This window comes from Macaca nemestrina, chromosome 11 (assembly GCF_043159975.1).
Source record: "Macaca nemestrina isolate mMacNem1 chromosome 11, mMacNem.hap1, whole genome shotgun sequence".
Taxonomy (NCBI): Eukaryota; Metazoa; Chordata; class Mammalia; order Primates; family Cercopithecidae; genus Macaca; species Macaca nemestrina.
Window position 1 is genome coordinate 62,290,996 of NC_092135.1, and position 288,358 is coordinate 62,579,353.

Consider the following 288,358-nt stretch of genomic DNA (forward strand, 5'->3'; position numbering starts at 1 on the left):
CACCCAGTTTCAAAAGGTTAAGCTCCAAGCTTAATCTTATTCATCATTATGAACTCTTCAAATTGGCTGAAATATTTAAAATTCAGTGAAATGAAAGGACCGCAGGAAACATTTAAGAGCCAACTGCCCGGTCTTCAAAAAATGGAGAAATAATCTACAAAGATTAGGAAAAGAAGGCTTCAGAATGGGTGAATGGAGACACTCGAGAACCAGGTTAGAGTGAATAATAAAAGGACATTGAGGACAAGGGCATCTTATCTTCCCACTATCGTGAAGAGATTCAGACGTTAGGAAGAAATTTAATGGAGCACCCTGAAAATGCTTGTCCTATCTCATCATAAGCAACAGACCAAAACTGAATGCTAATGAAAAGGGCATGTACAATAATACCCACTGAGCTCTGTTTCTCTTTGGACTTCAGACAAAGATGGGAGGTGGGTCACAGTGTACCCCTCCACTTATCACTGACTGGGAGGGAGATCTCAGCCCCCTGTGTGCTCTCCACTCAGGCTTCTGTGACAGCGAAGAGGCCATGTGAATTTTCAGAGAAGGAGCTGTGCAGTGGAAAATAATGCTAGAAGCACCGAGCCTCGCATTTCTTATTTAGCACAATGTTTAGTATACAATAGGGCTTACTAAAGGTTAATTCTATTATTATTATTATTATTATTATTATTACTATTACTATACACCTTTGATCTCAAACCTCTGCAAACTTTTGAACAGAACAACAACTGAGATAGAGGGAACTGATATTCCACATGCATCCCTTCCCCCTCCTCAATCCGTCGCCCCATGTGGAAGCATATGGAGCTGTTTTAAATGTTCTTTCACATACACAAGAGCTCAAGCTACCAACTCTGCTACCCAGGACTTTTCATACAAATAACTTCATTCTTCCCAAACTAGTCCTCATGTCTACATTTCTTCTTTGCTCCTGCTTGCCCCTTCATATGTGTTCTTACAATTTCCTTCATGCTTTGCCTCTTCTCAGAAGGTTTTTGTATTTGGAACATCTGTAATTACACCTCAGCTTCTTGAAAGAAGTATTTTTTTAAATTATCATGATATTGCTTTGTTGATTGTATATTTCATCTGGTTTTTGCATATTTTATTAGATTATAGGTATCTACAGGGCAAAGATCAAGCCTACTTTTAATATATTCTCTGTATGCCTAGAACAATCATGTGCATCTCTTGAGTTCCTTAGGTTGGTGAACATATATATATAACCTCCATCTTAATTTTGTACATATTTACTTCTTTTCTCTCTCTGTCTTTCATACACACACATGCACACGCATGTGCGCTAGAGTCCTTTTCAGTTTATACGCTACCTTTAATTGTTCTGTTCTAATTACATTGGCAAAAATCCCCAATCCCGTTAAAGAGTAGTAAGATAGGAAGCATCTTGCCTTGACTTTGGCAGGTGTACTTCTAGTATCTCCCCACTAAGTAAGATGCTGAGTGTAACTGATTGCATTTTTCAGTAATACTTATAGTACTATCTCCCATCCCAAATTTACCTATGCAGTGTGACCTTGCTACTCTCCCATCAAGGGATGGAGGCTAATTCCCTTCTCCCTGAATCTGGATCAGCCTAAGCAACTCAGTTAAAACCAACAGGACACAACAAAAGTGAAGTTATGTGTGACCTCTGAGACTAGGTCAAAGGAAGCCTTCTGTCTGTTGAAAAGTTAGATCTCCAGATGTTCCTTCTCAGCATGCACCCTCTCACCACTCAGTCAACCATGCTCTGAGAGGCCCAAACCAAACAGAAAGGCCACATATAGGTGTTCTGATCTGCGGTCCCAAGTGAGCTCATTCTATAGGCCATCTCAGCCAAATGCCAACCATATAATGGAGGAAGCCCAAGAAAATTCCAGCGCCCAGCCTTTGAGTCATCCACAGTCATTCAGTCCCCAGATGAGGCCCAGACATCAAGCTGCTGAGACAAGCCATCACCCTGTGCCTGGTCAGAATCCTGGTCCACTCTCTTGGCTCTTTTGAAGAGGGTCAAAACAGAGGATGAAAAAGAGAAAGTCTCAAAGGAGAAGAAAGAAGTCGCAGAAGAGCAAGAAGCCAAAGGGATCAAGGACGAGGTCAAGTTGGCCTGAGCAGACCTCTCCTGATTCATGGCTTCTTGCCAAGTCTCCCACCTTTTTCCCCCAACCCTTCAGATTTTATATTTCCTATTTATTTTATATTTACATAAAAATGTATCAAAAATAAGTATTCCCAGGGACTAAACAGAAGCCAGGGTCCTGAGCCCAGAGCAGCTATGCTGGGTGAGCTCTTCCAGGAGCTGCCTTTCTACCCATCGCTCCCCAGTTCTTAACTTTGAACCATAAAAGGTGCCAAGTCAGGGTGGAAGGAATACTTTTATGCAACCATAAGACAAAATCCTGAAATGCCAAGGGTTTGCTTAGTAGCTTTGGAAACGTGCCCTTATTGAGCATTCTAAAAGGGTTGGCTGGGTCTTTAAGGACCCACGGTTCTTCTCAGTCTCCTAAGGTTAACATCACCCATTGTTAGATGGGTTCTGTTTTCTACCTTCCCACTGGCCTCAAGTGAGCCGGGGAATTCACAGTGCCTGCCTCTGTCTTGCCCCAGTTCTGCCGGGGTAGGGTGGTAGTCTAGTTTCCTTTTTGAGATATTATTTTCATTTTTGTGTGACTCTTTGTGATAAAATGGTACATTTCTATACCTTCTTCTAAAAAATCCTCATCTGCACGATCTGTGAGTATAACATAGTTGTTTTACACAGCTAATAGTGATGCTTGTTTTATTAAGTGTTTTTATTAGGAATTGTTACATTTTGTCAAATGACTTTTTAGCATCTGTGGAGATGATTTTTTATTTTTTCTTTAAATCTATTAATATGTTTATATTGATAGATTTATTAATTGATATTACATATAAAACAGCTTTACATTAATTAAATTAATCTTAATCATGATATACCATTAAATATACTATTGGATTTAACTTGCTAGTATTTAAGATGTTTGCATCAATATTTATAGGTGATATTGGTCTTTGGCTTCCTTTTTTGAAATCTTTACCAGATTTAAATACCAGTTATACTTGACTCATATAAAGAATTTGGAAATGTTTCTCCTTCTCTGAGCTCTGGAGCTGTTTAAGTAGCACTGGGATCATCTTGTCTTTGAGGGTTGTACAAATATGTAAGCCTGATGCTTTTCTCTGGGGATTCATTGATTAATTATCTATTTCCTTTATAAAAAGTATGACCTTAATATTTTCTGTTTCTATTGGGGTCAATTTTGATAAATTATACTTTGCTACAAATTTAGCCATTTTAGCAAGGTTGCCAAATTCATATGCACAGGATTGAGCAGCATTATCTCCCTTTTTAAATACATACTTTGTTCGAATGATGTTTCATGGTCATTTCTTGTATCATATATTTGTCCTTCTTGACTAATTTGCTAGCAATTTACTTCTTTTGCTGATTTTTAAAAGCACTTTAATTGTTCAGTTCTACTGGGTTTTTTCCTATTTTCTACTTAATAAATGTTGGGTTTTGTCATCCCATCTGGTTTTTGAAATTTTAACTTCTTGCTGTATTCCCACATTTCTGAGTTGAATATTTCTTTTATTTTCATTTTTATTGACCTAATTATTTAATTCTTCCCACCACTGCTTTAATGGTATTCCAGAGATTCCATTATACAGTGTTTCCATTATCATTATTTTGGGATGTTTTTTGTTTCCATTTTGACCCAAGAATTTAATAAGGAGTTTGATATATTTTACATAGAAGGGCCTCTAAAGACTTTTATGATTAAATGTCTATTTTTACTGCATTTTACTATAGAATGTTGTTCACGTTATTTTTCTTTCATAGAACTGAGCTTTTAAAATGAATTGGTATATAGTCAGATTTGTTGTATAGTTAAGATTTATGTGCAAAGTGAGGCATTTTAGTGAAAAGCCTACTTGGAACCCATAGCCAGCGCACTAAGTAGAGTTAGATGAGGACCTGAGATAATTAAAAGTTGGGCACAAGGTGTTCAATACACAAGGTGCATCTTTGCCAATATTATTTATTTTTATTGTTTCTGAGTCACTTTGTTTCAGATATGTCACATGCATATTACAGAGTTGGGTATTGCTTTGTAAGCCTTTAAAAATCTTTTTCAATACGTGATTGATGTCATTTACATATGTTAATATGACTGATGTATTTGGTCTCAGTTCTTATATATACATGCATACATATATATGTACAATTTACTATATTATATTTATGTGTTTTTCACTATGTTTTGTTTTTATCTTTTGCATTCTTTTGATAGAAAGATTTTTATTTTATTCTAGTGATTACTTTTGTACTAATACTCTTATATATTATTTTTAGTCCTCCTTTTCCTTAAGCTTTTCTTATGTGATTTCTCAGCTTGAAAAAATAATTTTTGACTCCAAAATACATGGTAAGTTCATGGACTTTTCATAGTTTACACTTTTTCCCATCTCCTCTCATTTTCTTCCTTCCTTCCTTCCTTCCTTCCTTCCTTCCTTTCCTTTCCTTTCCTTTTTTCTTTCTCTTTCTTTCTCTTTCCCTTCCTTCCTTCCTTCCTTCCTTCCTTCCTTCCTTCCTTCCTTCCTTTCTTCCTTCCTTCCTTCCTTTCTTCTCTCTCTCTCTCTCTTTCCTTCTTTCTTTATTGAGACGGAGTCTTGATCTGTCACCCAGGCTGGAGTGCAGTGGTGTGATTTCGGCTCACTGCAACTTTCACCTCCCAGATTCAAACGATTCTCCTGCCTCAGCCTCCCAAGTGGCTGGGATCACAGGCACGAGCCACCATGCCCAGCTAATTTTTGGATTTTCGGTAGAGACGGGATTTCCCCATATTAGCCAGACTGGTCTCAAACTCCTGACCTCTAGTGATCCACCCGCCTCGGCCTCCCAAAGTGTCTCATTTTCTTATTTCTACTTTGTCAAGCATATATAGAAATCACATGAACCTTTTCCATATTTATACTCATCCAAATGTTCTGAATGATCACTACCAGTCCATTTGCCAAAAATTTCTCTAGCATCTGAAGGTGTGATGTAATATGCTCCGTAGTGGAATCTTCAAGGAGGGCTTGGGGGTGTGCTGGTTTTGAGCTCTTGCTGTGTTAAACTGCTTTTCTTTAGCTTAATTCTTAGAAGACAACTTGAATGGATATAAAAAGCTTTGTCATTCTATCCTGGATTCTCTTGAAAACAGCACTTCATTACTGTCTTAATTTGTATGTTGATGTCAGTAATTCGGACACCAACTTTAGTTTCCTTTCCTTTTTAAATGGCTTTTTGAAATCTAAAAGTCTGAAGAAATATTTTTATTTATCTCTAAAGTCCAGCAGTTTTACTAGGATGTATTTCAAAGTAAATTTTTGTCAGTACATGGAAGGTTTTCAGTACTGTATGTAAAATCAAGTCTTCTTTTATTTTAGAAATATTTTTTAGATTGTCATTTAAGTATTAATTCTATTCCAATATTTTGTTTTGGTTCGTCTTGGATTCCAATCATATCAATCTTTATCTCTCTGCTCTTTTTTCATCTTTCTTTATTAATTTTATTCTTTTGCTATTTCTTAATATGTATTTTCTGTATCTTTCACTATTATCAAACATATCTACTTTCCTGTGGGCCCCTTGTAATTAATCTTTATTATGGTATAACTGTCTTTTTCCTCAGTTATTCATTACTACTAGTTCAGTCAGCTTTTATTTTACATAAATCTGATATTCATGGTTTTCACAATTGGTCTAATTCACAGTGGAGCATTTTCTTGCCTCCATTAGCTCTTTATCTTAAAATGCTTTCAAAACCAGGCCTCCAGTTAATACCTCCCCCACTTCTATGATATTGCTCTGTCTCCCAGATGTAGTGTCTTTCCAAGATTGCTCCTCTAGTCCAATACACTTTCCGAGCCTCTTCTCTTAAATTAACATGCCAGTTATCAGGCTTCTTCACAATCTTTTCCCATTGAAAGTTTGACTAGCTTCTTCTAGGTTAAACCCTAGTTGATGTGATTGGAATTGTGTTCCCAATAGGATCATTCCTCACTCTTCATTCTTCTGTTGACACTCTACTAGGTTCTCAAACAGTTTAGAGCTTGATTCTGCTTATTTTGTATGTTTCTGGATATAATATTTTTTCAGTTCTCACTAGGTTAAACTGATTTTCTTTAGCCTAATTCTCTAATTCTTAGTTTTCTAACTTTACTGAATTGTGGTTTGTAGTCATCTGTCTCCTAGTTATGTCTAGCCATGGTGTCAGGTAATGTCATTTACTCTCATTTATCTGCATGGTTTTTGGAGGCTGCATGGAAAAATTTGACTGTAGGCTTCAGCCATTATTTTAGTAAGACTCATAACATATCACATAATATACATATTTAAATAGAATTTAGTCCATTTAAAAATGCTTTATTGGGAGAATAACTATTTGAATATTAAGTGGTTTACATTTCGATCTATAAAAGGGAGTCAAAAATCTAACATCTTGCAATACTTTGAAAAAAAGTGTGAGCACCAAATTAGGTTAACATAATCACATTTTTCCATAAATCAACCTACAGATTAATAAGTAAAAATGTGTGAAATTTAAAAACAATGACAATATTTTAATTTCATAAAATCCAATAAATCAAAATGATATAGTATTATTATTTAATGGATTATACATAGTTTCTATTGGTACTGAAGGACTGATACTAGACACATAGTAAAAATTTCAGCCACCATGTAGAATATGTGATAATTAGTATATTCACCACCAATCTATTGACTATACACTATATTTTGATAAGGTGTCTAAATATTGAATACATAATATCTAAATAAAGATTACATTGAAGACCAAACAACACTATTTTTTTTTCATCTTATCTGAAACATAGGCTAAACAAAGTGATAGGTTGCTGACATTTCCTCATTAGTGTTGTGGAAGACTTGAAACCCACTTTTCACATCAAGATCTGTCCCTTTCTCCACCCTAACTTTATAAGACAACACACTTTGGCTGCACTCTGCTCTGTCATTTCCAAGCCTCTGCATTTGCAATTCCTCCTTCCTTGGAATTTTCGTTCATTCTTATTTTCCTGGTAAGTACTCACCCACACGATTTTTGTTGACATTTTTCTTGATGTGTTACATATCTGATTTCAAAAGCTCTAAGGTACTGCTTCTCTATAAGACTCTTGAGACTAACTGAATTATTATAAAATTTTGATTAATGTAACTTTATACTGCCACCCTCACAAAATGCACTCTCCAAAGAATTATTATTTAGGTGGACTATCGTGTAAATATAGCATGTAAAGTGTAATTGATATATTTATGCAAACTATATCAGATAGCAGTGTTAAGATCTGTTTAATAATAAATAATTTTCCTTTTCCTATGCAATATTGAAGAAAAATACTCTAATAGAGAAAAAGCCATGATTATATGGATAGCCACGAGTCCATGAGACTTTTAAAAACTTCATAAGCTTGAAGTATAGTTGGCGTGAGGTCACAGAGATATCATCAGCTGTTTGCTACAAACCTGTAGCTATGGCATCACATTCCACAGTGGCCAACACTAAACATTAATTTATGAAGTATTTAAATATTATCCATACGATAGAATAGAAGATATTCTTTAATATGCTGAGAAAGAACCTCACCCATCCCTTGAACTAAGTTTTGCTACCTCCTACAACTCTTCCTTCCTCCACCCCTGTCCTACTCCCACCAAATTACTCAAGGGCCCAGTGTGTTGAGAGGCTTCTCTCAATTTCAGGTTGTTCTTGCTCTGATAGTGTCATAGAGCTAGCACGCATCGCAACCTCCTCACTCAATGTGCATCTCATAGGCACTTCTCTTTGTATTGCTTTCACCATCTGCTCACATGTGGTTCCTTTACTAGAATGGTTCCCAACCACACCCCAACAATTTTATATCAGGTACTGTATAAACATGGATTAAATAAACATAGAGTAGGGTAGGAACGAATAGAGGACACAGACCAAACGTTTCGAAATAGAGATTAGCTACTAGGAGGCTTATGGGCATAATACTGAGCCTGTCAATAAACACTTTAAAATGCTTCAAACCAAGAAGGAGACTAATCATCAATGTATCTGAGATCTTAGTGCAATAATGTAACTCAGGAGACTTTCCTGCTTTCAAACAGGTAAGTACTAGTTTCCCCATCTTACAAATGTGTCCCTGGAACCTCAGAAAAAGTAAGTGAAATGCCCAAAGTCCTACAGTGGCAAAACAGTTGTTTGTCCTCTGTCCTTTTACAATGCTATCACTGCTGCATTGCAATGGCTTATTTTACAGATTTAGTCATATACACATAATCTTTTAATAAATTATAAAATAGTAACATTATTCTGAATTGTGAGTAATGTGATGGGAAAAAATAAAATATAGAAAATAAAAGTCATTTTATCAAATCATACTAAAGATATACAGATCATACTAATGAAAAAAATCTTAATGTAAGCTTATTATGTACAAAGTACAAATATTATGTAATAAAATCACTTATAAAGTTCATTAAGGAACAAGTAAGAGATAGATAAGATTCAAAAGTGTGGGCAGAAAGCGAATATTTGAATAAAATATTACTGAGGTATATGATACCTGATGATTGTTTTTTAATTAATGTAGTAAAACTCGGTATTTGAAATATAAAGCATATTAACTCATCATATTAACTCATATTAACATCATATTAACTCATCATCCTGAAAGCCCAAGAAGTTAGGATATTTTTATTTTGAAACATTTGAAGAAAGTCTTCAAAGAAAGCTATCAACAGAGCCAAAAGGTGATTTGAACAACAGTTGGCTAAATTAAGGCATTATGACTCCAAATGTAGTTAGAAAATAACATTTTTATTCTCAATGATTTAAAAGGTACAAGCACAAAGCCTTCTATAATTGGCAATAATTCAATGATAATGTACAATTTCATGGAAAGAAGAATTGTCATTACAGTAAGATTTGCTTTATTGTTTTGGAACTAAATGCTAACAGGCATTATATTTAATGAGTAAAATGTAGTTAACTTATAGATAAATAATATCAAGTCAAAGATTACTATTGTTTTTCATGGGTTTCTTAATGTCAAAACAGACCAGAGAGAATTTTTAAAGTATTATTTTTGAAAACTTTTAAAGACTTTGAATTTTTATTTTATTTATTTCTGAATACCTTACATAATAAAAAATGCAGTTAAATACAAGTTTATTGCAGACATAACAAAATTTAAAGACAGGAAAATCCAGAGGAAAAAAAAATAGTCTATTTCATTCCATATAATGCAACCTCTACCAAATGAAAACAGTGAACTTCGTCTTGTGACTACTACGATCATTTAAATAAGTGATTCTTAGAATTACCGGTAAAAAAAAAAAAAAAAAAAAGAACTTACCAAAACAAATGACTATCTACTGAATATATCCATGAAACCATGCACTGAGGAGTGCTTCTTCTGGGAAGAAAAAAAAAAAAAAAAAAAAAAGTACTGCCATACTTAAAAAAAAAAAAGCCATGCTTGTGACTCTCATTTTTAATACTATAGTGGAAACTCATGATTTACAACATAATTAAGAAGTTTATTGTTGACACTATGTGCAAAGCTCACACTTCTTCCATTCAGATTGATGTCACTTAAGCAGGCACTACTGATACATTTTAGTAATCTGCAAGAAAACATTTGAGGTCTACAACTAGATAAAAGCTCACTATAGAAGAAGGAGAAACATGTACTAAAATTAAATAACATTTCAAGCAGAATCCACAAGATGTTCAACTAATACACCATTAAATTCAAAATGACATGGGTGCATCAAACCCTGCAAGGGTTTATGTTATGGTGCTTAAATATCACCTTGAAGCAATTTTCTATTATCACTTATGTGTACATTTTGAATTTGAGCATGATAGCATTTCCTGAGCTTCCTTTTATACCACCTCAGTGAGATTCCATCCACTCACAAACATTAACTAAGCACTCTGGTAGACCTGTTTCCTATCCTAGAGAAGTTCGCTTGAATGTTGTAAACCTGCAAACTCACCTTTTCTTCAATGTTCTTGTTTAATCTTATAAGCACTCATTTCTATGTATCGCACATTTGGCAAATTTGACCACATATCCTATTATATCTTGTAGTTTTTTTTTTTTTTTTTTTTTTTGAGACGGAGTCTGGCTCTGTCACCCAGGCTGGAGTGCAGTGGCGCGATCTCAGCTCACTGCAAGCTCCGCCTCCCGGGTTTACGCCATTCTCCTGCCTCAGCCTCCCGAGTAGCTGGGACTACAGGCGCCCGCCACCTCGCCCGGCTAGTTTTTTGTATTTTTTTAGTAGAGACGGGGTTTCGCCGTGTTAGCCAGGATGGTCTCGATCTCCTGACCTCGTGATCCGCCCGTCTCGGCCTCCCAAAGTGCTGGGATTACAGGCTTGAGCCACCGCGCCCGGCCCATATCTTGTAGTTTTTAAACATAGAAATTGCAACTTGTTTTAGAATATGATAAAGCTCTCTGCAAATCTGAACCAAGGCCTGATATTGTAGCTATGCTGTGAGAATATAAGAGTCATGGATTAGGCTCCCTGAACAGCTGATTGAGCATTGCTAGGCATGATGTGACTTTGTTGCTTAAGTTCTCAGGTAACAGATTTATAGCCAATGATTGAGCTCCTATCTGATACCTCCAGTTCCCACAAAGAAAAAATTACCAGTCTTTGAAGACCAGTTTTCTTCTGGAGAACATCTGACTTTAAGACTTTATTCGGAGTTGTTCTTCGAGGTTTCTATTACCCTAATATTACCAAGGATACTGCCCTCCAAATGCTTTTTCATTTGTATCAGAATCAAAAAGCAAAGTGAGCAGTCTGTAACTAGACCTAGAGTTAGGCAAGAATTCATAAGACATAAAGCCAGGAGTTCCACATAAAATTCTGTGTCTGAAAAATCACGGTGAATATTGAAGATTATCTAAGACAAACCATTCTGAATTAGACTGTTTCCGAATGATTTCAATTTGTATGTGCTTAGCTAAAGATTTTCGTTAAACTCACGTAAAAGGATAGCTTTATTTAATGGGTGATCAGTTTGAAAACTGTCCTGAGATTTATAATTTAAAACCACTGAGGAGCTACTTTAATGAATATCAAACTGTGTTAAGGGGAAGGTTACTGTGCATAGGTGAGTAGTGATCAGCTCTCTTCAGATTTCCCTGGGAATAAAGAGAAATTATATTTAAAAATATCATAACAGTTTTACAATTAAGAAAAAGCAGCAGACATTTAGCACTGCAACAGTGGTTAAAGCAGATTTAGAAACAGTTTTAGAAGTCTCTAAATAAAGGATATAAATAATATCCCCATAGTGTATTTGAAACATACCACTATCTTGCCTCTATTTTACATTTTATAATTTTGAATGCTCTTTGAAATATTTGATCACCACAAAATTCTTGAGAAGTGAAGTGGCAAATGGGTCTGAATTTGCCTAATGTAGCCCCATTTTTAGCCTATCACGAAGGAGACACCACCATTTCCTTTTTAGTGTTCCTCAAAGTGTCCCATTCTAGATGAAATTGTATGGATTGATCAAAGATATAAGCCCCCATTTTATGATTGAGGAAATTAAGATGCTCAGCTGGAATTATAACAGTAATAAATAATAGAACTGATATTGAATAGGAATAGCCTCTGATTCTTCAATGTTAAAGGCATGTTCTTCCAAGGAACAGGACTGGACAACTTCTAGGGTGTATTTTAATCATTAAAGGTTTTTCCTAAAAAATGACTACTTATTGATAACAAAGTTTCAAAACTTTTAAATTTTTCTATACATTTGCTAACATGAAAAATGTGTCCATGCCTTAAGAGTCAATTTGATGTAGTTAATTGAAATAGGAGGTGTGGCAGATTAGAAATGACCAAAAGTTTTTTGAGATTCTTTCCATGAAGACATGGCTCTATGAACACTGCTCTTGAATATTCATGGGCTCTTTGACTACCCTGATGAATAGAATATATTGGAAATGCACCTAAAAAGTTTGCAGTCCAGAAAACAAACTACAAAATGGCAGAAGTAAGTTTCTACTTACCAATAATAACATCTATATAAATAAACTAAAATCTCCAATTAAAAGACACAGAGTGACTGAATGGACAAAAAAAAATGGGACCCATTGATCTATTGCCTATCAGAAACACACTCCACCTATAAAACCATAAATAGGCTGAAAATAAAAGATGGAAAAGATATTACCTGCCAATGGAAACCAAAAAAGAGCAGGAGGAACTACACTATATCAGACAAAATGGATTTCAAGACTAAAACTATAAGAAGAGACTAAGAAAGTCAGTACATAATAATAAAGGGATCAATTCAGCAAGAAGATATAAAAGTTGTAAATATATATGTGCCCAACACTGGAGCACCCAGATATAAAAAGCAAACCTTATTAGAGCTAAAGAGAAAGATAGGACCCAATACAATAATAGCTAGAGACTTAAACACTACACTTGCAGCATTGATTAGATCTTCCTAACAGAAAATCAACAAAGAAGCATCAGATTTAATCTGTACTATAGAAAAAATGGATCTAATATAGAGTAAAACAACATTTTACCCAAAGTCGACAGAAGCACATTCTTTTCCTTAAAACATTGGTCATTCTGAAGCATAGATCATATGTTAGGCCAAAAAACAAGTCTTAAAACATTCAAAAATTCAAACAAGATTAAGCATCTTCTTTGACCTCAATGGAATAAAACTAGAGATCAGTAACAGGAGGAATTTTGGAAACTATAAAAATACATGAAAATTGAACAATATTCAGAATCATGAGTCTATAAAGAAATTAAGAAGGAAATTGAAAAATATGTTGAAATAAATAATAAAGGAAACACAGCATACCAAAACCTATGGGATACAACAAAAGCAGTACTAACAGGGAATTTTATAGCTATAAGTGCCTACATCAAAAAGGAAGAAAAACTGTAAATAATCTAGTGATGCATTTTAAAGGACTAGAAAAGCAAAAGAAAACCAAACTCAAAATTAGTAGAAGAAAGGAAATGATAAAGATCAGAACAGAAATAAATGAATTTGAAATGAAGAAAACAGTACAAAATATAAATGAAACAAAAAGTTGGTTTTCTGAAGAGTTAAACAAAATTGACAAACCTTTGCCAGGCTAAGAAAATGAGATCCAAATAGATAAAATTAGAGATGAAAAGGGAGACATTACAACTGATACTACAGAATTTCAGACTATTAATGGCTAATATGATCAACTATAGTCCAATAAATTGGAAAATCTAGAAGAAATAAACACATTCCTTGACACATACAACCTACCAATATTTAACCAGGAAGAAATGCAAAACTTGAACAGGCCAATAACAAGTAAAATGATTGAAGCTGTAACAAAAAGTCTCCCAGTCAAGAAAAGCCCAGGGCCCAGTGGCTTCATTGCTGAATGCTACCACATGTTTAAAGAACAAATAATACTAATCCTATTCAAAATATTTCAAAAAATAAAGGAGGAGATAATACTTCCAAATTTATTCTATGAGGCCAGTTTAACCCTGATACCAAAACCAGACAAAGACACATCAAAAAAATAAAACTATAGTCCAGTATCTCTCACAAATATTGATGCAAAAACTCTCAACAAAATACTAAGAAACCAAATTCAGCAATACATTTGAAAGATGATTTATCAGGACCAAGTAGGATTTATCTATGGGATGCAAGAATGGTTCAACATATGCAAATCAATCAATGTGATACACCATGTCAACAGAATGAAGGACAAAAAGTATATGATCATATTGATTGATGCTGAAAAGCACTTGATAAAATTCATCATCCCTTCATGATAAATCCTTCAAAAACCTAAGATAGAAGGAACAAACCTCAACATTCCTATATATATAGGACTGACTAACAGCTGGTATCCTACTGAATGGGGAAAGATCTGGAAGATCTGGAACACAACAAAGATGCCCACTTTCACCCCTGTTATTTAATATAGTATTGGAATTCCTAGCTAGAGCAATCGAACAAGAGACAGAAATAAAATGCATTTACATTAGAATGGAAGAAGTCAAATTATCCTTGTTTGCAGTTAATATGATTCTATATTTGGAAAAATCTAAAGACTCTACTAAAAATCTTTAAGAACTCATAAACAAATTCAGTAAAGTTGCAAGATACAAACACAACATTAAAAAAAAAAAAGTAGTATATCTATATGCCAACAGTGAAAAATCTGAAAAAAAAATTAAAGTAATCCCATTTATAAAAGCCACAAATAAAATTCAATACCGAGAAACTAACTTAACCAAATAAGTGAAAGATCTCTATAATGGAAACTATAAAAACTGATGAAAGAAATTGAACAAGGCACCAAAAATTGGAAAGATATTTCATGTTCATGGATTGGAAGAATCAGGATTGTTAAAATGTTGATACTACCTGATATGGTTTGGCTGTATCTCCACCCAAACCTCATCTTGAACTGCAGTTTCCATTATCCATACGTGTCATGAGAGGGACCCAGTGGGAAGTAATTGAATCATGGGAGCAATCACCCTCATGCTGTTCTCGTGATAGCGAGTGAGTTCTCGCAAGATCTGATGGTTTTGTAAGGGGCTTTCCCCTCGCTTCGCTGGGCACTTCTCCTTGCTGCTGCCACCTGAAGAAGGATGTGTTTACTTTTTCTTCTGCCATGAGTAAGTTTCCTGAAGCCTCCCCAGACATGCTGAACTGTGAATCAATTAAACCTCTTTCCTTATAATTTACCAGTCTCGGGTATGTCCTTATTAGCAGCATGACAATGAACTAATACACTACCCAAAGCAATCTACAGATTCAATATAATCCCTATCAAAATAACAATAACATTCTTCACAGAAATAGGAAACACAATCCTAAAATTTATATGGGACCATAAAAGACCCAGTATAGCCAAAGTTACCCTAAGCAAAAGAACAAAACTGGAGGAATCATAGTACCTGACTTAAAATTATACTGTAGAGCTATAGTAACCAAAACAGCATGGTACTGGCATAAAAACAGATACATAGACCAGTGCAACAGAATATAGAACCCAGAAACAAATTGACACCTACAGTGAACTCATTTTCGACAAAGGTTCCAAGAACATATACTGAGGAAAATACAGTCTCTTCAATAAATGGTGCTGAGAAAATTGAATATTCATATGCAGAAGAATAAAACTAGACCTCTGTATCTTGCTATATACAAAAATCAAAATAGAAAGGATTAAAGTATTAAATCTAAGACCTCAAACTATGAAACGACTACAATAAAACATTAAGGAAAATCCCCAGGACATTGGTCTGGGCAAAGATTTCTTGATCAATACCGCAGAAGCACAGTCAACTAAAGGAAAAATGAACAAATGGGATCACATCCAGTTAAAAAGCTTCTACACAGCAGACCAGGCACGGTGGCTCATGCCTATAATCTCAGCACTTTGGGAGGCCAAGGTGAGCAGATCACTTGAGCTTAGGAGTTAGAGACCAGTCTGGGCAACATGGTAAGACTCTATCTCTACTAAAAATACAAAAAAATTAACCAGGTGTGGTGGTGCACACCAGTGATCCCAGCTACTTGGGAGGCTGAAGTGGGAGGATCACTTGAGCCCACGAGGCAAATGGTGCAGTGAGCTGAAATCATACCACTGTACTTCAACCTCGGTGACAGAGTGAGACCCATCAAAAAAGTGAAGACAATCCACAGAATCAGAGAAAATATTTGCAAACTACCCACCTGACAAGGCATGAATAACCAGAATATGTAAGGAGCTCAGACAACTCTATAGGAAAAAAGCTAATAATCTGATCAAAAAATGGGCAAAAGATTGAAATAGACATTTCTTAAAAGAAGACATGCAGGCAAGCTGGCATATGAAAAGGTGCTCAACATCATCATTGATCATCAGACAAATGCAAATCAAAACAACAATGAAATATCATCCCACCAAAGTTAAAATGGCTTATATCCAAAAGGCAAGCAATAATAAATGATGGCCAGAATGTGGAGAAAATGGAACCTTTGTACACTGCTAGTGGGAATGTACATTAGTACAACCACTATGGAGAACAATTTGGAGGTACTTCAAAATGCTAGAAACTGAGCTACCATATGATCCAGCAATCCCACTGCTGGGTATATAGCCAAAAGAAAGGAAATTAGTATATCAAAGGAATATCCACATTCCCATGTCTGTTGAAGCTCTGTTTACAATAGCTAAGATTTAGAAGCAACCTAAGTGTCTATCAACCGATAAATGAGTACATAAAATATGGTATATATACAAAATGCTGAACTATTCAGCCATAAAAATAAATGAGATTCAGTCATTTGCAACAACATGGATGGAACTGGAGATCATTACGTTAAGTACAATAAGCCAGGCACAGAAAGACAAACATCACATGTTCTCACTTATCCGTGGGATCTAAAAATCAAAACAAATTAACTTATGGACAGAGAGTAGAAGGATGGTTACCAGAGACTGGAAAGGGTAGTGGAGGGCTGGGAGGTAGGTTGGGATCATTAGTGAATACAAAAAAATAGTTAGAATGAATAAATACAACCTACTATTTGATAGCACATCAGGGTGACTACAATCAATAATAACTTACTTGTACATTTTAAAATAACTTAAAGAGTGTAATTAGATTGTTTGCAACTCAAGGGATATGTGCTTGAGGCAATGGATACCCCATTCTCCATCATGTGCTTATTTCACATTGCATGGTTGTATCAAAACGTCTCCTATACCCCATAATAATCTATACCTACTATGCACCCACAAAAATTAAAAGTAAAACAAATTCTTTTTAAAAATCTCACATGAATCAAGCCATCTAGCCATCCCTGCTTAGGCACCAGTCAAAGGTATGTGAAGTCATCTTGACCCTTCAGACCATCCTTACACCAGCTGAATCCTGCCAAATGGCATCATTCAACATCATGCAGAGCAAAAGCATGGGCTAGCTGAGCCTTGCCCAATTTACTAACTCACAAAATTATGAGATATAATACATTGTGGGGTTTTTTGCTTTAGGCTTTAAGTTCTGGGATAATTTGTTATGTAGCAATAGATAACTGGGACAGAATTTGGCACCTAGATGTGTGGTGTTGTGATAACAAATAATATAAAAGCAATAGTATTGGCTGGTACGAGGTGGAGAGCAGGAACTGCAAGGAACTATCCATGAAACCTTATATGGCCTCAGGGAAGCTATTAGGGCATCAAGAACAATGAGGAAAATGTTATTGGAGGCTGGTGAAAAGGGCCGCTGAGTTATATACAGATAGAACAGTTAGCAAAACTGTTGCCTGAAGCAATATGGAAAATAGAATAGCAACCTAATAATCTCAAAAATCTTGCTAAGGAATCCATAGGCACAGATTCTTCTAGCTCCCTATGACAAAATAAAAGATGGGAGAAACAAACTAAAGAAGAAATCTCTCAGTTTTCTAGCATAATTTGGAGGAAATACTAAGAGCTCAGGAAAGTCTTTCCAAGCCAACAAAAGCTGTTAAAAGTAAGAAATAGCCTCATAGAAAAGATCAAATCTAGGTCCTTCTTAGAAAGCGAGGTCTGAGGGTAAAGATGAAGTAAAGGATGAAAGTGTGAAACCTTTTTTTAAGACCTCAGAGAGATGTAAGGTGGTGTTTTATGAACACTTTCAGCTGGACAAAATAACTTCTAAGGATAAAAATCCTTCTTAGGCAAGCCCTGTAGACTCTCTTCTTTAAAAATATTGGGCTTCAGAGAAGCTTGGAGGCATTGTCTTAGCCTCACAGAGTACCCTATGTATAGAAATGCCTATTTTGAAGATGTTTTTGGTTGTGGTGTTATCTACTGGCATGAATTATAAATTAATATACATGAAATCTACAAAGTTTTTTTTTAATTGTATCAGGTGGACAGAAAAATACAGTGATATTACAGAATACAAAAGGCATTTGGGTTCCTAATTTTCTTTAGGCAAAAGAGAAAAAGCTGAGAAACTATTCATCTAGAAACATATGCTGTTTCTTATAGAAAGGAAAGATGAGTTCAATGTCAGAACAAAGTGCTCAGAGGCAGAAGCAAATAGGCACAGAGAATTATTTCCATGGAACAGGACTGAGCTCTAATTTTTTTAATGGCAACATCTGTTTGATTGGATTTCAGAATTGCTATGGACCAGAGATTGCCATATGTCTCCTGCTTTCCCCCTTTTTATACAGGATAGTCTATTGCTGTCATCCTATGCCTATCTCACCATTATATATTGTGTGTGGAGAACAGATAACTTATCTTTTGTTCACAAGTTAACATCAAGAGAAAGTATAAATGAAGGAGCCTAATATACAACATAACTTGTTTTAAAGGAATGAGATCTTAGACTTCATGATAATATTACGATAAGATAAGAGTTTGTGGGATTTGGAGGAAGTGAGTGTATTTTCCATGTGGAAGAAATGTAAGCAATTTATGCCTCAAAGCAAACCATGATGGATTAAAAATACTTGGGTACAAATTTAAAAACTGTAACAAGGCATGTATGTAGAAAACAAAACACTTTTAGTTTGTATCATAGAAGTATCCTTGATACGCATATATACAAAGAAATGTGTCAAAGAAGGTCTAAAAAATGGAAAGATATTCCATGTTCAGAGATTAGAAGACTCAATATTGTTAAGATGTCATTCTTCAAAACTTGATCTGTAGGGTCATCAAAATCCCCATAATAATCCAAGGAAGATGTTTTGTAGATATCAACAAACTGACTTTTAATTTAATATGTAAAGACAAAAGACCCAGAATAGCCAATAAAATACTGAAGCAAAAAAAAATGACACTTACCAATTTCAATATTTACTGTAAAGCAAAGTAATCAATACAACATGGTATTGGCAAAATTATAAACATAGAGCAATATAACAGAATATAGAACATACAAGTAGATCCCCCAAGTATAGTCAATTGATTTTTTATAAAGTCTCAACAACAGTTCAATAAAGAAATGATAGACTTTCCAACATATTATACTGAAAGAATTAGACATCCATATGCAAAAAAATGAATTCAGATGCAGACCTTACACTAAAGCTAATTCAAAATGGATTTTACAGCTAAATGTAAAGTTAGGGACAAACAATCAAAAAACCTACAAGAAGAAAGCATAGGAGAAAAAGTTATGTGACCTTTAGTTTTGTGATAAGTTCATAGCCACTATACCAAAATCATGACCCATGAAAGAAAAATATTGATAAATTAGACTTAATTAAATGAAAATCTTCTACTTTACAAAGACAGTGTTAAGAGGAATATAAAGCAAGCCATGGCTGGGAGAAAATATTTGTAAAATACTTATCTAATAAAGGAATCGTATCCAAAATATTAAAGAACCCATAAAACTCAACAATAAGAACACAACCCAATTAAAAATGAGCAAGAGATCTGGACAGATACTTGCCAAAGGAGATATACAGATGGCACAGAAGGTTATGAAAAGATGCTCAACATGATTTCTCACTAGGAAAATGCAAATTAAAACAACCATGAGATATCACTGTATACCTTGTAGAATGACTAACCTCCAATGGTCTGAAAATAGCAATTGATATTTAGGGTACAGACCTACAGGCACTCTTACTCATTGTTGACGGGGAGACAAAGTGGCACAGCCACTTTGGAAGACAGAGTGGCAGTTTCTGACAAAGTTAACCATAGTTTTATCACATGTTCCAGCAATCACGCCCCAAGGTATTTACCCAACTAATTTGAAAACTTACATTCACACAAAAATATGCATGTAAACATTTGTAGCAAGTTTATTTACAATTATCCAATTGGAAGCAACCAATAGGGGACCTTCAATAAGGGAATGGATAAACAATTTTTAGATATCCATACAATGGAATACTATTGCTAGCATTCGAATGTTTGTGTCCACACAAAAGTCATATGTTGAAATCCTAACCCCAAGGTGATGGTATTAGAAAATGGGGCCTTTGGAAGGTAATTAGGTCATGAAAATGAAGCTCTGAAGAATGGGACTGATGCACTTATAAAAGAGGTCTGAGAGAGCTCCTTGCTCCTTCTGCCATGTGAGGTTGTAATGAAAGATGGCCATCTAGGAAGCAGACACTTGCAAGAAATCGAATCTGCTGGCACCTTGATCTTAAAATTTCCAGCCACCAGAACTTTGAGAAAAAAAAAATTCTGTTGTGTATAAGTCACCCCGTTAATGGCATTTCATTACAGCAGTGTTAACATACTAAGACAACTATCCAGTGATAAGGAATGTGCTCTCAAGCCATTCAGAGACATGGGTTAATCTCAAATGTGTGTTGCTAAGTGAAAGAAGCCAGACTGAAAAAGCTACATGCTGTATGATTCCAACTATACGGCAATCTGGCAAAAACAAAAATGTAAGGTAGAAAACTGATCCACTGATCACTGTACCAGGGTTTGGGGATAGAGGGTAATATAGGGGAAACTTCCGGATATTTTGGGGTAGCAAATTTATTCTGTGTAATACAGTAGTGGTGGATACATACAATGCAATTTTCAAAACTAAAAGAACTTTATAGCACAAAGAATGAAGCTTAACATATGCAAATTAAAAAATAAGAGGTCACAGGGCTCCAAGATAGAATGGAGAATGTGACAATCTAATTATATTACACATATATGAAACAAACTCACTGAAAGGGATGAGGGAAAACTGTTCTGACTTTAGAAATGAGTGGAATCTGTAAGACAAATTGCAGAAGGAACTATGCATAAGCACTGTACTTTAGTTGACATAGTTGTTTCTCTAGAAGTAACAATTCTAAAACTACTACACATTTATACCGCAGTTAAACACATAAGTAAATGGATGGAAGGCAATGGTAGCCACTTTTCTTATTGCTGGAGTAGAAGATCACAGATAGCAAGGGGAGGGAGCGAAAATGAATGGTGTAGAAATGGATTACAGTTGAAGACATCAGTATGCAAACTCATGTTTAGCTTAATAAAGACACAGATGCTTACATATAAAAATATTTATAGATATGTGTACACATATATATGTCTCCTTGCTCTGTCAGCTGGGAGGGCCTGGCAGCAATAATGCCACTATAGCAACAAACACACTTAGCTCCCAGATCTTGATTTAAAAAAATGATTCTCTAGTAAAAAGAATCTGGGATTCTTAGAGAAATGGCTGAATTTAGGACTGGGAAGTCCCAAATTCTGGAGAATCCTGTAGTGAACTAAAGTAAGAAAGTACTCAACACAAATAAACAAAGGAATCCCACAATATTAGGTATGTCAAAGGGTACAGAAGCCAACTGAAAGAGTTCCCAATGGCCAAAGCTGGAACAATTTGAGAAACACAATAAACAAATTAGTATTTGATTATTAACAAAATTATAAAATAAATATCCATAAATCCATCCTGATATAGATAAATAACTTTATAAATGAATAAATAGAGGAGAACATCCTGTGCAGAAAATTCCAAACAATTTATATAAATACGCTGCTGTTAAGGAGGTAGAGCATACTTCAAATCAGGTAGTCAAGGTTAACATCAATAGTGGTAAGTCATTACATCACAGTACCTACTCTTGACATACATCACGGTATGTATGGTACATACGTATCATATACCCCTGATATGATGAAAATAGCTCTTTACCTCTGTGTATTCCTACTAAGAACACATTTCTTCAATTTAACCATTAGAAAAACATCAGACACATTTCAGTTATGACATATTCTACAAAACATACAATGAGTACTCCTCAAAACTGTCAAGGTCATTGCAAATAGAAAAGTTTGGGCAACTGTCATTTATAGCCAAGAGAAGCCTAAGGAGACATGATTGCTAAATGTTATATAATTTCCTGAATGGTATCCTATAACCAGAAAAATGAACGTTAAGAGAAAACTGAACAAATCTGAATAAAGTACATATATTATTTAATATCAATTTAACAATGTTATTTCATTAATTGGGACAAATATACCATACCAATGTCAAATGCTAATAATGGGGAAAACTGAATGTGGAGTGTATAGGAACGCTCTGCACTATACTCTCAATAATTCAGTAAATCTAAAACTGCTTTAAAATAAAAAGTGTATTTGGCTAGGCGTGGTGGCTCATGCTTGTAATCCCAGCACTTTGCGAGACTGCAAAGGCGGATCACGAGGTCAGGGGATCAAGACCACCCTGGCCAATATGGTGAGACCCCATCACTACTAAAATATAAAAAATTAGTTGGGCATGGTGGTGAGTGCCTGTAGTCCCCGCTACTCGGGAGGCTGAGGCAGGGAAATCGCGTGAACCGGAGGGGCGGAGATTGCAGTGAGCTGAGGTCACGCCACTGCACTCCAGCCTGGCGGCAAAGCAAGACTCTGTCTAAAAAACAATGATAATAAATAAATAAATAATAAAAAGTGTGTTTATAAAAAGAGCAAGTGTGGAGAACTTACAATATGCAAAGTGAAGCTAATGTAGACTATAAAGCTGTATTAATCAAGACAGTGTGGCATTGAAAGTAAGATAGACACACAGAACAATTGAACAAAATAGAGAGTCTAGAAATACACTCACACTAATATAGTCCATTGATTTTTTTAGCAAAGGTAATAAGGTAATTCAATGAGAAAAAGTCATTCAATGAGAAAAGAGTCATTCAATGAGAAAAAAAATCTTTCAACAAATGGTGATGAAAAAATTGGATATCTATGGGCACAAAAATGAACCTCTTGTCTCATACCTCACACAAAAGTTAACCTGAAATGGATCATAGACCTAAACACATAAATTTAAATTAGAACTTAAATTACTAAAATTCTAAGATATAATACAGAAAAATATTTTAAGTGTGCATAGAAAAGTGGATTGATACTCATAAATACCTCTACAGAGAGAGATTTAAAGAAAGAGAAATAAAATGTCACAAACTGGTAACAATTGAAGAATTTATGTGAGAAATATATCAGTATTCTATTCACTATTCTTGAAATATTTTGTAATCTGATAATTTTAAAAATTAAAAGTATTGGGAAAGAAGATAAGAGAGTCAAATAAAAACTAAAACTGGAGATACCGCATTAGAGGACTGCTCCAAACACCTTGAAATAATTAAATTGGACTATATTATTCTAGTTATAGCAACAAATGGCTTTAAAATAAAATAAAAGGCAATGGTAAACAATGACAAAGACACAAGAGATTCACATAAGATGAAGACAATAGAAATTCATTGATGTTAGCAACATGAAAGTCATCAGTGACTTAAATGAAAGTAGTTTCAATGGGGTACTAGGAATGGGAAGCAAATTTAAGTAGAGTGAGGGTCAAATAAGCATTGAAATAAAACACAGCCTGCTAATCAAATTTTTTTGAGAAGATAAACGAAACTGCTTCCTTTATGATAGGACTTAAATAGAAGGAAATGGGTGCAAAAGTAAGTAGGGTTTTACATTGTGGTGGGAAGGTCACAGATTTTGGCACCTCTTGGTTTCTGTATTGTCAATTAATAATGAAGTGAATAAAGGTCTACATCTGAAATTTAATGTGGGGAAATTAAGGGACTTTCAGAGTTGGAAAGTTAGCTTCTTAGAGCATCATAGTAGGATTTCCATGGTATTGTGGAAATCCATTTAGAAATGAATTTGTATTCATACAATATTCATAGCTGTACATAAATTATTATAAATTAGATAGCATCATTATATTATTTACATTTATCTAAGAGAAATTAAAACTGTGTTCACTCAAAGAACTGTACAGAAATCATTATAGTAGGTTTATTTCTAATTACCAAAACTTAGAAAGAACTCAAATGTCCTTCAACAGGTCACTGAGATATATCCATATAATGCAATACTACTCAACATCAAAGAGAAAACACACACTAATGATAGGTGCAGCAACATAGAATCTCAGATGCACTATGCTAAGTGGAAGAGGCCATATCTAAAAGAATGGATAATTATGATTCAATTTACATCATATTCAGGAAAAGGTAAATCTATAGCCTGGTAGTTTCTTAGGTCCCCATGGTGAGGGCGAGTAGACTACAAAGGGATGCAAAGGAATTGTTGTACTGATGGACTTATTTTATATTTTTATTGTGGTAGTGGTTACATGACTCTGTGTTAGTTATATCTCATACGGCTGTACCCGAAGAAGGAAGAATGTTAATATATGTAAATTAGGTCTTAATAATTATTTTTAATTTAGTTGATAACAGGTAAGTGTGGAGGCTTAGACTTCTAACTGACTGAGTCAAACAATTATGTGAAGCATGGTGAAAGTGGTCTTAATAGTCTCTAAAAGTAGAAATTCCCAAATGGTCTTCCAAGAATAAGTTACAGGTGGACCAGGGATACTGCTCTCCTTTAGTTGCAAGGACAGGGAGAGGCCCTAGGCCCCAGAGCTCCTAAACTAGGCATTTCAGCTGGAAGCAACTTCAACCATTTACCCCACTGGGCTGTACACATGTTATTGTCTGTGTTAGCGTTATGTGAGAAGCATGGGAAGCACTGTCTTAAAAGGAGATGGGCCCTTATTGGAAGGAGATAGTGCTGTAATTCTTACTACTTCACTCATTCCTGCAAGAGCTTCAGAGAGGGTAGCACCGCAGTGATTAGAGCATGCTTCCTGCTCCAGGCTGTTACTGGAAAGATAGTCTAGACAACAGGAGAAAGCACAATTGCTATTGTCTCTACAGTAAGACAAAAAAACTGAAGCTAAATCTATGGTTAAAGAAAATTAAGAATCCTAAAATGCTCTCATTATTTAGTAAGGAAGAATAAAATTCGATGAACTTAACATGTCATTGAATAGCTTGGGGAGAAAAGTTGAAGATAAAATAAATTTAATTTTAAAAATAAACAAATGAAAGTAATAAATTAAGGGCAGGAAGTAATACATTTTTAAAAAGGAAGTTTGATATTGAAGATTCTGCACACACACAAATAATATATCTGCAAGTATTAAAAATTCCAAAGAAAAATCAGAAAATAAATTAACTTATAGTTAAAACAATAATTAAAAATATAAAAATGTCAGTAAAAACAATAGACTTCTAAGAAGACAAAAAAAATTACCAAATTGATTGTGTAAAAATTACTAAAATTGATTCAGAATACCTGAATAAACCATTAACCCATAAAGAAATGGGAAAAGGTATCAAATATTAAACTTAACTTTTCCATGCTATATAAACTTTTCAAGAACATAAAAAAATTCTATCAGGTCTATCTAGTGATAAATGGTAACTTTCCTTTTCTTTTCCATATTTCCTAAATATTATAAGCAATATGCATCATTTTAATAATCAGAAACAAAACAGTAAATTTTATTTTTAAACGTAATAGTCCCAACCAAACTTCTGTTACTATTATTAATTAGTTATGAATTTGGCCTTTGCAATCCTGCCACCCCAACACAAGTTTTAAAAAATTATCTTCATTCTTCCAAAAAATATTTAAGTTTTGCATCTTCTCAGTGAATATACGTCACAATTGATTAAAGAAAGTATACTTGCTTGGGAGTAGAGAACTAGTTTAAGAACATTTTAAACTAATCAATCTTCCAGAAGCCTGAATGATTATATGTGAACATGAACCACAGGAATTGTCAAATGAATCTGTTCAAAGAGCCTACCTCCAAGTTCTCCCTCATCACTTAACTGTTCTATGAAAAGAAGAAATGTCAGATGACTTGAAGTGTTGAAATATAAACTCCCTCTGAAATCTAAGTTGTTTTTTCATCTGTCCTAAATAGTTTCCCATATTTGTGAGAAAGTAATAGGAAATTCATTTACTCTCTAAACATAATGAAAGTTTAAAGCAAAGGTGCTGCCATATTTGCCCCCTATATGCTGACAGACGAGCCTCTAGTTGTCATCGATGGGAGACACGGGAACATACATGGCAGAAAAAATACTCTTGTAAGGATTTGAACAGTATTGCAAAATAACAATGAGGGAGGTGAGAAGTCACTTGCTTAGCAGAGGAAAAAGCCAGGAAGAAAAATACAATAGCATGAAAGAAAAAAAAAAAAAGAAAAAGAAAATTATGGAATCGCCTAAAAGCACTCTTACTTTTTATTTCCTTTCTTCTCTATTAAAAATTTAAAAACTGAAAGACAGATTTCAAAATTACCTAAGACAACAAACACATTGGATTCAAGGTAGACTCTAAAGATACCTGCAGCCATTGAAAAAGTGGAGGTGAGAACCACAGCAAACAAAGTGAGGAAGTAATAACAAGAGAACTCCTTATGTCTTTAGCAAATGTGAATAAATTAAGAGATACATACTAGGAAGTGAAGCTTCAGGGGCATGAGGAATTTCAGTATCCATATACTATTCGCTGAATAAGTATTGACCATATATTCTTTAGGTAAACTAAGTTTCTTTTCTATAAGACAAAAGTAATGTCAATGGGAAATATGTAACTCATTGCTGTACATATTTCAAATAGCTCTAGATTTTCTAAGAGTTGGGGTTGGAATTGAGGAAATTAATAAAAGAAAAGGTAGCTAAATTTGTTCCTTGAAATTATGATGGGACTAATAATGGAATAATGGACTAATAATTATGGAATTTTATTTTTATCACATATTGTATTAAATTGTGTACTATATATGCATTGTTTAAAAACATTAAGAGGAAAATGTATTGGAATAACATGGGGAAAACAAAAAACAACAGAATAGCCAGCCATTACACACAGAAGGAGGCCATTTAAAAGTGGGTGTGTCCATAAATTTTCAGATGAGACCCATATGGGATGAAATTTAGTCATATTCTATTTCAGGATAATGATAAAATTCAAAATATATGAGCAATGTATGAGAAATCACAGAGTGCAAAGAAGTATCAAACAACGGAAATAGGCAGGTTTCTAATTTTTAAATCAGGGCAAAATATGGGCTTATTCACTCACCAAATATTTACTCAGCACATGATACATATTACTTAATATATGTGGCAAAGAAAAATAAAGTTTATTCTCTTATCATTTGACAGTAGGTACCATGGTTAGGAGAAAATAAGACAATTAACTATGTTGGTATATTACTCTGTTCTCACACTGCTATGAAGAAATACATGAGACTGGGTAATTTATAAAGGAAAGAGGTTTAATTGACTCAGTTCCATATTGCTGGGGAGGCCTCAGGAAACTTACAATCATGGTTGAAGGCAAAGCAGAAGCAGGAACCTTCTACAGAGGGTGGAGGGATGGAGTGAGTGCAAGCAGGGGAAATGCCAGATGCTTGTAAAACTGTCATATCTAGTAAGAACTCACCAGCATGAGAACAGCACAGGAGAAACAGTCCCCAATATTCAATTACCTCCACCTGGTCCCACCCTTGGCACCTGAAGATTGTGGGATTATAATTCAAGATGAGATTTGGGTGGGGACACAGAGCCAAACCATATCATTCCACCCTGGGCCCCTTCCGAATCTCATGTCCCTTTCACATTTCAAAACCAATTATGCCTTCTCAAAAATCACCCAAAGTCTTAATTCATTCCAGCATTAACCCAAAAGTCCAAGTTCAAAGACTTATCTGAAAAAGGCAAGTCCATTCTGCCTATGATCCTGAGAAATCAAGTTAGTTACTTTCTAGATATAATGAGGGTACAGGCATTGGGTAAATATATCCATTCCAAATGGGAGAAATTGGCCAAAATGAAGGGGCTACAGGCCCCATGCAAGTCTGAAATTCAGTGGGGCAGTCAAATCTTAAATCTCAAAAATGATCTCCTTTGACTCTATGTCTCATATCTAGGTGATGCTGATGTAAGAGGTGGGCTCCCACGGCCTTGGGCAGCTCCACCCCTGTGGCTTTGCAGGGTACAGCCCTGCTCCTGGCTGCTTTCATGGGCTGGTATTGAGTGTCTGTGGCTTTTCCAGGTTCAGTATGCAAGCTGTCAGTGAATTTAACATTCTGGGGTCTGGAGGATGGTGGCCCTCTTCTCACAGCTTCACTAGGCAGTGCCCCAGTGGGGACTCTGTATAGGGGCTCCAACCCCACATTTCCCTTCCACACTGCCCTAACAGAGGGTCTCCATAAGGGCTCCACCCCAGCAGCAAACTTCTGCCTGGACATCCAGGCATTTCCATATATCCTCTGAAATCAAGGCAGAAGTTCACAAACCTCAATTCTTGACTTCTGTGTACTTGCAGTTCTAAAACCATGTGTAAACTGCCAAGGCTTGGGACTTGCACCCTCTGAAGCAGTGACCTGAGCTGTGGCTCCTTTTAGCCACAGCTGGGGTGCAGGGCACCAGTTCTTGAGACTGCTCATGCACAGAGCAGCAGGTTCCTGGACTCAGCTCATAAAACCATTTTTCCCTCCTAGGCCTGTGATGGAAGGTGCTGCCATGAAGCTCTCTGAAATGCCCAGGAGGCATTTTTTTCCATTGTCTTGGTGATTAACATTTGACTCCTTGTTACTCATGCAAATTTCTGCAACTGGCTTGAATTTTTCCCTAGAAAATGAGTTTTTCTTTTCTACTGCCTCATCAGGCTGCAAATTTTCCAAACATTTATGCTCTGCTTCTTTTTTAAACTCAGTTCCAATTTCAAACCATCTCTCTCCAGTTCAAAGCTCCACAGATCTCTAGGGCAGAGGAAAAACGCCTCTTGTCTCTTTTCTAAAGAATAGCAAGAGTAACCATTTTTCCACTCCCCAACAAGTTCCTCATCTCCATCTGAGACCACCTCAGTCTGGACTTCATTGTCCATATCACTATCAGCATTTTGGTCAAAATCATTCAACAAATCTCTAGGAAGTTCCAAACTTTCCCACATTTTCCTGTCTTCTCTGAGTCCCCCAAACCGTTCCAACCTCTGCCCATTACCCAGTTCCAAAGTCACCTCCACATTTCAAGGTATCTTATATCAATACCCCACTCTTGTTACCAATTTACCATATTCTCACATTGCTATGAAGAAATACCCAAGACTGGGTAACTTATAAAGGAAAGAAGTTGCCGGGCGCGGTGGCTCAAGCCTGTAATCCCAGCACTTTGGGAGGCTGAGACGGGCGGATCACGAGGTCAGGAGGTCGAGACCATCCTGGCTAACACGGTGAAACCCCGTCTCTATTAAAAATTAGAAAAAAACTAGCCGGGCGAGGTGGCGGGCACCTGTAGTCCCAGCTACTCGGGAGGCTGAGGCAGGAGAATGGCGGGAACCCGGGAGGCGGAGCTTGCAGTGAGCCGAGATCGCGCCACTGCACTCCAGCCTGGGCGACAGAGCGAGACTCCGTCTCAAAAAAAAAAAAAAAAAAAAAAAAGGAAAGAAGTTTAATTGACTCACAGTTCTGCATTGCTAAGGAGGCCTCAAGAAACTTGTAATCATAGCAGAAGGCAAAGGCGAAGGAGGAACCTTCTTCACAGGACAGCAGGACAGAGTGAGTGCAAGCAGGGGAAATGCCAGACACTTATAAAACCATCAGATCTCATGAGAACTCACTCACTAGCACAAGAACAGCATGGGGGAAACCATCCCTATGATTCAGTTACCTCTCCCTGGTCCCACCCTTGACATGTGGGAATTATGGGTATTACAATTTGAGATAAGATTTGGGTGGGGACACAGAGCCAACTAAATTAGTTGGCAATAAAATATTAGAATTTATCTTAGTATTTTTATCCTAAAAATAAAAAAGACATGAAGCTCTACTAATATTTAATATACAAATTGGCAAGGACATCGGCATTGAGCCCAAATGTGAGACCATAATACATGCTGCATAGTTTATTGAAGCATCCTAATGGAACAGTAGGAGTTCAATGAGACAGGTGGCCTTTGCTTATATTTGAACTATTGTAATTTAAGCACACCAGTTAAGTCGATTTACAGATTACATTGTCTAGTTTTAATGAAATTCACCCTCACAAAATGAACAAGAAATTTAAAAAGACTACCGCAAAGGAGCCACAGATCAAAGGCAATTCTATTAACACACATACAACTGAACAATTAGAAAACGGCAATGCTAAGATCTCTATTCTTACTTGAGCACATTTCTCATCAGACACTTATGAGTTAAAGGTCAATGATAGTCTCATCAGATCTAATGCAGTCAGGAGACTTTCACTAAAATACTAAAAATAGAAGTAACATTAATATTGACTAAAATATAACTACTAAAATCTAATGAGAAGAAAAGGTTTCACACTGAAAAAATAAATAATGTTGCATTCTAGTTACCTTTATACTTTTTCAATTCCTATAATTGGTCAAGTTTTATAGTACATCTGTCATATTTGCATTATGTTTATATTTTAGTACAAGCACATAAGTAGACATATATTGGAGTGAAAATGCATAAAAATATTTTACTGAAAGGGGTGAACTATCAAAAACATTTGGAAATCATTGATCTGGAAGACATATTATCTAAATAAAAGTTCTATTAGGCTAACATCAATAATCAGGAACATGCTGAAAGAGATTTTATTAAAAAAATAAATATAATTTTTAAAGTGTATGATTAGAAACCAACATGACTTAAAAAAACAAGGCACGCAATTGACCTCGTTTGTCTTTTTAATATTATTACTCTAACATTAAGATAATAGAGTACATACTACTATTTTGAACTGAGCAAAGTACTTAGAAAATATCAGAATGTAAATAAAATAGTAGAACTTAGATGGCACACTCTAGGAGGAATAGTAAATATTATAGACAACCAGAACAATCTTTCCAGCTCACTTCCTTTAGTACCACCAGTTCAAAGTCCTTTGATCACTCTGATAACGAGTCCTAATGTCCATTGATCTATCACCCTTCACTGATCTCCCAGGCCCTGATGCCTTCACTACCCTCTTTAGCCACTTTAAATTCCATGGTCCTGTCATTATAACCATTGTCGTACACAGGCTCTTAGTTAGCTCCCTTGGCTCTCCCTTGCTTTTCCATTGAACTTCCACCCGCTGCATCTAAGTCTATGCTTGAATCTAAACATGAATGCAACTAAACTAGTCATAACCATGCTTTCTAGTATAACTTTAAATTCAGGAAGAAGTAACTCTCAATAACACCAAGAATTATGTGATATTTCCCTGGACTGTTCACATCTTCACTCTCCTAAACAATTGTTTCACACATTTTTTTGTCTTTTTAAGACGTAAACACTTTCTTTTGTCCTCAGTATATTCTAATGGTCTTACTTCCAATTTCGCTGAAAAAAATGAAGTCATCACAGCCAACCACCAGCATCTATGTCCATAAACTCTATCCACCCTTCTGTACCCTTCTATTAGTGTGGAGAATGGCCCAGTTTCCTAGCTGTGACCTGTCAAGATAGGAAGGGTCTGAGATTTTACTCTACTTTCAACCTAAAAAGTTAGCTTACCACATTTTTGTGAATAACACCAAAAGCCATGACACTCCTGGGATGTATACAAAGGACAGTTTACTACTCACAGAAATTGTAGTAGCTAGAGTGTCATCATTTGCTTGTGATGGTTCCTGTGAGGGTTGATTTTATGTGTCAACTTGAGGAGGCCACAGGTGCCCAGCTATTTGGTCAAACATTCTTTCTGGATGTGTCTGTAAGGAGGTTAATATTTGAATCTGTAGACTGAGTAAAGCAGATTTTCCTTCCTCATGTAGGTGGGCCTCATCAAACCCATTGAATGCCTGCACCTGAATAGAATAAAGGGCTGAGTAAGAAAGAGTTTTCTCTCTATGCCGACTGCCTTTGGACTTCTCCTGACTTTGAACTACAGCTATACTATCAGCTCCCCTTGGTGTCTAGTTTGCCAACTACAAATCTTAGACTCTCAATCTCCATAATTGTGTTAGCCAATTCCTCAGAATAATTTTATTCTTATATATCATATATAACACAATATATAATATATATGTGTATGTGTATAAAATCTCCTATTGGTTCTGATCCTCTGGAGAACCCGAATACATTTCCCTCGACCTCAGTTCTCACAGGGCAATGTAATGAGGACCAAGTGAAATCTGCATATGCAGTGGGTTGCATTATGGGTGACAAAATTTGAGCTTAGGGAATTCGAGTATTTTATAACAGGACATGAGCAAGCTCATCTGACTTTTCCTTAGAGGAAAACATTATCTTTATTCCATTTGGCAGTAAGCAAAACTGCTTTCTCTCCAAATGGAGATAGATAATATCTCTAACTTCCCAGGCTCTTTACTGTACAAACAACCTTGAAAAGGGAGTCTAGAACAAAAAGGCAATAAGTGATGTTGTTCACAAGACACATAAAGACATAATAATTTCATGGAGAATTATCTCCTAACATGGCCAACCCCTCCACTCCTTGTACACTTTAGCTGATACCTTCTTGTCTACATCGCATCAGCTTTGGTCTGTTCTCAACAGAGCAGCCAAAATGATCCTGTTCTAAGGTAAAACATGTCACGTCATTGCTTCTTGCATACATTGCTTTAGTGATTTTCCCATCTCTCCTCTAGGTAACTGTTTTTCCTTCTCTATTGGCTCCTTCCCATGTACAGAAATTTCTCTCATCTTACAAACAAAATAGACTGATTTTCAGCTCATAATTACTATCCCCATTTGTCTCCTATTCTTTATAGCAAATCTTGTGAGAAAAAAAAACAAACATAACAACAACAACAAAACTGCTTCTATTCACTGCACCTGAGATGTCTTCTCCAATTGTCTCCACAACTCATTCTAATTAGACTCCTCCCTCTCATCACTCCAGCAGCCCTCCTCATATCAAGATCACTGTCTTAGTCCATTTGGGCTGCTATAGCAAAGTACTCTAGGCTAAGTAGTCTATAAACAACAGAAATGTATTTCTCACAGTTCTGGAGGCTAAGAAGTCCAAGATTAAGGTACCAGCACATTTGGTGTTGCAAAGGGCTACTTCCTGGTTCATAGAACGATGCCTTTTCCCTGTATCCTCACACGGTGGGAGGTGCTAGCTAGCTTTCTGGGATCTCTTTAAAAGGGCACTCATTCCAATTATAAGGGCTCCTCCTTCATGACTTAATCACCTTCCAAAAGGGCCCACCTCCTAATACCGTCACCTCAGGTGTTAGAATTTCAACAAATGAGTTTCGCAGAGAAAATAAACATCATTAGAGCCATAGAAATCACCAGTGACTTATATGTTTCTAAATCCAATGGTCAATTATCAGTTCCCATCTTGACGAATCAGCAGCATTTGAGACAGTTGTGTTCCCTCTCCTTTTTCACCATGTTATTCACCTGGTTTTCAGGAAACTGCTTTCAACACATTTTCCACTGGCCTCTCTGACTACTCCTTCTCAGTCTCCTTTGCCAGTTCCACCTCATCTCCCCAACCTCTAAATGTTGAAGTGCCCCAGGATTCAGTCCTGGTATTACTGCTATGTTCTATCTCCACTCATTCTCTTGATAATTCATCTAGTTTTATTATTTTTAAATAGCATCTATTGTACTATATGCTGTTGACTCTCAAAGTTATGTTTCTGACCTGTACCTTTCCTGGAACCCTAGAATTACATGTCCAACTGCCTATTCAACAGTTTTTCCTGGGAGAATCACTTGATCTCTCAAATTCATGAGCTCCTGATACTTCCTCCTTACCTCACTCCTTTTGTATTCTTCCCCATTTAGGTAAATGGCAACTCCATTCCTTTAGTTTTGGCTCGGGCCAAAAATTCTGAAGTTATTCATGACTTCTCTAATATTCTTCATGCTATTCTTCAACTAATCCTGCCTGCTCTCTACCTTTAAAAAAAATCCGAAAGAGAACAAATTTTCATGATTTGCCTGCTACCATCCTAATCAAAGTCACACAAAGCTGCAATGGCAGCTTCCCCTGCTCCCATCCCACCTCCCATTTCCCCAAAAACCTGATGTCCTTCCTTTTGTTTATGGCCAGCTTTGGTCTATTCTCAAGAGAGCAGCCAAAATGGTCCTGTTCTAAGGTAAGTCACATCATGTCATTTCTCTATGCAAAATTCTCCAGGGTTTTTCCAAAGTAAGAGCTCAAATTTCTCGCAGTGACATACAAAAGCAGCTTTTTTTTCTCTGATCTCATCCTAACCTCCTCTTTGCTAATTCCACTTTAGTTACACTATCTTCCTTTTGTCCCTTGAACATACCAGGCATATTTTGCCCTCAAGACTTATCCCATTCTTCTACCTGGAATGATCAATTCCAAAAGACTAAACAGCTCACTATTTTGTAACCTTTCCCTGGTGAGACTTCACTTGCTTACTCTATCTAAAATTCTAGCGCCTTTCCTCTTTCCCTAGATTTCCTGTCTCCCTTTCCTTTACATGTTTTACTTAACATGTATTCATTAATATTCCATAAATCTCATTTATTTATCCTGCTTATTGCCTACCACTCCCACACTAGAATGTCAGCTTTATAAGAGCAAAGACGTGTGACTGTTTTGTTCATTGCTCTATGCTCAACACCTACAATAGCACTTGGAATATGGTCGGTACTCAGTATTCATTTGTAGAGTGGATTCAATGAGGAGAAGTTTAACAAACAGAGATGAATTAGATTTAGATGCAAAAAGCATGCATAACCTGACAGATATTATGCTAAGTGAGATAGTACACTCACAGGAAAAATACTGCATGATTCCATGTATATGAAGTATCTAAAATAGTCAAACTCACAGAAGCAGAGAGGAATGGTGGTTGTCAGGAGCTGGGGGAAAGGGGGATTGAGTAATTGCTGTTTAATGGGTATAAACTTTCAGTTAAGCAAGCTGAATAAGTTCTAGAGATCTGCTAGACCAATTGTCCCCAACCTTTTTGGTAGCATGGACTGGTTTCATGGAAGACAATTTTTCCACGGACTGGGAGGTTGAGGGAATGGTTTCAGGATGAAACTGTCCCACCTCAGATCATCAGGCATTAGTTAGATTCTCATAAGGAGCGCGCAACCTGCAACCTAGATCCCTCACATGTGCAATTCACAATAGGGTTCATGTGCTCCTATGAGAGTCTGATGCTGCTGCTGATCTGACAGGAGGTAGAATTCAGGTGGAACGCTCGCTTGTCCTTGCTCACCTCCTGCTGTGCGGCCTGGTTCCTAACCGGCCACAAACCAGTACTGGTCCACTGCCTGGGGGGGTTAGGGAGCCCTGTGCTATACAACATAGTGCCTATAATTAACAATGATGTCATTCATTTTAAAAATATATTAAGAAGGTAGATTTCATGTTAAGTGTTCTCACCACAAAAGAAAGGTCAGGTACAAGGGAACTCTTGGAACTGATAGATGTGTTTATTACTTTGATTGTGTCGCCATGGTTACAAGCTCACCAAATTGTAAACATTACATATGTACAGTTTTAAAAATATGTCAAATGTACGTATTTCAATAAGGCCGTTTTAAAAACTCAATTCTAAAAGTAAAGAAGGGGGAACTTGATTTAGCTACTCTCTTGGAATTTCCTACACATATCTTGTTAGTGGACGCAGTGCCTTTGCATATACTTTCTCTCGTGCCTTACATTCCCTTTCCCACACCATTCATCGCAGGTGTCAATTGCTCAGTGAAGCCTCTCTTGTTACAAGACGTCTCGTTATAAATCTATTAAATCCTCTTCTACCCTGCCTGTGTAGTATGTTGATACTTCTATTTTCACCTGTATTATACCATGTAGTAATTATTTGTTCTGAGTCTCCTTTTAAGTTATGCATTCCTACGTGTTAAGTAAGACCATGTTTGTGATATTCTGTCTTTCACATGCGCACATCCATGGTATATAACTGTTTTTCAAATGTAACTGAATTTCTCTTCTTTAAAAAAATACAGAATGACCTAATTTTCCAAAAGCTTTTGTATAAGCCAAAGTTGTCATTAGTAGATATACATTATTTGGGCTGTGAAAATTGAATCCCAAAGTTTTGCTCGAAAACATGGCCACACAAGAGTGTGAGTTTCCCATCACTGGATGTGATTAGGTGGAGCCTAGAGACCAATGCTCAGGGATCCTTGGAAAAGAGATTCTTCAACCAAAAAGGAAGTTAAATTAGAAGAACCCTCCAGGCCCACAGAATTCTGGTTACCTCATTCTCTGATTTTTCTGCTTTTGTTTGTAATTTACTGTAGTCTGAGGTTTTTAGCATACTATACTATCCTGTCTAATTTATTACAATTTGGATACAATATATAGATAAATAAAAATTTGATATCAATGTACAGTGACTACATTTGCTCAGGTATCTGAATGATTTTGTAGGCAAAATATATTTTAGCTATAAAACTATCAATCTATTTTCATGTCAAATAAGTTACTTTTGATTTTAGTGAGTATAGCTTTCATGTTATAAACAATATTTTGCAACCTAAAATATGATTACTAGGAATATTATTCTTTGGCTCTTATTCCTCATTTCTTTTCTCTCACCCTCCCCTCTTTTAAATTGTAAATGTGAATGCTTCCTGTATTTCTGTGTAGTTTTTTTTTTTACGATTTTAAGATGCTTTGAATTTAGAAGCATCATTTAATATTGAGTGTTTTCTTTAGAAAAAAATTGTATTTAATCATTTCAGTGTTAATGCTTCAATAGTAGCAAGTTTAAAATATCTTAGTGAACACTAAAGACATAAAAACGAAACTTCTACTGATGCTTAATCACTCATCATATTTTGCCAAGTAGTTATCATATTTCCTCAATTGATCTTAAAAACAATACCAAATGTAGAAAAGGTAGATATTATTATCTTCATCCTATAATGAATATTCTAGTACAGAATCACACAGCAAGTCATGGCAGGCATAGCAGTAGAATTCTTTCCTAATTCCAGCCCAGAGTTCTGTACATTTCAATCTGTGTGTTTAACTTCCAGAGGCTGCTTGATGAATGGATACTGTGTTTTAGAATTTTTTTTGTTTAAAACAGAAACATTCAATTTTATTTTCTTTCAAACAAAGCAAAAATATACTTCATGTTTTTGAAGTTGAAATTTTTAAATTTATTATTTATTCGAAAAAAAATCTGACTAGATGCTTAGAATAAATATTCTGTACTTGAAACGCAGTACTCCACTATATACTTCTTTCCTTCAAGTCTCCCTCACCTGCCCCTCATCTCTAGAAAGATGCCCTCACATAGGGATTCCCATCTGTCAGGAGACCTTTTGATCTCCCTACTTTAAAAGAAATAGAACATAATTTAAAATAATTCAAATTCCAAAAAGCACATTTAGCTTATTGGCCAAATATTTTGGCTTTTTATTATGCAAAAGTGCAATGCCTTGTTTCTTTTAATATAAAGTAAGTCAAGCTACTTTCTGCACAGTAGTCACTATTATCAACAAATGCACAAAAATGCACAATAACTAGAAGTTGCTAGCACAATAAGTATTCTCTGAGGAGTCACTTTTGAAGTCCAGAAACCCGCAGAAACTGAGAAAATGTTCCTTAAAAGAACATGTCTTGTGAGTTCAGATTCCATTTGCTATGTCTGTGATAAATCCATACCTTTTTTACTAAGATACTTGCATCACACTAGTAATATGTTTTCTTTGTTAATGTCACAGTAGGAATAAAAATGGTGACAGTGGAAATAAAGATTTTGAACCTGATATCTATATATATTGCCATTCAGTAAATCAAAATATCCTATGGTATATAAGCAATTATTTGAGGAAATAAGTATAGGAAATTTGAATTAGCCTTAGTAAATTTGTAGGGATATATGGAAGTTGACAAACATATTTTACTATTAGCATTTAGGTGCAAAAGTGATTGTGGTTCTTGCCATTATTTTCAGTAGCAAAATTCGCAATTGCTTTTGCACCAACTTCATACAAGATATAAATATTTATTTTACATATATATCACTCTACTAATCATTAATATATATGTACATATGTACATATATATGTATATGTTACATATATATATATTTCTCCTAATCAGTAAAATCTATTCACTGTCAAGGACAAACACATGATATTCCTCAGCTTTTCCTTCTTTATTTTGAGTCTACATAAAAAAATTCTCCAGAAGGAAAATACCAATTTCCAAGAAAACAAAAATGTTAACCAATTGGTAGTATCTTAATCCCTGCTACCTTAGACCTTGGCCTCTGGGAGATAGATGAAGAGATAAATGTACATCAAAAACTGCCTCTTATTGGGAAAGTTTCTACTAAGATGTCCAATAGTTGCAATAAGTGATTAATCAGTTTCCTAAATGGTATCACCTATCCACACAACAAGCCAGGTTGGAGCATATTACACAAATTATCAAGACATTACTAAATTGTCCAGACAAAGTCTTCATATCTTGAACCTGAAGCAGCAGTCAAGAATATATGTACCACTGACCATACCTACATAGCATGATCTGCCTTAATAATATGAATTACCAAATATTCTAGAGCACCTCCAAAGATTATTTCAAAAAAAATCTTGCCCTGATCCTCTCATCCCATGTTGTCATAGATTCATATCTAGAATAAAATTCAATCCATCCAATGGGCAACCCATCCAAACAGGCCATGTTAGACATTTAGAGGCCCTACATGTCCCAAAGATAGGGAGGGAAGAAAGAAGGAACAGAGGGAGGAAGGAAATGGCGGCTGACAACAATCTTCCAACACTTCTATATGCCTGTCTAGAAAGATTATACACATGACAAGAATCAAGCTTGGGTATTCCTAAACTGAATTGTAATTGGAAAAATAGCATGTTCATCTAAGTAAGGTCTTATATGAAAAAATGCAACTCGAGAAAATGTCCTTCCTATAAGCTTTTATACACAGAGGTATACATATAGTTATACATATATATGTGTATATATAAATACATATGCATAATCTTAAATATCCACATATATTTAAATATTTATATATAATGTTAAAATATCAAGTTTAGAAAACCTGTACAACACAATTGTCTCAAAATCTTCTGAGAAATTCAACGTGCTTGTCTATTTAAAAAATGATTGTGTTCGAAATTCTTTGAGCTTAAAAACCTTCTTCCCAAAATTTTCACTAAGCACAGAACATGTGTAAGTCATGTACACAATATAAATTAGATGGAAATAGGCATATGGCAAGTTTATATATTTCATAAAGCATAATATATAGATAGTACATACCTTTCAATTCCTCAGGTAACCACACAAAAGAAATCTAGATTATCAAAGTGATATTTTTATGTTGTTTATGTCTCAATAATGATGATGGAAACTGAGAAAGACAGGACTCATTCCTTGGATGTTTAAATCAACCGAAACATTCTATTTTCATGGTGTATTGTGGCACAAGTGAGGATATATCCTTAGCTTCGTATATGTTTTGCTAATTTCCCTAGGCTTATTTCTTTCTGTTTTTTTTTTCTTATACTTCCTTTGCACTTTCTCTCTCTCCCTCTCCCTTTCCCTCTCCCGCTCCCTCTCTCTCCTTTTCCCTCTCTTCTAATTAGGCCACTTCTTTCTTCTATCATTCTTGCTCTAAATATACTTGCTAAGTCGATCGCTGCTATTGCCTCTTTTCCACGTTATCTTTTTTTAGGCACAATGCCAGTGCCATTTTTCTTGTGATTTGTGAAAGTCTTTCTTTCCTCTGTCCCTGCCCAGGCATCCTACCCCCTGCCTAAGCTTTTCCTTTTTCCTCTATTATCTAGTATGCTCTCTGTTATATTTCTAGCCCTTAAAGTTCACAGGACTCGTGAGAAAAGAAAACTACAGCTGTGGTGAAACAACAGAGGTTTGTCCAAAAACTACCCTTGATTATTTGGATCTAGTTTACCGTGTTGCTTCTAAACAATAGCTTAATTGCACCTCTTGAAAAACTCTGCAAAAATCAAGCCAAAGCCCTAGAGAAAGTACTTGTTGTAATATGTTTGCTCTCAAGTTTTAGAACCCTCCAATTTGCCCCCATTTCTGCATCCATATGATAAAACAAAGCATATTTACATTTTCTCTTGTTTACAAGAAAAGCAGAACAAAAAAAGCTTCTATTCCCCCAATTATAATGAACTCTCAATACTAATATGACACACAATACATGCCATCTCAATAAGAAATATACATTTAATTTGGATAGGATGTTTGCAGTTTTATCCAGGACACTGAGAAAAAGGTGATTAAGTATCTGATGCCTGAACTCTTAATGACGTGCAGAGAATCTCATGAGCTGAAGAAATTCCCAGAGGAAAACTCCGGAATATAATAGCCAGTTTGGGTTTCTACATGTGGATCACTTCTTTGCTTACATATGCAATGATTTTAAAGTCTTTAATTGTATCAGTGTTGTGTTTTGTTTTACTATAACAACCTTTTAAGTTTATTTTTATTGCCGGTTTAGTTCCTAAAAGCATTCCCCTTACTCCACAGGCACAAGATGCCAGGTGAATTTGCTTCACCACCGATCAGCATTTTTATTTTCATTTCACTGATAAATAGTTTTTTACATGCTTTGAAAAAAGAATAAATATATTTAAAATCTTAATAGGGAAACTGATCATTGCAAACATAATTGGATCCCTTGACTTTCTTTCTTTACTACACATGCATCTGCAGTTGTGTACTGAGCTGCAGACCTACGGAGGGAAAAAAAAACCTTTCTGATTACAACTGGAAATATTTTTAAATTCTATATTTGAAGAATCAAAATTACAAAAAAAAAATGATAGCCCTGGGAATAGCAAATTAAGTTCTCTATAAGCTACAGCCAGAAGTTAACAGTACAGAGATAGTTAATGCAACTAAACTTCCCAACAAAATCCTTTCGCAAAACCACACCTGACTTAGTCTTACGGGAAAGAAGGGAAGTAGAAAATATATGGATTCTAAATAGATTGTTAGGAAATTAAAGATGAATGGAATAGACCAAAAATAGAGAAAAAGCAAAAACCAAGGATGCCACTATATAATTAACACGGATGTGTAACCATGAATACAATATAGATAGAAATTCATACTCTTGAGTCTTTTAAAGAGAAATACTGCTGTGATAAGAGAAAAGGAAGCATTAACACTGACCAGCTTTTGAACAGTGATATTTTGCCCTATGAAGTTCTGTGAAAATTGCACTGTACCAGTAATATTTAATTGTAGCATAAAACTTAAACACCATTTACTTGATATAAAATAAGGATAGTATGTAAATTAAGTAAGTTTCAATTCATGTCTTCTTACTCACATCTGTTGGCAGTTTAAATAGTTTTAGTGTCATTAATTGTTATAAAAGTGCAAGATTTGCTGTATGCTTGCCACTTAGGACCAAAGGCACAAAAGTCTAATTGAACTAAGTAATTAGTAATTTGTCATTTCCTATTGTCAGCAATTACTTTCCATTAGAAATCCTCACTGAAAATTCTAATTTGAAGTGAGGTTTGCATTTTATTGCTGTCCATCCAAATTAGTTTAAAATTGACAGCTACATTTTCATTTAAAATTTTAAAGATATTAAATATGCTTGAAGAAACTGGAGCATACACAGATCCACATAAGCGCCCGCGCATGCACACTCACACACACACACACACACACACACACACACACACACACACACACACACATTCATTCAAAGGAAAAGACGGCGAACACCAGAGGAGGTGTCTTTTATTTCCCCAAAGATGAGCTGCTGTGCAAATATCACATCATCGTTGCTTCTACAAAATTCTAGGTTTCTGAGTTTTACATTTACACACAGACCCCTGCTGTGGTGTTCTCACCTGAACACAGATGGACAAGGAAACAGCACACTATTAGACTTCTTTCTGGGGTTCCAAGCTCCCTCTGGGATATGGCTGTTGGATGGTTTTTTGTTTTGCTCTTTCTTCACGCTCCACTAGCCAATCAACACTCTTCCGCTCCTAAGTTCTGAGTACTGTAAAAAGCTAAGGGGGGACCTTAGATCAGCCCTTAAAAATAATACTAAAGAGGTGATTTATAATTAGCATGGATCCACTGATCTACTTTAAGGGCAACTCGGAGAGTCAAGCTTATACTTAGCTCCCTTTGTAAAAGTCAGAGCACCACATGTTTTCCCAACTAGGTAATCTTCCTCTTTTAAAACTTAACAAGTCTGTTTCCCTTAAAGTAAAGCTGGGTTTCTTTAACAACTAAACTAGCTTTCTAATTTTCAAAATTAAAAATACAGAATTAAACTTCACACAATTTTCTCTCTACCCCATTGTTTAAGTCCTAAAACTGTGTGACAAATCTTTAGCTGGAACGTTTGAGTTAACATACATGTACACAAATGTCCAGTTTCTTAGATGAGACTAACAAAAATTGCTTGGGGAAAAGCATATTCGTATATTTATTATGATAAAGTTGGCAATGTCCATAAATAACAGATCTGATTTATTAGCCTAGAGTTAGAATTACATTAAAGGGCAAAAGACAATGAAATTTCACAATTACATGTCTAATAATTGAAGAACTAATAGGGTGGTGTTTAATGCATCTCTATATTAATTTAAATGATATGGTTTACTAATTTTTTTCCTAAGTTGTATAAATGGTAAAATTGGCTTGTAACACTGGAAATGGTAGTTAATTTCTCTTATTTTTTTTAAATGACATTCTAATCATTACTCTAAATTAATATACTTTTACAGAACAAATTTTCTACAGTTACCCCTTTGGTAACTGACTACATAGAGCACACATCTGTAACACTTAAGTGAACATTAATTAGTGCTAATTTACAATCAAATTCCAATGGAGAGGCAAATTATGCTTTTTGAACATCGAAAGTCTTTATCATGACCATTATGATGAAGAATGCCAGAACATCTTAATTATTTCTGCTTATAAATAATGTTTTGCACAAATCTTAAAAATGCGGAGTACTTAAGAAAGAGAAAAAAAAGCTAGTCTCATTACAATTTAGTTTTTACTTAGTGCTAATCCAGTTCATTTCATTGAGTATCTTTCTCTTTCCTTCATTATAATAGGAAAAAGATTGCTTGAAAATTCAAGAGCAAATTTTTCCATTGGGCATACTGTTTGCAATCTATTGAAATAGCTTTAAGAATTACAACACTGCTACAAGATTTTGCTATGTAAATCTAAGGTTCTCCATAGTATTCAAGTTTTATGTGAACCAAAATTATTTAAAGTGTAAAATATTTGCTTCCTTACATGTATCACATTTAAATAGATTCATAGTTCTAAAATAATATGCTTCACAGAAGAAAAATAAGTAACTGACACATAGAAACTCTTAATTGGCTCATTCTAAAAATGTGTGTAATTGCCAATAAGGCACTGAAGAGAAGAGACAATTAAATTAAAAGTTCAATAAACACTGATCAATATGCTTGTAAATACCAAGTCTATAAAATGATCTTCCCTTTAAATGTAGTTATACCACAGGTAAATGTTCTGTATTTTGGAATTTGGCTGATCATTTTAAAATCTACTTAAATTTGTTTCTAATAGAAACATTCCAGAAATCTAGAAAGGCTGCCCAAGAGGATTTCTTTTTAAAAAAGGAAGAAAAAGAAACAGCAGCCTGGATTCTCTAGCTATCGCTATCTCCTGGTTTAGCATTAGCTCACAATCAGCTGAATAAAGAAGTCATCTCTGTCTAAGATGTAAATAAATCACAAGCCTCAGTTACTTTACCACTAGCTGTTTGTCATTCGGGAAAATAATGGTTAATCAATGTCTAATCAATGAAGATGTGTAACATATTAGTTTGCAGTCCTTCATCATCCTATTTTCTTCAATTGCCTGGGGGTTTGTGTTCAGTACTTACAGAATCGATTACAATTGAGAATGATCATTCAGCTCATGTTGAGAGCTGTCAGCTGTGCTTTCCACGAGGCAGCTTTACTCTTGTGTTTAATATGAGATGCTAATATTTAGCTGCATCTGACAAACTAGGTTCCATGGTGGAACATTTTATGAGAAGTGCTTAAGTAACTAATTGTATCACTACATGTCACTTGATGAAACTAAACTTTTCCTGACTTCACAATAATCATAAGCATTACTGACTTGCTGTGGAAAATTAAAGAGAAATAGCTGCCTGCTTGAGTCTGATCATGCCTGCAGTGAAGGTCTAAGAAAGGCAACTACCAATGATGCCTTTATAAATAACCACAGGGGGGTGAAGGGGGGGTGATGATTCTACAATTTCATATAAAACACATTTATAAGGATGCTGTATCCTCATGTGCAAGCATCCTTGAATGCCCACAATACCTCACAAATACCATGAGAAAAGTTGGACCGCAGACTCTCAATACATTTCCGTTAAGAAACAACCTTTTCTGACTCTGCGCATTTAAATTCCAAATAAAATGTTAATTGCCTGACAAGCCCGTTTTCCTTGTCATTTATAAAAACGTATACATCCTGAATAAAAAGTGAGAGAATACTTAAAAGGGTAGAAGAGGAGAATCTTGATTTTAACAACAAGTAATTGTCAAGCTATGGAGCTCTTTGCTTTAATTACTGTTTTTGTGATTTGTTTTGGAAGTTGGGCTGATGACAAGCACAGAGCCCAGTGTTAAAAACTAATAACGATATAGTATTTCATTCGAAACATTTTTGGATCTTGATAGCATTGATTTGAAAGAACAAGTTTAGGCCTCTCATTGTTAGTATTAGTTCCAAGAGCACCCTCTAGTGGCCACAGCTTTGAAGAACCTTGTGGAAGGCAGAAAAGTCATTTGTATGCAACTCAAGCTCATTGACACTTGCTTTATAGGCCAATATTAAGAACCTTTAAAAAGTATATCTGTCATCACAAGTGACCTAAATGTGCTCTTAAACTTAAAAATGTTTTAATATTATTCTGTGATCAAGCATACTGGAGAAATTTAAAATGATCTAAGATTTTCTTTAAGTTATAATAGTGCATTAACTTTATTAGAGTATTACTTCAGTGATACATTGTCAAATTTTATGGATATTTCAGGATATGTGTTAATTGTATAAATTGCTGGGATAACTGAGAAAAACTTAACTAATGACAACACCTTAAAGAAAAAGGTTACTTCACACCCAAAGCCATAATGTACAATGAAAGATTGAATTTACATTGTTTCCAGTAACAGTGAAAAAGAAAAAAAAAAAAAAACTTTATCTCTGAATTCAAATTTTTAATTAATCTGACTTGTTTTAATCAATACCAGTTGTAAAGGTGAGCAAAAAAGACCCTATCAAATGATTAAATGATCACCTGTGTTTGCTCTTAGTTTTAACTCCCTTCATTTCACAAATAAATCACATAATGAACCTGCATACATTGGACTACAGTGGACCTGCTGAGAAAATGAAAGAGTATCTGTAAAACACTGGTTTTGTTTCTATTTTGAAATATAATTTCATGGTCATAAATATCAAGTACAGGAAAGACATGTGTATTCAATTTTAAATCACAGATATATCTTTCCGGGTTGGTGTCCTAAAGATGTAGTAGAGGAATTCAAAACTATGGATTTATAGTAATATTTTAGGCAATCATAAATGCTATTTATAGACACAAACTACTTAGCTAACCTGATCTAAAAAACAAAAATCTCAGCCTTTACGTAAATCAAAACTGCCAAACCAAAACAGTTTTGTGCTTAAGCACACGATAAGGAAAGACTGAAGACAAAATTGCTGGAGGCACCGAATTCCAGAGAAATACCCAACCCACAACATTGCTATAACTGTATCAAAATATACATGATAGTGTTTTCCTCTTTTACACCCAAATTTCTTATGTAGAAACAGTTTATACATTTACATTCTGATATTTTTCAGCAAACTTTGTTAGATTATTTCTTATGTATCTTTCTAGTGACAAATAGAATGGAAAGAAAATAAAGCTAACACGTGCACAATGCCTTATAGGTAACAGTCTCCAGACTGGGCATGAAAGTATGTGTTACCTCACATGGAATCAGATCAAGCTCTGAATTAAACTTGGTCAACATTTTCTAGAAGTTACTTTTTTGTCCTGTCACTCAGCAAAGGCTCAGAATATGGGAAAACCTGAGCCGGATGTCTTATCAGCTGGGTTCACATATCTGTGCAAATATTTATAGTCTTCTTAAATTACCTTTTTACCATCAGCAGTTCCTAAATCAAGCACATACACTATAAAAGGCAAACCAACAAAGAAGTATGTAAAAGATCTTCATCTACCTCTGCACAGCTACCAGGCGAGGTGAGCTTGCCCCATGAATGTCTATACTTTGATAGGAGAGCTGTGATAATGATGAAAAGTTAATAGATTTTTATCTGTATCAACGTGATGATCATAGACCTTGTTATTTTTATTATTTTTAAGAAGGGAATTGGTGCTGCATGAATATGAAGGCATATATTCACAGAATTTCTTAGATTTATAGGTACAGGAGCTACAAAGCCTTCTCTTCTTTCTGAGGTAGATAAATTGAGTTCCATGCAGTTTACTATGTAGGGGTCTTTCAAATGAGACCACAAAACCTCAAATCCTTCCTCTTCTGTGTGGACATTAAAGATCTCACAGCAATTTTCATAAGAGTAGGGGTTTGTCACCATGCCACTGGGCAAATTCCTAGGACTTACCTTAAAGTCAAGCAGCCAGCTTCTCTCCACAGGATTTTAGTGTATTAGATACCTTGAAAAGTTCAGTATATTTACTCAATTTATTTAAAATGTTCTCCTAATGGTTCTGAAATATATTTTTAAGCAAAAAGGAACCAAAGGTCTCTTTAGGTGAAGTTACAGTAATGTTTGTTACATGAAATCAAACTTCCTTCCAAAATATTTGATTAGTCCCTTTTGAACACAAATGCCTACAGTATTAATTTTATTTTAAAAACAAAAACAACCAGCATATAATAAAAAAATCTTATAATCCATGATCCATGCTTTCTGATACAGGTAATGTAAAATAAATGATATAATCTACAAAACAATGACAAATGAAAGACTTGGAAAAGGTTATGGTTTGACAAGGTAACATTTTTGAAATCTGGACACCAATCAAATTGATGTAACTATTGGTGATGCAACACTCTCTGACACTAAAGTCTTTACCACTGTCTAAAACATATAGAAGAGCCTATTGTGATTGCTTAATGTCAGCTTTTGTTCATAAGCTCTTTCATAAAATTGAAACCAGGAAAATGATTTAAAGCAGTTCAATTTGTCTATTTACCTTAATCTTTAACTATTCCCATATGTCCGGCTACATGATGTATGACTCTTCATAAACCAATTTTTCAAAGATATACACGACAGAAAAAAGTCAGGCTCCTAACCTTTTATGTGCTGAACTTTTACAGAGCTCTAGAAAACAAAATGCTTTTAGGTTTCAGAAAAGGGAAAAAAATGAGAGAGAAAGATTATTTTCCTTTTCTCTCTTCTTAGTACATATTTGCATCAGTGAAAGTAGAGCATGCACTCATTTCTAAGTATGTGAAAAGTTCTTCCGGAGGTCTCATTCACACGCACCAATGTAAAAGTCTTTGTTTACAAGTACTACGTCATAAATGAGGATCTATAAATTAGGATCATTAAACCCTAACAGGTTCCGTAGTTGAGGCAGGAATATTGTGCTAGGTATAATATCACTCAACAAGGGGGAGTAGAAAAAAAGAAATGCAGATTAGGGATTCCTCAGCACAAGAAGCCTGAATCATAATCATAGTAGAACTGCTTTAGCTTCAGTCTTAGAAAAAAGCAATAATCATAACAATAATTTAGCCAGAATTGAAATAGAATGTTCTGATTATTTTTAAAATATTACAAGATCATATAAACTTTTAATTTATTTACATGTCTTTGTAAAGATAAAAACAAAGGGAAAATCTAGCATTTTGTTCATTCATGTTAAAAGATATTTGCTGGGCATGTATTTTGTGCTCGTTGCTGGATAAACAACTATGAACAGGACAAATTCACAGCCCTGCCCTCCTGGAACCTACTTAGTTGTAAACCAGAGAACCAGCTTAAGGAGTATTGCTATCAGGTTATGATTATGCGACAGTGTACGAGTGAAATTTTTCTAGTACTTTTAGTCCTTATACCCCCTTCAGCTCAGTCCTTATGCAAAGTTTGCATCAGGTCAGTCTTTATGCAAATTTTGTTCTGTAGGCTGTGTTATTTTCAATGTACACTGTAATTTCTCTGTTGGTTTATCCGAATTTAAAAATGTAGTCTTCTCGCATTAAAAAAAAAAAAAAAAAGGCACAAAAATGCAGAATGCAGAACAGAGAGAGAGTTAGCATTTGTTACACGTCTAACTATGGGCCTAGCCCCAATCCAGGCACCTTGCATATGTTACATACAGATGTTTTCATAAGATGCAAGTATAAACATTTGTACTGTGAATATTTACATCTTTCATAAGATTCAGATCAGACTTTATAGATTAGCATAGTCTTCATCTTAAAATAGAAGAAATTGTAACAGAAAAACCAATGATTAGTTACAACTAACTCTTATTTCAGTATGTGGATCAGTTAACTTGTATTATACCACCATTTCTCCATCGGTAACTAGGTAAACAACACTTTTCTTATGCAGATTTTGTGAAGAGGTCTTAATGAACCACTGTATTAATTGATAAGCCATAAGATTTAATGCAACTTCCCAAAGTACTTTATATGCTGAAAAAAGGTAAGACTGTCAACCAATACAGAAAAAAATTAGCATTCAAGTTATTATCGTTATCAAGCACTTTCAAAATCTAACATATAAAAATTGCATGATAAAAATCAATGAGATACTGTCTAAAGCTCGTCAGAAAATTTTATTCACAGCACCAACATCACAGGATGATTTTATGATTTGTCCATGTCATTTGACCAAATAACCGTAAATGCCAAATTGAAATTTTAGTACCAGCTTCAAAAGTGTGTGAAATGTATTCTTGTTTATTTACTATCCCCAAGTGAAACACTGAACGTATATCTTGACACATATGTATGCATGCACAGACATTACTATAATACATTCAAGTATACTTGCAGTTCATAAAAAGCAAATGGAACTATCTTTATAATTTTGAAAATGAGAAACCTACAACTTCCAAAATAAGTGCTAAGATTCATCTGATGTCATGTTATTTTAATGTACATTCTCAATTTATTAAAGCTCTGCAAAGGAACTCTGAGTAAATGAAGATAAGAAATCATTATAAACCTAAGAATATTCCAATTTCTGTTATTTCTTTTTTCTTTTAGTAGGAATTCTAATTCCTAATCTTACTCCAACTTCACACTAACAAAAAAATTGTCATCTTACAGCAATTTGGAATAACTACAAAAATGAAACCACTTAACAATTAGAAAATGTAAAATTGAAAATATGTGTTTAAATAAAAATTGCCAGTTTAAATACTGGAAAAAATGTATAGAAATCAGATAGACATCACAAAGGTGTGTTTATGTGTGACTATTTGCTGCTTGATAATCAGATTTTAGAAGGGTGAAATAGATGAACTATACATATAAAAATAGAAATATTTGTATGTAACTTTAAATTTTTTTAATTATTTTATTAAATTATTTTTAAAGTAAAATAATTTTAGATCCACTTAAAATACAAATGATTAGATTTTGCTATTCTGCTCATTTGAACTAATACATTTAAAACTATTTCAACAAAAAAAAAAACTCGTTTAAAATAGATTTTTTTTTTAATTCCTAGCTTTTTTTCTTAATAGCTCTGTTTAAAACTTCAAGTATGCTTGAGAAACTAACTGTGGATCATGTATACAACATAGGGTCAATGCTGTATTGAATTTCCAGACCATTTTCAGACTACCTTCTGGCAATGGAAGCATTTTGACCACTGACACTCCCTATGGGTATATCTGACTATCCTGGTACAATGCACCATTCCCCATTATTGAATCTACAACAAACTGCTGTAGGTTATTCATTGATTGAGTGTTTAAGTATATTCTTTAGGAGCAAATAGAGAACTAATCTGTAAGCAATCACATAAAATAATAATTTTAAAAAGCAGAATTTCCGTGTCAAAGATGCTTCAAGCTATAGCACTTAATTATGTGCATTCTTTGATTATATTGTGTCACATTCAATAAAGATATATAGGAATTTTATTTCTTTATATCACCCTAGATTCTTCTCAGTGCTTCATTGTACCATGCAAGGGAGTTAAGAAAGCACCTGCCAAACCAACCACACCAATTTAAAGCACATCTACTCTCTTTTTATACTTATATTTTGCGGGGGAGGCCTGAATCAATCACAATATTCACCAGAATGTTTATTTAACCAGTAAAGATACAGGCAGTGATTCTATATTTTCCAATGCATGTAAAACTAAATATCAGGTAAACTGCTTCCAGCCTCGACATATACATAGGTGCTTGAGTCTTCATTCATCTTATCTAGACTGTATTTTAAGAATAAGCTTAACGACCACTCGCGCAGTCTTCTTAAACAATGCAGAACCTGAGAGTGTGTGGTGGCATGTGTGAGAGAGCAGACAGCTCTCCATCCCTTCACAGGGTCCCTGTGTCAGTGTGTATTCAGGACAGCTTTCTAACATGAAATCAGCTCAGCTGCAGTGTCGATTTCAGAGGGTTCTGAGAGAGGCAGAAAGGGAGACTGCTTCAACTCCTTAAAATGCATTTGCTATTTCTCTTCTCTGAAAGCCTGAATGTATTTTCTGATTTTTGCAAAGAAATTACTTTCGAGAATACGTCTGCCATACCAAACTGATTTCTTTTGGTTTGCATTAGCTTGGTAGGTTTTGAATATTTTAACAAATACACATTTAGAAATGTTTAAGAACAGAGAACAACACATGTATGCTTTAAAAATATATATAAAATATGTATACCTTAATACTTGGCATTTTCAAAAAAAGAAAGTAGGAAGAAAAATGGGGTGAAAACATTTTTTACATCTTGTGTCACATAACATTTTATCTTATTTTTTAAGTATTTTTTAGTTGCCTAGGTCTTCTTTGTTTTGTTGCGTTCTATTGTAAGCAAAGTACTCATTGAAGCCACCATTTGTGTAAAGGAGGGAAGAGAAGTTCAAAGTGTTAATATCAATAAATATAAAAATCAACATTTTATCTGGATTATTTTTCTGAAATGCAGCTGTAGCACTGCTTTGATGTCCATGCTTTTTATTTACTGAATTATTTTCATTTTAATGGCAGCATAGAAGGCATATGGAAGAAGATGTCACTTTGCAGCCTTACTAATATAAGAGTTCAGTGAAACCTGGAGTTTATTCCAGCTAATGAAATGCTTCAGTATTTTGAGAGATTGCTAAATGTGGAAGTAGTTTATTTCTAATAAAACATTTCAGTAATTTTGTTCTTCAAGTGGAAAATAACCAGGGAATAGAAAACAATTTTAAAATACAAGCTAACAAACAACAAAGAAAAGAAAATGCCACAGTCAATGTCACACTCCTACTCACCTCTCTGATCAAGTTTGTGGAGTTCTTCAAGTGTAACAATTAACGATCCAAGTCAGTTAATCTATGTGATTATGCTGTAGGGACTTGAATGAGTAAAAAATGTGGCTCATTCACAAAGGACTTCACACCATAGAACAAGAACATAGAAAGAAAGTCAGTTCCTTATAAAATAGTAAAGAAAATATACTTATGATGTGGGAGGTTAAAAAAATGGTTTCATACTATTTATTAGCAATGTTTCCTCAAAGTTATGGACAGTTTTTAAAGTCTTTTTTTTTTTTAAGTGAGAAGTAAGTGTAGTGCAAGTATTTTTTACAATTCTTTTTACAATAAATATATAAAGTTTAATTTTATTATTCGGTAAGTTATTCTTTTGGTTGTTTAGGTTTTATAATGATACTGACTGACAGTACTTTCAACTTGAGTTCAAGCTTTTACTTACATATAATACTTTTATGGATTTATTACTACATATTTTATATTATTAAAAATGCATATATTTAAGCAAGATACTCACTCAGAAAGGCATTGAGGCACTCTCCAATAATTTTTAATAGAGTCGTTTTGATTCCTCCAAGGAAATGTCTTTCTTCAATTTAAGAAAGACTCTTTCTCTGCTAAAGGTTAACACATAAAAAAAGTCCATTATCAAACAAAATTTTTAAAATTCAGGATACCAAGGAATCCCAACTAACATTGTCCTACCAGAAATTTTTGTTAAAACTATACTTATACACTCATTACACTGTATTATTATCTTTTATATATCTATATATAGAGAGAGAGCATCCTTAGACTATGATAGTTTTAAAGACTTCAATCATTATTTCATTCAGATCCTAATTCAGAGAGGAACATGTAGCAAATTTCCAATCAGTGTTTGTGGATGAAAAAAAAATGGAAGGAAAGAAAAAAAATGAATATCAAAGAAAGGATGTATAGATTTGAATAAGGGAGCTAAATAACAGGAAAACCCAAAAGAAAAGTAGTAATATAAAATGTGTAACAATATTACACTAAACAGCCTTTACTGTCAGACGTGGAACAGCATTAATCCATAATTGAGTAAGACAAATGTAAATATACTTGCTGGACTGATAATTTATCCATTATTAAAAATTTCAGCATCAAATCTGTTGTTAAATAAGGTCAACTTACTTCATTATAATTCCCCGAGGAAACATTTTAGGAAGGTAAATTTATGTTTTTGTTTCAAATAAAGAGATTGCATTTTACCGATCCCTACCTCAGTTCTGAACCATATTGTCATAATTTAGATTTCCTCTGCAACAATCTCCCATAAACCATAAACAAATCACCCCCTGGGAAACACTGGACAGTAGCAGCCACCAGCAACACACCTAGGCTCAAAATCCTGTGATATAGTTTGGCTGTGTCCCCACCCAAATCTCATCTTGAACTGTAGTCCCCATAATCCCCATGTGTCCTGAGAGGGGCACTGTGGGGGCAATTTAATCATGGGGGCAGTTACTCTCAAGCTGTTCTCATGATATTAGTGAGATTCTCATGAGATCTCATAGTTTTATAAGGGACTTTTCCTCCTTTTGCTGTGTCTTCTCTTTCCTGCCATCATGTGAAGAAGAATGTGCTTGCTTCCCCTTCCATGTTGTAAGTTTCCTGAGGCCACCCCAGCCATAAGGAACTGTAAGTCAATTAAACCTCTTTCCTTATAAATTACCCAGTCTCAAATATGTCTTTATTAGCAGGGTGAGAACAGACTAATACATCCTGTTACATGGGGAGATTCTACTAGCAAGAGTCTCAGACTGACCTCAAGTCTAACAGAGAGAGTTGAAACGTCACCAATTTCTGCTAACAGAGTCTATCTACAACACAAGAACAATCCTCACATATGTACAGTATGGAAAGGATTACTCCTGATCACCTTAATAAATATATTCTTTTTCATGCATTCATTTTTGTACTACAAAGATTAGCAGTGTCTTCCTAAAGTGCCTTTGAAATTTTAAAATACTTAAACATCATTCAGTTGGAAATGGAAGTTCTATGTACTAAACTTTTCTGGTAATAAGCAATATATTTTCTTCTCAAAGCTAGTAGGGATTTTAACTCCACCAACCACAGAACATGGTTTACATTATGGTCTAGAGCAACCATCTTTCCTTTGGCATAGGTTCTGAATGCATTGCCTGAATTTGCATGATGTAGCTCTCTTGAGCTTTGAAAGTTAATAAATAATGAATTCCAGTGTCCTATTATACAGTGAACCTATTATTATTGTAAAAAGTAAAGACACTACAATTATAGAAAATAAAGGCTTGGAAAACAATTTGGGGATAATTCTACAAAATCAGAGAAGGGAGAAAAGACATCTAACATGTTTACTTCTATGAAAAAAGCAGAGTGGAATTTAATTGTATATCTGAAAAGAGAGGAAAAGTATTTAATTTATCTTGAATCTGCCTATCAGCACATTTTTTAACAAATTTGATCATTTATAATATAAAATCATTTATTAACCTCTATTATTTATGTAAGTCGATTATATTTGCCTTGAGAACTGGGCATATCTTTTTTTTCTCGGTATAAGGGCCCAATGCCATGTACATACACACAATACATCTTGCTGAATCTGTTGCATTTGTTTGAGTTGAATGAGACATTGTATAGCTTTCATCTAGTTCACAAATGATGATAATGCTAGCTAAAAAGAGTGAACAAGATTTTGAGAATTTGTTCGTGAAAAGAGAGAGAGATTGAAAGAAAATGACTAGCCAGTTAAGCTTTAAGCTGAGAGAACCTCAGTAAAAGAATTCATGCAGGTTTATTTGGTATTGACATATACATGTATTTCCCTCTCGGCTGGAATGACTCCAAAAGGGTTGTCATGGTTGGTTGAGTAAATAATACATGCTTTAAAAACAATTATAAATCTGTATTCACCTGATGGACTTTGTATTCATTCCAGTCAATTGGGCATATAATACTCGTTTAAAAAATAAGTACATATAATGCATTAAAAACTGCTTAAACGCCCATTTAACCGGAGGGGCCAAAACAGCTCTAAAATGGAGCATGTGATTAACGCTAATGGAAGTTATGCATATGTAATGAAAGGAGAACCCCAAACCCTTTTAAAGAGGGCTATGACAGGAGAATGACAGCTGGGAAACACCACGATTTAAGGCTTCTATTGCTTTGTAAAGCAGTCTCTGCCCTCATAGCAACCAACAACTCCCAGAGTGGTGAATCTTGGGGTCCAAGGCAATAAATGTACCGATATTTAAGGTAAAACAATGCTAAGGGGAATGGCAGTAACAGCCTGATGATAAATAATGCAGCGCTGTAATTGGATTGCGTCTCCGTACTTAAACAGCTATTCACTGATGATGGCTCCCATCCCACTCAAAGGTCTTACCCAAGATTCCTTCTTTATAATGTCAAACACAAGAAGGACATATTTTATGTTTTTAATGAGTGCAATTCGGAAATAATCTCACAATATTTTAGGTTCCCAATATTTTCCTTTTATAAAGGATGAAGAAAATAAGCAACAGTTGGCATAAAAGAATAGAATTCTGGCTTATTTCTCTTTTGATCAGAGTTTCAAGAAAGTATTTTTCAATTGTTCACATAGATGGTGAGATTTAGGAAGCAAATAAAAGTCTGCCTGTCAACCAAATTGTTTCTCCATTAACCCTCCCCGCAATGCCCACCCCCACCAAAAAAAAAAAAAAAAAGTTTGAAATTATTGATAGAAGTGCTTTGTAGGGGGTTGGGTTCAGATGATAGAAACTCACTGCTGAAAATGCAAATACATTACCTCGACAAAATATGCATCAATTCATGAGTGCTCCCCTGCCCATAAATTAACTTTGCAGGTGAACTCTTCATGACCTAGGGAAACTGGTCCTGTATGACAACAAGGCACAGAAAAGAGCAGTTCCGTTGGAACAAAAGGAACAAGGAATATATATTGTACTTTGAGGTAACACAAAAGAATAGACTATAAGCAATCAATGGGAAGAAGGAAAGCACTGGGCTGTGTCAAGGAGTCCTGAAAACAGACCTCCATGCTCTCACCCATTACTTTGCTGATCTCTTTCAAAGTAAGATCACACTGCTAACTACTAGAGTTCCACCTCAAGTCTCAGTCTCTTTTCAATTTTCAGTGTTAATTGCAGTAGTTTGAATGTTGCTATGATGTGAGTATCTTGAGGGCAGGGACTTTGATGTGTAGAGCATCTTAGGTGGTGGTGGTAGTAGTAGTAGTAGTAGTAGTAGTAGTAGTATACAGGTATAATTAGTAGTACCAAGAAGAATATCTGAAATGTAAGAGATGCTCACTATGTATCTGTTGAATGAATGGAGTGAATAAATGAGTAAATATAATAAAGTTTTCCACGAGCACAGGATTAGAAATTAATTTCAAAGTCAAATGATGAGCTGGCTTCCTAGTTCATCTTCTAAGGCATAATGAAGACAATTTTACCTCTAAATAGATGATTTGACTAAGTCAAAGCTTCCACATACAAAAAGGGAAACATATAGTAGAATGTGAGTAAACCAGCTAGCAGCAAGAAGGGAAAAGAGAAGACCAAAAGGAAACAAAAAACCCTAAGAATGTCTTACAGTGCCATTGACAACATAGAAATGACCCATAAAACACAAGTCCCTTAGAGTTCCTTGAATCCAAGTCTGTTCTCTGCAAAGAGTGGCAGAGTATGTTTACTAGTTTTGTATATCCATGAGATAAATGCTGTCTTCCTAACTGTCAAATATAGTCTTAAAATAAATCCCTATAATCTGACCCTGGGCAAACTCAAGGTCTCAGTCCTCTGAGAGTCACAAAACACTGAGTCCCATGCAGAGGGAAGAAGTGTTTCCTTCCAAACTCTTTGCCCACGTTATCACCTAGGTACGGTGCAGCCTGGAAGAATCCCACCACTTCTGCCTCTTTCTCTATAGTCGTCTAAAGCTAGGCCCCAAAATATGAGTTGGCAGTGGGTTGGAAAGGTGATTACATTTTATCTCCCATCCTGCACTATCCTTCCTACATCATACACCAAATCTCTCCTCTCTAGTGATAAAATAAAACTCTCAAATGAAAGGAAACAAACCAATACTATGGAAGTGGATGGTCAGGGGAAGCACAGTCATCTAAGAGTAACCTGCCAAAAATTCCTACTCTACCTGTGTTATTTCATGTAGTTCTCACCACCTCCCTATGAAAGTATCTTCATCTTTGATATGTGGAAACTGAGGCTAACTTGAGAGATTAAGTAACTTGCCCAAGAAAGTATTATCTCCCATGAGTTAGCACTAGAAACCCAAGGTTTGACCAGAAAGACATAGCTCTTGCCTTCATGAAGCATATTAAGTAGACAAATGGAAAAGTAAACAAGAAATTAAATTAAATAGGCTACAGAAGAGAACTTCTAACTCACACCTGGAGAGGCAGATAAAGTATTGGCTACACTGAGATCTAAAAGATCAACTGGATTAAGCCAAGAAAAGAGGTAGTGAAGACAATCCATGTGGAAGAAATGATATATACAAAAGAGCAGATATATACAACCTAGAAAAACTGCAAGGATGAAAAGTTGCAAAAAGTGCTACTGAAGAAATCAACAGAGACAAGCTCGTGCAGGACCAAATTCACAAAGAGGAATTTGGGCCCTATCCTGGGAACAATGTAAAACTGTTAAAGGGGATGAACAGGGGTGAGATACGCTTAGATTTGTGTTTTGGGAAGACTTCTCTGGCTGCAGTGTGAAACAAATGGATTTTTAAAAGAGAAAGGAAAATAATTTAGGTTGAATTAAACAAGTTGTCAATATCTGAGTATTTTTGTCTGACAATATTGACAATTTCATATGGTTCAGCCTAATGGTTACACAGCTGTTGTTTACACTAAAGCAATGGTAGGGAGAATAAAAAGATGTAGATGCCAGTCATACCTTCCGTAGCTATTTATGAGAAGACAGCACTCAAAGATTGATTGAATATGGCTAAGGGAGGGAAAACGGAGCACCAAGAATGACCCCCAAAAAAGCTTCTAAATAGAGTGACTGAATAGATAACAATGTCAACCACTTATGTAGAAAAAGGGGTGAAAGAATTAGGAGGAGAACATAAAGAAGTCGACTGGTTGGAGGAGGTCACTTATCGCAAGAACTCTACATACAAAGAGTAGAAAAAATATGCCTTAAAATGAAAAACTCTGAATTAACAAAATAAAACTGAGTTTAAAATGGGTAATATTGTTAAAAGGTCTATCGATGCTTATATTAATAAATAAAACCCTTAAGCTAAATTGCCAGTCTCCATCTTTCCATAAAATAGGCATCCTTCTTAACTGATAAAAAAATTAGGCTTATATTTTTGCATAGATTCATAATCCGACCTTCTCCAGATTGTCAAAGCCTAAGAAATAGCTTCAAGACTATAGATTAACCTTTATAGGGTATACTTGACATGAATTTTTAAGAGATATAGTGTCTTCAACTTCAACTAAATGATCTCAATACAAATTTAAGATTCAATCAGCATTAATGGTGGTATTAGAAATGCTAACTTCAATTATAAGCATAATGCATTTTCCTTTGGGATATTAATTTATGTAGAGTACTCAGAGTTTGCCCTGGTATAGTCATACTTCAAACCTCCTTGTGACCAAGAAAAGGCATTTGTGCTAGTTTGATTATCTAGTTTGATTATGCTAGACAAAATATAATATTTTAGATGATTAATTTAGATAATAGCAAATGTTTAAAAAATAATGTTATATAACTCATTTTCCAGAAAGTTATTTTTTCTAATTATCTGAGAAAAAGGGTATAGGTTGAAATTAAAACAGATAAGATATGGAATTCATAAAAGAAATCTATGATTTGGTCCTCACGTGAATTTTATATTCTACTCAATCTATAACTTTAAAGGAATAGCTATAAGAATATTGTGCTACATGAGAATAAAATAAGCAATTTCCCTCAGTATTCTCTACCATCATTTCACTTTTCAAAAGAAAAAAGTTCTCTAAGGAGACATGTGACTAAATCTATAAAGTAACTTTTAAAGATATTGACAACTATTTTTAAAATGAGAACATTAAGCATTCTCTTGAAAGTCAAAGTGAAAGTATCTATAACATCAAAATTATCTAAGCTGAAAACTCAGATGTAAAATGTTCTTCTCTTGGTAATTTAGAAAAAAAAAATGTATTTTATTAAAAGAAATTTCCCTGGGGACCTTGTCAAGGTATACTCTAGAGTACTCTATACACTATAGAGTATACAATAAAATATATGGATTGATATCCATATATAATATCTCTAAAAACACACTAAATTAACATAATTAAAAGTTATTTTAAAACTTTAGAGCCTAGAGTGTTAATAATTACATGTGCTAATCGATTTTTATATGCTGTGCAAAATATATCTGATGTGCTGGTACTTAGATGTAGGTACAATTATAAGTCCCATTTTACAGATGAATAAACAAAGCTTGAGGTTTAAGTTACTCATCTGAGTTCTCCCAGCTAAGGAGTGGCAAACGCCATTTGCGAGCCTCTAAAGCATGAGCTTAACTCTAGCACGCTATATAGTAACTCTCTGAGAAGATGTAAGGTGACCTCCCTCTTATCATTATATTTATTTTAGATTAGCGTGTCTTTTCATTCGTAACATTTAACTAATGGGGAAGAGAGTGGTAGTCAAAGGTGAAAATAGGGTAATAGGGTACATTTCTGGCTTGATCACTGAATCACTGAGTTTATACCAATTGGATCTTTTTTTTTTTTTTTTTTGAGTCGGAGTCTTGCTCTGTCCCCAGGCTGGAGTGTAGGAGTGTAATGGTGCAATCTCTGCTCACTGCAACCTCCGCCTCCTGGGTTCAAGTGATTCTCCTGCCTCAGCCTCCCAAGTAAATGGGACTACAGGCACTCGCCACCATGCCCAGCTAATTTATGTATTTTTAGTAGAGACGAGATTTCACCATGTTAGCCAGAATTCTCTCAATCTCCTGACCTTGTGATCTGCCTGCCTCGGCTCCCAACATGCTGGGATTACAGGCATGAGCCACCGCGCCCAGCCTGCACCATTAATCCATTCAGTTTTTCTATCTGCAAAATGAGAATTAAACCGGATTAAACAAGTGTACCATTCTAAATAATGGTATTTCTGATGTTGGTATTGGTGGTTATGTAGAGTTATCATATAATTTTAAGCATTTAAATTAAAAGCCCCTCATTAAAACTTATTTTAAAATAGTTCAATATAATATTCATACATCCAAAACACTTTGGTGGGTACTTCGAGAAAAACAGAAACCAAAGGCAGTCTATGCTTTCCGTGACATAACAGTCTACTTGGAAAGATACAAAACACATGCAATTGGTATAAAACTGCTGAGCAAAATATACAAACCAGTACAAAACAATGTAGTAAAAAATATCCACCCAAGAAATGAAGGCTAAGGAATAAAGCAACAGGTATGGCTTGGAAAGAGAAAGTGAAGGATGTGTTTTAACCCAAAGAATTAAGAAAGTGATGAAAATGATGTTCAAAATGAAAAGGTAAGTAAGCACGAAAATTTATATTGGGGGCTAAGAAAAGTGTACAAGAAACAAGAGCTGGAAAGTTGAGCCAGGGAAATTGACAGATGGCCTGGAATATCACAGAGCAGATTTAAATGAAATAAAAACAACTTTGTTTTGATTTGGTTCTTCAACTTACTTTTATAATTCAGCGAAACACAAATTCTAATCTAATATACCATTTGCCCAAAGTGTTTGCCATGAGTACCTGTCAAATTAATGTTTTTATAAGTTACTCTATGAATTATACTCTACAATTCCATAGGAGGACCAAACCCAAATATTTCCAATACAAGTTGAAAGGTGAGTTTTCTTAGCCCGAAGATTTCTTTTAAAAAGATACATATATATATACACACAAAAGCTTTTAAACAAAAGCTACATATGTATAAATGTATCTTTTGATGTTTAGAACCTAAAAGATACATTTTTCTCCAACTCTCTTCAATGAGGTCTTAAGGGTAGTTGTATCTTTTGTTTTAATTTAATCCCCCTTGTGTAACTTTTAATGCTTTTTGCAAAATTCAACAGTTCAATCTGGAGTCAAAGAAATAAAACCTTGATGACTCTTAAAGAGTTTAAGATTAATTCAGGAAGAAATTACCTTGGTTAGTCAGGCCCATTCTTATTAGTATCCTGAAGTTTGCTTTTGCTGAAGAAGTGGTGAGAGTTTGATGTGAAGCCAGGACTTAGTGCACGATGCACACTTTGTTTCTAATCACTGAATGCAAGAAGAATAGCATTTTGAATGATGATATTATTGTACATGCTATCAAATAATAGCAAATGAGATAAGACATTAATGTGCATGATAAACAGAAATGAGTACCGTTCTTCCTGGTTAGATTATGTCATCGAAACAAGTGAATATTCTATGGTTCAGAAACAATATAAGTAAATTTTTAATGGAAGCCTACATATAACTGTCATAAATGTCTTTCTAAGTCAGGATATCGTGGGCAACTACTCAAAATCAAAACATCTATTACGTTGGGGAACTTGTAATTGTTCTTCCAGAATATGCTATGAACACTGCAGTGTTTATCAATTAATCATGCAGTTACTGTTATGCAAACCCTCTGCCAGGTGAGCTGTGAGTGTATCTGCATACTGCACATGAACTAAGAATGAGAACACACACAAAAAAATGGTCTTTTTTTTAACCTGCTTCCTCTTGTTCAAAGCAAAAGGCACCAAGTCAGTTGAAACTCTGAATTAGGAATATTCACATGTGTATGGAGAGAGTGATTGGCATCTCCTAATATCTGCTTTAATTATATCAAATAAAAAATACATCTCACATTTTTATCAACGGGTATAAATAACAACAAATATCTATTGAGCAATTATTATATGCCAGATACTATGCCGAGTGCTTTGCATACAACCTCATTATTTCTACCTTAAAACTATTGTAATTGTTTTCAGCGGTGTCCATACTGCCCAATGGGGATATCTGGCATGTCTGGAGTCGTGTTTTGTTTTGTTTTGTTTTGGATGTCAGAACTCGTGGGCAGTGGTTTTCCTGTTGACAATTGAGAGGTAGAAGCCAGGGATGCTGATAAACGTTCTTCAATGCACAGGACAGCCCCTACATTGAATTGGAGGCTTTTAAATTATCCAGTCCAACATGTCAATAGTGTTGAGGTTGAGAAATCCTGCCCTATTTTAATCTTCATTTAACAGATGAGAAAAATGAGGTTTAAAGTGGTTAAGTAAACTGCTCAAAGTCACAGGGCTAATGAGTGGCTGAGTTGGAACTCAAACTCAGCACTGTCCAACTACAAAAGCCCAGACCCTCGCCACTATCTCACACTCTTGTTGCTTTGCACCTCAGTGTAAAATCATTTGTTTCACTGTACACATTTCATAGTGCAGCAAACCTGGTGCCTTGAATCAGAGGCCCTCCATTTTGGTGTACGTAGAGCTGCTATCTACCTCTTTGATCTTCACGAGTCATTCAAATTCTTATCAGTAAGCAAGGAACCTACAGCTAGAGGTTTCCTATATTTTCTTTCTGTGATTTTAACCATGAGCCATCTAGAAAGGCTACCTGATTGCCTCTCCTTTCCTCCACTGGGTGTTAGCTTAGGCCTCCCTAAGGCTTTGCTCTTATTCTGTTCTCTGCTTCTTAGCAAGTAGCAAAGGAGACCCTGGAGTCGCCCCCTGCTGACTTTTCCGTCTGCTCTGTAGAATAGAATCCCACCTTCAGCTGTGCCAGCGGTGACTTTTTCTTCCTCCAGGGAACAATCCAAACTCCTCTGGGGCAGTAAGGGGGATTTGGTACTGCCCTTTCCCTCCAACTGTCTGTGGAGTATCAGCTGTTCTGTAGGGAAGCCACTAAGAGTTCACTCTCTCCTACTCTGCAGTAGTAAAGATTCCTAGGGGAGGGGGTCCACAGCCTGACCTCCAACCCAAATAGCTGAGGACTCAAGGTATGTTGCTCAGTTTACCTGTGTGCACCCTGGGGACCAATCTAAAACACCCAACCCACATTAACTGTCAGCTAGCTTTGGAGGATTCTTATGACCCCAAAATAGCCACTCGGCTAAACCACAGCCTAAGGAGCTATAATTTGTTTCTAAATATAGATTTCAAATAAAAGAAGCAGTATTTTCTATTACATGTCCTTTTAAGGGATCAGACTTGTTTCTGCAGAAAATGGGATAGAGAACATGCAAGAATTGCAGTCAGATATCAAGCAGAACAAACCCACTAATGAGGACTCCACTGCCTCCTTTTATTGCCAGAAAAGGATTTCTGGCCATTGAAACCTGCCTATGCGATCCAGACGTGATGCCCCAGTTGGAACACATCACTCTCACACAAAGATCTCAGTTTTGCAAATAATAGGAGATCGGTAGAACATGGATTCGTCATCATAACCAGGTAATTGAAACTCATGACAGAATCTAAACTTTAGTAATTTCTTCTTAACCTTCCTCTCCAAAGCATCTCTCAGTTGTGCCCATAAAGATCAAAATTACTCAACGTCAGCTACTTTTCCCTTATCTCCACCAGACCAGCTTCTCCCTGCTGATGGTTCCAATCATGATTAAATTCCACGTAGCAGAATGAGAGAGAAACAAGAACACTACAATATCAAGAAACTTGAAATATCTTCTGAATAATTGTAAATAAACTGCATTTTAACTACCCGTGTCATGAAACTGGGCTTACCTTACTCCTATCCCCACCCAATTCTGCCTGGCTTGGCACAGTTTCTGCTTCAGTCCCTTCTGGGGGAATCAGGGGATTGCTTGTTGGAAAGGTCAGCACAGTTCAGAAATACGGGCATACTCCCCATCAGAAAAACAATCAAAGATGATGAGGTGGTAAGAACCCCATTTCTGGCCCTGTTGCTTATGGCACTTGAAGCAATGAAATTCTCTGCATCCCACAGACCAGATGGTAGTTGGTGCTGAGTGTAGTGCAACTGGTTAGATTCAAAGTGGCCTTCCCATCATCTGAAAGCAAACCAAGGGTCTTATCACAGTACCCTTCTACTCTTTGAGATTCAAATACTGTAGAAATGGAATCAGCTGCTTCTAATGGAGATTTAACCTAATTTGATTTTAAATCATTTTCTGTTTTTCTGGTCACCACTATCCAACATGCTACCTGATTACACACACACACACACACACACACACACACACACACACAAACATGCACACAGATACACACTGTTTATTCCATGTTTTTCCGAAGATTTCAGCGGGGTGAAAGTGAGAGAGCTAAGCCCGGCTAGAGCTAGAGCAGCTGAAGCTGTCACGGAGCTCTCTCCCCCTGACATATAAGTCTGCCAAATTGAACAGTCAACTAGCAATCATTTGTCTTTTCCCTCATCTCCTCAGAGCAGAAGCTGATGTTCAGGGTAGTTTTAGAATATGGACAGGGGTCTCCACGGCAGAGAAAAGACATCTGACGCTTCCCCCTGCCCTCCCCCAAGCCCTGCTCAGCGGATGTAACTCCTCCAAGGCTTGGATGCAGGTCTCCAGAGGTGAAAGGAGCATGGACCAGCCCACTCTGCTGCCTTGCCCACAGCATAGTATAATATTAATTAGTCACCTTCCTTATTATTCAGTCAAAATATGCCAGACTGAAATAAATTACATTCTTAGCACATATTTCACACCCCTGGATCAAGTCTTGCAAGGTTTTTCTTTTATTATTTATAAGATCATGCGCTGTCTTCCTGCAGAAAATGAGATGGTCTGCATGAGGAAAAAGGTAAAAGAAATGCAGAGAAATGAAACAATCAGATATTCCCTAATGATATTTAAAAATAGAAAATTTGCTACTGTTACATACAGCATGTTCCATCTTTTGAGATTTAATGGCTCTCTTGTGGTTTAATGGAGAATTACTTTCAGTAATTGATTATTAAAATTTAAAATTGCTAACCATCTTCATTATTAGATGAGCGAACATGTTATCCTTGTAATTAAAAAAAGCCTGAGACTCACTTTCATCCTGTTGACAGAGCAGGCAGACTGTCTCCACACTCAGACTTGATGGTTTCAGGCTTCTTGTTTGACAAAAATAGCCAGCCAGTCATTTGATGATGAAAATGCAGAACATCCACAGAGACTTAGCAGAAAATATAATGAACAAAAAATAAAATAATAAAAAGCCCTACAAGCAAATTAAAGTTTTCAGTCCCGACTCATTAAATGCTATGCATCACTTATGTGATATTTCAATGTGCCCGTGCTCAGGTAACACAGGGCACTGTCAGGTTTTTCTTCAGCCTCAATCAACATGCCTGTTGAAAGCAGCACAGTCTCCCAGCACTTTGGGAGGCGAGGAGGGCAGATCATGAGGTCAAGAGATCGAGACCATCCTGGTCAACATGGTGAAACCCCGTCTCCACTAAAAATACAAAAATTAGCTGGGCATGGTGGTGCGTGCCTGTAGTCCCAGCTACTGGGGAGGCTGAGGCAGGAGAATCACTTGAACCCGGGAGGCGGAGGTTGCAGTGAGCTGAGATGGTGCTACTGCACTCTAGCCTGGTGACAGAGTGAGACGCAGTCTCAAAAGAGAAAGAAGGAAGGAAGGAAGGAAGGGAGGGAGGGAGGGAGGGAGGGAGGGAGGGAGGGAGGGAAAGAAAGAAAGAAAGAAAGAAAGAAAGAAAGAAAGAAAGAAAGAAAGAAAGAAAGAAAGAAAGAAAGAAAGAAAGAAAGAAAGGAAGGAAGGAAGGAAGGAAGGAAGGAAGGAAGGAAGGAAGGAAGGAAGGAAGGAAGGAAGACAGCACATCTTTCCTCCTCCACCTGCAACAGCATTTCCCCTTTGACATTTAGCCTCAGATATTTACCATTACAAATTTTTGGTTTTGGCAACATATTACACAAAGTTGGCACTGGAAAAATGCAGTGTGGTTCCCTGTTCTCTTGAATGTGTGTAGGACGTCTCTAGTTTCTTGCATGAAGGGCTCCAAGGAGTAAGCCCCCTGCAGAGTAAAAAGAGCCATTCCTCAAAATCCCTCACCATGTCCACATCCTGAGAGACACAGCTTTATCAGTCAGTTAGCCACACACGGTGGGTGAGGGATTTGTCGGTGTGGGATCTTGCATTTCCTTGAACGTTTTCATCATATTAGACTATTCATTTTGTGAAGGCAGCACTCAGTGCTTTCCAAAAGGAAATTTTATAACTGTCAATGAAAAGAGCCTATCAAAAGGGACATTTTTCACAACTCAAGTATTAGACAGATGTCAGCCTTCAGGAAAGGAAAATCCTGCAGACTCTGGGAGTACAAACATAAATGAAGCGAAGATTTTTGTACATGAAGATTTCTTCAAAAAAGTAAGGAAAGCCATCTGTGTATCAGCATTCCCATAAAATCTCAATCGTTTAGCTCATAAAATCTCTGCTCAAATGTCAATTTTTAAAAATTGACTAATCAATGACTTGCTAGTATTTCCTTAAGATCTAGATTCTCAAGGATGTCCTCTCTAATTTAGCCCAGCCAACCTTCATTATTCCTTAACGCAAATTAGCACCCTATACTTTGTACACATTCAAAGACTATGATATCACTGGGCAGTATTTAGATCATGCTATAAAACTGTTCTTACGTATTCGTCCTTGTGTTTGCCTTCCCAATTAGATTACATGACCCTCAAGGGTAAGAGCAGTTCCTTTTATTTCTTTTGTTATTTTACCTTACCTACAGCCTCTCACCCAACGTCAAGTTCAACAGACATCAGGCCTACCACCATCTTATTTGCTTATGGAGTTAGATATGGAGGTTTGACAAGGAGCTGAACTCTTCTATGTAGTTAAATATAACCTTGAATTTAAGTTTTACATAAATATAACCTTGAATTTAGGACTTGTAGGGATTAGATTAGCCTTTCTCAAGCATGGAAAAATTTTCTAATCTTCCCAAAGATGGCATATAACTAATTCCATTCTAGCTACATATAAGTAAATGTGTTACATACAATGAGAATTAGAGCTTAATTCTCAGAACTTCTTGAGAGTCTCATCTAGATTGTTCTTTCAAATTACTTTCAATAATCTCACAAAGTCATTAACAGACAAGAAAATGTCTTTCCTCTTTCATAGTCTTTCTGGCTTTGGTGATGTGGCAACCTTCATCCAGGATTATAAAATGTCAACCCATTTTTAAGGTCATCTCATAGGGTACCACTCCCCATAGTCACTTGCCTATATCCAACTGTCGTGGTACCTTACCTATTTTAACGAATCACCTTTCTACCCTCTATCAGGTACTACTAATAAATTATATGTGTGCTGACAACATAATTCACATTTGAACAATTTTCTATGTCTCCCAGCACCTAGCAGGGTGATTTTAATGTGTAAGAGATTACAGTACATATTAACTGAATGAATAAATGAATGCATGAATGAAATTAAAAGAATGGCTGAGTCTTAGATTTTTTTTCCCATTTCTAAGTTTCCTTTCTAAATTTAAATATGAACGAAAATAACTACTCAATACAGGTTTACTGAGTAAGAATTTAAGAAACATTTCTTCCTCATCCAGGCATCCAAAGCATATCTGAAGACAAATTCTTCATTTTCTCATCTCAGTTGATAACAATTCCATAGTTTTAACTTCTCAAGCCATAACCTCCGAGTCATGTTGGGCTTCTCTCTTTCTCTCATATTCCAATTTATCAACAAATTATGTTAGCTCTTCTGTCAAAGTGGATCCAGACCACTTATCAACACTCTACCATTACCACTTTGTTCCAAGATATCATTATCCATACCCGGGATTATTCTTATTGTCTCTTAGCTGCACTCCGAATTTATTGCCAGAAATATCCTATTGCAACAACACTTGGAAATCATTCCTCTGGCAAAACCCAAATGATTCCCCATTTCATTAACGCCCTACAAAGTCCTACAAAACCTGCCTCCCCCTCCTCATCTTCAGCCATCCTCTCCTACTTTTTCTCTCTCTCTTTGACACCAAGAATACTGGCCTTTTTGTTATTCCTGCAACCAGACACTCTCCTCCCTCAAAAAATGCCTCTAGACTTCTGCACTTGCTCTTCCCTCAGCCTGATGCTGTTGCCCAACACAGATGGGAATAAAGTCTTGCTCCCTCAACTTTCTTCACATTACTGTTCAGATAGCACCTTATTATTCAGACCTTCAAAGATGTAGAAATTTATATTTTCTCCAACTAACTTAAACCAGTTAATTTATCAAAGCAGTTTTAAAACGATCCTATTTTTCTCCAAGGAATAGGGCTCAGGTGGTAAGGTAGAAAGGAAAGGGGAAGAAAAAGCTGAAAGAAAGAAAAAATAAACGTTCATTTACCACTTCTTTGTAGTCAGATAAATCAGGCCAAAAACAAGATTCATTGAGCAGCAAAAGATTTTCCCCCAAGCTTTTGTTTTTATGGGTTTTTTTTTTACTAGTTGTTCCCACACATTATAATGTCTTGGCAGCAACACAGATAACAGCCTGTTGGCATTAAAACAATTTCTGGAAAATATTCGAGTTTTCTGAAATTCTGACAACCTAACATGTTACACGATGTTATACGAGCTGATCCCAAGTAATTTTTGTGGTTAAAGCAATGACTTTGCAGTAGGAACTTTCCCTGATGAGAGTTTTCCAAAAAAAAAAAAAAAAAAAAAAACACAAATCTCTGAAAATAGGAGCTGGATGTAACATTGGCTGATTCACTTTCTCGTTTTACAGATGAAGACTCAAAGACCCAGGAAGATTAAATGATTTGCCCAAGGCACGTGGATTGTTACCAGCAGAGCTGGGAATAAAATTCAAGCTCCTTGGCTTCCAATTCACTGTTCCTTCTGCTTTGCTGTGTGATGGGCCTTGTTCATGATTGTGCCATTTAACTACTCACAGTGAAAATCCGACTAATGTCAGCCTTACTCCCTGGGAATTTGTAATCCAGAACGTGAAACCGAATGGATAACATGAAAATAATCACAATCATAATTATGATGAAATGTATCTTCCAGTTTCCAATCCTCATAGTGTTTTCATATCTGTCTCCTCATTTTATCCTCAAAAGAATACTCTACAAATTATATAATGTGAAACATTGCATAAATATTAACAGGTAATATTTAAGTAATCCATTGTGCTCTCTGGGGGATGATCAGGAAAGAAAAGTCACTACAGTTTTGTACACGTATGAATGAGATGGCACTCTCACCACCTATGCTAGATTCCTCTAAATTGGTTTGATGGAGCAACCTTTATATAAGTATATGTGTTTATACATTTATATGTAATTTTATATATCTGCACATATAGATAATTTCTCTTCTCTGTTATCATATTCATACTTGGAATCCACTATAGCTCTTCACTATATTCCGTGTGTCAGCACAGACGAAAGCCATCTCAGGTCTCTGGAAATGGCAGAGAGTGAATAATTAAGATCAGGCATCAAGACATTGACATGTCATTCTCTGATAACATGGGCAGACGGGATGCCAATATTACTTTCTAAATATGCCACCGAGGGAGGTATTTCCTAGATCCTTAATAAAATTGGCCCCCATACATAATGGATACTCCCAGTCAGTACCTGCTTTCCACTGCATGGTTTATGTCAAAATTATGAAGGGAAAAAAGAAGAAAAGGATATTGTCCATTTGCTTATGGAGTAGACAACTGTCTGCTTTGTGAAATGTGAATGGTGTCAGGCAAGGCCTCTGGCCAACAGTATATCCCCCTCAATACCTGTCATACTGCCTGAAATCCCAACCTTACTGATTCCAGTCCTTTGTGTCTTGAATCTTTTTTAGGCCCTGAGCAAACCCGTTAAAAGGCATATGCCCCTAAAAGGAACACAGTCTTCTCACAGATCAGCCCCTTAATTAATGGAACCCAGGATAAATCAGGGATAAGGAGAGTGATAGTAAAGGAGCATTTTTAAAACAATGCAGGGGCCACATGCAGTGGCTCATGCCTGTAACCCAAGCACTCTGGGAGGCCGAGGCAGGAGGATATCTTGAGCCTAGGAATTCACAACCAACCTGGGCAGCACAGGGAGACCCCTGTCTCCACGAGAAGATAAGAAATTAGCCTGTCATGGTAGTGGGTGCCTGAGCTCCCAGCTACTCAGGATGTTGAGGCAGGAGAATTGCTTGGACCTAGGAGTTTGAGGCTGCAGTGAGCTATGATCGTGCCACTGTTTCAAAAATTAAAATAAATAAATAAATAAATAAATAAGCTAGTTTACCCTTGCTGGTTAGGGGTAGGTTCTGATTCTTTTTCTATTTGACTTCCTATTTGAGATCCTGCATACCTACCAAGAAGTTTTAAGAGCCAATTATGCAATTACGTATATCCCTATTTTTTTTCTTATAAAAGTCAAATGTTATGATAGGCTCACCAGCTGCAAAACTTAACTCTAGCTGACCCAATATCATTAATGCTCACATTCTAAAATCTACTAGGTTTAAGTAACACATGAGAGCTTAGACAGTAGTCAATTAAACCATTTAGTATGAGATTAAGAAGGTAGAGTGGAAAAAGAAGCACTACTGTGGGAAAACTTCCTGAGCAGGAAGTGGCAGCAAAGTGATCACGAGAACTGCTATGACCACCAGCCATCCCACACTCTCCAACCAAACTCCCACACGCCTCCCGAGGCCACAGTCTGAGGGGTTTGTGCAAGAGGACTGCAGAGGACGGGGGATACCAGCAGCCTACTGTTCGTGCCAAGAAAAAGCCAAGGAATAGACTTTTCCACGTTTTGTTGTGTCTCTTCATTTGTCCACCAGTAAATGTGGAGGAAAAAGTTGTCCCAGATCCTCCATAGGAAACTCTTACTTATAATTGGATTAAACCTTAACTAAGTTTGAGAACGACTCACAGTATTGCAGAGGAAGAGGGAAAAGGCAGTAAAAATTCAAAATGCAATGAAGCCTAATATATACTCTTTCTTGCCAAACCCCCTTAGTCATACTGAACTAGGATGCATCCCAGGAAGTAGCAGCTCGTTTGGAGAAAGGATATTCTATGACCCCCAAGGGGACAGTGCTAACACCAGGGACAGATTCTACAAACCTCTGTAGACAGAGTGAGGAAAGGCTCTATTCACTCACTGGAATTTCCTGGCACTTCCATAAATGTCAATAAACACTGGTCTAAGGGGCATATGATGTTCCAATATATTTTGACATAAAAGTTGTAACCAGGAGAGTCTTAAAATAAAAGTACTGGAGGGAAATGTGTGAGTCAGTTGGGGAAGGCTAGGCCATTCTCAAAGGCAGTATATGACTGCAGAGGGGGGCTACAGTCCCCCGAAGCCAATTGAATAATCTGTTTCATTGACACAATTATTAAATCATTGATTAGCGTGCTGAGTGGTCGGTATCGGTTGTCTTTATTACAGGTGAATTGTAGCTATTGCCAGCTGTTTCTGTGGCAAGTTCTTCAGCTGCAGAAAAGCTGGCATTGTGCCCAGATGCAGCCTGGGAGTCCCACCGCTTCAAAGTGCTTTTTTCTCCCCCCAGCGAGTGCTTCTCCCTGTCATTACATGGTTTCCCTGTGCTCTCATCGTTACAACAATAGAATCCATAAAACCAAACGCAGAAACAAAGGGATAACTTATTGGCAACTAATGAAACACAGAGAGATTGTTCAAGCGGTGTAAATGTGAAAGGGCTTTGAACCAGTTTAAACAATCTACGTGTATTCCATCGCCCCATTGTTAACACAGGCATGAAGGCAAGTGTCTCAGCTTCATAAAAATTACACCATCTTTGCCTTAAAGATCTGCTCTCTTGTTGCCTCTGCCTCTGGCGTTCTTTTTAGAGGGCTGGTTTGCTTTTTGTCCACTTATTCAAATTCTGCCCATCCATCAAGACTGGTTCATCTTCCAAGGTTTCTGAAAAATTTTCCGGGAACACTGGAGACTCAGTAAGATTTCCTTGCTTTTCTTTTCTCCAATAACTTAGGTGTGTGCCACTTATTTAGCCAGCCAGAGCTAAGGCAAGTATAGGCAATATTGAGAATCCATGTTACATCACAAGTGAACCAAGGCACCTCCCTCTGATCCCAGAGGTGCACTGAGAAACTATCTCAACCAGCACTCCAAGTAGAGCTCCATCAGTGACTCAGTTTTGACAGATGGGTTGGGGTGAAATGCGTATGTCATCCCAAGTGCTGTGGGAATGAGACAGGTCTTGGTGTCAGATCAACCAGGATTCGAACTTCAGATCACCACAGCTTACTAGATATGCCTCCATGGTTTTTGTGTGTTTCCTTTTTTAGCTCCCTTGACTTGGGATTTTAATCTATAGAACAAAAATGAGGCCACCTACCTCAGAGTGTGAAGTCTGCCCAGTTCCTGGTACACAGAAAGCATCTAATATATGGACATTTCTCATCCCCTGGGCCCCTACTAAGAGTGCTTATTGTTGAAGTCTTATCTGCCCAAGCCAATTATAAGTTTCTGGAGGATAAGTCTACAGAAGGTGATTCATGCTAAGGCTAAAACTGTACACAGCTAATGCAACATTTGTAACCTTTTTCCTGAAACACTAGGTATAGACTGAAAGAAACTTAGGTGATGTTATGAACAGAAATAGGGGATTAATGAACTAACACTTTCAGGTAGTTGATTCCAGCAATATGCTCATTCTCTATAGATGCTATGATATGAAAAAAATTACAGAATAAAATAAAGCTCTGCTCATTTGTGGCCCAAATATATAACAGCCTTAATAATCTGCTTAATAATCTGTCTGAAAGGATTCTGATTCTTTCTTTTACTGTCTGTAGGGCCTGCTCAAGTCTACAGATAAACATTCTGATTTGGTCAGGCACAGCTTTGACAAATGGCAAGTGAGAACCACATCTGCCATATTAGCTTGATGTGTTCCTGCCAAATTGTGTTTGAGAAGCATTTTGAAAGAGGATTGGAGTTAGCACAGATATCAGGTTATTTTCCTTGGTAACATATCATGAATATTGAATTGCACCTCTAACCCAAGCCAGAGAGGTTTTTGAATGTTTCCATGCTCCCCACGACCCCCTCTAGATGCTACTAGATGGACAGGTGACTATATGTAGTCTAAAATATAGTAGACATCAATTTCTTGAATTCAAACATCTCCTTCAAAATCAAGCTTGTGATACAAATAAAATTTCAAACTTTCCAAGTTAGGTTTCCTTTGTTTCATTTCTGCATATGGTAAACGCAAAACTTCCAGTCACTAGGAAATACATTAAATAATCATAGAGTCATAGAATTTTCAGTGCTGGAAGGGACCTCAGAGATCATCTAGTCCAACCCCCTCATTTTAACAGATGAGGAGACTGATGTCTGTGGAGGATTATAGCCTCGGGGGAAACCAGAGTTCATTAACTCATCTCTGGAAGGACTTGGTTCTTTTTTTTTTTTTTTTTTGTTAGAATAAATGATTAAATGATTCCAATTTCATGCTATCTCCTTTATTCAGAAAGTTTACATTCGCTTTCTCCTTTTGTCCATGTAACCATGACAATAGTGGGGAATAATAGAGCTATCAGTATAAAAATAGCCTCATTAGCATCAAGAAGGGGCTCGCCAATCAGCTTGGACCTATTAAAGGGCTGATAACTACCTCCCCTGCCTTCCAGTTTGCAACAAACACACTCTCTGGACTCCTCCCACAGGCTGGCTCTTTCTTCCTCTGAAGCTGTGTCCCTCACAGTTTGACAGCTGGGATTTACAAGTGGAATCCTACCTGAGAAAGCCCTGTTCTCAAGCAGGCTCAGCTGGATCTGCCTGAGATTTCCAACCTGCCTCTGCTTTCCAGAACCCCTATTGTCACGTCTAAAACAAAAGTGAACATATTTCTCTCTGTGTATATAACAAACAACAGAGAAAACTTAGGTAAAATTTAGAAACGGACAAATTCATTAGCAGGAATCTTTTTGAGAGGGTTTAGTGTTTGTTTTGGGTTCTTTATTTGATTTTTCCACTGCCACTCCCCATGCCACCATGAGCAATTTGAGGATTCTGTAAGTTTATATATGATAGAAAGCAGTTTGTCAAGCTATTTATATCATATCTCCACCACACACCCCCATGCCCCGGCCATAAAAGCACAAAATATAAAAAAATGAAATAAAAATGAATAGTGGGAAACAGAACTGACAAAAGGTAAAGAAAGCCTTTAGACCAATTTTACATTATTGGCTAAATTCACTTTGTCTACATTTCACTAAAATAGAAAATTATAGAGTTGTCAAATTGAGGTACATGGAAGGAGGAAGAGAATGATGGAATGACACTCAACAAACTGTCTCAAGAATTAAAAGTTTTCAAAATATACCATGGCCTTAAAAATAGACAAATAGAATAATGGAGCAGAATTGAGGAGAGTCCATAAATAAATCCATACATATATGATCAACTGATTTTTGACAAAGGCACAAAGGCAATTCAGTGCACAAAGAAGAGTGTTTTCAACAAGTGGTACTCAGACAATTGAAGATCTATATATTAAAAAAATGACATTGAGTTATACCTTTCACCATATGAAAAAGTTTACTGGAAGTGGATTATAGATCTACATATAAAATCTGAATATATAAAACTTCTCAAAGGAAACAGGAGAAAATTTGGTAATCTTGGTTTAGGAAGAGATCTCTAAAAGATCAAATGGAAAATTGAGCATCATCAAAATTAAGAACTTCTCTTTAACAGATGTGATAAAGTACATGAAAACACAATCACAAATGGGGGGAAATTGCATATTATATACTTTGGAAACAAATCTTTTATTAGGATTTGTATATATTTTGGATGCAATTATATAAATAACACCAAAAATTCAATAAGAAAGCATTCTAATTTTTAAAGCAGAGCAAAAAATTTGAATAACCACTTTATCAAAGAGGATATAAGGATTGGGAAGAAGTACATGACAGTCATTAGGGAAATTAAAAATAAAATCACAATGAGATACCATTACATCACTCTTAAAATAGCTGAAATTAAAAAGACCAACCACACCCAGTGTTGGTGAGAAAACAGAGGAACTGAGACTCTCAAACGGTGATGGAGAGAGTGTAAAGTGGCACAACCACTTTGAAAAACAATTTAATGACTACTTTAAAAGTTAAACATACACTCACTGTATGGTATGATCTAGCCATTCCACTCCTAGGTATTTCCCTAAAGGAAATGAAAAAATGTCCATGCCGAGACTTGTATTTGAGTGCTCATGGAAAATTTATTAACTCCAGTTTAGTAACCCCAAACTGAAAACAATCCAACTGTCTATCAACAGGTGAATGGATAAATAGTGGTATAGCTCTACAATGAACTAGTACTTAGCAAGAAAAAGGAATAAATCATTGATACATGCAACAAAATGGATGCTGCTCAGGCAGAAATGATGCCTCACTAGGGTCAAAATGTTTACCTTAACAATAAACCTAGAAGTAATTATGCTGAGTGAAAGAAGCCAGATCAGACCACCACCGACAACAACAAAAAAGAGCACATATGAATGGATGTGATTCTATTTATATCAAATTCTGGCAAATGCAAAGTAATCTGTAGGGGCAGAAAGCAGATTAGTTGTTGCCTGGGGATGGGGAAGGGGCAGTGAAGATATAGGGTGGAAGAGTAAAGGTGAGGGATAACAAAATTGCACAAAGAAACATTTGGGGATAATGGATAAGTTTATTATTTTGATCATGGTGAAGGTTTTATGGGTGCAAATATGTGTCAAAACTTACTCAATTTTATAGTTGTTAAAAAATGGGGAAATAAAAATAAATATACCTTGGACACATTTATTAATATGATCCACATTGATGACTCCAGAGTAGCATTTTTGAGGATGTTGGTCAAAGAGAAATAAAGTATGAGGGAAGCTTGAATAAAGAATATACAGCAAAGAAGTCGTACAATATTGCCAGCTTGGGTGTCTGAGGTCCCTTATTTCAGCTTTGGGAAACATATTCTAGGGTACAGCTTCTGAGAGCAGCAATGTTTTCAAATGTTTGTTTGTTTAATTTATCCTCACCACTTCAGGTCTTATCTTCTACCAAGCATTTACCCTGTGCCAAGCATTTTACATGCATGTTCTCATTTAACCCTCCCAGTCCATGTTATTGTCCCCATATTACAGATGAAAAAGCAAAGGCTCAAAGAGATTAAATAATATGCATAAAGTCATACAACTAGTGTCAGGCTGAACCAGGGTTCACAAGCAGGTCTGACTGCAACTCCCATGCCCTAAAATGTGCAGTTCTTGTTGCTTATTCAGAAAGTAAGAATGATATATTGCATGTGCAATTAATAGCAAGTTCTTTTTACTTCATGGATGTATCCTCTGAAGGGGCTGCCCTGTTCAGGCACATGGTCTCCCCTTCAGGCAGCTTAACAAAATGTATCCTACTCTAAAATGAATCCTTGTCAGAGTTTACTCTTCAGGGCATGGGTAGACGGGAAAAGCTTACTTTTCCCTGCTAGTAAAATTTAAAGACATGAAATCATGGATGAAAATAAGTGGAGACAAGGTGAACACACATAAGTAAGATGGAGCAATGAGACAGAGAGCCACTAAAGGATGCCGTGTGTAGCTGTGCAATTTGTTCACTACACAGGGCAAGCGGCTGAAGGAGCAAGTGGAGTTTGTACCTAGACTCCATTTACTACTCCCGGGCTTATCCCCTTGCCCAGGGCTTCACTGACAGAGGATGCTTAAAAAAAAAAAATGCACAAAGCTGCAGCATGAACTAGGGGTGGCCTCGATGAACAGATTTCCTTTGTTTGTCTTTTGTTCTTTTACTATCTTCCAAACTCATAGCATCACATTACCACGCTGGATTCTGCATTATTCATGTCAAATAATCTGCTAAATAATGTGTCCTAGAAGGCACAATATGAACCAAGGTAGCTCACATAAAAAAGAAAAAATAGTGGCATAAATGATAAATGAAATAAAGATTCTTAAAGAAATTTTATGGTATTTAATTAATCTACCAGTTTTACTAAGTTGCTTTCAAGTGAAATGGCTCTTTACCAGTGCCTTTTGAAAAGGTTAGAAGTGAATTCCCTGAGCTACAATCATTAGCATATAGATGTCTCTAAGTGTTAATTTCTGTTTTCACTGAATGAATGTAATTTAAAATGAGGCCCTTTCAAATCAGTTAACTTCGGCCATTTGAGAAAGATAAGAAAAATGGACTCAAGCATGAACCCCCAGCAGAACCTGCTTCTTCGGGATAAGTACTATATGCCACAGCCACGCACTACTTTGGGAAATTACAGATCTTTTCAGAAAGAGAAAGAGAGTTTGAGGTGAGCAGGTTAAAAGGACCCTAAACATTTGCTTTCGATTTAGCTAATCATGAAAAGGAAATTGAAATTGAATGAAGAAATCAATTTTGAAAAATATGGCAGTTCTGTCCCCACAGAAAAGCCCAGTAATATTATAGATCAAATCCTGCAACAATAACTTTCTGTTTTTGCACAATGCTTGCCATGTAGAAGTTACTCAATACTCTTTTGTGGAGCTGTATTATGTAAATAGAAAGATGAGTCTAATCGTGATCATTAAAGACAGTTAAAATTTTACTCATACTCTCTTTACATACTGTCTTTGTTTGTTTGTGATACTATAACGAAACATCTGAGACTGAGTAATTTATGAAAAATGGAAATTTATTTCTCAAAGTTCTAGAGGCTGAGAAGTCCAAGATCAAGGTGCTGGCAGGTCCAGTGTCTCTTGTGAAGACCCTTTCCTCACAGATGGGGCCACCTAGGTACCCTTACATGGTGGAAGGGCTCAAAAGGGCAAAAAAGGATAAATGCTGTGATGGCACATGGCAGAAGAACCTAAGCTAGTCCTTCCAGCCCTTTCATAGGGACTAAACTATTCATGACAACCTAGCAACTTAATCAATTCCCAAAAGAATCCAACCCTTTTCTTTTTTGACTTGTGTTTTATGTTTAGGGATACATGTTCAGCTTTGTTACAAGGTAAACTTATGTCATAGGGGTTTGTTGTACAGATTATTTCATCACCCATGTGTTAAGCCTAGTACCCATTAGTTATTTTTCCTGATCCTCTACCTTCTGCCACCTTCCACCCTCCAATAGGCCTCAGTATGTGTTGTTCCCCTCTATGTGTCCATGTGTTCTCATCGTTTAGCTCCCACTTATAAGTGAGAACATGCAGCATTTGGTTTTCTGTTTCTGTATTAGTTTGCTAAGGATAATGGCCTCCAGCTCCATCCATGTCCCTGCAAAGGACATGATCTTGTTCTTTTTTATGACTGTTTTTTTTTTATGACTGCATAGTATTCCTTGGTGTATATGTACCACATTTTCTTTATCCAAGACCCCGAATCTTAATACTGCCACAAAAGATATTAAGTTTCAACATATGAATTTTGGGGCACACTTTCAGACCATAGCACAATTCCTTCTCTTTACTTCTGAAGTAACCCTTTAGTAATACAAATCAGAGCCTGTCAATCCCATGCTTATAATACTTCAACAACTTCTTCTTATCTTTCTTAGGATAAAATTTAGGATAAAATTCAAAGTCCTAAGCAAAGCCACAGGTCCAATGTGTTCTGCCTCAATGACCTCCTCTTATCCCCATCCCCACTAGGCTCAACTATACTGACTTCCCACAGTCTTACACACACAGCTCTCTCCTGCCTCAAGCCCTGATTTTTGATGCTGTCTGAATGCAAGGCTCTTCCTGCCGCTCTCCTATGAGCAGCTCATGATCATCCCTCATGCTTCAGGTCAGATGTCACCTTCCCTAAGGAAGTCTCTCCTCATCAGCATACCTAAAGTGATCCACACCACGCCACTGGTTCTAAATCTCACCACTCTCTTTCCATCATAATACTTATCAAAATCTGACATTATCATTCTTATTTAACATCTGTCTTTCTCATGAATGTAAGGGCATTGTGACAACACAGAACTTCTCTCTCTTGTTTATAGCAATATCCCTGGTACCTAGCACAATAGGCACAGTGCCTGTTCCTTTGTAGGAGACTGAAAAATATTTTCTGACATAATCAATAAGTGAATGGTGAACAGGTGGATTTGCCAGTTCCACTCTAGATTTTTTTCAATGGCATATAGACCCAAAGATACATAAGCCCATTGATTGTACAGAATAGATTAAATCAGAGCATGAAATCACCGCCTTCAAAATACTATTTTAAAAAGCCAAATACTGTCTATGTTCTCCCACAGCACTTATAGCACCCAGTAACACAACAGCACTTAACACAAAGTGCTGGCCTGTCTACCACATTCATGCTATACTTATCTACTTATAGGACAACTCTAACTCCCTAAACTGTAAGATGAGTCAGGAAAGAGATCACAACTTCTTTTATTTATTTTTTTTTTTTGAGACAGAGTTTTGCTCTTGTTGCCCAGGCTGGAGTGCAGTAGCGCAACCTTGGCTCACTGCAACCTCCACCTCCCAGGTGTAAGCGATTCTCCTGCCTCAGCCTTCCGAGTAGTTGGGATTACAGGCACCCGCCACCACACTCGGCTAATTTTTTGTATTTTTAGTAGAGATGGGGTTTCACCGTGTTGGCCAGGCTGGTTTCAAACACCTGACCTCAGATCTGCCCGCTTCAGCCTCCCAAAGTGCTGGGATTACAAGCGTGAGCCACCATGCCCAGCCAAGATCACATCTTGTTCAACTTTTTATTCCCTAAGTTCCCTTGAACATAACAAATACATATGAAATACTCAGTTTGTTCTTACCTTCTCTAGGATTCAGACACACTGCCAGGTGAAGTCCTTCTCTAAATTGGCTTCACACTCACAATTCTGCCATAGAAAAGAGAAAAAATCAGGGCCATTCATTGTTGGATCCTCATGAACATAAGAAACTCTTGGATTAGGGCTCCATTCATGTGACTGACTCATGGGACTATCCATGTATTCGTCCATTCTTCAGTCAACAAATGCTACAGAACACCTACCTAATGCAGAGTAGGGTCCCTCTTAGAGCTCACAGCCTAGTAGAGAAGAAAGACGATAAGCAAGTATAAACAAACTAACAAAAACCTATAATTGGAATTGCAAAGTGTTTTATGAAGGTGTGAATAGAGCTAATGATAAAGAATAGAAGGTGCAGGGGTTAGGTGGCCAGGAAAGGCCTCACTGAGATGGTATTTAAAAGGAGACTTTAAATATGAGAAAGAGGCTGGGCATAGTGGTTCACGACTGTAAACCCAGCACTTTGGGAGGTTGAGGCGGGTGGATCACCTGAGGTCAGGAATTTGAGACCAGCCTGGCCAACATGGTGAAACCCTGTGTCTGCTAAATGCAAAAAATTAGCTGAGTGTGGTGGTGTATGCCTATAATCCCAGCTACTTGGGAAGCTGAGGCAGGAGTGTGTGTATGTACATACCGGTGAGCCCCTTGTGCTTTGACATTGGATCTATAGTGGGTTTCCTCCTGAGGGGCTTTATTATTTTGAGAGAAGGTCATTTCTTCATGCTTATTTGTCTGCTTCTTGCTATTTGCTTGTTTGTCTACATGATCTCCAGTGTTACAACTATAAGGCCATATTTTTAAACGCAGACATTTCAGGTACTATGACTCCTTCCTCCTACTGTGGTTCTCAGCCAGCAATCCCTATCCTTATCAACAAAGACAGTGTGAGGGTCACACTTCTGCACACACAGATGTACACAGGAGGGCCTATGGATGAAGAAAGCCAAGAGTTTTGTAGTTTTGTTTTCCTTTTTTCAAGGGCAAAAGTAGAATAAAATCTTGCAGGTCATGCAGCAACTTAGTGGCTCAGATCGCTACAATAGCTCCTTCCATCTGCTTTAGGAGCTATTTAAAAGGCTTGATTCTTCAATGCCCATCCTTCCTCAGTACAGGAAACACCAATGCATAAAATCATATCCATTCCCTGTGCTCTAAATAATATCCTAGGTAGCCTGAGTTGATGCGTCAGCTAAGATGGCAAAGGGAGGACCATAAACTGCAAGATAGCATAGTTAAACGAGGTATATTTCTGTATATTGAAGATTAATCTTCAGAGTTTGTGAAACATATGTGTCACTAGTTAGTAAATTCAGAATACAAGCTGGTTTATCTATGTCCCTTATAGCCCTATTTATGCAAAAAAAAAAAATGCATCTACCACTATGACAGTACTCAACTTAGAAAATACAGATAATAATTATAATAGCTAATTTACATTGAACAATTATGTATTGTAATGCATTTAATTCTTCTAATACAACATTATAAAGAAGCAAATATTATCTCAATTTTACAGATGATAAAAATGGAGCTTCAATAGGTTAAGTAATTTGCCAAGGCCACTCTTTGAATAAGTGACAGACCTGGGATTCAAATCCAGGTCTGTCCAATCCCAGGTCCAAACTCTTAATCCTATATAATGCTGCTTTTTGCTTTCAAGATGCTCACAGTAGGAGAGACAATAATGAAATCTATTAATATTCACCATGGAAAGTGCTATGTGTAGTGATCTTGTGGATACTCAGAAAAGAGACTCCCTGAGTGGGAGAAGATTTGCAAAAACAAGTGAAGTTTGGGTTGAATCCTATGTGTTGCCAGTCTAACACAGTGGTCAAAATATCCTGCCCTGAAGATATAGTTCAGGTTTTAATCTGGTAATCTGGCTTCTCCTTCTTTAACAATTTACATAATATTTCAGTGTTTCAGTTTTTCCATCTATCAAATGGTGTGTTATGTACTTTGACAGATCGACATGAGGATTTAATGAGTTAAGTCATGTCATGGGCTTAAAACAGTGCTTGGTATATAGTAAACATGCAATGAATGTCACTAATTCTTGTTTTTAGCAAGGAAAATTTAGGAGGTTATCAGGGTGGATTAGATGGTGGCACAAATGGCATTCTAAGCTGAAGGAACATTTTCAAAACTAGTAAGCAAGAGAGTGTGACAAAGACAAAGAGTTTTCAGACATTCTGCAGGTTGGAGTTTTTGGGTTTTCATGCAGAGAGGAAGGAGGTAGCACCATATGACAGGAGAGGGAAGCAGCACCTTGACATTAAAATGATTTTGTATGTAACCTTTGAATTATAGAAGACTTCTTACTTGGTTCTTATCAATAAAATTGCAGAATTTGATGAAATGACAATATAGCCCCTTGAGGTTCTAATGATTACCAAAGTCTACAAATCCTATCATCTCCATTGTCAATTTCTTACAGAATTTATGCTTGGGTCTTTTAAATTTAACTGTTCACTTGGCATTCTTATTACAGAATCCCTAATCAGTTGATGTAAATGGTTGACTTACATTTAATGACATCATTTTTGGTAGGGAAAATATTCCTGTAAGTAGACAATCTTGAAATTCTGATGACTTGTGTATTTTTGTCAAATATCTGGTAATTAAATATGCTTTCATTTAAACAAGTCTTTGATAAAACACAAGTGTTCTTCAGAAATAATATTAAAGAGGAACACTAGGGACACAAATATTAACATTAGTTAATGCCAAACAGTAATGTTTATCTAACAAATATGTACAGTGCGCTTGACATTTCTCCTGGTATCAATTTGTTTTATTTAGGATTTTTTTTTCACTTATGGCAGTACAAGTACATTTAAATAGTAAGTTTGCCTTTTACCTAAAATGTTCACAGTCATCATAAAATTATATACATCTTGTTTTAATAGCTTGTTGACACATTTTTTAGAGATGAATCCAGCACCTATATCCATCCAAAGCCCACTATTAGGGAAATCATTTGTTTCCAACCAGTCCAATCACTGCAGAAATAGGAATTGCCATTGTACTGTATCTACTGTGCAATGTTATTTATAAAGTGCTGCAGTGGAGCACAGCAATGCCATTCATCAGTATCCAATCAACAACAAAGCTGACAGGGAAGTGGGGTGCACAAGAATGCATCGGCACAGACCATTTAAACCAGGAGATTCTGCAGCTTGAACTTGGCAATAGTTATTGAAACTAATTTATTTGTTATTTGTGGGAAGGGGTTGCTACTTTGAAACACACTCGAAAAGTTTCCAATTTCAGGACACTGAAGGGTCCAAAATGCAACTAGCATTCTTGTGTGATTTCCTCCCAGCACTCCCTTCCCCCATCCACACACCTCATGTCATTTCATTCTCTGCCATGGTTACTTTTTTTTTTTTTTTTTTTTTGCTCATTTCCTATTTCTGTTTTTAAAATTGAATCGTCTCCAAATTCTTTTCCATTTTTAAACACCACCTGCTCTTCTTTCTAAAGTACCTCCAACACAGGTTCACATTTCTTGAGAGTCCCATTAGATTGGGAAGTGATACATAAATGCTGTTTGTTGCTTAGCATTAAAGGCTAGAGTATGGATCAATTCTTTATTCACATATATTAGTATTATGTAGATGAGTTAAAATGCCATGATCATCTATAAATACAATGAAATTCAAATTCAAAGCACAATAGGATTTTTCATACACCTTGACAAACTGATTCTTAGCTCTTTGTAGAAGAACGAAGCTCTAAGACTAGCCAAACATTTTTCAAAGAAGTACAAGCAGTAAAGAGGTCTTGCTTCACTAGAAATGAAGATTTGTGTGGAAAACCATGTTAATTAATACAATGTGGCTATAGAACACAAAAACACAAATTGATCACTGGAACTAAATAACAATCTCAGAAATAGAAGTATGCATAGAGGTAAACTTGTTAAATAATAAAAGAGGCATTGAAAATATGTTATTAACAAACTACTCAAAAATGGCATTGGGATGTTAGCTTCTCATACTAAACAATAATAATAATAATACAACTCAACAGTATACACATACATAAATTCTAAAAGGATTAAAGCTTACATATAAGAAGACAAAAATGGGCCAGTGCAGTGACCCACGCCTGTAATCCCAGCACTTTGGGAGGCCGAGGCAGGCGGATCACGAGGTCAGGAGATCGAACCATCCTGGCTAACACAGTGAAACCCTGTCTATACTAAAAATACAAAAAAAATCACCCATGCATGGTGGCAGGCGCCTGTAGTCCCAGCTACTCAGGAGGCTGAGGCAGGAGAATAGCGTGAATCCAGGAGGTGGAGATTGCAGTGAGCCGAGATCGCGCCCCTGCACTCCAGCCTGGGCATCAGAGTGAGACTCCATCTCAAACAAAAAGATAAAAATATAAAATGTCTGTGGCCTTCGGATGTCAAACACTTATAAGTTATTAAGGAATGGATGATGTAATTGGGCCAGATCAAAATTAAAGCCTCTGCACTAAAGACACTATAAACAATGTTTAAGTACAAGCCGTATCCTGAGAGAAGACATTTGAAACACAGATGACCAGGAATTAGAATTTTAAAAACTTGTTTTAACTCCTCTAAGTGATACAAATACGACCAAATAGTAAAATGTGCAAAAAATTTGAGCAAATATCAGAAGAGGAAACTTAAATTTTTAATTAACACAATCCCATGAAAATAAATTCACATCCATTAGTATTATTAAAATACTATTTCATAACAATCCAACTGGCAAAAAAAACAAAAACAAAAAAAATGTCTGTAACAGCAAGTGTTGATGAGGATGTAGGTAATCCCCATACCTAAGTTCTCATACCCCTGCTGGTAGGGGTTTAAAGTATCAGGACCAACTACAAAAGCATTTTGGCAGGACCTGTAATACAGAAAATTTACAAAATCTACAATCCAGCAATTCAATTCCTAGGTAGATAGTCTAACAACAGAAACAAAAACAACATAAACAACACAAACAAAAACTCTCATAAGAAGATACAACTTAGAATATTTTTGTAGAATTATTTGTAATAATGCAAACCTCATAAAAACACAAATAAAAACATACAGGAAATAAATAAACTTTGATATAACCTTAAAAAACAGCAAAAGTGAAATATACACACACACACATAGCTAGATAGAATTATATAACAATAGATGATAGAAAGATAAGATAGCTAGCTAGCTAGCTAGATAGATGATAGACAGATAGATAGATACCAACACGGATAAACTTCAAAAATACATTTATTTTTATTTATTTATTTTTTTAAAGTTTGATTGGCATTTTATTGTAGAAAACCTTTACATTACAGCTTGTAGCTACCTTTCCACATTTCCCTTATATAGACGGGGCTTTTTTATTTTGTTGTTTTTAAAGCAAGTTATAGAACAATATGTATAGGATAATAACTACATTTAATACACAGAAAATAACACATATCATTTATGGGTAGTTACATATGTGATAGAAATACAAAAATAGACATAAAATTTGTGAATGGTATTACCTTTGGAAAGGAAAGAAGGGAGAAGGCTATAAAGTTTTGCTTCTTTAAAAAACAGCATGAATTAAATATGACAAAATATTACTTATTAATTTTGGAGAGTGTGTAAAATGTCTGCTGTGGAAAATAAAACTGAGGGGAGGAAGTATGTAATATTTCTGCTTGTTACGTACTCAAGAAGTTAATGTCTTATCTCTTTTCTCACATGTTTTACCTTCCTGAACTAGAGCTATGGTTATTTTTCATATTAACACTTGAATAAATTTAACTTTAAAAATTATCTACCCTTTAAGAAGCAACTGATTTCTGAGCTTAGATGCACACGAGCTAACGGAGAAAGGTTTAGGTGTTCAGGAAGCACTAGCCTTTTATTGGAACCACAGACAGAAATAAGGATGGGCTTTCACTCTGAATTACGTTCCCCTATCAGTCAGCTGTAGCGCTACGATATTCCGCCAACAGTTACTTCCTTGGGTAACAACATTGTCACTTCACCCTTGTCTTTGGCTTCTCATCGCCTCTTTCCTACCACCGAGGGGTATCTGTATCTATGAATATTTTCGTATAAGTGAGATTTTTAAACACCTTTCTAATATAGTGAAACAGCTAAGACGAAAACAGTTTTGATAGGAACAGTGAGAGTGGAAAATATCCTGTGTAAAGGCGTTTACTAATTTGGTTGGACTAGGTTTTGGTTGGCAGAAAAGAACCCTAAAACAACTCCAAAAATCCAATTTGTTTAACATAAAAATGTTTCTTTCTCAGTCATATAGTATGTACAAAGTGGACTGGTGGAGGGCTCTTTTACACCCAGGAACCCAGGTGATATAGGCTTACTGTCCTATACTATCAGCTATACTATCTGGAAGATGTCATCTTCTCAGTAGCTTTGTCTGGTCCAGAGCAACTGGAAAAAAGCACACAAGCTTTTCACCTCCATACTTTGTCTTTTGGCCAGAAAAAGTTCCAGGGCCCTTTCACCCCGGGAATCTGTCTTCCATATTCCTGACATTAGAGAAAATTGAATGTTAGTGACCACTAGTAATATCTACTAAGATGTAGAACTAGGGTGCAGCCAGGTGTCCTAGAGAGGAAACCTGGAGAAGACAGCAAGTTTAAGGCTAAAAAAAGATTGACAAGGTACAGAAGGAGCAGACTATCAAAGCTCTGCCTTAAAGTGTCAATAGATTCAAATATTTGATTGACATACAGAAATTAGGGGAAAAATAACTTTAATGCTTTTAGTGTAGAGATTGCAGTATGTACAAGATGTCCTGAATAAGAAATACAGAACTTGCATATTTCAGGTCTGCACTTTTTTCAACAACTCAAACCAGATATCTTTTATTTTGGTGGTGACTGTAATTGTCAATTCGGTGCTAGGTCTTTTGTAATTTGAAATGTTTATGAGAAAACACAAAAATCAAAGAAGGAATATTTATTCTCATTCTTTCACCTCTTTTTATTGGATCCAGTATAAGAAAATAAAAATTTGTTCATGTCCCGTAAACATTTTATACAGACTTATTAAAAAGCCTATTGAGAGGATTATATTGTTTATCTTCAGTGATGCCAGGGTTTGTGCAATTATGCCTAAAATTAACCTTATTAGGATGACTCTCTTTACCAAATTCGTTTATTATACTATAACATCCATAATATATTTGATTCTCTTCTCGCTTAGCTAAATTGTAATTATCTATACTGGCAGTTGTCTATGTGAAGTTGCATACTAGGTGTTCTTTTTTTTTTTTTTTTTTTTTTTTAGAAAAAGGGATTTAATATTTTATTTATTCTTTTTTCCAAGAATTCCACAAACTTATAAATACTGCCTAACTTTCATAAATTTTTTTTTCTTTTGCATATTTTTTTAATTTATTTATTATTATTATACTTTAAGTTCTAGGGTACATGTGCATAACGTGCAGGTTTGTTACATATGTATACTTGTGCCATGTTGGTGTGCTGCACCCATCAACTCGTCAGCACCCATCAACTCGTCATTTACATCAGGTATAACTCCCAATGCAATCCCTCCCCCCTCCCCCCTCCCCATGATAGGCCCCGGTGTGTGATGTTCCCCTTCCCGAGTCCAAGTGATCTCATTGTTCAGCTCCCACCTATGAGTGAGAACATGCGGTGTTTGGTTTTCTGTTCTTGTGATAGTTTGCTAAGAATGATGGTTTCCAGCTGCATCCATGTCCCTACAAAGGACACAAACTCATCCTTTTTTATGGCTGCATAGTATTCCATGGTGTATATGTGCCACATTTTCTTAATCCAATCTGTCACTGATGGACATTTGGGTTGATTCCAAGTCTTTGCTATTGTGAATAGTGCCGCAATAAACATACGTGTGCTTGTGTCTTTATAGCAGCATGATTTATAATCCTTTGGGTATATACCCAGTAATGGGATGGCTGGGTCATATGGTACATCTAGTTCTAGATCCTTGAGGAATCGCCATACTGTTTTCCATAATGGTTGAACTAGTTTACAATCCCACCAACAGTGTAAAAGTGTTCCTATTTCTCCACATCCTCTCCAGCACCTGTTGTTTCCTGACTTTTTAATGATCGCCATTCTAACTGGTGTGAGATGGTATCTCATTGTGGTTTTGATTTGCATTTCTCTGATGGCCAGTGATGATGAGCATTTTTTCATGTGTCCCTTGGCTGTATGAATGTCTTCTTTTGAGAAATGTCTGTTCATATCCTTTGCCCACTTTTTGATGGGGTTGTTTGTTTTTTTCTTGTAAATTTGTTGGAGTTCTTTGTAGGTTCTGGATATTAGCCCTTTGTCAGATGAGTAGATTGCAAAAATTTTCTCCCATTCTGTAGGTTGCCTGTTCACTCTGATGGTAGTTTCTTTTGCTGTGCAGAAGCTCTTTAGTTTAATTAGATCCCATTTGTCAATTTTGGCTTTTGCTGCCGTTGCTTTTGGTGTTTCAGACATGAAGTCTTTTCCCATGCCTATGTCCTGAATGGTACTACCTAGGTTTTCCTCTAGGATTTTTATGGTATTAGGTCTAACATTTAAGTCTCTAATCCATCTTGAATTAATTTTCGTATAAGGAGTAAGGAAAGGATCCAGTTTCAGCTTTCTACTTATGGCTAGCCAATTTTCCCAGCACCATTTATTAAATAGGGAATCCTTTCCCCATTTCTTGTTTCTTTCAGGTTTGTCAAAGATCAGATGGCTGTAGATGTGTGGTATTATTTCTGAGGACTCTGTTCTGTTCCATTGGTCTATATCTCTGTTTGGGTACCAGTACCATGCTGTTTTGGTTACTGTAGCCTTGTAGTGTAGTTTGAAGTCAGGTAGCGTGATGCCTCCAGCTTTGTTCTTTTGACTTAGGATTGTCTTGGAGATGCGGGCTCTTTTTTGGTTCCATATGAACTTTAAAGTAGTTTTTTCCAATTCTGTGAAGAAACTCATTGGTAGCTTGATGGGGTACTCCATTGGTAGCTCCATTGGTAGCTATTGAATCTATAAATAACCTTGGGCAGTATGGCCATTTTCACGATATTGATTCTTCCTATCCATGAGCATGGTATGTTCTTCCATTTGTTTGTGTCCTCTTTTATTTCACTGAGCAGTGGTTTGTAGTTCTCCTTGAAGAGGTCCTTTACATCCCTTGTAAGTTGGATTCCTAGGTATTTGATTCTCTTTGAAGCAATTGTGAATGGAAGTTCATTCATGATTTGGCTCTCGGTTTCTCTGTTACTGGTGTATAAGAATGCTTGTGATTTTTGCACATTAATTTTGTATCCTGAGACTTTGCTGAAGTTGCTTATCAGCTTAAGGAGATTTTGGGCTGATACAATGGGGTTTTCTAAATATACAATCATGTCATCTGCAAACAGGGACAATTTGACTTCTTCTTTTCCTAACTGAATACCCTTGATTTCTTTCTCTTGCCTAATTGCCCTAGCCAGAACTTCCAACACTATGTTGAATAGGAGTGGTGAGAGAGGGTATCCCTGTCTTGTGCCAGTTTTCAAAGGGAATTTTTCCAGTTTTTGCCCATTCAGTATGATATTGGCTGTGGGTTTGTCATAAATAGCTCTTATTATTTTGAGGTACGTTCCATCAATACCGAATTTATTGAGCATTTTTAGCATGAAGGGCTGTTGAATTTTGTCAAAAGCCTTTTCTGCATCTATGGAGATAATCATGTGGTTCTTGTCTTTGGTTCTGTTTATATGCTGGATTATGTTTATTGATTTGCGAATGTTGAACCAGCCTTGCATCCCAGGGATGAAGCCCACTTGATCATGGTGGATAAGCTTTTTGATGTGTTGCTGAATCCGGTTTGCCAGTATTTTATTGAGGATTTTTGCATCGATGTTCATCAGGGATATTGGTCTAAAATTCTCTTTTTTTGTTGTGTCTCTGCCAGGCTTTGGTATCAGGATGATGTTGGCCTCATAAAATGAGTTAGGGAGGATTCCCTCTTTTTCTATTGATTGGAATAGTTTCAGAAGGAATGGTACCAACTCCTCCTTGTACCTCTGGTAGAATTCAGCTGTGAATCCATCTGGTCCTGGACTTTTTTTGGTTGGTAGGCTATTGATTATTGCCTCAATTTCAGAGCCTGCTATTGGTCTATTCAGGGATTCAACTTCTTCCTGGTTTAGTCTTGGAAGAGTGTAAGTGTCCAGGAAATTATCCATTTCTTCTAGATTTTCCAGTTTATTTGCATAGAGGTGTTTATAGTATTCTCTGATGGTAGTTTGTATTTCTGTGGGGTCAGTGGTGATATCCCCTTTATCATTTTTAATTGCGTCGATTTGATTCTTCTCTCTTTTCTTCTTTATTAGTCTTGCTAGTGGTCTGTCAATTTTGTTGATCTTTTCAAAAAACCAACTCCTGGATTCATTGATTTTTTGGAGGGTTTTTTGTGTCTCTATCTCCTTCAGTTCTGCTCTGATCTTAGTTATTTCTTGCCTTCTGCTAGCTTTCGAATGTGTTTGCTCTTGCTTCTCTAGTTCTTTTAATTGCGATGTTAGAGTGTCAATTTTACATCTTTCCTGCTTTCTCTTGTGGGCATTTAGTGCTATAAATTTCCCTCTACACACTGCTTTAAATGTGTCCCAGAGATTCTGGTATGTTGTATCTTTGTTCTCATTGGTTTCAAAGAACATCTTTATTTCTGCCTTCATTTCGTTATGTACCCAGTAGTCATCCAGGAGCAGGTTGTTCAGTTTCCATGTAGTTGAGCGGTTTTGATTGAGTTTCTTAGTCCTGAGTTCTAGTTTGATTGCACTGTGGTCTGAGAGACAGTTTGTTATAATTTGTGTTCTTGTACATTTGCTGAGGAGTGCTTTACTTCCAATTACGTGGTCAATTTTGGAGTAAGTACGATGTGGTGCTGAGAAGAATGTATTTTCTGTTGATTTGGGGTGGAGAGTTCTATAGATGTCTATTAGGTCTGCTTGCTGCAGAGATGAGTTCAATTCCTGGATATCCTTGTTAACTTTCTGTCTCGTTGATCTGTCTAATGTTGACAGTGGAGTGTTGAAGTTTCCCATTATTATTGTATGGGAGTCTAAGTCTCTTTGTAAGTCTCTAAGGACTTGCTTTATGAATCTGGGTGCTCCTGTATTGGGCACATATATATTTAGGATAGTTAGCTCTTCCTGTTGAATTGATCCCTTTACCATTATGTAATGGCCTTCTTTGTCTCTTTTGATCTTTGATGGTTTCAAGTCTGTTTTATCAGAGACTAGTATTGCAACCCCTGCTTTTTTTTGTTCTCCATTTGCTTGGTAAATCTTCCTCCATCCCTTTATTTTGAGCCTATGTATGTCTCTGCGTGTGAGATGGGTCTCCTGAATACAGCAGACTGATGGGTCTTGACTCTTTATCCAGTTTGCCAGTCTATGTCTTTTAATTGGACCATTTAGTCCATTTACATTTAAGGTTAAGATTTTTATGTGTGAACTTGATCCTGCCATTATGATATTAACTGGTTATTTTGCTCGTTAGTTGATGCAGTTTCTTCCTAGCCTCGATGGTCTTTACATTTTGGCATGTTTTTGCAATGGCTGGTACCGGTTGTTCCTTTCCATGTTTAGTGCTTCCTTCAGGGTCGCTTGTAAGGCAGGCCTAGTGGTGACAAAATCTCTAAGCATTTGCTTATCTGTAAAGGATTTTATTTCTCCTTCACTTATGAAACTTAGTTTGGCTGGATATGAAATTCTGGGTTGAAAATTCTTTTCTTTAAGAATGTTGAATATTGGCCCCCACTCTCTTCTGGCTTGTAGAGTTTCTGCCGAGAGATCTGCTGTTAGTCTGATGGGCTTCCCTTTGTGGGTAACCCGACCTTTCTCTCTGGCTGCCCTTAAGATTTTTTCCTTCATTTCAACTTTGGTGAATCTGGCAATTATGTGTCTTGGAGTTGCTCTTCTCGAGGAGTATCTTTGTGGCATTCTCTGTATTTCCTGGATTTGAATGTTGGCCTGCCCTACTAGGTTGGGGAAGTTCTCCTGGATGATATCCTGAAGAGTGTTTTCCAACTTGGTTCCATATTCCCCCTCACTTTCAGGCACCCCAATCAGACGTAGATTTGGTCTTTTTCCATAATCCCATACTTCTTGCAGGCTTTGTTCATTTCTTTTTCTTCTTTTTTCTTTTGGTTTCTCTTCTCGCTTCATTTCATTCATTTGATCCTCAATCGCTGATACTCTTTCTTCCGGTTGATCGAGTCGGTTACTGAAGCTTGTGCATTTGTCACGTATTTCTCGTGTCATGGTTTTCATCTCTTTCATTTCGTTTATGACCTTCTCTGCATTAATTACTCTAGCCATCAATTCTTCCACTTTTTTTTCAAGATTTTTAGTCTCTTTGTGCTGGGTACGTAATTCCTCCTTTAGCTCTGAGAAGTTTGATGGACTGAAGCCTTCTTCTCTCATCTCGTCAAAGTCATTCTCCGTCCAGCTTTGATCCGTTGCTGGTGATGAGCTGCACTCCTTTGCCGGGGGAGATGCACTCTTATTTTTGGAATTTCCAGCTTTTCTGCCCTGCTTTTTCCCCATCTTTGTGGTTTTATCTGCCTCTGGTCTTTGATGATGGTGATGTACTGATGGGGTTTTGGTGTAGGTGTCCTTCCTGTTTGATAGTTTTCCTTCTAACAGTCAGGACCCTCAGCTGTAGGTCTGTTGGAGATTGCTTGAGGTCCACTCCAGACCCTGTTTGCCTGGGTATCAGAAGCAGAGGCTGCAGAAGATAGAATATTTCTGAACAGCGAGTGTACCTGTCTGATTCTTGCTTTGGAAGCTTCCTCTCAGGGGTGTACTCCACCCTGTGAGGTGTGGGGTGTCAGACTGCCCCTAGTGGGGGATGTCTCCCAGTTAGGCTACTCAGGGGTCAGGGACCCACTTGAGCAGGGAGTCTGTCCCTTCTCAGATCTCAACCTCCGTGTTGGGAGATCCACTGTTCTCTTCAAAGCTGTCAGACAGAGTCGTTTGCGTCTGCAGAGGTTTCTGCTGTTTTTGTTATTTTTACTGTGCCCTGTCCCCAGAGGTGGAGTCTACAGAGACAGGCAGGTTTCCTTGAGCTGCTGTGAGCTCCACCCAGTTGGAGCTTCCCAGCAGCTTTGTTTACCTACTTAAGCCTCAGCAATGGCGGGCGCCCCTCCCCCAGCCTCGTTGCTGCCTTGCCGCGATATGCAGACTGCTGTGCTAGCAATGAGGGAGGCTCCGTGGGCGTGGGACCCTCCCGGCCAGGTGTGGGATATGATCTCCTGGTGTGCCTGTTTGCTTAAAGCACAGTATTAGGGTGGGAGTTACCCGATTTTCCAGGTGTTGTGTGTCTCAGTTCCCCTGGCTAGGAAAAGGGATTCCCTTCCCCCTTGCGCTTCCCAGGTGAGGCGATGCCTCGCCCTGCTTCAGCTCTCTCTGGTCGGGCTGCAGCAGCTGACCAGCACCGATCGTCCGGCACTCCCCAGTGAGATGAACCTAGTACCTCAGTTGAAAATGCAGAAATCACCCGTCTTCTGTGTCGCTCGCGCTGGGAGTTGGAGACTGGAGCTGTTCCTATTCGGCCATCTTGCTCCGCCCCCTAGGTGTTCTTAAATCCAATGCAATTTAATGCCAAAATGTATCCATGTTCTGTAACAAGAAATTCTAAATAAATCTAACAGAGCTTGTCTGCTTCCTTTATCTTTTGTGAAAACTACTGGTAGTTGCAAACATAATGTAATCTATCCTCAAGCATAACATTTAATTATAGGCTCATAATTTTATTAACTTCAATGTAGAAACTGTAATGAGTTTGTGTTCAGTTTTGCATTCAGAATCAAGATCTAGGGATTAACTAATCTTCTTATATTCTTATTTGTAACTAAAATCCAAGAGCACTATATCAATTTGATAAGATGTAAAACCTCAAGAAAAGTGCTGTGGTCAGCTGGATCTACAGTTTTAATTTTGATGGTAGAGATAATTTGATAAACAATTTTAGGAATGTTTTTTCTTACAGTTAATTTAGACATACTGCTCTTATTTCTCCACTGCTTTCCGCTTTTTTGATAAAGAAAGAAAACATAGTCAGGAAGCATTTTTTCCCCTAGAACAAGAGCAGCAGGGTCTTTTAAAGGATCTTCATTATTTTATGTGGTAAATGTTCACAGCTCTCAAATTTATTGGTATAGCTGTCAACATGTATATTCAGTTTGATAATAATGTTCCCTCTTAACGAGGCCTCTTGGAATTATTTATTATTAAATTTCATTACTTTCTGCAAATGTTCATGCTGATTAAGCCCACCCTTTCAGGCGCCACCACACTTAGACCAATCACAGTGTGACGAGATGGTGAAATTTAAGCTAACTTGCTTTCCACAGGACCTGTCTTGTCAAATCTTTAAATATAATTTAATGAAATGTCTGTTGATGTAACAATGGTAAGTGGAAAAACTCATTTATAAAATCAACCAACCATACCTGAAGTACATTTGCACTCCTTGACATGACAAGAATTATTTAAACATTTTGGACTGCCTTTGTGTGAAAAGAATTGCCACGTATGGTATTTGCCAAATATTCTGAACATTGTACTCTGCAATGAACATGGCACATCTTTCCTGGAAAACATTACTCCCAAAACTCAGATCTTTAATAAAACACCTTGAAAAGCATCAAGTGGAATAGAAATATAATCATTATTATCTTTATAGATACGGACAGAATAGATCTTGTCCAAATTCTTGGTGATTTTAAAGGTGATAGTGGTGTAATAAAAATATATTATCAGTATTGCCATATGAAGGAATCAAGAGAGTAATTCTCTACATAAAATAGAGAAGACCTGTGAATGGAATATACATACACAAATATATTTATGTGTGTATGCATATACATATACATATATACACACACAGAGAGACACATACACACATGTACATATAATTTTCAACATGGAATATGAAAATCTTAAGATTTTCTGAACTTAGTAGGAAAAAGAAGTGTAGAGATACGAAAAAGGGTATAGGATCACTAAATTAAAATCCTCATGAGCAAGTTATGGGATAAGAGCATCTCATTTTCAAAATAAAGGCATCTAAAAGCAGGTTAGATTTGCCCATTTGAGATGCTTCCATTATTTTTATGAGTTCATCACTGCACTAACCGTGTTTTTATACTTATCTGTCAATGGGTTTGTTCTCACTTTCTGTGAGATCTTTGAGGACAAGGACCTTATTTGTTATACGTTTCATTTCCTTAGTACCTAGAACAGTCTCTAAGACATAATAGACAATCAGTGAATGTTAGATCGATAAATTGGAGGCAGAAAAAACAATCATGGCCAAAAACAACTTTGGAAATTTCCTTACATATAAACTGGTTTGAAATTATTTACATATTCCTAAAAAATAAAGAAAATAAAAGAAAAAGAAAGTACTGGCAAAGATGGAGAGAAAAAACAGGCAAAATTATTTCTAAAATACTATAGGAAGATTATTTTATCTTCTGTCTTTCTGATATGGTTTGGTTTGAAATGTATCTATTATTCAAATCAGCATATATTTTAGCATCTAGAGGATAGAAAGTAACATATAAAATACATTCCCTGCTCAAGAAGACCTTATAGTCTGTTTCAAACACATGCTAATTCGAAAGAGACCACTTCAACCTATCCTCAGAAATGTAAAATTTTGAGAGAACTATTTGCCATGTGAATCTTTTTTTTTCTTCTCTTGGAAGGTTTTATGGAAAGCATATATTTTAAGTTATGCTTTGAAGTATAGCAAGATTTGAATAAGTGAAGGAGGCCTTGGATGAGAAAAGATGTCTACTTTTAGGGGGAGTAGATGTGAAACGGGACCATGAGAGCCTCCAGAAACAAATGTAGTCATCAGCAGTAACAGAACCCAGAGAGGTGTTAGCGACAACAGACTCATGTTTAGAGAAATTTAAAAGGTAGGATGCTGAAAGATTATAATAAAATGATGATAAGGAGATGATAATTAACAAATTGATTTAAAAGTTGCTTATACAGTAGCAGTCATTTATCCTTTAACCAAAATTTATTGAATGATTATTATGTTCCCAAAGAGAAAGAGAAAAAGAAAAGGATTTTAAAAATAGTATTTATTGATCTTGTGTTTTGCATGTATTCTGTCAATCTTTATGACAATTGCTTTTGTTAAAGGAAACTGAAGAGCAGAGAAGTTATTTATCCCAAAGTTACAGACTTGGTAAGTGGGCTTGAACCCCCAGTCTTTCCATGCCTAAAATTATGGTCTTTTCATTCCCCCTCCCTCAGGCATACTGTTCCCCATGGGTTCCTTCCAACTGAGATGTCTGCAACAGGATTCCTATGCAAATAACTTTTGGTCTAGATTTTATAAACTATCTAACTAGATAGATGATAGATAAATAATAGATAGATAGATTATAGGTTATATACATGAAAGATAGATGATAGATAGATGATAGATAGATAGATAGATAATAGCTAGATACATATTATTGGAAATCACCATTAAACACTTGAAAACAGCACATATGAGCAATCGCAAAATAAAGCCGCTTTATCGAAATCTTAGAAATAAACCAACCCTGAAATATGAAGGAATAGAAAACCAGTTATCCCATCAACATATTTATTCTACAAAGCCAGAAACATCATTTCTTAAGCATTTAACCTACTTTAAATCATTTTAAAGTTGCTATTTTATCTATTCACAATGTTTACCCACAGATATAATTGGTTCATGCTGAGTTTAGGATGATATTCAAGCACATAGTTAATGATAACCCAGCAAAACCTGTAGTTATGGAAGCAATCTTTGGAACAATGTCTTCAACAGGAGTGGAATTGATAATCCACTTCAAACCGTGGGTATCCAGGGACTAACATGAGAAGGGTTGGTCAATCCTGGAATTAAGTCCAGACTCCTGTAATGGCCTTGAGGCTATTATTTATATTCACCATGGCTTTTTATCTCTAAGTTAAGATTGAAAATGTCTTCTTCAGTTTTTTGTCTTCCATGATAATGCTTCAAAATTTAACTTAGAAACATTAACATTCTACATGGCTCTGACTCCTCAGTCTCCAAAGTGTGAGTAACTAGATTCAGTCCCAGGGGTCAGCACAGACAGAGCCCACTTCAAAGAGTCCCGGAAGAGGCTTCACAGATACCTCCTGTTCAGGAGCGTTGGACTTTGACATCAATGGCACTCATGTTGAGGCACGTACTGCCAGCTGTTGGTCAATGTACTACCTATGGAGTATATTCAGTGCAATACCTGGGCCTTAGAAAGTGTGGCAACAGCATTATCTATTGAAAAGAGCCCTTTTGAAAAATATCTTAGGCATTTGAGTTAGACATCCCATGATTTCAAAGCAAGCTTCAGCACTTTACTTTTCTGTTCTCTGTGACATCAGAATAACACAACTTTCCTTATGGGAATTTTTTCTATGATTTAATGAGGTAAATTGTGCAAAGAGCCTAGGGTGGTGCCTGACATTTAGCAGAGTTCCCAAAATAGTAGTTATTTCTGTTATTGGTATTGTTTTGTTTGCCTTTTAACACAAGTGGGGAGGGTGGGGGAAGAAGAAGCAGCATAAAAGGTTTAAACGTCTTTTCCGCTGTTACACAATGGAAAGACCTGGAGAGACTCCAGACTCGTGTTCATAACGGAGAAGAATCCACGATTTGGAGAAAAATGCATTTTAAAACTTAGAATTTGGGGGTCAGAGCTGCTTAGGGCAATTTTATAATTAACTGAAAGTAGCTTTATTGTAAGCCAAGGGATCTCAACAGCAGTCCCTATTTGATCTGGACATCTATGCTTCACTGCTTATACTTCACAACAAATCTTCAAATGGCAAAATTCACTGAAGTAATTACAATTTTTAATTGGAGGGAAAAGTATACAATTCACAAAATGTATTTAATTAGCCCTCAGACCACTCACTGATCCAATATATAATTTCCAAAACAGTTGTGCAAGTCTCTAACATGAAATTTGCTGAAAAGGGAACCACATTTTTAAAACAAAGCAGCTATTACTATCTTTTAGGGTAAATGTTTCTTAATTGAATGACAATCTTACTTTTTAGCATTTAACCCTATTCCCTTTAAATATCTCACTTCTTTCTTAAATGCTTTCAAACTTGTTTTTTATTAATTATACAAATCATTTGTATTAAAAGGCAATATAATAGTTTCAAGAAGTAGCTTCACAGACTATCTGCATATTTAATCAGCTGCCTCTAAATTTTTAATCATTGAGTCCAGGTTCTTGTCTTGAAGCTTAACTTGATAACAAACCTACCCACTGGTAGAACTAATTGGTACAGAATCAGTTAATAATTTATAAGGAAAAGAAAAAAAGATTGTATGTTAAGAAGCTATAAGACCACCAGCTGGATATTCCTGAGAAGTAACAGCAAAAACAACACTTGCTTCTACAAATCCATGGCGCTCTGGTGACATCCACTGGCTGTTCCTTAGCATTATTCTGATTCTTTGGATTTTTAGTTAAAGACTTGTGAAAAAAAATCAGTAGGCTTTACATATTTGTGCCTTTCCTTAATGTTAACTTTAGTTGGATTAACCTATATGCCTATTACACTTAGTCCATCGTGTGTCTAACATTTTAAACCTTGAAATTCAATAATACATGAGAATCGCTTCGTGTATCCAGAGTTAAAGTGACTTCAATGAATCTTGCTACGATTGTGGGTTTGAAAGAACACAAACCAAAACATAGTGAGAAGAGAAAGCATTGTCATTGGTTACATGATGAGTGGAAATTAATACTGTCATTTTACACTAACAGGAATTTGGCAAATTGCCTTGCTACTATAACTGTGAAAACAGTGAAGCATTGGGAAAGGACTAGTACTGGGCAGTAATAGTCAGGTGGACTAAGATCGTGTTTCTCAAAGCTTAATAAGTATTATAACCATCTGGAATGTCTATTACAAATGCAGAATTCTGGGTCCCTTTACAGACCTACACCAGAATCTTTGAGAGAAGTTTTTAAGGCATTTGGCAACAAGGGGAAGAGCTTCAACTTTATCAGAGGGACAAACGATTCAGAAATAATGCCTTTTGTATGAAATTTTATATTCTTAAAACTTCATCATCAAATCAATTAAAACTTATTTACAAAAGGAAAAATCATTTCTCCAAATCTTCCAGACAGTGCATTTAAGATAGAGATAATTTATGATTCCTTATAAATAAAAATCAGATGCCCAGAAAAAGTGACATCAAATAGATAGAGAATAACTAGTATTAAATGCTCATAGACAATATATAATTTATTCTCATTATACATATTGATGCATTAGCAGTACTGTGTTATTTGCAGCTGGTGCAATTACAGATGTTTTGGCTTTTTGTGGGTTTTTTTTTCTTTACTAGTGTTGCCTAATTTTTCTACAATGAAAATGTGTTACTTACATGATTATTTTAAAGTTTAAGTAAACATATCCTCTAAGTTCTGAGGAAATTGTGCTTGTGCAGAGAGCACTCAAGGGTGCATTCAGCGTTCTTGCTAATATTTAACCAGTCATCATCATCATCATCATCATCATTATCATATCGTAATGATCATCTCTCTAAATCCCACAACTAAGCTTTCGATCAACCAGAAGTTCCATGGATAATTTGAGATACTGCACAAAGTTTGGGTATTTGCTTGGAACTACAATGTAATAGCCTTAAGTTAATAATTGTGACATGGAGTGAAAGACAATTTTGAAAAGCACCAAGAAGATAAGAGACACAAGGGCAAGAAAACACAAAGGCTAAGCTATTTTCTATGAGAAACCAAGAAAAGCCTATTACAAGGACGGGTTATAAAATGGTAAGAGTAGGAGAGACAGTATCCAGCACTTAGGGAAAAAACTATTTTTTTTTTTTCTGGAGGGGCTGAAAATTAACCAGGTAGATAGCAATTTTAGGTAAGTTATTTTCTTTTACTGTAGTAAAATGTTACTCTATTTCACTTAACAGCAACACGAAAGTAATGTTCTTTCAGGAAATATACTCAAACAGCCTTCAGACTCCCAGGGCCCTGTGTAGGATTCATGTATGTCTAGAATAATGCCACTGGAAGAAGACTGGGGAGTTTGAAGCTGAAGCCACTTTGTGATCTTTACCAGTCCTTCAGGATGAAAAGCTGGGAGCCAGCCTAGCCTCAGAAGATAAAAACAGGTCCGTTTTATTGAAAATTCTCTAGTTCCTTTGAGTTACAAAGACCACAGCCTAGGGAGAGAGCCTAAATTTAGACTTCTCTTGTTTCCTTAAGGAATAGGCAGGAATCTGCCAAGGTGTGTGTTCATTGTCCATTGAGAACTGATGGGAAATAACGAAGCCACATGTTTTGACAGAGGAGTAACATGCTCAGATGGAAATACTAGATTAGATGGAAAAGATAACAATTCAAATGTGTATTGTATTAGAAAAGAATGCCAGCTCACATTAAGAAATGGCAAACATAGTCAAATTTTGGGAAGCGGAGAGTGTACGATGACTAAATAATATTCCCTTGCCTTTTTTTCTCTAGAATGAAAAGGAAATTATTTGTATTCCTGATTATAAAAAGTATTCCCAATCATAAAATGTTACAGAGAAAAAAAGATAAATCAAATTATAGTCACCCCAACACCTCACTAATTTTATGTCATAGGGAGAGCAGAGTCAACTACTTTTATCATTTTTGTGAACATCCTCCTAGCATACGTGTACACATACAGACAGACTTGTTCTCAAAAACTGTATAAATTTTTCCATATCAGTGTGTACAGATACATGATCATCCATCTGGTTATGATCAATCCCTATTGATAATTATTTGTTATTTATAATTTTTCACTATTATAAATGATGTTGTCTATCCTTGCCCACTTCCAAACTATTATGCACAAAACTTCAAAGTAATGTTGCCCTAATATAAATCTCAATTTATCTTTTCTGTTTGATTGTGTATAAGTCATCACTGGCTTTCCATGGCCCTTGGGATAAAACCCAAACTCCTTTTCTTGTCCTAACAGGGGTCTGTGTGGTTTGAATGTTACTAGTATCTTCACTATCATCTGTACCACCCACTTCTTACCCATCATCCCCAATCATCCTGGTCTCCCCGGTGTTACATTTTGCCTTGGGGACTTTTGCACACACTCTTTCCACTGCCTGAAAAGCTCTTTGCCCTCATGGCTCTCACATGGTTAGAACCTTTTAACTGTGTCTCCACGTAAATGGAGGTCTTCTCTGGACCTCTTGTTTAATATACATTGCCCATTCTATTATGTCTGTTAGTACTTCCTTACAAGTAACTTGGAACTATTTTTAAATTTGTTTTTATGGTTTTTTTTTTTTCTGTATCATTTACCAAGATATAAAATCAGTTATCATGTCTTCCATGTACCTGAGTTTTGCCCAGTCAAACACGTACTGGACATTAAGAAAATATCTACTGCATGAACAAACAAGTAAATAAACTGAGAAATACGTAATGATACATTACCTAATGAATTTTCTCCTTAGAACAAATTTCTAGAAATAGATTTTGGGACTGGGTGCAGTGGCTCACACCTGTAATCCCAGCACTTTGGGAGGCCGAGGCAGGCAGATCACGAGGTCAGGAGTTTGAGACCAGCCTGGCCAACATGGTGAAACCCCATCTCCACTAAAAATACAAAAATTAGCCGAGTGTGGTGGTGGGACACCTATAATCCCAGCTATGTGGGAGGCTGAGGCAGGAGAATTGCTTGAACCTGGGAGGTGGAGGTTACAGTGACCAAGTTCACGCCACTGCACTCCAGCCTGGGAAGAACAAGACTCCATATCAAAAACAAAACAAAACAAAACAAAACAAACATTTCTGGCAAAAGGAGAATTTACCTTATCTCTTTGCTATTAATATTGCCTAACTGTTCTCCCAAAAATATGTAACACTTGAAATTTTCTCCAATGACATGGCAGGAATGTTTCATTTTCCCCCCACACCCTTGACGATACTTAGTAACAATGTATTAGGCCAAAATAACTGATTTAAATTTTAGTTGTTGGATATTAATGAGGCTGAACATTTTTTTATATATTTACTGGTGATATTTACTTCTTTTGAAATTGCCAGTTCATTTCTTTGCTTTCTTTCTACTGGAATGCATGTTTTGCTTACTGATACGTAAGGCATTTTTCATAACAAAAATACTAACCTTATTTATTGTTAATGTTATAAATACTTTATCCAAATTTTTATTTTGTCATTAAGCCTTATTTATTGTGGTATTCTCTTTTGTATGTATATATTATGATAAGGTGTGTCTGTGTCCCAGTCCAAATTTCATCTTGAATTGTAACTCCCATAATTCCCATGTGTCGTAGGAGGGACCGGGGAGGAGGTAATTGATGGTGATCTGAATAAGTCTCCTGAGATATGATGGTTTTATAAAGGGGAGTTCCCCCGCACACGCTCCCTTGCCTGCCACCATGTAAGATGTCCCTTTGTTCTTCCTTCGTCTTCTGCCATGATTGTGAGGCCTCCCCAGCCATACGGAACCGTGAGTCCATTAAACCTCTTTCCTTATAAATTACCCAGTCTTACTATGTCTTTATCAGCAGCGTGAGAAAATACTAGTACAATATTTTAATTTTGTATTTAATTTTGTATGTTTCAATACTTTGTTTCTAGCTTTAATATCATGATTGAATACAACCACATTTTAAAAAATATATGCATCCATTATTTTTCTAGTTCTTTATGACTTCATATACCATGTATTATTTTTGACCTATCTGAAATTTATTATGGCATAGAGTGAAGTAGAGTTAACAAATGCTAGTTGTCCCAACAAAACTTAAAAATCAACTATTTCTTTATTGATTTTAAATTCCATGTAAATTCCTGATTCTTTTATTGGTTTCTCTTTTTTTTTTTTTTCCATTTGAAAGAAATGAATTTGCTCAATGACACTTGAGTGCAACAGTGTTCACCATTATAGAAATTCAAGGCATGGTCCCAGACAATGAGGGCTGTGACTTGATATTTTACTTTGGTGATTAGCACCATTTGATCCTTTTGCTAAAAAGAAAAAAAAAAAAAAAAAAATTGATGTCAAATGAGTCTTCGGCCATCAGGTCACCCTTAGTGTTCTAGGCAGTCTACTTCTGAGTACAAGTTCTGCCACAGAAGCCCTTGTCTCTGCTCTAAAATATAAAATGCTTGATCTTGTCTTCTGGGCATCCTCCAATCATCCACTCAACAACAGAGCTGTGCGTAAGAGGGGCACAGGTTTCTGATCCTCATGGAAAGCTCCTAACAACCATCTGTTTCTTAATTTCCGCTGAAATAGGCTATTCTCTCTTTTGATTGAGCCACTTCCATTTCTTATAGTGTGGTAATACACTTTCTCCTGTTTGGATAATCTACCTTTCAATATCCATAATCCTAAATAATAAGATTTTACCGTATCTTTGGAGATTGGTAGGAGACAAATGTGGATGGGGAGCTCAGATATTTATAATCACAAAGTTGGTCTATGCTTCTTGAAGTCAGGGTAGAAGGATGAGATTTCTTCTTCTCTGGAGAGTCCTCAGCAGTTACAAGAAAAACAAGTCCTGTTAGCTCAATTAAACAATGATCATGTCAATGTCTTTATTTAAATGCTGTTTTAATCACTCTTATTTTACAATATATTTTAATATGTGTTGTAGTAACACCCCATGATTTTCTAAATGTTCTTGGATATACTTGTATGTTTATTCTTGTAGACAAAGTTAGAATCATTGCATTAAGGGAATAAATATACTAGGCATTGTCAACAAGGGTGGTATTGAATTTATCGGTTTGGTGAGTATTGAGACTCCAGTTACCTTTAAAAGCAGAATGGGGAAGACACTGTGCCACTGGTCCAGGAAAACAATGGAAAATTCTTAGGTGTTTTCTACTGAATTCAATGTGAGAGTTATCTTTAAATGAGTTTTAGTTCAATATAAATTTTCAATAAAGGAAAATAAAGTAAGAGGGTACAGTAGTTTCTCTTATCTGTGAGGGATAAGTTCCAAGATCCCTAGTGGGTGCCTGAAACTGTGATGGTACCAAACCTTACACATACTACGCTTTTTCTTATATATACATACCTATGATAAAATTTAATATAAAAATTAGGCACAGTAAGAGATTAATAATAATAAAATGGAACAGTTGTAATTGTATACTATAATAAAAATAGGTAAATGTGATGTCTCAAAATTTTTTTTTGTACTATATTCACCCTTCTTCTTGTGGTGATATAAGATAATAAAATGCTTACATAATGATGTGAGATGAAGGACGTAGGCATTGTGGTGTAAATAAAGAATTCCGGAAATCAGCAACTCCTAAGTTTTAAACTGCACACTCTTCTGAGTAGCATGATGAAATCTCACACTGCCCCACTCCCTCACACCCCATACACAAATCATCCCTTTGTTGAGCATCTCCACACTGTACATGCATTACCCACTCATTAGTCACCAAGTAGCTGTCTCGGTTATCAGATCAATGGTCGTGATATCCCAGTGTTCGTTGTGTTCAAGTAACCTTATTTTATGTAATAATGGCCCCAAAGTGCAAGAGTTATGATGAAATATTTTTAGACTGCAGTTGGCCATGGAAAACTGAAACCATGGAAATGAAAACCATGAATGAGAGGGAACTATTACTGTATATTTGAATTCTAATTTTAATCTTCTAATGTCTGAAATCATATATATGTATATATATGTTTTCCACTGTTACAAAAGTGACAAACTTTTTCACTATTACAAATCTGTGGAGGAAGTGATCAACATCACTTTACCCTCAGATTTTAACCTTCCTTTTTTTTTTTTTTTTGAAATTACATTATATTGCTTCCTGTTTTGTTAAGCTTCCAATTTACATTTCCAAAGGACTGGTGTCACTTCCTCACATATTGATTTATTTGACAAATCTCTATTAAGCACTTACTATCAACCTTAGGCACCTGACTAAATTCTGAGGCTGTAACTATGAACAAGATACTTCTTCCTTGCCAGGAGTTTACGCTTAGTAGGAAAAACAAAAATTAACAAAGAATTTCATACAATGTGATGAGTATTACAATGGAAAAGCTGAAATAATCTACAGTATGGCAACTTAACCTAGCCTATAGTCAAGGGAATTGTCCCAAAGGAAGTGGTGTATTACATGAGCTTTTGAAAAGGAAAAGAGTTCATAGAACTGGAGACAAGGTAAAGGGATATGTTGGAGAAAAAGGGAACAATATGTGCCAATGCTAGGAAGAATAGACTTTATCCAAAGGCAATGGGAAGTCATTGAAGCTTTTAGGTAAAAGTACTATGATCAAATAAGCGGAGAGATCACTTTGTCTTAGAGTGGAGGCGGGAGGGTAGGTGTGGAGAAAGACCAGCGGATGAAAGACCATTCAAGAGTCTTCTGTAGTAGTGGAGAAAAGAAAGTGGCCCAGATTTGTGTAATGGCAATAGAGGTGGAGGGCAGCACAAAAATATAACAATGTATATAAACAGCACTCAGAGTTATTTGGATGTGGAAGATGACAGTTTCTTGATACCTTTCAGGGTTCTATTTGGGGAAACTGAATGGTCATTCTCTGCTTACTGAAGCTCTGGAGGTCAGTTTTAAAGGGAAGACAGAGATCCATGGAAATGTAGAGTTTGATGTAACCATAAGATGTACAAATAGAGATGTTGGAATATGCCTGAGTACATGGATCTAGAGTTCAGGAAGGAGGCACAGATTTAAAAGTCACTTAGTATGTGAAGTCATGAGAATAAAGAAAAGAATCTACAGGGATGGAGAAAAAATTTAAAAAAGGAACTGAGTGTAGGACCTAGCTAAGTATTGCAACATTTAAAGGGAGCAAAGAGGAAGATGAGTATGGAAAAGACACCAAGAAGAGGTACCCAGAAGGACACGAAAAATATAAGCACTCTTTTGACATGGAAATCAAGGGAATAAAGTAGTTCAAGGAGGGAGTGGTCAAAGCACCAATGTTGTTGAAAAGGCAACTAAGAAAAGCCTGAAGTTATCTGTTTCAGTGAGGTTGAGGAGACATCAGTGATTTTGAGTAATAGGAAGTAAAGAAGGGGTGATGTGCAAGAAGGTAGATTATGAATGAGAAAAGCAGAGAGTGAGTTAGAGTGTTTGCTAAGGCAATGAAGAGCTGTTTTTTAAAAAATGATTATTATAAAAAGTACAACTTACATGTTAGCTGATGGCAGCTTGCCTTTTGGTTTCTGTAAAACAAAAGTATGTCCACTTGGAAGGCCAATGATGTCCAATTCAAAGTTTCTGACAGTTGGTCCTGTAGTTTGGATTTCCTACTTCTGCTAAACTTGTATTTGCCTGTATTCCACCTTTACATGCCACCTAAATTTTGGTGTGCAGTATGACCCTTTCTTTCCCTGAACTTTCTGTAACACCACTCCTCCAGGTCAGTTGTATGTGCAAGAGTTTTCTTTCAGGATTGGAGGATGAAGGGTGGCTAAATTGTAGAACCACATAGCAAACATCATTAATACTGTGTACTCAATGTCTATGTTCTTAAGAATCTTTTTGCCATATGGTCTCTTTACTTTCTCAATGACCATCTTTCTCTTCAGGTTCCTGCCTCCTACCATCTCATTAGGCCCCTTGATTATTCTCTAATTGCCTCACTTCTTCACTTCTGTGCCCTAATTCTTAATGTCCTATACAAAATAAAGTTCTCTATATTTAACTATTTCCTTCAGCATGGATCCTTAAAGCCTCACTTTCCTATAGAAAAAGGTTCTGAATGAAGACATTTTTTTTCTCTAAGAATTTCAATGACATCTGTTAAAATTATTAGGTTTTTTTTTACCACCATAAATATCAACCCTCCTAGTTTCTCTGGCCCTAAACCTACAAATCATATTTTACTCTTCTCTTTGCTCCCTCTTATCCCTCTCGACCAATTGTTTATGACATCAGTGATGATTCACCCTCCATAAAATCCCTGTTTCATGCCCATCGCTTTAGAACAGGCTGTCCTGATTATTGGCAAGACTATTACAACTGCTCCTTGCTGCGCCACCCTCCTTTTATTCCTTTCTTCATCTTTAATCATCTTATCCACAGTTGCTCTTATAACTCCAGACATTATCAGCCTGCTTCTACCCTCTAGATTGAAGAATAAATTCACTCATTTGTTTGAGAAATAATTTTTGAGAACTTACAATGTGCAGGGTAGAGATTAAAAGGTGAATAAAGTTCATTCCAGGTAGAAATTTAATGGAGTAAAGCATTGAGGTACCTGGCTATGCTTTTCCTTAACTAAAATAGAAACCGCTTTGCCTAGCTTTGAAGTTCCCCTAATGCGCAGCCACTTGCTTTTCTAGTCCTCTTTGCCACAACTTTCCTCTCTGTTATGATGCACCATATACTTCAGTCACAACGAAGCTATCATTTGCAGAAAAACTGTTAAATTCAGTATGTGTCCTTTCCATGCTGCCTGGCATTGGCCCTCTCCCTTTGATGAGACCATATAGTCCTTTCTCTAAGGCTTTGTAAATTGAACTCCTACAGGCCTTCCGGGAACCCACTTTATTCCTCCCATCTTTCAGCAAGTGTAAGCAATGTCTCTCTCCCATTGTATTTATAGTATAGCACTTACCCAGCCTACCTTCTAGGATAGACACTTGTATATCTATACTGTATTATTCAATTTTGCATCTCTAAAAGTGCCTTCCACATAATAGGTACTCAATACATCCTGAAGTGAACTTAACAAGCATACAAGACAAGAACATTCAGCTCCTAATCAGATTGCTAACAACAAAAGAGCTTCCAAGGGGGCAGGGTATACTGAGTGTATCATCAGCCAGAAGGACACATTCATTTAGCAAGTCTATTAATTTCCCAGAGATGAATCAATCACCTAGGAAGAGCTTTTTTCATAGTCCTCGACCCAGCCGTGCACCATCCCATGCCCTGTACTGTCCAGGCATGAACTCTAAAGCAGGTTTTTAAGCTTCTGTATTTCCCATCCTATCAATCACTGTAATTTGGGGGAAGGAGACAGGATGAATGTGAGAATCACAAATCACACTTAATCTTTTTAATCAGCAGGTGCAAAAATCATGGTGATCTGTACGATCTTGTACAGATGGGCACGATACGGTTTTACACACAGTCCCAACTGATGGACTGGGTAGCACCCTATTGTAGAATACATGGTTACTTCCATAAAAGCATCCTTACAGAAAGAACTGAAATAAGGGCAGAGGCAAATATGTAATGTACAATATAGTGTTCCTGGCAGGAAAAACAAGAGGTAGCAATGAAATAGCACTCAGTGGAAAGAGCAATGTCCCCCGGAGGTAGAGCACCTAAATGTATGATTGCTAATGTAATAGACATATATACCAGTGAAGATCTAGGCCAGTGATTTGACTGGCAAGACAACTTAATAAGTGGTGGTTATGATGGTGGTAGTAGCGATCCTGTATAGAGATGAAGAAATTAGTTTGACCAAGGCTACATAGCTGGTATATAATGACTTGGAATTTGAATCTACAAGGTATAATACCAGAGCTAAAATCTTAACTCAAGTTGTTAAAGTTTTGTGTATTGTGTGGTGTTGAATTAGTCACACTTACAAAGTATATTAACATGGCAAAGAACTAATTACATGATATCCCAATCGCCGGCAAGTATTTATGCTGGTTAAATTCAATTGGGCAGATCTCTGCAATGAACTCTTAGCTGAATATAGTTATTTGATCAGCCAAGATGTCTATGCAAATCTGTATCGTGGCCTGATGAGTAGGAGGTTAGCAACGTTACAAGCAGTGCCCCAGTTATGAGCACTGCGGCTCATATCACCACACATTCCTATGAATGTCACAGACGGTAAGCGTGGGAGCCAGGACTGGGCCGCTGTGATGCATCCCACAAGAGATAGGCATGGAGGTTTCGTTGAGTGAATTTTCAATATTACAATAACCTTGTAACAACAAGGTCCTTGAAACAAGTACCCTGAATCTCAAACAAACTACTTTATGCCCCACAGGTATTGTAACACTAGGAATCACCCACTCTGTTGTCTAAAGAACTCAAGATGGAAAACTGGAGGTCTTATATGGGTAAAATCAACACACCCAGGGACACAGCAGGTCACAATATGGCAGCATTTCTACCTTCTAAGAAGGAGGTCCATAGGCTTCACCTGGCTGCTGAATGGATACAAGGCACCATGAAGCTTAAAAGTGGCTGGCAATATAGAGAGCATTTTAGACAGTGAAGCCAGCTTGAAACACCAAGCTGTAACCATTACCCATGACAACCTTTCCTCCTCAGAGAAGTTATGATCCAGGAAATAATCTGACATCACCATCAGAATACAACTACCATGTGTAGAGTTGTCATGATCGGTGTTCAAAAACCAGAGACCATATGGGGCTCTGATTAACTGATGTCACCCACTGTAAAACAGCTAAAACAAAAACATCCATCTAGTCTCCTCAAATCAGTCAGGGCTTACACTGTTATCCACATGAAACAAGCAATTGTTGTGAATTGAAGCACTACTAATAATTTTTATCCTGTAAAAACAATATTTACTAGATAGTCTGCTGTGCTAGCTTCTTTCTGGGAGAGTGAAGTATATTACCTCCAATGTGAAAAGAAATGGAAGAAAACAGAGACCATTTGTCTTCATCCCTATCCCAAATGCTGCAAGATAACAGAACATGGCTAAATCAAAATGGAAAGTAATCCAAAGGTAATTCACATTTTACTAGGGAATGCACTTTAATAGTGTAGTAACTGTGAATGTGTCTGAAATTCTCAGATTTCATGTCATACTAGATTCACACACAGACACATAAATACACACACACACACACCCCCACACACACATATCAAGACCCATTTTCAGAAGGAAACAAGGAAACAAGAAAATAATGATTTCCCTTTGTCAACCTTTCCTCAATAACGCTTCTTCACTCATACTTTCAGATCAAATTAAGCAATTACATATAAAATCTGAGCCCCTCAATAATACATTTAGATTATGAAGTTAGAGACACAAATAACAAAGATAAGCACAAATTGGCCAACTTACAAGAGTTTGGTATTCAAAATAGTACATTTTCTGATACTGTCTCTTTAAACTGGGTACAACTGAGAAAATGTATTCCAATTCAAAACACAGGTCTTTTTAAAAATCAGAATTAAATCAGAAATCCTCAGGGCCATTCTGAGAGGCTGAAAGAGGCAAGTGTATTCACTCATGCTGTTCTTCTTAGAAGAGAAGTCCTAGGTGCCTTCCAAGCCTTTGCGGAAACCAGACCAGTATTTTATAATATCAGATTAACATTCTAAGTTTCAGTGTTTTAGTAATTAGGCTTGCATTAGCTAAAAGTAAGTTAAATCTTTAAAAATTTAATAAATAATTCTTTTTCAGTTATTATTTTATTAGCATTTCACAAATGCTTTCATATGTTTTGTCATCAAAAATTATATAGGTTTCATTTAAAAGTAAAGTATGCATTTACGAATATTGCTTTAAAAAATCTTTCTTAAAATGTTGTCGTAAAGGTCAGTTAGAGGAGATGGCCAATAGTTTGTATAATTTTAATGTTTATTTGATGTTTTGTTCCTTTATTTTTAGGAACAAGTAAAATCCTTCCCATAAAAAATGGGAACAAAAGAATCATAAAATCATTTTTATAAAGAATCATTTAATCATTTTTAGATTAAAACTATTCCCAGATGGTCTCAACGAAGTGATACGGAAGGTTAGTATTTTAAGTTTTCAAAATCTTTGGCTTCCTTCTTGATATTGCCTGGTAAGAAACTGAAAAGCGGGAAGGCAAAGAGAGAAAAACAAAGATTTCCCTATTAGTATCCTTACAGATTGTGAATCTTTGATTTCATCTATAGATTTGGTTAATGATCTATTAGTGAAAAGATCCAAAAGTGTTCTGAAAGAGAATGGGGCAAGTGTGAAATGTTAAAGTAACAATGTCACATTGTCACAGATTATATACCATGAGAAGGTGTGTGTGCAAATTACATATATCTCTTCTACATTTCAATTACTTCTTTAAAAACAAGTAGTACTAGCCAATCATTAAATGAATGGAAGAAAATACAATGAACAATATGCCACTAATGGGTACAATACCAGTATAAATTTTATAATGAACTATTTAATAATATTTTTAAATTACCTGGAAAAAAATCAACATATTTCAAAATGGTTTAAAGCTACTATCTCAAAATATGATTTCATTTTAAGAAGATCATAAACCCAGAAAATATGTAATTCAAAATAGCTTTTACTTTCATTAACAGGTTGTGGATAGTTTCTTTTAATTGATAAATTATCATATTTCTTAACATTAAAAAATAGTATAATTGAAATTTAGTGCACAAATAATTATTTCTGACCCCCAATTTATTTCATATTTTGTGTTTGAGAATTCTGATGTTGCTATATAGTAAATAAGGGAGATAGATGTTTTAATATGCATATTTGAAGAAAATATTATAGTAATGTAAAAATCACACAAGAACACACCAAGTCAATTTTTTTCTAAGGTTTAATTTTAACTAATGAATTTTAAATGATGAATGTAAAGTCAATCCAAGTCTTTGCTTATTTGCAATGCACAAACTATTTTTTTTGTAACTTGCAGGTAAAATACATTCTTTTCACATGGTAACGTTTTCACCCTTATTTATGGTCTTTTATTATTTTTCTTGAGTCCTTTTTCTTCAATAGTTTAATAAGTCACTTCTGGTTTAGCTAGAGAGCAATCCTAGCACAATAATGTTTCAACTTGCAAGGAAGAACGCCCTTATTGAGTTGATAGAACTCCACCAGTTGTATTAGATCTGTAAATCTTGTGTGGCCATCATCCAGTGTGTGGAACATTTCACCGTCATCTTCTACCTGCAAAAGGAAAAGCAACAAATAAGTAAAGAGGGTACATTACACAGAAGGACAGTCATATTTGATTGCAAACTATCTCCACATGCCAAAATTGCCAAGTTTTTCAAACTAAAAGACAGTGAAAGAATGTTATGGCATATCTACTTGTTTTTTGTAACATCACTTGCATTTAAAAGAAATATCAGCTGATCCCTGGATAAGCATTGCTACTCTACTTCATCTAGTTCTAATTCTCCCAACATTCTGTTAGTAAAGACAGTATGACTATTTTGAATCAATGCAAGAAATCTACAATATTCCAAGTAAAAGTAAATGAAGATTTTATGCTCCCACTTAGAGAAATTAATTTGCTTTCCTAAATGTTATCTACTTAGCCACAAAAATGAATATTTACATAATTTTATTAGTAGATTTATTCTGAAGCAATCATATATTATGCTAATAGAATGTCATTTTGTCAGTTGTCTTTTTTTTTAAATCAGGGAAGTCTTCTGGTACTAAACAATTCATATTTGCTAGGGACATTGATCACAAAATAAAAGAAGTAGGGAGGATACTTTATATAGCCTTTGGATAATTCCAAAAAAGAGGCAATTCAAAAGGATGCACTAGTAATTTAGCAATATTATGGAATACCTTTCCAAAAAGACTGAATCTTCATTCCACACCATTCAGTTCCAATATACTACACACATTGCATACATACAGGCACACCCACACAGACACACAGCAGCAGAGGCAACAGAAATCCCAAAGCAAGTTGTGTGCCACAGAGAAGCCCAAGCACAGAACTTTTAAAAATATGTTCAGAGTGCTTTCAGTTTTCACCAGTTCCATAGAATCTCTGTTTCTAGCCAAAGGCATTAAAAACAAAACAAAAAATTTTGAGAAAAGAGAGGAGAAAGGGCTTTAAAGTAATGTTTTCTAAAGAGCTGTTAGTAGAATTCAGGAGAAAGAAGCTTTGGTGCCCTTTTAACAATAGGTGGCATGGGGTCTATACAATATTGCTAAATCATATTTCATAGAAAAAGGAAAATTTAATTTTTACAATTCCTGTATTTCTTATATTAATTCAGGCTCATAAAATCATTTCTGCCAAAGTTAACTATAGTCAAAGCACAAGCTCCCAAATTATATTTAATAAAAAGACCAAAAGAAAACCAAAGTTTCCAAAAGCTTATGCATTAAGATCAAAAGCTTATGCATTAAGATCATTTCTAATATACGAATGTGAAATCACAAATTACTTACTGGTATAATTTGAAAGTGCTTTATTTTTTGTCCATGACTCATTGACAGTACGAAAGTTTTGGGGTTACTCTGACTATCCCGTACCAAGAAAACTCTAAAGAGAGAAAAGGAATTTCAATGTTTCTATATTTACTCATGGATTTCATAGAACTACAGTGTTAACAAATTCAAGAAGTGTATGCATAAATCTAGCTGGGGACTCCTTTACTATGTATTCAATGGGTGGGATTATCCAACTTGGCAATCAATGTGGTATAACACAATCTGTACTATATAGCTGACATTGGTGCTAATGTAATTTTAATAGGCTAAATACACAATCCATTTGTCAGATTGTTTGATCACAATAAACAATACACTGTTATGTCTGCATCAACAATTGGTGCTACATTCTCTTTGCACTGGGAAACTGGGTATTCACATGTAACTATTCTGCCTAAAGATTAAGGCATTTGCATATTGTTATTTTACCTTCTGGGTCATGTTAAGCTTTGAAAGAAGGTAAGAATTTAGAATGAATTTTTTTTGTCTTTTGAAACAGGGTCTCACTCTGTCGCCCAGGCTGGAGTGCTCTCGGCTCACTGCAATCTCCGCCTCCTGGGTTCAAGCAATTCTCCCACCTCAGCCTCCCAGGTAGCTGGGACTACAGTCACATGCCACCATGCCCAGCTAATTTTTGCATTTTTAGCAGAGACAGGGTTTCACCATATTGGCTGGGCTGGTTTCAAACTCCAGACCTCAAGTGATCCACCTGCCTCAGCCTCCCAGAGTGCTGGGATTACAGGCATGAGCCACCATGCCTGGCCTGAAATTTTATTTTATAATAACCCCCTCTTCTATACTGGATACCCTTTCTTTTGATTCTGGTTTTAACTGTTACATACACAATAGCAAGAAAGAAATGAATATATTGTTTTAAAAAAATCTTGAATTTATCAAATGTTTAAGCAAAATGCTTTAAGCAAAAAAAAAAAAAAAAAAAAAAAACCATCCGATCAACACATACTTTAACCTTGAAGAATGCAGCAGAAAAGCCTCTATAATGTCAGGCTAGAAAAACAAGACATGGCCTCTAATGGCCTAAGAGAAAAATGCTGCCAGAAGTAGATTCTTATTTACTGGCAGTGCAATGCAAAACCAGTTTTGTATTAATTGTTGGTAAACACACTGTGTAAATGATCCCCACTGGTGAATCCAATATGAATCTCACTGTGCCTGGGCCAAGAGGCAGCCAAATTTAAAGCATCACAGATGTCTGACGAAGTTATCCATTTCATTTGCACTGTGTGAGATTCTGACATTACATCACTGGGAAATGGGACAAAGGGGCGTTTCACTGGGAAATCAAGCTGTAATTCTCTTCCCATTCTCAAGTAGATCACCACTACCACCTAGTGGATCACTTGGCACCATCACACCTCTCCAAAAGAATACCAAAAATATTAAAAATAAAATATTATCATTTTTATATGATCATTTCATTCACTTTATAAATACTGGGCTCAGAAATAAAGAAAATTATAATCCTTCAAAACATTTTAATAATTCTTTGGGACTCATTTATTTTCTTGGTTTCATCAGATTGTAATTCTACTGATTGTTCAAATTTATATCCAAAAAGACTGCATTCCATGCAAAGAAACATATTAAAATATCTTATTTACAGTCTGGGGAAATGCTGACTTGCTATTAATAATCTTCCATGTGAAGAAGCATTTTTATCCAAATTTCAGTATTAAATCACCTTGAAACCTTGCCATTATCTGAAGTCAACTTTTGAAGATAAAAGATCCCATCACCACTTGTTTAAATTGATAGTGATTTCATTTCTCATCTAAACCACAATACAACCTCCCTCATTTGTACTGCATTTGGAAAGGGAATTCAGCCAGTATTATAGAAAATATCTGAAACATCGAGTAATTTGAGAAAAATAAAATTCTTCACATTATAAACCTTTCATAATACATTTTATATTTCTCTTTTGAATTCCATGGTACCCCACTAAAAGACAACATGAGAAACAGTTGAAAAGTACTCTTTTCACAGGTTTATATTACTTTAAGATGTTAAAATTTAGAGAAAGGACAATAGGGATGTAAACAGAAAAAAAAAAGTGTTCAAAACACATACGAAACAGTTTTTTACTTAACACACATTGCATCATGCCTAAAAAAATACAACAGGTGACATAATGTCACAATATAAATCATACTTTGAAATCATAATTATATGTTCAAATCAAAATATTGACACTTAAAAACAAGTTCATTTTTCCCCCATCAATTGATATCTGAGATGCTAGAATCAGCACATAATGGGTAATATTAGGGATCACTGGTTAAGAACAAGATATTCTATTCTGTTATTTGTTCATTTATATAAAAATACCACGCACACACTATGTACCAGGTATAATACAGATACTGTTAGAATACAATGACAACCTCATTTACAGAACAATGTCACTTCTGTTTTATGATAAGCCCAAATCAAGAACTCTTTGTGGCTGTGGAATAAATAATTACTGCTTCTAGGAGAAATCCAAATCACAAGTACTCAAAATTAAAAATACCAAACTTACCCATCCACAAGTCCTTGCTGAATAATCAATCGCTGAGCCTCATCTCTAGAAATTTTGTGGTGAAACCATGGCTGGGACCGGTGGATAGCTAAAGAAATAAGATGGATGAATGCAAAGCTTTGTTTGAGATGACTGCAATCTCATTACATGTCCTTCCCACGTCTATCCGTCTACTCAGTGGCAATGACTATGAACAGACATACCCATGTTTGTGGCAGAGCTCTGTGAAGAGGCAGTGGGGCTACCGTGAGTGCCCAGGCGTAAACATCCTTTTTTCTGAGGAAGGAAGGGGAAAACAGATTTCAAGTTTTTAGGTGAAACAAACTGAAATCATAAATATTTTGAAGAACGTGAAGCTACTTGTACCCTCCAAGCGAGTCCCTCTTCAACTGCAACTGAAAGGGCTTCAGTGGGATTTTCTATAACTCTGCTTTTCTGGCCTGAGAAGTCCATTGCTACCAGGGAATTCTCTGATATACTTCTCTGGAAAAAAGAAACACATTTGAATCATGAAAATATTATTTGAAAGTTATCTTTCAAAGAAATAGAAAGTGCTTGTCAATTTCAGTGTTTTTCTCTCAGTGTTTTTCTGGCAGTACATTTCCATTCTAGAAGGCAGTGCCCAAAGTGGCTAGCAGAAGATTTAAAGTGAAAATACATATTCAAGATACAATGGCACTATAAAATATTTTTGTTAAATAAGCTAAATGGTAATTTGTTAAGGTATCTGAAGAGTTGAATAAACAGATTAAAAGCTTTTAAAGCATGTCTTTCTTCTAAAACAAACTTATCTTTTCATATTCTCTGGTAAAATGGGAAAACTTACATTTAGAAAGGAATAGCTCTTCCCATGGTTAAAAAGATACAGTTTCTGAACTGATCTCTCCATTAAGCTTTGAGATCCATCAGTCATCAATTAAATGTCAAATCCATCTACTTATGAAGCAACTAGTTTTTAAGATTCAAGATACACAAAAGTTATAACTTAGATTGACATACATCTCTTGAGAAATAATACTCATATTTTTAATGAGTTTTATTATGGAGCAAACTAGAATATGTATTTTAAAAGTTTATCACATCAACTTTCATCTTAGAAAATAAAATTTAGAGAAAGAATAATCCCGATAATTCCATAATCTTAAAATTTCCATGAGTTAACATATGAACACATTTTCATCTTGTGAGAATACATCTGGCTACATGCAGGCTGCAAAAATAGCCTGAATAAAAACTCATAGAAGGTAACTTTAAAGAAACTTAGTTTAAACAAGTGATAAAGTCATTGTCTTTGCTAATTACTTCATGTATTTATATTATTTGAGTTGAAAGTAAAATATGCAAAACCTGGATCTTATTTTTCCTTTTTGTTTGTTTGGGGCTCTACTTTATAACCATCTTTTAACAAGTATGCCATCCCACAACAAGTCATGAATCCTAAGAAAGCCCATTGTTAAAATCCTTAGTCAAGAATCCCACTCAGTGCATACAACATCAAGAAGGAATTAAAATTCTCCAAAAGAAAAAAATTTGAACACACCCATGGAAAATAACAGTTATTTTCTACTAATTAATAGAAGAGCAAAACCCAAAGTGGAGTTATAATAGTAAACCACTAGCCAGACTGCATCTGGGGCCCCCTGGCTTAAAAACATTTTATCTCTCTTTATGTGGATTCCGCTATACCTGGCTTGGTTACACAGACTATAGTCAAATGTGGGCTTCAAACAAAACCTTATCGACAAAAAAGTTAGGACTCCTTTATCACTGCATCACATATTCCACTTTATTAGCATTCGTAATTTTCTCTTCAAACTATGCTGTAGTGGCCTACAATCTTATTATGGTCCATCTGTATTTCTAGAGATCTGGCATGCAATCTTTCATTTGTTACAGGAGCCTTTCTAACTGACAGCTGCTCTTTCCACACAGATGCTGTCTCTGTAATCTCTATTTGCTGTCACACCTTAGTTTGCCCTTCTCACCCCGTGAGCTTCTGTGCAGGTCTGCAGACCAGTCGGATATACTTGTGCTTTGCTGACATTAATGAAAAGCATCCACCTGCCCAAACTGCAGAGTAAGTTTCCTCAGTCATAACAGCTTTATCCTTATAATATCTCTCCCTTTACATGCCAAGGTAGGTTCTGTAATCTCAACTCCCTGGCAACATAAAAATACCATTATATTAAGAAAAAAATAAACATAATCAGTTGTCCTATTTTTCTCCCTCTAGTATAGCAGGCCAGGAAATAAAACAAGATCCTGTGTTCCCTATTTACTTGACATACATAAGAAGATGACACTACAAATAAGGAACATTTTCATTTGCTACATTAACTAGATTAAGGGAAAACACAGGACTATAGCAAATGTTTTCTACTGAATGGCAGGTAGTGGATGAAAAATTAATAGTTTATCATTGGTGGACAAAGAAATGGAAGTAAAGCAGAGTCTGACAAACTCAAAAGGTCATTTTCAGCTCAGTTTCTTTCACATAGAAAAGCGATGTGATAACATTCAGAGTTGGTTATATTTCTCCAACACTTGTCCCCTTTTCTAGCTCTTCCTTCTTAGGAGATGAGCAGGGCAGGCCCTAAAAAATAGGTCCATGATTTTAATGGCATGACTTTCTTTTTAAGAAAAAAAAAAAAATAGGTCTGGGTATACCCTGGATTATCCAGCCCACACTTTGAGATCACATCTACTCATTCTTAGTGAGGCTGCACATAAAATGGTTTTTCAGGCAGTTTGGCTAGGTGACAACCAGTATCATCCCATTTGAAGGATTTAGATAAACTTACAGTGCCACCATTAGCAAGAAGGCACAAAATTTCTTCAGATATTATTCTCTCATTTGCTTTATACAAAGCTACAGACATCAGAAATGCAATGGTTTCTAGATTATACAACCATCACCCTCATTTTACACTGCAGGATACCAGTGACTTGACCAAAGTCACACAGGCAGCTTATGGTAAAAGCAGTAACAGATATGTCTGGTGTAGGGTTCTTTTATGTTCCATAGAGTGGGAAATACAGTGAAGAAATTGCGGTTTAGAATGTTTATCCTCAGGTCAAAAGTGAAGAATAAAAAGAGCTTGAGTAGACTCGCCTTCTCCAAACCTCCATCCCCTCACTCTAGCCAGGGCAATATTGATAAATGTTCCTTTAAATGAATCTTTTGTTTTCCCTAAAAAGGACCAAACATATTTGGCTTCCTGAAATGTCTGCTGCTGATTGATTCTCACTTCAAAGGCTGATGGGGTGGCTGTTACATGCTATATATAGCTAAGATGTTCATTACGGTTTGGGAAGTTTTTTCTCATTTCCTTTCTCAAAATGTATACCTGGAAAAGTTAGGAAAAGAAAGAAAAGAATATTGTTCCTTTAAAAATATAACTAAAGTTTTATACTAAAATGTATACTAAAAACTTATGTGTTAATCGCTGAAAATAGTGCCTGGATGAAAAGCAACAAAGGCTGGTAAAGAGTACTGGCACCGTTTAGGTCCCTGATTCTTCCCAAATAATCTGGAAAAGTGAGATTTTATACCGACACCAAAGTCAACACAACTACTTCCCAAAACTTCTAAGTTTCCTTCATGTAAATTAATAATATTAAAGATGTAATTCTCACATACTACTGTGTCTGATTATGATAACTGCCACTCATGATAGGTCTTTACCACACAGGCACCTGCATCCTACAACCACTATTCCCAACCAAACTCACTCAAGGAGTATCTCTTCCTCTACCTGGCACTGAACAAGGAAAGTCACACTAATTAAACTGTCATCCACATCTTGATCAACAGCAGCATCACTTTCAATGGAAAAAGGCAAGGGTAATACCACACACGTATGCTGAAGGTGATGAGAATGGGAAGAACTTCCTTTATAACCATTTTTTCTATGATTAAGAGGACACTAAACAATAATTGCCTCCAAATATTTGGCTGCTATTAATATGTTCATCCTAATAACTTTGGACTCTAAAAGAAATTTGGAGGAGTTTAGGAAAGGATTAATATAATAAAATTCATTATTATTCTTATATACATATGAAATGAAAGATAAAAGTAAGCTGAAAAAATGTAAAAATATTCATCCTAACATGATTGCTTTTATAAAACTTCACTGTGTTCCTTAGTTTCTTATTTTAGAACTTAAAAGTAATACCACACAAAGATGAAAAGTTATTCTTCCATAACTTAAAGCGATGCAACTACAAAATTGGGGTTCTTTTTCTATATAGTCTATCAGGTTTCATAATCAACATTATTTCATGCTTCATTCCTAGAACTGAGCATTTCATCTACTATATTACACGTGGGGTAAATGCACCTTCCCTGGTCACATCCATGAAGAGCATATTTTTAACCTAAGTGAAAATGTAGATTTTTTAAAAAATGCACATTAACTGATTTGTAACACATGTGCATACATCTGAATTCCTAATACACTCTATCTTAAGGAGTGTAGCAAAAATAGCAGAACATAAATCTTAAGTTCAGAAATACATTTCTTATGTTAATGCACACCAAATTAAAATTAGATCCTAAAGAAGGAAAAAGATGTGCCTGTGTGTGTCTGCAAATAAATATCCAAGTTACATTTAGTGTAAGTCTGAAAAGCAGTGCTAGAGTTAATGTAACACACGACCTATATTTTGGCTTGCGGTTTTTGGGTTTCCTGGAAAGCAGTCTGCTTTTAAAGGACCTGGAACTTAAAAAAATTACTGTTAGAAAGCCAAAATGCAAAAGAGCTCACATGTGTATACTGTAGCTTTTAAAATTCCAAATCACTGGCATCTTTATACTAGATTGTGACAATCCCAGAATCAGTATTAAAATAAAAAAATGAAACCACAATCAAAACCAACAATTAACAAAACATAAGCTAAAATGCCAAAGAACATGTTCTGTAAATTATATTTTTAAGATCTAATCTTCAAATGTTGTAATGACAGAGAAACACACATAATTCTTTCAAATATTTAAAACTTTAACATATACTATCATATGTTTTATTAAATACTTTATGTATAATGATATGATTTTATCATATAGGTAGCAAACAAATAAAATCCAAGAATAAAAAATTCAATGTAACATTATACTAGAATGGTGCCAAAGAATTACTTAACTAACAGTAATGTAAATTATTATAAAATACTGTTATGTAGTGTAATTTAAATGAATATAATGTAAATGTAAAATAAAATACAGGCTCAAGAATTTGGTCCTTACCATAGGTGATATGCTCTGTGAACTGCAGCCACTTCTACCTTGATATGGATGCATATAATTCTGGTACAGCTGCATGCCATACTGCAGAATAAATAAATAAAACACATTCCCACCACTTTTACTAATCTGATAATTTATGAAAATCAACACTTTCATCAATTATACAATATAAATATAAAAAGAATTAAAGCAAACAAGTAAAGCAACCAAAATGTTGAAAGATAAACTTCTAGTGCCCTACAATAATATATTTTAAAAGACAATTGAAGTCTTTTACTTAGACCTACAACTTAAAGTCCAGCTCACCTGTACAGAGGTCTGGAGCTGACATTTCTACTCATTATTCTTAGCACCAAATTGTACCACAACTATCTGGAGTAGTACACTGCGTCATGATAAAAAAACAAACAAACAAACAAAAAAAACTCACTTGGGAAGGGTGATGTGCTTTCTGGTACAAAGATTCCAAAAAGTTCACATCCATGCTAAGCAACACTGTGCAAAATTTATTGTACCTCTCTGACGAACGACTAATGATTTACTTTCCCTCTTTGGTAAATCCATAAACATGGCCCTATGTTGAAAATTATCGACAATATAGCATCCTCATATCAAAACTATTAATACCATTATTAATGTTTTACTTCAAATTCAGGGAAACCAAAATAGTGGGGAATCAAGCTGATTTCAAACAAAAGGTTTCAAGGTACAATATAAGTGGCAGAAGATAAGAATTTCAGTGTCTTCACTTTCAGGAGGCAGCATCGTATGGACTGAGCTGGCAGGACAGAATTGGAAAACAGGTCTGGATTATAACTGGATTATTTGTTTGAAAAACAGTAAGAATGCCAACTGCCAAGACCAAACTTGTCCTGGAGTTTTCCACATCTGAATTTGGAAGCTAACCTCCTTTAGGTTTAAGTCATTTTGTGAAAAAAAAAAAGAAAAGAAAAGAAAAGAAAGAAAAGAAACAGAAAACAATGGAATAAACAGCCTTTTTTCCCCTATATTCTGCAATTCTGTCCATTTCATAGAGCCCACAATGAACTTAAAAGTTAGGTTTTATATGAAAGAGATTAAATAGACACCACGGAAGCAAATCTTACCCGAAGGATAAATTCTATTTAAACATTCCAACAGAGCTGTTTTTCTACTAAAGACTATTTCCTTAAAAGCAATTTTAGCACAATGGATATATTTGGTAATTAGGCAAAAAAAAAAAAAGAAAATCAGAGGGGGTCTAGAAGAGTCACTGTTTTCAAGATTTTGCTTTTAACATGAAGGCAAACCCACACTCATTTAAAATTCTCTGTGTTGACTTCTTATCCAATTATTTCCCAACTTCTAAAAATTATTTTTTAATTTAAGGTTTGATTGACATTAATGGGACCTAATGAAATTTATTTCAAATCAACTCTAAGCCTACAATAGCTTTAAAAAGAAGGCAGAGGAGCTTAATTCCTAGTCAAATTCATTTTGGAGAATATATAATAACCTCAAACCAACATTTTCACAAGAAACATGCTGCTTGGCCACCTTTTATTTATCTGCATTGAAAAGCCTGCTACCTACTAATAAGTCTGTTTTCTTCAAAGATGTATTGTCCCTGGTACCTGCAGTGTTAGGTAGTTGCCTCTGTGCTGCTGGAGGTCTTTAGTAGGCATTTAACTCTGGACAAGAGGTAGGGCGGGGGTCACCTTAACATTTCCCCATCCTATGGCGGGGCAGATAGGGGACCAAAATATGTTAGGGAGGACCTAGCAGAGTGCTAATTGAAAGGGAAGGAAAAGAGGCAACATATAACTAGCACATCACACATAAGAAAATCTCCCATTGTCTAAGTCTCAGATATTCTATAATTCTATGTGTAATTAGAATTTATCCAAAGAGAAAACGAGAGTCTCCATCTGATCCATATGAAGACTTAATGTACATATAAAAGAAAAGGACATAAGAATAAAACAAGTGGCCAAATTCTTGGTGGGAGGTTGTATCTAACAAGTGGTGTGTGATGAAAAAAGAGGGCACTCCCAGTTCAGCCAAGATAATATCTCCTTGTTCATCCCCACTAAGTACAATGGTAAACTCTGGAAATAACACAGTAGACAACAAAAGAAAACAAAGTACGTGTTAGAGACACTTCTACCATCTGGCGAGCCCAGCTGCACCAGCCAGGTGGATCCAACAGGAAGAGCCCTGCTGACAAGAAATTGCCAGGGAAGCCAACTCACTCCACCATTAGAATGCCACAGGTGTGTCTGTGTTGTGAGACCTGGAGTAAGCCCTGGATTCCTGTGATCTGGATATTTTATAGTGTAAAAGAGATCATATCATCTCTTTCCTGTTTGGGTTCTCATAGATTCCACATAAGGGGCCTCACAGATGCCTCCTCCCTCTTCAGTCTCATCTGGAAAAGCTTCGCCATTATTGAAATGAACAGGAAACACGGATGTGGTAGGTGGAATAATGGTCCCCCAAAGATGTCCACATCCTAATTTCCAGAGCCTATGTTAAGCTGCATGGAAAAAGGGAATTAAGGTTGTCAATCAGCTGATTGTGAGGTGGGGTGATGATCCTGGATTATCCATGTGGGCCCAGTGTAATCACAAGGGGCCTTAATAAGTGGAAGGGAGAGGCAGAAGAGGCAGAACCAGGGAGATGGCAGTGTGAGAAATACTTGGTGTGACAGTGTTGGCTTTGAAGACGTTGAAAGGGCCCCCAGACAAGAAGTCTGGGGGGATTTTAAAGGCTGCCACAAAACAAGGTAACTGGATTCTCCTCTAGAGCCTTCAGTAAGAAATGCAGCTCTGCCAACACCTTGATTTAATCCAGTAAGACTCATTTCAGGCTTCTGAACTAAAGAACAATAAATTTATGTTGCTTTAAGTCACTACCCTGGCGGTAATTTGTTACAGCAGTCGTAGAAAACCAACACAATGAAGCATCTTTCATGGGAATCTGTGATTGAAAGATGCCTTAAGAACAGTAAGATGAGAAAAAATAGTGAGAAGGGAACATTCTTCCAGGAACTAACATCATGGAAATGGAAGAATTAAAGAAAGTTTTTAGTGTATTTCATCCATTTTTAGATGTGCATTTCAAAATTTAACATCTACAAATTTAACTGCATCCTATAATCTATAACATCTTATATTCACTATGGACCTAGTGATTTGTCATTGCCTGATACCTTTGGTGGGATTAAGAAATCACCAGCATCAAACCTTATATACACAATGTTAGTGGAACACAGCCCCATGCCATATCCTGTGGAAAATACAGGTATCTGTGACTCTGAGATGAAAATGATTCAGAAAAGCTAGGCTTAGAATTTGAAGAAGTTTTTTTTTTTTTTTTTTTTTTTTGAGACGGAGTCTCGCTCTGCCGCCCAGGCTGGAGTGCAATGGCCGGATCTCAGCTCACTGCAAGCTCCGCCTCCCGGGTTCACGCCATTCTCCTGCCTCAGCCTCCCAAGTAGCTGGGACTACAGGCACCCGCCACCATACCCGGCTAGTTTTTTGTATTTTTTAGTAGAGACGGGGTTTCACCGTGTTAGCCAGGATGGTCTCGATCTCCTGACCTCGTGATCCGCCCGTCTCGGCCTCCCAAAGTGCTGGGATTACAGGCTTGAGCCACCGTGCCCGGCCAGAATATGAAGAAGTTTTAAAGATACCTCAATTAATGCATTCTACTTATATATGTTATTTTATATTTATGTGTGTATATACTTAATGCATATATATGTGTATGTGTAAAATACATTTATGTCTGTGTGTGTGTGTGTGTATATATATATCTGAGTGTGTGCAAACAAAAGTGATTAAATTACAAAATCTAGGTTTAAATAAACCTAACATAACTATCTCAATAAATAAAACAAAAATTATAAGTGATATGAAAGCATCATGTCATCGTTTTCTTGGCATCATTTTTTTTCCTTCTAATGCTAATAAAAATAGTGATGTATCCTGGTAAAAACCAATAGCTTCTCAGATTAAGTGAAATGTTGATTAAACGAAGTAGGCTTACCACCTGCTTCTGTGCTGGGTGTCAAACTTTAAGCCCAAGGGAGGAAGAGAGGAAGATGGGTTAACAAGGTTAAAGAACATCCCCCTTGCAGTCTAGCCTGATTTCCAGTTTTGAAAACAGAGAAAACCAAAAACCACAAGGTAATTTTCTCTACCATAACTCTTGATGGAGTAGAGCCTTCCAAAGAGTACCAGCCTCTTTATCTGTAAAATTGGATGGCTGGACAAAGTTAGTAGTTCTTATTCAGAATCCCTAAGGATGGGGCGGGGACCACATGTAAATTCAGAAAGCTTCTCAGGTGATTTTAACAGCAGAATATTTGAAAAACAAGCAAACTTCTCATAAAGAAGTAAACATAGTGGCTATCTGCCAAAACAGCAAAAGAATGTAAATTTCACAGTTAAACAAAAAGCTTCATTTAAATCGTTTTTTAAAACTTTCTTCCAATATCACTTCACATCTACTAGAATGAGCATAATTAACAAGAACAGGAACCAAAAAAAGTAAATAACAAGTACTGACAAATATATGAAGAAATTGGAACTCTCATGCATTACTGGTAGGAATGCAAAATGGTTCAGCCACTGTGGAAAACATTTTGGCAATTTCTCAAAAAACTAAACATAGAATTACCATAAAGCAATTTCATTACTACAGGTATTCCCCCAAAATTGAAAACCTGTACTCAAACAAATACATACACACATATTCATAGCAGCACTATTCACAATAGTCAAAGGTAGAAACAACCTAAATGTCCATCAGTGAAAAAATGGATAGACTGTGTTTATCCAACATATAGATAGATATAGAGGGCTATACATACAATGGAATAGTACACAGCCATAAAAAGGAATAAAGCACTAACATATGCTTCAATGTTGGTGAAACACAAAACATTATGCTAAGTAAAAGTCAGAAACAGAAGGTCACATACTGTATGATTCCATTTACATGAAATACGTACAATAGGTAAATCTACACAGACAGAGGCAAACTAGTGATTGATAGGGTCTGGGAGTAACACTTAATGGGTATGGAGTTTGCTTTTGAGGGGATTAAAATGTTTTGGAACTGAATGCACTAAATGCCAATGAATTATTCACATTAACAATAGTGTGATTAATTTTATATTTTGTGAATTTTACCTCAATTTAAAAATTGAAAGAATACAAAATAAAACTTTCTTCTAAACCTGGTATGATAATAATTCTGATTATGACATTCTGTCCTTCTTTACCCTGATCTCTCTTAAGTCAGATGGTAGGAAGAAGTCAACAGAGAGCAGAAGAGGTAAAAATGGCAAAGGCAGAAGAAAAAAAGTACACCTGGAAAATATACAAACTACAAATCAATTGAAAAGTTTACTGCATCCCCTTCTTCAGGGTAAGTGAAATGGGGGAACCTAAGGACTTCACAATGCTCCAGCTGCTCTGATTTTCATTTCTAACTATATTGAAAAGCTAGTTTTAGTACACTCATTGTTAATAATCTAAATCTTCCTGTAGTAAGAAAAGGATTACATATACATAATATACATGTAAAATGTATAATCATTATATTGGCAAATTAAATTAGTGCCTAGGCATAAATCATAAAGAGTACCTTAGAAAATGTTAAATGCTCTTATTTTAAACCAAAAATTTAGTAATAACAATAAATTATGTATTATGTTGGCTTCAGCAGCAGCAATACTAACTAATGTGGACCGGCACATCGCTTGGATTGTATCTTTTCAGCAACAACAACAACAACAACAACAAAATTTTGTAATTTCCTCCCTAACTGTGACTACCAAATCAGTATCTTTAAAAGGAAATAGTTGATAATTGTTATAAGTATACATTTTAAGTTTTGCTCAATTTACTGGCAAACAGTTTTTGAAAATAAATGTGCATTCTATACATTCTGGAAGAAATCAGTTCTGCTTTTATTTCCTATGAGCATCTACCATTAGAATATTGTTACTCATTTCAAAATCGCTCAGCAGCAACAAATAATTATGCTTACGGAAGTTGTAATTTCCACTTAGCACAAGAGTAGATGTTTAAAAAATATATTCATAGTAAAATTGTACAGTAATTTGAGTCATGCTTATTAAACTAGAAAGCAATTCATAAAACACAAATCGAACACAAAACAGTTACATTAAATATCGCAAGGGTGGGCACGTTTTAAAAAACACTTTACCTTGGATTGTTGGCAACATTTTAAGAATGCAGACTTAGTCTTGTATAGGAGACATTTCATTTAATTATACTGGTTATGTAATACCTTCACAAAAGTAAAAATCAGAACATTTCTAGAAATGGAATACTTACTCCACACATAAAAGAGAAATGTATTAGGTTATCCCATTCTACTCCAAAATGTTTATCATTTAGAATTTTAAAAACATACACATTTGGTGGTTATTTTTCTTCTTTCTCATGTAGCCACCCAGTGAGACTTCATGTTCTGAATTACAGATATTTTCTAACTTTTATGGTACTCACAGCATTTAATAGAAATTCATGCCTCCGGCGAGATTACCTTAAGCAATCTAATCGCGGTCACCCAGCACGTCCTACTCTGCTCTTCTTCTGCACAGAGCATTTTCAGGTCTCGGGGCCCTCCCGCTTTGTTAGGCTAGAAGGCCACAGCACATTGTTTATCGTTAATGCATATCTTGAAGGTAACACCTGTTGAAATAAAAGCCACTAAAATTCTCCTATATATAAGAGAAAGCTGTCTCTTTTCAAAAGAAATTAAAAGAAACTCAAGCTTACCTAAAAGGCTGAGGCTTGCTTTATTCATCTATCAAAATATTAAGCCTGTACCTTAAAGCAGAATCCATAGTTAGTCGGTGCTCCATGCTTTTTTTTGCCTGCCAGTGACACATAAATATCACTATTGCCAAATTCGCTGAAAAACTGCAAATGCCGCGGTTCCTTAAAAAAAAAAAAGTATTGAAATGGATACATATTTTGGCAGTATCTTTTTTGTTTGTTTATATTATATAATTGATACCTTGGGCAAAAACTTATGACCAACAGAAGCTCAGTATGATGTCACAAAAATAAAAGGAGGAAAAGAAATCTAAGTTACTATATCTTTAATTAACCAGGAGCTGGATACAATTTTATTTAATTTGAGAAGTGAAAATTTTGTTTATAATTTAACTTCCAATAATAGAAATAAAGTCCTGTTTTAAACTTCCGATTATCTGTAACCACCATTTCAAGGAATCTGAGAGGAAAAAAAGTTAGCAAAGATTGGCTTTTGGAAATGTATTCCTCATCCAGCTTCCAAATAATGGTAGCTCAACAAAGGGGAGAAGGTTGGTTTGAGCTTCCATAGCCATTAGAGAAGATAAAAGAGAACAAGACAATGATTCCTGCTTCATTCACACACAGTCATCCCTCACATTTGTGTACAGCGGAACACGCCACAGGAAGCAGCGACTGCAGGAATCTCTAACTTCACAAAAGGAGGAAAGAAAGTCTGTACAGATAGATGAGTTCAGGGAAATTAGCTGGCAGAGGAATGTTTCTGATTTTCAACACAAAGTGGAATCATGAACAGCTATTTCTTCTCTGGGAAATCCATGAGATTTAAAACTGGTCATGGGAAATCACTAGGTCATATTACTCTGTGATAGGTTAATAACTTGGAGAAGTGCTTAATTCTGAGGTTGAATGTATAATCAAAACTGACCAAAATGCGTTTGTTCTCTAAAACCTTGCTGCTAGTAGTGTGGTCTCAGACCAGCAGCATCAGTATCACCTGGGAGGTTGTTAGAAATGCAAACTTTCAGGGCTCATCCCAGACCTCCTGAATCAGTATTTGCATTTTAACAAGATCCCAGGTGATTCATAAGCACTAAAATTTGAGAAGCAGTGGAAAAAAAAAAAGAAAAGAAAAACCACCCCACAGAAGAACACTGAGCAAAACAGGCAACCCCACTCAAATCCAAAAACCAAAAGAACGTTTCATTGTCATTTACCGGTATTACTCCACCTCTGATAACTGGGAGACCAAGAGTTGCTCTGAACGTTACTGTTCTTAAGCATTTTAATCTAATGAATGACTGTAGTTTCTAACACCATTGGAGAATAAGACAGGAAAGAAAATTGTTTTAAAAAGACCCCGAATAGGACCCTTGGTAAAAGGTAGGAGGAAGGAGAAAGGTACACTTATTTATATGGCTTTAAAAATCTTATTCCTTGATAGAAACTAATTTGCTGGTAAAAATGTTTGATATCTATGAAGACGGAATAAAACCATCCTGTCCGCTGATGCTGTAGAAGTCAATATAGTTCAGTTATTCAAAGGAGAGTAAAAGGTAGCTCGAGAAACACTGGAAGGCAATAAGATTATGATGAGTTTTTTCTCTTGATTGATTTTTGTTCCACCACTGCAGACATGCTAAGGCTTACTGGCACTACAAGGCTATGAAGTCGACTTGGCATGGTTAGCAAAATATAAGTATGTGTACATTTGTACCTCTCCCCATGTGTACGGACATGGGGAGGTGGAGAGAAGGGTACTTAGAGATTTCTCTGTAAATATATTCCTGACCACATTTTTAAGGCTTGCAGCAGTGGTCAACTAAATTTAGAACCAATCAAGACCTCCTCACAGAAAAGGATAGGAAATGGTCTCTTTGCCAGGTAGAAATGCCATATATGACATTAGGAGGGGCAGAGCAAGATGGCTGAACAGAAGGCTCTACCTATCCTCCCCGCAGCAGGAACACCAAATTTAACATCTACACCAAAAAAAAACAAAAAAACAAAAAAAAACACCTTCCTAAGAACCAAATCAGATGAGCACTCACAGTACCTGGTTTTAGAGGGGAGCCCACTACCATGAAGGTTGAGTCTCAGTCCTGGTGCATTCACCCAAGATGACTGGAGAGCCCTTAGGCCCTAAGTGAACATCAGCAGTCCCCGGCAGTCCTCCCTGCGGCCTTCATATCACTGAAAGAGGCACTGAAGGAGGTAGCAAAGACTGTCTTAAATTATCAGCACCTCCCCTCTCCTGTTCCTCAGCAGGAGAAAGAATCTATGTACTTGGGAGAGGGCGAGCTCAGTAACTGTGAGACTTTGCATTGAACTCGGTGCTGCCCTGTCACAGTGGAAAGCAAAACTGGACTGAACTCAGCTGACACCTACCCATAGAGGGAGGATTTAGACCAGCCCTAACCAGAGGGGAACTGCCCATCCCAGCAGTTGGAACTCGAGTTCTGGCAAGCCTCCCAACTGTGGACTAAACTACTCTGTGGCCCTAAATAGACATGAAAGGCAGTCTAGGCTGCAAGGACTGCAACTCCTAGGCAAGTCCTAGTGATGAGCTGGGCTTGGAAGCCACACACTTGGAGGGCACACAAGCTAGTGACTAACAGCTGGGGTGGCTACAGGAGTCCTTGCACTACCCTTCCCACTACCCCAGGCAACACGGCTCGTGGCTCCAAAAAGAGATCCCTTCCTTCCACTTGAGAGGAGAGGGAAGAGTAAAGAGGATTCTGTCTTACTTCTTGGATAGCAGCTTAACCACAGTAGGACAGGGCACCAGTCAGAGTTGTGAGGCCCCCATTCAGAAAGTAGCTCCCAGACGACATTGTTAGACACAGCCTGAGCCAGAAGGGAACCCACTGCCTTGAAGGGAAAAACCTAGTCCTGGCAGGATCTATTACCTGCTGACTAAGAGATCTTGGGCCCTGAATAACCTGCAGTGATACCCAGGTAGTAATCCATGGGACTTGGATGAGACCCTAAGATAGATCCTAAGATATGCTGGCTTCGGGTGAAACCCAGCACATTTCCAGTTGTGGTGACTATGGTGAGAGATTCCTTCTGCTTGAGAAAAACAGAGGGAAAAGTAAAAGAGACTTTGTCTTGTATGTTCGATTCCAGCTCGGCCACAGATGGGTAGAGCACTGGGATGGTTCTGAGGGCTCCCCAGTTCTGGGCCTCAGCTCTTGGATGACTTTTCTGGACATGCTCTGAGGGGAGTCCACTACCATGAAGGGCGAGTCCCAGACCTGGTGGCATTCACCACAAGATGACTGAAGTGCCCTTGGGCCTCAGATGAACATCAGCAGTCCCTAGCAGTACCCCCTGGGGACTTGTAGTAATAGTGACCATGGGGTGAGGCTCCTCTGCCAGTGAAAAGCGAGGGGAAGAGTGGGAAGGACTGCGTCTCGTGGTTTGAGTGCCAGCTAAGCCACAGTAGAATGGAACAGGTAGATTTCCAAGGCTTTTTGTTTGTTTGTTTATTTGTTTTTGTTTTTTGAGACAGAGTTTTGCTCTTGTTGCCCAGGCTGGAAGGCAATGGCGTGATCTTGGCTCACTGCAACCTCCGCCTCCCAGGTTTAAGTGATTCTCCTGCCTCAGCCTCCCAAGTAGCTGGGATTACAGGCTTGTGCCACCATGCCTGGCTAATTTTTGTATTTTTAGTAGAGATGGGGATTCACCATGTTGGCGAGGCTGGTCTCTAACTCCTGACCTCAGGTAATCCACCCGCCTCAGCCTCCCAAAGCGCTGGGATTACAGGTGTGAGCCACCACACCTGGCTGATTTCCAAGGTTTTTGGTGATAGTCCCTGGCACCCAGATGGCATCTTGAGACCAACCCAGGGACTGGGGGAACTTGCTGCCCTGAGGGAAGGACACAAGCCTGGCAGGCTTCACTATGTGCTGACTGTAGAGACCCAGGGCCTTGAGCAAACATAGATGGTAGCCAGGTAGTGGCTCATGAAGCATTATACCACAAGGAAATACATGCACACACATAAGACCCATACGCAAGAACAGCAACAAAGGAAAACTGTGTATGAGGGAAAGAAGGAAGCTATACAAGAACAGTTGGGGGAAAATATGGGAAAAAGTCAAGTATAACTATTTTCCAGCTCCATATCTCCTATTAAGACCATTACGCAAACATCTGGTCTCCATCATTAGCTGTTTTGAGCATTGCCATTTGTTGGCTTCATCCTCAATAAAATATATCCAGAACTGAGATTGCTATTTGTCTTCTAAGAGAGTTACCTTCTAGCAAATATGCTATTCCTGTTTATTTTTATTTTCTATTTCTTAATTTTCTTTTTTCTTTAAGAACATTTTTAACTGCTTCCTCTTCTTTGATATCAATCAGCCACACAAATCTGGCCTTTTGCCATTTAATCTTGTGGCCATTCTTTTATTCTCCCCTCTACTGCTCGTCCTAGGTTAGACCCCATCGCTTCCACCTGGATTAATGAAATGATCATCTAATTAGCATCTGTGTCTATAATCAATTCCCTCTCTCTCTACTTCTCTCTCTCTCTTTCCCTTCCACTCCTCCCTCTCTGCCTCCTTTGCCTTCTTCCCTTCAATCTCTTTTTCTCTCTTTCAATCTCGCTCTCCTTGATCTTTTAAGCTCCCTGTGACCAAACTAATCTCAAGATACTCTTTTGGGCTGGGCGCGGTGGCTCACGCCTGTAATCCCAGCACTTTGGGAGGCCGAGGCGGGCGGATCACGAGGTCAGGAGATCGAGACCATCCTGGCTAACACGGTGAAACCCTGTCTCTACTAAAAATGCAAAAAATTAGCCGGGCGAGGCGGCGGGCGCCTGTAGTCCCAGCTACTCGGGAGGCTGAGGCAGGAGAATGGCGTGAACCCGGGAGGCGGAGCTTGCAGTGAGCCGAGATCGCGCCATTGCACTCCAGCCTGGGCGACTAAGCGAGACTCTGTCTCAAAAAAAAAAAAAAAAAAAAAAAAAAGATACTCTTTTGGTAATTTCACTCCCTTTTTCAAACATTTCAATGGCTTTCTGTAGTGGGTTGAATAGTAACCCCCCAAAAATATATACCCATGCCCTAATGCCAGGAAATTGTAAATGTAACCTTAATTCAGAAAAAGGGTCACTGAAGATATAATTAAGTTAAGGATCTTGAGATGAGATTATTCTAGATTATCCAGGTGGGCCCAAAATCCAATGACATATGTTGTTATAAGAGACATACAAAGAGGAAGGGAGAAGGCCATGTGAATACAAAGGCAGAGATTGGAATAAATCAAGCCATAGGGCATCTGAAGTCATAACTAGCCAAGACAGAAAATCCTAACAAAAATGCAAAAGATCATATAACAAGAATGGAAAAGAAGTAGTCAAATAAATAATGGATGTACATTGCTAGTATGAAAAAAAGATGAGTTTTCAGATTGAATGTGTGTGCTAAGAATCAAGCAAAATTTAGCAGACTATATTTCAACACACCTAGTAATATAGCAGGGAAATTACTGCATGCCAATGTTTATAAGAATGTTTGAAAAATTGCTAGAGAAAAAAGACAGTTTAACCCATAAAGAAGCAACAGTGCTTTCACTGACAACTATAGATGCATGAAACTAGAATAACAATAACCACCCATAAAAACTCTCAAAAGAATTTTTACTTGAAAGACATCAATGCATTGCATAAAATGTCAACACTTACAGCCAAAGACTATATAATATGATGGACATAGACTAGACACAGAAAACAGGCAGCACTGTAGAATACATATGTATGTTTAAGTGATAATGTATGTGCATATGAACTTCTGCACACGTATATCTATGTAACCATTGCATAGGTAAACATATAAGTATGTAGATAAATATATCTATTCATCCCTGATGACAGCATCATAACTTCCTCTAGGAATTTACAATATATGTAAGGAGAAAAAATAACACACACAAAATAAAGAGAAGTAAAGGAACAGGAGGCAGGATTAACTTGCAGCTCCCACTCTGGTGGGCAGAACAGCATGGGGAGACTCACATTGTGAACTTTTGCTCCAAGAACTACTGCAGGAACATACAAGGAAAGCCAAGAGAATCCACAGACCCTTTGAAGGAAATGGATTGCTGCTGCAGGGCGCCCAGAAGACAGCCAAAAAACTGCGAGTACCCAAACTGTGAAAAGGGGGATCAACCACCCCTGAACACACACCCTCACTGGGGAACCTGAAGGTCCAGATCACAGGAGAAGGATGTGACATTACCTACAGCTGAGACAAATTTAGAGTTGAGCGAAATACAGGGTAGAAAAGGCAGCAGGAAAAGCCTGTGGGCACTCTTGGTCCCCAGGGAAGCCTTTTCTGACTGTCTCCCAGGGGTCCCTGGAGAGGGCTGCCAGAGGAACTTGGAAAAGACCACAGAAAGAAGGAAACTTTCAGCTGAACTTTGTAACAATTTCAACTGACTCAATGTTTCCTAGACAGAACCTGGGGGAGGGGGTGAATCAGGAGTGCAAACACAGTACAGAAGCCGTGGCAGGCCGGGAGGTGCAAAACCTGATAGCCTTGCTTGCTTTCTCACTTGGGAGGCTGGTAGCCTGGGGCAAGTTCTCAGCCCTGTTCACCCGCTGCCTGGAAAAATACTCAGTGCTGTTGGTGGGGCATGGTGGGAGCTAACCTGAACTTCTGGGCTGCGCAGGAGCTGGGTGAGGCCTGTAACTGCCAGTTTTCCACCACTTCTCTGGTGACCTACTGTATGATGCAGCAGAGGCAGCCATAATTCCCCAGGGAACATAACTCCATTGGCCTGAGAACCGCACCTCCATCCCCTACAGCAGCCGCAGCAAGCCCTGCCCAAGGAGAGTCTGAGCTCAGACATGCCTAACCCTGCCCCACCTGATGGTCTCTCTCTACCTGCCCTGGTAGCCAAAGACAAACGACATAATCTTTTGGGAGCTCCAGGGCACCATCCACCACCTGATCCTCCGTGTACTACTGCAGCTGATGTGCTCTTGACAGCACCAACTCTGGGTTGGAGGCCAACCAACACAAAAGTAGCACAATAAACAAAACTACAACTAAGGACCCTCACAGAGTCCACTTCACTCCCCTGCCACCTTCACTGGAGCAGGTGCTAGTATCCATGGCTGAGAGACCTGTGTTCACATCACAGAACTCTCTGCAGACACTCCAGCACCAGCCCAAGGCCCAGTAGCTCCAGTGGGTGGCTAGATCCAAAAGAGAAGTAACAATCACTGCAGTTTGGCTCTCAGGAAGCCACATCCCTAGGGGAAAAGGGAGAGCACCCCATTAAGGGAGCACCCCGTGGGACAAAAGAATCTGAACAGCAGCACTTCAGCCCCAAATCTTCCTTCGGACATAGCATACCCAAATGAGAAGGAACCAGAAAAACAATATTGGTAATATGACAAAACAAGGTTATTTCATACCCCTAAAAGATCACACTAGCTCACCAGCAATGGATCCAAACCAAGAAGAAACCTCTGAATTGTCAGAAAAAGAATTTAGAAGATTGATTATTAAGCTCATCATGAAGGCACCAGAGAAAGGTGAAGTTCAACTTAGTGAAAAAAAAAATGATACAAGCTATGAAGGGAAAAATCTTCAGTGATATAAATAGCATGAATAAAAAACAATCACAATTTTTCAAAACAAAGAACACACTAAGAGAAATGCAAAATGTTCTGGAAAGTCTCAACAATAGAATCAAACGAGTAGAAGAAAGAACTTCAGAGTTCAAAGTCAAGGCTTTCAACTTAGTCCAACAAAGACAAAAAAAAAAAAAAAAAGAATTTAAAAGATGAACAAAGCCTCCAAGAAGTTTGGGATTATGTTAAATGGCCAAACCTAAGAACTGGTATGCCCTAGGAAGAAAAGAAATTGGTTTGGAAAACATATTTGAGGGAATCATCAAAGAAAACTTCCCCAGCCTACTATAGATCTAGACATCCAAATATAAGAAACTCAAAGAACACCTGGGAAATTAATCACAAAAACCATCACCTAGGGAAATAGTCATCAGGTTATCCAAAGCCAAGTCAAAGGAAAAAAATCTTAAGAGCTGTGAGGCAAAAGCATCAGGTAACCTATAAAAGAAAACCTACCATGATGGTGTGCACCTGTAATCCCAGCTACTTGGGAGGCTGAGGCAGAAGAATCACTTGAATCTGGGAGACAGAGGTTGCGTGAGCCGAGATGGTGCCCCTACACTGCAGCCTGGGTGACAGAGCAAGACTCCATCTGTATTAGTCTGTTTTCATGCTGCTGATAAAGACATACTTCATCAGCATGAGACTGGGAAATTTATAAAAGAAAAAGGTTTAATGGACTCACAGTTCCTCATGGCTGGGGAGGCCTCACAATCACAGCAGAAGGTGAAAGGCACATGTCACATGGCAGTAGACAAGAAAACTTATGCAGGGAAACTCCCCTTTATAAAACCATCAGATCTTGTGAGATTTATTCACTATCACGAGAATAGCATGGGAATGACCTGCTCTCATGATTCAGTTATCTCCCACCGGGTCCCACACACAGCACGTGGGAATTATGACAGTACAATTCAAGACAAGATTTGGGTGGGGACACAGCTAAACCATATCACCATCTTACAAAAAAAAGAATAAACCTCACAGCTGACAAGACCTATAAAACAAAAACACAATGAAAAAAGAAACAAGGTATTCAGGCAACAAATAGCACAATGAATAGAATAATAGTTCAGTACCTCACATCTCAATACTAACATTGACTGTAAATGGCCTAAATGTTCCACTTAAAAGATACAGAATGGAAGAATAAATAAGAATTCACCAACCAAGTATCTGCTGTCTTCAAGAGACTCATGTAACATATAAGGACTCACATAAACTTAAGGTAAAGGGGTGGAAAAAACATTCCATGCAAATGGACACCAAAAGATAGCAGGAATAGCTATTCTTATGTCAGACAAAATAGACTTTAAAGCAACAGCAGTTACATTATATAATGATAAAGGGAATTGTCCATAGGAAAAAATCACAATCCTAAATATATATATGCACCTAATCCTGGAGCTCCCAAATCTATAAAACAATTTCTATTAGACATAAAGAAATGAGACAGATAGCAACACAATAATAGTGGAGAATTTTAATACTCCACTAACAGCACTAGGCAGGTCATTAAGACAGAAGGTCAACAAAGAAACAATGGATTAAACCATACCTTAAAACAAATGAACTTAAAAGGTATTTACTGAACATTCTATCCAACAACTATATTCTATATATTCTAATATATGAATAGAGTATACATTCTATATATTCTATATATACAGAATAACTATATATTCTAATACATGAATAGAATATATATTCTATTCATCAGCACACAGAACATTCTCCAAGATAGACATTATGATATGCCACAAAACAAGTCTCAATAAATTTTTTAAAATTGAAATTATTTCAAGTACTCTTTCAGAACACAGCGTAATAAATTGGAAATCATTCCAAAAGGAAACCTCAAAATCATGCAAATACATGGGAATGAAATAACCTGCTCCTGAATGATTGTTAGGTCAACAATGAAATCAAGATGGAAATTAAAAAATTCTTTCAACTGAACAATGATAGTGACACAACCTATCAAAACATCTGGGATACAGGAGAGGCAGTGCTAAGAGGAAAGTTCATAGCCTTAAATGCCTACATCAAAAAGTCTACAAGAGCACAAATAGGCAACCTAAGGTCACACCTCAAGGAACTAGAGAAACAAGAACAAACCAAACCCAAACTCAGCAGAAGAAAAGAAATAACAAAGATCAGAGCAGAATTAAATATAATTGAAACAAATATAATACAAAAGATAAATGAAATAAAAAGCTGTTTCTTTGTAAAGATAAGTAAAATTGATAAACCATTAACCAAGATTAACCAAGAAAAGAAGAGAGAAGATCCAAATAAGGTCAATTAGAAATTAAACAGGAGATATTACAACCAATACCAGAGAAAAACAAAAGATCATTCAAGGATACTATGAATACCTTTAGGCACATAAACTAGAAAACCTAGAGAAGATGGATAAATTTCTGGAAAGATAACCCTCCTAGATTAAACCAGGAAGATATAGAAACTGAACAGACCAATAACAAGCAGTGAGATTGAAATGGTAATAAAAGAAATTACCAACAAAAAAAAGTCCAGGACCAGATGGATTCACAGCTAAATTCTATCAGACATTCAAAGAAGAATTGGTACCAATCCTATTGACACTATTGTACAAGACAGAGAAAGAGGGAATTACCCCTATATCATTCTATGAAGCCAGTATAACCCTAATACCAAAACCAGGAAAGGACATAACAAAAAAAGAAAACTACAGACCAATATCCCTGATGAACATAGATGTAAAAATCCTTAACAAAATACTAGCCAACTGAATCCAATGGCATATTGAAAAGATAATCCACCATGATGAAGTGGGTTATATATCAGAGATGGAGGGATAATTTAACAAATGCAAGTCAATAAATGTGATACACCACATAAACAGAATTTAGAACAAAAATCACATGATCATCTCAATAGATACAGAAAATGCATTAGACAAAATCCAGCAACACTTTATGCTTAAAAATTTCAGCAAAATTGGCATAGAAGGGACATACCTTAAAGTAATAAAAGTCATCTATGACAAACCCACAGCCAACATTATACTGAATGGGGAAATGCTGAAAGCATTCCCCCTGACAACTGGAACAAGAAATGGATGCTCACTCTCACCAATTCTATTCAACATGGTACTGGAAGTCCTAGCCAGAGCAATCAGACAAGAAAAAGAAATAAAGGGCATCTAAACTGGTAAAGAAGAAGTCAAACTGTCATTGTTTACAGATTATATGATTGTATACCTAGAAAACCCTAAAGACTCCCCCAAAAACTTCTAGAACTGATAAATGAATTAAGCAAAGCCTCAGGATACAAAATTAATGTACACAAATCAATAGCTCTGTTATATACCAACAGTGACCAAGCTGAGAATCAAATCAAGAACTCAACCCCTTTTGCAATAGCTGTAAAAATTAAAATAAATACTTAAGGATATACCTAACCAAGAAGGTGAAAGAACTCTACAAGGAAAACTACGAAACATTGCTGAAAGAAGTTATAGATGACACAAACAAATGGAAACACATCCCATGCTCATGGATGTATAGAATCAATATTTTGAAAATGACCATACTGCCAAAAGCAATCTGTAAATTCAATGCAATTGTTATCAAAATACCATCATCATTCTTGACAGAACTAGAAAAAAAAAATCCTAAAATTTACATGGAACCAAAAAAGAGCCTGCAAAGCCAAAACAAGACGAAGCAAAAAGAGCAAACCTGGAAGCATCACATTATCTGACTTCAGACTATACTACAAGGCCATAGTCACTGAAACAGCAAGGTACTGGTACAAAAATAGGCACATAGACGAATGGAACAGGATAGATAACACAGAAATAAAGCCAGATACTTACAAACAAAAAAAAAAAGTGGGAAAAAGGACACTCTAGTCAACAAATGGTGCTGGGATAATTGGCAAGTCACATGTAGAAGAATGAATGTGGATCCTTATCTCTGTCCTTATACAAAAATCAACTCAAGATGGATCAAAGACTTAAATCTAAGACCTGAAACCACAAAAGTTTCTAGAAGATAACATCAGGAAAACCCTTCTAGATATTGGCTTAGGGAAAGACTTCCTGACTAAGAACCCAAAATCAAATGAAACAAAAACAAAGATAAATAGATAGGATTTAATCAAACAAAAAGCTTCTGCACAGCAAAAGAAACACTCAACAGAGTAAACAGACAACTCACAGAGCAGGAGAAAATATTTGCAATTTCTAAATCTAACAAAGGGCAAATATCCAGAATCTACAAGGAACTCAAACAAATCAGCAAGAAAAAGCAATCCCATCAAAAAGTAGGCTAGGGACATCAATAAAAACTCTCAAAAGAAGATATATAGATGGTCAACAAACATATGAAAAAAATACTCAACATCACTAATGATCAAGGGAATGCAAATCAAAATCACAATGTGATGCCACCTTACTTCTGCAAGAATGGCCATAACCAAAAAAAAAAAACAAATAACAGTAGATGTTGGTGTGGATGTGGTGAAAAGGAAATGCTTTCATGCTGTTGGTGGGAATGTAAACTAGTACAACCACTTTGGAAAACAGTGTGGAGATTCCTTAAAGAACTAACAGTAGAACTACCTTTTGATCCAGCAATCCCACTACCGGGTATCTTCCCAGAGGAAGTCATTATATGAAAAAGATACTTGCACATGCATGTTTATAGCAGCACAATTCACAATTGCAAAAATATGGAACCAGCTCAAATCCCCATCAATCAACGAGTGGATAAAGAAATTGTGAGATAGATAGATAGATAGATAGATAGATAGATAGATAGATAGATAGATAGATAGATAGACAGACCATGGAACCATAAAAAGGAATGAAATAATGGCATTCCCAGCTGCCTGGATGGAACTGCAGACCATTATTCCACGTGAAGTAACTCAGGAATGTAAAACCAAAAATCGTATGTTCTCACCCATAAGTGGGAGCTAAGCTATGAGAATGCAAAGGAATAAGAATGATACAATGGACTTTGGGGACTCGGGGAAAAGGTGGGATGGGGGTGAAGGATAAAAGACTATACAATGAGTAGTGTACTCTGCCTGTTGATGGGTGCAACAAACTCTCAGAAATCACCACTAAAGAACTTACTCATGTAATCAAACACTTCCTGTTCCTTACAAACCTCTTGAAATAAATCCATCAATCAATAATAAAAGAGCAATAAATGACTCAGATGAAACATTTTATTAACTGTTCTATTATTAACTGTTCTGTTCTGTTGATGTTGATCAACAGAGTTTCAGAAGTAGAAAAGATCAGCAGTATGACCTGGGGTAAAAAGAAAAGATATACACTACATCAGGCTTCAAACTCTGCAGCCAAGGATGAGGAGAAAGGAGTGAATTCAGAGTGAGCACAAAGGAGTAACATATGTTGTACTGAAATAAGAGTATCCAGATTCCATCAAAGATAGTACATTGAAACCAGTGTGAAGTAAAACTGAGTAGTGTTTAAATAATCAAGGCAAATGTTTTAAATAAAAAAAACAAAGACCAACCTTTAACATCAAGTAATAAAATAATAAATACAACAAAGTAAATATGTTTTAACTTACAGCTTAATATGTCATTCATACCACATCACGGATACTTCAGTTTACCTTTGATGTCCCTTTAGTAGAAAAATATAAACCAGATCTTCTTAGAAAAAAGTAAATTTTTTTCCAAGACTTCTTTCCCTGTTCTTTCGCATGTAAGAAACCATGAATTTCAGGGTATGTGCTTGAACTCAGAAACATCTGAAAGAAAATTTACATATTTTCAAACTATGATTAAATCAATGATATGGTAACCTTATACTAATCATATTAAGATTTCAAATATAAACATGTAAAAATCACACAGGATCATAACATGTAACATTACGGTAATTAACTATGTGTGTGTGTTTTGATAGTCCATGGTGTCTCTCTCTCTCCTCTCTCTCTCTCTCTCTCTCTTTCTATCTCTGTGTGTGTATACACACACACATACACACACAGAAAATAAATCAGAGTCTTTTAAAAACCTGAGATGTTTCAAATGAAAATGAGTTCACAAAATAGACATTCTAAGTGATAGTATGTAGTTATCTAACTACCAAAATTATCAGCTAATTGAATGTCCATTCAAAAAGTTGGACGTCATCTACAGCGTTAAGTCCTGATATACTTTTCATTGTTTTCTGTGGTTTTCCCTGAGATTACAGGTTGACCTATTAACTTCATTATGGTATAAGTAAGACCACAATCCTGACTTCAATTGGGAAGCAGGAAGTTGAGCCAAGTTCACCTCCTTGAGGAGGATAAAGCAAATAAAACTATCTCTTCTTTGTCATCTATGGTTCTCAGCTGTGGGTGAATGTGGTAGGTCACATTTTCCAAAGAGGACTGCAACAATGTCTTCCATTCCACATGCTCTTCTGCAATGTCATCTTGTCACTGAATCACAAAAAGGTGGAGTCTTTCTCCACTCTCTTGAATGTGAGCAAGCCTGTCATTGCTTTGACCCATACAATATGTGGAAGGGACCCTTTGCCAGTTCTAGGTGTAGTCCTTAACTAGCCTGGTGCTTTTCATGACTTGGCCCTTGGAATCCAGCTGTCACATAAGAAATGTGACTACCCTGAGACCATCACAGGTAAGAAGCCCAATGCAACTGGAAGAGCCCTGCAGGATGAGACACCATGAGACAGACAGAGAGAGAGAGAAAGTGGGGGAAAACATGGGAGAGAGAGAGAGACACCAAGGAGTCAAAGGACATGCAGTCAAAAAACTGTCTTAGAAGGGGATCCTCAATCCCCAGCACTGAGTCAATGTGCCTCAGAGATGACCCACCCAGCTAGACTCTTCCCAGATGCTTGTCCCACAAATTGTTGGCAAAATGTAAATGGGTACTTTAAACTGCAAAGGCTTGGAATAGTTTGTTCCTTGGTAATAATTAATTGAGACAGTGGGCATGTGTTGGTCAAGAAAATGACAATGAAAAGGAATAGCTCAACTGAGTGGTTGTGCTCAGCATCCTTAATAAGACAGTGGAAATGCATTAGTGTCTCATTAAAAAAAAAAGAAAGTAGAAATTCCTCTGAATAAACAAATGGAAAACATTTGAAATAAGGGAATTTATTAACTAAAATAACGTAACACATTTTAAAAGGCTACTCAAGGAAATGCTGATAGTAGATATTTATGTTTTTTAAAGTAAATTACTAAAAGAAATTTAATTTAATGAGCCACAGATATTAATTAATTGACATGCAAAACAGGCAAGTAGGTTTTTTAGTTTGAGTGCTTTCCAAGTTATTAAACCAAACCAATTAAATTTTAAAAAGAGAGTCATAGAGGTCACACTAGAAAAAGAAGAAACCTTTTAAAAAGTGGAAACATTGCCTCAGTGGAGAGAAGAGGTCAGGGGCACATGCAGGACTATCTGATTCCAAAGCCTATGATTTTTCTTGTTTTTATAATTTAACATTAAAGCAATATAACTGTGCTATAGGAAGACTTGCAAAAGGAGGTGGAATAAAAACTCCATCCCACCACTGTGTTGTAATACAGTGGTGAAGCATTCAGAGGGCTGAGATCTGAAAGTCCTGGGGCACAGCTGCTGCTGCCATTTACCTAACATTTTGACGGGGTGTCTCTGTGAAAACCCAGGAGCACAGAAGCAGCTTTTAGAAAAATCTCTGGGGACTAATCATGTTTCAAAAATATTCTGAAGCACAAAAATGAAATATAACCTATTAAAAAGCCCACAGAAAAATCCATGATAGCTCTGCCAACCTAATATTTTTAAGGTCAAACAATACTGGAAATATTAAAAGTTGTCTTCATTAAAGATCAGGGAATACTGAGTGGGTTTGGGGATGCATGGGGCTGAGCTCAAACAGCAACCATTATAAAGACATTGCTCAACATTAACCTGTGAAAAACAACTGTAGAGCTTCTGATGTAAAATCTACAAATCTATCAAAAAATAAAATAACTGAAATTATTCATTTATTGTAACAACAATGTCTTTGAAAATAACCATTTTGAGCCACCGCCAGTTTGGAAGAAGTGAGTCCAATAGAAACAAAAATAAGGAGATTTTTAATTAGATAACTAGTATTCTTAATTCAGCTAAGAATATTTCACAATTCTATGCAAGGATTTCCATAACAGCTATTACAAATGCTAGTGAATACATTTGCATCCTGTATCTTTTATCTCCTTTCATTTATTTGCTAAATATTTTATTACAAATAGGATTGAGGGCATTTATTATGAAAGCTAATACTGAGTATCCATTGGTAAAATATCTGTATTTTACAAAGAATTGTGATTTTTCTAAAGACTAACATAATATTTACACACACCACATAACAAAATTGCAAGTTTCCTTTTAAGACACACATTTTTAAATATGTAAAATCCTTTGACAATTGGCTAAAACTGGGAAGAAGAATGTTGGTAGAGAGCTTTATTGACTTAGGGCATTCTTTACCTGGGTGCTATTATTTTTAGTTTTACCTCCAGCAAAAAATATTAATAATAATTCAAAGCATAACTTTTCAAAATCTGGGCATATTAAAAAAGGACTTTAAAGTTTTCCTTCATTATGCTATTATTTATATATTTTAGTAAAAATATATTTACCTGCAAAATCTGTGTGGGGGATATTTCACCATTGGTTTCAGTTGCAAAAGATACCATATGCTCTGGAAAAAAATACTGTCAAAAAGACACAGTAAATTACCACAAAATTCGTGCTAGAAAAGATTCAATGATGACCAATATAGTAATCAAAAGCAAAAGTTCTTTAAACTGGTGTGACTAAAATTCACCCAAAGTGCTTTTGAAAAGGTCCGTCCTTAGACTCTACTCATAGGTACCTTAATGAGAATGTCTGGAGTTGGGCGCAAAGATTAGCAAATGCCCCCACAAAATGCAGATGTGGGTGGATTCAGATATCCGGAGTTATAAAACACTGTCCTGAAGTCGACAATGTGCTTGCTCCCACATCTTCCTCCTGAGTCCTGCAACCAGTCTATCAGGTACAAAAGGACTATCCATTCCATTTTACAAAGATAAGGCTCATAGAAGTACAGAGTTGAGAGTATGCCCAAGGTCATAGCCCACAACACAGTGGAGGTCAGGACTTAAACTGAGCTGGGGAGCTAAAAGTCTAGTTCTTGCTACCTACCATTTTTCCAAACTTTTTAATCATAAAATTTACCCAGGGCAGTTGTTTAAAATAGGAATTCCCAGGCCTCATTCCTGGAGTTTCTGATTCAGTAGGTCCAGGCAAGTCCTGGATTCTGTGTTTTTAACAAGCACTCTCCCCTCGGTAAATTTTATGATTAGACAAGTTTGGGAAAATATATTCTACTATATTTCCTCTAGGACAGGGTTTTTCAACAGCAGTTCTACTAACATTTTGATCTAATAACTCTGTGTTGAGGGGGCTTTCCTGCATATTATAGACGTTTAGAGTATTCCTATCCTCTGCTCACTAGCAGTCCTCCTCCCCACCACCAGTTGTGACAACCAAAACTGTGTCCAGACATTGTCAAACCACCCCCCAGTTAAGAACCACTGCAATAGGTCTACAAAACAAATGTCTAGCCTTGTTTAAATAAAAAAAGTAAAATAAAAAACAAGCATTGAACAGTATTTCTTTAAATACATCTTTTTAAATTCTTGATTTTAATAAAGACTCACAGCAAGAAAACACTTTCCCTTCACATTTGAATTTATTTAATTTTTATTATGACTAATTTTCTTTGCCAAAGATCATCCCATTATGTTTCTATTAATAGGTTAAGATAAAAGAGAACGTGAGAGGTCTTTCAGGGTTTGAAAATATTCTATTATGGTATGTATCATATATTTTTCATAAAGAATCGTTTCAATCCAATTATCATCCAAAACTTAGTGTAAAAATATGCTTCAGCTTCAGAGACAAAAACAATTTAAAATAATGAGCCCAGAGGCTATTCTGACTTTTCTAGATCCCCAGTCTTCATTAGAATGTGACATACATTTATTTTCTTTTAAAGAGAACTACAATGAAAGTAGTATTTACTAGATAATGCACTGGTCTTTATCTCCTTTCTACTTAGTTAAAAAATCACTGCACTGGAAACAAAATAATTTGGAACAGCAAGATTCATGTCAATCTTAATTTCTGGCTAAGTTATAATACTCTCAACAATCATTAGTCTGCTTTTACTTTAGAAAGTCTATTTAAATTTCCCAAATTCTGTAGAAAGTGATAAAGTATAATATTTTGCTTAACACTTGTTCTTAATCTGTTTGAGAACCTATAAAAATTCATTTTCCACATCAAATGTATAATTGTTTCCTTTTCACAAAAGGCAAAATTAGGTTTCCTAATACTTTTAAATTAAATAAACCAAATTCATCTCAATTCAGACTTTACCAATAGGGCTTCAAAAAGCTTTACAACTGTGTATCTGAACTACTGTGATTATTGTTCACTAATCATTGTTAGCATGAGAAATGTGGGTATAATTTTAAAGGACCAGAGCCTTCATCTACAATTTACCAAATAGGACTGTATTTTATTTATAGTGACTATCTCCTTTGCATAAAATTTAACTGATTCATTTATTTTCCATAACGATTAATGGGGATTTCACTTACCATTGGGTTTTTAAAGAACTCATATTTGGCATAATTTTTTCTAAAGTATAGCTTGTTTTCTTCTTCTATCCCCCAGTTGGATAGCACTTCAATCACCAGTTCATGGTCTTCTATTGTTCTTTCTGTAAAGAATGTTTCAACGAGTATGTTGACAGATAGACAAATATACATATACACACACACACACACACACACAGACACAGGCAAACATATAAAATGTATTACGCGTCTTTATTAAACATAGCAGATTTCAACTTAATTATGAAATAGCCAGATTGATAAAATTTCTCCTCGATATTCAATTTACTAATGTTCATTTTTATAACAAAGCAGACTGTTGTCTAAAAAGAAAACATGTATAAAATATCATAATGTACTCTTTGTTATCTCAATTTCCTTTTCTTACTGTGTAAATAATATAAGCTTGATAACAAATCTGCATGAAGTATATGGGAGCTACTTTTTTCTCCAACTTACCATGGTGCCAAAATTAAAATATTTATTTCAAGGTTGAACAATTCACTTCATTAAGAGATGAAGAATTTTGACAGGTTCATGTGCATTTAAGACTGTCCAGACTAATCTGGATAGCTGAGAAAAATTAAAATAAATGCTTTAAAAGGAAAATTTTAATACAAGTAGATATAGGTATTTTTTTTAAGAAGCCCAATTCCTTGGGGCACTTTATTATTTCAAAGCTAATACTCAGGAAAATATATTTTGTAATAACAATGAATAATTAAGAAGGGTGAGAAGGCACTTGGCAGAAAAGGCACTTAAATGAAGTAAGCAAAGGCAGTTGTAAAGAGGTGAATATAGCATGCAAAATTCCTATTTTTATAAGACACTGTGAGGATGTTGACAGTAGTATTATTCATAATAGCCCCAAACTTGAAACTACCCGAATGCCCACTGATATGAGAATGAATAAGTAAATTGTGTAAAAGCACACAGTGAAAATATACTACAACAACCCACAACAGTATAGATACATATTGCATTTCCTGAACACAATATTTAATTAAATAATCCAGACACAGATAACGCATACTGCATGATTCTACTTACATAAAGTTCAAAATAGCAAAATTAATCTGTAGTGCTAGAAAGGGTTTTGGAGATATTAAGTAAGTAGAGGGCATGAAGCGAATCACCGGGGTGAGTATAACACTGTTTCTTGATCTTGGGGTTGGTTACTCTGGTATATGCAATATCTGAGAGTTCACTGAGTTGTGCACACTTGGTTTGTACACTTTTCTTAATGTATGCTATACTTCAATAAAAGGCGGAGAAAAGAAAAGAAACTGGAAATTACCAATGCAAAACAGGAAATGGAGAACAACCAAATAAGGAATATGGAAATTCTCTGCTGTTTTATTGTTTCTAGGATGTTTTTAAAAAGTATTTATGCCTCAGAAATTCAACATTCAGTAGTGATTTGTGACCTACAACACCCAAACTCTTGAAAGTAATATCATTCTTAAATAGACATTTATTCATCCAAAAGGAAGTTCTCGTAAGAGTGTTCAATGAATATGGATGAGTTTAAGCTAAGTGTATATCAACACTTGGGGTTCTATTACTAACTCTGATTGCTCCTTTCCTATCCCATTGACTGGCTCCACTAGCTCCTTCTCCTCTATATCAGTCCCTGGTTCAACTCCTTTCTTTCTCCCCCTATAAACAAATCCATTCTCACCTCTTCTATCATCTCATTTGTTAGGTTTTCTGAAGTGAAATCTCTGACTATAATTGTTCTCACCCATGCTCCTGTCCTAACTGCTATACGGTCCACCACCTCAAATACAGTGTGTCTGAAACCAAAGTCAAAATATGACACATAAAATGACCATAGGATCCAGCAATTCCACTTCTGGCTGTTTACTCAAAAGAAGTGAAAGCAGGGACTCGAACAGAAATTTGTATACCAATGTTCATAGCAGCATCATTCGCAATAGCCAAAAGGTGAAAACCTAAAGTCCATGTCCATGAACAATGAATAGATAACAAATGTGGTATATGCAGTACATACAATGGAATATTCAGCTTTAAAAAGGAATGTAATTCTGACACATGCTACAACATAGATGAACCTTGAAGCTATTATGCTAAGAGAAATAAGACAAATACAAAAGAACAAGTGCTGTATGATTCCACTTATACAAAGTACCTATAATAGTGAAATTCATAGAGACAGAAAATAGAATGGGGGTTGCCAGGGGCTGGAGAGAGTAGGGAATGAGCAGTTATCATTTAATTGATGCAGAGTTCCAGTATGAGAAAATTAAAATATTTTAGAGATTGATGGCCAGTCATGATGGTTGCACAACAATATTCAACAATGTGAATTCATATAATGCCACTGAACTGTACAAATACAAAATTTTAAATGGTACCAAAAAACTTTTTAAATTTAAAAATGAAACAAAGTCATCTACATTTTTCCCTTTCAAATGGCTTTTTCTTCCTAAATTATCCTATCTCCATTACTGTCATTTTTACCACACTCTCTCAAAAAAGGTAGAACTACAGCTCACCTTTGCAACTTTCTCTACCTCTACTCCAATATCCTCTACTCATGAAATTCTCTGATTGCAGGGATTCTTCCTCTGGGTGTCTCTCACACAACTAACAACCCCCACACCAGGTCCTACTGTCACCATTTCAATTTAGACCTTTGCCTTTTCTTGTTCAGCCTAACTAATCTTCAAACCTCTCCTTTCTCATTCTTCTAATCTAACATGGACACTGATAGCATAGCACACCTCCTAAAACATGTGTATGAATGTGAACCCTGCCCAAAAAGCTTGTCTGCTTCTGCTTGTTATAGACAAATTCATATAGTCTGGCAGTCAGCTATAACTTAGTCATTTGTTCATCCATTCGACAAATATTTGCTGAAGGTCCACAGTATGTCAAACACTCATCTTAGGGTGAAAAATTTTGTAGTGGAGAAGATAGTAACAAAATAACTGCCCTCATGAAGCTTTCATTCTAATGGGAATACGTGGATAATAAATATAATGTGAATCATAAAAAGTGGTGGTCTTAGTCCATTTTTTGTTGCTATCAAGAAATACTGAGGTTGGGTGATTTATACAGAAAAGGGGTTTATTTGGCTCATGGCTATACAGGAAGCATGGTAGCAGCACTTGCTTCTGGTGAGGACTCAGGAAGCCTACAATCATGCAGGAAGGTGAAGGGGGAGCAGGTGTGTCACATGGCAAGAGACAGCAATAGACATGCCAGGCTCTTGGACAACCAGTTTTTGTGTGAACGAATAGAGTGAGAACTCACTCATTACCACAAGGATGGCACCAAGTCATTCACGAGGGATCTGCCTTCATGACCCAAACACCTCCCACTAGACCTACCTCCAACACTGGAGATCTCATTTCAACAGGAAATTTGGAGGGGCAAATATTTAAACCATAATAGTGGTGACAAACCTTACAGGGAAAAATAGAGCAGGGAAGAGAGAGAAAGTGCTGAAGACACAGGGGATAGGAACCCATTTCCAACAGCTTGTCAAGAAGGCCTCATTGAGAAGACAATGTTTAAACAGAGACCTAAAGGAGAAGAGGACAGGAGCCAAGCAGATAAAGAGGAGGAGTAAGAAAAAAAGCCCTTGAGGTGAGAGAAAGGCTGGTATGTTTGAAATACAGCCAGGAGGTTAGTGTGGCTAACGCTAAATGAGGAAAAGGGGTTATCCCAGGAAAAGAAGTTAAGGAAATAATGGTGATGAGATGATGAGTTGTAGAAAGCCCTGCAGTCTATATAGTAAGGATTTGGCTTTTCCTCTGTGTTGGATGGGAAGTCATTTTGAACACAGGAATAACATGAACTAACAAGTTTCAATAGGATCACACTGTGGAGCAGAAACTGATTTTAAAAGGCTGAAAGCACAAAGACCATTTGGTAGGCTATTGGAACTAACCCCAGGAGAGATGATGCAGCTTAGATTAGCATGGTAGCAGTTGATGTGGTTAAAAAAAAAAAATACACAGAATCTTGATCTATTTTGAAGGTAGGGCCAACAGAATTTGCTGACAGATTGGATATGGAGTGAAAAAGTAAGTACTTGAGGAAGACGTCAAGGTTCTCAGCCTTAGCACTTGGAAGGACTGTGTTACCAGCAATAAGCTAGAAAAACTGCAAGACAATCAAACTGGAGGGACATCCAGTGATCACTGAGCTACCAAGTGGGAAGTTGCATTCTTAAAAATCTGTCTGTTGTGTACATGTACCCTAGAACTTAAAGTATTAAAAAAAAAAATCTGTCCTACTTCTGTTTACTTCTCATGTAAACTCAGCTGGTATTTCAAGATTATGAAACACAGGTACACATTATTAAATGCACTACGTGCTAAGCACTGTATCTGTATTCTTTGCAACTGCAGTTGGAGACAATTTCAAGATATCAGTAAAGATGCTTGTTTATTTGCTTTGCCAACCTATGTTTCCTTGGACCCATTACCTTTCTCTACCTCTAAGAAAACACTATGAATTCTGCCCTCATACTACACTATAAAGAAAGGAAAAAATAGCAAAGAGGCATTTTGTTGGTTTTTTGAGCTTCGCAGTAGACTTTATCCATTTTTGACAAATATAATTGTTTAGGAAGAAGCATGCCTAGCCAATCCTCCATTATCACATGTGGGGACCCACCCTCTGGCCTCTGAGAAAGCAGGCAGAGTTAAAGAGTGATTGAAGGAAACTGGTGGAGTGGAGACTGTGAGGCAGCTAGATGGTAACTGGATGGTGTAGGTCCCAAGTGACTCCACATTGTGGGGAAAAGAGAGATCAGACTGTGAAACTGAGGCAATTGCAGGAGTTGCTGATGGCCTTGCAAATCTTAACCCTGTCACTTTGGTTAAGACCATCTGAAGTACTACTATTGTAAATTTCATATTAATCCTTGTGTGCCTGCTCTGTCTGCTGTTAGTCTGCAGGTATACCCAACAGTTCCAAAGAGACAGTGACCATAGAGAACAAGCCATGATGACAATGGTGGTTTTGTTGAAAAGAAAAGGGGGAAATGTGGGGAAAAGAGAGATCAGACTGTTACTGTGTCTATATAGAAAGAAGTAGACATAAGAGAGTCCATTTTGTTCTGTATTTGAGATGCTGTTAATCTGTGACCCTACCCCCAACCCTGTCCTTGCAAGAGACATGTGCTGTGGTGACTCAAGGTTTAATGGATTTGGGGCTGTGCAGGGTGTGTTTTGTTAAACAAGTGCCTGAAGGCAGTATGCCTGTGAAAAGTCATCACCATTCTCTTAATCTCAAGTCCCCAGGGACATGTACACTGCCAAAGGTCGCAGGGACCTCTGCCTAGGAAAGCTAGGTGTAGTCCAAGGTTTATCCCCATGTGATAGTCTGAAATATGGCCTCGTGGGAAGGGAAAGACCTAATCGTCTCCCAGCCTGACACCTGTGGAGGGTCGGTGCTAAGGAGGATTCATATAAGAGGAAAGAAGGCCTCTTGGCAGTTGAGATAGAGAAAAGCATCTGTCTCCTGCCCGTCCCTGGGCAATGGAACATCTCAGTGTAAAACCAGATTGTATGTTCTGTTTACTGAGAAAGGAGAAAGCCGCCTTAGGGCTGAAGGTGGGACATGCTAGCGGCAATGCTGCTCTTTATGGACTAAAAAGGTTTTGGAGATGTTTGCATATGCATATCAAGGCACAGCACTTTTCCTTAAACTTATTCATGTCACAGAGATCTTTATTCATATGTCTTACTGCTGACCTTCTCCCTACAATGATCCTATTATCCTGCCACTTCCCTTTTTCTAAGATGGTAAAGATAATGATCAATAAATACTGAGGGAACTCAGAGACCGGTGCCGGTGTGGGTCCTCTGTATGCTGAGCACCGGTCCCCTGGGCCCACTTTTTCTTTCTCTATACTTTGTCTCTGTGTCTCATTTCTTTTCTCAAGTGTCTGGTTCCACCTAATGAGAAACGCCCACAGGTGTGGAGGGGCAGGCCACCCCTTCACACATCCTGCCTCCTTCCTGAATAGAACCCTCTAAGAGTTGTAAGATTCCAGATAGGTTTAACAGTGGTATGTGGCTCAAAGCCTTAAATAGAAGTCCTTCACCAAGCATGACAGAGAAGCAATAGCTAAGAACAATGTCAAGTCCATAGCATCCCAGTACCGGGCAAGAGTATTGTAGTACCAAGTTCCCAAGAAGAAATATGGAAGGACTAAAGGAAGACTGAACCTAAGGGTCATCATGATTACGCAATAAGCTTAAAAAGCAGGAGTTTCTACAACATGAAGACAACAGTTGGATAAAAGTTAGACAGATATCCCTCTGGGGATTTAAATGTCCCAACAGAGTGCTGGAAGAGTGAAGGTAGGTCTCAACCTTCAACTGAACACATTTTAAATGTGTATGGAACTCATTGATAAAAATTGCATTGATTATTTTCCTCAAGAAGACTAAGAACAATCCAAAGAACAAACAAATAATAGAAGAATAAACTGTTCTTAAGCCAGGTGACTCAGTATTAGAAACTAATTCAAAATACTGTAATGAAGTTACATTTCTGCATGTCTGAGTCTGAGAGCTGTTTTATTATTGTATTTAATTGTTATAATACCTGTAGTAAGCTAAGTAAATGGCCCTAAAGATATCAGGTCCTAATCTCTAGAACCTGTAAATGTTGCCTTATACGGTAAAGCCTTTGCAGATGTCATTAAATTAACGATATTGAAATGGTGAAAATAACCTGGATTAAGGTGGACCCTAAATCCAATCACAAATATCCTTTTAAGAGAGAGGCAGGAGATTTAACACAGACAGAAGAGGAAAAGCAATGTGATCAGGGAAGCAGAGGTTGAAGTGAAATCATCACAAGCCAAGGAAAGCTAGTAGCCAAGAGAAGCTGTAGTGGGCAAGGGATGGAATCTCCCTAAGGTTCTTGCAAAGAATGTGACCCTCCAGAACTGTGAAAGGATACATTTCTAGTTTTTAGGCCACCAAATTTGTAATTTGTTACAGAAGCCTTAGGAAATCAATATAATAATCTAATAAGCAAGTTATAGTTCCATTTTTACAGGTAGAAACAGAGGTTCAGAATAGCGTATGGACCCCCCCCCCTCTGCCCTCTGGGAAAGGAGGCAGAGTTAAAGAGTTATTGAAGGAAACTGGTGGAGTGGAGACTGTGAGGGAGCTAGATGGTAACTGGATGGTGTAGGTCCCAAGTGCCCCCATTTATAGGTCCCAAGTGCCCAGGGTGAATGACAACCACATGTCTGAGCCCAAGTTGATGTTCTTTTCCCTGCACACATTGCTTCAACTTCATGGACGTTCTCACCCAAGGGATATTCCCTATCACCTTTGCTGGATCTATTTATATCCTGCACATTCTGTCTTTATCAACTAAAATTGCTCTTTCATGCTCCTGCCATTCTCTACCTTAGTTGCTTCCAATTCTTTTATTTTGAAAGGTATTCAATAAATATTTGCTAATTAACTGAAAGTAAATCACATTTTAAGTGTACGGGACAAAACAGTAATGGGCAAGATTTCAAATTATGTCAATCTTCACTTTCCATGAAAGTACAAATCATTTGAATTTGGACTGCATCAAAAAAGAAAATAAAACAAAAAAGGTTGAAAAATCAAACTACATTTGAACAGCTACAACAAATGCGTAACTAAAGAACTAAGCAGGTTCAGTGGCTCAATGCCGTAATCCCAGCTACTCAGGAGGCTGAATATAAAAAAAGAACTAGTGTAACATGTATGGTTACTGAGAAGTGGAATCTAGTCAGGGGTTTTGTTGACCACACGCAAATAAAAACCAGAATACCAATCTTGAAAAAATAAAATAAAGGATAAAAGATTTGCAGAAAATGTCACAGAACTATAAAACCAAGTATTTACATAATGCAATTACTAGCACTAGGAAACTAATCTGGTAATCTTAAGAAAATACGTCTTTTAAAAAGCCATCAAGAAACAGAGTATGTGAGAAAGCCAAAGACATACATTCCATTCCTTCAAAAAAGATTTCTAGTACTGTTCTATCAAAAATTCAGATAACATATTAAGGAAGCTAATAAAAGTCAAGAGGATTGAATGCAGCTATAGTTTTTTTACCTTATATACTAGCCTGGTAATGAAGATATAATTTTCTTATTATAGAATCTGATTTTTAGAGATTATATTACATATTCTTTTTAAATGTATATATCACCATCCCAGTTTGGATGCATTGTACCTTCCCCCAACCAATCCCATTATGTTAAAGGATTAATGTTACAATATTCCAAACAACCCCGGGAGGCATAATTGAATATCAGTTCATCACATCTCACATAAAATTAGCATTTCTTTTTTCAATGCAGATATCTGACTAAATACAGGCCCTAGTAGACAGAAAATTCAACAGGAAGATGCAAGATGACTAGATGGATTACTCCGAGAAGAAAATAAAAATGCTGCAAAAGGAGGTGAAATGTTGCTGAAAACCAACTTTCATTTGCCTCAGTCTAGCCAAAAAACGTCATTACCAAGACCTAAGAAAAGGGCAAACAAAACAAAACACTAAACCAAAAGGCCTTATTAAACTTTCTATGGACCTTTCTCCTACCAAGCAAATTTTAACCAACTAAGTAATCCTACTAAGTTATTTATCATATATTTCAAATATCAAAAGGAACAACATTAATTCTACAACTAGGGGTTCTTTGCTGCAATGTTCAAAACCCAGAATGAACTCGGGTACTTTTTGAGTTACCATTTGAGAAATGACCACAGGTAGGAATCACATGAATTCAAAATTATTATTTTAAATACTTTATTTTTAAAACTTCATAAAATCCATCCAAAGTACTATAATAAAACATGTTATTAAAACTTCACAGATACAAATCTATTGAAAATAAAACTTTCTGACTTATTTTTTGGGCACTGGAAAGTAACTTACAATTGTCAACTACCACTCATATGTAGGCAGAAAAATAGGAGGGAAGCCCTCTTAAATTACTTCAACATAGCAATCACGAAGAAGGACAAACAAAGAAAAGCTTCAAAAGCATTTTAAAAGCTTTTTCAAAACAAAAACAAAAATTTCATATTGCCTTAAGTTGTATTTTTTGTTTCTAATAGGTCAGTGAGGTCTTACGGTAATAAAAATAAATATTACCAAATAATGATAACTACATGTAATTCTGTTTTCAAATTTTCAGAAACTCTTTCTTTAAAAAAAGAAAAGGAAAAGAAAAAAGAAGAAGAAAGCAAGAAGTTTCTTCTGAAACTGTTGATTTAACATCAAAGTCTTTTTAAAAACCTCAATCCTCCAAGAATGGAAAGTGCTCACCTGTGACCTTCTGCCTGGATTTCTTTGCTGAATCTACTGCCAAGTACAGCGTGGAGCTCAAATAGAAACCTGAGTCCCTACTCTTCTCTCACTTGATAAGAGAAGAAACAAAAGTGGCTTTTACCTCTAATTCGCTCAGAAAACAATTTTTTGAATACCTTTTTTACAGGAAACTCCAGGAGACAAATGGTCCTTGTACTTCTCTATGCTGGGTAGAAACTACATACATTTTGTCAATCTTATTTTCAGATAAAAATGAACAGTCTCTGGCCAAGCAAAACAAAAACTGGAGAAGCAAAGAATAAAACGCAGCTCACTTTCTAAAAGGTTCCTTAACCTAAGAATACTACTTAATACCAGCAGGATCCCCCAGAAAATTGCCATCAGACACATTCAACTCCCCAAGTGCAATAATAGGAAAATTGTGACACTTCAGCTTGATGGCTATAAAGGCCCTGCAGTTCATTCTTCTGCAAGGGGAAATAGTCTCCAATTAACTCAGACCCAACCATTGCAACTTATATTCAGAGACAGCCTTATTTTTCCACAAAATGTCTGCATATATATGATCTCGAGTTGACTGGGTAAATATCTGAAGAGCTTACAGACAGTTTCCATTAATCTGAAGGTTCTCACAGCATTCTTTAAGGACTCAGAGTAAATTCTATCTGAGCACGGCATGTGATTTCTTTGGCTTCTTTTCCAAGCCTATTCCTTCTATGTACTTTGTAATCCATCCTTTTAATTTTTTGATATAAATGCCTTACAGTTTAGTATGACTTAGTTCAAATCATGTTTATTTGTCTCAGACCCTGGGTTACAAAGATGCATGTGTACAGAGTCCCGGCTCCATGGAATTACTGTCTAATTTTAATAATATGATCACCATTAAAATAGTTGTAGAAAATGTTACAGCAACAAAGAAGATGTGTATTTTGTCCAACTTGGGGCTGCAGAAAGATGTCTGAGCTAAGGCTTTAAAAATCTCTTTCAAAGTTTTAAAAATTGTGTTTATTTCTTTTTTTCTGAGTATTAAAATAATACATTCCATTAAAGAAAATTTTGCAAATACAGATAACTTACAATCACAATACATCTTTGAACCTGTCAATCAGGAATAAGCACCTAACCTTTCAATATATTCCCTTCTTGTCTTTTTCTCTTGCTCTATATGAGTGTATGTGTATATGCTTTTTATAATATTAGAAAACATATATTTATACACTGATTTTATTCAATCATCACCACAATGTTACATTTACCCACATCAGTCTTCAAAGGAAGAATAAAAGCATGATCAAAAGCTGCATAACATTACATCCTTGGATGTACTGTCATTTATAGTATTCTCCTTTTATACTATTAGGTTTTAACTCGTCTAGTTAATTGGTATTGTAAACAATCTACTTTGAACAACCTTGTATCTAAATCTTGTCCACACTGCTTGTTTCTCACACCTACCTATATAGTATGTCCTGTGGAAACATCATCTCCCAGGACACAATTCATCACTAACACTCTTAGTGCCTCCTGCAGCTCTCTGTTGTTTTCAGGATTTGCAATTTCCCCAGGGATGTATGAGTACAGGTGGTGGCAGCAAGCATCCTGATCATCTCAAGGAACAGCCCTGGAGCAGCGGCAGCAGTTTGCGCCCAGCAGCCAGGCATGTGTAAGAGGCGGATGTGTCTCCCGGCCTGCTGTCAGATGGAAAGGGTGACTCTGCTTCACAAGGCTGAGCATGGGATGCCTCCAACTGCTTTTCTCTCCCCACTCTCCCAGGACTGTGGCACTAGGTTACCTATCAGTCAGCTTGGACAGCTGAGAGTTTTCATCTTTATTGTCATAAGCATTTTTAAGAAAAGGCTGACATTTTACTTTCCTTCCATTTTTAACTAAAATAACTAAGCCCAGGAAGATGAACAGCAGTTAGCCAAGTAAAGATGGACAGGAAAGGGTTTCCTGTGACTCTTAACAGCATAAACAAGAAAACTGAGTAGAAACTGTAGTGTATGCAGGCATCTGCAGGCAGTTCTCTAACATATAAACTAAAAGGAGGGAAGGGTGGGACATTAAGGCTGCAGCTATGAAGGGTAGACAGGTCACAAGATGCTACAAGCCCCACAGAGGACCTTGGACCCAAATGCAAAAAGAATCAGGTCTGCATTCAGATGGATAACGTTAGAACTACGAGAGGCAGGAGGACCCGTTGTGAGGCTAACATAATACCTGAGGGGAGAGATGCCAGGACCTGAATTCATGTGGCTGAGGCTTTGAGAATATATAGAAGGAAAAATCAGCTGAATCAGAAGCAGATTTAGTTATAGGCACTTCCCATCTTTGCTAGTTAAATATTGCCCATTTCCGGTCTGTGTGCGCTACCAGGACACCATGTCTCCTCAAAGTCCAGGGGGTCAGGGCACATGATTCTCTTTATGGAAAGAAGCACAGTGCCACATGTCCCAAAGGCTTCACAATGATTTCTGCTGTGACGAGGGTGGTCACAACTCTGATGGCTGGTATGTTATAAACTGCACAGAAAGTCCGACTACATATCAGCTCCAGAACAGGAAAAACACTTGTATTTCCTTTGTTAAAAAAGAAAAAAGAGTGAAGGAGCAGCTTCCAAGCAGGAGGCTGTGAACCATTCCCTCACTGTCACTGTGCATTGCTTCTGTCTTAAGGCGATCATGTGGGCATAGCTGCACACATTAAACTGGTTTCATTAAGAGCCTCCAGTCATTCATTTTGCTTATTAAAGCCACTCCACAATGATATTCACAATGGATCTCAGCTGTCCCTAGCAAAGATACTAAAATACAATTAATTCCTCTTCCCGAGGAGTCTGTAGGTATGCGCTTGAGGTATTGTGTTAATTGCCACTGCTTCATACCATGGCTTCAATTAGGAATCAAAATGGGAGCAAGACAAACATGGATCCCATTAAGTTTCAGAGGACTTGAAGCTGAAGTTTTTCCCCCACCCTACTCTTACACTGATTATAACAGCAGAGAGGACTCCATCTGGGGAACTATAGTGACATCCAGTGGCTGTGAAGCGAACCACACCAGTTGCAAAACCTGGTTTACTACATCACGAAAAGAGAAATATTTGTTGACATGCTGATATTTTAAATTCAATGTCTATCAAAGTGTGTGTACAAGTAGAACCATATAATAATATGATCCAAAATAAGGACATTCAGAGATTCATAACACAATCAAGATATTTAGTTGTTTTCAATGATTGACTCTGCCTATTAAAATTCTCAGCAGCATATATTAATAATTACAGGTGGAGGATATGAAACATGGACATTGCATTCAAAGTTCCAAACATAATATTGTTATACAATTCATGTTTTGAACAAATTCAAAAACAAGTAATTTTTAGCATGATTCTCTTGCTCAGCCAAAATAAATAAAGTGAACTCGGTTGGCTCGGTTCAATCTCAGTAATTTCATTACTACCTGGGTTAGGAATATTTATACGAAAGTTTTCTTGGTGGTTCACAATTTAAATTACAGCATTCCTGAGAGAGATGTAGAGTGAGACAGAGGCAAACCGACCACAGAATCTCAGGAACATTTGCTTGAAATATTGTGGTGGGAAGAAACCAACTTGCTTCAGTGGGAAAATGCAGATTACAGAATCTGACAGAATCTAGATCTTTGTATTCCTGTATGTAAATAGATATGAAAATACATACTCTATGCACACTAGTAGTAGCTATCACACATATGCATTTATATTAAAAATACTAATAATGGCCAGGCGCAGTGGCTCACACCTGTAATCCCAGCACTTTGGGAGGCCAAGGCAGATGGATCTCTTGAGGTCAGGAGTTCGAGACCAACCTGGCCAACATAGTGAAACCCCATCTCTACTAAAAATACAAAAATTAGCCAGGCATGATGGTGCACGCCTGTAATCCCAGCTACTCAGGAGTCTGTGGCACAAGAATCACTTGAAGCTGGGAGGCGGAAGTGGCAATAAGCCAAGATTACACACTGCACTCCAGCCTGGGTGACAGAGGGAGACTCTATCTCGGGAAAAAGAAGAGAAAAATTAATAAGATTAAAGTTTCCTTTGCCACAGAAAGCGTAACTCTGAAATTAAGACTTCAGGTTCAGGAACATACCACATTTTGAATGTCAAGTATTCCCCCTTCTGCTTTTAGTAGTTTGTGATATGGTTTAGACAGATGAGAAGCAATTATAGTAGCATATGTATTAACAACTCGGAATGTCTCCGAAACTGGCCTAAGCTTATCTTGGTCACTAAAAGTGAGCTAAAGTGCAGAAAACCCTCAACTCTCATCTATCCTATAAGTCAAAATGTCCTTACCTATGAGGCCTCAGGATCTCACAAACACTAAATCTCATAAACACGCAGACCACATGTGAAGATGATACAATGGGGGCATGTACAACTAGTAGAAATGACAGATAGGTGGGGATCATTCCAGGGAGCCACAGGTAGTCTGATGGAAAAGCAAAATGAAAGGTCAAATCTTGCATTCTGGCCTCCTTAGTAGTATACTTTTAAAACTAAATCACATCATATTCTTCTCTGACTCAAAGACCTCCCCTTGCTTTTTCCTCACTCAGTGTAAATGCCAGGCCCACTTCCTGGCCTATGAGACCCTACACGATCTGGTCCTGGGGCAGCTCTATGAAGTCCTCTCCCATTACCTTCCACTTTATTGACTCCACTCCAGGTGCAATGGCCCCGAGGCTGCTTCCTGAACACAAGCACACGGCCACGTCCAGGCCTTTCCACCTGCTGTTCCCTCTGTCCAGAATAATCTTCCATTTAATTGCACAGCCTGCCTGCTGTGTCCTTCATTTCTCTACTCAAACATTCCCAGTCAGGGAGGCTTTCCCTGATGCCTCTTTAAAGTGCATCTCCCAGCCAGGTGCGGTGGCTCATATCTGTAATCCCATGACTTTGGGAGGCCGAGGCGGGTGGATCACGAGGTCAGGAGTTCAAGACCAAGCCTGGCCAAGATGGTGAAACTCCATCTCTACTAAAAATACAAAAATTAGCTGGGCGAGGTAGTGGGCACCTGTAATCCCAGCTACTCGGGAGGCTGAGGCAGGAGAATCGCTTGAACCCAGGGGGTGGAGATTTCAGTGAGCCAAGATTGTGCCACTGCACTCCAGCCTGGGCAATGGAATGAGACTCCGTCTCAAAATAAATAAATAAAAAATAAGGTACATTTCCCTTCTGCTCTAGCACTCACTCTCCCCCTTTCCTCCTGCCCTCCCTCCCCAGAGCTTATCATCTCCTCTGGGATAACAAATATTAGGCTTTGTTTCCTCTCTCTCTCCCCATGAAAATGCAAACTCACAAGGGCAATACTTTTTGTCTATTTTGCTCATACTGCATCCCCAGAATCTACAACAAAATATAGGCTTGGTACAAAATTGTCAATAAATATTTGCTAAATTATATGGGGAACATAGCCAGAGAAGGCAAGAGGAGTTGCTGATTTTTGTGGAATCTGTAAAATGACAAGTAAAAAACTACAAATACTCAAGATACGTTTTAAGTGCACAAAAGAAAAAAAAAGAAGGTAGTCTATAAGAGTTAATATATATAGCAACTATGTTAAAGTAGAGAAACTGATTAAAGAGCTTTAAAAAATGTTAACATTAGTTAGCTCAGTGTTGAAATTATGAATAATTGTTTACTTCATGATATCTTTTTTCAGTTATTTACAATGAGCTAGATTATTTTTGTATTTAAAATATTTTTTAAAATAATAGGCCGGGTGTGGTGGCTCACGCTTCTAATCCCAGTACTTTGGGAGGCCGAGGCGGGGTGGTTCACCTTAGGTCAGGAGTTCGAGACCAGCCTGGCTAACATGGTGAAACCCTGACTCTAGTTTAAAAAAAATATAAAAATTAGCTGAGTGTGGTGGTGGGTGCCTGTAATCCCAGCTACTTGGGAGGCTGAGGCAGGAGAATCACTTGAACTTGGGAGGCAAAGGGTACAGTGAACCAAGATTGCACCATTGCACTCCAGCCTGGGTGTCAAGAGTGAAACTCCATCTCAAAATAATAATAATAATAATAATAATAATAATAATAATAATAATAGAGGCTGAGGCTGGAGGATTGTTTGAGTCCAGGAATCTGAGGCTGCAGTGAGCCATGACTCCACCAGTGCACTCCACCTCAGGCAAAACAGTGAGATCCTGTCTCTAAAAAATAATAATAATAATGAATTTAAATGTAAATAAATAGATACTATGCCCTTCCCTTTACAATTCTATTTATTTTTTAAAATTTCAACTTTTATTTAAATTCAAGAAATACATATATACATATGCAGGTTTTTAACATGGGTATACTGTGTGATGCTGAGGTTTGGATACAATCGAACCTGTCATCCAGAAAGTGAGCACAGTACTTGACCGTTAGTTTTTCAACCCTTCCTCCCACCTCTTCCTCCTCTAGTAGACCCCAGTGTCTATTGTTGCCATCTCTATGTCCATGAGTATCCAATGTTTAGCTCCCACTTAATACGGAACCCAAAAAGAGACCAAGTAGCCAAAGTAATCCTGAGCAAAGGAACAAAGCTGGAAGGGTCACATTACCCCTCTTCAAACCGTATTATAATTCTACAGTAATCAAAACAGCATGATACCTGTACAAAAACAGACATATTGACCAATGCAACAGAACAGAGAACCCAGAAATAAAGCCATACTCCTACAGCCATCTGATCTTTGACAAAGTTGACAAAAATAAGCAACAAGGAGGGGACTCCCTATTTAATAAATGGTGTTGGGAAAACTAGCTAGCCATATACAGAAGAAGGAAAGTGGACCCCTACTTTGCACCATATACAAAAATTAACTCAAGACGGATTAAAGATTTAAAAGATTAAAAACCTCAACCTATAAGAATCCTGGAAGCAAACCTAGGAAACACCATTCCGGACATCAGCCTTGAGGAAGAATTTATGACTATGTCCTCGAAATCAATTGCAACAAAAACAAAAATAGACAAGTGGAACCTAATTAAACTAAAGAGCTTCCGCACAGTAAAGGAAACTATCAACAGATTAAACAGACAACCTACAGAATGGGAGAAAATATTTGCAAACTATGCATCTGACAAAGGTCTAATGTCTAGAATCTATAAGGAACTTACACAATTCAACAAACAAAAAATAACCCCATTATAAAGTGGTGAAGGACATGAATAGATACTTCTTAAAAGAAGACATACAAGTAGCCAACAAACGTGAAAAATTCCTCCACATCACTAATCATCAGAGGAATGCAAATCAAAACTACAATGAGATACTATCTCCCACCAGTCAGAATGGTTATTATCAAAAAGTTAAAAAACAGCAGATACTGGCAAGGCTGCAGAGAAAAGGGAATGCTTATACACTGCTGGTGGAATGTAAATTAGTTCAGCCACTGTGGAAAGCAGTTTGGAGATTTCTCAAAAATTTAAAAAAGAACTATCATCCAACCCAGCGATACCATTACTGGGCATATATCCAAAATAAATAAAAAGACACCTGCACTCGTATGTTCATTGCAGCACTATTCACAATAGCAAAGACACAGAATCACTAACAGTGGACTGGATAAAGAAAATGCAGTACATACAGGTCAGGCATGGTGGCTCACACTTGTAATCCTAGCACTTTGGGAGGTCAAGGTGGGTGGATCACCTGACCTCAGGAGTTGAAGACAAGCCTGGTTAACATGGTGAAACCCCATCTCTACTAAAAAAAAAAAAAAAAAAAAAATGCTGGGTGTGGTGTCATGTGCCTGCAATCCCAGCTACTCTGGAGGTTGATGCACAAGAATAGCTTGAGCCCGAGAGACGGAGGTTGCAGTGAGCTAAGATCACACCACTGTACTCCAGCCTGGGTGACAGAGCGAGACTCTGTCTCAGAAAAAAAAAATAAAAAGGGTACATATAAATCATGGCATACTATGAAGCCATTAAAAAAAAGAATGAAGTCATGTCCTGCATAAAAAGAAATAAAGCCACACTCCTATAGCCATCATTGATGTTGGACTCCCTATTCAATAAGGGCATTACCCTAAGCAAGTTAACACAGGAACAGAAAACCAAATTGAATTTTATTGAAAATTCATCATTTTGGACAAAAAGAGTGTAAGAATGTTTCTTAAACAATATGCAGAGCCGACTGGCTGATCACTAAAGTTCTGGAAAATAGTTCATCCTTTGGTTCTTCACATCAGTAGCACTCACAGAAGACTTGCAGTAAAGACATCAGTGGTTTATTCTGTTAGCAAAGAGCATCTGCAGCTGCATATCACATTTAAGGAGAAAAAAACCACTGTAGTTCTTTCCATTCATTTAAATATGCAAATTAAATTGAACATTTTACTTCCCACCACTATTAGACTGAATAGATATTGCAAGATTATAATATACTATGCAAAAAGGCAAAACTAAAAAAAAAAACATTTTAAAGACAAATCTGTTTATATTTTGTGTTGAGGAAGATGACACTACCTCAATAGTGATTACTCTCCTGTTACATCGGTAAAGAACTGGAAGCTATTAAATCTAATACATGTTAGCATTGGGGTAGAATTAATGTTTTCAATTGTTCTGTTTAAATATATAATCTGAGTGAAAAACCAAAAAAAAAAAAAAAAACACAAGAAGGCTCTGGAAATAAAATTCTTTCTCGTGAGCTTTGGTCTAATGCATGGTTGATGAAGTCATGAGAATATACTCATTATCTTTGATTTTATTTCAGCAGTTTCCAGAAAATACAGTAATAAAGAAATAAACTTCTATTACTACTTGATCCCTAAAAGTTTAAGTTTAATATGTGGATCAAATTAATTCCCAATGTTCCATTTTAAGCTTTTGCATTAAAAGACCTGTACATTTTATTCCTTAATATAAATAATTTACAGTGTTTTCAGTGAAAAACACTTCTTGATTTACAGAGCAGATTTTTATTACTGAACTGCAAAGCTATTTGTTAGAGATAAATGGTAGTGACTATAACAAAAAAAAATTTTAAGTCCCCCCGAAAGAAAAACTTAAGAATATAAAATACTGTAATAATATATAATGCTAATTAGGAGCTAAATGAAATAGCTTGGAATAGGGCAGATATCTATTGAGAATTAATACCATACTTCTAGGAGATTAATTATCATGAATACAAGTTAAACTAGCCACAAACATCCATGAAGAAAATCTATGGTGAGCCTTTTCTGTCCTAGAAGATGAGGCAAGTCGTATTGGCCAGTATGACATACCTTTAGAAGCAAGCGTCCTTGGCAGATTGATAACTATCTAGGCTGAGCTGTCAAAATCAGTTGCACTATTGTAGCTTATCAGCTATCAACCGAAGAGACTGCGGAACAATTCTAGCTTCCTCTCCACAGGCCTCACTCTGTCCCCTTCATGAGGTTCTGGCATGTCCCAGGACACCCGTTGTCAAATCAGAAGTACAAACATTTTCTAAGTAGTTCAGGGAATGCAGGTAGTGTTCAGAAAAACCACTTCCCAGATCTTTAAAAAATGAATCCTTCTAAGAACACACCTTTCCTGCCAAAATCATTTTTAATTCCATTTCATAAGAGAAAGGCTGTTCATTTGAACAGAACCTTACATTGGCACATTGCTCTGAGGCATAAACTCGAATGCATCAAACAAGGGGATGACTTTATATATTGGCAGCTATGCTAGAAAGTAAATGATTCCAATGACTATGTACAAAATTCTTTCACAAGTCTGAACAAATTGAAGCAATTAATGGAACAGTCACTGATAAATTATTTAAAATGATTTTGATGATTTCTTACTAAAAGTTGTTAAACATATAATGCAACGAAGTTTGTGGCAGGCTGAACTATAGCCCCCAAAAGAAAACCACATCTTAATTCCTAGAACCTGTGAATGTCACATGGAAAAAAAAATTTTGCAGACAGTATTAAATTGAGGATCTTGAAATTGAGATCATCCTGAATTATCTGGGTGGGCCCGAAATGTTACCGCCTTTATAAGAAAGAGAGAGACTTGATACAGACAGAAGAGCAGAAAGCAATGTGACCACAGTGGCAGAGATTAGGTGATGCAGCCACAAGCCAACAAATGCTGGCAGCCACCAGGGCTGGAAGAGGCAAGAAATTAGGGCTTCCAGGGGACACACATCCCTGACAACACCTTGATTTCAACCCAGTGATATGGATTTCAGTCTTCTGGACTCCAAAAGTGTGAGAATAAATTTCTGTTGCTTGAAGCTGAGTTTGTGGTAATTTGGAACAGCAACCACAGGAAACTAATGAAGAGTTCAAAGAATCAAATGGCATCGCCATAACAAACTCCTTCCTGTCTCATCTACTGATATGTAAACATGTTTTGAAAACAAATCTATAAAAATAAAAAATCAGGGGACAAAACTGTTGCCAAATCCTGTCTTACTCTAGTAGAACAAATTCTTTACAACATATTAAAAGAATTTTTTAAAACCCTTCATACTTCATAATAGAGATGCATTTCCAAATAAAACATTTTTAAAAGGCTACTCCTTGTGTTTATGTCTTTAAAATGTGAAGGACTTACTTATTTCTTCAAGAAAAGTTTAGGGTCTACACTCCCATAAAGAGAACCACTGCTATGGATACTTGTACCTATCTGTGCTACAATTGACTCAAATCGTGGTCCAAAATGACAGCTTTTTTTTTTTTTTTTTTAAACATCTCAAACACTTTGCATTGTGCTAATAAAAATTATTATGAAATGTATTCTTCCATCAATTGGATCTGTTTTAGCGCTGAAATTCCCATAGATCATTCTTTAAATGTAGCGGGGTGTGTAAATTATAAAAATTTCTATCCTTGTTTCCACTTTGTCCTACTTTCTTTCTCTTGTGACTACAAATAACAAAAAATAAAAAGAATAAAGAAATGACTATTCATAATTCTTTTCTATTTTTGTACCTCTGAAGAAAATCTTCACCATAGGATCTATACTAAAATAAACAGAAAAGCAGGACTTTCTGAAAAATAATGGCAAAGAAGCCACTGGCTTCATTCTCCCCAATAGAAAACCAAAACCAAATAAACAGCATTGAGATTTTCCCCAGAAGTATCCCAGAACTCAAATATGAAGATGAGACAGTTCCATGGGCAACAGAAAAGTGAAGAAAAACTCCAGACGGTAAGAGAACCAAACTTCAGTATCCACCACGATGCCCCTCCCACAAGCTTGTGAAAAACTTTCCCCCAACTCACAGTGTTTACACCAGAAAAAGTGAGATTTAGGTGGACAACCTCCTACCCCACCATCTTGGGTTCCCCGGCAGGAGATCTGTCTCTGTCTTAATCACAGGAAGCATTGTGATTGCCTGATGGGAGAAATATCCCTGAGGACAGGCAGAGACAAAAAAAAAGGAGGCAAGACGACCATTCCCAGTCCCAGAAACTCTGCTCTGCAACCCAGCCAAAGGAGACACCAAATCAGAGTGGCTGTTCAGCAGCACCACACGGCAGGAGGTTCATCCCACAGGTCCCCTGGCCATGGGCCCCTAGCCAGCTGTTCCACAGTGTTGGGATATCCCCTTTGGGAACCTCTCCCATTTGGAAAGTGCAGTGCTCTGACCTTTACTAGAGCCAAGGCAAACCTAGGCTTAAGGCGCCATCTAGAGCCAAAAAGAAGGCAATGACCTATCGGTAAAAACCTCTAAGGAATATATCCAATAAAAAAACAAAAGAAACCAGGCAAAGAAGGCTCGAACAAATAACTAATCCTTCAGTGCAAAGATATAGACACGCATCCACAAAAACAGCAGCAAACAGGGAACCACGATCTCTCCAAACAGACACAAGGAACCAGTAAATGACCCTAGCAAGACAGCAATATGTGAGCTCTGACCAAGAATTTAAAATAGCACCTTTAAGGAAATTCAGTGATTGCCAGGATAAAATTGATAAAATCAATTCAGATATTTATAAGATAAATTTAACAACGAGATTGATTTTTTTTGAAATTACAACAAATTGTGAACCTGAGAAATACATTCTCTGATCTGAAAAATTCATTAGAGGCTCTCAACAGCAGAATGGATCAAGCAGAGGAAAACATCAATGAGTTGGCTATCTGAAATACACGATCAGAAGGAAAAAAAGAAAAAAGAATGAAAAGGAACTGAGATCACCTATAAGATATAGAAAATTACCTCAAAAGACCAAATCTAAGAATTATTGGTGTTCAAGAGGGAGCTGAATGAGAAATAGAAAAGCAATGATGTGAGACAATAACTCTGTATCCTTACCTACACCTATGTGAGGCAGGTGCTCAAAAAGGGTCCAGCTGTGGTCATCAATGTAATGATTCTTCAGGATCAACAGCTGACAAACATCTCGAGCCGTTATGTCACTGGGTACATCTAAAGCCCTACTGGTTTCATCTTCACTGTACACTTTAATCACCTGTGTAGGTAGAAACAAGAAAAAGAGCTTAAATATTCCTGTTTGTGTTTTTAAAAAATTTTATTGTGTATATTTAAAGTATACAACATGATGTTATGAGATATATATATAAAAATAAATAGCAAACTGGTTACATAGTAAAACAAATTAACATGTCTATCACCTCACATAGTTACCCATTTTCTTGCAAGTGTGGCAAGAGCAGCTAAAATCTACTCATTTCTCAAAATTCCAAAGTCAATACATTATTATGAATTATAGTTCTCATGCTGTACATTAGAGCTCTAGATGTGTTCATCCCACACATCTGCTACTTTGTATCCTAGATCTACATCTCCTCATTTCCCTCCACCCCACCACTGCCCTTGGTAACCACTGTTTTGTTCTCTATCTCTGCATATTTGATTTATTTTTAGACTACACATCTGAGATCATGCAATATTTTTCTTTCTGCTAGAAAAGAAAAAAGGACTTATTTCACTAAGCATAATGTCCTCCGGGTTCATCCATGTTGTAGCAAATGGCAGCATATTATTTTTTAAGGCTGAATAGTATTCCCTTGTGTGTATCTGCATGTGTGTGTAATGCAAATATACAATAAATTACGTATATAAGCTCAAATATACACCCATTAATGGGACATGGTACTTAAGTTGTTTCCATATCTTAGCTATTGTGAATAATGCTGCAATGAACATGGGAGTGCAGGCATCTCTGTGACATGCTGACTTAAACTCCTTTGGGTATATATCCGAGAGGGACTGCTGTGTCATATATGGCAGTTCTATTTTTAATTTCTTTACAAATATCCATATTGTTTTTCAGAATGACTGTACCAATGCACATTCTCACCAGCAGTGTACTAGAGTTCTCCTTTTTCTATCCTTTCACCAATACTTGTTACCTCTTGTCTTTTTGATAACAGCCATCCTAATGGGTATGAAGTGATATCTCATAATGGTTTTGATTTGCATTCACCTGATGATTGGTGATGTTGACCACCTTTTCACATACCTGTTAGCCATTTTTATGTCTTCTTCGGAAAAATGTCTATTCAGGCCCTTTGCTGCTTTATTTTTTAAATTTTTTTAGAAGGAGTTTAATTCTTTCACTCATGTTGCCCAGACTGGAGCTCAATGGCGCAATTTTGGCTCACTGCAGCCTCCACCTCCCAGGTTCAAATGATTCTCCTCTCTCAGCCTCCTGAGTAGCTGGGATTACACGCATGCGCCACCATGCCCGGCTAATTTTGTTTTTTTTTTTTTTTTTTTTTAGTAGAAACGGGCTTTCACCATGTTGGTCAGGCTGGTCTCGAACACTTGACCTCAAGTGATCGGCCTGCCTCAGCCTCCCAAAGTGCTGGGGTTACAGGTAGGAGCCACCACACTCAGTCCTTTGCTAATTTTTAATTGGGTTATTTGTTTTTCTGATATTGAGTTGTATAAGTTATTCATAAATTTTGGATATTAACCCTTATAATTACATATGGTTTGCAAATACTTTTTCCCAATCCATAGGTAGACTTTTTATTAAAATATTTTATTAAAATATCATTCTAGTAAATCAGTAAACATTAGTCAGTTATAATTCCTTATACAGTGTCTTCTACATTTAATTGTCTTATACATTGAATGAATGTTACCTATCCAAGACTTGTTTATGTGTCAAAGCTACTTTGTCCAACAACTTCCATTATCTTCATTGTCTAAACTAAAGGTCATTCAATAACTATTTATATTACTTCCCCACCACTTTGGTCTCTGAAAAATCTATGTATCTCTTATCTATATTATAACGGGGCACAGTGGCTCACGTCTGTAATCTCAACACTTTGGGAGGTTTAGACAGGCAGATCACATGAGGTCAGGAGTTCAAGACCAGCCTGGCCAACATGGCAAAATCCCATCTCCACTAAAAATATAAAAAATTAGCTGGGCATGGTGGCACATGCCTGTAATTCCAGTTACTTGGGAGGCTGAGGCACAAGAATCACTTGAACCTGGGAGGTGGAGGTTGCAGTGAGCCAGGATTGTGCCACTGCACTCCAGCCTGGCTAACAGAGTCATGTATCACCCTGGGGTAGGTTCCTGTAATACAATGATAAATTATGAATAAACAGAGACTTTTCTTAAAAAGAGTTTTTGCTAGGAGAGTGATCTAGTTTGGATATTTGTCTTCTCCAGATCTCATGTTGAAATGTAATCCCCAGTGTTGGAGGTGGAGCTTAGCAGGAGGTGTTTGGGTCATGGGGGCAGATTCCTCACAATGTCCTGGTGCCATCCTCATGGGATTGAGTGAGTTCTCACTCTTAGTTCCCAAGAGATCTGTTTGTTAAAAAGCATCCTACCCCTCTCTCCCCTCCCTCTTGCTTTCTCTGTCGTCTGTTTCTGTTCCCTGCTGCACATTCCATGCCAGGAAATGAGGGGACTGAAGAATGATCTAGGGGTTGCTGAAAACGTTATCTGCACCTCCTGACTACCCCCACATGTTTTCCTACAGTAAACTCTCCTGACCTGGGGCAACAGAAGTACGCCTCTTATTTTGCATGTTCTATCTCTTATTTCAGAGAAGCTAAGAAAATGAAAAACTAGAGACATTCTGAAGGCTAATTTTTTTTAGAAAAGGGCTAGAAAAGAGCAAGAGGTAAATTTGGATAAAATGAGAAAGGTGACTAAATAATCAGGATATGCCACTATTTTCTTCAGATTATGTCACTGCAAATTTAGACATAAGTTGACAAGAACTGAGATGCACAAACTTAGAGGGGCTTAGGCCAATTTGAGTTTCTGGAATAACTGCATATATTTCATTGTTAGAATGAATAAAACCGGCTGAGAGAAAAACTTAATATTTTTGTTTGAAATCCATTTCAAGCCCTTATTTTTTAAAAATCCTATTTAATGCTCACACTTATCCAAAATACACATTCATCTATGAATAATGAAATTATATTTAGGTTGATATTCCACAGCAGTAAATCTCTGTCATCTCTTAGATATATTCTGTATTTATGAAAATTCCTTAAACTATGAATGGGATGCCTTTGTTAAAAAGTCTCATTATATTTCTATTTGTTCCTCCTTAAAATAAGTGAAAGGGTCAGGTGTGGTGGCTCACACCTGTAATCCCAGCACTTTGGGAGGCCAAGGTGGGAGGATCACCTGAGGTCAGGAGTTCGAGACCAGCCTGATCAACATGGAGAAACCCCATTTCTACTAAAAATACAAAATTAGCCGGGAGTGGTGGCACATGCCTGTAATCCCAGCTACTCAGGAGGCTGAGGCAGGAGAATCGCTTGAAGCCGGGAGGTGGAGGTTGTGGTGAGCCAAGATCGCGCCACTGCACTCCAGCCTGGGCAATAAGAGCAATACTCTGACTCAATAAAGAATATATACGTACGTGTGTGTGTGTGTGTGTGTGTGTGTGTATATATATATATATATGTATGAAAAAGGAAAAGACAAGTGAAGACTTAATTCTCTAGTAGAGTTGAACATGCCTCTTGCCCAAAGAATTACTACACTAAACCTTCCTATTTAAGAAGAATTCAACTCATCACAAAAACTGCATGACTATATGAGTTAAAACTAAGTTAAAGTTAAAGACTTTTGTGATCATGTAAAAAACAAATAGCAGAGCTGTTCTTAAGAACCACTGAAGCAAAATATTAGTATTCTATTTCTTATACATACTAAAAGGTAAAAAAAAATTAAACATTATATAATCATGCTATTTAATAAAGGGATATTATACATTTCTTTAATAAAGGGCTATTATACATTTCCAGTGCAGTGGCCCAAATTCCCAGCTTGCTTTAGAGTGAGCAGTATATTATTTATATCAATTTATCTACAAGGTCATTTGAAATTGGATGCCAACAGGAAGAAATTCTTCCTGGACCCTAAAGAAGAATAAGAAGAAATTTTGTTCCATCCAAGGATTGAAAGTTGACTAGCAAGAGAAACATGGCACTGATAAGGTTTATCTACAACAACCCACCAGCATAAACAGATAGAGCGTCCAAGGAAGGCCAAGAGTGTACACACTGCCTGTGTTGGAAAGCCCTTCTGTGTCACTCTAATCCTGACAATCACAACAATCTTGGCCTTTGGAGTAGTTTACAGCTTCAAAAACTGCCCTAGGAGCACATGGTACCTAGCAATGCAAATTTAATACGTAGTCACTGCAGCTCTTGCAAAGACATGCTGGAATGTGGGTGAAGCAAATCTCTGTTTTGGCTGACATTCTATCAAGGCATGTTTATACACTTTACACATCAACTCCTCCCCTAGACTGCTCTTCATAAAAAGTAAGTGGAAGAAAGACATTAAACTAACACAACCCATTTTTAGAATACTAGACACAACAATGTTAAAGTACAAGAAGAAATGGTAACTTTTCAGAAAAAAAAGTTTGAGGCCTTTAAAGCCTCTAGACTAAAAGAGACAAAATATTTAAAATGAAACTAAAAATAAATAAATAAACAAAATAAAGTCAAGTCAGTATGTATTACCTTGCCCCCAAAACATACTTAGTATTTCTCTGCATCACCTGAAATTCTAAGAACATATTTGGAAAGCTCTAACTAAGGAAAAAAGTGAGCAAAGGCTAAGCAGTCAGCCTTTTGCCTCCTCCTTGCTGACTTCAAGGAATGGGATGGCATGGGATAGCCAGATCCTTTTCAATGTGAATTCATTCTAGAATATTTGAAATGAACTTGGCATTGTCAACTGGTCATTTGAGAATGTCACAGAGCAAAAGAGGGCTTTGGATCTGTCATGACTGGGAAGTCATTAATTATGCCATAGGTTTGCCTCGCTTATCCTTTGTTTCTTCAAAGAGAGAGAGAAGAGGAATCATCATTCGGCAGGTAAAAGAATGAGCATGGATTAAGTATAAAACCATGAGTAAGAATCCATACAATGAAGCAAGAGAAAGAAAAAACTGAAAGAGCAAAAGTGAAAGAAAAAGATATTTGGGCATAGTTATCTATGGTTATCTTCTGTGTCAAAGTTTCTATTTTAGGAAAATACAAATTCAATAGTTAAACCCAACTAAATTACTATTAATTAATTAGTCATTGATTTAAAATAATTTAAACATGATATTTATTTTAAATTTTAAATTTATTTTAAATATCTCATTTAAATATGGCCTTAGCATGATGAGACATATATATTTTTTAAACAGAAATATAAATTCATTAATTTATGTATTATATCTATTAATTATATATGTATAGTTAACATATAGTTAATATAAAATAAAAATAAGAAACAAGGCTCACAGGAATCTGCTCTGAACTATGTCCTAAAGCTAAGCTTATTTCTACAGCTCTTTGAAAGTTTCTCATCTAACCACAGTAAAATTATAAAATAACTTACAATGTTTCAATATTTTTTCTTTATTATTTTTAATAGATAAGCAATGTACTTGAGTCATGCAAAATATTTTTATGTCAGGGTCAGAGTAGCCCTGAATTTTTACATTCTTCTAAATAAGAAACACAGTGTCCTAAGATAACAAGAGACATTTTTAGATATCTTGAATTAAGCAACTCAGTAGTTCCCTTGAAATGAAAAGAATGGGAAGCAATGTAGTCATTACTACTTATTCCAAATCTTTAATTGTGTTTTTAAAATTTTGCATTTTAAAAACAAAGACTGTTCCTAAAGACCCTAACAGCTCAAGAATCTCTACTGCTTTCTTATTGCTATCCTGTATTATTTTGCTAACTGTCAAATATTTACAAGCATATAGTTTTGAGAAATCATGTTGCAAGAAAAGCCTCCGATCCTCTCCACTTGTGAGGGATAGTCAGAAACACATTTTCCTTGAGCATGAACAGTACGTGTTAAACTAGTTATAAGACATTACTTAAAACAGATACTGTCACCAATATCAGAATTATAAGAATTGATTGACACAAACAAGTTTATCCCACATCCCTGTACCCCCTTTCAACTTTATTCCCTACAATCCTGTCCTCTGACTCCAATCCTACATTTTTTTCTGCTTCTTGAAAAAGTCATGCTCCTTCTCAACACAGGGCCCCTGCACATGCTACTGCTTGTGCTTAGAACATGGTTTCCTTACCCTCTACTTTTTCTGCTCCCTCATATCTTAGGATAAACCATTATTTCTGGGAGGAAGCTTCCAAAGACCTCCAGCTTAGGTCCAGGCCCTTTTTGCATGCATGCATGTGTGCAACTATAATCACTACGCATTGCCCTTCACCATGAGAATGATGTATGACATCAGGGACCACTGTTTTCTCCTCTTTATATCCCCAGCAGTGAGCACAATGTGGGACACACAGCGACAATCAAAACAATTCCTTCAGTAATGAATGAAAACATCATGCACAGCCCTGCGTGAGACAATATTAGTGAATTCCAAAACGGTAGTGTTGAAACCTCACGGAGTTTGAAAACCTCTATGGGAGAAAAGACACACGTGAACCAAAGAGAAAATTTAGGCAAATTTTCATGAAACTTATGGACTGAACAAAGGTGGCTTAGGTGACTGCTGAGAGCCACGTTATGTCTGGGATTCTGAAAGAATAAGGAAAGAAGGTAAGAAAACACCTGTGTGGGACAAACATGAGCAAACACACTGAGGAAGAAAGGAGAAAAAATGCTCAGGAAACAGTAACCAGACCACACTAAATGGAGATCAGAAGGGCTAAGTTATGAGGACAGGGAGGAAGTATGGGTGCCCGGCAGCCTGAGGAGGGGGTGCCTTCACCCGGTACTGTGGGACACTGGTTTCCATCAGTGCAAACTAGCCAGGGGCCACCACAATAGGAAATACTTTTAAAGATACACAAGTGATGGGTAGCTTTTTAAAAAGTTGGCTATGTAGAAATAATTCTTAAAAATTAAATGTTATTTAATAATAAAAATGACAGTTTTATAAAAATATGATTACAAAGTGGTAAGAGAATCAGGATAAATAACCACATGGTGACTTAATCACTTAGGAAAGGATTCAGCTACAATTACAGAAAGTCACTCCTACCTACAATGGGCTAGCCAAATTAAGGTTGATCTCCTTCTCACATTCAAAGCCAGGGCAGGCAGCTCAGGGTTTGGTGAGGCAGTTCCATCAAGTCACTCCTGACCAAGGCTCTTTCTGTCCTTTCACAGTCTTTGAGGTACGGCTCTTATCATTAAGGTCGCAAGATGGATCATCTCCACACCACCTCTGTAAAAACTCAGTCCTGCTATAGATTTGCATGATATTACATTTCTGCAGTAAATTTTAGGGTCATGCCTGGATAAAGAGATTCAGAATTACAGAATCTGTGTTCCTGGGGATCCACAGAGAGCTTCCAGGAGTCCTGCATATGAATTCAAAATGCATAGAAGAGGTTTTTCGGGTTTTTTTGTTTTGTTTTGTTTTGTTTTTTGTTTTTTTCTCAGACAGAGTCTCGCTCTGTCACCCAGGCTGGAGTGCAGTGGCGCGATCTCTGCTCACTGCAAGCTCCGCCGCCTTCCAGGTTCACGCCATTCTCCTGCCTCAGCCTCCCAAGTAGCTGGGACTACAGGAACCCGCCACCATGCCCGGCTAATTTTTTTGTATTTTTAGTAGAGACAGGGTTTCACCATGTCAGCCAGGGTGGTCCCGATCTCCTGACCTTGTCATCCACCCGCCTAGGCCTCCCAAAGTGCTGGCATTACAGGCGTGAGCCACCGTGTCCGGCCTGATGGGGTTTAATGATGCGTTAATTTTCCATCCAGCAACAGGCTAAAGAGGCCCAGTGTGGTCTCACTACTGGAAATGCCCTACACTTGGCACAGAAGGGAAGTTAGCACTGTCACACTAGATAGCCTGGGGCAGTGACACTGCAACAGCATGCGGCATCTAGGCTTCCAACCAAGAGAAAAAAAAGCCTGCAAGCAAGAAGAGACTCAGGACACCTCCTTAAAGCCCCTCCATTCACATTTATCCTCCTACTCTATTATTTACCTTTTCTGCTCTCCTTGTCTCAGGCCAAGAGCCATGAAGAGTACTCTTTCTTTGGCCCTCCTTTCTTCCTACGAGGCAGAAAGAAGGACTCCAACTCAAGTGGGGGTTCCATTTGACAAAGAGAGAAATTCAAGCCCTTTCAGTTTGCTCTATTATGTGGCAGGAAAAAAGGGCAAAAGAAACTGCTCCAATTTCATTACAAAAGAAGGCAAACATTAACAACTAAGTTAGAAAATATCCTAAGCTATCACATACAGACACACACACACGGACATGTTATTTTAAGACCTAAATCCAATATGAATAATAAAGAGAGGTTCAAATCACAAATCCCACACTAAAGTTTCCGATGATTTCATCAAAGCTGTGTTCTCTGAAGTTTCAGTGTTTTTAATACTCATGCAATTCCTGCTAAGATGCCAGCGCTAATTCATCTCGGAAACGAGAAAACTTCTGCAAATGCTAATGCTAATTCATATTTAAAGCAGAGCACCACTGGCCATGCTTCTGTTGGACACAATCTTATTTCAGTATCTCATTTCAGTTTTTAAGCAATAGTTTATTCCCTGGACAGCCATAAGACATGTCTAAGTGAAAAAGTTAAAAATTGGTTCCCACAGTGAGAAAGAAGAACAAGTAGGGGAGGGGTGGAATAAGTGTTTAGAAGAAAGGGAAAATGTGAGGAGAAGAAAGATACTGTTTACTAGAGCCCAAGACACATCAGACTTTATTGCAATTATTGAGTTGTCTGGCATCAACTGAAGCCCTTTTAGGAACTACCTTATTTCATTGATTTTCAAAAGCACATTTTTTTCACATTTAACTTCTCTGAAACCTGGATGTAACTTACCCTTAATGGCATGTTACAGTTTTATTGGAAGTATATAAAATAATGATGCTTCTTACAACTTAAAGTGCCACACAATCAATAAAATATGCTATGCTCAACCTTCCTGGACATTTTGGGGGTATTAATTCATAAACTTATAATAATGTACAAACTTTCTAGATCCTAACATTCCCATGCAGTAACAACACTGAGAACAACAGATTTATACCCACTTTGTAATTTTACTTTTCCTTCATTTTTCTAAATATTTATTTACTTTTCTTATTTTATTTTATTTTTCCATGAGTTATTGGGGTACAGGTGGTATTTGGTTACATCAGTAAGTTCCTTAGTGGTGATTTGTGAGATTTTGGTGCACCCATCACCTGAGCAGCATATACTGCACCATTTGTGGTCTTTTATCCCTCACCTGCTCCCTCTCTTCCCCCCAAGTCCCCAAAGTCCATTGTATCATTCTTATGCCTTTGCATCTTCATAGCTTAGCTTCTACATATTAGTGAGAACATACAATGCTTGATTTTTTATTCCCAAGTTACTTCACTTAGAATAATAGTCTCCAATCTCATTCAGGTTGCTGCAAATGCCATTAATTCATTCCTTTTTATGGCTGAGTAGTATTCCATCATATAAATGTACCAGTTTGTTTATCCACCTGTTGATTGATGGGCATTTGGGTTGGTTACACGATTTTGCCATTGCGGATTGTGCTGCTATAAACATGAATGTGCAAGTATCTTTTTGTATAACAACTTCTTTTCCTCTGGGTAGATACCCAGAAGTGGGATTGCTGGGTCAAATGGTAGTTCTACTTTTAGTTTTTTAAGGAATCTCCGTACTGTTTTCCATGGTGGTTGTACTAGCTTACATTTTTCTGAATATTTATTTTATATCAGTGAAAGACATGTATAGAGCATGTATAGTCTTGTAAAAGAAATGGAATCTATACTGTTAGAATCATAAAATACTAAAGGTTAGAAGGGTTCCTGGAGAACATCTACTAAATCCTCCCATTTCACAAATGACAAAGCTGAAGCTGGAGTCACGACCTGCTCAGAGACCTCCAAATTGTCACTGGCCGAGCCAGCCACAGATCCCCATTTCTGGCTCCCACCTGATGCTGTATTCTTTCCATTCTGTTCGCCCAGTATTTAGGCTGCTTTAAGCTGCTGCTTCTACATGACATCTTGGATAAAAGTATTAGAAAAATAAACACTAGAGCATAAATAGATGTATACATACATATATCCCAAAGCACCTTGCTTTTTGAGTGTCAAAAAAGGCTGTTTTCCTTTGTTTTGTTTTTTCACTTTTCACAGCTTCTCGCTAGAATAATTGCAAATACTGAAATAGCCAGCAGAGGGAGTCTTTATTTCTCAGGTTGTGCAAACAGAGACAAGACCATGTTTCGAAAACTGCAACCTTGTTAAACCTATGGAGTTTCTGTTTGATATAATCACAAGCTTGTGACAAAGTTAATATCTATTTTTTTAGAATTATTAAATATTTGAATTTTTAAGATAAACGATTTCTACATATTAAACATTAATAAGAAGAATTGTGGGGGCATAAGTATACATATATACGTATGTGTCACCCCACTAGGAACCTTTCTTGGAACTCAAACTTGAACTTCTTGCCAGTATTTCAAACACTAATATCAAATTTTTTCTTCAAATATTGATAAAACTACCCAAGCAAATTTCAGTTTTGAAACTGCAAAATAATAATTCCTGGTATTTTCCCAAACAAAGCCTGAATGTATACGTTCAAATATGCATGTCTGATTAGGAGGCTTTCTGACAATGCCGTTCTTGCCAAAACAAATTTTGAATTCCTCTTTGAGAATTCTCATAATAGCAAGCATTTTTAATATCCTACAGGGGTAGAAAATCTTTATCCTTTCTAGGGGTTTAGAATCTGAAATTACCAAAAGTCTTGCTTCTTTTTTTTCTGCCAAAAAGAGATTATTATTTTCAATATTTGGCTTAGAGTTCTGGGGCACAGCCAGGGAAGCCAGCCCTACAGACCGCCCCAAGCAATAGTCTGAGACCGTTCATTAGCCCAGCTATTTTTAATCAGCCTTCACTGCCAAATGTGGACTACGCATTACAGTGCGCAAAATCATGCTGCCCGGCACCTGTACTCAGGGAGGTTCAGCCCAGGTGCTCACAGTGGACAGGGGACCCTGGAATCTGCTGTGATCACATCTTAGACCCCAAACTTAGCATTAGTCATGAGTTTTAGATTCCTCATACTGTAAAATGGGCAAAATGCTGGCAAACTGATAGCACTCAACTAATGTTAGCAATTATTATTATAAATTTTTGAAAGCAAAATAAGGCATTTCTGAATAAGTCCCAAGAGACCCTACCGTCCTGTTGAATTCTAAGAAACTCTGAACTGATGGTTGAATCACTATGTCTTTGAGGCAAAACTGAGTGCACAGCAAGAAAAAACAACCAGGAGAGCAAATGGCAGATTGGCAGAAAAGGTGAGATTCGTCCCATGAAAAGACTACAGGTGAAAGGACAAATGACTGCAGCTACACGGTGATAAGTGGCTACGGAGTGCACGTGCCCAGGCAATTCTGAGAGGCAGCCTCCTGTGCTAGGTGGAGCAGAGGCCTGGACCTCAGTCCCGCCTCTGTCATTGATGAGCAAGGTGCTTTGGCAAAGACACTTAACTCTCCAAGCCAATTTTCCTCATCCAAAAATGGGTCTGGCCACCAAGCATTTAGGGTTCTTATGAGGGTTTAAGTGAATGTGTAATAAAAGCTGAACATGTCGTAGCTGCTATTTTTTATTGTGCTGTGTGAAGGGCAATACTCTGTGTGAAGGGTACACCAAATTGCCCACTGCAGCAAGTTGGAGCTAGATAAAGGTAATGAAAAGGCCTGAGTATGATAGCTTTTCATCCCAAAAGATGAGAAACTTGGCCAAAATGAAGGAAAAGCAACAGAGAGACAAATATTAGGAAGGAAAGAGTAGGTCAGTATCTAAAGAGCTCAATCTTGCCTTTACACAAATTTTTCTATCCAACTAATTGGTAATTAGATACCAACTTTGTGCCTTCCATGTGCTGCGCATTGAGGTCCAATGAGGACCCAAAGTAACAAGTTCTCACCATCATACAGCTAAGATTCTATTAACAGTAACACCACTTGCCTACTGAAACAACGTCTTAATACTAGACCTACTTTTATCCCTTTCAAATATACAACCCAGAAGTCCCTGTCTAATACTCCCTAGGACATTGAAAGGAGGAGTAATTAACCACCTATCTTATATTTAAATCTATGTTCCCAAAGATTTTAACAAAGTATGCATCAGCATATATAGTTGGATTCATTTTTTTTAATTCAAATTAGAGTCCTTCTAAAGTTACAGAAAGGAAAACTGTGGGAGCAAGCATTTGAAAGATATATTGTCTTTCTCTCCCTGCCTGCAATCTATGAAGAAAAAACATTTTTTGTTTGACTCATTTTCTACTATGAAATCTTTGGATAACCACTTTAGGAGAATAGGGCACATAAAATTTAAATTCTCAGTCATAGGGAAATTTAAACTCTTTATGAAACTAGTAAAACATGCCATTTCACAGGTGGGGAAAAAGGGCAATTCATGTTCGTTAGACTTCTACTGTGTGTGAAATGCTTCTAAATATTTATCCTGTTGAATCCTCAAAACTGTACTGCGAGGAAGCATCCTCATCCCCAAGACAGAGAAACTGATTCTCAGAGAGTTTGGAAAGAATGCTCCAAAAGCCAGGGCACTGGTGAGTGATAAAGCTGAGCTCAAACTCTGGGCTTCCCGTCTCTAAAGCATACAAATAATCTGCTACATCACACTTCCTAAAAACTCACTGCTCAGGAAAAGAAACATTTTATGAAAATGCGAATACCATTCATCTGTGTGACCCCCTTCCTGGTTGAGTGTACAACTAAGTTACTCTGTACAAAAGTAAAAAGGGCAGGAGAAATATCAAGGTTTAGCAAGAACGAGAACTCTGGATAAAAAGCAGTAACAATGCCCACTACCACCTTCCAAGCAAGTCCACCATCTAAACTTAGACCACTATCCATGGCCTTCCACAACTTCTTCTGCTCAGGAAATCTGCTCCCTCCCCACTTATTACCATACCTACAATCCCTATCCAAGTAATAGAATATTATTTGCTTAAAAAGCATAGCCACATTTCATATCTGGCACCAGAATAATAAAAATACCAGACAAATATTTACTAAATGTCTAGTATATCCAAGGCACTTGTAGAGGAGCTGGCGAGTTACCCACCAATATCCACGCTTCCTCTCTTCCTTCCTGATGAATCCCGATTCTGGTGAGGAGGGCAGTGTGCTACACTCCAGGCCCGCATTTCCTGACTTTCCTTGTATCCAGAGTTGGCCAATAAGACGTAAGCAGAAACTCCTGGTTACTCCACAATGGCATGTTAACTGGTATAAAACTCATGAGCCTGTTCTTGGTCCTTCACATTCTCTGTGCAAAGACTGTAAACAGGACGACTGGAAACTTACATTTATCTTTCCATAAAAGGAAAAAGGACCCACACTAGAGAAGAAATAATAGCAAGAAGGAGGTCAGTTGCCTGAGGACATTGTGGGGCTGCAACATTAGCTTTGGACTGATCCTTGTAAAGTGAAAGAAAAATAAATCTCTTTTCCTCCTTAATCCACAGTCCTTTGTGTTTTTTGGTTACATGAAATTACATTCTGCCCATAACTGACAAAACATTTTATTTAAAAATTTCTTCCCTTAAAATACTAAGATCTAGTTGTAAGACCAAAAATCAAAAGACAACTTTTAGAAACCAAATGGTGGTCCAAGATATACAAAAATAAACAAGATAGAGCAATTGAAAGTCATATTGTACACACCTATGGAGAGCCATATGAAGTAATAATAAAATTGATGTTACAGGGCTGTAGTGGTGGAATTGACTAATGAGTGACAAAGGTGTGTCCACTGATACTAAATCAAGGCACCATGAAAGTAAATGTGAAGCAAAAGAGTCTTCTTTAGGATGAGACCACAGCCTGAGCTGACACTTAGACAATACACAGCATTTGGGAAAGCAACCTAGCCTGGAGTTGTCTATAGGCTGCAGAGCACAATCCTGGCAGCAGAAGTGCAGAGATACAGATGTTAAAAGCTGTTTGATGTTCCTCTTCCCGAGTCCAAGTGAACATCACACACCGGGGCCTATCATGGGAAGAGGGGAAGGGGGAGGGATGGCATTGGGAGTTATACCTGATGTAAATGACGAGTTGATGGGTGCTGACGAGTTGATGGGTGCGGCACACCAACATGGCACAAGTATACATATGTAACAAACCTGCATGTTATGCACATGTACCCTAGAACTTAAAGTATAATAATAATAAATAAATAAATAAATAAATCCACACTAAAAAAAAAAAAAAAGCTGTTTGAAGCACAAGGAGGCAAACAACATGCTGCAGTGAAGGCTTCAAGGGAAGCTGGGTAGGCTGAGGGCCAGGCAGGCCCTGGAGCATGGCAAATGCTAAGGAAGTTTGGACTGATTTTGTACATGTTTAAAAGATTCTGGGAAAAATAGTGATGTGATGATATGTGTTCTTTCCTCCACTAAATCACTTTTAGAAAATCATAGCAATGACTCTAATTGTATGAGGAAAGAAATGACTATAACATGAACTATTGTCTTATATGAATGGGGAATTAGATCTTCTCATAAATGGCATTGTTCCATATTACACTCATGAATTTACAATTTTCAAAAGGATTTGAATCTTAAAAAATATATATCATTAAAAGTATCCCTTTTTTTCCTCTGAGATTTCAGAAGATACTTCAGGATCTTGTGTGCTTATGAACATCTCCTGTAATTGTAGCATGGATGAAGAATGCAAAAATGCTTGCAAACATAACTTAAAAACAATGTTGGCTGGGCGCAGTGGCTCACACTTGCAATCCCAGCACTTTGGGAGGCCGAGGTAGGCAGATCACAAGGTCAGGAGATGGAGACCATCCTGGCCAACATGGCGAAGCCCCTTCTCTACTAAAAATACAAAAATTTAGCTAGGTGTGGTGGCACACGCTTGTAGTCCCAGCTACTCAGGAGGCTGAGGCAGGAGAATCGCTTGAATCCAGGAGATAGAGGGTGCAGTGAGCCAAGATGGCGCCACTGCACTCCAGCCTGGGTGACAGAGCGAGACTCAATCTCAAAAAACAAAAAAAAATCAAACAAACAAAAACTATTAACCTGATAGAGACATGAAATATGCCTAACCCAGCGAATCAGGATATGGACATAAGGTTTTCTGATCTGGTAATGTTTCTATAAAAGAATGTGAATTTTATATTATACTTAGTTTGTACTTTACAATACTTGAGCCTTATGTTAACTCTCTGGGACCTTAAAATGTTTTCTTTATGTAATGTGCCAATCTGGAGTTCCAGGTATAAACTTTCTATCACACACTCACACACATACACACTTGGCTGCTTACAATTGCTTTCTGAATAAAATGTTTTCTATGCTAGAGCATAAGGGAGTTGGTGGAGGTGCAGAGGAAGATGAAAGGATTTGCCTAAGCTAATTCCAGACTTGAATGGCAATTATACCCACCATAAGGCAATTTCATTACCATATTAATTTCAGGAGGTAACACGTATCTAGGAGAAGCATACTGGAAGTCACAAGATCTAGATTCTATTTCTAGCTCTGCCACTGACCTTCTGGGTGACCTTGCATAAGACACTCAACACCCAAGAGACTCAGTCTTCTCATTTGAAAAAATAAAAAGCTACAACCTAGTGCTGATCTGAGAAAAATGCGATGCGGTAACATACTCATTCACAAGGTTTGCTGAGGATGTGATTGTTTCTGAGGCACATGAGGAAGCCTTCTTCACCAGAACCTTAATTCACTTAAATCAGAGAAATCAGATCCTAATAGAATTTGGAAGTGAAAATTTTCTTTCCAATTTACTTGATAGAGAATCTACCAAAATACCTTTTTTTCTCAAAGATCAAGGCATACTTTCTCTGCTATAAAATAGATCTATACCACATGAAGGGCCACGTTTAAAATTCAAGTTCCTAATCACTACCAGAGACTCTTACAGCCAGTTGGATCAGACACACTAGATGATACGAAAATTACTCCCTATTGCTATGGAGCATTTTCAGAAATGCTCTCAGCCTTTTAAATGATTAGGATTCCATTTGATAAATTATTTGTCAAGGGCCACTCATTCAGGATGAGCAAACTTTACCCCAAACCTGTAGAAAAAGCACCTGCCTTCATGGGAAAATGAGAAGTTGCTCCCCAAATTCTCTGAGAAATGCTTGTGCTGATTTATAAGATCATTTAAAATTATGGCATATATGGAAAATAAGTTAATTACAAGTATGAAATAACTTCTTATATTGGAAGAAAAAATTAATCATGGTGTGACCAGAGCAGATGGATGATTTTTAAATCAGAAAATACCCGACTCCTAAAATAAAAGATATTAAGATTTTCAGAACAATCAAATAGACAAAAATAGGTCTTTTGGGAGTTAAAATATCAGGAGAAGCAAATAATGGTGTGCTGAATTATATAAACACCTAAATATGTGCACTCATTGAAAAAAATAGCATAGATTTGAGTCTAGGGAATTTTGACTTTTATAAATATTATAATAGAAACTTGACAAGAAGCTTATTATTAAAATACCATGATAAATCACAATGATGTGACCATTGGCAGCTCAGCTGTAATACCAATAATAACCACAGCTTTCCAGAATAATCTTGTTTTCCTACTTATCAGGTAGTGCTCAAAGTTATTTTTCTATCCAAGTTTTGCCATAATCAATTTCTCCTAGACTAATTGCTCAAACTCCTTGAACATTATAGCATTCTTTCCTAATGTTTTATAATCTCTCTAAAATAATAAAAATAATTTACATACTTTACTATAACCATGAAAATATAAAATATTTGGTTCACAGAATTATAGACACAAATAAGACTGAAGATATTATCTACTGAAAACTCCTCAGTTTGTTATACAGATGAGGAAGTAAGGACTTCAAGAGTTTACTGGATTTGCCCAAAGTCACAGGGCTAGTAAATGGAGAGTCCGAATAGTACACTTTCCATCATACCAACATGTCTTCAAAAACAAACCATATGATAGAAGTTTCTTAGTCAATGTAAACTGCAGTATTAACTGGATAAAGAAGAACTCAAACATGAGAACATAGACTTGATAAATGTTAATATGCCTTTTCGCATCCTCGGTGAGTCCACAAACCTATATTGTCATTATTAATGCACTGCTAAGTCCAATTCAAAATAAAAGTTAAAGCCCAAAGCAAAATATTTTTAATTAAATTTGCTTACAATTAGCAAAAGGCCTCAAGAAAGATAAAGAACACATGTTGGCAAAATTATCATATAGCTGTTCCAATGCCAAATAAAATATTCTCAGTAAATAAATGGTTGACTGGATAAGAAAATAAGCTGAAAATCTAAAAATTAAAAATAGTAAAGAGACACTTCCTTTTTAAAAAATATAGCCACTTTAACTGTTAGATTTGCCATGTTTCAAATAAATTGCAATATGACCTTTGACTTAATGGAATGCACTGATAGTTAAAAGTTAACTATTAAAAGTTGAGTTCAAAAATAAATACTATGGTTTCTAGTGTCACCAAAACCATTTGGAAAGCATATTGCCAAAACTGAGTTTTAGTGCTTTCCTTCTCAGTGAGACAGATTTGGTTCTTTGAGAAGTCCAACGCAATGTTCTTATTTTGGAGATTTACAAGAGAAGTTTACTACAGCTACGTGACATGGTTGCACACACAACCTTGTAAAATGCAATGCTGTAAATGAGACATAAAAATAATCTTTACAAAAAACTAATAAATAAAATATTTTCATACACAGGATTGACTGCATTAATAATTAACAGAAAGCCCTTTAACAGGGGAATTTAATGGAAAGTTTTTCTTAAGCAAATACACAGAAGCTCAATAGAAATGGGTAGAAACTTGAGAATAAACTGGTAACACATGTTTAAACAGTAAAATAATTGTATAGTCTATTCAACAATGAAGAGATTGATATATTATGAATTATGGTGAAACAAAGAAACTATTCCTTAGTGAACAAATATAAGACATAATAGCAGATTTCCTACTGAACTTAAAACAAAGAGGCTTGAAGTTACAGTAGAAAGACAAACAAGAAAAAGTTTCAATACAGTCTCTAAATCCCAATGACCTGAAATCGAGATCAAACTTCGTTTAGATGAAAGTCTTTAACTATAGTGATGTTCTAGCGCAGTATTACTTTTCCTAGTTCAATTCCAATAATATATCCTTTAATTTTACCTACAACTTTAATGAATTACAGGCTCTTTCAAGGGTATGTAAGTAAAACTTCCTATGTATTAATAAACACACAGTGACAGGGGAAAAAAAGCAGCAAGAAAAATTAAGGAAAAAAAAGGAAAAAGAAGTCACATACCCTTTTCTGTAGAATTATTGGCGTTATTGCAGGCAGAGTGACTCTTCTTGCACTCAAACTCATGCCTGCTCTTCTTAGAATGATCCTCTCTTGTAGGTCATGGACAAAATAAATCTTTTACGGGAATCTCAGGGCTCAGTGTAATGAAACAACTAGGAAAGTAATAAATGTCACCCTGCTTATGTGATTCCAATCTACCCAAAGCCAATTAAGGATGGCCGTGGGACAGGACAAGGCAGCAACCAATCAAAGCCCGGAAAACCCCACCTTTGTCCTTGGAAACACATTCTGATACTTTTGTTTATGATATTTAAAGAACCAGATTAACAGGCATCTAGTTCGCTCAACTTTTTTTCCAAAACAGTGCAATTCAATGCCATCTTTGTTGACCAGGCAGTTATGTCTTTACTAAAGCATTTCAACATATGGCAGATAAGAAGCTGTTTACATTGGTCTATTTAAAGTATATAAATACATTAATGAACTAAATTTACTTATGCTATTCATAAAATTGATGAAGAGATCAATTGGAACATACCCGAGGCACAAAAAATAATCCTGAGGTTAGAATTGGCACAAAGTGTTAATTTCTATATTTTAATAAAATAGTTTTAATATATGTTAATATCTCTCATTTCCTAAACACTAAAATTTTTGTATTATAAACCTTCCAGCTATCCTTGATATCACATGCTGTTAAATATTATTTTAACAATAAACTTAAATAATAGTGTTAAATACAAAGAGGGAATTAAACTACAATATATCAATCTTGAATACTTATGTTTTAAAAAAGCACAAATGTGTGTGATGTAGCACATTTCATTCCATTAAAAGCATTTAAAAAACCACTGCCAAAGCTTTCTCAAAATTTTAATGACCATTTTGCATTTCTTCTCATAAAAACTGAAAATTTTATTCTAATGTTTCTAGGGGAGGGAGGCTGGAGGAGGTTTACAACGGAAAATATCTATAACTAACAAAAAAATTTCAATGAAGTCTAAATAAAAAATGAAAGAAACACGCAAAAATGACAAAAAGGATTGCAATGTTAAAACTAATCTGAGCTTTTACAATTGTAAAATCTCTTCTGGACTGACATCTGGACAAGCTTTACTGAATTGCTCAATGCTCTTCAATCCTGACCCACTGCCTTCAGCAGGAGAAGAACTCGTAATTTCTAGATTACAATGTGATTGTTGTAGTAACGATGCAAAACGCAAGATTCTCAGCAACACAGACACAAACTTTCCATTGCATTATCTTGACTGCTACTAGGCAGGGTTCACTTTACTGCTTTACACATAAGTGTGTTTAATATGCATGGTGAGCTCATATTCCTCAAAAGAAAAAAAGAGACATTACAACTCCAAGGTTCCCTGCTTTGGATTTCAAAACCAAAACTCCCTCAGAATGGTAGTTGGGAGTGGCGATAATGTGCTGAATATAAAAAGTCACAGATCTAGTTTGGAAGAATTAATTAATTTGATCCTTATCCAGTTAGGTTTATCATAATCTTTTAAAAGAAAATTACCAGGAAAGAAAATGAAAATATCGACTAACACAGTGATGGGGGGTTAGCATTTGTGAAGCAAAAGATTCTGTTGTAACCTTGAGCTACTTTTCAGCAAGCCAACAATAACAAAGACCATGGTAACTAACAATTCCAAGAATATCATCCATAATATTTGGCCTTATCTACCTTTTCTCAATTCAGCCTTCAAATATTACAAAGTGTTATCTCTGCATCCTGACTAACACTGCAAAACCCCACCTCTACTAAAAACACAAAAAATTAGCCGGGCGTGGTGGCACGTGCCGGTAGTCCCAGCTACTCAGAGGCTGAGGCAGGAGAATTGCTTGAACTCGGGAGGTGGAGCTTGCAGTGAGCCGAGATGGCGCCACTGCACTCCAGCCTGGGCAACAGGGCAAGACTCCATCTCAAAAAAAAAAAAAAAAAAAAAAAAGTGTTATCTCTGGTCTCATAAATTTTATTGGGGTTCCATCATAATGAAAGCAATTCATTTCACTAAATTATCAAGCGAAGTACTATTTGCCAAGCCCTGTATCAGGCAGTAGGAACACACTATTGTTAAGACAGTTAAGGTCACTGTCTCATAGTGGAACAGGGATATTAATTTTTAAGTTAAAATATCCCATTCAGTAGTAAGCTAAGACTAATAGTGATTAAATGCTAAGCATCAAGAGTGCACCGAGGTAGAAGCAACTGCACAGTAGAGGTGAAGAGCAGGCTTCAAGGAGGAAAGGGCATTTGCTTTGAAAAGTGAATAGAGGGGAAGAGTATGCAGAACTTGAAAACTGATGTGAACACAGGGTCAAGGTCTCAAAGTTTACTCTGAGGTTTGAAGTCTAGATGATGGGGAAGTTAGAAATGCTGTTTTGTATCACACCATAGAGCCTGTTAGAACTATTTATAAAATGAATGCTTCAAGTCAAAACAGTATCCAGGTCCTGTACAGATTACAGTGCAATATATACATGCCCTTGCTTAAAAACATTTAATAAGCCGGGCGCGGTGGCTCATGCCTGTAATCCCAGCACTTTGGGAGGCTGAGATGGGCGGATCACGAGGTCAGGAGATCGAGACCATCCTGGCTAACACAGTGAAACCCCATCTCTACTAAAAATACAAAAAAAAAACAAAAAAACAAAAAAAAAAAAACGAGCTAGGCGTGGTGGCGGGTGCCTGTAGTCCCAGCTACTCGGGAAGCTTAGGCAGGAGAATGGTGTGAACCCGGGAGGCGGAGCTTGCAGTGAGCCAAGATTGCACCACTGCACTCCAGCCTGGGTGATCTGTCTCAAAAAAACAACAACAAGAACAACGAAAAAAAACACTTACTAGATGACTAGCTGCTTACGTGTGTGTCACAGGTCATCCCTTCAGAACACTGGAAAACTAAGTTTCTAAATTGTCAGAGAAAATGAAGAAGAGCAAAATTTGGCATTTTGTGACTGTTATCAAAAAGGCAACTGTCTTTGAAAAATGACGCTTACCGATACTTTTCATACTCAGCAGACTGAACAAGATAGCACGCTGCATACTTAAGACAGGTGGAATCTCATGTTTCTGTAATCCTTTGCAGGTGCTCACATTGACTGTGCTTTATCTTACTTCCTAGTTATTTCAGACACTGATTCCAAATTTAACTTCAGCCTATTCTTTTTTCTCATTAATTATTATAAATGACTTTGCCACTCACTAACCTTGTCACCTGAGCTTTAATTTTCTTCAGCTGCAAAATGAGGATAAAAAACTATGACCAACACTTTCAGAACTGCTGTGAGGATCAAAGGAAATCAAGTTTGTAGAAGGCCTGGAAGAGCCCAAGGCAGATACTAACAAAACACTCCTTAAACTCCCACTGCAGAGAATTGGTCTTTTATCTCAAAAATGAAACTTTAACATTACAAGATGTTTTCAACACAACAGAGTCAACAATATAATATTACAGAATAGCACTATATATTATTCAGAATTTTGTTCGATAATTGGATAGAACAAGAGTAAATGTCACTTAAGGTATTTTCATATCAATATTTCAATTAGGAAAAATAAAAATAACTATTATTGTGATTATTAATAATATTCATGTGAGCACCCATTATGTGCCAGGCACTGAGCTAGTTTTCACTTAATGCTCACAACTCGATAAGGTACTAGCTATTGAACAGATGAGGAAATTAAGGCCAGAAGAGCAGGCAGCTAAGAAATGGTCTCGGGTTTAAGCACATACTGCAAAAGAACTTGTTCAAGTTCACAAAGTCCATAGCCACTAAGCCAGGGAGAATTCCACTCCACAACATGTGTTTCCACATTTTATTATTAAATACATAGCTTGATACAACATTAGCATAAAATGTCACATTCATACAGTCATTGTTTCTGACGTTCCCAGCATTTGTTTGTTTTATTAACCTGCTTTATAAATATGTATTGAAGACCTTACTATGTGTAAAGTGCCGTGCTGTTTATTATGGAGAATTCAAAGTTAATCAACTCATGATTTACCGAAAAGAGCTGATGCAGGGTGACACATAAACCACCAGTTATTATAATATACAAGGTGGAATCTGGGCGCAAAAGAAGCTATTAAATCGGTGCAAAAAAAAAAGTAATGGCAACAACAGCAATTACATTTGCACCAACCTAATACAAAAGTACCATCCAACCTCTAGGTTTCAAGTCCAACCTTCAAATCTCTTCTCCCACTCAGCTTCAACAAAGCTCCCAAAAGCATGTTCTGTATTTCCACCTCTTTGTTCATAATATTCATCAGTTCATTAAGCCCCACAATGAAGGCCCAAGGCCAGTCTCATCTCTTCTGAAAATTTCACTTCTGTGCATCTTTCAAGGATCTCTCCTTTTTATAGTACAAGTTACCTCAGAATTGAGAGGTGGGGAAGGAAGGAAAGATGACAAACACATATCAATTGCCCATTAAGTGTTAAGCACTTTGCATATGTTATTTCATTTTATTCTAACAGCCCTGCAAAGTAGGTATTATTTCATCTCATTTTACAGATTGAAACCCTACCTGTCCTTTCAATACTACCACTTTATTCTTTATCATACACCAGTTTATTCAAACTTCAGCTACTGTCTCCAAAGTGAATGCATTCTATATTATTTAGAAGGGAGGTTCCTTGAGGGCAGTGGCATGCCTAACTTCTCTCTGACCATCTCAGTGTCTATCTACCCCCAGTGGCTTTATACAGAGAGAAAAAAAAAAGCAATAAGGTAGATGCCTTTTGAATATCAAGTCTCACAAATACATTTTTAATCCAACCCATCTCCTGCCTCACACAAAATACAACTTGCACTGTCCTTTCATCTTTCCCTGTATCTCACACTACTGTGCTGTGTCCCCTTGGGATAACTCATTGCCTAGCTAGGTTCATCATCTCCCTCAAAGACATAGATCAAAATTTATTCCAAGAAGTCATCCCTCCATATAAATTATATCATTCCCTGTTTTGTAATTTTTTTTAAGGACTTAAACTTTTCCATTTCTCCTGTCTTGCCTGATACTTACTAATGCATTGTTTTGATAACTTATAAATCCTTCAACAGGCCAACATTTTCTACTCAACACAAATACAATCCTTAAGGTTAGGGCCGAGTCTCTTATTTCCTCTGCTTCTCCCAGAATGCCTAGCAGAGTGTTCTTTGTACACAGTAGGCTTTATGTTCACATACAATCAATGTAGAAAGACTAGTCACTCGGGTTACATAGTGGACAAGCCTCCTTTCTCATCTTAACAATTGTTAGCCTTATGATTTTTTCCTGAACAAAAGCACAAAGTCTCCTTTACAGGAAAATTTAGATATTCTTTCACTATCTGACACAGTTCTATTAGTGACCACTAGTGTGAATACTAAATCTAAATGTTGTTCTGAGAACACCAGTCTCAGAAAATTCTTAACACAGATTGTTGCAGCAATAAATATGTAGCCTAGATCTTCAGAGGTAAATTCAGAAACTCTGGTTTTACCAGCTCATCATAACCTACTATGAATTTTCACTTCCTTAAGTAAATGACATAGTCTTCACATTTGATGAGCTGATCTGATCCACCACTAGCCAACTTTTCCCCTCCACTCTAACAGTGAAGTAACCAAAGTGAGAGGAAAAATTATCTTTTTTTTTTTTTTTTAAGATGGAGTGTCACACGGTCACCCAGTCTGGAGTGCAGTGGTGTGATCTCGGCTCACTGCAACCACTGCCTCCTGGGCTCAAGCGATTCTCCTGCCTCAGCCTCCCGAGTAAATGGGACTACAGGTGTGCACCACCACACCCAGCTAATTTTTGTATTTTTAGTACAGATGGGGTTCACCATGTTGGTCAGGATGGTCTCGATCTTTTGACCTCCTGATATGCCCACCTCGGCCTCCCAAACTGCTGCGATTACAGATTTGAGTCACCATGCCCCGACAGAACAATTACCTTAAATTTAAGAAACATTAGACAGAAACTGAAATACAGAATAAAACCAAAACAGCAGAAAAGAATAAATAAAATAAAATATAAGAATTTTTTTGTAGTCAAAACTTATTGACCATTAGGCGTGGTGGCTCATGCCTGTAATCCCAGCCATTTGGGAGGCTGAGACAGGAGGATGGCTTGAGGTCAAGGAATTTGAGATCAGCCTGGACAATAGAGCAAGACCCTATCTCTACAAAAAATTTAAAAAATATGTCCAGGTGTGGCGGTGAGCACCTGTAGTTCCATCTACTTAAGAGGCTGAGGCAGGAGGATTGCTTGAGCCCAGGAGTTTGAGGCTGCACTCCACTGATCTCCAGCCTGGGCAACAGAGTGACACCCTGTCTCAAAATGAAGAGAAAAAAAAACTTAGTGAAAGTCACATAGTTCCCCAGAGAAACAGTCAACACTAAGACACTTCCTAGTAAAATTACTGAAACCTTTTGAACAGCAAGGCGAAAGTTTTCTAGTAGCTTATTTTAAAGGGGGAATCAGTCTGTTGTAAAATTTCTCCACAGCAACATTCAACAGTCAGATTCAGTGGACACCACTGCCCTTTAGATACTCCACTGGAAGCAGTAATGTGTGTGAAATCCTTGAAAAAAGAAAATACAAATGAGATTTTAAAATTCAGTCAAGCTCATTAATTATAAAGGCAATGGACAATGTTCAAAATTTTGAACATATTACAAATATATAAAGTCTTGTTTTCATGGGATCTCCCTGAGGAATTTACTAGAAGATAAATTTTAGTCATCCAGGTGATTATAAAAACCAGAGTGAAATAACTGAAATAAACACTGAAATCAATCATGGTACTAAATTCCAATCATGTATGTGATTATGTTGCTATAATAAAACATAAGTAATATGAGCCATAACAATATAAGAATTGTTATGAAATTTCAATATGAAAATATGAATAAAAAAACTTTTCAAAAAGATGAAAGCTGAAGGAGCAAGGACAAGGTATGTAGCATACACTATATAAGCTGACTGCTTTGCTAACTAAGATCAAAAGATATTTTAAACTGATAAATCTTAGGAGAATTTTAAGTAATTTATTTTATAATGCTAAAATCAGCTGGTAGAAAAGGGAGAATGAAGAGGAAACATATTAGTTTTATTATTACTCTGCAGAAAGGAATAATAGATCATTTTTAAGGAAAAGAGGATCAAGAACTTTCCTACACTTACACTTATAACAGAAATATAAACTTTTCTAATAAAAAGAAAGCAAACACAAATCTAAGAAAGCAGAACATCTTGTTAATTTTTTTCAAAAATCTACAAATTGGAAAACAAAATAATAGTACTAATGCCACACTTTTATGTTATCTCAGAGATGTTGCAGAGCTAAACTCATGTATTGAAAGAAAAACTTTCAGTTGAATCATAAAACAGATTCTGCTCTATTCTATGGGAAAGAGAACCCCCTATAACCAAGTGTTTCATCAAGTTGCCTATTCAAAAGAACAGGCAAAAGCACACAGGACAAATAAAAATAAAAAGGAAGGGAGGAGCAAGGAAGAAAACACTATAATGCTGAATGGTGTAATTCACAATAAAAATAAAATGATTATGAATGTCTATGTGTCATATAGTACACATTTGTAAAGCAAACTCTAAAATAGGTATAAAGATAATCAGATGGAAACACACTATTAATTGACTATCATCCAACCTTCTCAAAGCCTGAATAACAAGAGAATTAAAAAGTAGATATAAATATAAAATACATAAATAGGGTAACATAATAACATAGAGTTCATTGCCATATATTTAAGGTGAAATCAGAGAATATCCCTTCTCTTTAAGAAACTGGTTTAAAAAAAAAACTTGATCACATTTGACATCAAAGATAAAACCCCAGTAAATTCTGGAATACAGATAATAGTTTCTAATCACAACACAGTAAAAGGAAAAATCACTAATAAATCTTGGGTTAAGAAGCTCCTAGCATCTGAAAATTTTAAGAATCTTCAAATAACTGTTCTGGCAAGGAAAGCAATGAAAATTGCAAGTGTAAAATGTCTATGTAATAATAATAAATATAATAAACACCATATATAATATCTCATACTGCTAAAACAATTCTCAGACTCTAATTCATAAGCTTAAATACATGTATAGTAAACAAAAATAAATTTATTAACATCCCAAAATTTTAAAAAATCATTAAATTAAACCTGAGGAAATCAGAAGGTATAAATTAATAAATATAAAAGTAGAAATTAAAACTTGAAAAAAAGGTAAAATAATAAAACTAATAAGTCCTGAATGTTGTCTTTGGGGAAAACAATAAAATAGATAAAGAGTGAAACAAGTCTAGGGGGGGAAAAGGGAGAAAGTATCAATATACAAAATAAGAAATAATACCAGAGAAATGATAAGAATCATAAGAGACTACTTCCTCCAATTTTATGCAAATAAAACATAATGAAATAGACTATTCTCTGGACAATATAATTTATACAAATTGACTCCATAAAATTCAAAGAAACTAATTGCCATAGAAGAAAGACAGTTGTCAAAGAGTATCAGGGGAACCCACCCCCAATATTTCAATGTAGGTTCTTTCTATTTTTCATAAGTGTCAGCCAGCTGAGAAATAAAGAGAAAGAGTACAAAGAGAGGAATTTTACAGCTGGGCCTCTGGGGGTGACATCACATATCGGTAGGACCATGATGCCCACCTGAGCCACAAAACCAGCAGGTTTTTATTAAGGATTTCAAAAGGGGAGGGGGTGTAAGAACAGGGATTAGGTCACAAAAATCACACGCTTCAAAGGGCAAAAAGGAGAACAAAGATTACATGCTTCTGAGGCCAATAAAGATCACAAGGCAAAGGGCAAAGCAAAGGTCACAAGGCAGAGGGCAAAATCAAAAACTCTTGATAAGGGTCTATGTTCAGTTGTGCACGTATTGCCTTGATAAACATCTTAAACAACAAAAAACAGGGTTCGAGAGCAGAGAACTGGTCTGACCTCAAATTTACAACAGTGGGGTTTTCCCCCACCCTAATAAGCCTAAGAGTACTGCAGGAAACCAGGGCATATTTCAGTCCATATCTCAACCACATAGGACAGACACTCTCAGAGCGGCCGTTTATAGACCTTCCCCCAGGAATGCATTCCTTTCCCACGGTCTTAATTATTAATATTCCTTGCTAGGAAAAGAATTCAGCGATATCTTCCCTACTTGTACATCAGTTTATAGGCTCCCTGCAAGAAGAAAAATATGGCTCTATTCTGCCCAACCCCGCAGGCAGTCAGACCTTATGGTTGTCTTCCCTTGTTCCCTAAAATTGCTGTTATTCTGTTCTTTTTCAAGATGCACTGATTTCATATTGTTCAAACACACGTTTTACAATCAATTTGTACAGTTAACGCAATCATCACAGTGGTCCTGAGGTGATGTACATCCTCAGCTTATGAAGATAACAGGATTAAGAGATTAAAACAAAGACAGGTGTAAGAAATTATGAAAGTATCATTAGGGAAGTGATAAATGTCCATGAAATCTTCACAATTTATGTCCCTCTGCTGTGGCTCCAGCCGGTCCCTCCGTTCAGGGTCCCTGACTTCCCACAACAAAACAGATACTCCCAAAAACTGTGGCCAAATCCTAGATGGTTTGATTTACAAAAAAATTCTATATAACCTTTAAGGAACAGATCATTTCAGTGCTAGTAAAACTATTTCAAAGTCAAGAAAATGTACAATTGTAGCCAAGAAAGGCAGACAAACAAGATCAATGAGGGGGGTCTTCATATACCTGGTGTACCTAATTGATATGGTTTGGCTCTATGTCCCCACACAACTCTCATGTTGAATTGTAATACCCAATGGTTGGGGAGGGACCTGGTATGAAGTGGGTGGATTTCCCCCTTGCTGTTCTTGTGATAGTGAGTTCTCATGAGATCTGGTTGTTTGAAAGTGTGTAGCACTTCCCCTTCAGCTCTCTCTCTCTCTTGCCATCATGTGAAGACGTGCTTGCCTCCCCTTCACCCTTCTGCCATGATTGTAAGTTTCCTGAAGCCTCCTCAGCCACGCCTCCTGTACAGCCAGTGGAACTGTGAGTCAATTAAACCTCTTTTCTTTATAAATTACCCAGTCTCTGGTAGTTCTTTATAGCAGTGTGAGAATGGACTAATACACTAATATATAATGAAACTGTAGTTAGCCAATTTTTAAAAAGGTGCTGACAGACGTATGCGTGTTTGTGTGTACATGTATGCAACAGATGCCACTGAAAATCAATAAAGAATAAGACTTTCTAAAAAGACTATACCCATCTGAGTAAATAAAATATACATTTTTTTTTACCTAACACCATACTCTAAAATAGACTGTAACATTAGACAACTAAAAAGAAATTCTAAAACATTAATTAGTTTATAAATATGTTAGAAGAAATAACTCAAGAATGTTTTAATGGCCGGGCACGGTGGCTCACGCCTGTAATCCCAGCACTTTTGGAAGCCGAGGTGGGTGGATCACGAGGTCAGGAGTTTGAGACTAGCTTGACCAACATGGTGAAACCCCATCTCTACTAAAAATACAAAAATGAGCTGGGCTTAGTGGTGTGTGCCTGTGATTCCAGCTACCCAGGAGGCTGAGGCAGGAGAATTGGTTGAACCTGGGAGGCAGAGGTTGTAGTGAGCCAAGATCATGCCACTGCACTCCATCCAGCCTGGGCAACAGAACAAGACTCTGTCAAAAAAAAAAAAAAAAAAAAAAGAACCCTTTAATAATCTTGTAATATGAAAAGTCTTCCAAGGTAAGACCTAAAAGGAATTACAAAAACAATTTTGACTCATAAATATTTTAATGCTATAGAAGACTCCACAAATAAAATTCAAATACAAAATACATATTGAGTAAGTATATATGCAATATATTTAAGAATGAACTAATAATCCAAATACATAAAATACATAAAGCATTCTTTAAAAATGAAAAGTTTTAAAAAACCCAAAAGGAAAATGAACAAAACACAGCTATGAAAAGACAATTCACACACACACACACAAAAAAAAAACATACCACTGAACATAAACACTTAAAAAGATAATCTTATCAGTAATAAGAGAAACATACATTAACATAAGGCATCTTCATGAGTTGGACAAAAATGTAAATGACTAATAAAGCCAAAGGCTGGTACAAGTGCCAAGTGAGAGAGTGGTATTCTCTAATACTGAAAAAAAGCATATACATGGGAACAGATGTTATGGAAGGAAATTTGGCAGCACCTGTAAAAATCTTGAGAAGCCATGCCCTTGACATAGACACTCCTTTTCCGGTTCTCTATAAAGTAAGGAGCATAAGGGATTAGAAAAGTATCTGGAAGAGTTCACTGCATCACTGTTTAGAAGAGAAAATGTGGAAACACCATATATACCGGAAATGGTCACATATGAATAAAACGTAATATATTCAGACTACGGAATATTCGGTAGGAATTAAGAGAACTAAAGTATGGCCTAACAAAGAAAATTGTTAAAACACAGTGTCCAATTTTAAAAAACCAAGTTATACAATATTACTTAGTATGACCCCATTTGTGTAAAAACAATAAAATATCCTATACTTCTATATATATAGTAAATCCTTACTTAATATTGTCAATCAGTTCTTAGAAGCTGTGACTTTAAGCCAAACAACATGTAAGGAAACCAGTTTTACCATAGGCTAAATGATAAAATACATAAGTTCCTATGGCACATTTCTGGTCAAAAAAAATCACCAAACTTCTAAATAAAGACCCAAAACACTTCTGATATTAAACATTGAAATAAATGTGAGCTATATATACATTTAAGAAAGACGAGTAAAAACAAGTGAGATAACAATTTAATGATTTATCTGCTTATTCCAGTTCAGGATCACAGGTGACCAGAGCCGATCCTGGGAGCTCAGGGCTCAAGGTGGGAACCTACCCTGGCCAGCACCTCATTTTATTGCAGGGCACACTTGACACACACACACACACACACACACACACTTACTCACACTGAGACCATTTAGACATGACAATGAACCTGACCTGCACATCTTTGGGAAGTGGGAGGAAACAAGTCTCTGGAGAGGACCCACACAGACATACAGAGAAAGTGCACACTTCACACAGACAGTGGACTGATCCTGGAATAGATTTTTTTCTCCTCAACCGTGTTAGAAAAAATGATGTTGAAGAAAACGACCTTATTGGAGGACCAGCTATACACATGAGCATAGGTAAGCCCATAGAAAAAGACCTCCATGAATCTATGCCAAATTTGTAACAATCTTGATCTCTAGGAAGGAAAATAAGAGAACACAAGAGATCATAAAGTGGTTATTTTTAATGTATCTATTTTCATTCTTACAATTTTTATAATTCATTTACTATCAGTGGAAAAATTAAATTTTTAAAAGCTATCAGATTACTCAAGTTAAAGAGCAAGTACTTAATAGAGTGCCATGAGCTCTGACTACACAAATATCTAGATAAACTTCTTAAGAATTCTTACTATATTCTTTACTTCTGATCAATTATTTCTAGTAGCATTCTATGACACTTTTCTTTTCTTTTTTTTTTTTTTTTTTTTTGAGACAGTCTTGCTCTGTTGCCCAGGCTGGAATGCAGTGGTGTGATCTTGGCTCACTGCAACCTCTACCTCCCAGATTCAAATGATTCTCCTGCCTCAGCCTCCCAACTAGCTGGGATCACAGGTGCCCAACCACACCAGGCTAATTTTTGCAATTTTAGTAGAGACAGGGTTTCACCATGTTAGCCAGGCTGGTCTCGAACTCCTGACCTCAGGTGATCTGCCCGCCTTAGCTTCCCGAAGTGCTGTGATCACAGGCATGAGCCACCATGCCCAGCGTTATGTTACATTTCTTTAAAGTGTATTCTAGTCTGGGCACAGTGGCTCACGCCTGTAATCCCAGCACTTTGGGAGGCCAAGGCGGGTGGATCACTTGAGGTCAGGAGTTCGAGACCAGCCTGGCCAACGTGGTGAAACCCCATCTTCTACTAAAAATACAAAATTAGCCAGGTGTGGTGGTGCGTGCCTGTAATCCCAATTACTAGGGAGGCTGAGGCAGGAGAGTTGCTTGAATCCAGGAAGTGGAGGTTGCAGTAAGCCAAGATTGTGACACTGCACTCCAGCCTGGGCGACAGAACAAGACTCCATCTCAGGAAAAAAAAAAAAAAAAAAAGTATATTCTCTTTAGAAAGTATGCATCACTTACACAATCAGAAAATATTAGAACTGTCAATGAAGTCACCTTTTGTAACTGAGCACCCAGGAATACTTACTAAACTTTTCCAATGAAATGTATATTTAACATGCTTTGAAAACTCCCAGTGACAGAAAGGTAATAATCATCCTGTGTTGGATATCTTTATTTCCCTCTACCCATTGGGCTCCTGCACACAGCAGGCTGTTCTATTAGTGAAGTGAAAACATGTGCTAGTTGTTAGGATGATACTTTCTTCTATGGATCTACTACCAGTGCCTCTTCCTTCAAACAAGTGAAACAATCTCTACTTTAGTGAAACAGGAAACACATTCTATTTCCACTATCCCATATACAAAGCACCCATACTTATGTTTTCTACCTTCCTTCTCTTCAATTAAATTAGGAAATTTTCCCTTCTTTCTTTTAGGGGGTGCCCCTCTAACTGTGCTTGGTCTTTGTAGGAGGCTGAATAATTCCCCCATCACCCCATGTCAATGTCCTAATTCCTGGAAGCTGTGAATATGTAATCTTACATCGTAAAAGGGATTTTGCACATGTGATTATGTTAATGGTCCTGATCAGAGAAGATTACCCTGAATTATACAGGGGGTTCCAACCTAGTCGCAACAGTCCTTAAAAGAGAGAGAAAGAGGAGGGTCAGAATGAGAGAAGGCAATGTTTCAGTGAATACAGAGAGAGAAAAAGAAAGGCAAAAACCAAACCAGGAGTCAAAGTGATTCAGGACCAAGAGCCAACAAATGCGGCAGCTTCTAGATGCTGGAAAAGAGAAGAAAACGGATCTCCACACCTGCCCTGCCACCCAAACCCACCAGAACAAATGAAGCCCCGCTGCGACCTGGATTTCAGCCCAGTGAACTGGCCTCAAATTTCTGTCCTCCAAAACTCTAAGATAAATATGTATTGTTTTAAGTCACCAAATTTGTTGCATTTTGTTACAGCAGCAAGAGGGAAATAATATATCCCTATTTCCTTCCCAGCCTCTTAGAAGTTCTATATTATGATCTCTTCTCTCTCCTGGATAGTCAACTTTTCTCAACTAGATTTCTCTCACTGGCTTTTACACTTATTCAAGCCCCTTGATTTAAAGACAAAAGATACTAAAACTTCCCTCCAGCTAAATTATCTCCCTTTTACCAATAAACCTCTCAATCTACGGCCTCTACTGTAAAGGTAATCTTAATCCAACTCTTTCACCAATGATCTCCTCAAAGCTAAGTAAAATGAGCATCTTTTATCCTTCATTCTATTTGTCCTTCAGCGTCATACTGGCATTCTTGACCGGCCTCTCTCTGTTGACTCTCTTTTGTCCAGCTTATTCAGACCCAAGACTTTAATTAACAATTTATAGAAAGAGGTTCCCAAATTTTTATCTTCTGCCCAGATATCCCTGCACAACAATACACTCATATGTTTCATTGGCTATTTGATATCCCCATTTGGATGACTCACATGCAATTCAAACTCAAAAAGTCTAAGCCAAACTGATGGTGTCACTATTTGCCACCCAAACCTAGTCCTCCTCCATCCAGTGTTTCTAGTTCAGTGAATGGCCACCACACACATCAAGTTACATAAACCAGGGAGTCATTTTTGACATTTCCCTCTATTCACATCCCATATCCTATCCACTGTACCACAAAGTTCTGCTCATTTTACTTGCCAAGCATCTCCCAAATCGATCCATTTATTTTCAGCTTTTTTTTTTTTTTTTTTTTTTTTTTTTTGAGAAGGAGTCTCGCTCTGTTGCCCAGGCTGGATTGCAGTGATGCAATCTTGGCTCACTCCAGCCTCTGCCTCCCAGGTTCAAGCAGTTCTCTGCCTCAGCCTCCCAAGTAGCCGGGATTATAGGCGCCTGCCACCACACCCAGCTGATTTTCATATTTTTAGTAGAGACAGAGTTTCACCATCTTGACCAGGCTGGTCCTGAACTCCTGACTGTGTGATCCACCCACCTTAGCCTCCCAAAGTGCTGGGATTACAGGCATGAGCCACCACGCCCGGCCCATTTTCAGCTCTTATAATTCACTCTCTAGGAATGCAGTGGAAGCCTCAGGTCTCCATAACCTAATATCTCCCCTGGCCTCCACACTGCCATGGAAATAGCTAACAGGAGAACACAGAAGTTAGTATGGTGGTAGAAACACTTTCCTCTTTAGAGTTTCCCTATGATTGTCTTGAGTCCCTCAACACAAATGTTTCTTTATGCCCTCCCCCTTTCCCATTTATGTCAATCACCACAGGCTGAGAACGCCCAGGTCATCCATTCTCAGGCCCCAGACTCTACTGAAGGGCAGTCCACTGGCTTATTTTACTTCACCATCCACACCTCCCCAGCTACTAAAACTCTTTTACTATGCTTCTGAATCTCACAGTTAATCAGGAACAAAATCTCACAAAATTCAACCTCTTCTCTCAACTTTCCCTTCATTCTAACTTAACCCTGTTTATCACTAAATATCACTGTTCTCCCTATGGCCCTCTTAACATTAAAACCATTTCCAAACAAAGAAAACTGGAGATAATTTGTCACTAGCAGAATAGCACTAAAATAAACATTAAAGAGAAATATTCAGGTAGAAGAAAATTGACCTCAGAGAAAGAAAACAAAAAAGGAGAGTAAAAGGTAGAGAGAATCAACAGTTGTGAAAAGAAGTTAGCGGGGAGGTAGAGCAGTGAAAAATGTAAACATACTGCTAATTCAAAGTGAATATTGAGTGGACATATTAATGTCTTGTGAAGTAGAAGATCCATGTAGAATTAAAATACATGACATTATTAACATTAACGGTGGAAAGTAAATGAACAGATTTAAGTAGTGTTAACAATATCATTTAAAGGAATCAAGGATGCACGTTACAATATCTAGAGTAGCCACCAAAAAAACCAGTAAAATAGAGTATAACCACAAGGTAATAGAGTAAAATCATAAAATAATTTTTAAATACTTGATTAGTCAAAAAAAGGCAAGAAAGAAAAAATGTGGAACATAAAACTGGTGGGACTAATAGTAAAAGAATATAAGATAAAACATTTGAAATTATAAAACATCATACTCATTCTTACATTAAAATAGAAATCATTTCTTCATAGATTTTCTGACTGTAAACATTGTGGAAAAGTTCGTGAAATCGGACTTTTCTTACTTGAGGGAGTCTCCTTTGCTGGTGCTGAAAATACTTATTTCGTCTTCTTGACACAATTAGGTGACCTCATATGCACTTAGTTAGGCATTATAATAAAATTCTATATTACTATGCAAAATTTAGAATGCATTGCTTTTTTTTTTTTTTTTTGGAGACAGAGTCTTGCTCTGTCACCCAGGCTGGAGTGCAGTGGCTCGATCTCGGCTCACTGCAACTTCTACCCCTCAGGTTCAAGCAATTCTCCTGCCTCAGTCTTCCAAGTAGCAGGGACTACAGGCCTCCACCACGAGCCTGGTTATTATTATTATTATTGTTATTATTATTATTATTATTACTATTTGTATTTTAGTAGAGACAGGGTTTCACCATGTTAGCTAGGCTGGTCTTGAACTCCTGAGTTCAGGTAATCCACCTGCCTCGGCCTCCCAACATGTTAGGATTAAAGGCATGAGCCACCGCACCTGGCCAGCATTGCATTTAATTCAATTTATTGGCTACAGTTTAACCCAATTTCAATTTCTATCCTATATTTATTTTAAATGAAAATTTGTATTCAGCCCAATAAAATTCAGTTTTATCTCCTTATCTGTAAAATGAGGTTTTTAAACGAAATTATCTTTAAGTTCTTTTCCATTTATAAGAAGAAAAAAACCATTAATATACACTTGAAAACATATTCATTTCCTGAACAAAACTAAAATATTTAAATATTTAGGAGATGGGTGGCTAAGAATAAGTTCCTACAATGTAAAAAAAAAAAAAAAAATGACAACAACAACAACAACAAAACTTTTCAGGAGGCTTAAGCACTGTTCTCCTAAATATTATCACCATTGCAAAACTACAAAGGAATATATTGACTTGCCACAAATCAATGTCATTCTACTGACTGAAGACACAAAATTATGGCTGATCTTCCCCAAATAGTATAAATCACACATAACAAACCACCATACAATGTCTTGTTCTACTCTTTCTTATATTTATCAAGAAACTGCTAGTACCTTTATAAAAGTTACACATTTCCTTACAAGGAATTCTCCAATTTAAAGATTGAATTGTTCAGTATCTTTGATTTCATTAGTGGAAAAGAACTAGAAGAGAGAATGCACTTGGGGTTGTTTTTTATGTTTTTGTTTTTGTTTTTGTGGTTTTTTTGAGATGGAGTCTCACTCTGTTACCCAGGCTAGAGTGCAGTGGTGTGGTCTTGGCTCACTACAACCTCCTCCTTTTGGGTTCAAGTGATTCTCCTGCCTCAGCCCCTTGAGTAGCCAGTATTACAGGCCCATACCACCATGCCTGACTTGTGTGTGTGTGTGTGTGTGTGTGTGTGTGTGTGTGTGTGTGTGTGTGTGTTTAGTAGAGATGGGGTTTTGCCATGTTGGCCAGGCTGGTCTCGAACTCCCGACCTCAGGTGATCTGCCCACCTTGGACTCCCAACGTGCTGGGATTACAGGCGTGAACCATCGCACCTGGCCACGCATTTTGAAATAAATCTCAACACTCAGCACACTTACTACCATCAATCCCAAGTAACAAGTTGGTTTATTTTCAAATAATGTTCAAGAGCAAAACAAGATAATGGTACAAACAACTTCATTTAAATGCACAACGTTTTCAGTTACAAGCAGTATTATATTTGATTTTCATTTTTCTTTATATAAACTTCTGACAGGAAATAGACTGAAAGCTGAATAACTATTTCCCAAATATCTGACAGTACTCCTGTGTCATTAGCAAGTGTTTATCACTATTTGTGGAAACCCATACTTGAAATTTGCTAAGAAAAGTAGATTTTAAGGATTCTGACCATACCAAAAAATGGTAAGTATATAATGGGATTAGCTTAATCATGTCACAATATATACATATATCAAAATATTACATTGTATGCCTTAAATATATGAAATTTCTATTTGTCAATTATACCTCAACAAAGCTGGAAAAAATAAATATTAAGAAGTGATCATATAGATAATATAAAAACCTGTAAAGTCAATATAGTCAACAAAGCACAGTTTTGGTCACCAGTCAGCTCCTTTTAAAAACAAAAACAAAACAACCTCCAAATTTATTTTCTCAATGTAAAACATTACAATGCAGCATGACTACAATGCATCCAGTCACTTAGTCAACCGTATTTGCTGAGCACAGATTATAAGTGAAGTACTGTTAGACCTTAGTAGATCACAGATGAGTGTGACATAGATTATGCCTTAAGTCACTTCATGCAGTATGTTATACATAAGAGATGCACACAGCATGTGCTTTGGGGCATACACAGAAATAGAACCTGGAGTTATAGAGATGGGCAAAGATTTTTTAAAGGAAGAGGTCGTGAAGTTGGACCTTAAAAGAGAAGAATGTCCTGGTATAAATGGGAGGAAGGGAAGGAGTCCAAGGAAAGAACATGGGATAGATCTGGGAAGCACAGATTAACATATTTGGATTTGAGTGAAGGAATATGTAGAGAATAGTGGGATACAATACTAGGAAGTTACACTGGAGTCAATCTTTTGGACAACTCAAAAATTAAGCTGAGGAATCTGATGTTAATTTTGTAGGCAGTGGGGATCCAGTTAAGATTTTTAACAAAGAATGTGACATGATGAGAGCCATTCTTCTGGAAAGATAAATGTGGCAGCCATTCATCAGATGAACCCACATAAAAATATTATAGATCCCACTGTGGTCCTTTATAGACTTCTACCTTAAAACAAACTCTACGAGTTTTCTTGTTATTTAACATTTTACCTCTCCTTTCCATATATGCTTTGACTTGTTTCTATGTGCTGATCTCTGCATTTGCCACACAACACAGGCTACAGTGTCGAAGCTTTCGGAAATAAGCCAGTGCTACCTTGAGGAAGACCAGAGTCATGCCCAATAACCTTCATGCTAAAAACAGCCTAGACATCACTTTAAGAGCCAGAAGTCTATATTTAGATTCAAATCCCTTGATCAAAATGATAAGCTTAGAGAAGCAAGACATCTGAAGGAGAAAGAATAATTACCATATTGGGACCTGGCCTCCTGGGGATTATAATTTCTACTTTGTAATAATGCAATTGATGATCAAAGATGTTAGAGGTAACTTGCTCAGATCCACAAGGCTGACATAATGCTTGGCAAAATCTGGACCCAGAAGGAGAAAACAGAAGAAAGAAAATAATAAAACACATAATTTTCTGTTTGCTGAATAAAAGACCATAGGCATGAGATTAAATAAGCCTACCAAGTGCAGAGCAGAAATCGTTATTTTTTAGAGACAATTTTAAACATATTTTAATGAACTATCATAATAGCAACAATAAGAGAAAAACTGCACAGTTTCCAGAGAGAAAGTTAAAAACCAACAATAAATCAAAACAAAAAGTCTTATTTAAATAACAAGAAATCAGATTGGCAAAAAAAACTTTTATCTGCAAAACTGGATGACAGATAACAATGGATCAGTATCTTTAAAGTTGGCTTTAGAATTCTATACCCAGGCAAGTGATTAAACAAGGGTAGGGGTCAAGTGAAGACATCCTTAAATACAGACCCCCTTAGTAATGAACATCCTTTATGTCTCAGGCACTGTGCTGGATGTTCATTATCTCAGGTGAATTACTTTGTTCAGGATAGTTCCTCTGCCTAAGAAAGTTGTCTTTCAGTTAATAATTTGTTTTAAAATTCAGTTTATTGGAACAATGTATCCCCCAAACATGTGGAACCCCCATGTCTCTACAGTCATTGTCTTTAATACAGGAATTGTCTTTAATATAGAAACTGACACAATAATGTCATATTGCTTATATCTGCCAATTTTCATACTACATGCTGACAGATAATTTTACTGCCAGTAAAGGAAAGGAAGGAAGGAGGGAGTCAGTCTGTCAATTAGTTTAAACTTCAATAAACAATTCAAGGCAAAGATCTTCACCCATTTTTATTTTTCCCAATGCAAGGTCTGCTAGGCTTACTGATCGGAAACTAACATTGAGGATTATCTTCCGAAGAAATTTTTCATTATTGATATCAAAACCAATGGGAGGGAAAACTGCACTGGACACAAAGCTTTTCTCACAGAAGTAAAACACCACATGAAAGAGGGAGTGAAATGGCGTCACTGTGGTCTACACCAAAAGGAGGTAAGCACTGGAAGGATCTTTTCAAAGGCAGTGTTTGCCATGAATATTTCTGAAATAAACATGCAGTTCTAAAGGACTGCATTCCTTCAGGACTTCCCAACTACTCTTTCCTATCTTTCCACATTGGAACCATGGTGGTCATCAAAATATTTCTCAAGGTAAATGAGATAATCAACTTCTTGTCAACTGTTAACAGATAAATGTGCTTCCAACCTCCTAAAACTCTCTATAGGTAACAGGATTTAACCTAGAACTCCTCTTTAAAATATTATGTCACATGAAAAACCATTTTTATTATTTAAATGATTCATTTGATGGTTTTATAAAGATAAGAAAACTAACAATAATGCCCAGCCAAGGGTGGGCAAGAAATGCAGAAATGTTGCCAATGTACCTCATCTTAACAGCAGCAGCCTTATGTTCTCTCATTAGACTCTCCTGAGCAGATTGAGTAGAACAACTGAATTAAATAAGGGCCAAAGAATTTCTCTACTTAAATCGACAGACCATCTGGTCTGCTATGCTGTTTCTGCCAGTGGTCACAGCAGAAACATCGAGAAAGCAAATGCGGACATCATTATAGAGTCATATGTAGGTGGAGAGAGAAAAGTACTCTTAACCGTAATTATAGGAGAATATGCATTTTTTTTACCTCAAGTTCAAATATTTATGATGTGTAACTATGCAGTAATTATACTTATTTAACTAATATGCCAGGACATATATATGCATCAAATGAGTGAAATCTTCAAAAGTGATTGTCTCAGAAGTTATTCAGGTAGACCTCTTTATGTGGAGCTTCATTCTAAATTGTTTAAAATCAGCCTGTATTTTCATTTTTAGCCACCTGTATCTATTTGACAGTTTATTAACAAAAGGGAGACCATTATTTTCTGGCATAAATAGGAAGAAGCTGCAATCTATTTTAAGTAACATGGTTCTAAAATCAATGCAATAGTTTCAAATACTCAGCTTGATGCAGGGAAGTCTATTTTGAGAAAAAGATGACTTCTGTTTAAACCTTCAAGACACCTTTATTAAAATTCCCAATTCAGAGAAATAATTCCAAAAATTGCTTTTGGATAACATTCATTTAATGGTAGTTATGGTTATAAATCCAGCATATTAGTTGCAAGTCAACATTGATGAGGTAGGATTGTATTTTTTGTAGGTTGAATGTACATATCATAGTACATAGAGGTCTCTTTTGTAGTCAATGTGCACATTTACAGACATTTTAGAAAAGTTAAAATATAAAATTAGTATTCAACTCTTATTGACAAAGGTTTATAATTATTATATTTTTGCTTTCAAGAAACTGTCCTATGTGGATGCATTTAAATTACAACTACAATAATACTTTATTTATCCTTTTAAAAAATCCTATCCTAGTTAAAATGCTCTACTTTACAGTTTCACAGGCAATGTCAGAGAAAAAGTTTTCATATCCTGTATCCTTTGTCTTAGTCCATTTAATTTTGTTATAAAGGAATACCCACCACTGAGTAATTTATAAGGAAAAATGGTTTGTTTGACTCACAGTTCTGCTGGCTGGAAGATTAGGCATCTAGTGAAAGCCCCAGGCTGCTTCCACTCATGGTAGAAGGCAAAGGGGAGCCAGCATGTGCACAGATGACATGGCAAGAGAGAAGTAAGAGAGAGAAAGGAGGTGTCAGGCTCTTTTTACAAGGGCTCTGTCCAGAGCTCATGGAGAGACAACTAATTTGCCTCCCACCCAAGGAGGGCATTAATCTATTCATGAGGACTTCACTCCCATGGCCCAAACACAAGTAGGCCCCATCTCCACCAATGGGGATCAAATTTCAACACGAGGTTTGGAGGGGTCAAAGATCCTAACCACAGAACTCTTATTTCAATAATGTCCTTGTCTTACTTCAGTTGGACCACTATAACAAAGCACTATAGACTGGGTGGCTTATAAGCAACAAAAGTTTCTTTTTCACAGTTCTGAAGGCTTGAAGTCCGAAATCAGGGTGTCAGCATTGTCGACTTCTGGTAAGGCACCTCATCTGGGATACAGACAGCCAACTTCTCACTGTGTCTTTATGTGGTGAATGAGAGCTAGCTAGCTCTCAGGTCCCTTTTATAGGGGCATTAAGCCCATTCATGAAGGCTCCACCTACCTTAACTCCAAAGGGCCCACATCCTAATACCATCACATAGGGTAATTTCCACATATTAATTTGCAGGCAGCGGGAACCATACATTCAGTCCACACCATACCCCTCCATAAGTAATTTTCGTATTTTTCCTATGGAACAAATGTGTCCAGGTCACATAAGAAACTCAGAGCCTCGTTACTTTCTTCATATATTCTCTAGTTTGAGTGTTTTACTTCATTTCCCAGAATTGGCTCTAAATGACTTTTTGCTCATTCTCAAAAGCAGATACTGTCAAGGAATTAAGACCAGTCACCAAAGCGAATGCTTAAAAGATGGTTATAAATAATGAAAAGAAAGTTAGTTGTCCCAAAATTACTGAGCAGTAACTATAACAGTAGGATTAAAGTTATCTCCCAGTGAGTACTGCGAATGAGAACATAGTTATGTGGATGTATCAATTCTGATGTAAAATAAAAAAATTAATTGCATGACCTTAAGCCACACTCAAATAAAGCAAGTTCAATAGTTTGGGGGAAGGAAACAATGAAGCCATCATTCAGATTATAATCCTTCACAAACTGATATTCAGTTTATTCTTTATATACAGCACATAGCACCCTGACACTGGAGGAATTCTACAAGCCTAATCATGTCTTTGCCACACTATTATGTCATCTAAACCTGTGATTGAAACCACTTTGATAGTGCTTTGTATAAGTGGTTTCACCTTTTTAAATTTTCACAAATAAGACACAATCATTTTCTTCATTATTTGAATAGAAAATATTAACTCCATTATTTTTATATTAAAATGCTCTAAATATACAACTGCACTGGTCCCACTACTCTAAACCATGTTTGCAAAGCTGCCACTTGATTTATTTTGAAAACAGCTACGTCACATGTGTAATAACATGCTAATACTTGGCTGTAATCCTAAATTGATTACACAGTTTGTTAACACAGCAAAATTATTTGGTCTAATGAATGTCTATTAGCACTAAGAAACTGTTTTCAGTTCTAATATAAAGCTGATTGGAGATCATGCACAGAAATTCTGTCTGTGTATTTGAGCTTTCCTCTCAAAACAACAGTTAAATGGATAAACTGGCAGTTAGAAATACTCTTCCACATCAATCTTTTATGTAGAATACAAAGACTTTCTAAGACTAGGGATGGAGAAAGAGCACACAGGAAGATTAGACTAGCTTTTGTTTCTATTGTCATAATACCACAGAAGCACCTTCCACTTTAGTCCATTAAGTAAGGGGTTTTGACCAAAACATTACATTGAAAGTGACTACTGAGTAACAAAATCTTGAAAGCCAAAAAGAAAAATTGCTATTCTCTTTCTATCCCCCAACCAATAACATCTCATGTAGAGGTACCTATAATAGAGTATGCCTATAATAGACCCTCAAGCCCAGGGTCCTGTAATAGTATTTGTCTTCTTCAATAAAAGAGGTCAAGGGAAAAGGCTATTCTGCTCAGGCCCAACTGCATCCCACAATATTATTCCGTTAATTTGCTAATTCTCAGAGGACAGGTCTAGGGAGACCTGATCTTCTATAATTCCCAGAGTTTTTGGTCTGAGGGCCATTGGTTTCCAAGGCCTCAGGGCAATTAACTTCCCCATGATTCCTCACTAATCCTCAGGGACTATTTCCTGAGCCTACTGCCTTGTCCAAAGCAGTATCTATTGCTCTGGGAGGCTGAGCTGACACACTTGGTAAACTTGGCCCAGAGCCTGCTTCATAGGCTACTGATCCCAGTGATATGGTTTGGCATTGTCCCCACCCAAATCTCATCTTGAATTGTAGCTACTATAATTCCCTTGTGTTGTGGGAAGGACCCAGCAGGAGATAATCGAATCATGGGGGCAGTTTTCCCCATACTGTTCTTGTGGTAGTGAATAAGTCTCATGAGACCTGATGATTTTATAAGGGGAAACCCCTTCCACTTGGTTCTCACTACTCTCTTGCCTGCCACCATGTAAGATGTGCCTTTTACCTTCCACCATGATTGTGAGGCCTCTCCAGCCATGTGGAACTGTGAGTCTATGAAACCTCCTTTTCTTTATAAATTACCCAGTCATGGGTATGTCTTTTTTTTTTTTTTTTTTCTTTTTGAGACGGAGTCTTGCTCTGTCACCCAGGCTGGGGTGCAGTGGCAAAATCTTGGCTCACTGCAAGCTCCACCTCCTGGGTTCACGCCATTCTCCTGCCTCAGCCTCCCGAGTAGCTGGGACTATGGGTGCCTAGCACCACGCCCGGCTAATTTTTTGTATTTTTAGTAGAGACAGGGTTTCACCATGTTAGCTGTGATGGTCTCGATCTCCTGACCTCGAGATCCACCCATCTCGGCCTCCCAAAGTGCTGGGAATACAGGCGTGAGCCACCGTGCCCAGCCAGTCATGCGTATGTCTTTATCAGCAGTGTGAAAACTGACTATAACCAGTGAGACCTTTGGGACCCAACCCAAAACAAGCCAGCTCTGACATGGAGGCCCTACCTCTTGGGTACCACCAGGCTGGGATCCAAGTCTGTGGCCAGCATCAGCCACTAGACACATAGTATTCATATGGCCTTCCTCTTCATTGTCTGACATTCACGTGCATGGCAACCTACTCACAATCTAAAAAACTGAAAGAAGAGAATGGTGACTTAATGACATTGTAAGATTTCTCTCTCTGCTTACTTTGTTTGTGCTTCGCATAGAGTAAAGCACTCTATCATACCAACACTTTTTCAAATGTGGAAATACTCCTCAGTTTATGAAAGTTGTTCTACATACCCACCTCCATTTCTCTGATTTCCTTTTAATGTTGCTCTGCTTTTCTCAAAGCATTTCAACTCTCCCTCCATGCCCTTACCTCTCTGATCAGTTAATCCCCATCTTTGTCATTCCCAATGATAAGCCTTTTGTTTAATCAACATGTAGTTGCAAGTATGCAAAAACCCATCCTAAATTATGAGTTAATACAAATTACTTTATGTTACATAGTGGTCTGTACTTTTTAAAGTGCTTTCATGTAAAGGCACCAAGAAACCGTTAAGCCAAAAGGCAAAGCAAATAGAATATGCTTATAATAAACCTATAACTACAATTACTTATATTTACATAAGTAAGTACATGGGGATGTATAAAAGACATTAGTGGAGGCAAATCCCTGTAGCTATTGAGGGAGGTGACATGCGCTGATAAATGGGAGAATGGGAGCAAGACTTTTCAGTGAATAATTTTAATGTATTTTTAATATTATTAAACTATATATATATATATTCTGACTATTAAAAAAATAAAATCAAGTAAATAAATTAATGAATATATTTTCATAGGATTTAAAGATTCAAGATGGCAAACTGGAATTGCGAATGAATTGGAACTCTTAACAGTATATAAATAAAATAAAATTTTAAAATGCCTTGAGCAAGAAATGACTAGAATTCTATACTCAGCAAACGTATTTCTGAGTTGTAAACTTAATATAAAGGCATTTTCAGACCAATAAAGACTCCTCCTTCCCCCAGCCAGGTACACCAACACAAAAAGAGGAAAAGGAAGAAATCATGAGACCCTGGAAACAGGGAATCCAATACAGGAGAGAGAAAAAGGGAATTCCCAGAACAAAGGCAAAGCAATATCCCAAGGTGAGAACAGCGCTGTGGCAGCCCTGGAGAGCAACGTCTCTCGGCAGGGGCAGAACAGAGGCAGAAGAATGGAAAGTTCCAGGAGGGATGCCTTCGGGTGAAGGACAGAACTACCAGAATCCCTGCACAGTTGGTCACTTGGAATTTTATGTTGATTGTTTTATGTTTCTTGGGAGAGCAGAAGAAATTTGGAAATAGGATCAAAGAAAATGAAGCAAATGAAACAACAAAGCAATTATTGACTACAGGAAAAACAGAACGTTTTCACAACAAAAGAACATAATCATAACACATTATGCAGCACTGAATGATATTTACATAGTCATATTAATAGAATTAACAAAAAATTTTGATGTGACCATATTGTCAGTAGCGGAGAAGGGGAGTCTGTTCTAAAACTAAAAAGCTTCAGCTTCCATCAGTAGATAGCATCTAAAATATCTTATTACAGTCTGTCTAATAAAGAAGAAAAAAGTCTATCTTGTGCTAACTCACAACACAGTAGATGTATATTGATGAAAACCCTCTGCTCAATAAGAAAAAAGGGCTACCTCCTTTGGCAATATTTGCCCTGGGTGCAGGAAGGAAAAAGAGGCTTTCCCTCATTTTCGTAAGACTTATTTCTGGACTACTTAAGCAAGCATTATTTTGAAACAAAATAATTTGATGCATACACATGGCTATTTTCATATTTAATCTTCATGATACTCTGTGAGATAAATGGAATGGCTATCATATGTATATTACTGATGAAGAAACATGTAAAGTGTCTGCTGATGACTGTCAAAGCCACGTGTAAAGTTACCTTTCTGGCGTCTTCCTCCAGTATGCTTTCCCCTGTATTCTGTCTTGTAAAGTACAGAGGTTGTATGTAATTATTTGCTCAGAAATTTTTAAATAATGCTCATTATCTACCACAGGTGCACCAAGAACTTTGGACTCACCCATAATTTGACAAGCTCCAGGGTGTTAATTGAAGTCACCGCATTTAAGAGCAGAAAGACGCAATCCATTTCTTGTTAAACCTCTTCATAAGTGATTCTACGGCTATACATTTTTTACCATAAGTATTGTGTACACATTTTAACTTACCCACCAAACATTTTCCTTTCAACTTTTATAACAAAAGGAAATTGACAAAAATAAAAACAGCGTTTTGGAAGAGGCAAAGAAAAGTTTATCCCTATAGTTCGTCAAGGTCAGACTTTACAGTAAACATCAAAGTCTGTTTCTGCCATAACTCAGCTAAAGGTTCTTCATGAAAATGGTTTTGCCCTTTAACAGACAACATTAGACCCTGGTTTTGCCCTTTAAATCAGACAATATTAGACCCATTAACAGGTCCATGTCTGTTTCATTCGCCAGTGCCCAGGTCAGTATCTGTATTTAGAGGGAATAAAACATGTGTTTATTAGATAAATCAAAGAAAGAATAAAATAATCCAGATGATCAAATACTTGAGAGCATGCAAAGGATTTTGCAATAAATCAATGTTTATGTAGTCAAAGGGACACTAGGAATTTTCAGTTTGGTGAGCTTACTCCTGCTTTCATCCAACTTTTTAAAGTTTTACTGTGCCAAGGGCTCAGTGCTAACAATGGGTAAGACACAATCCCTATTCTCAACAATCTGAGTATCTTGTGGCAGACAAAAGCAGACATAAAAAACTATTTGGGCACAGATGTTATACATGCTATGAAAACAAACACACACAATGGACACAGTGAGGCCTAAGGAGTACGTGATTTGTTTTTCTTGAGGACATTAGGAAGTGCTATTTAGGAAAAGGGATAATTCATTCTGGGACAGGAAACTAAGCCTGAAGAGGAAGTAAGATGTGGAGCAGGATGAAACAGAGGCCAGGGGAAGGCTGTCAGGAGTCAGATCACAGAAGGTTTTGTAAGAAACAGTAAAGAGCTTAGGTTCCACTCTATAGGCAGTGGGGAGCCACTCAAGAATTAATGTCATTAAGATGTCCCTCAGCTATGACTTTCATAGATGAATATCATGTTCAGATTTGAGTTTTTATAGACAGCACTCTAGCAATAACAGAAGAAGAAGAGACAGGTATGATCTGGCAGAACAGTTGATGGCACTTAGAGACTATTGCAATGGTGCAGAAATAAGATCATGCGTCTAATTAGAATTTGCTCAATGGGGTGATGTGCAGTGGCTCACACCTGTAATCCCAGCACTTTGGGAGGCCGAGGCGGGTGGATCACGAGGCGGGCGGATCATGAGATCAGGAGATCGAGACCATCCTGGCCAACATGGTGAAACCCTGTCTCTACTAAAAATACAAAAATCAGCTGTGCTTGGTGGCCTGCGCCTGTAGTCCCATCTACTCGGAAGGCTGAGGCAGAATTGCTTGAACCCAGGAGGCAGAGGTTGCAGTGAGCCGAGATTGCACCACTGCACTCCAGCCTGACGACAGAGGGATACTCCGTCTAAAAAAAAAAGAAAAGAAAAGAAAAGAAAAAAGAAAAAATAGAAACAAAGACTGAATTCTATATTTGTACTTAAATGTGAACCCCCAACTTAGAATATACTGTAGGCAATCTACTTAACACACAATCACGAATTAGTGTTTCCCAAACACAAGTGACCTTACAGTGACAGAAGTAACATAACAAGCTACTTTTTAAATACATAACAGAAATGAATCGAGCATCAGTAAAACAGTAAGAGTTGTTTTCTCTTTTGAAATATTGTTCCTAAAATATTTGTGCACCAAGGAAAATCAGAGCAATCCTGAACCCTAACATGAGAAGAAAGTAATTATCCCTTAAGTCATTAACGTGCCAGCTTTCTCAAAAATAAAGGACAGAGAGGGAAAGGACTAAAAACCAAAATCCTTTTTAAAAAGTTTCCTTACATGCTATTGTAACCTTATTTTAAAATTACTATCTGGGATTCTCTCATAGCTGTGTTTTCCTTCTTGATGACTTGAGGAATTATTTCAAGTACATTTGGTCTAAGAAGATAAAAATAGCAAATAGTTTAGAATGGCTAGAGTAAAATACTGATAAATACACAGAGATAACATTTTGTGGAATAATATGTTCTTCAACTTGGGACTTGTTAGCATCTTATTTTTACACTTCAAATCAGGCTCAAGGAAACATAAAACTCAAACATTACCTTGAACTTTCTCAGCACAATTTTTATCTTATCCTTGGGGAAAGCTGGAACCGTCACTCACAGTACAAATGATTCTGTTTGAGTAAAGAACTATAGCTCATTTGTCATCCAAAAACCAGCTTTAAAAAAAAAATGATTCCTAGATCTAGTCTTTAATCCTTGAAATAACCTACAAAACCTTCATTTACTTAATCTAACTCTAAGGAACGGAAGGATTAAATGTCAGAAATCCTTCTTATGACTAGTTAATTGACCACATCAACCCATAACATTACACATTTCCACTGTTTGGTTGTGTCCCAAGAAGAAAATCCCTCAGTATCATGAATATCAGTGAAAGCGAATCCAGTGAAAGACTATCAGTAAAAGTGAAAAATAAAGGTAAAAGAGAAAATCAACAGCAAAATTTGACTTTATAACCTCACATACACTTGCTATATACAATATACGGACTAGAAACATAGGCAATGTGCAAGGATTTACAGGATGTCAAAATAATTTTCAGTGCATTTCACCCTCTTTCATAGTACAGATATATATTAATAAAGAGAAGCTGTAGGTATAATATTTAATTTTTATTCACTTATACAATAAATACTGCTAAGCATTTCAAAATTATGTGATAGGGATTATAAAGAAAAATTAGATGTAGCCCCTCCTTTCAAATGCCTATAATCTAGTAGGAACACTCATAATTTGTCTTATTTATATAAGCAGCAAAGATACAGAGCAATGCCACTCACTTTCCCTAAATCTAAAAATAAACTGAGGAATTTAGTTAACTATACTAGCTAACAATTCTCAAACCATCAAAGAAGTTGAGTAGATTTTAAGAAAAATAAGACAGTGTGTAGAGAGGAAGAAAGGCAGGGAGAAAAAGAAGGGAGGGAGGGGTGCAAGTACAGGACGAGGAGGAGAGGGAGGGAGAAGGAAGAAAGAAGGAGTGAGAGAGAGGAAGAAGAAGGAAGAGGAGAAGTGGGAAGAGACAAGGAAAGAGTAGCAAAAAATAAACACACTTTCTTAGTTTTAGAAATAGGAACATAGGGAAAAATGGAAATACTTTATCCTGTTCTCTAATGAGTTTCAAAATTGATACCTTGGAAAGAGGAAGCTATTGGGCAGGATAGAAAAGAAAGCAAGTAAATCAGACCCTAGGATACTTAAAATAGAGAGGGGAGGGGAAACACCAAGAGCTGACTTGAACTGAGAAATTTAACCAAAAACAAGTCCTGAACTATGCTGTTTCTTCACCAAGTAGAAGACATTCTCTCCCTGCATTGAGACCCTAGAACCTTCTCTCCCTTCATCCTGAAGCCTAAGACGACGTCCTCTGCACGCTGGTGCTGAGAGCAAGATATAGGGTGCTATCCCCCATTGCTTAACAAACAGGAAGTCCCTCTGCTAAAGCCAAATGAAGGGAAGGGTTGGACTGATGGGTCCATAGATACCAAGCTGGCATTCAGAAAGTATTTCCTCAAAGAAATCTGATAATTATGGTGATAATTTCAAGTACTATACTTTAGGTATGTTAGGTATTAAATTGAATTTTGAATAGCATTGTTTCTATGGGAAAATGCATTCCAAGCTCCCAAATTTACCAGGGAATTTTTGGCATACAAATTGCATAAATGTTGTGATTGCTTACATATGATAGCATACATCTGCGTGCATGATTATTTTTCTAGTATCTTTTACTATATTTGAATGTCAAATTAAATGTACAGTTACACTGGAATGCAACTTTTTATAATCGTGGGTACATAGGACAAAACAGTTGAGCAGGGTATTCCTGGAACCTGGTATTTTTGAGACTGTGATTTCTGGAGTGGTAGGAGGTCTTTAGGTGTCTCTAGGCTATATCGATTGGTCTTCACTTACTAGTTTTAAAGTAAAAAGTTCAATGATCTTATAGGATGTACTAAAGGCAAGGGCAACAAAGTTAGATAGGAGTCCTGAGAGTGACCATAGCCATCAGATGACCTTGAGCATGCCACTTCATCTTTCTGGAAAACAGTTTTTCCCTATAAATGGGTGTGGTTAAATAAGATGTTCTCCAAGCTTCCTTCCAGTTGCCACCATCTACTTTTCTTTCCAGAACTTAGCCTGTGTTATGGACTTCTCATTGTCACACTAACAAACTGCTCCATAACACAGTCTCTTAAAACAATAACCCTTATGTTACATCTCATGACTTTGTGGAATTGGAGAGAAGGGTTTATCTAAGCAATTCTTCTGTTCTACATGGTGCCGGTGAAGGTCACTTTCCCTAAAAGGCACGCAGCTGGAGAATGAGCTAGTCTAGACCATCCAACCTTGCTTCACCATCATGTCTAACACCTTGGCAGACATGGCTGAAAAGACTGGAGCAGCTGAGACTATTGGAGAATCTACACATGGCTTCTCCAGCACGGAGCCTCAATATAGTCAGAAAGGGCTCAGAAAAGGTAGCTCAGGGTTCCCAAAGAGAGTATTCCAAGAAACAGGAAATGGAAGCTGCCAGCCTCTCCAAGCCTTGGACCAGAAATGGTCACACTATCACTGCCAAAGTATCATATGGATCTAATAATCAGAGCCTTCCAAGAGGATAGGACATAGATTTCCTCTCTCAATGAGAAATGTAAAGAATTTACAACCATCTTTAATCCACCATAGCCTATATCTAGGAACTGACACCAGCAGTGACACTCATTACTCTACCCAGTGTTTCATAGTAGAAACTGAAGAGATAAAAAAGAATAAGGAACAGTCTCTACTTTGTCAAAACTTCACAGTTTGACAAAAAGAATGACAAAGTAGGCATTCCTTTTCTGATTAACCAAGCTCAAGTTTATTTATTCCACTGTAACTAACAGAGAATTGATAGAAGCATATATGGGAAAATTCTACATAAAAAGAACAAGTTATAAACAAAGTATTTGCATATGCACTAAGTCTGGAAGGAAGGAGGAAAAATAGCAATATTATGATGTGAATGATATATATCTTCAATTCTCAGGCAAAACACTACAAAATATTACACAACAAATCATCTGTAGAAGATATCTGTCTGTTGCAGATTTATAATCAACTAGCACTTTTGCATATCAGAATCTTAATTCTTACGACTAAAAAAGAAAAGACCCAACCTAGAAGAGATGCTACTTAGAGCCACTGTTTATAATATAATGCAAAAACACAAAGAAACCAGAATGACTTGAAAACATGTCTAAATTATTAACTTATAAAAACTTCACATGATCCTTACTTAAATAAGTTTCAGCAAGTCATATTTCTTTAATAGTCTAAATTAAATTGATAATGCAATCTAGAATAATTCAAACTAAAACAATCAGGTCACAGGTTCCTTGTGTCACTTAAAGCTTGCACCCTCTGCTGTATGGATTTGGAACTACCCACAGACATAACATATTGAAAGAGCGCCCCCCTGTGTGATCTACTTCAGCAACCACTTTAGGAGTCATGGAGAAAGGACAATTCCCATTGCCATAGAGGTTGTTGGTTAAACAGTAAATACACTTTAATTTTAAAAGCAATGCAATTTAAAATTCAAGCAATTTCTAATACCTTTGAGATGAAGCAAACAGATGTAGAAAACGGTTATCCTTTTAAAAAGTACAGAACCTCATATATATAAAGCATGTAGATGTATCAGTAATAGCTCTTCCTGTATTGATGACCGATTGACCAATCCTTCTGTAGGAGAAATGTCATTATTTCAAACCCTGATTCAATCAGATTACGTCAGGGTTTCTTCAAAAGTGGTATAGAATCAAGCTGCACCAGAATTATAAGAATCTCCCAGCAGGTGCTTGTTAAAGGTTCTAATGTCTCAGCCTATGGAAATAGACTGTCCAAGGATAAGACCTAGGGATCTGCACTTACATCAAATACTCTAGGCATGTGATACGTCCACTGGGGTTTGAGAATTGCCAGCCTAAAGCATTACATGTAAAACAACTTTTCTAAGATTGAAGGATAATTATATTGACAAGTAAAATAAAGAATTATTAATTTCTTTTTTAAATGGAATTTAATTCAATCTCTAAATACTTAAATCATTTTTTATTCCATGCTTTTAAAACCCAGTATTCTCTGCACTGATATTTATAGTCCCACATTTATTATAATGAAGAGTATTTGACTTGCTAATAGTGACCACATAACAGTAGGACCAGTCCATTGCCAAATCTCTACCATCTCTGCAAGTGACCTGGGTTCTTTCCAATGGAAAAAAAAAAAAAAAGGTTGAGAAAATACATTCCTCTCCACTTCATCTACTTTGTCCAATTGTTCTCTAGGCCACAGGGCAGAATTTTTACTGACTTAAATCTCAGTTAAAACCCAGACAAGGATCTGTCAATGAAAACTAATTTTAACACTCCAGAGTACAGCTAAGCTCTTTCAGTATGAATACATCCTGATCTTAGAATGATCCAATTTCCCTAGCAGTTTCTGAAAGTCATTCAAAAATCTTACAAATTAATAATAATAATATCAGTGATTTCTGACATTTTCTGAAACAATAATAAAAAGGATTTTTGGTATTTCATAAAAGCATAAACATCTACAATATTGAAAGCACAGAGAAGGTATTTTGAACATAGTTTCTAAATAGAATTTTACTTATGAATTTTGTATTAGGTATGCAGGGCTGGGATTGAAATCTGAAAATCTGGATTCAAGTCCTGGTTCTCTCAGGCATAATCTGTATATGTAACCCTTGATCTTTGACCCTGTGTTTTTCCATCTGCAAAACTAGGATAAAACTAAGGATTCCATTTATTACATTCAGATATTAAAAGAATAAAAATAACAACATATTTGAAATTCTCTTAGAAACTGTGTCATCATTAATATAAATGTATGATATATGCATCCTTATAAACCAGTGAAAGAAAAAATAAATCACACTGCTTTACAACTGCAGACCTTCACAATTCAGGACACAATCTTAATAGTTTTGAAGAACTGTTTTTCCCAAAGAAGTAAAAAATATTTTTATATTTAAATTTGTTTAATTACTATAATTTTACATATCTAGAAATAAACTAATCAAGTCCAAGTTAATGTTGAGTGAAAGGAAACTTTATATAAATCTAAAACCAGTTCTGCTCCCTCAGGCACACTGGTTATACCATGTAAGAGTAATGTATCAGCGACGCCCACCTCTGGAATTCTACTCTGCAATATTATCCATAGAATAGGCCAGGTCTACTTATAAAACAAAACACTTTTTGTGTGTCTCCAAATGTATTTTAAAATTTAAAAAAAAAAAAAGGAAGGAAGGGAGGGGAGGGGAGTGGAGAGGAAGGAAGGGTGATTAGGAGTCTGCAAACAGCATAATATATGGCAGTCTGAATTCGTATCTTGCCTGTGCCACTTCCTATCTCTGTAATTTTAATCAAGTAATATAGTCTTTCTTTTAACTTTTGAATGAAGATGCTAACATCTTCTATACCTGTGAACATATAAGGAAATCCTGAGAGAGATGATGACTGAAATTAACAAAATTCAATAATATCTTGACATGCTGGAATAATAGGTCAAAACTGAGATTTACACAGGGATGGAGGCAGTATCCTGAAAAAAATGTGCAATTATTTTTTCCTTACAATTATAGACAAACTTAGTTTACATGTACTTCATAAGAAAGCATTATAAAGGGATTTTATTGATTATAAGCTAATGAGATCACTATCACTGAAAATGCTCAAGAGGAGATGATATGGATGATCATCTACCAAATATTTTAAAAACAAATCCTACTCTAGGTGGGAGTGTTATCTGAAACTTCTGTTCATTCAGCAAGTATATACAGAAGACTTAGTATGTGCCCGGCACAAGGCTAGAATCCAGAATCCAAGCCAACTGGTCCCTATTGCCCCCAGAGATCCCTGGATTGTGGAACACTGATAATGCAATGTAATTGACCTGGTATATTATCCCTAAGCAGGGACCTAACACATATCTGGTACAGGAAGAGAAATTCTCGCAGCTGAGTCTTCAAAGATATATTATTTGAAGCTAGCTATTTAAAGATTAAGGAAAAGAGATATGCAGGAAGACTGAACATCTATCTCATGTAAAGATCAGAGTCAAGTAAGAAAAAGAAAGACTTTGTACAAAACTAAAAAAAAAAAAAATTAAGTGTGGTCAAAGCATGGAGTATAAGAAGGAAAGGGTTAGAGGCATGAATAGAGAGGTGGTCCAGCTGCACAGTACCTCAAGGTACCATTTAAATCAGTATCTAAAGAGTGAGGGGGATCCATGGAATGGTTTTAGGAGTAAGATAATTTGATTAGCCACTTAACATTATTGCCTCCACCTATGAAAAGGGGAACTTAATACATGATCAAAAAAATGTTAAAAAGCTTTGGGAAAAGAAAAGATGATTAATAAGTGCTGCTAGTATGAATGGATGGTCATTTGATAAAAAATCAAATTCCTATCAGAAAAAAATAAATCGTGCTGTGTCAAAAACCCAAGTGTGAAAAGTAAAACATAAAAACGACTACACGAGGCCAGGTGTGGTGGCTCACGCCAGTAATCCCAGCACTTTAGGAGGCTGAGGCAGGAGGATCACCTGAGGCCAGGAGTTTGAGACCAGCCCGGCCAACACAATGAAACCCCATCTCTGCTAAAAACACAAAAATTAGTTGGGTGTGGCGGCGGGCATCTGTAATTCCAGCTACTTGGGAGTCTGAGGCAGGAGAATCACTTGAACCCAGAGGCAGAGGCTGCAGTGAGCTGAGATCGAGCCACTGCACTCTAGCCTGGGTGACAGAGTGAGACACCACGTCAAAAAAAAAAAAAAAAAATGACTAGATGAAAAAATATTCATGACAGAGAGGGAAAAAAATCCTTAAATAAGACACACAAAAGTACAAAACTAGATTTAACTAAATTAAAACAAAAATATTCTGTATCATAAGAAACACCATAAACAAAGTTAAAGCAAGTCACAATTACTGAGAAAAGATAATTGCAATGTTTACAATTGCAAAAAGGTAGCTATCAATACCATATAAAGGATTCTTACAAGTCATTTAAAAAAATACAAACAATGTGATAGAATAATACAGGTAATCCACAAGGAAGAAACGAGAATGGACAGAAGCAAATAAAAAGATGCTCAACCTTACAAATAATCAAGGTAATGCAAATGAACACAGTAATTAAATTTCATTACACTCACCACATTGGCAAAAACTTTAAATTCTGAAAATACCAGCTGTTGACGAGAAAGTGTGGAAATGGAGACGCATATAGTGCTGGTGGGCACAGCCACTTTGGAGAGGAATTTGGCAACACCTAGTGAAACTGAACACGCACCTGTCTACAGCCAAGCAATTCTACCTCTAAATACATACCATAGAGAAACCCTTGCACACAGGCACAAAGATGTATAGTATAGTGTGGTTTTTAATGATGGAAATGGAGAAATTCTCAGTTTTCTTCAATGGGTAAACAAAAAATTATGGTACATGCATACAATGAAATAAAATTAAAATAAGTGATTTCTATTTATTCATATGGATGAATCAAAAATGTCAAATGAAAATAAGTTGCAGAGATAGACATACAATATATGTTTAAATACATCATTAGGACATATTATAGTATTATATGGTGTAAAGGCATAAAAACATGGAAAGAAAGGATACTCACCAACCTCAGAACAGTGGTTTCCTCACAGCAGGAAAAAGGGGAAATAAAATGGGATTGAGAACAAAGACACAAAGAGGAAACAATCATGTATGAACAATCTCTTCTTTCTTCAAAAAAAAAAAAAACAGATTAGTTCTCTAACTGTTTGGAATTACTTCATGGTGAGAATCCTAGTGTTACATGCAACAACATGGATAGATTTCCAAAACAGGCTAAGTGAAAGAAATCAGATGCAAAAGGTCACATACTATGTGATTCCATTTTAATGAAATATCCATACTAGGTAAATCCATACAAACAGAATGCAGATTTGTGGTTGTGAGGGGCCAAGAGGGAGAAGAGAATGGGGAATGTCTATTCAACGGGTATAGAATTTTCTCTGGGGGCAATGAAAATGTTTTGAAACTAGACAAAGGAGATGGTGATACAACACTGTGGATGCACTTATGTCAGTAAATGGTAAATACCAGGTAAATTGTAAATGCCAGTAAATTGTAGATTTGGGAATGGCTAATGCCATGCTTAATGAATTTTACCTCCTTAATAAACATGTGTAAGCATACAACACCTCTAGGAGTAGAAAACTACTAAAAATAGAGAATCAGTGAGGGAAGTCTCCAAGTAATTATGTAAGAGATGATTTGACCTGAGCTGTTGCAACAGCAGAGAAGTTTTGAAAAGTGGATAAACCCAAGAGTTGTTCTTCCCAAAGGACTTGGTACCCAACTGGATGAGGAGAGAGAAATAAAGAAGAGCCAAAGATGAACTAAGATAATCTTATTTTATAGTACAGGCAGAGTATATTCTATTTCCAGGGAAGGAAAACATGAGAGAAGAAGCAAGTTTAAGAGGAAAAGTATTCACTTGTTTTGGAACCTGGTAAGTTTGAGATGTCTACGGGCTGTATAAATGAAGATATCCAGCAGGCAGCCCAGTATACAGATCTAGCCTAGACTTACATGCACACTGCAATTGAGGCCATGGAAGTAGATGAGATCATCCTGGCAGTAAAATGAAAACAAGAAGTTCTAGGACAAAACCCTAAGGAATACCAACACTCAGATCCTACAACAGAACCTTTAAGAGGCAGAAGTCAAGAAAGTATTTCAAGAAGGAAAAAGCAGTCAAAATGTCTAAAACTGCTGAGACATCAACACAAAGACTAAAAAGTAGGTCTTCGGGAATAAGGTGGTCTTCAGAGACTTTAGTTGAGAGCTATTTCCTGCTACGCTGCAAAAAAGTAGAGTAGGAAAACAGTTCAAATATTTAAAATCCAATATCTTGAATAGTAGTGATATAGATGCCAATAAAATCAGGAAGTTCTAGAAAGGACTATGGCTAGAGAAGAAAGTGATAACCAACCCTCATGAGAGTTACAAGGAGCCACTTCCCACAGAAATGAAAACTACACTAGCACTTCTCAAATGTTTCCACCAGAAATACCCAATATGCAAAAGAAAGTAATTGTACAGTTTTTGCCATCTCAGGGTAAGAATATCTGAGGTATATAATTTGTTCTTAAAAATTCATGCACATTATGTATTCTACTCATAAAGACAGGAATGTTTATTTTAATATAAGAATGTTTCTCCCATATTTTCAATTAAAGTTAATGTTCCAAAAAGGTGTTCCATGTTTATCATGCAACTTCCCATATGGCCCTCCCACAATCCCCACACATCCCATATGCATATATGCATCTTATACTCCCACTTGGAGAAATATGGAGGAGGTTCATCGTTCCACAAGAGTGATTGCCCCTAGAAATTCCTTTTAGAAATCATTTGCCACAACACAATACCCACAAACCCCTACGTGACTTGTAATCATTTCTTCTTTCCATTTTTCTTAAAATTACATCCTTCAACTTTAAAAGCCTGTTTCAGGCCAGGCGCGGTGGCTCAAGCCTGTAATCCCAGCACTTTGGGAGGCCGAGACGGGCGGATCACGAGGTCAGGAGATCGAGACTATCCTGGCTAACACGGTGAAACCCCGTCTCTACTAAAAAATACAAAAAACTAGCCGGGCGAGGTGTCAGGCGCCTGTAGTCCCAGCTACTCGGGAGGCTGAGGTAGGAGAATGGTGTAAACCCAGGATGCGGAGCTTGCAGTGAGCTGAGATCTGGCCACTGCACTCCAGCCTGGGCGACAGAGGCAGACTCTGTCTCAAAAAATATAAAAGTATGTTTCAGATATCATGGAACTTGGCGGTTAAATCTGTATTGAAGAGACTTTTATTAGGACTCCTCTTTATCTTTCTTGACCAAAGAGTCAATTAATTTATAAAGTACTCTATACATGGAGGTTGACCCAATACCTTTAAATATTTAGTCATTTTTCTCTGAACCTCTCCCATATCTTTCCCAAGGTGCAGGCATGGTGTCGTAAAGGGCCCCTTACACTTCTGGGACAAAGGCAGGTTTCGCCTAAATGAGGTCATTAAAACAAAACATCAAGTTCCCAGTGCCCTAAGATTCCAAGCCAATGACCTACAGAGTGTTCCAGCTGATCTTAATTTCCTTGGCACAGCACAGTAAGAGTACTGTAATATAATGCAAAATAGCTCTAAAGAGAAACTAGATACTGGCTAGAGTCTTGCCAATACACAGCTAAATAATACCAAAGTAGCCCTTTCATCTGAATACTGTGTTTCACACACATATGTCACCCTTCCCAGGAATGAAAGTAATCTTCCACTGTGAATGTGGGTTGATTGAAAAGCTTTTACTGGACTCAGCCCCATAAAGTATGTATGCTTTTTAACTGGCATACATGTGCTGCTAAGACTGAAAATGCTTACAAGGGAACCAAAGAGACAAAAAACAGAACCCATTCTGACCAAGGGTAATCCAAATTTAGAATGTGCTTATAGTGGTAAATCAATACTCAAACGTTTATCCTCACTAGGCTCTTTTTTAACATCTAACAATATCAGACTCTTCCTGGAAAATGAACTAAATTTCACTTTTCAAAGTTTCTTTGCACATTCATTATCATTTATATTAAAATATCAGTACGTTTCCAAATATTCTCTCCCTTAATAACAATGACTTCCCTGCTCTTTATCCATTGATTTCTCCATTTATTTATTCTTCCATTCAGCAAAAATTTACTGAGGACCTGTGAAGTGCCAGGCATTATTCTACACGCTAGAGATTGAATAAATAAAACTTACTCAATTAAAAAGTAGTTCCTGTCTTCACAGAGCTTACGTTCTACTGGGGAAAGACAGTAGATGAATGCATATATATGTGAATGTAACACAAGTCAGATAATAATAAATGCTAAAATTAAACTGAGTGAGGGAGAAGAGGGAGCACAGAGGTGGTGGAAGGCAATGTTAATCTTTGAACTCCATCAGAGCTAAAATAATCTTCAATAATCTGTTAACCAGCAAATCAGTTAAGGACCTCGTATAATACAACTGAAAATGACAAATTAGAAACCATCTGACTTGATAAAGATTTGTCACCCAGATTCATTCATTTTATCAATTTCTGAATAGTTTCAGCAAAGCTTTACCATCAACAAAGCTTTACCATTAGCCATTCATGATTTTTTACTCTTCAACTTAAATGTACTTTGTTCAAATTAATACACTCAGAAAATGTGTTAATTTTATCATACCTTGGTCAAACCAAACCAGGTTCGTGCCTTGGACAAATGGAAAAAAAACAAAAGAGAAAACTTAAATTAATACAGAACTAAGAGTTCTGGGGAGTATGATGAAGTGCTAGCAAGTACATAGAATTCCTTTGGCAATTGTGTTACTGTACATTTTCACCACTGGGTTTCAGCTTTTGGATATAACTAAATAAAAATCAAGCATAAAATTAGAAATAGTTCCATTAAATGTAGTAGTCACCATGATAAAAATTTCTTATGTTTTTCAGGAATGCAAATGGTATATACACATTAAAAAAAATTAGTCCAGTAGCTAGCTAGCATACCATTTTTTAGGCATTAGAAAATATTAAAATATTTTATGATAAAATAGGATGTGAATTGACTGGAATTGGAATAAAGAGTTTATCATATGATTTGCTAAAATAGATTTAAGTACAATATTGAATAACACACACAAAATTTGAAAGAAATCATGTACATATTTTCTTTTAGAGTTTTAACCAATTTATCTTGAAAACTTGGTAATCCCCAAAAAGATTTCTATTAATGTTTTAAAAAATTAGTTGCTAACTATGGCAGATGCTGTGGCACACCATCCAAACTAACCCCCTTCAAGATTGAAGCACTCACTGTTAGAGTATCAACCACTAAGACCTGTGGCTAAGGCCTCCTTGACTGCCATTGCACTATGCTAAAGAAAGCGCCATGCCCAAGTGCTGACATTTCCTACACAGCCCAGCACCTGTGCCCTAATTCTGAACAATTCTGTAGGGCCAATCCAGCTCCAGAGTTCTCCTATGGGATCAACTGGATATTTGCTGTGGCTGTGCTGCAGCCCAACTTCTTCCTGTGTCCATTCCTACAAGTATTGTTTCCACAAGCTCTCCCCAGCAAACTTCCTGCAGGCAAACCTGTGCTCCAAGTCTATTCCCACGTAACCTTACCGGCAGCACTAACCTATATCATATCAGGTGTTTGTAGGTGCATTTTCTTTCAGCTTTTATAGGATTTATTTGCATTTACAAATATATATTTCTTATATAAATTACATAAATTCAGTACACTTATAGGATTTCTTTCAGCATCCTATAAATATGTACCAAGAATAGCACATAATACATTTAAACACATGACAAAAGGCCATTTCAGCAATCAATATTTCTCACTAATGCGCTCCTTGCTTTGCTCTTAAGAAGTTCTCCCTCAAGGGTTATTATATATTCTTTGACAACAGTCAGGACATGGAAGAACTGAAGTCAAAAACTGAAAAATGAAAATTGTGATTACTCCCATCACACCATCGTCTATCTGAATTCAAAATATTTCAACACTGGTCAAAATCCTCATTTCTACCATGATTCACCCTTAACAGAAAGAGGCTTAAGGCATTAAAAAGGAACTCCGTATTTGTGATATTTTGATTAACCATTAAAGGAAGCCTTCCCTGTGTGTGATGCCCTGGAGGTTAACATGCCCCAGGGTAATGCACCGTGAGCAGGTTACTGGGAGCATAGGTGGGTTCTCAGGAAGTGAAAACTGATTCTTTTAAATCTATGTTTGTACAACCCTTGGAAAATCTTCATGTATTTTCAAAGGGTATATGTCTCCCCACTTCCATGTGATGAACACTGACCTAAATAATTCACCACTGACATTAATTCTTAATAATTAAAACATTTGCTAGCATATACTTCTTGCTCTGAGAGACTCATACTATAAACCTAACTGATATCTCCACTTAATCTTTTCTAAAGCTGTGGATCTTATGAACATGCAGTAAACTTAGAGAAAGTATAGCAGTTCACTGAGCACTCACTTATAATTATATAAAAAAAAATCTATAAAATCAGAAATATCTTGATTACACGTGATCAAATTTTCATGTGTGTTAAATGAAAGCAAAAGATACGCACTTTTAAAATCCAATTAGTCCAAGATCTAGATTCAATTTTATTTTTGCATTACAAAGAAATAATTGTCAAGAAAAAATTTTTTAAAATAAAAATAAAATTTATTTTGGTAAATAGAATCTGTTAATGAAATTTAATTTTATTCTAATTTAATGAAGATGACTGATCATGATTAGAATATGTCAAAATATAATTTGATAAAATTAATTTTAACTATGGATCTTCAGTAATCCATTTACTCATTCATTCTTTCCATGAAAGAACCCAAGAACAATAAAACCAAGATAACTCACATAGAGGGAAAAAGAATAAAACTACACCAAACAGATAAATGAGACAATTCGGATTATGGTAAGTGCAACCAAGGAAACAAACTGAGAAATGTGATGGGAAAAAAAATTTAAAAAAAAAACAAACAGGCTACATTTAGGCTGGTCAAAACAAAATCTCCTTGATTAGATGACCTTATACTGAAATCTAGAGAAAAAAGAGGAATCAGGTATGTCAAGAGCCAGGGAAAGAGGTTCTAGACTCAGACAACAACCAAGATATAGTCTTTGAGATAGAAAAGAAAGTTTGCTAAGTTCACAAATAGATAGGGCTGTGGCTGGAGTCTAACGAACAAAGGGTAGAATGTACATGAGGTTTAAGAGGTAGCCAGGGACAAAACCATGGAGAGTACTGTCAGTCAAAGTAAGAAATGTAGATTTCATTGTAAGGTATTAAAATGTTTAAAACCAGGAAATGACATGCTGTGATTTACATTTCTGAAAATTCCCTATAACAAGTGCATGTAGGCCGGGCGCGGTGGCTCACGCCTGTAATCCCAGCACTTTGGGAGGCCGAGACGGGCGGATCACGAGGTCAGGAGATCGAGACCATCCTGGCTAACACTATGAAACCCCGTCTCCACTAAAAATACAAAAAAAAAATTAGCCGGGCGTGGTGGCGGCGCCTGTAGTCCCAGCTACTCGGGAGGCTGAGGCAGGAGAATGGCGGGAACCCGGGAGGCGGAGCTTGCAGTGAGCCGAGATCGCGCCACTGCACTCCAGCCTGGGCGACAGAGCGAGACTCCGCCTCAAAAAAAAAAAAACAAAAAAACAAAAAAACAAGTGCATGTAGAATGAACCAAGATAAGCTAACAAAGAAGAAAGGAGGCCATTTATGGGGCTCCTGTAGGTGAGAAGACAATGGCTAAATTAGGATGATAGCAGCAGAGGTGGGGAGATGTATACAGATTCAAGCATACTTTGATGAAAAATGTAGCAGTTCTTAACAAGAACAGAAAGGGGACTCCTTGAATTTTTGGCTTAAGTAATCAAATAGATGATTTGAGGGTGGAGCAAGATAAATTTAGAGAACCCAGAGGTTATGACCACCCCATACCTATTAAGCCAGGCAGAGTCAAACGTGTATTGCACGTATGCCAGTCTCAAGTGGTCACATCTTATCTCATATCCTTATTTCTAAGTTTAGATACTTGGTCCTGTACTTTCACTTCACCACTCAAGCTGGCTCCTACCAGATGTGATTCCTTTTCTGATTCTTCGTCTAATATTTGAACTTTGACTTTGATGCAGTTTCTACTTTAACCAGACCCTTCTGCCCCAATTATTTCTATGAATGTGACTCCTGGGCTCTTTGTCCTATGGCACCCCAAACATACGTTTTATCACAGAAAACTGTGGTCACTATACGGGAATACCTGAACAGAGGCTGAGAGGGAGCTTCTAGGGCTAGTGGAACAGAAGAAACCCTGCTTTCCGCGACTCCTATATCCACTGCACAGGAGTCATTACTGCTTCTGGAGCCATTAGAATCACTTGCTCTAGGAATCCAATAAAATTGTAGAGCTCTCAGGCACAGAGAGGGCGAGCAATGGGCTGATACGACACCCCTCATCTGCAGTAGGACCACATTAAAAACTAGGTTTGCTGATTCCTGTTCCAATATCTTTCAATCACATCATATTGACTCACATCTTTCCGCAGAAGCAATTTTTAAAACGGTGCATGCAATGTTGTAAGAGTACTATACTTTGGAGCCATTACGGATTTTAAGGCTTTGGCCTGACAATCTAACTACTGCATGTAACATTACATCTGTGGAAAAATGTATATGAATAAACAGCCAATTTATTAAAGATCTTTTGGAATACAAGCATTTGTAAACTGGTTAAGCATATTAAAGCTCCTATTTGTGTTTATTTTTTCTGTGACTTTGAAAAAATGTTAAATGAGTAGGCCAAAGAAAAGGACAAGAAATAGAGGATGTTCTCCCTCTGTGAGCCCTGCCATTTCTCTTCTAAGTTAATCCTGAACCCTCTCTTTCTACTCCCTTGTCTTGGTAAAGACTTGTGGCCATTTCCTGGGGTCTCCCTTGAGCTGACCTTTATCTGGAATGCCAAAAGGACAATTCTCAGGTCTGCTTACCACTACTGAAATACACATAAGTATATACTTATACAATAAAGTTTATTACTATTTGATATAAGCTGACATTTTTTCAAAGCAATATCCATAAGACTGCAGAAACCTTTTTTATATTAATTAAAATCCACATTTATATTGAACCATGGATGACTCCAATTTTCTTTCTCTTGACAGAACATATTATATGCCCCTAGGGAAAAACAAACCAGAAGCTGAGATTTCAATAAAGTTAAAAAGAAAAACCCATATTGTAGATAAAGCTTGGACTGCAAACGTACCCTGCAAATTAACCAAAAATTAGAGGCAATCTTCAAACTGGAAATAAAACCTTGACAAACAGAAGATCTGCTAGGGGATTTAAGTTTTAAAATAGGAAAAGAAAACTATCTTCTCCTACAATGAAGGAAACTAGCATAAGGTGGGAAGGATCCTGAGTTGGTAACTCCTGTCATCAGACGTTAAGGAACCTCAGTAAGATGTAAGCTCAGGACAATGGACAAGGAAGCTGAACATCCCTGAAGGGTGACATCAATTGAAACTACTGCCCAATAAGTATGTTTCATAAACATTAAGTGAATTGAGACAAAGGAACTGGACACTCTGAACTGGGTACGTTAAGTCAAATAAACCAATTGGTGGATCACCATACATCATATAAATATTATTAGAATTAGTTTTTGTGTCCTGTTTGAGATCTTTTTTTTTTTTCACCCTAGGACACTAGCTGTTCATTGTTTCCTCCCTGCCTCCATATGCCATACCTACTAAACCTGTACCTCCTTCTCACATGTTACCCCACCTGTGCAGACTGAACAGTGGTCCAGGGCCTTCTGTCCCTTTAGTCACATCTGATTGAACAGGAGCTGGACACACTGGACTAACATACCTCTCCAGATACAGTTTCCAGTCAGTTACCAAGTACTGAATCACTAATAGGAGGAAAACTTGGGAGCAGCCACTCGGGGCCGCAGGTGTGGACATGAAATCAGGGCAAGCAAGACTGCAGAGAAATGTCAAAGATGATGTGAATTTGCAAGGAGAGGCAGAGACTATGAGGTATGTTTGCGGGAGAACAAAAGAGAGAGAATAGAGAAAGTGGTTGCCTTGATTTTTGCTGACTTTCTTGTTCCCAATTCTAGCCTCTCATGAGACCAGTGACCTTTTGGCCTTCAGGTACTACAACATAACCTTTCAGGCTGGTTCATTTGAGGCTCTGTTTTGTCCGAACAATCAATACCTGGCTAAAATACCAACTAAAGGCCATTTGTAACATTCTCACCTTTGTCAATGAAACAGAATTGTCCTCAGTTTTGAAAGGTCCAACTGCCCCAGTTTGAAAATGGCAGAGAATAAGAGTAGCACTTATTTGTATCCATGTCAAAGAGAAAAAGAATATAAAAAATCAAATTCCTATAACCTTCCCCAGAACATTCTTATTTTGTGGGTCTTGCAAGAGGTCCAAGTATCCATATTTTTAATAAGCATCCCTGCTGATTCTGAGGAAGGTGATTTAATGACCACACTTTGAGAAGCACAGCTGTAAAGGCTGCTTCAACGCTGCTACAAAGATCTGTACACTTTCAAATTCTTCTCCCAAAAAATTATATTCATCAAGTGCCAGCATTTAAAGGCTGCAAATTGCCGTTGGAAAGATAGATTTGTTTGAAACCCTAATAGGAGAGAGTATTGTTTCTATTATTCTTTCTGCATATATGTTTTGTTTCCAATTAAATGGGATTTTGTAAAATAGCTCAGAGGGTCTAAATACAATTTATGATGTTGTTTCCATCTAAAAATGAATTTAAACTTCCAAAGAGCTAATTTGCAGACATTTGAAAGCTAAGCAGTTTGTAATTTGAGAATTTCATGAGCCATTCCAACTGAGAAAATTCAATTATGAATGGTTTTAGATGATACCAAGGAATTACTGTTATTTCTGTTAGGGAATAATGGCATTTGGGTTATAAAAGAAAATTCATTTTTCAGAGATGAATATGAAACTACATAGAGATGCAATGATGGGGTGTCCAGGATTTACTTCAAAGTACTTTAGCAAAGAAAATAAAAGTTTTAAAAAAGAAATGGATGGAGCAAATGAGGCAAAATCTTGATAATTGCTGAGTCTGGAAAAACTACAATATGTACATAGGGTTTCTCTTCTTTTACTTCTGTGTATACGAGAAAAATAAGTACATGAAATTTCAGTTAATGTAGCAGTCACATAAGATTCCTATAGGACCACACATACAAGTTCGGCATGTCCAAATTGGGATAATTACTGGCATCAAAAAGGAATGATATGAGAGGCCTTTTAATTTGGGGACAGAGATCTACTTATCCTTTGAAAGTCCGTGACACGGTAGAGAAAAAAGAAATAAAAGGCAGCGCAAATGGAAAACTAATTTTTTAATTATTTGAGATAAATTTTTATTTTTCTGAGATATACAAGAAAAGGCTTAATTTAATAAAGAATAAACTAGAAACAGTGTGGTGAGGGACAAGACACATTGAGACATGATATTCTTTTTGATCTCCCTTTATTTAAACTGTGGAAGCATGGGCAAATCCCTTCTGGTTTTTGCATATTCTTTTTGTAATCTCAAAATGCAGGTGACATACTCACTTTCTTGTGTTCCTATGAAATAATATCCTGTGGACTGTAAACTACATACAAAAGCTGGTCATTAATAATACTAATAAATTTTATTTGATAATAAAATCAAATATTTGATAGATTTCTCAGAACAATTTTAGGAAGAAGATGGAGAAGAAAGCTAGAAGAGAAAACATAGTTACATTTCAGGAAGAAATAAAAAGAGGAATTCCAGGTCTTTAGAGGAATATTAACCAACGGCATTTGTCTCCCCTGTTCTTCTTGTGTTATGAGGAGAGTTATAACTAACAACACTGGTATACATGTATTATTATACTATTCTTATTTACAGTCCTCCCTTTCTTTATAAATTGTACCTGCCTAAAAAAGGACTGTCAAAGTCTCAAGAAATCCAGATTTCAGGTGCTGGCTGTGCCACATAGCATTCCTTAAATTCAAATTACACATCTCTAAAAGAAGAACATTGGAATAGAAGATCTGAAAAATCCCATCCAACTCAAACATTTCCTGACACAGTTTTTCATAGTATTTTTTAAATCTCTAAAGCCTTCAGAGGCTTTATTCTTACTTAGTTGTACAACATAGTCCTGGGAAGCAATTAACCAGAGCTACTACACATGCTATGTCCACGCACAAAAGTTACCTAGGGGTTGACACACAAAACAAGAACTGATTCTGCTGCAAGAGCTAAATAAAGATTTCTAACTCTTTGCTTTTCTTCAAACAATAGGTGTTTAGGGTTCATTATTAACAGATGATTTCCTTATACATTTAAATCAGAAATTAGAAAAAAGAGATTAAGTTCATAATGGAAGTCACTTTTAAAATAAGTAACTTTTCTGGACCATGTATGTAAGGGAAGGTATACTTTAAATTTGCTTTATTGGTAAACACAGAGAAAGATGCCTAGGAAATCTGGCCATCATTATAAAAAGAGGGAAAGGGAATAAAGAATATGGATTCTCTCTCATTCTAGCTTTCATTTAAAAATAATAGTACTGAAAGCCTCCAGTATTGTACACTTTGGGACATTTTATTTGCAAAAAGTGATAAAGCATATTCCATTTGTGGCTTCAATGCACTTTACCACTCATGCATTATGTAGGCATCTCAAATAGTAAACAAAATTTATGATTTGTAAGATGATTTTTGACTGTGATTTTTAAAGGCCAGATGAAATTTAACATTTTTAGTCTCGACTCACTCAAATTTTCTGCTCATTGATTTGTAAATAACAAGTACAATTATTTTCTTCACTTTTTCTATGAGGAGAAAAGAATCACTGAAATGACTTGAATGGTTAAACAGGACAAATGAGAGAAAATATAAAGTAAAGAGACATCTTCTCCTATAATATTTCAACCATAAGTAATACTCAGTAGAACATATCGCAGAGTCACTTACGTCATCTCAACTGAAGGTTACAGATAAACTGGGCCAAAACAGCATCTTATAAAAGGGTAATATGTGTCACAAAGGTACTGAGTTGGGGAACTCACTTACATACAGTCATCTATTCTCAAAACCTTCCTCATTTCAAAGAACTGAGTGTGTTCAAAGAAACTAAAACAAAAGGATCAGTTCTAAATGCAAAGTCTAGGTGGGGGGAAAAGGAAACATAAAAGAAAGAAAAAAGCAGCCTCCCTCTTCCTCAACTTTGGGGTACCCTTGTCTTCTTAGAGATCTCAACCCTTGGGCCAAGGAAGAGATCAGCAAGAAGGGCCCTTCAAAGGTGGGGACAGCCCTCTGGGATTGATCTTTAAAAATCAGGCGGGGACTGTCTACTCAGGAAACAGCACAGCTGTGTGTGTGAACACAGTGCTCTCTGAGAAGGTCACTGTGGACACAGAATACGAGGCCAGAGCAGGAAACCTATTGGGGTCAATAACAATATCACCTTTTCCCCATTTCTAGTTTGCTTCCCCCCCACCCCCATTTTCCAATTTAAACTTGATCTGAGGAAATGTCATCAATCTCTAAGACATCTTACTCTAGTCTGATGACTATCGACACTTAGGGCACATCCTACCTTAATCCTGGCACTTTATCCACTCTTTCTCTTTTGTCCCCTATACTAACATAAGCACACCAACACCTCTTCTCACTTTCTATTCAAAACAAACCCTGCATCGTCAACAAATCTCTTAGACACAGGCATTCTGCAAGTGTCCATTCATAGCATCAAAGTGAGTCAGCCCAGATCTCTTTCCCTTTACTTCCTGTCTGGTTCAGGCTCCACCCCCTACCACAACCCCGGATCAAAGCCCCATCTTTTAAATATATCTTGCATGGTATTGTTGCTTAGCTAGCAGCCTTACTGCCTAGGATGTTGTGAGAAACATAGCAGGCCCTTAGTAATTTGGGAACTACCTATTAAATTCTTCCAGATGACCATTATGTCATCATCAGACATTTCCTTTTCTTACTCTGGCTCAAGGACAATCCAGAATTATTTCTTTTTTTTTAGGAGGAAGGGGACAGAGTCTCGCTCTTTCGCCCAGGGTGGAGTGCAGTGTCACAATCTCAGTTCACTGCAGCCTCCACCTCCTGGGTTCAAGCGATTCTCCTGCCTCAGCCTCCTGAGTAGCTGGGACTACAGGTGTGCACCACCACACCCAGCTAATTTTTGTGTTTTTAGTAGAGACGGGGTTTCACAATGTTGGCCAGGATGGTCTCGATCTCCTGACCTCGTGATCCGCCACCTCGGCCTCCCAAAGTGCTGGGATTACTGGGATTACAGGCGTGAGCCACCACACCTGGCCTCTTCCCCCCCCCCCCCCAACTACCATGGCACACAGTCAAATCTATTATCCTTATTTCCATTTTCTATCCAAACCAAAAAGTCAACTCTCAAAGAGCTTGGAAGTTTCACTAGGGCTGTTTTTTTTTCCCTTGGGATCTGACCTTAAACCTTACCCTGATAATAAAGGTCTCAAGAGAGTCTCCTCTTTATCTCCCCAAGCAAAGTTACAGTCCCACCCACTTAAGGGTTTATTTCCCCTTTCAAAGATGCCAATTCAGAACACAGTTCTGCTTCTAGAAAAATTTACTCCCATTTTCTCCAGTCCTTACCCAAAATCATGTGTTCCAAGTGACTTCAAACCTCTCCCCCAAAAAGTATATACACAGGGCTTCCATCAAATATATTTCCTACTGTCTCTATCATTGCTGTATATGATCAAGAATTCATCTGCTTCCTAAGGTATTTCCTTCATTCCTAAAAATATAAACACACACAGTTGAACCCATCAGAGGTAATAACGGTGCAGAAATAAAAAAGAGAACAATAGATGCAGAAAAATGGCCAACTGTCTTGTCCTCTCTGTTCATTATCCTTCTCCCATTGCAAGCATCTGGCTATTTTAATTTACTGTTTCCACCCTTGTAAGAACAAGGTGCATTTTGTTTAGTGAGGCTTCTCTTTGTTTTGCTGGGTCAAAACTAGAAGAAAGTATATGACAAGAGATGAATTATTCTATGATATACTCATTATTTTCCCCTCCAAATGTATAGCCATGATGTATTTTCTGTTAGTTGCTTGGTCCTTAAAATCTAATTTGCTTAAGTCAGTCCCAAACTAGAAACTTGAAAAAGAGAAAATCATAAAAATATGGTCCTCAGTCTTCTAAGTATCACTTACAAGTCATCTATCTTCTGCAGCCAGAGTCTCCAAACTGAGGAATCTACTGAAATGAAGACATGTTGACCCTAAACTCTAAGTACCTTTTGCCACAGCATCACTCTATCACTTTCCTTTAGTAAATGAGGTTGGCTTGGGTTGGAAATGTGAAAAATTAAACGAAGTATTAAATGAATCAGTCAATCCCCTTCTCACCCCACTACCACTGCCCACCCCGCCGCAGCCTCTGCCCACCCCGCCGCAGCCTCTGCCCAATTCCTGGCTTAAAAATGATCATCTCTCCTACCTATCTTGTGAATGATCATTGCTGCCAACCACTGCACTTTATATATATCCTCTGTTTTAATCCATTCCAAGACCCTCGGAGGCAGGTTTGAACATTCCCATTATACAGCTTAAAAAAATGAGGCCCTAAATGGAAAATAATGCCAAAGGACCATGTCAGTCAACAGAGATATTTAACAGAGCCCATGCTAATCCTTTGTTAATACTGTGGATTACAGAACAATCTTAAAGACTGTATGGATTCAGAACTCCTAAGATATTTGAATTTTAAAATTTAAAAATGCATACCTGTTTTTTCCTTGAATTTGCTTTGGGAAACAGGTCTGCTGACAACACAGATGTAAATGGAGAACAGCATAGCTCAGGAAAAGGGTTTGGAATAGATGGCATTTCCGGAACATCAAGATCTTTCTTTTTTCTCCTACAGTAAGAGAACATAGGATGTAATTTACATAAAACAGAATGTAAAATATAATTGCTGTCAGGATTAAAAAGTGTGCTAAGGCGAACATGTACCACTCTGTGACAAAGCTCATATTATATAAAGTATACAGAAAAGGTCTGTGATATACTTTCTATGGGTCAAAATATAGTATGTTAATTACATACAAACAAATCTCCTATAGTTCCTCTCTCTCTCTCTCTGTCTCTCTCTCTTCCCCCACCCCCTTCCTTCTCTCTCTCTTTTGCCTTTAAATCACCAGGCATAGAAACTCCATCAGTTTGATAATTTTCCTGAAACAGAGATATAGACTATACAATTACTAATCGAAACATCATCCTGAGGAGTCAGACATTGTTATGCATCCATGATATTGTCTCTAAGTTGCATTTAGTGCATTCGTCCTTATATTTTACTAATCACTTTGGGAAGTTATGATTTATTAATTATAGCTGTGGTTCATCTCACTTCAAATTTCATTCACAATGTTGCCCACACACAGTCTGTTGATTTTCAAGTGCTTATAGATATTAAATAGCAAGGTAGTGTTTTGGGGAGGTAAGTTAATAGAACTTGCTAATATAAATGTACTATAGTCCACTGGAGAGTAATTTTAACTTCACTGAAGTTGGAGTGCTTTGAAAATCAGGGGAAAAAAGTAACATTTAAATGTATCAATATAAAGGACTATAGATTTTTGTATTGTTGTAACCTTTTTTTTTCCCGAAATTATGTGCAACCCTAAAGGCACTTAGTGTTGAATGCTATGGAGATTGGGAAACCCTTTAAAGCCTCTGTTCTTTCCTGCTGAACAGCAAGACTGCTCAAATGTCAATCTATGCTTTGCTTCTACAGGGTCGCTCTAAGACTCTATGTGGGAGGTGAATACATTTATGCTACAATTTTCTAAAATATATAAAATAAAATAGAGTTTACTTTGTGAAAATGCAGGGCCACGAAGGAACAGAAGGTGATCAACCTGCAGCCTGACCTCCTAGTTTCACACCGATGGGCAGAGGCGAGAGAGATGAGAGCTCTCAATGAAACGGTGATGCTATTTATAAGGCGCTGTGAGATCGCAATGTCCTGCTGATCCAGTAGGAGCCAGCTCAAAGGGGATTGTCTTCAGAGACTTTTACAAACTTGGCCCAGCTCTGGGCACATGGCTCACCCCCTAGGACCGCCTCCTCACCCCGTCGCCTGCTGCCTAGCCAGGACACTCCCCCGCGCCCTCCAGGGTTGCCTACCTGTCTGCAGCACAGCCGCGGGTCCCGTCCGGAGGGGGCAGGAGCGCTCCCGCGTGCAGCCAGGGGCCCGGCGCCAGGTCGTGGGCGTCGCCCCTCCCCTGGGCAGCGCCGCACACCTGGGCGGCCAGCGGCGAATCCCGGGCAGCCGCCCTGCCCGCGGCGCTCTGCCCATCTTGCAGGGAAGTGGTCATTGTCGCCGGCCGGGGGGCTCGGGCGTCATGGGACACTCGGCGCGTGGGGAGAAGGGGACCGCGCGGCCGGAGGCGAGGTGCCGGCTAGGCAGCCCGAGCGCTCTGCAGGTGTGGTGGCCTCGCAGCCTGCGCTCGGAGCCCCGGCGGCTGAGACACGCTGCCGAGCAATCTGCGAGGCGGCGGGGGAGGGGAGGGGGCGGAGGAGGAGGGTGGGGAGAGGGGAGGAGCGGCCGGTGGGTGGGGGCCGCGGGCGGCGGGGCGAGCCGCGGAGGGGGCTGGGAGGGCGCGAGAGCGTCCGGCCGGCCCCGCGCGTGGCCCGGGGCGCTCGGGGCCGCTGGCATCGCTCCCGCGCCGTCCGATCCGGGACGCGAGGCCGGGACCGCCGCCTCCCCAGGTGGGCACCGGGGCGCAAGACTGAGCCCAGGGTCTGGGCGGCCCGGCGCCGCTGAAGGCGGAGACCCAGCAGAGCGGGCTCTCCCCCTGGGCTTGCCGGGAGGACCGCAGGCGGGACAGGGGTCTGCGCAGCCCTGACCCTCATACCCTTGCATTCTTCCTGCTCTGCCATCTGAGATCACCTAAGCTGTTGCTGGGCCGCCATGACAGTCCCTACCGGGCCAGGAGGGCAGGAGGCCAGGGCACCAGGGGGCTGGGTTTGCCCCAGTCCTTCCCCACGTGCCTCTTCTTCCATGCACTTCGCAGCCAAAGATTGGGGGGTTGGTGGGGAGCAAAGAGTCCAATCATTATAGAAAACTACTGATATTTTGAGAATTCTCAGTAAAGCATGAGTAAACCCGTAGCTGTCTGGAATTAGAAAGACTATTCGTTTTATGGTAATGAGAGAAGCTTACATTAATGAATTCCAGGTTGCCTTAGGCTACCTATTCCATCCCCTCAACAGCTCCATAAATTAGATGTTTATCTCATTTTACACAAAAGGAAACTGAGGCTCAAAGCCATCGAGTACCTTGCACTAGTAACATAGCACTAGTAGCTGGTGCAGTCAATATTCCAACCCAGAAACTTCTCAAAAACCCAGACTGTTTGAAATAGTAATGGCATTATCATGCTCACCCTCTGAGATGCAGCAGCCCTACTCTGAAATGCTGGGTGATCCTGTTTCTGCTCTTCCGGTGAGTGTGGCCGTCCCTATGCACTGCTGAGGATTTCCAAATGTTTCACAGGGTCTTTGTTCTTTGACCAAATTGGGTAATATCTGTCCCTGGCATCTGCTTTACCAGGTTTTCTTAATTTCAACAACCTCTGCCCAGGGAAAGGTAAACATTGCCTCCAGAAGAAAGTAGCAGCCCCCCTCCCCCATCTCAGTGCATCCTCGCCCACCGAGGCACCGACCACTAGAGAAGCCCAGGGGTCACTAATTCCCAGCCTATGAGGAAATCTGGGGCACCCCGTGAAGACAGAAAATTCTTGAGTCACAGTTCAGGGAATCCAAGTTCTTTATTTTCCTAATGTCAAAATTAAGGCACAAAAGTGACCTGGGGCACAGTGGGTGTGATCTCTGGGATCTTTTATACCAGGGGTCCCCAATCCCTGGGCCCTGGACCACAACATACTAGTCCATGGACTGTGAGGAACCAGGCGTCGCCGCAGGAGGTGAGCGTCTGGTGAACCAGAATTACCGCGAGAGCTCTGTCTCCTGTCAGATCAGCTGGGCATTAGATTTTCATAAGAGAGCGAACCCTATTGGTGAACCTTGCCTGCCAGGGATCTAGGTTGCTCCTTATGAGAAACTAACAAATGCCTGATGATCTGAGGTGGAACAGTTTCATCCCGAAACCATCACCCCCACCCCACCTCCGATCGGTGGAAAAATTTTCTTCCATGAAACCGGTCCCTGATGCCAAAAAGGCTGGGGACACTGCAGTTTATACAATACGTTGGCTAAGCTAGGACAAAATGGTGATTCTCCTTCTCAGGAAAAAATAAAAATACTAATCGTGGTGATGACTAACATTATTGACACGTGTGCCAGACAAAGCCCTCACTCACATCTAGTTCTCTGAATTACAGATTCTATGCCTGGGTTTAAGTGAATTTAATTTAAAAGCTTACAGATATACTGAGGTTATTCCAGCGAAAAATAAATGAGGTATGTAGTTGCAGACAACTTGAACTAAAGAAACAAAGAAATAAGTAAACTTTAATCATTATCATCATTATCCCAATTTTATCTAGAACTCTTGCAAGCAGCCACTTCTCTCTAATAATGTACTTCAGCACATGAATTAGTGGCTGAAGTTTATACTGTCTCCACTCCCAACAACACACACTCTCTCTCTCTCTCCCTCCCCCCCTCCCCGCCCTTCCCCTCTCTTACACACACACACACACACACACACACACACACACACACACACACGGGGGGGAAGGGGGGAGACAGAGAGAGAGAGAAAGAGAGAGAGCACACTTTTGATGTTTTTTTTTTTTTCTTGGAGAAAGGGATAGGTGGATATTGCATGTGTCTTTGGAATCACTGGAAGTGCTATTTCCCAGTGGTGCATCCCGCTCCACATCCTAGCGTAATTGCCATAATTTCTTAACCTCAGGAAAGAGCATTCCTTGGTTGGAAAGATATCTCTATTTTGTCTCCCCTTTCCAGGCATTCTCCTATTTAGTGGAAATCCAGGGAGGGCCAACTGGCAGGCTTTATGCTCGTAATCCGACCCCCATGGGTAGAAATTGTAATCCCTGGCCGGGCGCGGTGGCTCAAGCCTGTAATCCCAGCACTTTGGGAGGCCGAGGCGGGCGGATCACAAGGTCAGGAGATCGAGACCACAGTGAAACCCCGTCTCTACTAAAAATACAAAAAATTAGCCGGGCGCGGTGGCGGGCGCCTGTAGTCCCAGCTACTCAGGAGGCTGAGGCAGGAGAATGGCGGGAACCCGGGAGGCGGAGCTTGCAGTGAGCCGAGATCGCGCCACTGCACTCCAGCCTGGGCAACAGCGTGAGACTCCGTCTCAAAAAAAAAAAAAAAAAAAAAAAAAAAGAAATTGTAATCCCTGAGATTACCAGGGGCAAAAAGAAAAAGAACAGGTCTCTGAGAATGAAAAACTAAATAATTTTGTCTTGTAGCACTAAATGTTACATTTACTCCCAGTAACACCTTGAGAATCTGTACCAAGAGTTTATAGAATTAGCTCATTCACATCTTTGAAGCAAGTCAATAAAGGAACTAGGTTTTTTTTTTTTATCCAAGTGGTTTACAAGAAATGATTCTAAATAAAGAACTATGCAGTATAAAAGGTACAGAATCCTGTCAGACCTGCTACAGCCTAAGAAAATAGAGGTATTTTTCTATAAAAGAGAAGTTTTTTAAAAGAGAAATTTTCATCCTCATAATGGACAGATTTCTGAAACAATACAGCAGATATGTGGGTACCAAAGAGCAATATCAGTCCCCTGGGTGGCTGTCCTCCTTTTGGACTTGGGCCTGTAAAATTGTAGAGAAGCAGCTTGTCCCCTGGCCCCTTTTCTCCGTGGGCCTTTTCTACTCTTTGTACCTCCCTTTCCTGTCTTTCCTCAGGAATCCCAGTCTTTCTATCCCTCCTGGAAAATGTGTCTTCATTGCATTCCTCTCTCCCTCTGCTCATCAATTAAATTTCTTAACCCTTTGTATTGTGAAAGATAACACACATACAGAAAAGAAGGTCATAAACAACAATGTATAATGGCTTATCACAAGGAAAATACTGATGTCAGGTCGTGAAATGGACTCATGTCAGCCTTCCAGAAACTCCTCTTTTGTCCCTCCCTCCAATTCAAAGTTTCTTTCTTTCTCTTTCTTTCTTTCTTTTTGCTTTCTTTCTTTCTTTCTTTCTTTCTTTCTTTCTTTCTTTCTTTCTTTCTTTCTTTCTTTTCTTTCTTTTTCTTCTTTCTTTCTTTCTCTCTTCTTTCTTTCTCTTTCTTTTCTTTCTTGCTCTTTCTTTTCTTTCTTTCTCTTTCTTTTCTCTCTCTCTCTCTCTTGTCTTCCTCTCTTCCTTTCTTTCTTTCCTTTTATTTTGCAGTGTCTCTGTCGCCCAGACTGGAGTGCAGTGGCAGGAACATAGCTCACTGCAGTCTTGACATCCCAAGCTCAAGCAATCCAGCCACCTCAGCCTCCCAAATAGCTGAGACCACAGGCACATGCCACCACATCCAGTCCTTTCCTTTTAGTAGAGACGAGGTCTCACCATGTTGCCCAAGTTGGTCTCAAACTCCTGGGCTCAAGCAATCCTCCCTCTACAGCCTTCCGAAGTACTGAGATTACAGACTTCAGCCACCACTCCCAGCCCAATTCAAATGTTCAGAATAATCAAATCCTTCTTTTTGTTTATAGTTTACACCTAACTATCCATCCCTAAACAAAATAGATTAGGTTTTCTAGATTTGGTCTTTATATAAATGCAATCATACTGTTTGGCCCCTTTATGTTTGACTTGGTTCCCTTAATATTTCATTTGTAGTATTCTTCCATGCTGTTGCAAGTAGCTGTAGTCTTTTTGTTTTTCTATTGTATGTAATACCACAATTTACTTATCCATTTTACTGCAGGAAGATATCTAGGCTGTTTCCAGCTTTGACTATTATTAATACTGCCACAATGCACATTTTTGCACACTTCCCTTGGTACGCGTAGGCATGCACTTCTGGGAGGTATACATGTAGGAGTGGCATTGTGAGGTCATCGTATATATATGTATGTTTGGTTTTAGTAGACATTGCAGTTTACCGAATTGTTTGTATTGATTTTTATCACTACCAGGAATGCATAAGCTTTCCCAGTTCTTCACATCCTTGACAATTAGAAGTGTCACAGTAGACATTCTGATGAGTGCATAGCAGTATCTCATTGTGGAATTTGACTTTTCTTTATGACTAATGAGTTTGAGCAATTTTTTCTATGATTAGTTGCCATTTGGACATCCTCTTTTTTTTTTTTTTTTTTTTTTTTCTTTTTTGTGAGTTGGAGTCTCGTTCTGTTTCCCAGGCTGGAGTTCAGTGACACAAACATGGCTCAGCTCACTGAAGCCTCAACCTCCTGGGCTCAAGCAATCCTCCCTCCTTGGGTTCCCAAAGTGCTGGAATTACAGGCGTGAGCCACAGAGCCTGGCCTGGACATCTCTTTGGATGGACCAATCCAAATCTCTTGCTCATTCTTATGATGAGTCATTTGTCTTTTTCTTACTCACTTATGAGTTATTTTTAAGTTCTGTTTTTATCTTATGGTGTTGAGGTATATAGGTTGTTTTTTATTAATATAAATAAGTAATATCACAGCCTCACTCATAGAAAAGACTATCCTATCCTCACAGCTTTGCAGTGGCTCCTTTGTCATAATTCAGTTGCTGATCTACCCATCGGTCTGCTCTGGGCTCTGTCCTCTATTCCACTAGTTTATTTACCAATATTTATGTCAATATCACATTGCCGTAATCATGATTTATAACAAGTCTTAATACTCAATGGGGCAGGGCTTTTCATTCTGTTCTTCAAGATGGATTCTTCAAGATAGTCACCGGCACAGATCTTAGTCTTAGTTCTGATCTCAAAGGGATGGGTATTAAATATGATATCATATATTTATCACAGATATCCTTTATCAGAGAGAAAGATTCCCTCATTTTCCTTGTTTGCTAAGAATTTTTATTATGAATGAATATTGAACATTATTAAATCAACTTTTCTGCCTCTAGAGTTGATCATATGGTTTTTCTCCATCATTCTATCTATTAAAGTTGTTAACTATGTTGACTTTTTTGGGCGGGTGGGAATGGAGTCTCGCTCTGTCCCCCGGGCTAGAGTGCAGTGGTGTGATCTCTGCTCACTGCAAGTTCCGCCTCCCGGGTTCACGCCATTCTCCTGCCTCAGCCTCCTGAGTAGCTGGGACTACAGGCGCCTGCCACCATGCCCAGCTAATTTTTTTGTATTTTTAGTAGAGACGGGGTTTCACCGTGTTAGCCAGGATGGTCTCGATCTCCTGACCTCATGATCCTCCCACCTTGGCCTCCCAAATCCGGTGGATTACAGGAGTAAGCCACCGAGCCTGGCCTAACTATGTTGACTTTTTTAATGATAAACTGAGTGTACATTCATAGGATAAACCTTACTCATATCTCTACATACATTTAATAAGATTGCTAATATTTTGTTTACACATTTTTGCACCTATGTTCACGAGTGAGATTGGCCTGAATTTTTCTTTCTCATAATATTCTTCTGAGATGTTTTTATAGGGTAATGATGGCCTTGTTAAAAGTGGAGAGTTTTCCCTCTTTTTCTTTCTTTGAAGAGTTTATACATATTATTTCTTATATAAACTGTGTTATTTCTTCCTTAATAGTTAATAAAAATTACTTGTTAAGCCATCAGACCCTGTCGTTCTCTTTGTGGAAAAGTTTTTAATAAATGACTCAATATCTTTAATAGTTATAGGAGTATTCCAAATTCTCATTTTTTTCTACTGTTAATTTTGACAAGTAGCATTTACTAGGAATGTATCTATTTCATCTAAATTTTAAACTTTTTAATATCTGAAGGCTTTACTGTGCTTCCCTATGCCCATTCCTGACATTAGATATTAGTGCTTTCTCTCCTTTTTTCTTGATTATATTCACCAGAGTTTATCAAGTTTTTAAGCTTTTCAAAAATAACCTTATTTTTCATTTGTGTTTTATTTTGTTAATTTCTATACCTTTTTTGTTTTTGTTTTTGTTTCTTTTGAGATGGAGTCTTGCTCTGTCGCCCAGGCTGGAGTGCAGTGGCACGATATCAGCTCACTGCAACCCCTGCCTCTCCGGTTCAAGCAATTCTCCTACTTCAGCCTCCCCAGTAGCTGGGATTACAGGCACCCACCACCACGCCCAGTTAATTTTTTGTACTTTTAATAGAGATGAGGTTTCACTATGTTGGGCAGGCTGGTCTCGAACTCCTGACCTCAGGCGATCCACCCACCTCAGTCTCCCAAAGTGCTGGGATTACAAGCGTGAGCCACTGCTCCTGACTTATTTCCCTCCTTCTTTTTTTGGTTTTATTTGTGATTATTTTTTGCTGATTTTCTAAATATTTTACATGGATGCTTATGGCTTATTGACGTTTAGCTTTCCTTATTTTCTAATATTTACATTTAAAGACATTCATTTCCTTCCAGGTATGATTTTTAACTATATCCTTGAAGTTTTAGTATATTGATTTGTATTATTATTCAGTTCAAAGTATTTTATACTTTCCATTGCAATATTCTCCTACCTGTCAATTTTGGTTTTTTAAAATATTTAATTTAACTACTTTGTTATCACAGACTATACTTTATGTGATTTCAGTCCTTTGGAATTTCTTGAAACTTACTTTATGACCCAGACTATGGTCAATTTTTAATAATATTCTATGTATGATATAGAAGAAGGGGTTTTCTAAAATTGCTTCACTTATGTATGTGTAGGTCAAGTAGGACAAATGTGTTAACCATGCTGTTTAAATTCCTTATTCTTACTGATTTTTTGTTTGTTCTATTATTTCCTGAGAGATGTTATATTAAAATTCCATCACTCAATCACTCTGTATTAGCAATCACTCTCCATTTTACTCCAACCTACCCAGTCCCAGGTAACCATTAATTTACTTCCTGTCTCTACAGATTTGCTTATTCTAGATATTTCATATAAAAGGAATCATACAATATGTTTATTTTTTATGAATGGATTTTTTTCACTTTGCATATGTTTTTGAGGTACATACATATTATATCATGTCTTGGTACTTTGTTATATTTTTAGTGAAGAATAAAGTTATATGTATTTACATTTTTTATTCATTCAGTTGATGTACACTTGGATTGTTTCTGCTTTTTGGCTATTGTGAATACTGACCCAAAGAAGATTTGTGTACAAGTATCTGTTTGGACATATGTTTTGATTTCTTTTTAGAATTGCTGGGTGATGTGGTATCTCTATATTTAATAATTTGATAACTACCAGAATGTTTTCCAAAGTATTTGCACCATGCTACTTTCCCATCAGCAATCTATGAAGGATGCAGTTTCTCCACATCCTAACACTTGTTATGATCTGTCTTTTTGATTATAGCCATTCCAGTGGGTGCCAAGTGGTATCTCATTATGATTTTGATATGCATTTTCCAGATGGCTAATGATGTTGAGTATATTTTCATGTGCCTATTGGCCATTTGCATATTGTCTTTGGAGAAATGTCTATTCAGATCCTGCCTGCTTTTTAATTGAGTCATTTGTCTTTTTATTATTGACCTTAATTATTCTATACATATTCTAGGTACAAATTGCTTATCAGATTTATGATCTGCAAATTTTTCTCCCATATGAGGAGTTGACTTTTCACTTTTTTGATGGTATCTTTGAACCAAAAATGCTTTCAATTACAATGAAGTACAATTTATATTTTCCTTTGAACACTTTTGATTTTCTGATCCTATGAAAGCTTTTCCTATGCCAAGGTCACAAAGATTTACTCCTATATTTGCTTCTAAGAGTTTTATAATTTTAGTCCTTACATGTACATTATGATAATTTTGAGTTAATATTTGTGTATGGTATGAGGAAGGAGTCCAACTTCTTTCTTTTGCGTGTATATATCCGGTTGTCCCAGGATCAATTAGTAAAAACACTATTATTTTCCCATTGAATTGTCTTGGCACCCTTGTCAAAAATCAATTGACCATAAATATGAGAATTTATTTCTGAGCTCTCAAAGCTAGTCCATCAATGTGTCTATTCTTATGCCGAACCACACTATTTTTATTATTTTTATTTTTGTAACTTTGTGGTAAACTTTAAATTTTGAAATCAGGGGACCAGGGATGGTGGCTCACAACTGTAACCCCCCAGCACTTTGTGAGGCCAAAGCAGGTGGATGGCTTGAGCCCAGGAGTTCAAGACCAGCCTGGGCAACATGGTGAAACCTCGTTTCTATAAAAACAATACAAAAGTTATCCAGGTGTGGTATTGTGTGCCTATAGTCCCAGCTACTCATGCGGCTGAGGCAGGAGGATCACTTGAACCTGGGAGGCAAAGATTGCAGTAAGCCAAGATCATCGTGCCACTGTACTCCAGCCTGGATGACAGAGCCAGACCTTATTTCAAAGAAAAACAAAAATTAGATCAGGAACTGTGAATCCCCCAACTTTGTTTTTCTTTTTTAAGATTATTTAAGCTATTCTGAGTCTCTTGAATTTCTGCATGAATTTTCAGATCAGCTAATGCAGAGGAGCCAGCTGGGATTTTGGTAGGGATTTCACTGAATCTGAGGTTCAAGTTCGGGAGTATTGCCCTCTTAACAATATTAAGTTTTCTGATCTATGAACGTGGATTGTCTTTCTATTTATTTGTGTCTTCTGTAGTTTTGTTTTAAAATGTTTTATAATTTTAAGATTATAAATGTTGTACTTCTTTTTTTTTTTTTTTTTTTTTTTGAGACGGAGTCTCGCTCTGTCGCCCAGGCTGGAGTGCAGTGGCCGGGTCTCAGCTCACTGCAAGCTCCGCCTCCCGGGTTCACGCCATTCTCCTGCCTCAGCCTCCGGAGTAGCTGGGACTACAGGCGCCCGCCACCTCGCCCGGCTAGTTTTTTGTATTTTTAGTAGAGACGGGGTTTCACCGGGTTAGCCAGGATGGTCTCGATCTCCTGACCTTGTGATCCGCCCGTCTCGGCCTCCCAAAGTGCTGGGATTACAGGCTTGAGCCACCGCGCCCGGCCTATAAATGTTGTACTTCTTTCTTAAATTTATTCCCAAGTATTTTGTTCTTTTTAATGTTATTATAAATGGATAGTTTTCTTATATTTCCAGATTGTTTGTTCTTAATATGAAAACAATTGATTTGCATATTGACTATTTGCCCTTGCAATCTTGCTGAATTAGTTTATTAGTTCTAATAGTTTTTGTTTTTATTGTTGTGTCTTTTAGTGGATTTCTTATGATTTCTTTATGTAAGACTCTGTCATCTGCAAACAGAAACAATTTTAGTTCTTTCTTTCTTCTTTCCTTCCTCCTTTCTTCCTTCCCTCCTTCCTTTCTTTCTTTTCCTAGAACCTCCAATACAATGTTGAATGGAAATGCAAAGAACATAAAATCTTGTCTTTTTCTGATCATAAGGGAAAATAGTCAATCTTTCAGCATTACATATTATGTTTGCTGTTGTTTTGTTATAAATGCTCATTATAAAGTTGAAAATGTTGCTTCTCTTCCTAGTTTCTAGAGTGCTTTTATTATGAAGAGGCATTGGATTTTATCAAACTATTTTTTCATTCCTCTTTATATTTAAAGGATGTTTTTGTTGGCTATAGAATTATTGGTTGGCACTAATTTCTTTCAACATTTTGAATATATTTTTTCATTGCTCTGGCTTAATTTTTTGTATTGAGATATCACACATCAGCCTAAAATTAACAAATGCTCCTGGGAAGAGGGAGACTTTTCATCAAATCATAACATAGTCTATACTTTATTCCTTTAAAATAGGACTTCTTTAGCCCCCGAGCTTATTGCTAGTCATTCTACCAAAGCAATTTTTAATTTAATTGGGCCAGGCTTAAGCTTCTTCTGACTTATATAGTGACTATACATTTCTTTCAGTGGCTTTTAGAAGATAAAGTTCACACCTGAGTAAAATAAAGCATAGGAGAATAATGGTAACAGGTAAGTTCCTCTAAGATAGAAGGATAGTACTGCAGCCAACTGGTACAGGCCCTATTTAATAGGACCACAATCTACTGGGAATCCTAGTATCTTCTGTTAAGTGGTCCTCTCCCATGAAAGACCATTTTAAATAATATTTGGGCCTAATTAAAAATGAAATTCTAGGAACACGAATTGAATTGACAGACAAAGCTACCTATACTCTTCTTATGGATTAATTTATTTTATTTATTTATTTTCTTTGAGACAGAGTTTCACTCTTGTTGCCCAGGCTGGAGGGCAGTGGCACGATTTCGGCTCACCGCAACCTCCGCCTCCCAGGTTCAAGTGATTCTCCTGCCTCAGCCTCCTGAGCAGCTGGGACTACAGGCATGCGCCAACCATGCCTGGCTAATTTTGTATTTTTAATAGAGACGAGGTTTCTCCATGTTGCTCACACTGGCCTCAAACTCCTGACCTCAGGTGGACTGCCTGCCTTGGCCTCCCAAAGTGCTGGGATTACAAGGGTGAGCCACCATACCCAGACTATGAATTTATTTATTTATCTTTTTTTTTTTTTTTTTTTTTTTTTTTTTTTTTTTTGAGATGGAGTCTCACTCTGTCACCAGACTGGAGTGCAGTGGTGCAATCTCAGCTTACTGCAACCTCCAACTCCCTGGTTCAAGCGATTCTCCTGCCTCAGTCTCCCAAGTAGCTGGGACTACAGGCACACGTCACCATGCCCAGCTAATTTTTGTATTTTTAGTAAATTTTGTAATTTGTAGTATTTTAGTAGAGCTAAATTTTGTATTTTGTATTAGAGTATTTTGTAGTAGAGTATTTTGTATTTTGTATATTTAGTAGAGGCCTCCCAAAGTGCTAGGATTACAAGCACGAGCCACCGCACCCAGCCTGTTCATTTATCTTCTAACACAACATTCAGATGCTCAGACTGCTTCATGTAAAACTTCTAGCATGCTTATGAATTTCCATAATGCCCCAATTAAGTCCCCTAATTCTCAGTAGTACCAAAAATTTTTTGGCGTTTGTAATATTCCTGCTTGCGATTGCTTTGTGGGAAGAAGAAATTTGGGGCCCAGTCTGTCAGTCTGTCACTTTTATGAGCTGTAGTCAGTACAATATCATTTATTTTAAAGTGGTAAAGAAAACCACAGCAGTCCTCCAGGGAGTGTGCTTTATTCTCCAGCCCTTAAAGCACAACTTTTAGTAAGTGCCTCTTGGCACACCTGTGCATGCCTGCCCTTGTTAGATCAAAACTGTGCATACTCTTAGACCTCTGAGCTCCAGATGGTTCACAGTGATCCTGCCACCAGCTTTAATATGGAAGTGTAAAGTATAGCTATTTCATATCTCAACTTTTATTACTCTCAGTAGCTGGATGTAGTTCCCATCTCCTTGACTTTTATTTAGAAATATAAACAAATTAGTCATTTCTTATTTAAAACAGCAGTGCTAGTAAATCCAAGGACTAGCCTTGAACGAATGTCTTAAAGGAGCAGCAGGATTCGATTTTAAAAAGATAAAAAGAAGTAAAAGGATTGGGATTGTGGCAAGATATTATAGAAATGAAAATTCCCTTAAAGAACATGCTATAGGAATTGAAAATCTCTGGTAACAGTTTTTAAACTAGCAATGTAACATAGTGTTATACCTAAGGAAATAAGACGGTATAACTAAAGAAATGCTAATATATCCCTTCCCTACAGATTCTCTTTTGGCTTTCATGTTGTAAGGAACTTGGATTTCCCAAGGAATTAGAATATACCAGCAAAGATCAAGTGCTTATAAAAGAAAGCTCAGTATCGCGGTTTTCTACCCCGTTTATAGCAAGTACACAGATCCCTAAATCCTGCGTTCTGTGGGCGAATAATACCCTTGGCTTTAGTTTATATCCTTTTCTTATTCTCAGCATTGACCTTGACTTCCTTCTATATATTTTATTTGCATCTATTATTTTTATTGTTATCTTGCTGTATTTGTGCAAGCCACCTCAAATCCTTTTTGGAACACACCTAGTGACGGATAGATGGACATATAAAAATAACAGTTAACAACTTACAATGTTTACTGTACACTCTACAATTTTGTGAGGGGATAAATAGCCTGCAGAGTGAGTGTGGACAAAGCCAGAGAAACACTATCTTGGTAAGATTATTTTGATTCTATAGTTTCCCTTTGACTCATGCTGAGCCAATGTGGCTTGGAGATTTCTCTCTTATTGGACATTTGAATATCAAAGGGATAGGAGGAAGTTAGAGATAAAATTTCAACCTCCCTTCTGATGCCAACCTGATACTATTTAAGTCTCATGCCATCTAAGGCCTGCATTTCACATGTCCTCTTCCAACCCCCAAATATCTCTCTCATAAGGGGAGATACCTTTACCCCATGTACAAAGTATGCCTAGATAATTTGTATGCTGTTTAAGGATTAAATGGATCATTCATGTATTTCTTATGCATCAATTCAGAGTCTATTGTCTATAGGGTATGGCGTTCTATTAGAAAGTCTTGTCTCAGTCTTTAAGAAATTTAAATCATATATTAACAAACACATAACAATCTGCAACTTAAAAATCGGTTTGGAAATAATGACACTTCTTTTGGCTTGACACTGAAATCTAGTCTTTGACTCTGATTTGCTGCATTGCCTAATGGCAGATACTCAGTTGAGTTCATTCTCACCCAGTGATTTATCTTGCCACATGATGATTCCTAGGCCCTGCTAAAAATTTAGTTCAGAGTTCCATCTCTTCCCCTCTGCAAACACTCCCAGCCTCACCATGAGGTAACACCTGGTGCAGTGATCTGTAGCAAACATTTCCTACCTTTACATTTTATAGGAACATGTGGAAAACTCTTCTGGAAATTCTTCAGAAAATAAAGGAAAATAGGAGAGGGGGATCACTCCAGGGCCTCTCTTGGGCTAAACATTCTAGATGCCACATATCTGCAAACATGTATTAAGAAAGAAAGTCTACCCTCCTGCTTTGGAAATTATCTGTCTGGTTGTCATAGCCCAAGTCTATCCAATATTTGAATCTGTTCCCCTTCTAGTTCTGACTTTATATGGCTATGTGGGTAGACCAAGGTTGGGGGACCAGTTTGTTTGACTGTTGCATTTTCAGGATAAATAAGACATTGTTGGGCCAGGCACAATAGCTCACACTTGTAATCCTAGCACTTTGGGACGCTGAGGCAGGAAGACTGCTTGAGCCCAGGAGTTTAAGACCAGCCTGGGCAACATGGTGAAACTATGTCTCTACAAAAAATACAAAAATTAGCCGGGTATGGTGGTGTGTGCCTGTAGTCCCAGCTACTCAGATAACTAAGAGGTGGGAGGACTGCTTGAGCCTGGGAGGTCAAGGCTGCAGTGAGCCATGATTGTGCCACTGAACTCCAGCCTTGGTGAGAGAGCAAGACCCTGTCTCAGAGAAAAGAAAAAAAAGAAAAAAAGAAAAGAAAGGAAAAGGAAGAAGGAAGGAAGGAAGGAAGGAAGGAAGGAAGGAAGGAAGGAAGGAAGGAAGGAAGGAAGGGAGGGAGGGAGGGAAGGAGGGAGGGAAGGAAATAAATTGTTATTCTGGTTTCAAATATTAGTCTCAAGGATATCATGTGCAAAAGTCACATCCATTAATCCAGTCATTTCTAGGTGAAGGCCAGGCGTGGTGGCTCATGCCTATAATCCCAGCATTTTGGGAGGCCAAAGTGGGTGGGTAACTTGAGGTCAGAAGTTTGAGACCAGCCTGGCCAACATAGCAAAACCCCTTCTCTACTAAAAATACAAAAATTAGCCAAGCGTGGTAGTACATGCCTGTAGTCCCACTTACTCGGGAGGCTGAGGCAGGAGACTCGCTTGAACCCAGGAGGCAGAGGTTGCAGTGAGCCAAGATCATGCCACTGCACTCCAACCTGGGCAACAAAGTGAGACTCAGTCTCAAAAAAAAAAAAAAAAAAAAAAATTAGGTCAAGTTCCTGAGTCTGCAAAGTAGAGGAGTAGACCCTGGGCTCGGGTGAATTTATATTCTTTTTTTTTTTTAGACGGAGTGTTGCTCTGTCGCCCAGGCTGGAGTGCAGTGGCGCGATCTCGGCTCACTGCAAGCTCCGCCTCCAGGGTTCATGCCATTCTCCTGCCTCAGCCTCCCAAGTAGCTGGAACCAGAGGCTCCCGCCACCATGCCCGTCTACTTTTTTTGGATTTTTAGTAGAGACGGGGTTTCACCGTGTTAGTCAGGTGGTCACGATCACTTGACCTCATGATTCACCCGTCTGGGCCCCACAAAGTGCTGGGATTACAGGTATGAGCCACCGCGCCTGGCCAGGTGAATTTATATTCCAAGGCTATTAGCTTGAGGCAGGCAGGGCCTGTGTTTAATTCACTCATTATTCTTTAAAGTGCCTGATCCATAGTAGACATCTGATGTATCTGAATGAAAGAAAATTCTCCTTTTTCAGGCTTCTTAGAAGTCACTCTACTGACTCTCCTGGTGACATCAATCACATCACACAGGGTTTCCTTTGAACCTTTTGATAAGTTGTATTATACCCATTTTATAGATGGAAAAACCAAGATTTAAATTAGTTAAATATCTTTTCTATTATAAAAACTTTAATATAATGACTTTGAAACCCAGCTGCATAGAATTTCAAAGCCCATGCCCTTTCCATTACATGATGGTGCTCATCAGAATAGAGATTACAGCTAACTAGAGCTTGAACCCAGGAGTTCAAGCTTCTTGGAAAAGACATAATTTGAACTGGGTTTTCAAGGTTGTGTAGTACTTCAACCTACAGACAGGATACACAATATCAGCAAAATATGAAGGAGCAAGAGATTGCATGCTATATTAGGAAAATATTAAGTGATAAAGTTCAACTTGAGTGTAAAAGCTATAAGTAATCAAATGGATGGGAGGTGACCCCAAGAAAGTTTGACAGATCTTTAAATTCTTGAATGCCAGATGGAGCAATTTTAACATTCTTCTATAGATAATCAGAAGCAAACAAAGGTTTTTAAAGAACATATGAAACATAATTAAAGCTATGCTTTAGGGTGATGATTCAAGTTGACATGTTCCTTAATTGGAAGTAAAGAGACGATTTAAGAAGCTATTGAAAACAGTGCACGTGATGATAGTAAGGGTAGGACAGTGGGAAAGGAGAGGGACAATTCAAAGAAGCCCTGGGCTTCAAGACAAGGTAGGTACGGAGTGGAGCATTCACAGAAATGGAGGAGTTAAATTGAGGATGTAGGCTAATCATGCTTTTGGTTTTGTATACATTACATTGGCATTGCTGTAGGATATCCAAATGTAGATGGACAGCAGGAAGTTGGAATGCCTGCCTGTAGTTTGAAAAGCCTCCTCTAGTGTCATCTGTTGGGGATTCTTCTGCAGAGAGACAATAATTGAAATCATAGAGCAAATGAGATTGTCAGAGGCAAGGGTATGAAAAGTAAAGACTTGAACAAACCTCAGGCAGGAACATTCAGGGGGCAGAAGGAGGAAGAAGAAGCCTCAAAGTAGACAGAGAAGGCGGGGTTGGAGAGGTAAGTGACTATTACTTCCCTCAAGGGGTTATTTCTGCTACTTTCAAGACTGAGGACTACTGTCTTAGTTTAATGATAGAAGATGATGAAAATAGCTAGGAGGAACTAAGTTGGTAAATATGGATTAGGCCAAGGTAAATTTGATGAGCTGAATATAATTTTTTTGTGACCATTGACTTTTAAAACCTTTTTTTACAAAGGTTTTAAACCTTTGTAAAATGTTACTTCAAACCTCATTTATTTTTCCAGGCTTCCCCCCCTGCCTCCTTTTTGAATAAAAGTAGATTGGCAAAGTCTAGGCAATACTGATGGACAATGGATTTCTAGGAAATTGTGACTAGAAAACATTTAGGAATAACATTCTAAGTTAACTTTCAGACTTGCTTCAAATGTGAATTGAACGATCAGCAACTGAAGTTATGGAACACTTTGAATTGAAAATAAAGTCAATTAATTGTATAACTTTATCTCGACTATTAAGGTGCTCTTTTCATTTTCTAACATTCTGTCTTTGAAATACTCATCCTTCATTGCCCTCTGGTTTTCAATTTTTAATAAATTAGATAAAATCATTTTACTTTCAAAATTCCAATTTAATATAAGTGACATTTGCTTCTCCATCCTTTCATAATGCTAAATACACAAAAAATTCTTCTAGCTTTGGATATTTTTGGTTGATAAGCATTCAGCATATTTTTGTTGTTTCAGTATGAGAGACTTCTATGAAAAGAAAACAAAAGGTATGTGAATAAAATAACTTCATTGCTGAAGACCTATATTTACTTGCCCAGTCTTCATGAGATCATGTAATTTCATAGGTCTCTGAATATCTTCTGCTAATCTAGGTTTGTTTAGTGAAGAGAGGCTTTGTAAAATTGCTTTTTAATTACAGAAATAATTTTTTCTTTTTTTACTAGTTCAACCTTTATTTTATTTTATTATTATTATTTTCTTGAGACAGAGTCTTGCCCTGTCTCCCAGACTGGAGTGTAGCAGCCTGATCTCGGCTCACTGCAACCTCTGGCTCCCAGGTTCAAGTGATTCCCGTGCCTCAGCCTCCCGAGTAGCTGGGATTACAGGCACGTATCACCACGCCCGGCTAATTTTTGTATTTTTAATAGAGAAGGGATTTCACTTCTCTATGTTGGCCAGGCTGTTTTGGAACTCCTGATCTCAAATGATCGCCCACCTCAGCCTCTCAATGTGCTGGAATTACAGGCATGAGCCACCGCGCCACACTCAACCTTTATTTTAGAATCAGGGGTACATGGCCTGGCGCGGTGGCTCACGCCTGTAATCTCAGCACTTTGGGAGGCCAAGGCAGGCGGATCATGAGGTCAACAGATCGAGATCATCCTGGCTAACACGGTGAAACCCCGTCTCTAACAAAAATACAAAAAAATTAGCCTGGCATGTTAGTCTGGCGTGGGGGCGGGCGCCTGTAGTTCCAGCTACTTGGGAGTCTGAGGCAGGAGAATGGTGTGAACTCGGGAGGCGGAGCTTGCAGTGAGCCGAGATCTCGCCACTGGACTCCAGCCTGGGTGACAAGGTGAGACTCTGTCTCAAATAAAGAAAAAAAAAAAAAAAAAGAATCAGGGGGTACATGTGCAAGTTTGTTACGTGTGTACATTGTATAATGCTGAGGTTTGGGATATGACTGATCTTGTCACCCAGCTACTGAACATAGCACACAACACTTAGGTTTTCCGCCCTTGCTCTCCTCCCTCCCTCCCCACTGTTGTAGTTAACAGTATCTATTGTAGCCATATTTATGTCCATGAGTACCTAATGTTTAGCTACCACTTATAAATGAGAACATACCATGTTTGTTTTCCTTCCCTGAGTTAATTCACTTAGAACAATGGCCTCCAGCTTCATCCATGTTGCTGCAAAGGACATGGTTTTGTTCTTTCATTAAAAAAAAATTTTAACTAACTTTTATGATTAATTTCAATTGATATGAGAAACCCTGAAAATAATCTGCATAAATGTGTAGAATATTTGGAAATTGCCTGTAATCTCCATGTTTATTTGTTGTTGTCATTAAAGCACATTGGTTGGCAAAAATAAGAAAAGCAATCCATGTCATAGTAAATATTATGTTGGGAGAAGGCAAACAGAATAAAAAGTTTAAAAAGAGGGGAAACAACAGCAATTTAATAGAATGACCTCTAAAATAAAATAATCTGTTATAGTGCGAGATGAAACTATCAAGCCTCCAATTTATAAGTATTTCTTGTCTAAAAAATAGAAAAGAAATTAAGCTTTACTTATCATTAACATCGATATTTACACTGGCACCTTCACACCCTCTGTATATTAGCAAAGTTCAGTTCATACCAAGTGTATAAGTTATGCCCAGGGCATATTATGAGAGTCGATGCTCTTTGAGAATTACTCTAACACTCTTGAGTTCCCTTTCACTGTTTTGCTATGGATTGTGATTTCCCTGTCCCATTAAGTCACTTTTAAAATTTATTATTTTAAATATTGTAACGTTTGAGTACTTCGTAATGAGGAAGACAATGACCACGAAATTGTGTCCTACTGGTTATCTTCTCAAAGTACTTGAAGTAGTCGTTGAAATAAAAAATTGAGTTTACATTGCAAATTAGTTAAGAGATCCAAATTTGCTGAACTTTGCTGCGATTACAGGTAGGTCTCCGTAGAATGCTACCTGCTAGATACTTTTTAAAGACAGTTTAAAATTGATTCCATCAAGATAAAATTGGTGTCTTATCAATGAGTGATTCATAACTGTCTTTTTGAAAGAAACTCACAAAAGGAAAAAGCATTTTGAAAATGAGTCTTTAGAAATATTTCTATTGTTATGTGATTTTGCTTCATTTTAGCAGCAGCTGAAATATGTCACCTATAAGTACTCTAATAATTGCTTATTAATTAAAAAGACACAAACAAAAGAAAAATTCTTAAGCCAAGCACACTAACGGGTACCTGTAGTCTCAATGTCTCAGGAGGTTGAGGTGGGAGGACCGCTTAGGCCCAGGAGTTTGAGCTCAGTCTGGGAAACTTAGCAAGACCTTCTCACTAAAAACAAAACCCAAACCAGCAACAAAAAACTTGGTAACATTTTATACCTGCTTACAAATTTTCTAAATAAAGAATTTCAGTGGGTCATGAACTCATTGCTAAAAATGTAACAATTCAACAACTTCTGATTAGGTGTCAGAAACAAGTGAGAAGACACCAAGTTTATGAATTTCAACAAATATTTGCATAATTGTTAGATCGGATTAAAAAATTAGTGCCACCTTTTGTGTACTCTTTCCATTAGAAATACAGATTTTTGTGAAGTATAATTTTCAGCCAAGTTTAAGAAGCTGAACTAAACTCTTAGGTTACAAAATATTAAAGTAAGACTTTCACACAATTTCAGCATATGCAATTATATAACTTTCACTAAAAAAATTTTGTTAAGAGCAAAGATTTTACATATTAATAATTTGAAAATTATATACACATATTATTTTTCCCTTTTCATCTAGTCTTTAAAATATTCTGCTTATATATCTATAACTATTGTTAAAAGAAAAACTTCAGCCGAATTAAATTTAAAAGAGTTTAATTGAGCAATGCACAATTTGCGAATTGGGCAGCCCCCAGAAGCATAGCAGATTCAGAGGGACTACAGGGGTGCCTTGTGGTCAGAACAGATTTCTAGACAAAAAAAGTAAAGTGACATACAGGAATTGAAAGTGAGGTACAGAAACAGCTGAATTGTTACAGGTTGTCATTTTGCCTTATTTGAACACAGTTTGAACACTCAGCAGGGTTTGAGTGGATGAAGTATGGCTGCTGGGATTGGCCAAGGCTCATCTATTGTTGCAGGCACATACTTCTAAGTTAGGTTTTCAATCTTGTCTACCTATTAAGTTAGGTTGCAGTTCATCCAAAAGGACTCAAATCTAGAAATACGGAGTCCTTCTCAGGCCATATTTAGTTTGCTGTAACACTGTGTATATGTCATACCACATGTAATATAATGGTACAGTAGTCTATTATTCAAATAGTTTAGAGTCCATTAATTTAATAAGCTAAAACAAGCAAAATAAAATGAATTTCTTTCAGAATTACAATTCTATTGAAGAGTACACAGTACGTTAATGTCTCTTATTATATAAGCGGTAACATGGGTGTATCATGACTTCCTGGGGATGTTTTGCCTTCTTAAGTCCCTTCCTCCATAAAAATATTTAAATTATATTTTATGAATGCATTGGTATAAAGGTGAATATATTATTTAATTAAAAGTTGATTTTTTATTATTAAAATAATTAAATCACTTTATGTACCCCTAAAAGTATTATAGGCTCAAAGTGCCATGTCTGCTGAGCCGTATGAATATGTTGGCCTTGGGACCAACACCACAAGAGATGGCATGGAGCTTCTAAAGGGCACTCCATTTTACCCATCCTCACATTTAGGTTTGTTTCATAACTAGTATTCTGTTTATTACAAAAATAGCCACCATGAGGACCAGGTGTACTTTGAGAAATGGCTAATGAGTCACAGAATATGTGTTTTCTCCAAATAATCCCTCAAAGACATGAAGCCTTCCTGTTTGAAAGATGGTGGTTTCCTCAAAACAGCAGCCAGGACAAGAAAAGGGAGAAAACATGCACCTGAAGCCACCAGCTAGGAACAGGTGGACACGCAGGCAGACTGTACGCAGGTCCTGCCAGAATCAATAAAACAGGAAGTCAGGGCTCCAATCTTCAACAGAATGAAAACCCAAGCTCCTTGCCATGGCCTACAGCCTGGCCCCATGCCATTCTATCCTGTCACATCTGCCGCCTCATTTTTCCTTCGTCATGCTTGCCTTCCTCCTGTTCCTCAAACACAAACATACTAAGCTCACTCGAGCCTATAGGCCTTTGCAGGGACATTATTTCCCCACATTGGGGAAAAGCTATCTCCTTTGTGTCACTTAGGCCTTTGATACGTGTTACTTCCCCATAGAGCTTTTCCTCAACAACCCTTCCCTCACCACTCTGGTACATCACCCTGTTTTATTTTCTTCATAGAATTCACTGCTACCTGAAGCCATCATGAGCATTTATTCATCTGCATATTGCCTATCTCCCCAAATTGAATGTATGCTCCATGGTTGTGGACAGCAGGTCTATCTGGGATCCTCAGAGCTCCTCCTCGGTGCCTAGAACAGCACCTGGCATTCAAGAAATGCTTATCCAATGAGTAACTATGCTCAAGTGAACATCTCCCTCCCAATCCTTTCCTTCTCTACTTCCACTCAAGCACTTCAGTTCATGGCCCTGACTCGAGCATATGACCTTTCATTTTCAGAACATCAAATCTAATTTAGCACCTATTTTAACATAATATATTTGAAAATAGCAATTTTGACGGGTTACAGTATATTGTTGTACAATCAGGAAGCTGAGAAAAATCTACCTACACATCTTAAATCTTTTTACTTACTGGTACCAATGCACTTCACATGAGTATGCATCACATTATTAACAAACTGAAACATCATCGTTACATAAAACCTCTTTGTTTTAACTCACTTTTATGATTAATTTCAATTGGTATGAGAAACCCTGAAAATAATCTGCATAAATGTGTAGAATATTTGGAAGTTGTCTGTAATCTCCATGTTTATTTGTTGTTGTCATTAAAGCACATTGGTTGGCAAAAATAAGAAAAGCAATCCATGTCATACTAAATATTATGTTGGGAGAAGGCAAACAGAATAAAAAGTTTAAAAAGATGGGAAACAACAGCAATTTAATAGAGTGACCTCTAAAATAAAATAACTTGTTATGGGTAACAGTTTGGGCGAAATGATATAATACATACATTGTACCCAGTGATCATGCATGTTTTTCTCAAAAGTGGAGGCAATAGTAGAGAATATAGTAGTTGATATTTAAAATATGAACGGTAGTAACATTCCCAGGGCCTCTTTCTACAGCCACACACAGCTATTTCCAAGCAGGAAAGTTTCTGAAGTGCCTCATTGCATACTTTCATTCTCTATGGAACAGTTGTGGTAAGTCTATTGTTAAAATGGTCATTAGTTGGTAATACTCAACTAAAAAACAAAACTGTGGAAGACGATTTTCAAGTTCCCCCTGCCTTCAGAGACGGATTCTTCAGCTGCTAGACCTTCTGCTAAAACCACTTCAATTTTCCACTCTCCCTGCTCACACTTCATTACCCATCCTTCTCCACACACACTCACAGACCAGCCAACCAAGAGGAATTTACTTACTGTTGGTGGTGTGTTCAGTACTGTGCCAGAGCTTTGAGGATAAGGAGGTAAAGTGTGTTTAAAAAAAAAAAAAAATCATTCCTGTTCTTGGAGAGTTATAGTCCAGAAAAGACACAAAATTACTAGGCATAAAAAAACATATATTGAATCCTGGAGGACAAAGTACAACTACAGGAAGCAGACACAGAGCTCATTCTCCAAGTAAGTGAGAAGGGCATTTCAGGCAAATGGATAAAGACATAAAGAAAGAGAACAAAGTACAACTACAGGAAGCAGACGCAGAGCTCATTTTCCAAGTAAGAGAGAAGGGCATTTCAGGCAAATGGGTAAAGACATAAAGAAAGAATGAATATGGCTTGTTTGTGGACTTTGAGAAGACTTGGTTAAAATGAAGTCTATGTTGGGAAAAAGTGGGAAATGAGGTTGGTTAGCAAATCAGAACATATCATCAAGACATGAATGTTAGGCAAAAGTGTTTAGATTTGTTTGAGCAGAAAAGTTGGTATTATATTTACTCTCATCTCTTTTCGTATGTCCCATTTTGTAGAGAAAATCAAAGACTTCTTTTTGTTGAATGACCCCTTCCTGGAAGTCTTCTATTTGTAGTAAAGACAGTCAAAACCCTTTGAAGGTACGTTAAGAATAGTGACTGAAACCTCAAGATGAAATTTTTAGCATTGATATGTTTTTTCAATGTTTTTCTGCTATTTTAAAACTTAAATAATTTGGTCTGGAGGAATGAGAGAAATGATCTTTAATGAGATGTGACTTTTTTATGACAATGAATGGATTTTTTATTTCAGCTCATCTTAGGACACAGTTGCTTTCTCAACTATTATAGCAGCTCTTGGTTTGTCTCAGAACCTAGAATAAGAATATTCTATGCAGCTGGCTAATACACAGCCTAACTTTTAATACTTTTTAAAAACTTAATGGTTATTTCCAAATTATTATCAAAAGAAAGAAGAAAACTGACATTTGCAGAGCCTGTTTTATGGACAAGTATATTAATTAGGATAGATTAAGATAAATTGCTGTGAAAATTTTACTCTCAAATCCTGGTGGCTTAACAAAACAAGGATTTGTTTGTATCATGTGGAAAGGACCTCTTTGGCAGAGGTTCTATTCCATGTGGTTGCTGGGGGATCCTAGATGACACAAATGTCATCATCTGCAGGTCCACCATCTAGAACACAGGATCTCCTTGGTTCCTGCAAGGGTCAAGAGTGTGAAAAATCACATGCTGGCCCTTCTATGCTTTCACACCTTGGCCAGGACTGGTCACAAGGCTCCCCATAGCTGCAAACGGGATTCCGGGAAATGTGATCTTCTGTTTGCATCTGGGAAATGTCTTCTGTGTATCCAGGACAGGGAGAAAGGCCCAGATTTGTGTGGGCACAAGTAAGGTCTACCATGATCAGACGTTGAGACAATGTGCTTCCTATTTTTTTTAATCACCATAAATCTTTAACAAGTAATATTATTCTCATTTTTCAGATGAAAAAAAACAAAGGAGAGGTAAGGTAGAATGAGGTTTGGGTTTGAATTTAGTGCCAGTATATACTAGTTGTAGGACAAATAAGCTATCATTTCACCCTGTGATCACTTTCCAAGCCTCTTGGTGTTAGGAGCTCCTCCTTTGTCTTCCCATAGCAATCCATGCTACTCCATCATCATCGCAGTTACTGTATTAGAACTGATTTTATAATGGTAACTTTCTTGAGGAAAAAGGGATTTGGATTTTCTTTTTCAGTTGTACCTCTTGTGCCTAGTCCAATAACTGGCACCTGGAAAGTCCTTAATATTTACTGAGGTAATAAACTGAAATACTTATCTCTCTGGTCATCTCTTGGAGTAAGAGATCAGAATATGGTGGAGATGTTGATAGTGACACAAAGTACCTTGCTATATTCCAAACAGGCATAGCCACAAACATGTACTTTTTAAAATTCTTGGGTTTTAAAAAATCCATAATAAGATTATTAATATGATACGGTGGCAAACGACATATAAAACTCAGAGGTACGTTTACTTACTATGGCATTAGTTTTACAGGACTGCCATAACAAAGTACCACAAGTTGGGTACTAGAAAAACAACAGAAATGTTTTCTCTCACAGTTCTGGGGGCTAGACATTTGAATCAAATTGTTGGCAAGGTTTGTTCCTTTGAGGAATTTGAGGGAGAATCCGTTTCATACCTCACCTCTGGCTTCTGATGATGTCGAGAGTCCTTGGTGGTCCTTGGCTTGTAAATGCTTCTGTTCAATCTCTGCTTCAGTCTTCACATGAAATTCTCCCTATGGACTTTTCTCTTTTCTTCTTCTTATAACGGCACCAGTCATATTGTATCAAGGCCCACCCTAATGACCTCAATGTATCTTGATTACATCTGCAAAGACCTTATTTCAAAATAAGGTCGCATTCACAGGTATTGGGGTTAAGTCTTCACTGTACCTTTTTAGGGGACACATTCAACCCATAAGAACTGTGAATGGTATTTTTTTAAATATTTGCACCAATATAGTAAGATCAGTAGATTTCAAATGAAAATGCAAATCTCTACTTCTCTGTAAAAACCAGAAGATCTTGAGAGGATGTGCATTCCCACACAGCATCAATTCCCTGGAACTATGAATAGCTACCCCTTTACCTGGGTCCTATGCTTTCCAGTTTGCCACACTTCCTACTGAACCCCAGTGTCTCCCTAGCATCAAGACTAAATTTCGACTGTAGTATGAAATGCTAGTGCCAGAATTCTTATACCCAGCCTGCTGCACTCCACTATATTACCTCTCTGGCCCTGGGGATTCATGATTTTGAGACTCCGGTTATATAAAAGAAATCAGCTCTACAAATGGAGACAAAAGTTTACAAAATTCATTTTACCACCCAGTACTTCTTTTAAACTTCCAATATTATTCACTACCAAAAATAATTTATTTATGACAAATCATTTCAGAATAATTTATTTAAAGAGTCTGGAATATAATCAAATAGAACTCAATGAGAAATGAAAGGGTACTGTGAAAAGAGAAGATATGCTCAATAATCGCTTTTCTACAAAAGTAGCTGAAATGATGCTGGCAATAATTAAGAGGAAGAGATAGAAAGTCAATTGTATTATATGACCACCACAGGCAAGATTAGAAGATACAGTATGCAAAATCATTTTAATGTGGTCAAAACATAGTAGAAAATTTATGATTTTAACCATTTTTAAGTGTGCAGTTCAGTGGCACTAAGTACATTCAGGATGTTGTACAAATATCACCATCATCCATCTCCAGAACTCTTTTCATCTTGCAAAACTGCAACTTTATGCCCATTAAACAATAACTCTCTATTTCTCCCACCCTGTAGTCCCTGGCAATCACCATCCTATTATCTGTTTCTAAAAGTTTGACTGTTTTAGATACTTCATATAAGTGGGATCATGTGGCATTTGTCTTTTTGTGACTAGCTTATTTCAGTCAACATAATGTCCTCCATGTTGTATAACTCAACAGGGTTATTCCTTCTTTCTTCAGGCTTAATGATATGGTTTGGAGCTGTGTCCCCACACAAATCTCATCTTGTAGCTTCTATAGTTCCCACGTGTTGTGGGAGGGACCCGGTGGGAGATAATTGAATCATGGGGCAGGTCTTTTCCGTGCTGTTCTTGTGATAGTGAGTAAGTTTCACGTGATCTGATGGTTCTAAAAAGGAGTTTTCCTGCACAAGCTGTCTCGTTGCTTGCCACCATTCATGTAAGACGTGACTTGCTCCTCCTTTCTTTCCATTGTGATTGTGAGGCCTCCCCAGCCATGTGGAACTGTAAGTCCATTATACCACATTTTCTGCCCAGTTTTTGATATGTCTTTATCAGCAGCATGAAAATAGATTAATACACTGAATATGTTTTTAAAATCCATTCATCTGTTGGTAGACATTAATGTTGCTTCCACTTCTTGGCTGTTGTGAATAATGCTGCAATGAATGTCCGTACACAAATGTTTCTGAGTTCCTGTTTTCAATACTTCTGTGTATGTACCTAGAAGAGGGATTGCTAGGTCATGTGATAATTCTATTTTTAATTTTTTGAGAAATCTCTATACTGTTTTCCATAATGGTTATACTATTTTACATTCTCACCAACAGTGCACAAGTGTTCCAATTTCTCCATGGCCTCACCAACACTTGTTATTTTCTGGTTATTTTGACAGTGGCCATCTTAACTGGTGTGAGGTGATATCTTACTGTGGATTTGATTTGCATTTCCCTCATGATTAGTGATGTTTAGCATCTTTTCATATACTTATTGGCTATTTGTACATCTTTGGAGAAATATCTATTCAAGTCTTTTGCCCATTTTTTAATTGGGCCACTTTTCTTTTTCTTGTTGAGTTGTAGTAGTTTTTTATGCATTCTGGATATTTACCCCTTATAAGATATACAGTTGGCAAATATTTTCTCCTATTTCATAAGTTACCTTTTTACTCTGTTGATTGTTTTATTTGCTGTGCAGAAGTTTTCAAGTTACATTAGTCTCATTTGTCTATTTTTGCTATCGTTGTGCTTTCAATGTCAAATCCAAGAAATCATTGCCAAATCCAATGTCATGAAGATTTTTTCCTGTGTTTTCTTTTAGGAGTTTTATAGTTTCAGATCTTACATTTAGGTCTTTAATCCATTTTAAGTTTTGTATAAGGCATAAGGTAAGGGTTCAATTTCATTATTTTGGATATAGATACATGGTTTTCCCAACATCATTGCTGAAGAGACTATCTTTTCTCTCTTGTGTATCCTTGGTGCCTTTGTAGAAGGTCATTTCATCATTGTCTTTTGAGATTCCATATGAATTTTAGGGTTCTATGTCTACAAAAAATATGCCATTAGGACTTGACAGTGATTGTATTGAATTCATTGATCGCTCTGGGTAGGGTGGATATTTTAACAATATTAAGTTTTACAATCCACAAACATGATGTATTTCCATTTGTTTGTGTCTTTGTTGATTTCTTTCAGCAACGTTTTATAGTTTTCAGTGTACAAGATTTTGCCTCTTGGCTTAAGCTTATTCCTAAGTATTATTTTTGATACTATTAAAAATCATATTTTTCTTAAATTGTTTTCAGTTTATTTATTATTAATGCATAGAAATGCAACTGATTGTTGCATGTTGATTTTGTATTCTTTAATTTACTGAATATGTTTATTAGTTCCAACAGGTTTTCTTATAGAATCATTAGAGTGTTCTACATATGATATCATGTCATCTGTAAACATAGATAATTTTGTTTAGTCCTTTTGTGTTTGGATTCTGTTTATTTCTTTTTCTTGTCTGATTGCTCTGGCTGGGTATTCTAGTGCTATGTTGAAGGGAAGTGACAAGAGTGGGTATTCTTGCCTTGCTTCTGATCTTAGAGGAAAAGTTTTCAGTTTTTCACTATTGGCATGATGTTGGCTGTAGACTTTTCACATATGGCCTTTATTATGTGGATGTCATTCCCTTTTTTTTCCTTTTGTGTTGAGTGTTTTTATGATGAAAGTTTTTGGAGTTTTGCAAAATGCCTTTTCTGCATCAATTGAGATGATCACATGATTTTTGTCCATCATTCTGTTAATGTAATGTATAACACTGATTGATTTTCATATGTTGAACCATCCTCACATTCCAGGAATATATTTCACTTAGTCATGATGTATAATCCTTCTAACGCATTATGGATTTGGTTTGCTAGTATTTTGTTGAGGGATTTTGCATCAGGTGGCAGTGTCCCCCCCTTCCATTTTTTTTGAAGAGTTTGAGAAGATTAGTTTGTCAATTTTGTTGATCTTTTCAAAGAATGAGCTCAGTTTTGCTGACTTTTTTCTCTTCTGTATTTTATTAATCTCTGCTCTACCCTTTATTATTTCGTTCCTTCAGATGACCGTAGGTTTAGTTTGATCTTCTTTTTCTAGTTACATAAGGTGTACATTTAGGTTGGTGATTTGAGATCTTTCTTCTTTTGTGATGTAGGTGTTCCTGCTGAGAGATCCACTTATAATCTTATGGAAGCTCCCTTGTATGTGATGAGTTACTTTTCTCTTGATGCTTTTAAGACTCTCTTTTTGTCTTTGTCTTTTGACTTTATAATGTGTCTTAGTGTGGGCCTTTTTACATTCATCAACATTATAGTTCCTTGAGCTTTTTGAATTTGGACAACCATTTTCTGTCTCAGATTTGGGAAACGTTTAGCCGTTATTTCTTCAGATAAGCTCTCTGCCCCATTCTTTCTTCTTCTTCTTCTTCCTCTTCCTCTTCTTCTTCTTCAACTTTTATCATGTATATATTGCTCTGCTTGATGGTGTCTTATAAGTTCCTTAGACTTTCAACACTTTTCTTTGTTCTTTTGTTGTTGTTATTCTCTTGATAATTTCAAGTAACCTTTGAATTTTAAAAGTCCTTGAAGTCACTGATTCCTTCTTCTACTTAATCAAGTCTACTTTCATCTGTTCTAGTGAATTTTTCAATTCAGTTATTTTATTTGCCAGCTCCAGAATTTGTTTTGTTCTGTTTTAATAGGATTTTAAAAAAATCTATTTAATGATACTCTCAATTTGTTCATGCATCATTTTTCTAATTTTGTTTAGTTTTCTGTCTTCTCTAAAAGCACAATGAGCTTCTTCAAGATGATTATTTTAAATTCTTTGTTAGCTACTTTCAAAGATCTTTGTCGTTTCTTTAGGATTGGTTTTTGGAAATTGGCTTTATTCCTTTGAATTGGACATGTTTTCTTATTTTTTTGTGTGCCTTATTTTTTGTTGTGATTTTTGCATTTGAAGCACAGCCACTTCCCCCAATCTTTGTGCACTGGGTTTGTACAGAGAAGACCTTCATAAATCAGCCTGCATAGAGAGTCTAGTGGCCTCACAAACCTTTTATGGAAATGTATCTTCCCTGAACTTGTGCATGTAATTTTATAGTGAAAGAGGTTTGCCAGTTTCTTTTTCAGGAACTCGTCATCTCTTGCTCTCTCTGATGTCCGTCTGTAGTACTGCAGTTTCTCTGGTGCTGCCACAAATTAGAGTTGCATTTTGTTCTCAGGCATCCAAAGCATCCTGGTTCCCTGTTAATGCTCCAAGTTAGGAGAAATAGAAATCAATCTCTCAGGCAGCACCCTCCTCTCACCCCAAAAGCTGGAACTTGGACATACATTCCAATCTTCTCCTTTCTCCCAAGGGAGAAGCTGTACATTGGGGCTTTTCATTCAGATTATGAACTGTAACAGCTTACAGGAGGAGCTTGCTTCTCCTTCCCATTTCAATGGGGCTATTCTTGGCTTTGTGTTTGCCCCGTGTACTTCAACTTTCTAACTGATTTCTACCATTGTCATAAAGGCTTTTTGAGCTGTGTATTGTCGTTAAGTCAGTGTTTCTGTCGGGAAGCAAGGTCTAGGCACCTTCCTCTGCCATCTTGCTGGCATTATTCCTAATACTATTAAAAGTCATAACACCTACCTTTAAGGAATACACAGAGAATTTACAAATGAGAAAATGAAATTACTCAAAGGACTCATGAAATGATGCTAAAATGTTAATTTTTTTTCAAAAATGTTTAAATTTATTATAAAATATAAAGTAGCCACTCTATGCAGCATTCAAAGAAAATTTACTTAATAATAGGGAAGCAATAGTAGATCTTTAAACCTAGAGTGGCCCTGGAAATATGTCCCTCAGTCGTTAAATTTTAAATGCTCAAATTCATTTTGTCTTCACTTTTTACCTCCACCAGAAAATCTGAAACTGTTTCCCCTAGTATAACCATTATCTTGAGTAAAAACAACATTACCTGTCACCAGAGCAATAAATTTTCCTGTCTATCTTCTCTTTTACCCTCAGTCACATACGATCAGTGATTTGGTTCTGTCATTTGCTTTTTCTTTTTTGTTTTCATTTTCTTTTCTTTCTTTCTTTCTTTCTTTTTTTTTTTTTCTTTTTTTTTTTTTTTTTTTTTTTTGAGACAGTGTCTTGCTCTGTTACTCAGGCTGGTAAGCAGTGGCATGACCATAGCTCAATGTAACCTTGAACTCCTGGGCTCCAGTGATCCTCCTGCCTCAGTCCCCCAAGTAGTTAGGTCTATAGACATGTGACACCACATTCAGCTAATTTTATGTAGAGAGAGGGTCTTGCTATGTTGCCTAGGCTGATCTTGAACTCCTGGCCTCAAGTGATCCTCCTACCTCAGCCTCCCAAAGCACTGGGATTACACACATGAGCCACCGAACCTGGCCATGGCCTTGTCACATTTTACCTCATAAATATATTGGGAGAAATGTATTTCCTTTTTCTTTTTATCCTCCCTGTTTCCCCCTTCATTAGGCCGTCTCCACTACACCTTTTAGAAAACTCAGCTATGAATAATCACATGAATACATTATAGTAATTCAGGCCTTCATTACCTCCCAAGTGAACTGTTGCTCTTCCTGGAAACTGGTCTCCCTGTATATGACTCTCCAGTGTGGGATTATTTTTCTACACCCACACCATGGCGATTCATACCTCTGTGTTCTAATATAAAATAGTGCCTCTACTCAAAGACATTTGAATGCCTTCCTTTGCACCTTTTGTTACTCATCCTTCAACTCTGTCTCACTTCCTCTTTGGATCCTACATAGTTGAGTTAGTTTCTTTTCTTCTGTGCTCTGGTAGCATATCTCTGTTTACATTTTATTACACTCACTTCTCAAACTGTGATTCACTGATCAGCAGTATCCATAGCCTGGAAACTTGTGTGAAATGAGGAATCCCAGGTCCCACTCCAGACCTAGTGAACCACAATCTGCATTTTAAGGAGATCCTCAGGTGGTTCCTATACACATACAAATTTGAGAAAGGCTTTTATTGACCATATCATGTGAGGTTTGGATGTCTGCCTTTCACACTAAATGCTGTATTTCTCTAGACAACAACCGCTTATTTCATTTTTAATTATCTAATACAGCATCAGTTTATGCTAACCACTAAACGTATTTTAAATAAGTGAAAGAGAAAATGGAAACAGATGGTTTAGTGGTCACCTAAGTTGGAGTGACAAAGCCAGGATTCTATGGACATTTATGCTATGCCACTTACAAAATGTCTTTGCTTTCCATTTCTGAACCTCCAAGATGATAGATGACACACTTATAGTCACAGGCTATTTTAAGTGGCAAAGAGGACTCTAGAACACTAGAACACTAGTTTTTTTCTTGACACTTAGTTGAAGATCTTCCCATTGTGTCATTTGGCCTCTATCTGTCAGAAGAACACATGGGCACATTAATTGAACTTCTGTCCTCACAATGCAGGTTTCAAAGAGCATCTGCCATGATGAATGAAAATATGTTTGTAGTTCACAGTGTGCTTCAATTCAGTAGTACTGGATTAAAGTCCAGTAAGCCAGGATCAGTGAACATCTTTATTCCAAAATTAAGGCAGAAGCCCTAACTGAAAAACAGAAATGAAAACAAAAAATGTAAGAAATAATTAGGAATATAATTAATCAATTTACCTATTTGATTTTCTCTATCTGATGCAATAATTTTCTTGTAGGATTAATTATATTTTACAGTACATTCATTTAAATATGTGATACATAATGATTACAAATTTCCATTTTGAATAAGACATACCCCAAATGACTCATTTATTTATGTATTCCCAGTATGCTTGAATACTTTGGGCAGAAAACATACATGATGTTTTATAATTGCCACCAGCATATCTTACTTTTCTTTGTTTCAGTTTTGAAATAACTATCATTCCATAAGTGGCCTATTTACTCATTATTCCTTTATTTATGGGATATATGCACTATGTTCCAGGCACTGTGATACGCTATACTATCAGGAAATTCTACCTTTAAGAATCTTATGAGGAAGTTGGGGAGATAGCCAAAGAATCAAGTAGTTTACAATGAACTTTTACAAAGACAGGGGTAAACAGCAGGTACTTACTATGGTCTGAAATTCATGTTGAAATCCTAAACCAAGGTATTAGGAGGTGAAGTCTTTGGAAGGTGATTAGGTCATGAGGACAGAGCCCCCATGAATGGGATTAGTGCCCTTTTAATAGAGACTCCAGAGGTACCCTCACCCCTAGCAACAAGGCACCATCTATGAACTAGAAAGTGAGCCTTCACAAGACACTGAATCTGTCAGTGCTTTTATCTTGGACTTCCTAGCCTCCAGAGCTGTGAGAAATAAATTTCTATTGTTTTGTTAGTCACCCAGTTTATGGTATTTTGTTATAGCAGCCTGAAATGACTAAGACAGGACTAAAGGGCATCTAGTAAGAAATAGGACCAGGCCCAAGTTTGGAGAACAGAAAAGCTTTTGCAATGATAACTATGAAGCAAGATCTCAAAGAATGAGTAGAATTTAATATGACAAATTATGTAGAATAGGATGTTCTAGACAGAAGAAGAGAGCTGCATGTGTAAAGCCCTAAGTCAAGAGAAAGAATGGAAGTTTCAAGGTAACTACAGTAGTTCAGTAAGGGTGGAGCAGAGCTCTGCTGGTGCCCGGGAAAGAATGATATGGAGAATGATGAGTTAAAGCCAGACAAGAAAGCAGGGGCAAGATCATGAGTGGTGCTGAATATCCCGCACAGGAATTTGGGCATCATTTTAAATCATAAGAGCAATATGTAATGCATTTCTAGTGCTTACTACAGGCCCTGTACTGTTCTAAACTCATCTCACTTAGTCTTCACAACTACCATATGCTCCAGGTACTGTTACTACTCCCAATTTTTCAATAATAAAACATACTCTGTTTGCTTTATTATGTTCTGTAATATGCATTACATATTGCTCTTTTTATTTAAAATGATGCCCAAATTCCTGTGTGGGATATTCAGCACCCCTCATGATCTTGCCCCTGCTTTCTTGTCTGGCTTTAACTCATCATTCTCCATACCATTCTTTCCCTGGCACCAGCAGAGCTCTGCTCCACCCTTACTGAACTACTTGTAGTTACCTTGAAACTTCCATTCTTTCTCTTGGCTTAGGGCTTTACACATGCAGCTCTCTTCTTCTGTCTAGAACATCCTATTCTACATAATTTGTCATATTAAATTCTACTCATTCTTTGAGATCTTGCTTCATAGTTATCATTACAAAAGCTTTTCTGTTCTCCAAACTTGGGCCTGGTCCTATTTCTTACTAGATGCCCTTTAGTCCTGTCTTAGTCATTTCAGGCTGCTATAACAAAATACCATAAACTGGGTGACTAACAAAACAACAGAAATTTATTTCTCACAGCTCTGGAGGCTGGGAAGTCCAAGATAAAAGCACTGGCAGATTCAGTGTCTTGTGAAGGCTCACTTTCTAGTTCATAGATGGTGTCTTGTTGCTAGAGGTGAGGGTACCTCTGGAGTCTCTATTAAAAGGGCACTAATCCCATTCATGGGGGCTCTGTCCTCATGACCTAGTCACCTCCCAAAGACTTCACCTCCTAATACCTTGGGTTAGGATTTCAATATATGAATCACAGAGCCACTGCAAGTGAAATCTTCTCTGAAGATTCTAGCTTGGTTTGGCATTGGCTGCCAAAAGATGAAGCCAGGGAGATTCCCTGTAGGTATTTTCCTTGGAAACCATCACAGATCTACTGTGAAGAGGAAAGCCAGCCAGTTCTGGAGTGTCATCACCTTTTGCTCCAAGAATATTTGCAATCTTTCCCAAAGGAGGGAGAAAAGATTCTGTATCGGCTTAAAAAGGCTGAATCATTCTCAGAGGTGAGTTCTAGGTTACTGAAGGAATGACTCAGAGGAGGTGAATTAAACAGAAAGTTCCCAAATTTCCTCATAGAAAACCTTGGAACCTAGTCTCTCATGGAAGGGTTTCTGTACCAAGAACCTACACCCTTGGGAAAGGTGTTTCCTGAGTTTGCTGTCTGCTAGTTTATACACTATCTCTAGATGATCAAGCTGTGCTGTAGTTCAGAAAGCAAAATGAGATGATGTCAAAAAAAAATTCTCACATTTCTGCTCACACAATGGAAAATTAGATGCAGAACCACTACATTTAACCAACTGTGTTCAATTATCTTTAAGTATACCTGTTTCATATACACACATATAACAAGCCATTGGAACATCAAAATGTTAGCCCACTTGGTTCATTAGGAGTTTCATGATATTCGTGCAGTGGGTACTGCCAAGTCCTGGGCATATGGCTCCACCATGTGGATGAGACTCTGCAAATAATACTGACAATATTTTTTTTTCTTTTTTTAAAGACAGAGTCTTGCTCTGTTGCCCAGGATGGAGTGCAATGGCACAATAATGGCTCACTGCAGCCTTGACAGCCCAGGCTCAAGTGATCCTTCCATGTCAGCCTCTTGTGTAACTAGGACCGCAGGCATGCACCACCATGCCTGGCTACTTTTTAAATATTTATTTATTTATTTATTTATTTATTTATTTATGTATTTTTTGTAGAAACAGTGTCTCCCTGTTGCCCAAGTTGGTCTCAAACTCCTGGTCTCAAGTGATCATCTCACTTCAGCCTTCCAAAATGCTGGGATTTTAGGCGTGAGCCACCATGTCCGGCTGACAATAATTTTTAAAAAAGAATTTAAAGTTATAATAAAAATCAGAGATCACAAGTCAAACCCTTATTTTATAAAAGAGTTAAAGCAATGATTTGAACTAACTCACTCTTAATCCATCCATTCAATCATTTTAATTATTGAATAGTCAGATTAATATGGGGCGTGAGCCACCATGTCCGGCTGACAATAATTTTTAAAAAAGAATTTAAAGTTATAATAAAAATCAGAGATCACAGGTCGAACCCTTATTTTATAAAAGAGTTAAAGCAATGATTTGAACTAACTCACTCTTAATCCATCCATTCAATCATTTTAATTATTGAATAGTCAGATTAATATGTTCAATGGGTATTTGCTTCATTTTTGTTTACTTGGGAGGAGTTTTGTTGTGTAAATGTGGTGAGGCAAAACCCCACTTCCCTCTAGTGAACTGGAAAGAACATTCAACCCCTCTTCACACCCCATGAACTAAGATATAGGCATGTCTCTTAGTAAACCAACAGGATACTCAATGCAGGAATGCTGGATCTGTAGTAAGTGACAGACTGGGATAGTTAGAGGTTGTTCTGGAGGACGCAGTAGAATTTGACTAGGTCAGGCAGTCATAGTAGTGGTAGATGTTCATGCCAGCAGCAATGGTGAGGACCTAGTGGTGGCACTGCTAGTGACAATGTCCTATCAAGCTGTTTCTGAGATGCAAGTTTAGATACATTTTATCTTCCCATTCTCCAAGGCCCATTTCCTGAGCATGGTTCTTTAACCTTCCTGTGGACTGTCTGAGCCAGCCTATATTCTTCCAGTGTAGTTCTTTTCTGGTTAGTAAAGCCAGAGTCTGTTTTTGTTGTGCAACAAAAGACCTGGATTTAAACAGAAATTGTTACCTGTAGCTAGTTATAGCACAGACCCTCAGTGAAATGGGCAGAATCTAGGGTTTTTATCTGGCCTTGTTGAGGCTGAAGGAATTTTAAATCCTAATCATTTTAGGGATGGAATTTAGATCTGCCTCATCCTAGCATAGAAAAGTGAAACAGCTAATTAAATTTTTCCTGTGGTCACCTGGAACAAAATCCTACTACCCTGTAGTTGTCATCCTGTGTGGTTGCCAAGAGAGGCTGCGTGTAGGTGCCCCAGTCACCAGTCCTAGTCTTTGAGTCAGACCAGTTTAGGTACTAGATATGTGAATGAACAAGCTTTCAGATGCTTCCAGCCCACAGTCATTGAGTCATCCCCAGGCTTTGAGACTTCCTAACTGAGGTCACAGACATCATGGAGCAAAGATACATTGTCTCCCACTCCAATTCCTTACCTACAGAATCCATGATTACCATAAAGTGATTGTTTTAAGACACAAAGCTGTGGGTTAAGTTTTTATGCAACAACAATAACTAGAACAGGAACCTACACCAATTCAGCTGTTAAGGCACTGGTCAGACAATCAGGCACTTGAAAATAGTGGACTCAGAGCATTATGGAGGAAGTTTCGGGAAAGGGTATGCTGAAGGGGTATGACCCTTTATAGTGAGACCAGAAGGAGAATATATTTATTGGGAAGTTATATATTCACCACAAAGCCTCTAGTGTGAATAAGGTGACCCACTCAGTAGACACAGTTCACCCTTCTTTCTCAGAAAATTCCAGTGGACTCAAGAACCACATGTTCATCATGGAAGGAATGAAGGTTATTCATGGTTTCAACAACATGGAGTTCTTACCAATGTTAATATGGCTATGGTCTTTATGAATGCTCCCTTTAATAATAGCAGTAGTCCACCACAAGTCCTTATAAGCATTACACCTAGAAGGACCAAAGAACTATTTGGTGTCAGGTTGTCTAGAGTGGGCAGCTGCCATCTTTTAGGAAATAAGGAGTGAGTAGCAGAAATCTTTCCTTCTTGCAATAAATATTTATTCTGGATATTTTTTCTTTTATTGATCATTTTTCTCTGTCCTTGCTCTATCTATAGATTAATTGTCTACCGTATGCAAGGATATGGTATCCTACACGAAATTGCTTTAGTTTAAAGGAAATAACTTTATAGAGAAAAAAGGCAATGAGCTAATGTTCAAGGGATTTGTTGGTATTATTGCATACTCCATGAAAACTCAGATGAGCTTCATCCAGAGTCAACAGCTTGCAAATTTGAGGTACTGTCCTGCAGAATATGGTTTATGTTCTGAACAAGTGACTATCACATGGGGTTCTTTTACCCCCTTAGCTAAAACACATGGGTCTGGAATCCTAGGATTGGAAACTGGGATGCAAGGCTTTGCGATTACATTTATTGACACGTTCTAATTGTTTGCTTTCTGTCCTTTTGCTTTCGGACTCTGATAGCATGGCACCAAGAAAAGGGGAATTCTCTACCAAGAGACACAGTAATATTTCATTGATTTGGAAACTAAGGCTGCACCAGATGAGTTTGGATTTTTAATGCCCTAAGTAAACAGGGAAATAAAAACATCGTTACTGTTGTTAATGTGTTATTGTGTTTTCTTGTTCCCCCTGGGGGAAAGTAGAGTTACTGCTATACTTGGGAAATGGGAGAAAATGTCAACGAAATTATACTACCACCTGGTTCAGGAGGGCCATGAGGGGTTCAGATCCCTCACCATGACCCACTGAGATTCAAACTGAAGGCAAAGGAAGTGAAGTAGAGGAGGAGACTCATAAAGTTCCATTGAGGCCTCAGCTGAAAAACAATCCCAGTAGTGCACTACCTATATTCCTTTTGGTGTATTATACTCAGACTGTGTTGCTTTGTTGTTAAGGATTTCTGTTAATTTGTAACCAAGAGTTGACTGGTACAGTTTCCTAATTAGTTGTTGACTCATTTTTCTGGAAAATGATACAAAAAGCAGCAGACATCTAATTTTAAGCTCATATGTAACTGGAATCATATAAATTTGCATCTATTTTAACTAAATTACATTACATAAAGCAATCATAGCTCTTGAAAAATACTATATTTTAAGTAAGTGTGCATATAAAACATTACAAAATGGGGTTTATTTGATTGAAACATTTAATCAAGTAGTGATTTAAACCCTAAAAGGACTCTAATTTCCTGGATTTTAAAGTTACGGAGATTGTACTTGTGAAGTTATTGATTTTTAGATAGTATTTCTCTGACTCAAAATATTTATTTCTCAGCTTAACATAAAATATTTCATGTGCCAAACATAAAAATTACATTTCAACTAGTTTCTACCGTTAAATTGAACTCCTTTCTTAAATATTCTTTATAATAAAAGTAATGGAATTTGGGAGGAGAACATTACTCTTTAGTATATTACATTCAGTACCTTATTATTGGGGGAAAGGGTGTCAAAGTTTAAGAATTAATTGTTTTTGGAGACTCTATAACTCACTATGATATTTATATATTAAGAAATAAATATTGTGAGTTTAAAAAAAAAACAACCAGCTATGGGATGGAAATAAGCATTCTATGAGTATTAAAATTATTTGCCACATGACAGGAAAATGAATCCCTGAAGAATACAAGCTTTGGCTCATACAAAGAAGAAACTGTAATGATTTGGGGTTGGAGTCTTTCACAATAAATTGATAGTTATGTAAGAATATTATTTTAGTTTGTTTATAGAGCAATTTATCATAGAAAACTGTTTAATTAAGACTGTAAAATGATTTACCACAGACATTTTAAGCATTTCCAAACATTTCCACATAAATTAAACATGATGTAATTGAGTGGTACATTAAGCAATGTTCCACTGTTGATTCATGTGGAAATCACAGAAGTTTCACTGATTACTATCTTTCCAATGTGTATTAATGTAGATGTCATAGGTATTTTCATGAGAATCACACTTCAATGTGCCACTTTAAATATTGAAACAGAGTTTTCAAAATGTCGTAATCTTTTGCAGATCCATATACTGTTTAGAATTTAATTTATAAATAAGTACTACAGTATTAGGATTACTTCAAGTAAAGCCATATATTTAACTTAAGGCACATTTAATTATTTGTGTTTTTCAGCAAATAAGTTATTTCGTGTTAAGAAGTCATGCTTTTTATGGTTATTGATTTTCTATTCTAGCATAAAAATAATTTAGGCAATAGGCTATTTCTTAATTCTGCTCTTTTCAGCTTCCTAATAATCACACAAATTAGTCACTCTTATTTTTAAATTCATATCCAGATATGCATCAAAAACAATTTAAGGCAGGTTACTGAGATCATTTTTAATATACAGAAATTCAAAATGTTTTGATTTGAGAAGTATTTTTAAACAAAGTAAAGGAAAAATAAGTATGGAAAAGTTAGATGGAGCCAGAAGTCGGGTTAACATCTAAAAAACATACACTTGCTAGTGATGAGCTGCAAATTTGGCTTCAGGCTCTCCAGCAGCCAGATATTCCTTAAATAGCTTGAGTCTGTCTTCTCACAGAAGCCAAAAACTTGTCTGAATGACCTTGAGGCTACTCAGCCTTGCTTAGTAAAGCATAAGATTACAAGTAGACCTTGCTTCACACAAGAGATTTGTTACCAAGAAACTGTGGAAATGGAAATTTTGCACATGGAATCATATTATAAATGCACTAATGAAGGAATCATAAATGGCTCCTTTCAAAGAAAACCTACAAGTACTCCCTGTGCAACATGGAACTAATAAACTTACTTCTGTTATGCATTTAACATTTTTAATGTTGGATTTTCTAAGGAGTCAGTGATATAGTTTGAATACATGTCACTGCCAAATCTTATGTTGAAATGTAATGCCTAGTGTTGGAGGTGGGCCTAGTGGGAGATACTTGGATCATGGGAGTGGCTTTCTCATTAATGGTTTACCACCATCCCTTTGGTGCTGGGTTAGCACTATCCCTTTGGTGCTGTCCTTGCCATAGCTCTTGGGAGATCTGGTTGACTAAAAGTGTGTGACAACTCCCCCCACATTCTCTCTCTTGCTCCTGTTCTGGCCATTTGACATGCCTGCTCCCATCTTGCTTTCCACCATAGTCAAAGCTCCCTGAGACCTCCCCAGAAGCAGATGCTGGCACCAAGCTTGTACAGCCTGCAGAATGATGAGTCAATTACATCTCTTTTCTTTATAAATTACCCTGCCTTGGGTATTTCTTTATAGCAATGCAAGAACAGCCTAATACAGTCAGTATAATACCATGGCAACATCCTTTCATCTCAGTTTCATGGTAGTAGAGATATTAAATGTATGCATTGGATTTTTCAGGGCAGGGTTTTAGTCAATATGTAAAAACTTCTAATTTCCATTTCGTTTTGTTTTATCATGTTTTATTGCCTTCGTTTAATATTCTGAGGGCATAGGGCAACCTGCACATTTATGTTTCTTTCTTCAATGCGCATACATTTGAAAATGTAAATAAAGGTAGCTATAGCTATAATCCAACATATCCCTAATATTCACCAGTTATTGTCTACCACAATAAATTCTAAATATTGAGCCATGAATCACTTAAAATATCTTTATTTTTTAAAGTCTTTTTTGAATGCTTGTTCACTGTTGGTAGGAATGTAAATTAGTTTAGCCACTGTGGAAAGCAGTTTGGAGGTCTCTCAAGTATTTAAAAATAGAACTACAATTCACCCCAGCACTCCGTTACTACATATGTACCCAAAAGAAAATAAATTGTTCTACCAACAACTATGCAACAGAATTCACCACAGCAAAGACATGAAATCAACCTGGGTGCTCATTGATGCTGGATTGGATAAAGAATATGTGGTACATATACACCATGGAATACTTCACAGCCATAAAAAAGAACGATATCATGTCCTTTGCAGCAACATGGATGTAGCTGGAGGCCATTATCCTAAGCAAATTAGCACAGGAACAGAAAATCAAATATTGCATGTTTTCACTTATAAGCAGAGCTAAATCTTGGGTACACATAGACATAAGGATGGGAACAATAGACACTGGGAACTCCAAATTAGAGAAGTGAGAAAGCAAGGACTGAAAAATTTCCTGTTGGGTACTATGTTCACTATCTGTGTGACAAGATCAATGGAAGCCCAGACTTCACACAATATACCATTGTAACAAATCTGCATATGTACCCCCTGATCTAAAATAAAATTGAAATTAAAAATAAAGAAAAATAAGCTTTAAAATCCTTTTTGCTTTTACTAAAATGTATACTCTTTTATGATCCTTAAAATAAAAACAATCAGATTTATTGGATACTTTATACCAAGAAGAGGCTTCCCAGATGAAGTGACAATTTCCCATTTTGCAGAAGAGCCTATGATGCAGACAGGGTAAGGTTTTGCTTCCTGCTCTATCCCACTGCATATTGTTAAATGAAGTCCTATGTATTTGCACATTATTCTCTGATGACACTGCTCAAGCAGTCACCTATGATGGTTAAAGTATAGGTAAGCACTAACATGTCATCTATGAAAACGGGCGAGTCATCCCATGGTGTTACATTACCATTTGGAGAGGCATAATTTTCTTTCCTAATAGCTGGTATTTTCAGATGTTAAAAGACACAAATCAAAGAATAGAGTCAAATTAGAGTCCTTGCCTATATTTGAGACTTCATGACAAAATGAAAAGTTCAATATTATCTTATATTTCTTACATTGAAAAGTACTTTAGGGCAATGATCCACTTGGGAAAGAAAGTATTTCCATATGAATAATTCAAAAAATAAATCACCAGCAACACAAAATGAGGGATAACCAATCATTGCAGACAAAGTTAATGAATACTTAGCTAGTTTACTCCAACACGATTAAAATGTATAAGTACTATTCAACCATAAGACTAAACTGTATAAACTAAGTGACAAAACTTTTAATAAAGGTGAGGAGGAACAGTTAATTTCTTCATAAGGCATCTATTTATATTGAATAAATAAAAATAAATTACAAGCATTTTCTCTGTTTACAACAGAGCATTTGAATACAAGATGAGAATAATGAGTAGATGTTCTTAGTGACACAAAACCATGGTCATTTAGTTCTCCTGATAAATTATTTAACCAAATAAAGTTCTATTTAAGAGCTGGCACTGAGTTATCCTTTATGTCCAAAACTGAAAATGAAAGTGTGTCTAGTTAGCCAGGGTGCCTTTAAAAAATACACAAAACAGCCGGGCGCGGTGGCTCACGCCTGTAATCCCAGTACTTTGGGAGGCTGAGGCAGGCAGATCACGAGGTCAGGAGATTGAGACCATCCTGGCTAACACAGTGAAACTCCGTCTCTACTAAAAATACAAAAAAATTAGCCAGGCGTGGTGGCGGGCACCTGTAGTCCCAGCTACTCCAGAGGCTGAGGCAGGAGAATGGCATAAACCTGGGAGGTGGTGGAGCTTGCAGTGAGCCGAGATCTCACCACTGCACTCCAGCCTGGGTGACAAAGCGAGACTCTGTCAAAAAAAAAAAAAAAAAAAAAAAAAAAAACACACACACAAAACAGGGAAGGAAAAAGTAGAATCAGCAATTACTAACAAATAGAAATGAAAGGTTAAATGGTCATATCAAGATGGCAGATAAAGGAAAACACAAGTGGGCCAGGCACGGTGGCTCACGCCTGTAATCCCAGAACTTTGGGAGGCCAAGGCGAGCAGATCACTTGAGGTAAGGAGTTCGAGACCAGCCTGGTCAACATGGCAAAACCCTGTCTCTACTAAAAATACAAAAATTAGCCAGGTGTGGTGGAGGTCGCCTGTAATTCCAGCTACTCAGGAGGCTAAGATACGAGAATCTCTTGAACCCGGGGACGGAGGTTGCAGTGAGCTGAGATTGCGCCACTGCACTCCAGCCTGGGGTGACAGAGCAAGACTCTGTATCCAAAAAGAAAAAGAAAAAATGAATAGCTACTGAAAAGGAAGCCTGAAATTCATGTTGATGGTCGGGAAAAACAGCAACAGGAAAGAGCAACATAAGTGTCTACTGTAGTTTAAAAAAACAAAAAAAGACTTGGCATAATTTTTGAAGTGAAATCTTACTGTAGATTGAAGGTCCTACCCCAGAAATTTATTCTCAATCTTTTCTAAGATGGCTAATTTGGAAAGAAAAAAATTGCATAGTTGATATTCCTGTTTTAACACCATTGCTCCTATTTATTCAATGTTACCTACCACAAGCTGGATGGTAGCTATTTTTTAATTAAATTAATTCAAATGTTGTTTGAGAAATGCAAAAGAATTAATAAATGAGCTAAATAAAGGGAGGAAGATTATGTGGGTTTTTTGTCATTAGAAGAGTATGTTAGTTTTCCTCTTCTCCCCTCCAGCAATCATAACTATTTAACCAAACACATTGAAAACTACAGACCTTACCATTTGCCTTCAAGGAGAATGGGTATGTTTCAGGTTTACAGATGCATTATCCATCCTAGTAAGAAAATAGATTGAGAGTGGTAGTGTTCCATATCACTTTAGAATGATGATAGTTAACAATAGTATATTATATAGTTTCAAATAGCTAGAAGAATATTGAATGTTCCTAACAAAAATAAATGTTTGAGATGATGTGTGATACATACAATTAAGCTAATTGATCACTATATAGTTTATATATTGAAACATCACTATGTACCCCATAGATATGTATAATCTATGATATGTCAATTAAGAAATAAAATAAAACTCTAAACATGAAGTATAGTTATACCTCAGAGACACTGCAGGTTCCATTCCAGACCACTGCAATATAATAAATATTGCAATTAAGCAAGTCACACAAATTTTTTGGTTGCCCAGTACATATAAAAGTTATGTATACACTATACTGTAGTCTAGTAATTGTGTAATGACATTAAGTCTAAAAAATGTACATACCTTAAAAATACTATATTGCTAAAAATGCTAACGATCATCTGAATCTTCAGCAAGTCATGTTTTTGCTAGTGGAAGGTGTTACCTCAATGTTGATGGCTGCTGATCAATCAAGATGGTGTTTGCTGGAGGCTGAGGTGGTTATGGTAATTTCTTAAAATAATATACCAATGAAGCTTGCCAATAAACTCTTCCTTTCACCAAAGATTTATCTGTAGCATGCAATGCTGTTTGATAACATTTTACCCACAGTAGGACTTCTTTCAAAATTTGAGTCAGTCTTCTCAAAACCTGCCGATGCTTTATCAGCTGAGTTTGTGTAATATCTATATCCTTTGCTGTCATTTCCATATCAAGAAACCACTTTCTTTGCACTTCCATAAGAAGCAACTCCTCAACTGTTCAAGTTTTCTCATGAGATTGCAGCAATCCAGTCACATCTTCAGGCTCCACTTCTAATTCTAGCTCTCCTGTTATTTCTACCCCATCTGCTGTGATTTCCTCTACTGCAGTCTTGAACCCTTCAAAGTCATCCATGAGGGTTGGAATCAACTTCTTCCAAACTCTTGTTAATGTCGCTGTTTTTACTTCCTCCCATGAATCACAAATGTTCTTAATGGCATCTAGAATGGTGAATCTTTTCCAGAAGGTTTTTAATTCACTTTCCTCAGATCCATCAGAAGAGTAACTATGTAAGGTATAGCCCTACAAAATGTATTTCTTTTTTTTTTTTTTTTTTTTTTTTGAGACGGAGTCTCGCTCTGTCGCCCAGGCTGGAGTGCAGTGGCGCGATCTCGGCTCACTGCAAGCTCCGCCTCCCGGGTTCACGCCATTCTCCTGCCTCAGCCTCCCGAGTAGCTGGGACTACAGGCGCCCACAACCGCGCCCGGCTAATTTTTTGTATTTTTAGTAGAGACGGGGTTTCACCGTGGTCTCGATCTCCTGACCTTGTGATCCGCCCGCCTCGGCCTCCCAAAGTGCTGGGATTACAGGCGTGAGCCACCGCGCCCGGCCAAAATGTATTTCTTAAATAATATTTATTTAATATTATATATTAAACATTAATCTCTTTATATATCTTCATCAGAGGTCCTGGTGACTAGGTGCGTTATCAATGAACAGTAATATTTTGAAATGGATCTTTTTTTCTAAGCAATTGATGTCAACAGTGGGCTTAAAATATAGTCAGTAATCTGTGCTGTAAACAGAGGTGCTGTCATCCATGCTTTGGTGTTTTGAGCACAGGCACAGTACATATAGCATAATTATGAAGGACCCTCATATTTCTGGAATGCTAAATGAGCATTGGTTTCAACTTAAAGTCATCAGTTGCATTAGCCCCTAACAAGAGAGTCAGCCTGTTCATTGAAGCTTTGAAGCTTTCATTGACTTCTTTCTAGCTATGAAAGTCCTAGATGACATTTTCTTCCAAGAGAAGGCTGTTTCGTCTATGTTAAAAATCTGTTATTTAGTGTAGCCCTGCCTTCATCAATGATCTAATCTAGATCTTCCGCAGAACTTGCTGCCGCTTCTACATCAGCATTTGCTGCTTCACTTTACACTTTTCTGTTACAGAGACAGCTTCTTTAGTGAAACCACATGAACTAACCTCTGCTAGCTTCACACTTTTCTTCTGTAGCTTCGTCTCTCTCAGTCTTCATAGAATTGACGAGAGCATTAGGATGTTGCTCTGGATTAGGTTTTGGGTCAAGGGTATGTTGTGACTGCTTTGATCTTCTAGCCAGACCACTAAACTGTCTCCATATCAGCAATAAGGCCGCTTTGCTTTCTTATCATTCATGTGTTCACTGGAGTAGCACTTTGAATTTCCTTTAAGATCTTTTCCTTTGCATTCACAACTTGGCCGTTTGGTATAATAAGCCTGTCTTGGTTTTTTGTTGTTGTTGTTTTTTTTTTTTTTTTTTTTTTTTTTTTGAGATGGAGTCTCACTCTATCGCCCAGGCTGGAGGGCAGTGGTGTGAGCACCTCTGGGGTTCAAGCGATTGTCCTGCCTCAGCCTCCCAAGTAGCTGGGACCCCAGGCATGCATCATCACTCCCTGCTAATTTTTGTAATTTTTGTAGAGATGGGATTTCACCATGTTGGCCAGGCTGGTCGTGAGCTCCCAACCTCAGGTGATCCACCCACCTCAGCCTCCCAAAGTGCTGGGATTACCAGTGTGAGCCACCATGCCCGGCCTGTCTCGGCTTTTGACATGCCTTCCTCGCTAAACTTAATCATTCCTAGCTTTTGATTCAAAGTGAGAGACATGTAACTCTTTCTTTCACTTGAACACTTAGAGGCCATTGTAGGGTTATTAATTGGCCTAGTTTCAATATGTTGTGTCTCAGGAAATAGGGAGGCCTGAGGAGACAAGAGAGATGGGGGAATGGCTGGTTGTTGCAGCAGTCAGAACACACACGTTTCTCAGTTGTTTGCTGTCTTATATGGGCAACATTTGTGTTGTCCTAAAACAAATGCTATAGTAACATCAAAGATCACTGATCACAGATCACCATAACAGATGTATTAGTAATGAAAAAGTTGAAAATATTACAACAATTACAATAGTGTGACACAAGGACATGAAGTGAGAACATGCTGTTGGAAAAATGGCACCAAATTCCCTGATGCAGGGTTGGCACTAACCTTCAATTTGTAAAAAATCTAATGTTTGTGAAGTGCAATAAAGCAAAGCACAGTGAAATGAGGTATGCCTGTCTATTTAGTGCCCTTTAACTTTTCCTTTTTCTCTGTTATTTTCCAGTTCATGATTATAATTATTTGAAGGAGCAAAACGTTCTGTGTATGTTTATTTATCTACTTGTCTATTGTTGAACAATCAGTTTGCTCCTTGGGTTTCATTTATAATTAACACCTCATTTGAATTCTGCCTGCATTTATATATTTTTTCTTTTTAATTATTGCCTTAGGATAAACTCCCTGGAATTGGAGAACTGTGCCAAGTGGTATGAACGGTATGAACATTTACAGTACACTTCATAAATGTTGCTAAATTGTTTTCTAACAGGAATGTACCAATTTATCCTTTCCCCAGCAATAGCTGAACATAGTAGTTTCCCCCCAAAAGTTGACAGCGATTATGGTTTATCATTTGTCCACCTTGTGTTTTTAGATTCTTTTGTTCTCTTTTTTTTTCTCATTATCCAAAAGGGAAAAGTTGATGAACTCAGAGAGCATAGGATTTTTAACTTAGTTTGGGATGAATGAGGAATCTTGTTTTCATTCAATAGCCTTTGCTACATCCGCTGAATGAAATATTATGCAGGAATAACTAAGGACAAGCATGAATGCCACCTAGTAATATAAAAATCACATTTTGATTGCTTCTCAGCCGTTTGGCTAAGATCAAGTGTAAAAACACATTCTGGAATTCAATTCAGAGGAAAAGGGAGACTTATAGGGTTTGGCTTGTCCACTTATGTTTCCAAACCAATGCCATATGAGAGACAACTGTGTATACTCAGCCTTGTTTTATGCCAAAGACTTTCTTGCAACATGGTCTGTTTCCAAGAGTAACACACATATATTTTTCCAAGAACACTGCTTGCTGCCCGACCACTTCTAGCTACCCACAACGTTCAGAAGAAATGGACTGAATGCGAAGCCCTGTAACTTTGCTGGATGGGTATAAAAGGCCAATTGAGAACACTGCAAAACATTCTTTCTAAAAGGACAGGCCATCTATCTAATTCTTTTCTTGGTACTTATCTATCTGGTCCTTCTCTAATTAATTCAAAGTCACTTGCTTTTTATAATTTTTGACTTTTACAGTAATACTTAAAAATATAGCTACTAAATATTAAACTCTTCTATATCTCTTTACAAAAATGAGCTCTGGAACTCAATTGATTCCATTAACATCCCAGTTTTCCACTTCGCTGTGAAAATTTGCATGTGGCTTAACCTTTGACTCAGTTTACTCATCTGTAAAATGGGAATAATAATAATGTTTCTCATAGGTCTGTTGTAAGGATTAAATAAGTTACGACATTACAGTATCTGGGATCACTTAGTAAAGAATTAAGTAAATTGTCTTGTTGTTGTTGTTGTTGTTGCCATGTGAGAAACCTTTCTGTAGTGCACAAACTCCAAATGCCCAAGTCAAAATAGCTTGCTAGTGACTGTCATTTCCTCTCCTTGAACTGTAATTTTTCCATTGAAAATATAACACAGATAATAAAGATCATAACAGTAGCTGACATGATCGAATGCTTATTCTGTACCATATTCAGTATTGAGTGTTTTATATGCATTTTCTTATTAATCTTCACAAGCGCTCTACAAAGTTGGTACCAGTTTTCAGATGCAGTGACAGATGCTTAGAGAACCTAAATAACTTGCAAAGACCAACCAGTAAGTGGAAGAATTTGAACTTGAAAGCAGTCCTTCCTATCAGAATATATGTAGGAAAAGAGGAAAAAAAATATACATAAATATTATCAGTGGTTGTTTCTGGATCATAAAATTAGAAATGATGGCTTAATTATCTCTACATCTTCTTTTATATGTATACGAACATATTTCTCTGATAATAAGAAGTTTTTAAAAGTTATTCCAAATAATGAAGATAATAGCATTTCTAGCTAACAATGAATAATAGCAATCTTATTGCTCACTCTTGTGAATTAAAAAGTAGTCTATCTTTGAATCAGTCTCTTTATCCTTTGCACAAAGAAGTTCTGTTATGGCTTTCTAAAAATGAATACAGTGTTTTAGAACCTGAATTCCATCTACTTTTACTTAGCAAAAATGTAACATGTGCAGATTTTTAAAAATTCAAGTTAAAATCCAACATCAGTTTTAAGTTGGGATGAGAAGGCCTCCTTGCCTTTGCCCCTGATGTCCCTGGGAGAAACGCCCCCCAAGAGCCTGCATGGTGATCAGCAACAAAGGAGAGGCCAAATGGAAGCAGAAACCCAGGCTAGTGACACGCTCAGAAGAGGCAAGTTTGTCCCGCACTCAATTACTTCTCAGCACTCTTGAGGAATGGAGAAGAAAGAAAAGCAATGGTGGCAGATCAGATTCATGGTCAACCAACATTTATTCTAGTGCCTGCCAAGTCCTGGATGCTTTCACCAGCATTATCCCATTTCATTCTTCAAGAACAGCGTAAAATAGGTGTCCTTAGTCCCACTTCACAGGTGAGGGCAATGAAGTCCAGGCATCAAGCAGTCTTCTGAAACCCACACAGATGATAAGCAGTAGACAAGGGATTAGAACTCTGGTCTGCAAACCTCTTACTCTTTTCTCTATATAATGCTGCCAACACCTTCATCACTCCCAATTCTCAGAAGTAAAGGGCAGGCAGGAATCTATTATTAGAAGCATTATATATAAGAAAGTATCTATAAATTAGAATACTATAACACAAAATAATTAGTAAATAAAGTATGGTTATATTTGTACACCAGTTCTGCAGTTCCTTTTTTGTTCTTTTTTTTTTAAATGTAAGAACCTATTCTTCGATAACATGTTTCCGCTCGGGATAGTGTTTGCTAAGCC

General features: G+C 37.0%; 1 protein-coding gene across 2 annotated transcripts; it reads right to left on the reverse strand.

Annotated features, from left to right (window-relative positions):
• Positions 1 to 110,826: 110,826 nt before the first annotated feature.
• LOC105483372 (growth factor receptor bound protein 14) lies at positions 110,827 to 239,197 on the reverse strand. 2 transcript variants are annotated; one of them, XM_071072864.1, is made up of 14 exons: positions 238,834 to 239,197; positions 237,433 to 237,565; positions 167,023 to 167,179; positions 145,390 to 145,511; positions 143,380 to 143,454; positions 140,365 to 140,502; positions 127,129 to 127,239; positions 126,842 to 126,937; positions 120,281 to 120,361; positions 115,399 to 115,515; positions 115,236 to 115,308; positions 115,033 to 115,120; positions 112,449 to 112,542; positions 110,827 to 111,197 (listed from the first exon to the last, which is right to left on the reverse strand). In XM_071072864.1, the coding sequence occupies exons 1-14, from the start codon at positions 239,022 to 239,024 to the stop codon at positions 111,051 to 111,053; spliced, it is 1,623 nt and encodes a 540-aa protein (XP_070928965.1). In that variant the 5' UTR covers positions 239,025 to 239,197; the 3' UTR covers positions 110,827 to 111,050. The 2 variants fall into 2 exon arrangements, with proteins under 2 accessions (XP_070928965.1, XP_070928966.1); XM_071072865.1 differs by lacking the exons at positions 237,433 to 237,565; positions 238,834 to 239,197 and adding an exon at positions 185,525 to 185,725.
• Between the last annotated feature and the right edge of the window lie 49,161 nt (positions 239,198 to 288,358).

Excerpts from the sequence above, each read along its gene's own strand:
- LOC105483372 (XM_071072864.1), bottom strand. The coding sequence starts at position 239,024 with ATGACCACTTCCCTGCAAGATGGGCAGAGCGCCGCGGGCAGGGCGGCT. Across the intron at positions 167,180-237,432 it reads CAAATTCAAGGAAAAAACAG|GTGATTAAAGTGTACAGTGA; the intron begins GTATGCATTTTT and ends CTACCTACACAG. Across the intron at positions 127,240-140,364 it reads CTACTAAAGGGACATCAAAG|GAACCGCGGCATTTGCAGTT; the intron begins GTAAACTGAAGT and ends TTTTTTTTTAAG.